At 49.1% G+C, this 285,656-nt stretch overlaps 1 protein-coding gene and 3 long non-coding RNA genes across 26 annotated transcripts; 2 read left to right on the forward strand and 2 right to left on the reverse strand.

Moving 5' to 3' along the window:
* Positions 1–4,170: 4,170 nt before the first annotated feature.
* On the forward strand, positions 4,171–221,086 carry DYSF (dysferlin). 23 transcript variants are annotated; one of them, XM_072769771.1, is made up of 58 exons: positions 4,171–4,661; positions 29,916–29,971; positions 30,901–30,992; positions 51,585–51,690; positions 62,318–62,432; positions 63,663–63,755; positions 64,114–64,325; positions 66,973–67,101; positions 67,536–67,598; positions 68,435–68,485; positions 69,915–69,945; positions 70,533–70,648; positions 75,349–75,475; positions 77,463–77,566; positions 85,217–85,285; positions 85,415–85,458; positions 89,464–89,546; positions 96,843–96,884; positions 98,558–98,673; positions 99,215–99,331; positions 100,590–100,767; positions 101,307–101,431; positions 103,398–103,504; positions 108,613–108,805; positions 110,902–111,057; positions 114,672–114,803; positions 114,900–115,066; positions 115,904–116,018; positions 116,307–116,412; positions 116,681–116,823; positions 118,599–118,772; positions 133,472–133,565; positions 134,102–134,179; positions 142,322–142,503; positions 145,056–145,196; positions 146,037–146,066; positions 147,640–147,669; positions 153,542–153,583; positions 156,329–156,430; positions 156,552–156,713; positions 157,760–157,925; positions 158,412–158,488; positions 164,550–164,612; positions 187,539–187,637; positions 195,345–195,473; positions 195,783–195,938; positions 196,550–196,641; positions 199,174–199,344; positions 200,011–200,153; positions 202,059–202,198; positions 203,447–203,535; positions 203,792–203,887; positions 204,293–204,434; positions 208,567–208,666; positions 213,822–214,000; positions 215,590–215,699; positions 217,037–217,184; positions 220,819–221,086. In XM_072769771.1, exons 1-58 carry the CDS (start codon positions 4,574–4,576, stop codon positions 220,855–220,857), a joined length of 6,450 nt encoding a protein of 2,149 aa, XP_072625872.1. In that variant the 5' UTR covers positions 4,171–4,573; the 3' UTR covers positions 220,858–221,086. The 23 variants fall into 23 exon arrangements, with proteins under 23 accessions (XP_072625872.1, XP_072625881.1, XP_072625884.1 ...); XM_072769770.1 differs by lacking the exon at positions 4,171–4,661 and adding an exon at positions 13,827–13,932; XM_072769772.1 differs by lacking the exon at positions 4,171–4,661 and adding an exon at positions 13,827–13,932 and having other exon boundaries at positions 64,120–64,325.
* On the reverse strand, positions 212,709–216,275 carry LOC140601167 (uncharacterized). Its single transcript, XR_012004212.1, has 3 exons — positions 216,143–216,275; positions 214,095–214,180; positions 212,709–212,833 (listed from the first exon to the last, which is right to left on the reverse strand). It is a non-coding gene; the product is annotated as an uncharacterized lncRNA (long non-coding RNA).
* Positions 221,087–253,806: 32,720 nt separating the features above from the next.
* On the forward strand, positions 253,807–262,101 carry LOC140601170 (uncharacterized). Its single transcript, XR_012004218.1, has 2 exons — positions 253,807–254,190; positions 260,325–262,101. It is a non-coding gene; the product is annotated as an uncharacterized lncRNA (long non-coding RNA).
* A 6,010-nt stretch (positions 262,102–268,111) lies between these two features.
* LOC140601171 (uncharacterized) lies at positions 268,112–271,701 on the reverse strand. The gene is made up of 2 exons (XR_012004219.1): positions 271,381–271,701; positions 268,112–268,445 (listed from the first exon to the last, which is right to left on the reverse strand). It is a non-coding gene; the product is annotated as an uncharacterized lncRNA (long non-coding RNA).
* Positions 271,702–285,656: the final 13,955 nt, after the last annotated feature.

The raw sequence follows: 285,656 nt of genomic DNA on the forward strand, positions 1-285,656 counted from the left end.
GGTCTATCATAAATAAATTAATTAATTTGAAAAAAAAATGACCAGAGTGTAAGCAGGGTCTGTGGTTCTCAGGAACCTTTGCAAAGATCTGAGAGAACATAGACAGCATACACATTTTCCAAATTACCTCTTTTGTTAAAAATCTGCTTTTTATCGTTCTATTTTCTACAAGAAATAATATCAGACTTGCTCCTTGATTTCTCAGTGAGGTTGGGGAGCTGACCTTCCTTTTCTGCCCCAAAACAATAAGCAGCAAAAGTGCTCTGAATGCCTGTCCTTTTCAACAATGGTCTGATTGCCTTGTTAGAGGCTCTGTGTATTTGCTTCCTGAGGCTGCTCTTACCAGTTGTCACAACTGTGCTGGTTACAAGTTCATACAGTTCAACCAACTGTGGTGGTTTCATAGTTCAAGAGGCCAGAAGTTCAAGATCAAGATATCTTTTTTTTTTCCCCACTGCAGAATTTTCTCTACTTTTCCATTCATGTGGCTTCTTCTGAGCCTCCAGTTTTATTCAGCTCAGTTCCAGCTACACACAGAGGCTAGTATCTCTCCATCTCAATTACAAATTCTTGGGAAGATACCATCAGATTGTTTCCGTGTTGAGTAGGGTGTTTTTCCCTTCACCAGGGGATGATCTCGAAGAATGTGGTTCTTTGCAATACAGAAGAGACCCTAAACATGTCCTCCACATTGAGGAATAAAGTTGAGGTGCATTCTCACTAGGAATTTATTTCTGTACCGACTGGCCCTTGTGTAACAAGTTTGAAGGGGAAGTGTCTGGACAGATCAGTCAGTAGAGAATACAAGTCTTGATCTCAGGATCATGAGTTTGAGCCCCATGTTGGGGGTGGAGTTTACTTAAAAAGTCTGAAGAGAACTTGGCACATGAATAAATAATGTAGATATTTAACCTATAAAGGAAACTGATTCTGGTCAAATCACTTTAGTCACACCATGTTTGCAAGCAGCCAGGTGCTTCTGAGATCCAATTTTAGCTCTACCTTAGAGCAGGTTCATGTTACTTTATACATCTGAATAGAGCCCAACTGTACTTCTTTAAAAATAGATCCTTGGGACGCCTGGGTGGCTCAGCAGTTGGGTGCCTTCCTCCGGCTCAGGTCGTGATCCTGTGATCCCGGGATCCCAGATGGAGTTCCGCATCAGGCTCCCTCCATGGAGCCTGCTTCTCTCTCTACCTGTGTCTCTGCCTCTCTCTTCAAGTCTGTGTCTCTCATGAATAAATAAATAAATCTTTAAAAAAATCAATCCTAATTTGTGCTTTCCCTGAATCAGCAGAGCCTCTTGCCCTTCTTCCCAATAAAATTACATTTTACTCCCTACTTGGTACCCTTCTCCAAAACTTGAATCTGGCAAACTCCTGCCACATGCAAGACACCCTATAAATAAGTGTTCATTAACTGAATGAATGAACAAGTTAGTCACTTCATCCAAGCTAGAGTTGTTTTCTCCAACAACATATAATGGCCAAGGTTAGCAGCAAGAAATCTGATCTCCTCCACTTGCTCTGCAGAATGTCCTTTCTACTTCCTGCCAACTTTGCTTTACTTCCTTCCAACCCTACTCTCACCACCTTGGGTCAGGTCACCATCATCTCTCACTTTGGCCCTCTACTGGAGCTGCTGCTGCTGCTTCTTCTTCTTCTTCTTGTTCTTCTTCTTGTTCTTCTTGTTCTTCTTGTTCTTCTTCTTCTTTTCTTCTTCTTCTTCTTCTTTTAAGATTTATTTATTTATTTATTTATTTATTTATTTATTTATTTATTCATGATAGACATAGAGAGAGAGAGAGGCAGACAGAGGGAGAAGCAGGCTCCATGCCGGGAGCCCGACGCGAGACTTGATCGTGGGTTCAATCGCAGGACTTCAGGATCGCACCCTGGGCCAAGGGCAGGCGCTAAACAGCTGAGCTACCCAGGGATCCCCCTCTACTGGAGCTTCTAACTGATCTCTTTGCCTTCAATCTGGCCCCTTCTACTTCATTCTCCAAAGAGCAATCAGAGGGAGCTTTTGAGAAGCAAATCAGATCCTGTCATTCTTCTGGACTTCCTCAGGTTCTGTGTGGTTCTCTCAGCCTCACCTCCTCCATCCCTCCCTGTCTCCCCACCCCCAGCCTGGTTCTCCAGTCACAGTGGTCTTTTTCTTCCTATCCCTCTCCCCAGTGCCTTGACCCAGAGCAATCTGTTACTGCTCTAGAACACCTCTTTCCTCTGCCCCAACCTCAGTCTTGCCCAGTGAACTCCTAATTGGCCTTCAGATCTCATCTCAGATAGCTCTCATTGTCCCTAGGATTATATGAGGGCCCCATTTTCTGTCCTTTTTTGCACTTAAAGATTTGAAATGGTATTATGATTGGCTTGATTATTTAATGAGAGTCAGTTTCCTCCACTGAAGTGGAAAGAAACTCCTTGAAATCGGAGACTTATATTAGTTTTCTCAAACTGCCATAACAATATACCACAAACTGGGCAACTTATTAGAAATTTATTTTCTCACAGTTCTGGAGGCTAGAAATCCAAGATCAGATTATTGATTTGACAAATTTGGTTTCTTCTGAGGCCTTTCTCCTGGGCTTTCAGAGGCCCACCTTCTGACTGCATGCTCCTAGGGTCTTTTCCTCGGTGTGCATATACCCGTGGGGTCTCTGTGTCCGAATTTCCTCTTGTCAGATGGAATTAGAACCCAGACTTGTCTTAATTTAATCACATCTGTAAAGGCCCTAACTCCAAATACAGTCACATTCTTAACTGGATGGTTATGGCATATGGATTAACATATGGATTTTCAACATACAGACTGGAGGGGAGGTGGGGAATTCAGCCCATAATAGGAACCATGCCGCTTCTGCTCATCATTGTGTCCCCATTACCCAGGACAGTACTTGGCATGTTGTAAGACTTGAAACAAGCCTGTTAGACGAATGACTTAATTTCACCACCATCCCCCCTTCTCTCCTTCCCAACCACATAGTGCTCTAGAGGCAAAGAAAAGACGCACAAGTTGCTGCAGGAGGACCGTAGGTAACCACAGGAAATGTTTGCTCTCCTGATCTTAAAATTACAGACCTTTCCGGGAATGTTGCTCCTACCTAGTAAAGCCAGTGGGGCAAAATAGCCCCTTCTTCCTGCCCTGGGTGTATGTGCTACTCCCATGGGTTGCTGGGGGAAAAGTTTTGCTGACAGCTGCACACCCATTCAAACTGCCCTCTTTAGAAGGTGAGTCACCCTACTTTGGGGAGTGTGGATCGACACAGGTCCCAGATAGCAGCTTAGTATTAGGTACCGGGACCTAAAAAAGGCACGTCCTGCAACCATATTCCAAGGCTGAGAATTCAACCCAAGGAACTAGCAGAAAGGTCTCAAGGTGGGTTTATATCCCAGGCTTTATACCAAAAAGTATTTCTCATTATTATAATAGTGTGTAACAATGGAGAAAAGCTTGGGAAATCTAGTACATTTGTGTGATACAAAATTATGTAGCTATTGGGCAGCCCCGGTGGCTCAGCGGTTTAGCGCTGCCTTCAGCCCAGGGTGTGATCCTGGAGACCCGGGATCGAGGCTCCCTGCGTGGAGCCTACTTCTCCCTCAGCCTGTGTCTCTGCCTCTCTCTCTCTCTCTCTCTGCGTCTCTCATGAATAAATAAGAAAAATATATATAGCTATTGAAAAAATTGCCTGTGAAAATTTATAATGATGCAATAAAATATTACATGAAAATACAGGACACAGAACTGCATATACATTAATCTCAGAAATATAATAAATACTGTAATTTACACACACACACACACACACACACACATTCAGAGGTAAAAACCTGGATTGGTAAAGATCCAAAAGTCAATACTATTTTTTTTTTTCAGACTCCAGAGATTTTATTTCCTTTGCTTTTGTGTTAAAAGTAACAGATGTTGCTTTTACAGCCTAAAAGTGGGGGGACAGTTTTTAAGGCAGCCGCAGGAGGCGGGTGGTCGAGATTCCTTACGGTGCGCGGGCTCCCCACCTGGCCCCCCGAGCGGCCGGCTGCTCCGACAGAGAGGGCTCAGGGGGCTCGAACCCTGGCGGCGGGGGAGGCCACCGGCTCGGCGAGGCGCAGCGGCGGGGGGAAGGGCGGGGAGGGACGAAGCCTTTCTCCCGTCGGCTGCGCGATCCCGACCGCGCGGGGCGCCCCGAGCCTGGGCCAGCCCCCTGCCATCCCGCCGCCGCCCCGGCCGCCGTTCCGGCCAGGTGCAAAATGCCTTGTCATTGGGACGGTCCGCGGCCGGAGCATTGAATTACAGCTCAGCCGAGCCCGGATAGGGCGGCGGGGGTGGAAGATGAGCAGAAGCCCCTGTGCCCCGAGCGCCCGCCGACCAGCGGGATAAGCGCGGCCGGGGCCGGGGAGGAGGCAGCCCGCTTCGCTTCCAGAACACAAGATCCGAGCCGCAGCCGCGATCCCAAGCGGCCTCCCTCCTCCAGCCGCTCCGGGAGGAGCCCCGAGCCCCGCGAACGGCGATCCTCCCCGACCTTCCCCAGCCCTCTCCGCGCCCTGGGCCCCCGGGGCCCTCACTCGTGCCAGTCATGCTGAGGGTCTTCATCCTCTACGCCGAGAATGTCCACACCCCGGACACGGACATCAGCGATGCCTACTGCTCCGCGGTGTTTGCAGGTAGGAGGGGCCTGCATCCTCGCAGCGCAGGGAGGGTGCGGTCAGAGGGAACCCCGACCTCCACCCAGAGAGCGCGGGGATGGGAGAGGAGAGACTCCACGCCAAGCCTGAGTGACTTTGGGGTGCTGCAGAGGCACGTATCCTCAGGAAGGAGTGACCCAGAGGGGAACTGAGACAATGAGAGAGGTGGCTGAGCTGCACTTCCCTGGGGTCTGGAAGTTGAGCCCAGGTGGGGGCTAAGGTGGGCCTGGAACATAGGGCCAGCTTCTCTCCTCTCACTTTTCTGGGTCTCTTAAAAGAGGTCTTTCCGTGCTGTACTGCTAGGATCCCTTCCTCTCCAGGGAGGGCTGGGTCTCAGGCCTATTTATAGCCCAGCTCTCTTCCTGGGTCTGGGCCTGGCCTCTGTCCTAGGCCTCAGCTCTCTATCACAGCACCAGTTGGCAGGCAAGCGGCCACTGGGGGGCAGAGAGACCGCCCACTGTCCAGGGACCCTACTCTTAATTTGGGAACAGGGTGGGAGAAATTTAGCAGCTGGTACAGCTGGCCCCAGCACCAGCCTCTTAGAACTTTCTTCCCTCTCCCTTCCCACCAGACTGGAGCTGGCTGGGGAGTGGTATCTGGGGTGTGGTATCTTCATCATCGTTGCACAAAGGAGCCTGCTCCCCTATCAGATTGGGAACTTCCACAGGAGAGTCTTCCCATGGTAATGACTAGATATTTCCTCCAGGAGGTGATGGCCAGGCCCTGTCTGCTTACCTGGAACCCCCTCAGAGCCAAGTCAGAGCTTCCATCTGCCCAAATGGGTCTTTGGGTTCCGAGCCATACTGGAGGAGAAAGACCAGAGTATGAGAGTCCAACCCTTCACTAACCTTGGCGGTTTGCTCTTAATCTCCATTACTTGTTACTTCCCTTCTCCCGAAAGACCTGGCTTCATTCCAGGCCCCCGGAAATCATAGCCACATGGGTCCCTGGCCATTCAGTAGACCTCTCTTTTCCACTTCGTGAGCTCCTGGATATACCTGTTCCCAGACGCCTGTGTGCAGGTGTACTCCCAGACTTGTGTACACCCAGGAATGCATGTGACATTTAGGATGTTCCAAGGGATAGAGGTTCAGAGAACACAGGCGTGTGTCCACACAGATGTATCAGAACAAGGGCATATGCACACACACACACACACACACACACACACTCCTGGATGTGAAATTTAGGCTTTCTCGAGGAGGCATCACTGAATGGACCAGTGGCCTGGGAAGCAACCTGATCCAAGAGGAGGCACAGAGGGGGAGTGGGAGGTGACACTCCAGCTGTGCTTTTTTCGCTGACATTCTGCTTTGACCTGTTCTCGACCAGTTTCCCACAGTTGCCTCCAGAAATGAACTTTATCCAGGTGTTTCCAGGGGGAAGACAAAGGCCTGAATGGGGGACTTCCATACTTCCTCTGCATCCTCAGCATTGGGCAGGCCAGGCCAGCAGCCCCACGTAGGAATCTGGGCTCCTAGTTGCTCAACTCCAGGGAGCACCGTGCCCACTGTGAACATTCCCCTGGCTGAGTGGAAGGAGGATACCATCACCTTGGAGGGAGCGGGAAGCCCTATGCATCTAATAGCTGCCTCTTGCTCCAGTGCCCCTTCCTTGTCACAGTGCCCTAGTCCAAGGTCCGAGCAGGCTTTGTGAATGGCACTCTCTAGAGCTGCCCAGTACATAAAAGAACCTCAAGGAGTGTGTGTGTGGGGGGAGTGGGGGGTGGGGGGTGGGAGCACCGTACAACCCAGCCCGTGTTCTCAGGGGTCTTGTCTCCTCTGGGGCCATTCAGCCTGAACCAGATTTTCCTTCCTGATCACAAGCTCCATCTCCCACCCCCACCCCCACCTAATACACACATACCTGCCTCACTATGAAGTCCCTCTACCCAGGCCAGCTCTGAACCCTAGCAAGAGAAAGGAAAGAATGAATAATGTATGAGGAAGAACTTTCTAACTGCTGAAGTGCTTTGCCCACAGGAGTACCACTGGTGTGGCTCCTCTTCTGTCTTATGATTTCAACTGCAAGGGCTGTCTGGGGGACAGTCTTGCCCATCCCCCATCTTCCATCCACCATGGGAACCCCTGACTGAGTCCCTGCCCCCTCTGCCTGCTGCCCCAGGCTCCCCCTTCCCTGGGGAGAAAGGAAGTGGGTTGTCTATGCTGATAGTGCAGTGCCCCCAGAGGGGGCTGCCTGTAGCCCCCCACCCCCACCCATGGCAGTCACTGCCAGGCAGTCACAAGGAATATAATCCCTCCCTTGCCGGCCCTGGACACATTCCCACCTCCTGCACTGGCCAAGCTCTTAACCCATGTCCAAATTTGGCCTCCCCACAGCATTCAGGCCTGCTCACCCTCCCCGCAGCCAGGGCCAGGTTGGTGAATGATTATACAGAAGTCTGTGGTCTCAGGGACACACTACTCAGAGCAAAATAGCCTCCTGGGAAGTATTCCTTCACAGGCTAGCCTGGATCTGGCCTTCCCTTTAGGTTAGAGACCCATAAAGCCCCCTCCTTTGGATATCTGATTATAACATCCCATAATTATGCCTCTTCTGTGCGTGCATAAATTCATTTCATGTTCACAGCAGGCTTGTGAGGCCAAAGGGCAGGGATATTATTTCCCTTTAGAGAAGAGCAAATAGGCCCAGAGAAGTGCAAGGGCCTGGGTCACATGGGGACCAAAGCACCTCCCATCCTCACCCCACCCACCTCTTCACTGCCCTCTGTTGTTCTCAGCAGCCATGGCTCATGAATAAGAAAGTGCTTTGGAAAGCATACCATGTGCTGCCCACAGCCAGGGCAGCCTGGGCCTGAGCCAGCGCAGGGATGGGGACAGTGCTTGGGGTACCCCGCATGGGGCTGAGTCAAAGCAGGGGGAGTACAAGGCTGTAGGGAGCGCCATATAAGACAAATGATCAAAACATGGAAGGTTCTGATTTTAAAAATGTCTTTTCATCACAAGGAGAGAGAATGGGCATTCATTAAGCACAAACAACAAACAATGTGCCATTTTCAGAGGCTGTTTCTTTAAAACCCTACGACAATCCTTTGAGCGAGACATATTTAACTGATACTGAGCTTATTAGGTGCTAGGCACTGTTCTAAATAGAACTTATTTACCATGAGCTATATCATGTTCGGCTAGAATTTATACCAGGCACTTGTATGTAGACACTTAACCCTCCTAGCAACCACATATAATAGCAACTATCATCACCCCCATTTTACAGATGAGAGAACTATGGCACAAGGAGGTTAAGTTATACACTAGTTGAGAGTGGATTTGGGAATCGAGCCCATGTGATCTGGCTCCAGAGCCCCATCTTTAACCACTTCACCATCTCCTTTGGGTCTTAGCTTTGATTTCCAAGAGACAAGCAGTAAAAGGTGAAGGGGCAGGATTTGAACTCAGGTCTGCTCACACCCAGGAGCCCAGTCTCTTTGAATACTGCTTGGCATTCAATACATATTAACTATTATTATTCTTATATATGATTATACATATATTTATTATAATAATTATTAGAGTTAACATGTGTTGCACAGGTACTAAGAAATCGCTCCACACACCCAAGAAGACTATCATTATCTTTTGCACCTGATCATTCTGATCATCAGCTGTTTGTCTAGCTACTGTCCTACCAGTCTGGGCACCATGGCTCATTGGTGAGTGGCCATCCCCTCTGCCTCAAGGGACCCTGGATCTGTCTCCTCTGACTGCCCCTCCTGAATGGCCCCTTCTGAGCTGAGACATTTGTCCACCTGCCTGCTGTCTGGCTGTGGCCATCACCATGGGGCTAGTCTTTGTGGGAACAAATATCCCTTTGGTGACTCCTCAAGGCCACAGACCTTCTCAGTCCCTCTTCCCAGGCCAAACTCATTCTCTGTCTCTGCTACCTGTATGCCAATCTCTTCCCCAAATTGGTTCATTAGGATGAAATGTTAACCAGAAGAGGGCTACCACCCCTTGTACACCTACTGTGTACCAGCTACCATGCTGGAAGGACTATTGTTCAGTTCAGTCCTCCTAACAGCTCTGTGACATATTCACTTGATTTCACAGAAGTGGAAACAGACTCTGAGAGGTCAAGTCGCATGCTTCAGGTCACACAGCTAGAAAAGGGTGGACTGGGATGGAAGCCCAGGACTGTCTGATTCTTCCCAGTACGGGATGGTTCTTCCCAGGAGGTCACATAATCATGGCCATAGCCAGAGCCACTACTGCCTGTGCATTCTACACCTGAGGTGGACACGTAGGTGGCCCTTCAATCCAAGGGCCCATGGGTCCAATCCAAGGGGCCTACATGTCCAAGGGCCCATGGATACACAGACTCTTCAATGAATGTGAAGGGAAAGGGCAGAAGGATGAGTTGGACCATCCAGACTCTTGGAAGTGTTAGGGCTTTGGTACGTGTGCCCTAAGGGAATCCTGTAAACTCACAGGCAGATTGTTCATCCCAAGGTTGATGTCACTGAGCAGAGGTGCAAGGTTTGTTTGCTTCCTGGTCACCCCACATCAGGCCTTGCTTAAAACAGAGACTGAGCCAGAGGAAACCAGCTGGCCCAACTCCAGCAGCAAGAAGAGGCTGTGTAAGAAGCGCTTCTTCTTTGACTGGCAGGAAGGTAGGACCCCTAATAGGTGACAGAAGAGGGGAGGGATCAAAAACTCACATGCTGATGGGAGCCTGGTGGGTGGTGCAGTAAGATGAAGCTGGAGGGAAAAGCACATGCATATTGGGTGAGTCGTGGCAAGTGGGGTGATCTGAGAGTGCATGCCCTGCTCCACAGGGGCCATCCAGAGCCAGATAATCAGTGGCAGGCAGAGAATTTGGGCCCATGTGCCAGCTACTCAGATTTATTTTCAAGAGCAGCTATAAATCCAAACTCATGTGAGAAATCTCATAACATTTAATTACAGTATTATTTTGTTATAAAACATTGTGCTGCTTAAAGACAATAAGTCTGGAGGCTGGAGGCGTCCCCAGAGGACACCAAAGACATCTGAAGCAGTGTTTCTTTAGGTCATGGAGACTTTAGTCCCGGGCTCTTGGGACAATAGAGAGCCAATCTCCTCTCACTTGGGATTCTCAGTGAGCACCTGTCTGTGACTACACCGAAGGGGCAATGGGGCAATGGGGCAAATCGAGGAGTGCACTAGTCCCTTCCCCTTTACCTTTATCAGCCCTGAAATGTTGTTGCAGTTAATATGACATCTTAAATAAAGACTGGGCTTGCTATGCAACCTCAGGTCCCAAACATGTCTCCCCATCCCCTTACAACCTCCTGGTGGCTCCTAAGCTGGCCCTACCACCTTCAGAGGGGTACTGGAGTATTTCAGGGTGCAGAGGAGCTGCCCTTACCTGCAGTGTTAAGTGGGATGCAGACCTGGCTGTCAGTGAGCTCTCACTAAACCATGCTGTGAACATGAGGGTCTCTCACTCACATAACAGTTGATGTGTAGGCAGTCCTGGCCAGTAAGGGTCGGACCCAAAGGCTGTGGGTCCTCCTGTTTTGCTGCTCTGTTATCCCCAGGGATGTCCTTGACAACATGGTTGGTGATGGCTCACCATTACCACCTGTACTGCGGCATGAGCAGGCATGCCACTTCCCTTTAAGGGTACAACCAGACAGTTACATACATCCCTTCTGCTCAGCACTTGGTATCATGGTCATATCTAGCCCTGAGGGAGGCTGGGAAATGTTCTCTTTCTATTTGGGTGGCCATGTGTCCAGGTAAAACTATGCACAATCTCTGTGGAAGAAGGTGAGAACATATAAGGAGGGGGATGAGTTGAGGTCCCAGCACACCGTCCATGAGAACTGCATTCCTGATATGGGGAGGAAGCCCACTTTAGGACTAGGCTGCACTAGAATGTCTCCAAGGGAAGAGTCAGCTGTCTCATCAGGAAGAAGTGAACAGCAGCCAGGCTGGGAAGCTGGAGGTTGGGATGGGAAAGAGGTGTCAGGAAGTGTCCAGGGCTCAGGCCACCAGCTGCTGATTCTCTGGTTTATGGAACAGGCTTGTAGAGCCTCTGTTCCTTGGACACAAGCTAAATGTTTGTACAAGTCCCTTGGAATATTCCTCTGGAAATATTGGATATGCCCCCTATAGATTTCCTGTGTTGCCTCTGATGGATTAGAGCAGGAGGACGTGGCAGGGTGTGGGGGGCTGCGGGAAAGGAGCATAGCCTGGAGTCACTGTGATAGTGAAAAAACAAACAAAAAAACCCGATCCCAGATCATCACATCCAAAATTCCCCCAGGGGGCAGTACTGCCCTCCTGGAGAACCACTAGCTTAGCCTCATCACAGGATGGAAGGGCCACTGAGGAGCCAAGTTCACGGTCCACACCACCAACCCCAGGCCAGCCCTTATTGTGCACAGGAAATGCCTGGCCCACTGAAACAGCCTGGGCCATTGACTCCGCCATCTAGCTAGACCTCAAACAGGTGATCGCACAGATGGTTGGTTATTCCTTACAGTTGTAGTGAGTGCCAAGAAGGAAAAGTATGGCTGTCAGGTTGTTTGCTAGAGGGACCCAGTCTAGACCAGGATGTCAGAGACGGCTTCCCTAGGGAAGCCATACGAATGCTGAGGCCTAAGGATGAATGGGAGTGGCCCTGGAAAGAGAGAGGGAAGGCATTTGTGCGTAGAGGGGACACCAGAGCTCCAAGCTGAAAGATAGCTCAGCATATTCCTGAAACTGAGAAACCACTGAAGCTGCAACTCAGGGAGTGAGGGGTGGAGTGGCCTTTCCAGGTGGGTGGATGTAAGGGATTCGGGCATGATCCCAAGAACAAGGGAGACCTTTGAGGCCCGATCATATGGTTTTTTTTTTTTTTTTTTTTCCGATCATATGTTTTAAGATTGCCTGGCCCCAGTATGGATAATGGACCAGAAGTCACCAGCCAGGAGGCCCCTGCGTGGCCCAGGCAAGAGAAGGTAGTGGAGGAAATGCCTCGGTGGAGGCATTTGGATGCTATGGGTACATGGATGCTACCAAAGTCATGGATGTCAGCAAGGAAGATTTAAGCCTCAAGTAGGTGAAATCTTGTCTCAAGTAGACTTTAATAGTATAGTCTTTTTTTTTAAAGATTTTATTTATATATTCATGAGAGACACAGAGAGAAAGAGAGGCAGACACAGGCAGAGGGAAAAGCAGGCTCCATGCAGGGAACCTGATGTGGGACTCGATCCCAGGACTCCAGGATCACACACTGGGCCAGAGGCAGGCACTAAACCGCTGAGCCACCCAGGGATCCCCAATAGTAAATAGTCTTAAAGTGGTCCTCACTCCTAATACATGGCCCCTTAGAAAGACCTCCTGTCGAGTACTAGGCTCCGGCAGGATCCAGAGACATGATCCAGAGACATAATGGGCTCTGGGCACATACAGCATACAGCTCTGCAGTCATCCTGCACCCAGGCAGACCGTTTCTCCCTCTGGTCTGCTGTCATTGGTATCTGCTCCATCCTAGAGCTCGTGAGCAATTGATCCACATGCTTCCTTATTCTCAAGAACCAGGAGAGGGAGTTGGGCTTGTCCATTCACAGAGTATAAGCCCAGCCCTCCTGGAGAACGACTCAGGACATTTGCCTTTCACTACAGCAATAGCTATTGCCAGGAGATGGCTTCCGATAGCACAGGATCTACCTGGAGCCGGGGCTGGGGGTCATACCTGAACAGTTGGGTTCTGCTAAGAGGGAGGAGGGAGGTCTGAATGCTGGAGAGGAAGCAAGTGTCCACCTCCTTATGAGGGTAGGTGGGGTGGCCCAGGCAGAGTGGGAACGTCAGGAGAACGAGGTCCCCCGACAGCTAGAAAAGGTACAACCTTTAAGGTGGGCAAGAAGACAGCCTCAGACTTGTCATTGAGGGAGTGAGAGGGGTAGGATCTCATGCCCATGTGGCCAGCTGGTCATTCACAAACATGGGAGAAAAGGCAAAGGATTTGGGCACAGATGCTGATGGGGGTTAGGAGGCTGGGAGCCTGGGGAAGTTCTCTACTCAGCAAATAGGAAGCAAACTGAGAGTGAGGATGGCAGTAGCGTGTTACAAGTTTGGGGAGAGAAAAGTATGAAATGGTGGTTTCTAAAGAGATTGTGGAAAGATTGCTTGCTGGGCAGCAGGAAGGGTCCACTTGAATCAAGGGCCATGAATATCAAGTGTGACAGGTGGTTAGCTGGGCGGTTCTCCAACACCTTCAGTAGTCAGAGTTGGATTTCACCACGTTGTGGTTTAGCCACATGAAAATGCTGGATCCTCTAAATAAGGGAGGGGACAGCCAGCTGAGGGGCTATGCAGCGGAATGATGACTAGTCGCTACATTTAGGCTAAGGGCTAGTGGCCTGCCCGGGTGCTGGGTGCTGGAGGGTAGGGGTGTAGGGAGATGAGAAGCCAGGGCTCCTGTGGTCCGGAGGTCCGTCCATCAGCTGGAAAGGGGCCCGACGGAACAAGGCAAACGTGCTCAGGGCTGTCACCACTCAAGGCTCCCGCCTAACGCAGTCCTCCTCCGGGTGGGGGCGCGGGGCCCGGAGGCTGCCGTCGGGCCGTGGCGGGGGCCGGGTGAGTGGCGGGTGGCTCTGTGCTCCAGGGACCGCTTGGAGAAGCCGGGAGGGGTTCGCGAGGCTCGGGCGGGGTCTTTCCGGGGCGGCGGCCCGCGAGGCCGGGGCTCAGGGTGCGGCGTGTGGCGCCGCCGCTCGGGACACGCGTCCGCGCTCGCTCCAGCGGGGGGTGGTCCGCAGACCCTGCGTCCCCTCCTCCCGCCTCGGCTCCCGGCGCCCCCGGAGTGCGGGCCCGGGCAGGGCGCAGGGGGTGCGCGCGGGTGCGCTCCGGGCCCGCAGCGTCGGCGGCCTGGCCGGGCAGTGCGCCCCGCCTCCGCGGCCCTCGCGGTCCCCGCCCCGGGCCCCCACCCGCCCCCAGCCGCAGGGCGGGTCGCGGCCGAGGCGGGCAGAGGGGTGGGGTGGAGGGAGGGTCCGCCCAGCGGGTGTCCAGTGTCCTCCCCGCGGCCTCGGCCGGGCGCGGGGACTCGGCGGCGGCGCGGCGAAGGCGACAGCTGCCCTGTGGCACGGGTGCCGCGGAGCCGGGCGCTCGCTCGCTCGCCGGGGCCTGGGCCCCCTGCGCCCCCCGCGCCCCGCGCGCCCGCCGCGGCCGCACTATGCTGTGCTGCCTGCTGCTGAGGGCCAGCAACCTCCCCGGCGGGAAGAAGGACCGGCGCAGCGACCCGGTCGCCAGCCTGACTTTCCGAGGTGAGAGCCCCTGGCGGCCGCGCCCGCGCCCGGGCCACCCGACTCTGGGCGCGCACGGCCGCGGCTCGGCGCTGACCGAAGCCCGGGGCGCAGCGCGAGGCCTCGGCCGCGGGGAGGCGAGGACGACGAAGCCAGCCTCGGACGTAGCCCAGCGCTCTGAAATTTTGGAGAACTGAAAGGGCCAGAGCCTGTCAACAGTCAGTGCTTCTTAAGACCCGTACGGAGACCTAATAAAGTCCGAGCGCTTGCGGGGCAGTGGGAGACGGTGGGGAAAGACAGGTGGTGCGGGGTAGAGGAACCAGGATCACTTAAAAGCTGGGCGTGTTTTTGAAACTGGGTCTTGATTTCATTCATCCGCCCATCTTTATTGAACACTGGCCTATTCAATCAGCCACGTGTCAAAGAGCCTGCTCGGGGATCCCTGGGTGGCGCAGCGGTTTGGCGCCTGCCTTTGGCCCAGGGCGCGATCCTGGAGACCCGGGATCGAATCCCACGTCGGGCTCCCGGTGCATGGAGCCTGCTTCTCCCTCTGCCTGTGTCTCTGCCTCTCTCTCTCTCTCTCTCTCTCTCTCTATGTGACTATCATAAAAAAAAAAAGAGCCTGCTCGCCCACAGGAGGTTCTTAGGCAACAGAGGGTCTCTCTCTGGAGCAACAAAGGACTCGCAACTCTCCTCACCGGGCACCCTTAACCCATCTTCTTTAAGGCAGACCTTCCCATGGGAGGAGGCGCCTCAGAAGGAGCAGATGGAAGAGGAAGGATGTGTTGAAATTAAGAGAAGGAACAATGGCTGAGTCAGGATCCCAGTTCAGCAAAGAAAAATGCATAAGGAGAGGAGAAGGGGTTTCTCTTTTACCAGGAGGTGTATCCCGTGGTTTCTGTGGAATTAAAAAATACGTGCATCACAAAAGATGGTCAAAAGAAGAGGGAAAAGTGGCTGGTGTTTTCAGGAGATTGGAAAACAGTGAGGGCACCAGGGGGCTCTTTTGCTCTGATCCACGTTCTCCATCTGGTCCCCAAGCGCCCCAGAATAATAATGACCATAGATGGTAGGCACAATTCGGCAAGGTGAAAACGACTTGCTTTTATTCTTTGTAAGGGGACAATTTACATTTTATCCCTCTTTAGAAAAGCGTGAGTCAAAATATTTTAGAACACGGTGCTCTTTTCGTTAACTGGTGACATTCCTGGGTACCTACAAAGAAATGCCACTTGGCGGCAAGGTCGCTAGCTTATCTGCCCAAACCATTCCCCTATAGATACTGTGGGCTCATCCCCAGCGGGAAGAGAAGTTCTGTAAAGATCTTGAGGCCAGGGGCCTACAGCAGCCCAGATCTCTTGGATGCTTTAGGATCTGTTCACAGCTCTCTTTCCCTGGTTCTGGAACAGTCTTGTCGTGGCTCCTAATCTCTCCATTGTGCAGATAAAGAAATGGAAACTCGGGGAAGTTATATGTGTACTTGGTCACAGCCTGGAGTGGGCAGTGCCCATGAGTCAGGAAGATGACCAGATCTGTTGAAGCCCCCCTTGACGTCGTCCTGGCCCAGGTGCCCCATTCAGCTGCTCTCCTCTAGGTGTCTGCCGTCCTCATCCTTTATTACTTATTTGCATTGATAAGGTCCTAGCAAAACTGACACAATAGAATGTAACATCTCCAACTATTCCAAGTCTATTGCTTTTCCAAAGCCATGCGGCAATGCCACCTTCTCCAGGAAGGCCCCTGAGATTCCCCTGGCATTCATTAGTCTCTTCTCTCTAGGCGTACAACACTTTGCTAGGTCTGCCAGAGCACTCGCCGCAGCCAGCCTGTGCTCTGTGCTCCGAGCCACCCTTAGATGCCGTGACTCCTTGGGAGCAGCAGCCTGTCCTATTCATCAGCTGTCCGGCTGAGCACAAGTAGGTGCTCTGTAGGGTTTGTGTGCTTTCTGGCCCCGGCTCTGGCTGTCCTTAGGATGTGCCTGGGAGCCTCATGCAGTCTGGGCTGATGGTCCTTATACTTTCCTGTACCTGAGAATCTTCTGGAGAGTATACTTCTTGAAAGACAGATTTTTGGCTTCTGATCCAAGAGGTCTAAGTGACCTGAGACTCAGCACTTAACATCCACTTGATGCAGAGCATTTTTTTTTAATTTTTTTATTTATTTATGATAGTCACAGAGAGAGAGAGAGAGGCAGAGACATAGGCAGAGGGAGAAGCAGGCTCCATGCACCGGGAGCCCGACGTGGGATTTGATCCCAGGTCTCCAGGATCACGCCCTGGGCCAAAGGCAGGCGCTAAACCGATGCGCCACCCAGGGATCCCGATGCAGAGCATTTTGGAACCACACCTTGAGAGAAATTGTTGTGAGAGGGGGTGAAATGTGAAATTAATGTCATTCCTTCCCCCACTCCCACCCCAGAGGCTATCCATGCTGCAGTTTGGGGCCAAGTGGATGCTTAGGGAGAGAGGCCATTAGAATCAGACTCAGAATTTACACATCTTTTAGGCTGGGGCACTCATCAGAATCACTTGGAGAGCTTTAAAAAGACCACTACCAACCTTCTTATCCTCTCCTCTCTTGAATCTCTGGAGGAGGGGGCCGGAGAGAGGTGTTTCTAAACATTCTCCAACATTTCAGATGTGTAGTCAGGGGTGAGAAGTCTTGAGCCCGATCCCCTCATGGCACAGAGGGGGCTGTGGCCTGCTTGCAGAGAAACCAGCCTGCACCGTGTGCTTGGCTCCCACTTACAGCCCCAGATGCATGGGCCCGGCTGGCCCCACTTCCCCTGCTCTTGTTCCCAGGGCATTCCAGGCTGCGATGTAATTTCAGGACCCGCCTCCCAAAATAGACTGTGAGCTCTGCAAGGCTGGACTCTGAGGGCACTTTCGGGTTTCCTTCAAGTGTTCAGGGTGGAGCCTATTAATGAATACTTATCATTCATTTGTTCTTGTATTAATTGAATAATTAGTTAACTAAAACTCTTATGAGTACCTGGGCTCTGGCAGATAGTTTCGGCTGATTCTCTGTGTACATGAGCGGCTTCATTTCCTGTAGCATTTAATGATCTGTACCTCTCCTCTGTCCTGCCCATTTTCTACCAGCTAATGTGATTATTTATGTCTTTCCAAATCCACTGACCAAATATTTGTTGAGCACCTACTATGTGCCAGATACCGTTCAAAGTGCTGGGGATATATCTAAGAGCAAAACTTGGAGCTCAGACATCTTATTTCCTTGAGGGTGTGATCTCCTGTGACCTGGCTTGGTGAATATCTACCCTGCTTCACCAGCTAGAAACTGGAGTCATGACTGCTCCTTCCCTTCCCTCATCCTCTCAGGGCCTCTCTTCCTCCCTCTGCCTCTTTAGTTGGCCCTCCCCCTTCCCTTCCTCCGCTCCCTTCTGTCTTTTGGTGGGGGGGGGGGGGCTCTAGGCTCCCACCAGGAACCTGGGGGCATCTTATAGAACCCTCTGTATGTGGAAACACTTCTGAGGGGCAGATGTGACTCTCCTGTATAGGGAAGGTGGGCTCAAGGCACTGAACTCTCTGTTTCTGGCTTTTTACATGTTAAAAGTGACTTTAGGGGCACCTGGGTGGCTCAGTCAGTTGAGCATCTGCCTTTGGCTCAGGTCATGATCTCTGGGTCCTGGGATTGGGCCCCGAGTCATGCTTCCTGCTCAACAGGGGAGCCTACTTCTCCCTTTCCATCTGCTGCTCTCTCTGCTTGTGTTCTGTCTGTCAAATAAATAAATACAATCTTAAAAAAAAATAAAAGTGACTTTAAAGCATTCAAAATAACATTCTACTTTCCGTGAACTCAATATGTACTCAATGTGGAAAAGGATCTGTTACAGAAAGGTATGATGCAAAAGTCAAGACTGGCCCCAAATCTTGGTACTTTGAATTAACTTGGTACTTAAGATATATTTCCTCAAAGATTCTTTTATCCTCTTTTTCAAAAAAGCAATTTCAGTTGTGAAATATAACACCCGAGTAAAGTCCATACAGTATAAATGTGTGCTTCACTGCACTGGCTCTCAGCTGGGGGTGATTTTGTGCCTCAGGGGACATTTGTCAACATCTGGAGACATTTTGGGTTGTTGCTTCTGGGTGAGATGGGGGTAGGGGGTGCTACTGGCATCTAGTGGGCAGGGGCCAGAGGTGCTGCTAAACACCTACAGGGTACAGGACCTCCCCACGACAGCCACAACAAAGAATCATCCAACCTCAAATGTTAATAGTGCCAAGGGCGAGACACCCAGCTTTATTTTATTTTATTTTATTTTATTTTATTTTATTTTATTTTATTATTTTATTATTATTTTTAAAGATTTTATTTATTTATCCATGAGAGACACACACACACACAGAGGCAGAGACACAGGCAGAGGGAGAAGCAGGCTCCACGCAGGGAGCCTGACGTGGGACTCGATCCCGGGTCTCCAGGATCACACCCTGGGCTGAAGGCAGGTGCTAAATTGCTGAGCCACCCGGGCTGCCAAACCCCAGCTTTAATGAGTAATGAAGAGGGGGTATCCATGTATATTACCCAGGACAAGGAATAGAACCTTACTAGTCTCACTCCTCCATCAGAAGTCTCAGACTCCCTGCCTTCCTCTGTAGAGATAATCCCATCCCAGATATCTTTTTTAAAATGTTTGAATATTTACATTTTCACTCAACAATAAACCAGGAGCATCTTTCTATGTCAGGAAAGATTATTTTACACACCTTTTAAAATGTCTGCATAGTATTTTATTATATGGCTGCACCCTAATTCAATGAATCAATCCCTTATTGACTTATGTTTAAGTGATATTAAATCTTTTTTATTTATATCCAGCGCTCAAGTTATACTGTCACTGTGAGAAATATCCTGGTGATTAAATCTTTGTCCACATATTTAATTATTTCCTTTGGGTAAATACTGGAAGTAGCATTACATCTAATATACAGGTTATAGATGTATATAAGGATTTGCTGCATTTCCCAAATTGCTTTTTGGAAGATCTCTACCAGCTTTACCCTCTCACTAACTGAGTAAGAAGGTTTATTTTCCTATAATCCTGCTAACACTAAACATTACCATATTTAACAATCTTCTTTAACCATTTCTTAGGTTCACATAGTATTTGTGACATTTCAATGTTATTACCTACTTGCATTTATTTTTTTACTTTTTCATTTGCCCAGTTTTTTGGAGGGAAGGTATCTTTTTTTCTTAATTAGCTGTAAAGTGCTCTTTACATATTAAGGATGTTAACATTTTGTCATAGATATTTCAAATATGTTCCCCAGTTCAAATTGGCCTTTTGAGTTCAAAGACTACCCTTCTCAGAGTACATTCCATCACAGCCAGTTGATCCAGCTACCACCACCCCTTCCTGGCTAGCAGTTTCCTGGAAAGGGTGGTTTCAGTTAGGATTCAGAAAGATGAATATGAGGGTGAGTTCCTGAGGGTGAGAAGAGCAGGACTCTGCAGGGAGTGGTGGGGGGAGTGACAGCTGCCCAGTTCTTGAGGTGTGCAGGCTTGAATCAGGCACGGATGGTGGGCCAATGTCAGAGTTACCAGAGTCTACCTCTCCTTTTTGTTGGAGGTTGTCTGTACTGAGAAGTACAGCTGGCCTTCCTTCAGCAGGAGCCAGAGCCATCTTTTCTCCTTTCTGTTGCCATTGCCTTTTGGTTTTATGCTGATACTTCAAATTTTTGTCTGATGGATATTCTAAAGAAGTGTCAACAGAATCCCCCAAACAGAGCGAATCCTTAGTACCTGTTTGTGGAATAGTCCAGGCTGCCTGCAGGATCTTAAGGTGCCATGCAGCTTCTGACAGTAGGTGTTGTCTCCTGCCTCATGGGCAGAAACAGCCTGTCTCTCTCTCTGGGAGTCCAGAGCACCCCATACCCTCTCCTGTCTCCTCCGTCTCTAAGTGAATGGCACCGCCAGCATGCCTACATCCCTGTCAGAACCTGAGACATGTTCTGCTCTTCACCCTTCTCCCTTCCCCACCTGGGTGCTGGTCAGCGTGCCCCAGACCCACAACCTCTGTCTTCACTATCTCCACTTGGATTTTTTTTTAAGACTTTACTTATTTATTTAACACACATACACAGAGGGAGAGAGCACAAGCAGGTGAAGCAGCAGGCAGAGGAAGAGGGAGAAGCAGGCTCCCACTGAGCAGGGAGCCCGACGCAGGGCTTGATCCCAGGACCCTGGGATTATGATCTGAGCCAAAGGCAGATGCTTAACTGACCAAGCCACTCAGGCGCCCCTCATACCTGGACTTAAAAAAAATGTGACAAAATACACATAACAGAACATTTACCATCTTAATCATCTTTAAGTGTACACTTCAGTGGTATTGAGAACATTCATATTATCATGTAACCATCACCACCATCCATCCCCAGAACTCTTTCATTGTTCCCAATGGAAATCTCTACCCATTAAATAATAGCTCCCCGTGTCCCTGGTAACTAACTGCTTTCACTTAGTATAACATCCTCGAGGTTCATCCATGATGTAGCATGGTCAGAATCTCCTTCATATTCAAGGGCTGAATCCTATTCTCTTGTATGTATATCCCACATTTTTCTTGTCCATTTATCTGTCAGTGGACATTTGGGTTGCTTACACATTTTAGCTGCTGTGAGTAATGCTGCTGTGCACATGGGGGTACAAATATCTGAGACCTCCTGAACTTTTATGAGAGTTTGTGACTGTCAATGTTTTTACTCCTACCACCCTCTGGCAGGGGTCCTGGGATCTTGAGTTTCTCTTTCTCTCTGTGTAGCCTCAGGACCTCCCCCCACCACAAGGCCTAGATCTAGCTTGGTCCCTACCATAGAGTAGCTGGACTTCTTACATGGTCACTCAGGGCTCCTAAAGCCATGAAAGCAGAAACCACAGATCCTACTTTGAACCACAGGGCCAGCTCAGATCAGTGTGGAGGTGTACCAGCTAAGGGTGTGAATGTTAGGGATGCCTGGGTGGCTCAGTGGTTGCACATCTGCCTTCGGCTCAGGTCTTGATCGAGGGTCCTGGTATCAAGTCCTGCATCAGGATTCCTGCAGGGAGCCTGCTTCTCCCTCTGCCTATGTCTCTGCCCCTCTCTCTCTGTTTCTCGTGAATACATAAAATCTTGGAAGAAAGAAAGAAAGAAAGAAAGAAAGAAAGAAAGAAAGAAAGAAAGAAAGAAAGAAAGAAAGAAAGAAAGAAAGAAAGAAAGAAAGAAAGAAAATATGTGAATGTTAGGAAGCTGGCTCACTGGGGCCATCTACTATGAAGACTACTATTCCCTACATTTTCAGCTCCAAGAAGCAGGGACCACTTCCTTCTCCATTTGGCCAGGATAACAGTATGGCTGTGGTGACTGCAACTCCTTTAATTAGTCCTGTTCCCAACACAGTGCCAGGCACATAACAGGTATCGGTAAATATTTACCCATCTTTGTTGCCAATCATTCCCCTACATGGGAGTCAGTGTCCCCCATGAATTAGGAACAGCAAATGACTCTTAGTGTTGAGATGTTTCACTTTTTTTGTGCTTAAAAAATGTTTTCTTATTCTGATAAAATATATATAATGCATCCTTTACCATTTAAACATTTTTAGATATACAGCTCAGTGGCATTAAGCACATCCACACTGTTGTGCATCTATCACTGCTGTTCATTCCCAGAACTTTTTCATCATCCCAGCCTGAAACTTCATGCCCATTCAACAGTACCTGCCCGTTCCTCCTCCCCTCAGCCCCTGGAAACCTCTAGTCTACTTTCTGTCTCTGTGAATTTGATTATTCTGGGTACCTCATGTAAGTGCTAGCGTATAATGTTGTCCTTTTGTGTCTGCCTTATTTCATTTAGCGTGCTGTGAATTTTCAAGATTCTTTTATGTCATAGCATGTGTCAGGAGTTTCCTTCCTCCTTAAGGCTGAGCCACATCTCATTGTTTGTATATCCCGTACATTTTATTTATCCATCCATCTGTTGATGGACATGTGGACCTTGGTGCTTTTGAGGTGTGTTGGGAAATAAATCAGCATCCCTCAGCTTTTCTTTGAACCCTCCTTTGACTGGCATAAAAACCTGCCAAATTACAGACTGAGTGCACCCTCAGTGAAAACCCCTGCTTCCGAGTGTGTCTTCTCTATGATCCCACCAGCCCCAAAGACTTCCATCATCATTAGTGTCACTGTCTGCTTCCCATGACCTTATAATTGTGTTGTAGGGAAGAGAGGCTACTGGGGGATTGCCAACTGGCTCTGCCAGAGGTCAGAGGGTTCCCTTCCATGCTGTAACCCCTGTGGGTGTCCAAGGCCCTGGGGCTAACTAACATCTTGGGCTCCTGAAAGAAGCCTGTCCCCACAAGATGGGCCTGGAGGTATGAGTGAGGCCTGGGGCCCAGACTGCTGGATAGACCGTACCCTGGCCACTGACAAGTGAACCTCACCAGGTGGTGAGCAGAAGGTAATGATGTGGCTCCTCACATGACGCTATTACTATGTCAGACTCTAGGGTGGCAGGAGATTTGGGGTTCCCACCAGGGGAGACTGCTTAGCCAGGTGGCCCCAGGTGCCAGATGGGACAGGATTGGGCTGTCTTCTTACCTTTGCTCTGCTCCTGTCTCTGAGGCCCCTCTCCCAACCTCTTCCCATAGCCATGGTCTTTATCAGAACTGGCCCCTGGTGAGGGACCAGGACCAGATGGTGTGCTAGATCATTCTTGTCACACCCCTTGGCTCTCAACAATGAAGGGCCAAGAGGGTCATTTCTTTGTTCTTCAGTTCTTCTCTGACAGTCTTCATTTTAAGCATTATTTTCAAACATTTTGGATTGTTATTCACAAGAAACATATTTAATATCAAGACATAGTACACACATATAAATATGTATATGAAAATATAACCCAACTTTTCAACTAATAGTAATTTTGCAGTGAAAGATGTACTCTGATATTTTCTTCTCTGTTCTGTCATTAAAAAGACATATTGGTTATGTCACTCAGTTGATGTCATGGCCTATGAATGGGTCCCAGTGAGCAGTTTGAAAAACACTACCATCCATCAATAAGAGACTCTGGTCTGGGATAGAATCAGGGTGGGCAGGCCTGGGGAAACAAGTGAAGCATTTCCACGGGGACAAACTCTTCTGTCTAAGGTAAGTTCATTCTTCTTCGCTGAGTCATTCAGTCTGGAGGAACACCACCAGAGGCTATAGCATAATTCTCATGAGGCCTGCTGGCCCCTAATTCTGCAGAGCAATCCCGGGAGAGGACATGGTCCTCTGTCCCCATCCCCAGCATGACCTGTGGGCTCTCCTATATATTTAACTCTTGAGTCCGTTAAATTATACACAAAAAGCCACATCTATCAAGGCCAAAATTAATGATCAAGGACAGGACAGATTTAGACCCATGACAAGGAAGGAACTGTTTTCTTGACTGTTTCCTAATTAGCAGGATGCCTTCCCTTCCTTTGGCTTCTGTCAGTCATGTGATGTGCTGGGGTAATGTTTCACTTCTTTCCTGCACCTCTCTGAGGCTATAGCACCCTTCCATTGAAGTGTCCTCCCTGAATGTCACTCAGAGGGTCTCAGAGTTGGTCCTTCTAACCAGACCTAGTGAAATCTCACTGAAGGCCTTTTTAAAAAATCTTTTTACTTAAATTCAGTTAATTAACATGCAATGTATTATTGGTTTCAGAGGTAGAGGTCAGTGATGACTCATCAGTCTTATATAATACCCAGTGCCCATTACATCACGTGCCCTCCTTTTTTTTCTTTTCTTTTTTTTAAAGATTTATTTATTCATTTATGATAGACATAGAGAGAGAGAGAGAGGTAGAGACACAGGAGGAGGGAGAAGCAGGCTCCATGCTGGGAGCCCGACGTGGGACTTGATCCCAGGACTCCAGGATCGCACCCTGGGCCAAAGGCAGGCGCCAAACCGCTGAGCCACCTAGGGATCCCCCATCACGTGCCCTCCTTAATGTCCACTACCCAGTTACCCCATCCCTCCACCTCCCTCCCCTCCAGCAACTCTCAGTTTGTTTCCTATGACTAAGGGTCTCTTATGGTCTGTCTTCCTCTCTGATTTCGTCTTGTATTATTTTTTCCTCTCTTCCCCTATAGTCCTCTGTTTTGTTTCTTAAATTCTACATATGAGTGAGATCATATGATAATTGTCTTTTCCTGATTGACTTATTTCACTTAGCATACCTTCAAGTTCCATCCACATCATTGCATATGGCAATATTTCCTTTTTTGATGGCTGAGTAATATTCCATTGCATACATACACCACCTCTTCTTTATCCATTCATCTGTCGATTGACATCTGGGCTCTTTTCATAGTTTGGCTGTATGTCCACAATAGCTCTGGACATTGCTGCTATAAACACTGGGGTGCAGGTGCCCCTTTGAATCACTATATTTGTGTCTTTGGGGTAAATACCCAGTTCACTGAAGGCCTTTGTTTGCCTCATCTTTAGGAAAGCTAAAGTGGGAAATGCTTGAAAGACACTTTGCACAGGGCTTGGCACTTGGCTTGTTCAATTAATACCCTCCAAGAGCACCAGGAATGCTTCCAAGTGGTCAACTCAAGAGCAGCTGCAGATGGGATTTTCCACATTACTCTTGTAGGTCAGGGGAAGTTGATAGGGCAGAGGAAGTAGACACTTAGACTGAATCTCATATCTCTGCAAAACCCTATGAAGTAAACATTCTTCTTATTATCCATTTACGACCAAGGGAGATAAGGCCTAGAGAGTTAATAAGCCCTATCTGAGGTCACACAACAGGGGATATTATTTGAGTGACTTCAAAGCTGTGTCTGCACCCACTGCTGGAGACATACTAATGTGGCCCACAAGGATGATTTAGCCAGGCCAGGCCTGGACTAACTTTGAGAAGATAACTTGCCCCTCCCAGAACACCTCCTTCTCACTGTGACTCTTCTTATCCCCTATGTCCACTGATCTACTCCCCTACTGTTAATGCAGTGTGATCGCATTCCTTGGGAAGAGTGGTATCCCCTGGTGATGGAGTGAACCTGGGGATAAGGCATGGTGTCTGTCCTCTGAAGATCATAGTCCAGTTGGGGAGAAAGACAGAGAAACCTATAGTTCTCCTATGTTCTGATATATGGTCAGCCATCTCTGTCTGGAAGAGTCAGGTGAGGCTTATCAGAGTAAACAACTGAGCTGGGTATTGAAGAATCAGTAGGAGTTCCCTAGATGCATCTGAGTGATGCAGGAGGGTGGGGAGGGCAAGTGAAATGAACTCATATTTAATGAGTCTGCTGTGTGCCAGGAACCTCACTCATACTGTCTTGTTTAATTTTCACAAAACCCCATGGAGAGGTATTATTATGATTTTATAGATGAGGAAACAGAGGCTGAGATACTCAATGAATTTCCTGAGAGTTTTTCCAAGTGTGTTACAGGGACTCCTGGGGGAATCCCCAAGACTCTTTGAGCAGGTCAGCAAGGTTGAAACTATTTTCAGAATAACCTGAAGTTCCTATGTGTCTTTTTCACTGTCAATATTTGCACTGATAGTACAACAGTGATGGAAGGTAAAACCGCTGGTATCTTAGTCCTAGTGAAAGCCTTGGTGCAAAATTGTACTCGGCACTGAATTCTTCCCTTTCCTGTATTTGCACTTAAAAAAAGAAAGCTAGATCAGATGAGAAATGTCCTTGATAAAGCATTACAATTATTAATTTTTTAATCTTGATCTTCAAGTACATATATTTGTAATATTTGGAGTGTTGAGACATAAGTATGCATAGAGCACTCCACACTGAAAAATGATGACTGTTGCAAGAAGAAGCACATGTATGGCTGCTTGAGTTGCAAGCTGAACTAGCCAGTTTGTTTATTTCATGGAATATTGTTTTTACTTGAAAGAATGACTGACAAATTGTGACTGTTCAGATTTGGGCATTTGACTGACATTTTCTTGAAAGTGAAAGCATGAGCTTTTCACCTCAAGCAGACATTTATTATTTGTTGCCAATCACAAAATTTGAGCTTTATTTTCTTTTGTTTAAAGATTTTATTTATTTATTCATGAGAGACACAGAGAGAGAGAGGCAGAGACACAGGCAGAGAGAGAAGCAGGCTCCTTGCAGGGAGCCCGATGTGGGACTCGATCCCGGGACTCCAGGATCACACCCTGTGCTTAAGGCAGGTGCCAAACTGCTGAGCCACCCCGGGATCTCAAATTTGAACTTTCAAACCAGAATGGGAACATAGAAAGTTGTATCCTTCAGCTTCCTCATATTTAATGACTTTACTGATGAGATTGATGGTAATATTAATGAATATGATTTTTTTTTGCATTACACAATCAAATGTGTCAATCTTTGGAAGGTCCACATAACACGATGAGCAGAAACTCTCACAGTAATCAAGGCAAGATATTGCAGAATCATGCAAGATTAAGATATTCATTCAAAGTGCAAGACAGAACCATGGGCTTCAGTGTAACAGAGTACAAAATGTTCATTGACCTGTTTTCAGGGATACTATTTGTTGAGTTTTTGGTGTAATATCAAAGAAGGATATCCACAGTTATCTGAAGATTTATTAAAATACACCTCTTTTTCCAAATATATGTCTCTCTCTTTTAAAAAATATTTTATTTAGGGATCCCTGGGTGGTGCAGTGGTTTGGCGCCTGCCTTTGGCCCAAGGCACGATCCTGGAGACCCAGGATCGAATCCCACGTCGGGCTCCTGGTGCATGGAGCCTGCTTCTCCCTCTGCCTATATCTCTGCTTCTCTCTCTCTCTCTCTGTGTGACTATCATAAATAAATAAAAAAAATTAAAAAAAATATTTTATTTATTCATGAGACACACAGAGAGAGGGAGAGGCAGACACAGGCAGAGGGAGAAGCAGGCTCCATGCAGGGACCCTGATTTGGGACTCGATCCATGGACTCCAGGATCATGCTCTGGGCCTGAAGGCAGGTGCTAAACTGCTGAGCCCCCCAGGCATCCCCTCCAACTATATATCTCATTGGATTTTTCTTCCTAGATGTCAACCAAAACAAGACATCTCAACAGACTGAATGTAGAAGTAGATATGATAATCCAGCCAGGCATTAAAGAGATTTACAAAATATAAACAGTGGCACTTTTTTTTTTCCTTTGTTTTGGAAGTTATAGTTACTTTTCAGAAAAACATGTCACTTATGTTAACATGGATTGGATTTATTACTGTTAATTTAAGATTAGTTACTAAATAAATATTTTTAACTTAAAAAATTATTTTAAATAGGCTCCACACCCAGTGTGGGGCTTGAACTCATGACCCTGAGATCAAGCCTTAGGCTCTACCCACTGAGGCAGCCGGGGACCCCTAAATAAATATTTTTAAATGCCTCAGTTGTTATTTCTTTTTAAAGAAATTATTTCTTTTTAAATTTAAATTCAACTTGCCAACATATAGTATAACACCTAGTGCTCATCACATCAGGTGCCCTCCTTAATGCCCGTCACTCAGTTGCCCCATCACCCTACCCACCTCCCTTCTGCAAACCTTTGTTTGTTTCCCAGAGTAAGGAGTCTCTCATGGAAAGTCTCCCTCTCTAATTTTTCCCACTCAGTTCCCCTCCTTTCCCTTATAATCCCGTTCACTATTTCTTCTATTCCCCGTATGAGTGAAACCATATGATGTTTGTCCTTCTCTGATTGACTTACTTCACTCAGCATAATACCCTCCAGCTCCATCCATATCGAAGCAAATGGTGGGTATTTGTCGTTTCTAATGGCTGAGGAATATTCCATTGTATATATAGGCCACATCTTTATCCATTCATCTTTTGATGGACACCGAGGCTCCTTCCACAGTTTGGCTACTGTGGACATTGCTGCTAGAAACATCGGGGTGCCGATGTCCTGGTGTTTCAATACATCAGTATCTTTGGGGTAAATACCCAGTAGTGGAATTGCTGGGTAGTGTAGGATAGCTTTATTTTCAACTTCTTAAGGAACCTCCATACTGTTTTCCTGAGTGGCTGTACCAGTTTGCATTCCGATCAAGAGTGCAAGAGGGTTCTCCTTTCTCTGCATCCTCGCCATCAGTTGTTATTTCTTAATACCACAAAGGTCAATAGATACAAGCCATTCAAATAAAAGCTCTTTAGGATCCTTAGTAAATTTTAAGAGTTATCTCTTGTGATCAAAGAGTTTGAGAACCTCTGACCTGAGGTTTCATGGGAAATAAGTGTTCTGTGTCATTTTGAAGCCCACATTCTTTTATTTTTTTTAAAGATTTTATTTATTTATTTATTCATGAGACACACACACACACACACACACAGAGAGAGAGAGAGAGAGAGAAAGGCAGAGACACAGGCAGAGGGAGAAGGAGGCTCCATGCAGGAAGCCCAATGCAGGACCCGATCCCAGGACTCCAGGATCACGCCCTGAGCTGAAGGCAGGCACTAAACAACTGAGCCACCCAGGCATCCCATGAAGCCCACATTCTTTTCCTACATTTGTGATTTGCAGCAGGCCATGAGAGGGGATTGGGAGTCCACTCTGCCCCACTTGGGAGAGTTTTATCCAAATCTCCCAAGGGACTCCCTGGAGGCTCAGCAACCATTTTCAACGTAATTGCCTTGGAGTCTACCAAATCCTGCTCGGCCTCTCTCCCTCAGATATCTCTTTCTCCACAATTTTCCTTTGCTTTTTCTTTCTCTATTGTTTCTCTCCTCCAAATCTTCCCCCAAACCCTGCTTGCATCCTTGACGCCACTCTGATTTTCTTTTCTTCCTGCTCTGAAACTGGCCAGAGGGAGCTGAGCCTGCAGGTTATTGGCAATGCTTAGCTTTAGAGGAGGACTTGAGGGGTCCCAGGAGATGTTTCCAGAGACTTTCGGGGCTTTCATGGTCCAGACTCTGTAAAAGTAGAGCAGTCTCAAGCTTCTCACTATAAAGTCTTGCACAGGCAGGGTGGAACCAGGTGATTGAATGTAAGTTCTGTATCTGACCACTTTTAATCATCCATTGAACACTGAATCATTTCTGTTCTGATGCTTACTGGAAGGGTTGGACGTGTTTGTCCTTTTCTGTGCCTCACATCCACTCCTCCATGCCTAAGGCTCCAAAGGAGGTGCTTCGACTTGCTGTCGTCTGGGGCACTGTGGGTCCCACCTCAGCCCTAACATTGTCTGTTCTTCCTGTCATCTACCCCGAACCATTCTGCATTCCATTGGCCCAGCCATTGCGAGCCTTGGGACAGCCTGCTTCAGACATACCCCTTCAAGGCAAGGGTGGGGGGGCTGTTTTTTTTATTGAGGTAAAATTCACATAACCTAAAATTAATCATTTTAACCATTTAAAAGCACACGATCTCAATGGTTTTGAGTATATTCACAAGGCTGTGCAATCACCCTCGTTCTAATTCCAGAATATCTCATTACCTCTGAAAGAAACCATTAAGCATTTGCTCCTCATTCCCATCTCCCCTCAGCCACTGGAAACTACTAACCTATTTCCTGTCTCTGCATTTGCCTATTCTGGCTGTTTCACATAAACAGAATCGTACAATATGTGTAGGTAGATGCTTTTAAAATGAAAAATATTTTCCATGCAGATCATTCATTCTCAGCAAATTTACAGTTAAAACCTTTATTTAGAAAGTCATAACTTCCCAACAATAGAATTTGTTATTATCATGTTATATAATAACATATTATCATAACAGTAACAAAGTCATTGAGAAGAGGCAGACTGGGTATTTTCCTTTAAAAACATCCTGGGTCCTGGGGTTGGGACTGCTGTGTATCAGTCCAGAGCTGAGAGAGCGAAGGCGCGTGACTGGCATTGGCCACTCCTTGCAGCCTGGTGGGGTTCTCAGGAATCCCTTGGTTGGGTGAGGTTTCCTCGGAGGGGGGGGGGGGGGCAAGCAGCAGCAGCGCGGCTCTCAGGAGCTGCCCCAGATTGGGTGGGAGGTGCAGGGCTGGCATTCATCTCTCCACTCTCCCTTCGTGTCTCTCCTAGGAGTGAAGAAGAGAACCAAAGTCATCAAGAACAGCGTGAACCCCGTGTGGAATGAGGTATGCAAGATTTCCATTCTCCCTCCTTTTCATCTGCTGTCACTGTCTCTGCAGTGACAAGTCAGGAGCTTGAGACTGAGGTGGCTTTCTCAGAGGTACGTCAAGGAGGGGAGGGGCGGCTGGTCCCACGTGTCAACTAAATCTGCCTGGTGCTAGGAACCCGGGAGGACAGTCGGTGGCCTGGCCTGCCAGGTAAATAGAAGCATCTCCTCTGATGTGGGTGTGGCATGGGGAGGAGTGAGATGTCTTTGGTTTCTATTCCTTCCAGCTCTTGTCAGCCAGGTACAACTAGCAGCTGGGTCATTTAGGGGCTCTCTGGCCTGCCTTGGCTCCCTTATCCAGGCGGTTCTTCCTGCCCAAAGCCCACCTCCTCCCCTCAGTCCTCCCTGATTAACCAGGTGCTCAACTAGCTCCTTGCATATGACCCCCTGGTGGTCCTTTGGATGCCTTGTGGACAGGGCTGGGATTCACAGGGGTACCTTTGCTCTGAGGAGAGATTCAGGGCCTCTGGATAGACATACCTAGTGTGGCACTAATCCATACTGCATGCCACAGGCCTGGCTTCCGCATGAGCACATTGATCTTGGTCCCCGAGGACCCTGTAGAGTCAGCAGGCACACACACCACCGCCTCCACCTCTGCACTGTGCTCCTGGCCTGGCTTCCTGGTCATTGGTGGAATTGAGTTTGGGGAAGGAGGCCATAGGAGCCTGGTTTCCTTCTCTTTTCTGCTCCCTTCAGCTTTTGCTGTCTCTTCTGAAGCTCTGGAATTCTCATTTATTCATGTATTCATTCATTTGCTCATTCATTCATCCACCCACTGGCATTGTTCATGGATGGCTGTTCAGTGCCCTGGATGGACCAGAGTGAACCAGACACAGTTTCTTCTCCTAAGGGGCCACCCGTTGTTTTTTTCTCTTTTTCTTCCAGGGCTTTGAGTGGGACCTCAAGGGCATCCCCTTGGACCAGAGCTCCGAGCTTCATGTGGTGGTCAAAGACCATGAGACAATGGGGAGGAACAGGTGAGGTGGGCAAGGGGCACTCTGTGGCCTGAAGGCACAGGGGGGTTTGTGGTGGACATAGGCTCCAGAACCTGGGCCCTGGAGCGCTGGTGTTTCAACTCAGCATGTATTGAAGATGTGTCTCTTGTGGGCCTAGTGGTAGATGCCCGGGAGGGGGCGTGCCTGTAGCCTCAAGAACTCAGTATGGCTAAATCTGAGAGCTGTCTAGGCTGCAGGGAAGGGAGATGGGCTGGAATCAGATGTGCACGTGTTTGCACGACAGCCTGCGTCCTAGGGAGCAGGGAGGAGAAGGATCCTCATGTCCAGCTGCAGCCCAGGGGAGCCTGGGTGCAGCCACCTCTCCCCACCCGGTCAGGCTGCTGAGGGCAGCAGTGCACTCCAGCGGTGGCCTGGCATAACAAAACTGCAGCTAGCAGGGAGCTCTTGAGGAAGCCTTCATGGAAGAGGAAGGACTGGAGGTGAGAGTTGGGGTTTAGAAGTCGGAAGGTATTAAAGGTTTGCAGTGGCTGTATACTTCCCTCTGGCAGACTTTTCTCTTGTTTCATATATGGACTGTGGAGGGTTCCAGGCAGGGGCAGTAGAGGAGCAAAGCTTGGGGGTGGTGGTGGCGGAGAAAGGAGGCTCTTTACAGGTTGGCAGTGGGTCCTGTCTCCTGTCATTGAACTGGGGGCCTTGCATGTGCCCGGGGTAGTGTGGGGTGGGGGGGCAGGACCAGCCAAGCTTGCAGCTTGATGGTGCTGCTCACTGTGGGGTCAGGTCATCTGGGAAAACAGCCTGTGAGGCCCCGGGGCCTTGTGGCCTTGAACGTGAGGGCAGGGTTCAGCATCCCTGCTGGGCATGGCCGGGTAGGGCTGTGTTAGGTGCCAGCAGGGAGGGGGGATTCCTGCTCTTGGTGCCATGTACTGAGGCATGGGCTTGCTGTTTTGTGATCTACTCATAGGGGTGCCTTTGTCTGGGAATTGGGTCAGCTAGTATCTAAGGCCCAGAAGGCCTGGCTGTGTTACCCTGGGGTGGGAGAGAAGAGTGAGGGAGGAAGGGAAGAGTCAGAGGCCTAGGGGAGGCTAACGAGGGTCTCAGGCTGCAAAGCACCTGGAAAGTTTGGAATCTTCAAAAGCTTAGAAGAAAAATCCAACTGCCAGGGTCTCTCTGTGACTGTCCTGGTCATGGGTGCAGGGCATGGTATGTGTGAGGAGAGTGGGGGTACTTTTACCGGGACCTCCTCACAGGAGGCAGGGACTGGGATCCATTCACACTAATCGATCCCAACACAGACATTTTCTGGAAAAAAAAAGGCAGCCTCTAATAAGCATGGACGGTGGATCTGCAGGTGAAAGAGGGAGGGACGCTGGGTGCCAGACAGTCTTGGAAGGCTTTCTGGAGGAGGGCCACACAGACTGACTCCAGTGTTTTGGAGGATGAGGAAGGGAGGGCATTCCAGCATTCGGGTGTGGTGGGCCAAGGCCCACAGGCCAAGGCCTCACAGTTGTGGCTCGGTCACACGACACATGCAGCCCAGTGAGAAGGGAGCCGTGGGGCCAGATAGGGAGGGCTTCTCTGATATCAGCCAGGGGATAATAATAGCAAAACCACAACAGCTGATGTTGCCTAGTGTCTGGCCCTTTGCTGAGTCTTTATAATGTAAGATCTTTTTAAATCAGCTGGGTACTGCTGTTACGGTTGTCATCGTTATGGAAGGACACTGTGGCTCTGAGAGATGGGTTTTTTTCCTCAGAGGCTGGTGATGGCAGAGCTATTCTGGAAGGCAGGTCTGCAGCATGCTCATAATCACTGAGTCCCTGTGCCTCTCAGAGGCTCCTGGAAGGCCCAGGCGGGTGCTGGACCCTCTGGAGGGTTCCATTCCCTCATGATGCTGGACTTGAAAGGGTGTAGTGAGGCAAGATAGTCTGGGGGCTGCAAGGTACATGGGTTTCATTTTCATGATCATATTCAGCATTTTACAGGCCCTGTGGGGAGATGTTTAAAATCATGGAGACCTGAGCAGGGGCTGTGAAGATATTTTTGATTAATTCAAGGGCCAGGCTGGTCCTCAGGGTGACACCAGACCAGTGCCACACTGGGGGCTAGGCTGCACTGTACCTTGGGGCCTTCTCATTGGCCCTTGTGGGTGTCCTGTAGTTCCTGGGGGGAAGCCAGCTCCCTGAACACCAGTTCACTGCAGGGCCAGTGCTGGAAATCAGTTCCTCAACATCAATTTGCAGAACTGCTAATTCTCAAAACTTTCCAACATACTAGAAACTTCTTTCTTGTAACCACTTGCATGTAGGTTTTGAATTTTCCAAACATTTCTTAATTTTGCACTCCTAGCAATTAAAAACTAAATTTGAATTAAACTAAATTTAAACTTATATTCATAAATACCTGAAGAATTTCAGAGGTTGCCCAAACCACAGTGTCCTGGGTGGAAATAATGGAGTTCTGGCTTCATTATGGAACCCCTTGCGGTAGGCAGCCTCCAGAGTAGTTTGCTTGACTGTGAGGGGCCCGAGGGAGAAGCTGCTGGAGCAGTGGCAGGGGGGCAGGAAACCAGTAAGGCCATGCTGTGTGCCCCCGAGGCCAGACCTCATGGACTTTCATTTTACACGTGATTGTGAGAAAAGAATCTGAGATAAAAAGTATTAACAATTCTAAAGCAGTAAAAGTAAGAAATAGACCAGGAAGTGACAAGAGCAACCATGGGGCATTTTACATTTTGAAAGAAAGAAGGGAAAATATTCAGTGGTTTCACTTTAACAAAAAAATTAAATAGAAAACCTACTGTCTAAGGGCACCTGGGGGTGCAGTTAGTTGAGTGTGCGACTCTTGGTTTTGGCTCAGGTCGTGATCTCAGGGTCATGAGATGGAGCCCCTCATCAAGCCCTGAGCTCAGTGTGGGATCTCCTTAAGACTCTCTCCCTCTCCCTCTGCCCCTTCCCCACAAAAAATAAATAAATAAATCTAAGGGGGGAAAAAAAAAAAGAACATCTACACTCTGCTTTCACATTGTCACTGTCCGGTCAGGAAGCAAAGAAGGAAATGACAGGCGTGACAGTGACTGTTGTCATCTGACCCCAGGATTTCAGAAGGACCTATGGGGTCATCACACAGCCTTCCCCGTCATTTCTGAGTGTCCCCAGCCTGTGTGCTGTGAGCTCATAAATGGTCCTCCTTGGGGGATCCCTGGGTGGCGCAGCGGTTTGGTGCCTGCCTTTGGCCCAGGGCGCGATCCTGGAGACCCGGGATCGAGTCCCACGTCGGGCTCCCGGTGCATGGAGCCTGCTTCTCCCTCTGCCTGTGTCTCTGCGCCTCTCTCTCTCTCTCTCTGTGACTATCATAAATAAATAAAAATTAAAAAAAAAAAGGTCCTCCTTGGGCTTCTCCAAATGAGGTGAATCTGAGCCTCCGCTACCATTAATTCTTGGTCTCCCTCTGTCTTGCCTCCTCTACCTCTGCCTAACTTCCCTGCTCTGCCTCCGTCTGTTTCTAGGTGTCCCCCAGACCTCCCTCATTCTTCATAGCCTCTCCCTCAGCACCAGTGTCTCACAAGTACCTCACTTTGCCTGTCCTCTCTGCTCCCTCTATTCTTTCTCCCTTCTGGGTCTCCTTCACCTCTACCCTCTTCTCTGTCCCCAGGGTGCCTGTGGCATTTCACACTGCTGTGTTTCCCCTGATGACTGTTGGCAGTTTGATGTGGCCTCCTTATACCAGACTTGTCTGTTGGCCTGGGGTGGGAGCTTGGGGAGCCCTCCATGCCATAAGAGGGGAACATGGGCTGAGAACTGCCTCCTGGCTGTTCAGCACCCACGCACACTGAGCACTGAGAGAGCCCAGAGCCAACAGTGGCGTTGGGCCAGGTTTGTGTTGATAAAAAAAACCAGGTTTGAAATGCACAGAAAAGGAAATTCCACTTCTATGGATAGGAGACACTCCTGAAAGCCCAGCAGAGGTCCTGGACTCCTGTCTCAGAACAATTTCCTGTTTACTCTGGGCTTCTCATAGGGATGCGGTAAGGGTGGTGATGCTGATCCCTGACCAGCTGTTTTGACCACTGGGATGTTCATTTGAGAGGTTCCTAATCCAGGCAACACAACTGCATCACCTGCAGCTTTTACATATACCAGTGCCTGGTGGGCATCATTACCAACTCCCAGGTATTAGGTATTTCTGCTGTGCAGCCCAGGGTGAGAGCCACTCATCTCAGTCCAGACCCATGCTACATGATAGAACTTTCTGAGATGATGGAAATGTTCTGTATTGGCTAGTTTAACTGAGGAACTGAATCTTAAAATTTATTTCATTTTAATCAATTTAAATTTAAATAGCTAATGTACATAGTGGCTGCTGTGTTGGACAGCAGAGCTCTTTACAGCAGTGTTCCAACTCGGACTGCATATTAGAATGATGTGGGAGCTTTTTATTTTTTCCAAAGATTTTATTTATTTATTTGAGAGAGAGAGTGAGCACAAATGGGGGGAGGGGCAGAGGGAAAGGGATAAGTAGATTCCCCACTGAGTGAGGAGTCCGATGTGGGGCTCGATCCTGGGACTCTGAGATCATGACCCGAACTGAAGTCAGGTGCTTAATAAAAAGATTTATTTATTTTAGAGACACACAGAGAGAGTGTGAGCAGACAAGAAGCAGAGGGAAAGGGAGAGATTCCTCAAGCTAGCTCCTTACTGAGCACTGAGTGTGTTTGATCCCAGGACCGAGGTCATGACCTGAACTGAAACCTAGAGCTGGCCACTTAACTCACTGAGCCACCCAGGCCCCCTGATGTGGGAGCTTTTTTTTTTTTTTAATTTTTATTTATTTATGATAGTCACACAGAGAGAGAGAGAGAGAGAGAGAGGCAGAGACATAGGCAGAGGGAGAAGCAGGCTCCATGCACCGGGAGCCCGACATGGGATTCGATCCCAGGTCTCCAGGATCGCGCCCTGGGCCAAAGGCAGGCGCCAAACCACTGCGCCACCCAGTGATCCCGATGTGGGAGCTTTATTTTTTTTTAATTTATTTTATTTTATTTATTTATGATAGGCACACAGTGAGAGAGAGAGAGAGAGAGAGAGAGAGAGAGGCAGAGACACAGGCAGAGGGAGAAGCAGGCTCCATGCACCGGGAGCCTGACGTGGGATTCGATCCCGGGTCTCCAGGATCGCGCCCTGGGCCAAAGGCAGGCGCTAAACCGCTGCGCCACCCAGGGATCCCCCGATGTGGGAGCTTTAAAAGAGATTAGTGTTTGGGTTCCACAGCAAACTGATTAAACCAGAAACTCTGGAGTGGGGTGCAGGCATCAGTGCTTCTGCAGCTGTCCAGGGGAGGACAGTATGCACCCGAGGAGGAGCACCCACTGTGTTAGGGCAATGCTGTCCCTTTTGTAAAGAAGTGCTCTCCGTTTGTTCATGAATTAGCTAGGAAATAAATATAAACTGTCACATTTATTTATTTATTTAATTTTTAAACTGTCACTTTTATAATAGTGTATGTGTGTAATTACGGGCAGAAACGATCACCACAAAATTAAAAACCACACACGATAGAATCATGAAGGGAATGAAAGAGGTTACAATCTTGTTGGTAACTGTAAACACTGACCTGGGGAAAATTGGACTTAATAGAAATAATTTCATAAGAGAAAACTCAAAATAGAAAGGAGCTATATTTGGGGCACCTGGTGGCTTAGTCAGTTAAGCATCTGCCTTTGCCTCAGGTCATGATCTTGGGGTCCTGAGATCGAGCCACATGCGTCAGGCTCCCTGCTCAGTGGGGAGTCTGCTTACCCCTCTCCCTCTGCCCCAACCTCTGTTCGCGCTTCCTCTCACTCTCTTTCTCTAAAATAAATAAATAAATAAAATCTTTAAGAAAAAAAGGGGGGGCTATATTTACTAGAGCTTGATATGAACCAAAAAATTGAAAAAAAAAATCTTTGAGCCAAATCTGTGCAGAGAAATTTAAACAAGAAATAGTTGTTACCAGTGACACTAATTTCAGTCAAATAAAAATGAAGACTGGAGAAAAAGGAACTAGTTAATTGCACTGTATAGAAAATATGTCAACAAATGAAATGTAGTTAGTTTAAATTTATCTCGGAGAATGGTTTTTCAGTGGAAATTAATTAATGCAGGTGTATTTTTTATTTAAATATTTCGTAAATGTACACATGAAGCAAAAATCTCCATAGGGTCAAAACATCTACCTGTCAAAAAAACACCAGGATCAAGATGTTCGTCACTGGGTCCGGGCCTAGCCAGGCCTGGTGTAGGGTGGCCAGATTCAACAAAGTGACATTCAGGATACCCAGTTAAGTTTGTCCCAAGTATTACATAGGACATACTTATTATAAAAAATTATTCATTGTTTATCTGAAAAGTAAGCCTAATGGGAATTCTGCATTTGATCCAGAGCCCATTCTCAGGGTGGCTGTGCACCCTGTCTCCCTTTAAACAAGCAGTGTAGGAGGGCCCTTAACTTTACACCGGGAATTGGGCAGGAGGCGCTGACGGCCTTAGAAAAGCCTGTTCACAGGGACACCTGGATGGGTCAGGGGTTGAATGTCTGCCTTTGACTCGGGGCATGATCCTGGGGTCCTGGGATCGAGTCCTGCATTGGGCTCCCCTGCTCAGGGGAGAGTCTGCTTCTCCTTCTGCCTATGTCTCTGCCTCTCTCTCTGTGTCTCTCGTGAATAAATAAATAAAATTTTAAAAAAAGAAAAAAAAAAAAGGAAAGTTCTTGTTTGTAGTAGCTATTTCTTTGGAGTACTTGGAACCTCTTGGTGACCTGGTGACTCCGCGAAGTGGGGCATTCGGGGGGTCTCTCACCCCCACACAGAGCTTGATTGCCCTCACTTTTCCGTGATCTGGGTCATCAGTCATGGTACCTGCAACTGGCCAGGGGCTTAGGAGGCAGGTTGGGAACCTCTCTGAATGCCTGCTCCCTCTCCCCTTACAATTTTTTTTTTTAAGTTTTATTTGTTTTAAAGAGAGAAACAGCGTGGCACACGGAAGGAGGGGCAGAGGGAGAGGGAGAGAGAGAATCTCAAGGATATGCTGTGCTCAGCATGAAGCCAGACTCGGGTCTCAATCCCACGACCCTGAGGTCATGACCTGAGCGGAACACTCAACCCACCGAGCCACCCAGATGCCTCCTCCTCCTTCCTCTTGCAGCTGCTTTTCTCCCCACCATCACACAGGGTTTGACGATCTGGTCCAGTGGAATGAGTGTGGACCTTGGGGAGCGCTGGGCCCTAGTCTCAGCCAAGCTCCCTGAGCCTCTGTTTCTTCCTCCTTAGGGGGCGTTAAGTCAAATGCACAAGCACGTGTAAGGGAACTGCCATGGAGAGGCCACTCCATAAACGGCAGTTACTTTTGGCGCATCCTTTCTCTTATCTCTCCTGTGTTGCTCTCCGGCTGTGCTACTTTCTTTGGTTCTCACTGACTCAGCTTTTTCCCATCAAAGCCTGCTCTCAGCCAGTGATGGTTTGAAAAAGGACTAATTCATACTGAAGTGTTGGTGGCAGCCTATGGCTTAATGTTTTGCTGTTCTTAGGAGCCTGGGGGACGGTGCTGAGTGTGCCAGACTCTGTTTAGGCCAACAAAGGAAGGTTAATGATGAGCGGCAGGCACCATGAGAAACCTCTCATGGAGATATTTTGGGAATGGCCAGCTTGCTGACTTCGGTGACTATGGTGTGTAGGGCTCCTCTGAGCCTGGACTAGGCCTTGGTGCCCTCAGGGTGGAGGTGGGGGTGTCTTAGTTCCTTCTGGGACAACAGGCTTAATATATATTAGGGAACGTGGGGGTTTCTAGGAAGGAGCTGACCAAGAGCCTGACGGAAGAATGTACAGGCCATGGCAGAGACACCTGGGGGCGGGGCCTGGCTGGCTGCTGCCTGTGGGCCATGAGGGGAGTGTGTTGCTGGGGTCCAGGGGTTCCATCCTGACGGTAGAAGGTGGACAGCCCCAGCTGTCCAGAGCCATGCAGGGCAGGGGTGGTAGCACGAGAATGAGGGTCAAAGGCTTCTCTCAGGGACTTCCTCTCAGTAGTGAGCCTCATCTTGACACTGCAACTTGCATTTCTCTGAACCCATTTCTCCATCAGGATAATGGCAATAACAGTACCTATGTTGCATGGTTGTCACGAAACTTATGTGAGATAATGTGTGGGTGTTAGATGCCTACTTGGCACTTGGCACCTTGAAGGTGTTTAGTACATGGGGACTGTTGGATCCATATGGATGCACCTATGCAGACCACACCAACTATGAACATACCACCCACACGCCCCATGTGGACACATGACCGTACTAGAGTGTGCACACTAAAGAGGGGCACCTGGATGGCTCAGTGGTTGAGCGTCTGCCTTCGGCTCAAGTCACGAATCCTGGGTTCTGGGATCGAGTCCCGCATCAGGCTCCTTGCTTCTCGGGGAGCCTGTTTCTCCCTCTCCCTCTGCTGTTCCCCCTACTTGTGGTCTCTGGCTCTTTCTGCATCAAGTAAATAAATAAAAATCTTAAAAAAAAAAACTAAAGAAAACCCCCACAAGAATATACAAATTAGAAGTCTTTTGTAATAAGCAAAAGTAACCTCATTCTTAAAAAGTTATAAAGGGAGAAGTGCACTTTTCCCCACCTTTCCCCATCTGCTGCTTCCCTTCCCTCTTGTGTGTCCATTGCTGACAATATGGTGCATATCTTTCTTGGTTTTTCCTAAGCCTGTGCAAGCATCTGTTTACATATGTGTGCATGCGTGTACTTAAAAATGGAATCATGTTGTATATACTAGTCATTTGCCATCATGGACCCTTTCCCAGGTCAGTCTGTATTGATCAACCCCATTTTTAAAATTTATTTATTAAATATTTTATTATTTATTTGAGAGAGGGAGAGACAACATGAACAGGCAGAGGGAGAGGGAGAAGCAGACTCCCCTCTGAGCTGGGAGCCCAACGCGGGACTCCATCCCAGGACTCTGAGATCATTACTTGAGCTAAAGGCAGATGCTTAACCAACTGAGTCACTCAGGCACCCTAATCAACCCCATTTTATTATTTTTATTTTTTAAAGATTTTGTTTATTTATTTGACAGAGAGAGAGAGAGAATGAGCACAAGCAGGGAGAGTAGCAGGCAGAGGGAGAGGGAGAGGGAGAAGCAGACTCCCCGATGTAAGGCTTGATCCCAGGAACCCCGGATCATGACTCAAACTGAAGGCAGATGCTTAACCGACTGAGCCCCCAGGCCCCCCCCAGTCAACCCCATTTTTAAGGGTTGTGTGGCACTTCACTAGGTGTGTGATCCATAATTTATCCCACCATGCCCTTATTGACTGGGATTCGATTTCTTTCTAATTTCTTCTCTGCCCCTTCCATGAATATCTTTATCCAAATGTTTTCATGTCCTTATACTATTTTTTTCTTTAAAATAGATCCATAGACGTGTGATTATTAGGTCGAAGGATATGAGCAAATAACATTTTCATAGATTCTGCCAAATTGCTTTTCAAAAATGTGTCCTAATTTATGTCCACCAACAATGTAAAAAGGTGCCCGTCAATTTTTTATTTTTGCTTAGTGCCATGGCAGGGGTGGGGTGGTGTGTGAGAAAAGTATCTTTTTAAAAAAAATTTATTTATTTATTCATGAGAGACACAGAGAGAGAGAGAGAGAGAGAGAGAGGCAGAGACACAGGCAGAGGGAGAAGCAGGCTCCATGCAGAGAGCCCGATGTGGGACTCGATCCCTGATCTCCAGGATCACGCCCTGGGCTGAAGGCAGTGCTAAACCGCTGAGCCACCCTGGCTGCCCAAAAAGTATCTTATAAACCATGTTTTCTCTCTCTCTCTTTTTTTAAATTTTACTTTTAAGTAATCTCTACATCCAATGTGGGGCTCAAAGTTATGATCCTGTGGTCAAGAGTGCATGCCCGAATGACTGGGCCAGCCAGGTGCCCCCAAACTGTATTTTCTTGACTACTTGTGAAGTTGGGCATCTTTTCATGCATTTTATTGTCCATTTGTATTTCTTCTTCTGTCAATTACCTATCCTTATATTTTGAGTTGCTTGTTTTTTTTCTTACTGATTCAGAGCAGTTTGTACGTTTGGGATCCTATCAGGAATATTAGCTCTCTGTGTGTTTTATGTGTGGAGGAGATTTTCTTCCTGCCTGAATGACAAATGCCATTCCCACATAAGAATAGACCCTCAGCCAGATGTGTGCGTGTACTCTTAGACATTTAAAAGGGCAGAGTGGGGGACGCCTGGGTGGCTCAGTGGTTGAGTGTCTGCTTTTGGCTCAGGGTGTGAGCTTCTCCCTCTGCCTGTGACTTTGCCTCTGTCTCTGTGTCTCTCATGAATAAATAAATAAAATCTTAAAAAAATAATAAAAGGGTAGAGTGGTGATTTGCTGTTGCTAGAAGTTGGGAAAAGTAGGCCTAAGTTTAACCTCTGGGTTTCAGTAGGCTCGCTTCCAGGTCCCCCTTTCTGGAATACTTGGGAGGCAGGAATATTCACAGTTCACCATCTCATTGTTCTCAGCATGCTCGGAAGTGTTGAGTGTGCCCTGATTTTCCAAGGATTTTTGTGACTATATTTTGTGCTGAATTTTATCCAGGACGCCCCTGGGGTTCAGAATAGTTTTTCTTTTGTCTTTCTCTGGATTGAAGTGGAAAACTATTTAGTTATCTTGGGGCAGCCCCTGGGGAATCAGATATTGGCAGGAAGACTGCCAGAGGCCAGGTGGGCTCAGGGGGCCGGAATGTCCGGCTGTCCCTCATTTCCTGCCCCTCACTGCCAGGCACACACAGCTGAGGGCTGGAGAGGCCACAGCTCACGACTGTCTCTTCACAGGGACCTGAAATCTCCCCCGAGTGCGTCTGCACAAGCGTCTGTGCGTCCTGCCAGGACAATGGCTCTCTGACTCCTGTCATGCCTGATTCATGGACTCCAGTTGAGGGGAAGGTGCCTCTGAGTCAGTGATGAATGGGTTTGAGTTGTAAAATAGGTATTTGTAGTTGACACGTCCTTTTCTTAGTTTAAAAGATAAAGAATGAGAAACTGATACATGAAATCCTTCTGGAGCTTTTTTAAGAAATATTTTCGAACTTATAGGAAAGTGGCAAAAATAGAACAAAGAACATCCATATACTCCTTCCTCAGAATCATTAATGAACATGCTACCCCATTTGCTTTATATTATTCTCTCTCTTCTCCCTCCTTCCCATTTTCTTTCTTCCTTTTTTCCTCTCTCTCCCATTTGAGGCTAAGTTATAATCACCATAGCCCTTTATCTCTAAATACTTCAGTGTATATTTCCTAAGAATAAGGATATTTTTGGGACACCTGGGTGGCTCAGTGGTTGAATGTCTACCTTTGGCTGGTTCAGGGCATGATCCCGGGGTCCTGGGATCGAGTCCTGCATCGGGTTCACTGCAGGGAGCCTGCTTCTGTCTCTGTGTTTCTGCCTCTCTCTGTGTCTCTCATGAATAAATAAATAAAATCTTTAAAAAAAATAGGGACATTCTTTTATATAATCACAGTGTAGTTACCAACTTCAGTAAACTTAACATGGCTACCAGACTTCTACCTACTTCACCATTTGTATTCTCTTCTAGCAATTGACCAAATAATGCCGGTCTTTTTTTTTTTTTTTTTTTTATGACTTTATTTATTTATTTATTTAGAGGGAGAGGAAGCCAGTGAGGGTGGGGGGAGGGCAGAGAGAGAGAAGAATCTCAAGCAGACTCCTCACTGAGTGTGGGACCTGATGCAGCGCTTGATCTTACAACCCTGAGATCATGACCTGAGCTGAAATCAAGAGTTGGATGCTTAACTGACTGAGCCACACAGGTGCCCCTGAATAATGTCTTTTATAGCAAGCCCCTTCTCCCTCTTTCTCAGTATGGAATCCAGTCTAGATTCCCATATTGAATTTAGTCATTATATTTCCATAGCCTCCTTTAATCTGGAACATTCTCACAGCCTTTTTCTTTTACAACAACTTACATTTTTCAATAATATAATATACAAATGTTCTTCATTTGGTGTTTGTTTTCATGTTTCTCTCATGATTAGATTCAGTTACTAATTCCTGGCCAGAATATTTTGTAGGTGTGTTGTGTCTGTCTCAGGCTCTGGAGGCACAAGATGTCCCTTATTTTGATCACCTGTCAAAGTAGTATAAAAATAGGGATCCCTGGGTGGCGCAGCGGTTTAGCGCCTGCCTTTGGCCCAGGGCACGATTCTAGAGACCCGGGATCGAATCCCATGTCGGGCTCTCGGTGCATGGAGCCTGCTTCTCCCTCTGCCTGTGTCTCTGCCTCTCTCTCTGTGTGACTATCATAAATAAATAAAAATTAAAAAAAAGTAGTATAAAAATATCATTAAAATGGGCCCCTAGATTTAGCATCTACAGATGACTCTTCCTGATTTGGTCTTTACCATAATGGTTGTGAACTGGCTTTCCATCCCCAGCACTTCCTCCACATTTACATTCTGTGGGAGGTTCTTGTGGTCATGGGGACAACTATCTAATCCCACTGCCATCACATATTGGTCCCACTCTGTGCTGGGCCTGATGCATCAGCCACACAAGCTTCATAGAAGCCTTCCCCCTGGGCAGGTATGTCAGCCAGAGTTGAAAAACCTATGAGCTATCAGGCTAGGAGTCTCATTTTTTCCATCTTCAAGGACAGTGTTGGAGTCAGGAAGAAGCCCATTTCAGGCCTGAATTATTCTATTGAACCATGTCTTTCTCACTGAGACTTTGAGGGTCTCATTTCTATTCTATCATCAGGAAAGATCAGAAATAAATCTAACCTCTTCCATATGACAACCCTTGAAGCCATGATCTAATGTGGCCCTCACAGTGATTTGGTATAATAGGTATGTGCGGAGAAGGACAGGTTGGTGGTGAATGGGTGGGTGGGCAGCGGGGGAGGAAGGGAACTGTCATTTCCTAAGCCCCATCTATGCTCCAGGCACACATAAGGGTGTTAGGTGTGTGAACTCAAGTTTTACAAGAACCTCTGAAGTGTGCACTTTCCCCAGAAGCTCTGATGGTGAGGGAATGGTTGTCCAGTTTGTTTAACCAGTGTCCCCAGTACTTAACAATAGTACAGGACCCATGGTAGGCACTCACTACGTATTTGTTAAGTGAATGAATGACTTTGACAGATGAGGAAACAGGCTCAGGGAAGTTATGTCACTTATGCTTAGCACACAGCTGTCATGTGTTGGGCTTCTAACACACTGGTAGGATGACTTGAGAGCTCTTATTGTTTTTTCTTTTCTTTTCTTTTCTTTTTCTTTCTTTTTTTTCTTTTAGAGCTCTTATTCTTAATCATGCAATGATAAATATTTATTTTTGGAGGATGAGAGGAAGGATGCTTCCAGAGCATTGTTACAGGTTGAAAGATACCTGGAAATGTTAGGAGTGACTCAACATGTGAAAATGATGGCTGATGTGATGCCCTAGAGGCTGCCACCTGGGATGTCCCCTGAACCAAATAGAGAGCGGAGCTGTGTGTTCCAGACGCCTTCCAGGGCCAATTTTCTTTGGGGCATTTGGGGGAGGGGACATGTCTTACCTACACTTTTTCGTCAGTGTCAGTATGAGCTGTGCCCACTTCTCCCATCTTCCTGCTCCCTGCATGGCTACTGGCGCCTGGGGCTCTTGTCTACCCTGGGCTGCTGCACCCCTTCCTTCTACGGCTCATAGCACCGAGGCATAGGGGAAGGCTTGGGTAACTACGGACAGTCTGCCACCCTCTGTGGGTTTGCACTCTCTCTCTCTCTCTCAAATAAATAAATAAATAAATAAATAAATAAATAAATAAATGTTTAAAAAATAGCAGCCCTATTTAAAAAATACAGAAAAATAAAAAGGCATAACTAATACTGCTTGGAATTAGTTTTTTTTTTAAAGATTTATTTGAGAGTGAGCGAGAGTGAGCCTGCTTGCACAAGTTGGGGGGGGTGCAGAGGAGAGAATCTTTGAGCAGACGTGAAGGGGGACTCAGTCTCTCAATCCCATGAGATCACGGCCCCTTGAGATCTTGCCTGAGGCTTAACTGACTGAGCCACCCAGGTGCCCCTGGAATTAGATTAAAAAAAAAAAAAGTTGAATCAGATTAAATATGGAGGCTGGGCCCCCTTTTCCATGCATGAAGCAAGCCGAGGACATCTTGGTTTCTTTCATCATGATGTGTTTCAGTTCATAGTCAGGGAGCTCTCAGGTGCACCAGCAGACCCAGCATAGGTCTGGCAAAGGAAAGCCTTTGGAGTCTGGTTCTGTCTGCCTTGTTCTTTGTGTAAAATCAAGTCAGATGCCTTTCTGAGTCCTAATTTTCTGATTTCCTGTCTGTAAGATGAATTGAACCAATAACAGTGCCTACCTCATGGAGCTAGTGTTATTTTAAACAAGAGAGTGTGTGTAGAGTGCTCGGCACTGTGTCTAATGTGTACTCACTCAGTAGGAGGGGAGCTGTTATTAGAAGGAAGTTCCGGGATCCCTGGGTGGCGCAGCGGTTTGGCGCCTGCCTTTGGCCCAGGGCGCGATCCTGGAGACCCGGGATCGAATCCCATATCGGGCTCCTGGTGCGTGGAGCCTGCTTCTCCCTCTGCCTATGTCTCTGCCTCTCTCTCTCTCTCTCTCTCTGTGACTATCATAAATAAATAAAAATTAAAAAAAAAAAAGAGGAAGTTCCATGAGGGCAGCGACTGGGCTTTGGTGGAAGAGGCAAATAAATATTTGCTGAATGAATGAGTTATAAGATTTTCAAGATTTCATGTACGTTCCTAAATTTAAATTTTGAGTTGGTAAAAAAACATAAGGGGTTATAAGGACAGGAACTGTAAGAAAAAATGCAATGAGAGTTCTCCCTGTTGTCTTTGTCTCCCATCTGCCCTGTTCTTAACCGTTGCCTAGAGATAACCATCATCCTTAGTTTCTTTTGTGTCATTCCAGAGCTCCTATGCTATTGCTGAATCACCAGTAGAGATTTTGACTTTCCTCTTTTTCACACAATCAGTAGCATATTTAGTTATTTATTTATTTAAATAGATTTTGAGGGGGGGGGTATTGTGGTAAAATACACATAACATAACGATTACCATCTTAACGATTTTAAAGTGTGCATTTCAGTGGTATTAAACATGTTCTCATTGTTGTGTGGCTGTCACCATCATCCATCCCCAAAACTTCTCATTTTGTAAAACTGAAAGTCTGTGTCTGGTAAACAATAACTCCCTGCTTCCCCTCCCCCCAGCCTCTGGTCACCACTATTCTACTTTCTGTCTGTGATTTCCACTAGTCTAAGTAATAGGTAGCATATTATACACACCTTAAAAAAAAAGATTTTCTTTATTTACAAGAGAGAGAGCAGGAGCAGAGGGGGTGGGATGGGCAGAGGGAGAGAGAGAGAGGCACACTCCGCACTGAGCAGGGAGCTGGACACAGGGCTCAATCCCAGGACCCCAAGATCATGATCCGAGCTGAAGGCAGACGCTTAACTGACTGAGCTACCCGGGTGCCCACACTCTTTTGTACTCTGTTTTTCACTTTACAATGTATCTTGAGGGTTTTCCAAATATAAGTCGATGGTGTAGGTCACATTATTTTTATAGTTGTGCAGTATTCCATCATATGGTGTACTGTACTTTATCTATCTTCTATGATGGACATTTGGGTTGCCTCCTGCGTTTTGTTCCTTTTGTTCTTAAGATTTTATTTGTTTATTCATGACACACACACACACACACACACACACACACACACACAGAGGCAGAGACACAGGCAGAGAGAAAAGCAGGCTCCTTGGGAGGAGCCCAATGCAGGACTCCATCCTGGAACTCTGGGATCATGGCCTGAGCTGAAGGGAGACACTCAGCCACTGAGCCACCCAGGCGTCCCCTGTGTTTTGTTCTTATAAACAAAATTGTAAAAAAGCCCAATGTTTTGAAATAAAATTGTTTAGATTTCTTTGTGCTTCATTAAAATAAACTTACTTGGCCACTTTAATTTATAGCCTCCCACTTAAGGCTCAGATTTGGAGGCCACTACCCCCTCCTTCTTCCATCTCCAATAGGACAGTAGCCCTACTGGGTGATGAGTCTGGGAACAGTTCTTTATCTGTGGAGGAAAAATGTGTGCCTTGTCAGTGTGTGAACTGCCTGGACCTTTCTCTCCCTCCCACATGCCAATTCCTGACCTCTCTCTCAGTCTGTGGGATGGCAGTGGCGATTTCAGCCCGCACATTTCTCCTCTGCCCACGTTCCAGTGGCTGCAGAACCCAGCACTGCCAGTAGGGATGGCCAGGTCTGTGGAGGCTGGGAAAGCAGTGACATTATCCTCCTGTGGGCTGTAGGGGGTGGGGCCCAGGCCCATAGGGTTTCCTTCCCACCTGCCTGAGCTGGCTCTGAGGCAGCCTGTGCAGGACCCCCAGGCCCTTCCTCGCCTCCTTTGACCCTTACTGAATCCTGTCTGCCACAAGTGGCCATTGGTTGGTGCCAGTGCCAGTGCCACTGAGCGCCGGGCATCGCTGGTTCATGTAGGCCCTGTGCCTTAGTCTTGATCTCTGGATGCGGTGGGTCTCCCTAAGGGACTGGGCCCTCCTCCCCGGAGGCTGCCCTCATAAAGCCACTCTCCTCCATCCTCTGTGAAAGAATGAATGAAGAGCAGCCATTAGGGTTTCCTGTGCTCAAGCCTCAGACCCGTCCAACCTCCCCAGGGTGTCCAGCCAACCCAGTCTGGCCTCCCAGGGCAATTCTGGGGCAGCCTGCTCCTGAGGCCTGGGGACAGGCAACTGCTGTGCTGCCTCCAGCCTCTCCCCCTAGGGGAGGTGGGGGGCTTATGAAGGCCACGTGGCTTCTCCAAAGGACTGGCCCCAAGGCCCGTGGCTGGGGTGGGAGGCGGGGGCATTTCAAGGTCCAGCAAGACGTTGAGGGAGGAAATAACAGGCCGTGCCCGCTGGCCAGGTCTCCCGCCTCCGCCTCCGGAGGTGCCTGGGCTGGCAGGGGGGCCCCCCCGCGCTTCCCGCCGCGTTTCCTCGCATTGTTCCCGCCCCACTTCCGGGAATTCTCCGGGGGCGGAGGGGGGGGGAGGGCTGGCGGGCCCGAGGCCAGAACGGGACGCTGCGGCCTGTCCCGACCCGGAGGCCCCGGAGGCCCCGGAGGGAGCGCCTGGCGCGCGTCTGCACCGCCACCGCCACCGCCACCGCCGGGCCGGCTGCGCGCTCTGCCTGCGTCGGGAAGGCTCCCCAGGGCCCGGGGCGCAGCTGCAGGGCAGGCCGCGGCCGCGTGTCGCAGGGGCTCACTGGGCTTTTGCACCTACTGTCATGCCTGGGTCCTGCTGTAGCCCCAACTGACAGGAGTTTGCTCCACGGTGAGTCAGTTAGAAAGTACACCGGGTGGAGTTGTCGCACCAAGGAAGCTCTTGACAGCAAATAGGGTCACAGGGCATACTTTCCAAAGTCACGACCCCCCCCACCCCCCGCTCCCCAGCAAGGGGTGAATGGGGCTCTTTTATTTAAAATATTTAGGTAGGGGAGGCTCGCGGCCCTGTAGAGGCGGGCATGAGGTCGGGATGCGCCTGAAGGAAACTACGGAGATGAGGCTTGTGCTCCAACTCGGGCAGAGATGTTACTATTATAATGACGTAAAGATAAGTGTCAGTTAATCCGTGGGTCCTTCCGTGGCCCATCTGCGCAGGGGTAAATGGAGAAGTAAGCTGGCACTGGTCCGGCTGCTCTGGGCTGCCGGGACTCCACCAGGGCAGTCACTACGTTGGAAGGGCAGTTTCGGTCTCGGTCATGGGGTGCTGTGCCAGTGGGGTCTTTTTCCTGAGTTGAGAGAGAAGTTGTAGAGAAGAGCTAATGGAAAACTGTGGGACAGAGGTCGGTGGGTACAAGCAAGTCAGCGGTAAAGATCAGCTCTTGGGGGTCTACCTGGTGACACTGAGGACACTTCAATCAACACACCGGTGCCAGGTGCCTTCCCCACGCTGGCCCTGGGAGGTAGACACTCCAGGAGCCTCTGCTTAGTAAGCTGTGCTGCAAGCCTGCTCTGTGCTGCAGAGGAATTTAACACACGCCACTCCAAATTCTAGAAAATGTGACTCTTAGCATCAGAGGAATGAATGTTAGTGAAAATCTCTTTAGCCCTTTCTTTTTTCTTTTTTTTTCATTTTTCTTAATAAAGATTTTATTTATTTATTCATGAGAGACACAGAGGGAAAAAGAAGCAGAGACACAGGCAGAGGGAGAAACAGGATCCATGCAAGGAGCCTGATGTGGGATTTGATCCCAGGACTCCAGGATCACACACTGGGCCGAAAGCAGGCACTAAACCGCTGAGCCACCCAAGGATCCCTAGCCCTCTCTTTAAAGAAATGATAGAAAAACATTACAAAATTCAGCACAAATCAGGTTACTGCCTTGCTAGCTAGGGAACGTGTAACGTGGCCACGAGTCTACTGGTTCCAAGAAGAATGGAGTCAAGTGATTTTATTGAACAACTATCAATGACTAATTAATAATTAATAAGCAGCTATTAATTGTTCTTATCATGGTAAAATAACAAAACTAACCACTTTGACTATTATAAATGTGCAGGTCAGTGGCATTAAGTACATTCACACTGTTGAGCAACCATCACCACCATCCATCCCCAGAACTTTTTCATCTTCACAAACTGAAACTCTATAGCCACTAAATAATAACTCCCCATTTGCCTGCCCTTCAGTCCCTGATAACCTCTATTTTACTTTCTTCATGAACTTGCTTGTTCTGGGAACCTCACGTACAGGGAATCATACAATAGTTGTCCTTTGTGTCTGGCTTATTTCACTCAGCACCACGTCTCCATGGTTTATCCATGTCCTAGCACCTGTCAGAACTTCTTTCTTTTTTAAAGCAAAATAACATTTCACAGTACATGTGTTTTAATTTATTTTATTTTAATTTTGATTGCATTTTATTTATTCATTCAGTTGTTTATTTAGGCATTCATCTGTTGATAGATACTGTTACTTTCATTTTTTAGTGATTGTGAATAATGCTGTTATGAACATGGGTGTACAAATATCTCTTTGAGTCCCTGGTTTCAATTCTTTTTTTTTTTTTATTTTTTATTTATTTATTTATTTTTTCCTGGTTTCAATTCTTTTGGGTATATACCCAGAAGTGGAGTTGCTAGATTATATGGTTTGATCCATTTTTGCATTCCTTTTTTTTTCCATGCACACCAACAGAGCACAAGTTTCCAATTTCTCCACATCCTCACCAACTTTTGTTGTTTTCTGTTTTTTTTTTTTGATAGTACCCATCCTAATGAATGTGAGGTGGTATTTCCTTGTGAGTAGCCAGTGTTAAAAATCAGCTATTTAGGGGGTGCCTAGGTGGCTCAGTCAGTTAAGCATTCTACTCTTGGTTTTGGATCACGTCGTGATGTCAGGGTTATGACATCAAGCTCCACATCAGGCTCTATGCTCAGCTCAGAGTCTGCTTAAGACTCTTTCTCCATCTCCCCTTACTGCCCCTTACTCCCCTGCACTCTCTCTCTCTTTCAAATAAATGAATACATCTTTTTTTTTTAAATCAGCCATTTAGATCAAGACTAAAGTTGTATTTCAATAAAACTTCATAAAACTTATATTCGAATCAGTTGTTATGGACACTAGAAAAAGGAAGGTCCCAAATGGCAGGTGTGCTGTTTATTCATCAGGGGAAAAAAATTCAGAAGCAGAAGATGAGAGCAGCCCTGTGGCTGCCGTTCACCATCCATCTTGACAGTCCTATGCAGGAAGCACACAGGAGTCTGATGCAGACGGCAGGCCCTCTTGCAGGTTCTGCCCTCTTGCCTGCAGAGGTGCGGAATGCACTCTGCCCATTTCTTAGCTTAGGGAACACAAACTCTTTCCTTGGCACTCTTTGGAGGGTCCCTTCACTGATCATCGCTCAGTGACCTACTCTTTCCTAAGAACCCATACGTTTATGGAGATGCGGCCTGAGGTGTGTGTGCTGTGACAGTCCCAGGCCTCTCTTGGGAGTGGGCTTGTCTGCCCTGTCCCAATTTACTTTTCTCCCTGTCTCTGAAGATAGAGAAGACAGTTTCTCAGGTATAATCATTGCTGGCCGAGCCCTGGAAACTGGTGTAGACGGCCTGTGTAGATGTGGGTCAGATGAACTACTGCAGCTTAAGAGTGAGCAGATGTTGTGGTGGGGAAACAGCCCTGCTTTCAGGAGACTCTGACCTGGTGAATTGCTGAGGTCAGATGGGCAAGGCAGCCCTTATATGGGAGTACCCGGGTGGACAGGGATGGTGGGGCTGGGGCTCTGAGGAGAGGCGGCGAGTTGACTTTGGGAGAAGGGAAGGTGTCTTTCATCCTTGTGCAGGGAGAGGGGCCTGGCCCTCCAGGGATGATGCATGGGGTGACTGGGAGCAGAGTGCTAGGGAGCCTTGAAGGGTCCTAGGGGACTACGGTGTTCGAGTCAGATCAACTTTGTCTGCAGGGTGTTTGTTTTGTAAGGTGGTGGTGGTGGGGGTGCTATTTTGGGTGAAGAGCCAGGCACATTACGTTAGTTCTCTATAGTCTGCTTTTCTCTCCACTTAGGTTCTTAGGGGAAGCCCAAGTCCCACTCCAGGAGGTCCTCGCCACTCCTAGTCTGTCTGCCAGCTTCAATGCCCCCCTCCTGGACGCCAAGAAGCAGCCCACGGGGGTAAGTGCCCAAAGGGCCTTTGCACCAGGTTAGTGTCTGGTCTGAGGCCTTGCCTTTCTGACCCTAGTGGTGTATCATAGTCCAGCTGCCAGCAACTAGGCCTGGCCCTCCCTGGCTGAAGCTGGGGGTGCCAGGGAAGGGAACTGACTGGAAGAGTCAGATCACCTCCTGGGATTGCTTCTTCACTAGAAACCTGATGACTCCCCAAGCTTCCTAAGCAGCCTTGGTTACGGCTCTCCCAAGCCCCTTGGTAGCCCATCCTTCACCTCCCAGCCCCCATCTCCAGGTCTGGAATATCTGAGTCATCTGGGTCACAGATCATAAGGGAAGGGAGACAGACATCCCCCTTCCCAGCCCACCGGAACCTGTCAGACTCTCTTCCTTTCCTTCATTGTCCTTCCTGCCCCTCCCCCAGCCTTTCCAGTGCTCTTCCAGTCCTAGCAGACAATTCCCAGCCCTCATCTCTGGCTTCCCGTTATTTTTAGGGAGCTAAATATACTCTGCAGGGTTCTTTCTTCCTGGTCAGTAGAATTCCTGACCTTCCCTCTGGGTCAGCTCTACTTCCCAGGATGAACTGGGGAGCTATTCATTTGGAAATACTTCCTCCTGGTGAGGCCCTGGGGATCTGGGCCCAGTTCTCTTAGACAGAGTGGGGCTACTGTGTGTGTGTGTGTGTGTGTGTGTGAGAAGACAGGGAGCCTTGGCTGGCTTGTTGAGTCAGGAAATAGTAAATCTGGGCAGAACTCTGAAAGGAACCACCACTGGGTACTGGGAGCTGGAGAAAGAGAGTGACGGATGGAAGTCACACAGTGAATCCGTGTCCAGATGGGGCCAAGTCGGAGTGTGGCACACCTCAACTCTCAGGGCTGGGAGGGAGAGGGACTTGAATGGACTTCTGGTCCACTGCCTTTCTGATGCTGGAATTTCTTCCTGAGGCATCTTACGCCAGTGATGGCTCGATGCTTCCCTGATGGAGAGAGGTTACTTCCCAGGAGAACCCATCCCTTTCTCAAACAGTTCTCAATGGCAGAGCATTGTGGGTTGGTGCGGTGATCATTTGTAGGTTTGTAACCTCTTCAGGAGCTTCCCAGGTGAAATCTGGAACCAGCCCCCCACCATTGGAGGCAGGGAAGGGCCAAGGAAAGAGGCAAAGCCACTCCAGACTGGGAGGCAGCAGGGTGAGTAAGCAAGGGAACTAACTTCTTAACCTGTGAGGCTTATCTGGCATGGCAGCAAGAGCAGTAGGTCTCTGCACCCATCTACCAAATCTTCGGTTTACATAGAGGTCTTAACTGGGTTCAGCTTGTATACCATCCAGATAATCTTAACACCATGTCACTAGCTCAAGACTACGCCTGGGGCAGCTTCTGGGAGCAGGGATGGCAAGTGGAACTTACATCCCACCAATCATGGAGGGGGTGAGGAGCCTCAGATTGCCTGGGTTTAGCTCATAGGTCACCTGGTGGGTGGGTTCTCACATGGCCTCCTCAGCATCACTGAGCTTGTCTCCGTTACCTGCTGAATCTCCCTTGTCCTCCCTGGGCTCTCCAGTACTCATGCAGTCTAAGGGTTCTAGTGCCAGTTTCCAATGTTCATGTGTGGGTTCCCCTCCACACCACCAAGCAATTCTTTGACACCAGCTGGGCGTCCTATAATTCAACTCAATTCTGACACTTGTCTACCCAGAGATAGCTCTGGGTTAAGGGCTAAGTGCTACAAGATCTCTCCTTCCCCTTCCGATGCCAGTCCCAAGTCCAGGTTCCCCTGTGCTTCTAACCAACTGGCTCTAGATAGGACATTCCTATGAACCTCCTGGGGTTTGATTAATTTGCTAGAGTGGCTCACAGAACTCAGAAGAACATTTTGCTTACCAGAACAATTATTATCCAACTTGAAAGCTCTCCAATCCCTGTCCTTTGGGTTTTTATTGGAGGCTTCATTGGCAGTTGAACTTACTCTCCAGCCTGGATCCTCTCCTGGAGGTGGTGGGGTCTGAAAGTTCTACAACCCTCTAACCATAAGGTTGGCTCCAGATCTAGCAACCAGATCCTATCCTTAGGTGATTTCCAAAGTCACCTCATTAGCACAACAAAATTCATTTTTATGGCTCTTATCACTTAGGAAATTCCAAGGAATTCATACATAAAAGGAGCTCTGTGCCTGAAGCAGGGATAATGACCAAATACACACACACACACACACACACACAATTATAAATCACAGTATCCTATCCGTATACTCAAGCAGGACTCCAAGAACTTCTGGATCCCTAAGAGGACCATAGCTTTCTCTAAAGGTGGAGAGCACTAATGGAGGAACTGTAGATAGGAGCCAGGAATCTTCTCCAAACTTCTCCAGCACATCTCAGGGCTGGCCTGCCCCTTTTTTAGAGTTCCTGGACCCAATTTGGGTGTGTATTGGGCCCCTCTTTTAGAGTTCCTGGACCCAATTTCAATGGGGGATGCCCCCCCCCAACAACATCAACTCAATTCTGACACTATCTACCCAGAGACAGTATCAGATTCTACAGGTTAAGGGTTTAGTCCTACAAGATTGCTCCCACCTCCGACTTTATTTATTTATTTTTATTTAAAATTTTAAAAAAAGATTTATTTGTTTATTTGACAGAGAGCATGAGCGAGCATAACCACAAGTGGGCAGGGCAGTAGGCAGAAGGAGAGGGAGAAGCAGACTCCCCACTGAGCAGAGAGCCTGGTGCTGGGCTTGATCCCAGGACCTGAGATCATGATCCAGGCCGAAGGCAGGCGCTTCACTGACTGAACCCCCCAGAAGCCTCTCCACCTCCCATGTTAGATGCCAGGCCGTTACCTGTGGTACTGACCAACAAGCTCCAGATTAGAGGCCCCAGTGATCTCCTCCTTAGGTTTAATTAATTTGCTAGAGCAGCTCACAGAATTCAGAGAAGCACTAACATTTACCAGTTCATTAAAAGATAAAATAAAGGATACGGATCAACAGCCAGATGAAGAGATACACAGGGCAAGGTCCTGAGCGAAAGAACTTCTGTCCTTGTGGAGCTGGGGGCCCTGTTCAGCGGCACATGGAAGTGTTCTAGTTCCCTCAGCACGAAGCTCTGCAAAAAGAGATGAAAAAACTTGAGTTTTTAAATAGAGGCTTCGTTATAGTCATGATTGACCAAGTCACTGGCTGTTGGCTAATTCGATCTGTAGCCCCTCTCTCCTCCCCAGAGGCTGTGGCAGATGGGTCTGAAAATTACAGCCCTCTAACCACATGGTTAGTTCTCCCTTCCACGGGGTGCAAAAGTCACCTTCATTAACAATGAGACACCCATTTTACCTTTATGGCTCTGAAGTATTTTCAGGAACTGTGGATGAAGACCAAATCTAGTGGAGAAATGTAGTTTGGTCACCTGAATGATCGAATATATGTTTCTTGTAAATCATTAAATCAGCCCCCGATGCCTCCAACTGGGGTTTCTAGCTTCTGGCTAAGCTGCTCAAACATCTCTCTACTACTGCCATCTGAGCATCCGTGACTGGTGTTTCTTGCAAGTTCTCCTGCACTTGCACCCCTCAAAGCTCAGATGCCTGTCCAGCCTCTAAGACACAACTTTTCACACCTGGTCCTTGTCCACAGGGCTGAGCCAGGTTCGTGACCATCCCCGGATGCCTCCCCTCTACTCTGGCTCTTTGTTTCCACGCTCTGTTTGCACTTCATGCTCACCAGCTGGGAACCTGCTGCCTTCTCCTTTCTGGCTAGGACCCCTGCCTGTCTGCAGAGATTGCCAGTCCTTCACAGACCATGTCTCTAAGAGGGTGCCGCAAAAGCCAGAAGGATGGATGGGAGAGGAGGGCTGAGCCCTGCCTGGTTTAGTCCCCAGCTGAGTACAACCTGGGGGATGTGGCCAGGAGGTAGCTCTGGTCTGTAGAGAGTGTCTGGGTATGTCTTCTCATGCCTGTGATAGCGCTGAGTCACAGAGCAGCCCCAGGTCCTGAGATCCTCTGAGTTAGGGCTTCCCACCTAGGACCTGGGGCTGGTTGCATGGCAGCAGGAGGCTCAGAGAACTGAGGTTGTTTCTGAGGGAACAGAAAGCTCTGTCAGAAGTGCAGGATTCTCACTGGCTGTTCATCGAGGCTGACGTCTGGGCTGGGCCCAATGGGCAGAGCATGCCAGGCGCACCCAACTGAGTTCAGCTCAAACTGTCAAAGCAACCTGCTGAAGGAGTGATGGGAGTGAAGACAGGCCTGTGGGATCCTTGGAAAACCCTGGAAAGACTGAGAGGAGGAAGAAGGCTGCGGGAGGCCATAAAGTCTTGCTGCAGGCTGGCCTTGGACTCCATTGGCCGGGCACTCAGTATTCTCACCCAGATCCCTTCAGAGGTGGCTCACTGCGCTGTGTGCCAGGAGAAGATGCCAAATCTGTCCTCAGCTTCTAGACTGAAGGAGACAACACTATCCCTGTCTCAGAGGAGCCTCCAGGCCCGTAGGGATGCTGGACACACATGGAAGAAAGTTGCTGCATACTCACAAATGTACTTTGAGAGCAGCTTGCTAGTGAGGGTGTGGACACCGTGCAAACTGTCGGCATTACCTCAATCTTAACAGCCAGAGGCAGATCAGAAGAAGTGAGACTTGCCGGGTCACAAGGAAACATGAACCCCAGTGGTGTGGAGGGCTGGGGAGACAGGAAGGCACTGGAGCAGGGCCCTGTGTTGGGAGTGAATGCTTGAATTTCTTTCAAGTGGTTTGAAAATGCTGCCAACCACCCCTCCCTCCGCTCAGGGCCACATCTTACCCTCCCCCAACTTCTTGGTGTTGTCTGAAGGAAATAAGATGCAGACACATACGGAGCTTTCCTGCACTCATGAGTGTGCATTAGGGGAGGTGGGAGTGGGCAGATCTGGGGTTTGGTCATGCTAACTAAGCTCAGTGTCAGAGAACTGTGGCTCAGGAGGCAGGCAGTAAGCAATGGGGTTGAGCATGATCGTGTGGGCAAAGGACCCCAGAGCTTGGCCTCATAACCTGTAGGAGGATCTGCTGAGGTTGTCCTCTGTCTTTGTCTTTGGTTTCCTAGGCCCTCCCAGCCTGGTGGCCAGACAGGACCCTCCAGAGTTCTGTGATATCGTTGACTGTGGACCTCAAGATGGCAGACATGAGTGACAGGTTTACCTGCTCCAGGACAGTGTGTTCTGGTGGCCACATGACTAATGACAATGGTCTTGTAACAGGATGACTGCATGGTGGTGCCAGGGCTGGAGTCTTGAGGAATAGGGCTATCAGGTGGGGTACCTTGATGTGGACAGCCTCAGAAGGGCCCTAGGCCAAGGTCACGTGGTTTGGGAGAGCATGGAGCTCATAGACATCCCATAGGAAGAAAATCTCAGCTCTGGTTATGTCTAGAGAAGGAGATAGGCAATGAGGTATGACATCACGGTGAAGGTGGGAGGTCCTGACCTGGGTGGGATCCACAGACATGCTGCTATAGATCCCCTATAGAGCTACAGGACTCTAGTATTAATCACCTGTGGTCTTGAAGCAGTGGTCCTCAGAGCCTGTTCTAGGTCCTGGCTTTAGATCCTCTGAAGGTGCCGGGGATGTCCTTGTGGCTCCTTGATGGGTAAATAAAAGGTGGAGCTGGCTCTGTGCTGGGAGTCTCATTCAAGTGCCCAGACCCACCAGGATGTTGCCATTTCCTCAGGAGATTGGTGTGGGGCTCTCGGTATGGGGGTACCTGATACTCAGGAAACCCTGGGAAGGGCTGCCTGGGTGGTCTTCCAATGCCGGGGCTGTTGCTCCTTCCTGCTTCTCCTGCAGGCCTTCCCCTGAGCCTCCATGCTGAGGTGTGGCACCCAGGCCACGGAGTGTGGCAGTCGTTCTCCTGCGGGCCCACCTCTGTGCTCAGCACAGAGTAGATACGAAGTCCCCTGGGGTGTGTGGAGGGGCTGGGTAGGCAGGGCCTACTCTGAGAAAAAGAAGGGGTGTTCTCCAAGGGAATCTGTTCCTAGCACCAGGGGACCTCAGTCACCAAGTGTTAAAAGAATAGGATGGGGTGCCAAGAGGCAGCCAAGCAGTGTCCCCTCCAAGGTCTTGCCCATCTCTCCTCACCTCAGTGGAGTCCACTCAGACCACTTGATTTAGCACTGTGGCCTGCAGCCCTGCCTGCCGCCCTGATCTCACTGGCTCTGGTTTACTTTTCTTTCTGACAAGTTTTATAAGTTTAATATCTATTTCATTTATTATTTATTGTCTATCTCCCCTGCCAAGATGTCAGCTCCATGGGGACAGAAGCCTTTGCTTTGTTCATAGAAGAATCCCCATATCTTGAAGAGCTTGGCCCTTTGCAGGTGCAACGTATTTATTTGTGCAGGGAATGAATAAGCAAATTCATGGAGGAATGGGTCAGGCCCCGTGTGTGTGTGGGGGGGGGGGGCGGGGGGGGGAACGACACCCTCCAACCTTTCAGATTCCTGCCCAGCTTAGATTGAGCCAAGCAATCACCTCATGGGCTGTTAGGCCCTGCACTTGGTTTCTCTGCTATTGCCATCTTGAAATTCCTAATAAAATTTTAACAAGGGACTGTATTTTCATTTTGCACTTGGCCTCACACTACTTCTGGAGAGTGGGAATCAGCATGAATGGCGGGGGGTGGGGGAGTGGTGAGGGGCTTTTTTTGTCTGAGTGAGATTCCTATGATTAGAGCAGAAGCAGGTTTCGGAGATTTTTAACCTTTTTATTTTAAAATAATTTAAGTTTTAGAGAAAAGTTGCAAGAGGAGTACAAAGAGTATTTTGTTTTAAACCCTTTGAGAGTAAGTCGCCAACGTCCTGGCCCATCACCCTGAATTTACTGTGTATTTTCTCTGATGAAGGACTTTTTCCAAAGAAACCTACAGCTTTCAGAGATTGAGGAGATGAATTATTTCTTTTTTGGTTGTATATTTATTGCCTTCTTAATTTTTTTTACATTTTTAAAATTTAAATTCAATTTGCCAACATATAGTGCTCATCCTATCCCCCCACTAAGCCCTCTGATTAGTGCCTGTCACCTAGTTACCCCATTCTCAGGAAATGAATGTTGATACAGCGCTACCATCTGAGCCACAGACCCCACCCATTCGAGTTCATCAGTTTTTTCAGCAATGTTCTTTGTAGCAATATCCAAGTAAGGATTATATGTTGTATTAGTTGTTTGTCTTTAGTCTCCTTCCCTCTGGGAGAATTCCTCATTCTTTGACTTTTACAGCTTGTGACCTTGACTTTGGCTAATACAGGCCAGTTATCCTGTAGAATGTCTCCCCGTTTGGGTCTGTCGGAGGTTTCCTTGTGATTAGATTTATTTCAAAAAAAATTTTTTGGGGGGCACTTGGGTGGCTCAGTGGTTGAGCGTCTGCCTCTGGCTCAGGGTGTGATCCTGGGGTCCTGGGATGGAGACCTGCATTGGGATCCCTGCAGGGAGCCTGCTTTTCCCTCTGCCTGTGTCTCTGCCTCTCTCTGTATGTCTCTCATAAATAAATAAATAAAATCTTTAAAAAAACTTTTTAAAAAAAGGTTTTATTTATTTAAGAGAGATTGAGAGCCCAACTGGGGTGAGGGGCAGAGGGAGAGGGAGAAGCAGACTCCCCACTGAGTGGGGAGCCTAATGCAGGGCTCCATCCTAGGCCCCTGAGATCATGACCTGCGCTGAAGGCAGACACTCATCTGACTGAGCCACCCACGTGCCCCCCTTGTGAATAGATTTAGGTTGAGCATCTTTGGCAGGAAGAGAACACAGTGAATATGTGCTGCCCTCGTATTCTAATTAATGTGCTCTTAACCTTGAGCATCTGATTAACATTGCCTTTGCTGGCTTTCTCCGCTAATCACCAATCCATTCCCTTTTCTTTTTTTTAAAATTTTTTATTTATTTATGATAGGCACACAGTGAGAGAGAGAGAGAGAGGCAGAGACACAGGCAGAGGGAGAAAGCAGGCTCCATGCACCGGGAGCCCGACGTGGGATTCGATCCGGGGTCTCCAGGATCGCGCCCTGGGCCAAAGGCAGGCGCCAAACCGCTGCGCCACCCAAGGATCCCTCCATTTCCTTTTCTAATAAGAATTCTGGGGGGAGGTGACTTTAAATACTCTGGTATTTAGTACCTTGTGACTTTAAATACTCTGCTCCTCACCCAACTTTTACCTGGCAGTTTTTACATCCATTGCTGTTTACTTGGTTAGATTAATTATTGTTTTGATTGTTGTCAAGTAGTGATACTCTGAGCCCATTATTTTTTTCTGCATTTATCAGTTGGTATTTCACTATAAGGAAAAGATTTCTTCTGTCCTATTTATTTCTGTGTAGATTAATACATTCCTATTTTATTCAATGGTTTGATCTGCTACTATATTTATTTTCATATTTAAATTGTACCAGATTTGGCTAGTGGGAGTCAGTGAGAATAGTTTTCTATGTCCTTCGGATATGTTTCTATCATTCTTTGAGTATTTCCTTGCTTTCTGGTACAAAAGGGCTCCAGAGTCCTCTACTTTCCCTGGCCTAACCCTAGAATTAGTTACTTTTCCAAAGAACCAACTTGCCTTTGGATGAAGTGGGGGAAAGCCCCAGGATGGTCGTCAAAAATTCAGCTGCCTGGGTCCACTCTAGACCCACTCTAGACCTGCTGACTGGAATCTCCAGGAGTCTGGGGTGGCTGTGAGTAGGTCTGGACAACCACCCCTCCCGGCTGCTGCCTTCCCCCACCTGAGTGGGGCCCCAGAAGCTGTTCTTTCCTTTTTGGGCTCTAGGAGGTTAGAGTGTGAGGCCGGCTGCCTGCTCAAGTGGCGACACCTGCTGGTGGTTCTCAAACCTGGCAGCAGGCACTGAGGGCGCGCCTTGCTTCCAGGACAGAAAGGGTCTCATTGCCCTCTGGCCCCACCCTGGGTCTCCTGGGACGGGAAGCTGGCTCTGGCTGGCTTCCTTCCTTAGCATTCCGAACCCTGTCCTTCCACTGGTCCTGCCATCCCTTAGCCTGGCTGCCCCAGTCTGGGGGTTCAAGTCCCAGACCTGGAGCCATCCAGTACGTCTGCCCTTTCTGTCTCAGGACCAGGATTTGCCCCCAGAAGTCTCTGGAATCCCTAATATTACTCAGTAGAGATGTCTAGTGAATGATACTGAACCTCTCAGAGGATATTATGCATTATTAACAATTATCTTTGGGCAGCCTGGGTGGCTCAGTGGTTTAGCGCTGCCTTCAGCCCAGGATGTGATTCCGGAGACCCTGGATTGAGTCCCGCATTGGGCCCCTTGCATGGAGTCTGCTTCTCCCTCTGCCTGTGTCTCTGACTCTCTCATGAATAAATAAATAAAATCTTAAAAAAAAAACCCAGCTAATTATCTTTATAAAGGATTTGTCAAAACCTGGGAAATGCTTACTAACATAAGTAAAATATAAAAGCATTTTAAAAAGATTGGAGAGAATTATATCAAAATGTGAATGAAGGTAGAATTATGGAAATTTGTTTTCTCTTGTATTTTCTTTTTTCTTTCTTTTTTAAGAATTTATTTATTTGAGAGAGTGTGCATAAGTGTGCGAGTGAGTGAGGGATGAGGGAGAGGGAGAGAATCTCAAGCAGACTCCCTGCTGAGCATTGAGCCCTATGCAGGGCTTGATCTCAACACCCATGAGATCATGACCTGTGAGATAATGGCCTGAGCTGAAACCAGGAGTCTGTTGCTTAACCAACTGAGCAACCCAGGCACCCTGCATTATTTTTTTTTCCTCAAGGATTCTGTACACTCTAAACTTTCTTAAATAGAACATATTATTTTGATCCATAAAAAGGCTGCCCCAGGAGGCCTGCTGAACCTATGGCACCAGGGAAGGCTGGGCCAGACCCCCACTGGTCTAGGAGCTAGAAGGCTGGAGAGCCTGCTGAGGGGCCCTTTGAACACTGTAGGTCTTTTTGGAGGGCGGTGCATCCGTGGGGTGAAAACACAGAGCAGGCTTTCCTGGTCCATGAGAATGGAGTGACTAGTCACTGTCCTCTTGGCTGGTCAAAGCTGGAACAGCTGAGGTTGAGGTGGGGGACAGGGGTGCTTCTGGGAGGGAAGAGGGCTCAGAAAGGTGATCAGCACCCTGGGACTCTCTCAGAGGTAGCTGGCACCTGAGCAGAGCAAGGCTGAGCTGCCTGTGGAGAAGCAGGGGAGGGCCCCACAGCTAAACAGAGGGGCCAGGGGGCTTTTTCCCGAAGAAAGGCCTAGGCTGAGGGTTTAAAATCCTGCAGGAGAGGTTGAATTGCTGATCCATTTATAAAAGTTTATGATGTGCTTTATCAGCTCATTTAATCCCCACTTGACCCTACGAGGAAGGTACTATTGCTGTTAGCACCCTCATTTTACCGGTGAGGGAAGGGAGGCATGGGGAGGTTATCGGGCTTGGCCAACATTGCTCGGCTTCTGAGTGGTGGAAGCTGACTCCAGATTCTGTGCTTTGGACCACCTGACCATGCTGATAGGCCCCTGGGGGTGGCTTTGCCCCAGCTGCCTGCAAACCTGACCCCTGTCAGAGCCATTTTCTTTGGTGAAGGAGTAAAAGGGACTGGAAGGATGCTGGCCGGTGGTGGTCCGAGGCCAGTGTACTAACCTGCTGCCCTCTACCCCCATCTCTTCCAGGCCTCGCTGGTCCTGCAGGTGTCCTACACTCCACTCCCTGGAGCCGTGCCCCTGTTCCCACCTGCTGCATCTCTGGAACCCTCCCCGACTCTGCCTGACATGGATATGGGGGCCGGTGAGGAGCCTACCCTGGCAGGGCCCCCGGGAAGAAGTCCAGCAGCAGTGCTTGAGTCTGGGTGTGGGACGCCTTAGTGAGGCTTCGGCCAGCCTCTGCTGCCTTCCCCAGGCTGGGGGCTGCCCAGGCCCAGGGAAGAGAGGACACCAGTGGGTGGGGAGTCCTGAGAGCTGCCTTCTGCCCTGCAGAGAGAGTGCTACTAGAATGAGCATGAGGAAGCCCTCCTAGGGAGGGGCCCTTTGCAGGCTGCTGCTCTGCACTGTGCTCTCTCCATGGGTGGGAGCTATGGAGGGCATGTCTGTGCTGGGGTGGAGCCTGTCCTGCTCCTCAGAGGTGGATGCTTCCCTGCTTTGGCACTTAGTACACCTTTGGTGATGGCACGTGACAAAAGAACTGGGTTTTCCTTGAAAGAGCCTTGGGCCAATGGCAGGGGACATGAGTTCCTTTCTTGACGTTGGTACCAGGTAGCTGTGTGACTTTGGGCTGGCCGCTTTCCCTCTCGGGGCCAATAGTCTATCATTTGTGAAATGAGCAGGCTGAGTTGGCAAGTTCCAAGGTTGCCTCAGTTCTCTTCACTTGCCTCTGCTGGCCTTGTCACAGAAGGATCCCGCCCAGGGTGCTTGGTGTGCCAGTATGAGGGCTGGTGAGACCCCATGTGGCCCAGCCTGCTGGAATGTGCAGGAAGCTGCACAGATGGACCAGGCGGGGACTCGGCCATGGGAAAGAGTCTGCAGTTTCTCTCCCCATGGAGGGAGCTAGAGGCAAACACGGCATTAACACCCGAGCAGCCCCTGGTGGGGGTGTACCCTAAGCCTGGCCTGCCCAGGCATCTTGGAGCTCCACGCTGGCTGAGCTTGGTCATAGAGAGGTCAAACTGGACTGGGGCATGGGTTGCTGGGGAGGGCAGGCAGTGGGCAGAAAGAAGGGGTGCTTCGGGTGACAGAGTGAGGAGGGTGAGGGGTCCGTGTGCTCTGGGACCACCTTGGAGGTGGGTCTGTCAGAGTTAGGGTTCGGGCCACTCAAGCAAGGATCCCCAAAGTGACAAATTCCCAGTCCTTCCTAGCAAGTTGGTGAGAAGGGACAGTCTCTGACAGACATGGGAACTGTTCCAATTTTGTACCAGGCTGGGGCAGGTAGGGAGAGCAGGCTTGGGGTGGGGATGCCCTAGGTTGGCTACCCTCACCCGCTCCCTCCTCCCCTCCTGGGGCTGTGCCCTTGCCCATGTGCCAGGTGGGGGACAGAGCCGGGCTGAGACTTGGTCCCTGCTCAGTGACAGCACCGTGGATACAAGATACTCTGGAAAGAAGTGGCTGGCCCCCACGGGTGAGACGCGGGTCAGGCTACCCCGATCCTGATCCTTCCACCTGTAACAGGCTTGTCGCTGCCATCTGTCAGGTCATGAGCGTGGGGCGAGGTGGCCAGAGGGGCTGATCCAGCAGACGTGGTGGGGAGGGCTAGGGCCATTCTGTTTCCTTCCTGTTGACTAACTGGACAGACTGCCCTCACGTTTCAGCTGTTGGAAGCTCTTCTTCTTTCTCCCTTATCCATCCCAGCTCACTGACAGGAGGGGAGATGGGTGGTAGAGCTTGGCGCCCAAGCCCTTTGGCTCCTCCATTGGCTGGGCAGGGTCCTGGGCTCGGGACCAGAGGGACCAGCCCTTACTAGCACCCTTTCTGCCCAGACACAGGAGGAGAGGAGGACACTGAGGACCAGGGGCTCACTGGAGACGAGGGAGAGCCATTACTGGATCAGAGTGGCGTCCCAGGCCCTGGGGCTCCCACCACCCCGAGGAAGCCACCTTCCCATCTGCCCCCCTACCACCCTGGGAGCAAGAGGAAAAGAAGTGCTCCCGCAGCCAGAAAGCTGCTGTCCGACAAACCGCAGGACTTCCAGGTAATGGGCTGACTCTCTGACCACAGTCTTTTCTTTTTTTTTTTTTTTTAATTTTTATTTATTTATGATAGTCACAGAGAGAGAGAGCGAGGCAGAGACATAGGCAGAGGGAGAAGCAGGCTCCATGCACCGGGAGCCCGACGTGGGATTCGATCCTGGGTCTCCAGGATTGCGCCCTGGGCCAAAGGCAGGCGCTAAACCGCTGCGCCACCCAGGGATCCCCACAGTCTTTTCTTTTAGCTAATGTCTGTCCAGCCTGGGGCAGGTCCTAAGGGCTCTCCTAGGCTGGAGTCTGGGGTTTCCCTGGACCCCTGGGGGAAGATGAAGAATGAGCAGGCCCTGGTTTAGTTCTTTAAAAAGTTGGGGGTAGGGTGGGGATCCCTGGGTGGCTCAGCGGTTTAGCGCCTGCCTTCGGCCTAGGGCATGATCCTAGAGTCCCAGGATTGAGTCCCAGGATCAAGTACCAGGATCGAGTCCCGCATCGGGCTCCCTGCATGGAGCCTGCTTCTCCCTCTGCCTGTATCTCTGCCTCTCTCTGTGTGTGTCTCTTATGAATAAATAAATAAAATCTTAAAAAACAATAAATAAAAAGTTGGCAGGGGGAGGGGGCAGCCCCAGTGGCTCAGCGGTTTAGCGCCACCATCAGCCCAGGGTATGATCCTGGACACCCGGGATCGAGTCCTGCGTCGGGCGCCCTGCGTGGAGCCTGCTTCTCCCTCTGCCTGTGTCTCTGCCTCTCTCTCTCTCTCTCTCTCTCTGTGTCTCTCATGAATAAATAAATGAAATCTTTAAAAAAAAAATTTGGCAGGGGCGCACTGCAGAGATTCAGCATATCTTTACATTTGTTATGCGGTTTCCAACTGGGGTTTATCTGGCCAGCTAGCTTTTTGCTACTCATAGTGTGGTCCTTCGACCAGCAGCAGAAGCAGTACCTGGAAACCGGCTGGGAACATAGACCGCCAACTCTGTGAGTCAGAATCTGCGTTTTAACAAGATCCCGAAATCTAAGCTCTGTCTGGCTCTCTTTTCTTTCTTGATCCATTCCCTTCCTTATAGCCATGGATTCTTTGGAAGGCCACATAGAATTTGAATTTGTTCAAGCTCTTCACAGAATAAAACTGTTAATATTAACCCTTTGGCATATTTTATTTTTTAAAAGGTTTATTTATTTGAGACAGAGAGAGAGAGCACGTGTGTGTGAGCAGGGGGAGGGCAGAGGGAGAAGGAGACAGAATCTCAAGTAGATTCCACGCTGAGATGAAGCTTGATGCCGGGATTAATCGTCTGGCCCCAAGATCACAGACCTGAACCAAAACTGAGAGTTGGATGCTTAACCACCTGAGCCACCCAGGCGCCCTAACCCTTTGGCATATTTGAATCCAAAATCCATCCCATTTTATTTGTATTTTATTTTGGTCCTTTGCTTATTCTTTTTCTTTTCTATGAAATTTCCCATGTTGGTGGAATTGCATTTAGTGATATTGAGCTCTTCAGAAGTACTTTTAAAATTAAAAACAGGAAACTTAGCTTTTCACTAAGTGTAACAAATTATAAAAATACATTTTAGTCCTAAATTGTGGTAATTTAAGCAAAAGTTCTAGCTGTAACCACTGTGTATTTGCCTGAGAGACAAAATTCTCACATTATTGTTTTTAGTTTAGTCTCAATTCAAGTACTTACTGCCTTTTTCCTCCTTTGAATATTAATATAGGTTTATTGTAAAAAATTTATAAAATACAGGAAAATGAAGAGAATAAAAACATGGATCTACCTTCCCATTGTTATTAATAATATATTTTTCTATAGTATGGCTTTTAAAAAGAGTGTTGATCGATCCATCAATAAATCACCTCTGATTAAACTTAAAACCAGTAAACATCTTATTTTTCTATGAAAATTGTCCTAATATTTTAAAATCTCAGGTTTTAAAATATTTTGCCTTGGGGCAGCCTGGGTGGCTCAGCGGTTTAGCGCCGCCTTCAGTCCAGGGTGTGATCCTGGAGACCCAGGATCGAGTCCCACGTCGGGCTCCCTGCATGGAGCCTGCTTCTCCCTCTGCCTGTGTCTCTGCCTCTCTCTCTCTCTCTCTCATGAATAAATAAATAAAATCTTAAAAAAAAATAAACATTTTGCCTCAATTTGGAAGCACAGATATTCCCGAAAACTTTCTTTACTTAAAGTTTAGTGGATAAAACTCTCAATTTATTTCTCAGAACATGAGAGAACATTGTATCTCATAAAGCACAAAGTAGGGTCACTTCTCTATAGAAGGTCAGCCTCTGAGGGGACTGTCAGTGAAGAATGTCTAGGCCACCTAGATGTGTTGGTGTCAAGGGGTCTTGAGGGAGGCCTTGTGCCAACAGCCGCATGAAATGATCTGGGATCTGGGTCCTTGGCCCAAGCCTGGAATTTGATGCTGGGAGCTTGCTTGGGGCAGCATGACAGCTCTTGCATGGAATTATGGAATTTTATAGATGCAAGGGACCTTGGTAGGAAAATACGACTGTTTCTGTAATGCTCTTCCTCATAACTTGTTCATGCCCTTCCCCAGAAGCCAGCAGTGAGAATGGCCCCTGAGATTTCCAACTCTCCTGGGGCCTGACTGCTTACCCTCTTCGTCCCACTCATTCCTCCTCTTGGCTTTCAGATCAGAGTGCAAGTGATCGAGGGGCGCCAGCTGCCAGGGGTGAATATCAAGCCTGTGATCAAGGTCACTGCTGCTGGGCAGACCAAGAGGACACGGATCCACAAGGGAAACAGCCCACTATTTAACGAGGTAGGAGGTGCTGGCTCTTAGGACTAGGACCACGGTGGCCCTTACAAATTGAGAGTGCACAGCAGATATCCCACAGCCCATTTGGTTTTTGTAGAGTGTTAACTCTGTTGACACAGAGATGTGCTGGGTCCTGAGTAGGTTATCTGAGGATGTGGAGGAAGAGTTCTAGCTCTTATTCCTGCCTTGGGCTCCCAGAGCTCCCCATCTCTGACATGCTGTAGGCCCAGCCACCCACCCTGTCCCTGCGATGACAACTTCCATGAGGTTAAGGGTGGGATACCCCAGAACTTGTGGAATCCCCAGAGCTCACTGGGTAGACCTCAGTCCACACTTCTGTGTGAACAGACCTGAAGGCTGGGGGTGGTGGTTGACCCTCTCCTCAGTCCCTGGGGGCAGCAGGCACTCATTTGTTTCCCTTTGGCCCTGAACCACAGACTCTTTTCTTCAATGTGTTTGACTCTCCTTCGGAGCTGTTTGATGAGCCCATCTTTATCACGGTACGTCTCAGCAGTCAGCATTTTCTGTGGGTTACATGTTCACTCATACATATGTCACCGTGCATGTGTGTATGTGTGCATGTCAGCGTGTGTGTGTGTGTGTGTACGTACCTGTTGTGCGTGTGAGCATGAGAAAGAAGCCATACGACCCAGGGCACCGGTGATGTGGAGCAGCTCACCGGCAAGCTCTGCTGGTCACAGAAATATCATTGGCAGCTCAGATGGAGGCAACAACCAAGCGGGGAACCTCCACTGCCCAACACCCTCACAGGGGCCACAGGTCAGGGTCCTGAAATCATTCTTTTTTTTTTTTTTTGAAAAAAATATTTTTATTTATTTATTCATGAGAGACACACACAGAGAGAGGCAGAGACACAGGCAGAGGGAGAAGCAGGCTCCACGTAGGGAGCTGGATGTGGGACTTGATCCCAGGACTCCAGGATCACGCCCTGAGCCGAAGGCAGACACTCAACCACTGAGCCACCCAGGTGCCCCAGCAGTATAGTTTAGTTGTTGAAGGTGTGGGCTCTGGAGCCACTGTCTGGGCTCTGGTCCTGCCTTGCCTTTTAGGGGTTGTGGATTCTGTATAAGTCCTGTAGTCTCTCTGTACCTTTGTTCCTTCATCTGTAAAATGGGGACGATACTCGTCCCTATTTATGGGGTTCATGTGAGTGTTAAACATTGCTCAGAACAATCTCTGGAACAGAGCAATCGCTCTATGTAAGTGTTGGCTGTTACTGTTTGGGAGGGAAGAGATGTTGTGTTGGGTCCTGTCTGGGCCAACATTTACTTGTAAATGAGAGTTTTAATTTATTTCCCTCCCCCATCCCCTGCAGGTCGTAGACTCCCGTTCTCTCAGGACAGATGCTCTCATTGGGGAATTCCGGGTAACTTATTTTATTTTCTTTGAAGGCAGTTAGTTCTTGCTAATTCATGTTAGTGGAGGCTCTGTGTATAATGTGCAGAAGCTGGTGCTTTAGGGGTCCTATTCCTTTCTGGTCTGTGTTGGGGAAATATAGTTAAACAAAAAAAGACAAAATCTTCTCTGAAGTCAGAAATCCTCTCCACAAAGGTCATAGACAAAGAACAGACTTTTATTATCGAATAAATATCAATCCAGAAGGTGATGCACATGACAGGAAATGCACCGGGAGATTTCTCAGGTAAATGATCTGAAAGAAAGGACGGAGAGGGAAATCTCTTCCCATGTGTTTAACAGGGGGTGTTGAGCTTCTTACTTATGATTCTTATTTGTCCTTACCTCTGGGAAGACAGCATGAAATTGGTGGTGAGGTGACCCTCTTCCTGATTCTGACTTGGGCCAGCTCTGTGCCCTGCATGCACCCTCAAGCTGGCTTGGGATTGGAGTCTGGGGGGATCAGGGTGGGATGCAGGGGAAATGGGGGAGCCTGACCCCCCATTTGTCCCCCAACAGTGCAGAAACGAGGAGTGCACTGCAGAGAACCAAGGACTAAGTAGGACACAGCTCTCAGGGAGGCATCACCAAGTCTCAGAATGCAAAGACAACTAGCAATGGAGACCTTCACGAATGGTGTTTTAATGCAATTCTCACTGATTTTCTTGTTTCTGAATCTTCAGGCCTTTATCAACTGGAAAGAAGGGGTACAGGCTTATTTTAACCTCCCCTTGCTATCCAAATAAAATATGGCTCCTTCTATGGGAGGTAGTCCAATATAGAAAATGAAGTCAATTTTCCTGGAGAAGCAGTTTTAAAAACAATGGGATTGAACCTGAGTCATTCTGTAATAAATGCAGTTCTATGTCTTGAGTCTCTAATCTTTGAAGCATATTTTTGTTCTGAGAACCCAGAGGTTAGGGTAGAAAATTATTTTCTTTTTTTGTAATTACAAAAGTAATCCACGATCAAAAAAAAATTCTTTTTAGATTAGTTTTAGGTTCATAGCAAAATAGAATGGAAAGTACAGAGTTGTCATGTACTTCCAGTGGCCGCCATGCACATCTCACTGATCTATGATTTTATATGGAAAATTATGAAATACAGGAAAGAAAAACTAATAAAGTAAATCTACCACCTAAATCTACCAGCCAGAGATAGCACAGTTATCCTTTTGTTGTTTCTTTTGCTCTTTCTTTCCTATGCATAGAAATATCTTACCAAACTTTGATAAAAATGTATTGTGCTCTTTTTTCCATGTAATGTCAGCTGATGAACATTTCCTCATGTCTCCAAATGGTCTTCAGAGCATGATTTTTAATGTGATAGCATAATGCACCATACTTCATCTAACCCTCCAGGAGCAAGAGTTTGATTTGTGTTTCTTGGTTTGATTTCAGATGGATGTGGGTACCATCTACAGAGAGCCCCGTGAGTCACGTCCTCATCACCTTGACCATATCCTTGCATTTTGGTTCTGGAGGCTGTAAGGGACAGCTATTTGGGACAACCACCTTTCTTCCTTGAGGGTTTTGGAATTTAGAGGCAGAGTCATCCTGGAGATGAGAGCTGCAGAAATGAAGAGAAGGCAGGCTTTCATCTTCCAAGTAAACCAGGCCCTCAGAGAGATCAAACCTTCACGTGGGTCCCAGCTGGCTCAGTCAGGGATGCTAGATCTGGAAGGCCCCAAGCAAGGGCTGTTGGAGATGAGGTCACCTCCTACAGGGGTGGGCCATTTTGATAACAAGTCTAGGATTTCTCCACACTGTGGCTTCTTTTTTGGTCTGGTCACTTCCTGAGAGGGAGATAAATGGCCTGGGATCTGGCTTTGGCAGCTTCTTATAGGTGCCTCTGTTGACATTTCTGACTTGAAATGAACATTCAAAGTCTGGCCTCCATGTTCCTGTGAATAAATCCCTCATCTTGACTCAAATAAAGTCGGCCTCAGGCTCTTGGATGTGGTTGCAGACTTGGGTCCTTCCAATTTGGCCATCACCAATGGATGTTGTTTCTCTTAGGACATGCTTATCTGAGGAAGTGGCTGCTACTCTCCAACCCTGATGACTTCTCTGTTGGGGCCAGAGGTTACCTGAAAGCAAGCCTTTATGTGCTGGGGCCCGGAGATGAAGCACCTGTGAGTATATTGCCTAGGTCCTCCTCATGGCTCCTCCAATTGGTAGGAGAGGCACCAAACAAACAAAAACACAACTTGAGTTATTCTGATCTAAAAAAAAAATACATGCTAATTATGAGAAATGTAGACCACGTGCAAAAATATAAATAAAAAATGAATCACTCATAATTCTACCATTCAGAGACAGCTGTGATTCCTATCTTGCTGCATATCCTCCCAGGAGGATGTACATATGTATTTTTCTACTTTGAAAAAAATTGGTATATTTTAGAGAGAGAGAGAGTGCATGGGTGGGAGGGGCAGAGGGAGAGGGAGAGAGAATCTCAAGCTAACTCTTTGTGAGCATGGAGCCCAACGAGGGGATCTCATGACCCTGGGATCACGACCTGGGCCAAAACCAAGAGTTGGATGTTTAACCTACTGTGCCACCCAGGCGCCCCATCTATTTTTTTTATTACTTTTTAAAACTGAGATATAATTGACATATAACATTATATTAGTTTCAGGCATACAACATCACGATTCTTTATTTGTATATATATTGTGAAATGATCATCACAGTAAGTGTAGTTAACATCCATCACCTTTTGTGGTTTCAAAAATATTTTTTTCTTGTGATGAGAACTCTTAAGATCTGTTCTCTTCAGTAACTTTCAAACATACAATAGACTATTATTAACTTGAGTCTCCATGCTGTATATTACATCCTCATGGCTTACTTATCTGCTAACTGGAGGTTTGTACACATTGACTCCCTTCCTCCTGTCCCCTTTCCCCCACCTCTGGCAACTACTGATCTGTTGTATATTTTTCTTTTTTGCAAAAATGGGATCATTCTCTATATTCTACTCCAACCTGAATTTTATCACCTGAGAATATACCATTATCATCTTTACACACCAGTAAGTCAAGTTCAAGTTGGAGATGGGAAGAATGATGAGAAAGGTGTGCAGAGTTGGGGAGGTATTGGCATCTTTGTATGTTTGGCAAAAAGAGAGAAGGTTTGGAATAGTTGTGGGAGAGGAATGAAAAGTTACTTCCAGGTAAACAAAGATTTCTGAGCCTACCTGAGTGCAGTGCCCACCCTGGGTTGGCAGCTTTGTGGTAGAGCCTCATGATACTCGGTGGCCTGGAAGCAGGAGGATGGATGGCAGAGGTGTTGGGCGTGCACAGGGCAGGACTAGTGGAAGCACAAGAATGAGATAGCCTGGGCATTGGGACATGGCTGGTGGTGCTGGGTGGGCAGGATGCAGGAGTGCAAGGCTTTGCGCTGATGAGGGGGACAGAGAATAGCAAAGGGCTGGGGAATGCACATTTATTGAGCACCTCCAGTGTGCCAGGCTATGTTGGGAGCCCCGCTCTGAGTGGGAGGTTGGAGCAGGCCAATAGGTTGGCAAGCTATATTCAGAGACGGGTTTTAGTGGTCAAGGTTTTGCTAGAGGAAAGGCTCTGAGTGGCTGGAGATTTGAGATATGACCATGCCTCTAACAGCCGAAGGGCAGGGGAGATTAAGGTGCTGTTGGTGGAGGAAGGGGACCATGTTGGTGAATGACTTGACCACATAGATATTGATTATCTTATGGGAGAATTGGAACTCAAACAGGCAAGTGGTGAGGCAGGTACTGAAGTCATCAAGGAAAGGTGAGCATGTGTCCTCGGCTTGGTGGATGGTAGAATGAGAACTAGGGGACAGAGTGGCACATGTGGGTGATGGGCCTTCTGGATAAAAGACATGGTGGAGTGATGGTGGGTGCAGGTGCAAGGTGTGGCCTTCTCTTCCCAGCCTGTGATAGCCAAGAGGAGAGGGAGAGGCAATAGTGGGGAATGCAGATCTCCAGGAGAACAGAGCAGTGAGAGGCAGAGGGAAAGTTCTATGATGATGTCAGGAATAGCAGACTGATGACAAGGTCTCCACAGTGGAGAGGGTTAGGGGATGGAGAACCCAGGGTTCTATGCTGTGCAGGGGGCTGATGGAGCTCCAGTGGACGAGCCCCACCCAAAGGCACCTGTCCATCTCTCTCATTCCATACAGTCCGGTCCTGTCCTTCTGTAGCATGTCTTTCCGAGACATTGTGCCATCTTGCTCCTTCTCATGGCATTTCTGAGTCTATTATCTTTTCCTAAAACATTTATTTCTCCTCTTCCTGTTAATTGGAACCTTGCTTTTTCCTGATGAAACCACTTCTTTTGAAACCAACTCAGAAAAAAGCCCCTACTTTCTGGTCCGACTCTCCATGGGTTCTGGAGTGGGAGGAGCAGCCATCTCTGGTTTCCTCTGCAGCCTCCCAGCCAGCAGCTCTTCCCAGCATCAGCACTGCCTCCTCCTTCAAAGGCTGCATCGCTGGTTGTTTTCCCCTCTTCTGGGCTGTTACCTACCCCTGGCATAGACAGAGCTGTCCAGGGGCATCCCTGCTTGCAGATTCTCATCTTTGCCATTGTCCTGAGGTGTGACACATCCTCACTGATGAGCCACCAACATCTGATTTTTTTCCTTTAAGGCCCTGAGCTCAGAAATCCCTCTCTCCACCACTCTTTGCCTTTTTTCTCTGTCGCCCCAGCTGAATGACAATCCTTCTTTCCTGGTGTTACAGCCCCCCGATCCCTCTGTTTGCCCAGCCCATCAGTGCCCTTCTGCCACTCTCCAGCCTGAACCCCATTCTCCATCACAGCTCTCACCATGTGCTTACTGGTTCCATACTAGGGGTTTCCTGCCACACCTCATAAACCCACTGTCCCCCACTGTCTACACCACTCCTTGGTCCGTTTTGGTGACAGAAGTCACCTGGAAGTGCTGGCTAGATGAACATGGGTGCTATCAACGTCTTCTTTGACTTGGTTGTGGTTTACTCCTTATCCCATTCTCCACAGTGGCTGTTTCTAAACTTTGCTGTCTTTCCTAAGCCCCAACCTCTGTCTCCTTAGGCAGAGCTGCACAGTGGTGAATGATGTAAACCCTTGGAGCTCCCTTGATCCTCATTCCTGACTTCAGTTGTCTTCCCTCCCTTCCCCATCTTCCTGCCTCCTTTGTCATGTGCTTGAATCCTCCGCCATCTTGTTCCCTCTGCCTTCCTGGTGTCTTCTCTTCTACCCTTGGATCTGTACCAGGCTCAAGATTTCCCCACCTTCAAACATCTTTGTCCACGTCCCCCATTTCTCCCACCGTTCTCCAAGCTGCTTGCAGGCTGCTTCCAGGCATGACCAACTTCTTCAGGGAGTGTGCCGGGTTGCTCTTCCCTACTCCTCTACCAGCTGCTCATTCCTCCTCCTCTTCACTAGGATTCCTGCCACCTTCCTTCCCTGAAACCATATGCTGGATGGAGGGTTACCATGGCTAACCTCAGGGGCTCTTTTCTGCTATTAATCTGCTCCTTTCCTCCATAGTATTTGATTCCAGAGCCCATGACTTATTTTAAACTCTCTTCTCCCTTAGCATTGGTGATTCTCTCAAGTCTTTTTCTCTTTCTTAAAAATATGGATCCTTCAAATTCAGTGGCCGAGTAAAATTCCCTCCCTTGCCTCTTTGCTGTGTCCTTGACCCTCACTTTCAAGGAGTCCATCTCTGTCCATCTGAGACCCCTAAATCGTTCATGTCCAGCTTGGCTCTTCAGAGCTCCAGACACTCAGTTTCAGTTGCTCTGTAATAAAGCCACATTAATGCGCCCATCAGGCCCCTCTAGTTTCACATGTGAAAACCCAGGATCACCTGCTGTGTGCTTCTCACAACTGCACCCATCCTGGGGTAGGTGACATCTTAGGAGATGGCACCATTATGTACTCAGTCTTCATGGCCAGAGGCCTGATTTCATCCCTCATTCCTCAATCCCACATCAGTCAGTTCACATGCAAGTGGTTGGTCAGTCTTGTTGGTGTGACCACCTCAGAGCATGCTTCTCTCTCCCATCCCAAGACGAGAGTCCAAGGTCTTGCTCCCCTCATATCTCCCCTGGGCCACTGTGTGAATTAAGATATAGGTTCAAAGATACCCTGAATCATAGGCATTAAGAAGGATAGAGGTGTGCTTCTTTCCCTCCTAAATGCCTGGGGAGGCAGTTCAGAACTGGCATAGTGCTCCCACGATGACCAGAGACCCAGGCTCCTGGTCTTTGTCCTATAGTCATCATCATGCAGCTCCCATCTCATGGTTCGCGATGGTTGCTCCAGTTCCCATCATCAGGTCTGTATTTCCAGCCAGTGGAATGGCAGGATAGGAGCTTGCTTTAAGGGGGGCTTTCCCTGTGAGTGAGCTCCATGGGGGCAGGACCTCTGTCTGCCTGTTCACTGCTGCATCCCTCCTCCTTCAGCACATCCTGGTGGTCACTCACTAATACCAAATATTTGTTGAGGGAACGAACACATGTTATTGAAGACAGAGAGGCCAGTTTAGACCTGTCACTTCTGCACTCTTGTTAATGGGTGGAGCAGGAAGGAGGCCAAGGTTCGTGAATGCCCACCATGTGCATTTATGCATTATGGAAGTTGATTTGCCCAGCAGTCTGTGAAGTCTGTGTTACTGTTTCCACTGTCCAGGTGAGGAAGCAGAGAGTCTCGGTGGGGAGGAACCTGCCTGAGATCCCACGTTAGTAAGCAGCAGGGCGAGATCCACCTTTCTTTAAAATGTACCGTGTAAGAGATGTCAGTTGAAGAAGGGAAAATATTGTGCTCAAGAGCTCTTTAAGGAATCATATGTGGTTGCATTGTAGCTGGAGAGAAAGGACCCCTCTGAAGACAAGGAGGACATTGAAAACAATCTGCTCAGGCCAACTGGCGTGGCCCTGCGAGGAGCCCACTTCTGCCTGAAGATCTTCAGAGCGGAGGACTTACCACAAAGTGAGTCTGGGTTGGAGGCCTAAGACTGAGATTATGAGCGAGGTCCCTAGGCTGGGGAAGAAGTCACTGAGGTGTTGGCAGGACTCAGTTTTGCGACGGATGAGAAACCCATCCACTTGGTGAGCCATCATGTCGGTTTGCCTGGGACTGTCCTGGTTTCAGTGCCAAAAGTCCCCCATCCTGGGAAACCCTTCAGTCTCTGACCACCCGGGGCAGTGGGTCATCCTAGCTGTGGCCATGTCCTTATCCTCCCAAGAGAGACAGTGTGACCCCTGCCTGGTTTTTCATAATGACTGGCCCTGCACCACCCCCATCCCCTGTGGGCTCAGTGAATGCTGGCGGAACTATGCTGAATATTTTAAAGTCTTGAGTGTCAATCCAGGCACACATTAGAACGACCTGGGGATCTTTAAAGGTGTACAGACCTTTAAAGGTGTACAGGCCCCCCCCTTCCTGTGTTTCACACTGACTGGCTATGGAGTAGGGTTCACACACTGGGTATTGTTAAAGGGTAAGCCACTGTTTTGAAGCATGTATTGGCATCACCAAGCAGTTCTGTCCATAGCAGAGTCAGGGAGAGCATTTGCAACTTAGGTCCCTGTTTATAAGTTTTGCATAAAGCTAATTATTTGAGGTTTTGCTCAAACTTTGACTAATGACTCAATAAAAGAAACACATTCCTTCTGTACAAGCTTCACTGTAGCAAAATCATGGGGAAAACTTTTAAGTAAGTAATTGGTATTAGATGGGCATTACAATACATGCTTAATAATATTCTTCATTTATTGGCTGACACTATGCAGAAGTGAGGCTGGTGAGCGCCTGCAGAGGGCCGGGGAAATAGAAATGTTTGCTTTGTTCATGGTGAATGTACTATGTATTCAATTCTCTGCAATCTTGTTTAAATATAAATAAAAAGAAATAGGTGGTAAATAGGACATCACTATTTGCTAATTGTTGTTATCTGTCTTATTCATGTACACAGCAGCTGGTATATAATCTGTAACTGTCTCCTCCTCTCATTCATACACACATAGACTTTGATACATACTAGAAATATACATGTGCACATATCCATCTATCTGCGTATACATTTGTAAATAATATGACTAATTCAGTAAAATATTGGTTTGCAGCAGCATAGTTAAACATTCTTTTTTTAAAAAAAGATTTTTTTTTTTTTTGGTTTTATTTGAGAGAGATTGAGAGCAGCAGCAGAGGGAGAGGGAGAAGCAGGCTCCTCGTTAAGCAGGGAGCCTGATGTGGGGCTCGATCCCAGAGACTCTCGGATCATGACCTGCGCTGAAGGCAGATGCTTAACCAGCTGAGCCACCCAGGTGTCCCCAAAATTCTTTAAAAATAAAAACAGGGATCCCTGGGTGGCGCAGCGGTTTGGCGCCTGCCTTTGGCCCAGGGCGTGATCCTGGAGACCCGGGATCGAATCCCATTTCGGGCTCCCGGTGCATGGAGCCTGCTTCTCCCACTGCCTCTGTCTCTGCCTCTCTCTCTCTCTCTCTGTGACTATCATAAATAAAAAAAATAAAAAAAATAAATAAAAAAATAAAAATAAAAATAAAAACACTGGAATTAACCTGTTGGTTAACATCAGACCAATCACTGTGCTATGGACTTAAAGGAAATGTCAAACAGGCGCCAATGATGGGATACTATTATAACAACTTCCAGCCTTTTTCTGGATTGTTACCTGCCCTTAGTGATGTAGATTGCTAATCAATCAATCAATCAATCAATCATTTGGTGGCTCCATTTGGAAACTGCTTGAGAGCAGGGGCAGGAACAAAGCTGTTCAGGCTGGTAAGGGAGGAGTGTGTGTCCTCAGGAGCTGCTGTTCTGGGGCTCCCCAGGCTGACGGGGTGCCACAGCGTCTCTCTCAGGGAGTCTCAAGACTGAAGAGAGGGAGGGAGGTGGAAAGTCAGGTTTTGGAGGTTGGACGGCAGGCGGGCACTGACTAGCATGTTCTCCCCAGTGGATGATGCCGTGATGGACAATGTGAAGCAGATCTTTGGCTTTGACAGCAACAAGAAGAATTTGGTAGATCCCTTCATGGAAGTCAGCTTTGCGGGGAAAATGGTAAGGAGCAAGGAAGTGGGAGGATTCTCTTGGGAGGGTGACCACCAAGTGTCCCCGTGGATGAGTGCTGAGCAGAGTGAAGGCTGATGTGAGGCACGCACATAAGAATGTGCATTTGGAGGGGCTGACTGGGTGACACATGGTGAGAGACTCACCCAGGCCTGGCTCTCCGGGGCTGCCATGCACACGCCTGTGGATGGCTCTGCTTGGGGTGCCTGAGACACACAGGTAGTAGACACGGGGTGGACAGACAGTGGACAGATAAAGGACGGTTTGGGGGAAAATTAAGCGGTAGCATGCAAACCAGATGTGAAGGCATAAAATAGGGAAACTTTAAAGAAGGTAACAGAAACATAATGATTATTTTAAAAAACTGTGGCAGGAGTGGAGTGGAGAAAGTCCACTCTGGTGGGGGCCCTAGGGATGAGTCACATCTCTCTTCCCTGCAGCCTGCCTTTCTGCCCAGAGGCAGGGCTGTAACTGGGGCTCCCGTGGGCCCCCTCCCTCCAGCCCACCCCAGGCAGGCAAGCCCTCTCCAGCCTCCTATGCCCATCCGTTAGGCTCCCCCTGGCATCTGGGCCACCACCGGGCTTCAGCCTTACCCCTCCACGGCGGAGTCCCACAACTCCCACCCCCACCCCCACAGCCCCAGACCTTCCCGGGTCTCTACATCTCTATCTGCTGCCCCCTGGGCTCTCTGCCCCGCCTGCCCCCTCCCGAGAGCCTTCATCCTTAGCCGGTACCACCATCAAAGGCGGAATACGTGGGCCAGGCCTGCTTCTTCCCTTTGTTCTAACCTCCTCACATCAAACACGCCCCCCCCCCCGCCCCGCGCCCCGCCCCTTGCTCTGGACCTCACACCTGCCCCAGGGCCCTTCCCTCCCCTCCGCCCGCCGTCAGTCTCTTCCCAGGACCACGCAGCAGCCTGGGGTTCATTCTCTCCTCTGGGTTCTCCCCACAGAAAGCCCCAGAATAATCCGTCTAAAACAGCCCCGTTTGCACAATGAAGCTCAAACCGCACAATCCAGCTGAGCTTTCTTGAACTTTCTCGCCCGCCTCTCCCTGGCTGGAGTCAGCGCCCTTTGTGCTCCGGGGCGTGGCGCCCCCTGCCGGGAGCACGCAGCCCTGCAGCCGCGGCCGGGAGCGTGCAGCCCCGGGGGCTCCCTGCCTGCACCCCGGGGCGCACCTGCTGCTGTGGCCTCGGGTCCCCGCGTCCCCAGTCCAGCCGCTGTCAGCCGTCCAGCCGCCCCGCGCCCATCAGCCCGAAGCACTCGTGGGCCCTCGGCGACCCACGGAGCCCGAGGCCCCCTGCAGCCGGGTTTCCATTCCTGCCCGGTAATCAGCGTCTGTTTCTCCGACTTGTGGGCGAGAACCCGGTCCTATTATTTAGCTCCAACCTCAAAGCAGAGATCACGGTGGAAATGGTGGGGCAGTGACAGGTGGGCGCAGACTGGCCGCGCTCCCAGAGCCCCCAGCCCCTGCCCCCGCGAGGGGTGGAGGACGGAGCTCGGAGGTCGTGCCAACCTTGCGCAGGGTTCCACCTGCCGCAGAACCAGGGCTGGGAGAGCTGAGTCCCTTGGCTTGCAGGAAAATTGCCCCGGGGCAGGGGAGAAGGACTGAGAATTTGGGCTGGGTGGCGGGAGAGTGGGGGCCTTGCGGCCCGCTCCTCCTTTGCTCCCCAGGCAGAGGTGCGCAGGGGGAAGAAACCCCGCAGGTGTTAATAGGACAAGGGGGAGAAGTTTTAAAAATGAACAATCAACACTACAAGTTGAGGGTGGTGATGGAGGTGGTGTGGGTTCCCATTCACACAGCACTTGGCCATTTTCCTTTCACTCAATCTCTTCTTAGATGCGTTTTAAAAAGGAGCGGGATGGGCCAGCCCATGCCACCAACAAAGGGAGGCTCTGAGCTGGGAGTGGGGGACGGGGAGAGAGGGGTGTCCTGTCTGATGCCTACCAGACTTAACTCCCCGCCTTTTGTTTCTTTTCTCCTTTTATTACTGATGCACATGTTTACTAGCCCAGTTTGAAAAATTACAGAAAAAAAAGTAAATGAAATTACCAACAATGCACCATACAGAGTTCATTTTTGGTGCCCGATTTCCGGTTTTTTCTTCATGTATAGGTAATAGACATTTTCCCCAGCTCTTTATTTTGACTATTTTAAAACATTGAGAAAAGTTAGAAGAGTTACTCAAGGAACATCCCTCCCACTGGTATGACCTTCACTTAGATTGAAGCAACTGCTAACATTTTGTTGCATTTACTTTCTATATATAGATACTTTTTTTTTTTTCCTGGCTGAATCATTTGAAACCTAGTTGCAGATTATACTCCTAAAGACTTCAGGATACATCTCCTGAGAGAAAGAAAATTCTTTGTAACTCCAGTAATCTTATCACACCTACGAGGTTAACAATCATTCCCTGATATTATCAGATACTGGTTCATATAAATTTTCTCTGATTATCCCCCAAATGTCCTTTACAGCTGGCTTAATTTTGTGCTGATTTAAGACCCCACTAGAATTCATGCTCTGCATTTGGTCCTCTGTGGTCTTTCGTGTAACAGCTCCTCCTGACTTTCCCCCTTCCCACCCTCCAACAATTTTTCTCACCCCATGACATTGATCTTTTTGAAGAGCCCAGGCCATTTGTCCATGTTCTGGATTTGTCAGATTATTTCCTTCCAGTGTTATTTACCTTGCTCCTCTGGCCCCTGTATTTCCTATAAACTGGAAATTAGTTCTTGAGGCCAGATTAGCTTCAGATTCAGTATTTAGCAAGAATGTGTCAGAGGTGATGTTGTGTGCATTGTATTGCATCACAACAGGAAGCAACATGAGGTTGTCCCATCACTGGTGATGATTGATCATTTGCTTAAGATGGTGTCTCCAGATATATCCCTTGTCGAACTACCTGTTTGTACTTTGCAAATCATCTGGGGGTGGTATCTTAGCACTGTGTGCATATCCTGTTTCTCAGCAACTTCTTACCTAATGGTCTATGCAGCCATTGGCCTCCTTACCTGAACAAGTCATTTACTTGGGGTTGCAAAGTGGTGATTTTCTCATCATTCCTTCTCTCTTTATAAGTTAGTGTTTTTCTGGAAAGAAGAGCTTTCCTCCCCCCCCCCACCCTTGACCCCTTTCAATATTACTGTGGACCTCAATACCTTTTTTATTGATTCAACATGGTAAAATCAGTCATTGTGCTGGATGTATGAACTGTCCTGAAGTTGGCCAATGGGGCCCCTACAAGCTGGCTCCTCTATCTTGAACCTAACTCAGAGTCTCAGTGAAAATGTGGGACAGGTAACTCCGATCTTAAACTCTCTCACACTGAGGTGTAAGTGATCACTGTGGGTCCTCACCCAAGTGCAGTTCCTTGCCCAAGTATGAGGTCCTCACCCAAGTGCAGTGTTAGTTTGGGCTTGGGGTATGGGTCTGATGGCCTGTATCTAGCCTCAGGAGGGACTGTAACAGAATGAATGAAGTCGACAAGCAAGTGGGAAGGTGTGGCTGGACAGGCTTGTGCGACACTTCCACCAAGGACTGGGATTAATTTCCCAATTTGACAGATAAAGAAAATCGTATTTCAAGATTGTTTTTATTTTTTATTTCACATTCCCCAAAATAGTAGGGTGCTTTGATGGTGGTGAGAAGTAAGACTGACCTGCCTTCAAATTAAATGGCTTTTCCTGGAGCTGAGTCTCAGAGTTCCGGGGCTCCTGGCTACTTCTGGGTCCTCATGGCACCTTGATCTTCCAAGGTCTTCTCTTCTGAGATGCCCTTGGCTGGCCCTGGGGGATTTTCTAGGTAGGTGCAAATGGCTGTGGGAGATGATGGAGGTCGGGGATCCGACCCAAGCGAGGGACTATATAAAGCTGATTGGTGGGATCCCTGGGTGGCGCAGCGGTTGAGCGCCTGCCTTTGGCCCAGGGCGCGATCCTGGAGACCCGGGATCGAATCCCACGTCTGGCTCTCGGTGCATGGAGCCTGCTTCTCCCTCTGCCTATGTCTCTGCCTCTCTCTCTCTCTGTGTGTGTGTGACTATCATAAATAAATAAAAATTTACAAAAAAAATAATAAAAAAAATAAAGCTGATTGGTGAGCTAGTTTCTGCAAGAAGCTACATCTCCCCCACTTTCCCCCTAGAAGGAAGAGGCTTATTGTGATGGAGGCAGTTGAGCTCCTCCTTTCTGAAACCTTCAACCTGTTGGGTTCCCCTGGGGTCCCTGGACCTTTGTGTCACCCCCCTCTCTCCTCCAGCTACCCTTACTACCTGTCTCATTCTGCCTGTCCCTTTCCCTCAGCCTACCCGTGTGTCACTTTTTCTCACTACAGCTTAATCTGGAGTCCTGGGGTTTTGTCCTTTGTAAGCTCACCCAGCACAGCCTGCCCCTCATTGCACTTCCTCCTATGGACACTTGGTGGCACTATTATCCATGATGTGAACCATACCAACTATTACACAAACACACACCTGGTGAGAAGGAAAGGAGAGGTACTTGGGGGGCAGGGTGGGAGACTTTAAAACAACTTTTTTCCTGAATGCAAGAAAAAAAGTCTTGGTTGTAGGAAAAATTGGAGAAAGTCAGAGAAAATCAAGGAAAATGAAAAAAATTAACCATATTTCTGTACCCTTTGTCACTATGGAGATAATCACTGTTAACATTTGTGTGTATTTCCTTGTAGTATGTTTTTTTCTCTCCCCTGCTTTCACTCCCAACCCTCCCCTCTCCCGCGCTGGAAAAAAATTGGATTTAGATTAAGTTGATTTTCATTATTCGTGGGTCCCATATTTGCAAATTCACCTACTTGATAAAATTTATTTGCAATCCCCCTATTTTTTAAAAAGATTTTATTTATTTATTCATGAGACATAGTGGCAGAGACATAGGCAGAGGGAGAAGCAGGCTCCCTGTGGGGAGCCTGGTGCAGGACTCGATCCCAGGACCCCAGGATCACGACCTGAGCCAAAGGCAGATGCTCAACCACTGAGCCACCTGCGTGCCCCTGTAATCCCAAAATTAATACTTATGGTGCTTTCCTGAGTGTTTGCAGACTGAATTGGAACAGTGTGAGTCTGCCTTTTTGTTTCAGTTCTCCTATAAATATGTGTCCTTTACTTGGTCTACCTAGTGTCATGTTTTTCTCATTTTGGTGCTTTTTTTTGTGATATTACTGTTTAAACCCCCCCCCCCCCACCACCCCTGGGTAGTGCTGAAAGGCTGTCTGATATTTCTTTGTGCGAAAAGGCTGGGATGTACCTTATGAGAAAATATGCTAGATAAGCTTCATTAAAGTATGAGTTAGTGCTGCTGATGACGAATTCAATGTTAATGAATCAACAATATATATTAAATAAGATATCTTTAATCAGAAATGCACACGACACAAGGTTATGTATTGATTAGTTGACAAAAATGTTGTGACAGATGCTGGTAAGAACCCAACCCTGTAATTCCCCCAGAGCAATGGTTTAATATTCATGAATTCAGTGTTCTTGGTGATTTATAGAATGTGTAAGAATCAGGTGCAAGAATCAACTGTATGGGGACACCTGGGTGGCTCAGCAGTTGAGTGTCTGCCCTTGGTTCAGGGAGTGATCCTGGAGTCCTGGGATCGAGTCCCACATCGGGTTCCCTGCAGGGAGCCTGCTTCTCCCTCTGCCTGTGTCTCTGCCTCTCTCTCTCTGTGTCTCTCATGAATAAATTTAAAAAATCTTAAAAAAAAAAAAAGAATCAACTGTATCTCTTCAGTTTGTTCAACTGTTTTTATAGGTTAGTATTTTCTTAGGTTATTGAACAGCTTTTGAAATAAATTTTTGAGCATGATGACTTGACTTACCTGCAAAATGATTGTCATAAGTTTAGTTAACATCCATCATCTCATATAGGTACAAAAAAAAAAAAAAAAAAAGGAAGAAAAAAGTTTTTTTCCTTGTGATGAGATTCCCTAGAAACTACTATTTTAATAATTTTCAAATACATCATACCTACTCTACCATAGAATCATCATATAGTACATTACATCCCCAGTACTTGTCTTTTTCTGTTAACATAACTTGGAAGTTTTTTCACATTATAGAGCAGTCCTCATTCTTTTTAGAGCTACATAGTACCCCATTGCATGGATGCACCATCGTTTATCTAATCTGTCTTCTACTGGTGGACACCTGCGTTGTTCCATATCCTTGACACTTGAAAAACCTCATTACGTGTGTCATTCTACACATATGTAAGTGTTTCTGTATGATAAATGTCTAGAAGTAGAACTGGTAAGTCAAAGGGTTTTTGCATTTGCCATTTGGAGAGATAGTGGCCAGTTGCTCCCTGGAGGGTTGAGGTATTTTTTTTCTCCCACCAGCAAAATCTGAGAGTGCAGTTTCTCCATAGCCTTGCCAACAGAGGGCTATAAGATTTTAGAGAATTTTATGAATCTAATGGGTGAGAAATAGTATCTTGGCTTTGTGTTTCTTTTCTTATGAGGGAAGTTGAGTATCTTTTTATGTGCCTTCAACTCTTCGAATTTTCATTCACTCTCTGCCCATTGTCCCATGAGATTGCCGGTCTCTCTTCTTTCCTTACTCCTTTCTTTGCTGACACAGGAGCAAATCATGGCACCCATCTTTGACCCCCAACCTTTGCCTGGGCTTTTCTCACAGGGAGGTTGGGAGGGTGGGGACAGGGGCTGGCATTGAGTGAACCAGGGATGGATACAAGGTCCTGGGGCCCCCATGGAGGCTGCACCTTCATTTGATGGAGGAACTGAAGCCCCCAATCATATGCTCATTAAATGAGATAATGCACATAAATGCTTAGCATGCTGCAGGGCTCATAGTAAATGCTCTGAAAAAGGCTACAGGACGTGCACACCTACCAGGATGTATGTATCTGAAATAGAGTCTTTACCTGTTGTTCCTGTGGGAGTACAGGATGCCCTGGAGCTGGCTAAGAGGCCTGGCACCTTCCCAAGGGTTCCAAGTGCAGGTAGAGCACATAAGCCACGATTTGGATCTAATTTCCACCTCTGCTAGGCTTCTTGATTGTGGAAAGCCCAGTCTTAAGAGCAGGGCTGATCTGAGGCAGACTGGCTTATGGGGTTTGTATGTTCATGATTTCTCCTCTCATTTTCAGATGCTGGCACCTGGGCCAGGCCCTGGCCCTCCAGCTATCATCTCCCACACCTCCCACCTCCCATCTCTAATCTCTTAGGGCTCACAGTCTTCCAAAGGGACAGGTGGTCTGGGCTGACTGGTGCCCAGGCCTCAGGACCCCTAGGACAGCTAGTCTGGACTTAGGCCCCCACACTAAGGTCATGCCCATATGGGAGGTGGGGGAGGAGGATTTCCAGCCAGAGGTAGGAGATAAAGGTAGAAGGACTGTGGAATTCAGGCAATGTATCCCTCCCACCCCTCCCCCTTTCCCCTCCCACCCCTACCCCATCCCCTCCAGCTTTGGGTCTGATTTACCATGTAGCTTTGCCTCTGCAGTTCCCTGTGTCTGAGCCATCAAGGCTCCCAGGCTCTTCTGCCCAGCCTGAAGGGTGGCCAACATGGCAGAGAACAGCCCCTGGCTGGTGAGGTGGTCCCTAAGGGAATCCATAGTCCTCTCGGAGCTCCATCCACCTGTCCTCTGTGTCTTCTAGCTCTGCAGCAAGATCCTGGAGAAGACAGCCAACCCTCAGTGGAACCAGAGCATCACTCTGCCTGCCATGGTGAGCCTTGCCCCCTCCGGCCCATTCCAGGAGGCCCTGCGCTCCTGGCCTCCCTGATGTTCTGCCTGTATCCTGGACTTCCCCTTCTTTAAAAGAACCCCACCTCAACACATCTCTTTTCCCTCTCAGTTTCCCTCCATGTGTGAAAAAATGAAGATTCGCGTCATGGACTGGTGAGTGCTGAGTCCCAGAGTCTCTGGAGGTGGCTATCTTCAGGGCTCACTGGGTCCTTCAGTTTCCCTCAGTTCAGAGCATATAGTGGGAGAATCTATTTCAGGTGAGGGAGTATCCGCTGCTGGGAGGCCAGAGAAGGAGAGGGTGTGGGCTGTTCTTGGGAAGCTCACTTACAGGCCTGCCCCAAGGCATAGGAGGGTAGCCAGATGGGTACCTGAGATACCTTAGGGCAGGGGATGCCAGGAAGGCTTCCTGGAGGAGGTGGGGTTTTGTTAAGTCCAGCTTGAGGGCATTTCAGTGAGGAGAGGATCATATGCAAAGGCAAGGAAACTGCAAAGAGTAGAGCTTCTGGGTGGATGGACCATGACCCACCCTGCCCCAGCCCCACCATGGGTTGCTACCATGAAATGGTGTGGGGCCACTGCAGGCTTGGAACAGGTGAGGGCAAGAGCTTGTGGACATCTTGGAAAAGTGCTCTGCCATCTGCTGAGCACCTACTGTGTGCCAGACCCTGTGCTCAGCAAGTATTTCACATGTTGGACATTGCCTGATCCTCAGCTCGACTCCTGACTACTTTATAGATGAGGGGGTGACCTGTCTGAAGTGACAGCTGGGAAGCAGCTGAGGCCAAGATTGAACCCAAGCCTGCTGCTCCCAAAGCCTGTGTTCTTAAACACTGGGCTACCTGCTTCCCAGTACGCTAAGGTGATCTCTCTCACACCTGGAAGGCTGTTAGGGGTCCCCACGCAGGAGCACCAGGACCTTTCATACATCAGGCTTTCCAAAAAGAGAGTTGTCCTTTCTCTGCCCCCAAAAACTCTTGGCCATGTGGTTCCCAGCATGTTCTCCTTTGGTCTCAGGCCACGGCACCCCCAGCCAGCAGGGTAATGAGAGACCAGGGAAAACCCCCAGGCCACAGAGCCATTAAAGTGTGTGCCAGTTCCCCAGGCCGAGAGAAAACAGCTTGTGGGAATTAGAGAGGAAAGCAGTAGCCAGGAGGGCCAGGAGGGAGAGGCTTCTAGGGCCCTGACCGCAGGTATGTTCCGTGGGCAAGTGGTCTGGGGCAGAGATGTGTTCTCCATCCCCAGAACCACCTCTGCCTCTCAGTTCACGGTGTGTGTGCACCTGAGTGCGCTGCGTTGATGGGGGCCGATTGGCTGTCTGCGTCTGTGTGTCTGTGCGTGCGGACTCTTGTGCTCACATGCACACGGGTATGGTTGTCTTGTGGATGGTGGGTGGGCCTTGCCGGGTCCATGTGAGCTGTGTCAAAGGCATCAGCGTACTGTACAATCCAAACATGTTACGGAATCTGGTGGTTGCATCTCTGGTTTGGGTTGAAGTGGCATTTTTATTGTGAGTCTATTTTCAGACTTGCTGTATTTTCCAAAAGCAACCCCAAGCCCTAAAACCCAACTCTTGGCCAAAAAGTGTTCTGCTGCTGTGCTGCAAGTTCTTATCCAGAAAAAGTGCTTCTCCAACCCCCGCCCCCAAAAGACTCAGATAAACTTTTGTTATTACCTGAATCCTGGGAATATGATATGGTCCACATGGCCTTTCTTCTGTAACTTAATCTTCCATTTGATTTTTAAATATTTGCTTTTTTTGTTAAAAAATGAAAACTCAAAAGGCTATTCCCACCTTATACGAACAGAATTTCCCTCCTCCCGTTTTCCTGCCTTTCTCTCAAGGCTCAGATAAGACCAGAGGTGAGAAGTCCCATTCTTCTCCAAGGTGCTTCTCTTTTCCAGGGATTGGTCATGAAGGCGGTTGTGCAATCCCTCAGCTGCTAGTTATCTGGTGTTGATGATCTCATTGTAGGGTGTTTAAGGGGATTTTTACTTTCCAGGGCTTCTTGACATCATTCATCAGGAAAATTGATGAAGCTCTGCTGACAATTTAGTCTTTCTTGTTAGCTCCCTGCCCAATGAAGCATTTTATTTTTATTTTTATTTTTTATTTTTTTTAATTTTTTAATTTATTTATGATAGTCACAGAGAGAGAAAGAGAGGCAGAGACACAGGCAGAGAGAAGCAGGCTCCATGCACCGGGAGCCCGACGTGGGAATCGATCCTGGGTCTCCAGGATCGCGCCCTAGGCCAAAGGCAGGCGCCAAACCGCTGCGCCACCCAGGGATCCCCCAATGAAGCATTTTAGATTCAAAGCTTAATCACCTCCCTGGGAAGGCGAGTATGAAGTATGAAAAGAGGAAGAGAGGGAGCAGCAGAGATTAGGCATCCCATGGGTATGAGATGTAACAGGAAAATAAGACAACTTTGCCCAAGCGTGTCTGTCACAACAGGGCTTGGGTGTGTCGTTGCCTAAAGAAAGCATGCCTGTGACCAAGGTACTCCCAGGAGGGAGAGAGAGCCTACAGGGCTCCAAGGAAAGCGGCCCCCAGGGAAATTTCAAGGAAGGAGCTAGGTCTTGCCCGTCCAGCCTTTCTCAATTTAGCACTATGACCCTTTGGGCCAGAAAATTCTTTGCTGAGGAAGATAGGCCTGTGCATCATAGGATGTTTAGCAGCAACCATGGCTTCTCTCTACTGCCCCTGCCACTGCCCCTGCTCCCACCCCCACCCCATTCAAATTGTCTCCAGATATTGCCAAATGTCCCTGGGGTTGAAATCACTGCATTGAGAACTCTTGCTCTAGCCTGACAGTAAGCAGTGGGTGGCTGCGATTGAAGCTCTGGTTTCCGTGTCAGGCAAATCTGGCTCAAATACTGGTTTTGCCATCTTGGCAACCTTTGTTCCATCATTTGAAATTGGGGCTAATTGTAGTACCTGCCTCATAGGGCTGAGGGAGGTTAGAGCTAATTCATGTGACGATTTTAGCATACTGCTTGGCTTTCAGTAGGTGCTCAGTAAATGCCAGCTATTCTGTATATTATTGTCAAGGGGGCAGGTGTGGGACACAGAGGGAGGGTCTGCGTGGGACGTTATTGGCTAATGGACTCATTAATGATAGTCAGTCTGCTCGAATTCATACCCACAGTTCCCATAATGGTTGGAGGGGAGAAACCTTCCTCCTGGGAAACCAGACAGGGACAGGCCCCCGTGTTGTGCCCAAGAGCAGCATGTGACATGGCAGAAGCACTGGACCTGGAGTCAAGACATTGGGGTTTCCGTTCTGGCTCTGCCCCTCCCCACAGGCTGACCTTGGGCAAGGACCTTCTATTTCTTTTTCTTTTTTCTTTTTTTTTTAAAGGTTTTATTTATTTATTCATGAGAGACAACAGAGAGAGAGAGAGAGAGAGGCAGAGACATAGGCAGAGAGAGAAGCAGGCCTTCAGGGAGCCCGGTGTGGGACTTCATCTCAGGACCCTGGGATCACACCCAGAGCTCAGTGGCTCAGCCACTGAACTACCCAGGTGTCTTGAGGACCTTCCATTTCAGAGCCTCAACTTGCTCATCTCTGGAATGGAGAGGGTAATAAAAGTACTCATTCCTCAAGGTTCCTGAGAGGGTCCTTTGAGATAAAAAAGGTAAAAGTGCTTTGTAACATATAAAGTCAGATACAAAGCATAATTGTGCATTAACTAATACAAGCTAATTTAAGATGTGGCCTTGGAGATAGTTTCTTCTTGGTCACCTGGTTTTCTCCTGGTCTGGATTATTTCTTGAGCTTCTGGAACTTTTCTCTTCCTGGGTCGGGGGTCTGGCTCCCTGAGCAACCTCCTGCTCCCCCACCCTGCCTCCTGCCTCTGGCCTCTTTCCTTTCAACTTGCTGATGTCTCCCCAGTCATCCAGGCTGGCAGCCCAGTGTTGGTTGGCTGATGTGTGTTGGATGCTGGTGGTTGGCCAGTTGGACTAATTCCTTCCAGAGGAGTCTTGGACAATGCTTCTTTCCAGTCTCTTCTTCCTAGGATTATCAGGCCTCAGTAACATACCCAGCGTGAAGACTGGAACCCCTAAAGATGTAAAACTGAGGCCCTCTCCTTCCTGAGTGGGCTGTGGCCTACAGTCCTCCTCCTGTGTTCAGGCCCTTTCAACCCCCTTATTCTAGGGACCGCCTTACCCACAATGACATCGTGGCCACCACCTACCTGAGTATGTCGAAAATCTCTGCCCCTGGAGGAGAAATAGAAGGTAAGATTCCCCACTTTGTTCTGCCCCCTGGTTCCCTGCACTCTCCCCTGACCCACTCCTGTCTGTTTCACACCTCTACTTTTGAGAGTGCAGAAATAGGAATATTAATTATCAGGCCTTTGCAGCCTATTATCCATGAAGAAAGGCTGTGGCCGATTTGAACAATGGGCTTACAAACATTTTAGATGCTCTACATCTTGGCTGGTGGGACTACACCACTGACTGGTACAGAGAGGCTAATTCACTCCTGCAGCCATGCCATGCACCAGATTCTGTGTTGGCCAACTGTGCCCTAGCAGTTTCTATTTTGAAATAGCTTTCATTGGTCAATTAAAAAGTAGGCCATGATCATTTTGTAAAATTTTATTTTATTTTATTTTATTTTCATTTTGTAAAATTTTAAAGATAATGAAGAAGAATATAAAATTGACCCACAGAATTACTCATCCGTTTACCTCCCCCCAGATAAGAGCTAATTATTAATATCCTGGGAGTCTTCCGTGTATATGTATGTATATGTACACATACAGGTGTGTGTGCATTAAAAATGGTTTTGAAACAATTGTTTTGAAAATTGCTTTTGTTACTTGGCAATACAACAGAGATGTTTATTCGTGTGATTAAATATTCTTCTACAATATAATTTTAAGTGAATACACATATTCCATTATGTGAATGTACCATAATCCATGTTAACTAGTTAATGATGAATACTTAAGTGGTTTCTAATTTTTCTACATTATAAGCAACGAACTTTTACTGAATATTTTTGTAGCCGAATCTTTATACAAGACATGATTTTTTGAGGGGGATTAATACCTAGAAGTGGAATTGCTGTATCAAAGGATTTGTACATTTTAAAGCAATTTGTAATATATCAAAATTGCCCTTCAGAAAAAAAAAACTGGACTAATGTATACTCTGGTCACTCACATGAGCTTCTTTTGCTGTACCTTCACCAACACAGGGTAAAAATAATATTAAAAAAACTTTGTTAATTTGATGGGTGAATTTTATTATTGCCTTTATTTTCATTTCATTAATAGCTGGTTAAGTTGAATGCAAGTTTAAAAATATTTTAATAATTTTTCTGTATTTATATATTATATATTTATATACTCTATATTTATTTTATTATAATTTGCCTGTTCATTGTCTTGGTCCATATTTCTGATGGTATGTTTGTCTTTTTCTCATTGTTTTGTAAGAGTTCCGTGTGTGTGTGTGTGTGTGTGTGTGTGTGTATGGATGTTAACTTTCCCCATCATATAAGTGGTAAATAATTCTTGTCTGCTTTATTTTACCATTTAATAGAAATTGATGTATAGAAATTAAAATTTTTTATGTAGCCGAATCTTTTAACCTTTCTTTGGCCACTAAGGCAAGTACCTAACATTTTTTTCACAATTGTTCTTTGGTAATACCAACACTGTATATTGAAAAATCTTTCCCCTCTATTTTGAAATACTACTTTTATCCACTACTAAATTCCTAAATGTGTTCTTGGACCTGTTTCTTGATTTTCTATTATCTTTAATTGGTATGTCTGCTTGTTATTTCTTAGGTTTTGGTATCTGGGTAATGCTGGCTCTGTAAAATTAATTGGAAAGATTTAAAGTCGTTTCTAACATCTGGAGCAGTTTATATAACATAAGAATATAGTCTTTTGAGGGTTTGAAAGAATTCATCCATAAAACCAGATGGGCTGGGTGCCCTTTTTGAGTGGGTATAGTACTAACTCTTTAAAAACTTTTCAGTTTCTCCTGTGATCATTGTTATTTTTAGTTTGTTACTTTTATGATAGTCAATTCTAGGATATCTTCCTGGAAGAGTATTTGCTATGCTGAGCTCTTCTGATTTCTTTATATAACTATTATAGAGAACAGTCTTTTATAATTTAGATAATTTTCTCTACCTGGGGTCTTTTCTCCTTTCTTATTTCTAATGATATGTGTTTGAGTTTTCTTTTTTTCTTGATTAGGTTTGTTGTAAGTCTCCACGCCCTCCACCCCACCACACATACACACTTTGTTGGACTTTTCCAAGAATCAACTTTTGGATTTATTTATCAGTTCTAATATTTTTTCTTAATTTTCTAATATTTTTCTTTTCTTATGTTTTATTCTCTCATCTTTTTACTCTTTTAACTCTCTTCAACTTATATTGTTGATTCCTCTTAAAAGTTTCTAATCAACATCTTGTACTTACTTTTAAAATCTCTTGTCTAAATAATGATATGGTCTCTGCTCCAGAGGTGATGCTTTTGGTCTTCAGCAACCCCCAAGGTTATATTTAACTCAAACAATGAGTTAAAATTAAAAAAATTTTTTTTACATTGAAAAATTTAGTTTATTTGGAATTTATTTAGGTACACTTTCTGAGTCTGATTGGATTTTTTTGTAGGTAGTCTACTTTTTTCTAACTAGATGCTGCTGGTAGGGATGCATCTTTTTTTCTTATTGCTAAATTACTCTGAAGTACGTAGGTACAGGACTCTTTTCACTGAATTTTGTCTGAGACATAGCAAATTCTTTAAATCTGAGTTGGGGAATAATTTATTCTAACATGAGAACATGAGCAGTTGAAGGCAGGGTGGGGTAGGAATAAGAGCCTGGAGCTCTGGAACCAGGCAGCTTGGGTCTCAGTTCTGTTTCTTTGTAGCTAAGTGAGTCACTCCCCTCATCTCACCAGTCCTGGCCTCATAAGGTTGTTGTAAAGATCTAGTGAGATTATAACTGTAACATTCTTAGAGTGTCTGGTACACATGAAATCCTAAAGTAAAGTAACATTTGCTGTGTAGTATCATTATTATTGGCTTTCTGCATCACTAATCTGATTTTATTTCCTGTACCAGTTCTCCTTACTGCTTTCCATGTGGTTTAAAATCGGCCATTGCATTTTTTAGTTTCTCGTCCCGCCTTCTTTTCCCTCTGTTATTCCTTTGATATGTTCATTTTCTTTTTTGTCTGTTCTCTCCCAGAAGATTCGCTTAGTTCCACAAAAGCTATGCCTTCTTGCCCTCTGTTGAGAATTCCAAATAATTTCTGAGACTTTCAGGTAAATGTTCTTTGGAATCTTACAGATGCTGCTACCCTCTCTTGGTTGGCACCCTGGGAATCTTCCTTTCTCCTTAATTTATGCTCTACCAAGACCTGGTCAGTGTTGGTGTCTTTCTACAGAGAGGGTGCCTTGTTCTCTGTCCAATCATCCTGACAAATCTTTATCTGGAGCACAGGTTAAGGTGCTCAGTTTCTGGAAGACTCCACCTAGGGCTCTTGAAGTTGAGCAATTCCTTCTTCTAAGGTTCTCTGAAACATAAAAACACCCCCCCCCCCCAAAAAAAAACCCAAAAAACAAAACCAAGCCGACTTTTAATGATAGAAAATTCAAACATACACAAAAATACAGAACTGTGCGGTGGAATTCCAGGTGTCCTCACTCAGCTTTAATATCTAGCTGCTCCCTGCAGCTCTGATTTCACCGTTGATACTTTTAATTGGTGAAATACCCAAAAACTGCCTCCCACAGGGCTCTGCTAGGAGGACCCCCCTGCCCCTGCCCCTCCCCCTTCCACCTTCCAACTGGGAACAATCATCCCAAGATGCGGTAGTTGTATCCCGTTCTCCCCACCCCCCCACCCCCTCTGGTGCTGTTCAGATAATTTCTGAGAATGGCTATTTTGGATGGACAGATGGAAAGATTTGAGGTGGGGGGCAGTGCATTATGAGGATGGGGTGGGAGAGAGACCCCCTGTAGATGGAAACTCCAGGTATGTAAGGAACTTTCTCCAATTTTCCGATTGGTCCTGACGCCCCCCCCCCCCCCTTACAATCCAGGGGTGGACCCAGATAGAAGCACACAGAGTGACCTTCTGACTGTTTTCCGACGGCTACCGTTTTCAGGAGGCCACAGCTGCGCCTGCCAACAGCTAGCTGCCCGAGGGAGAGTTTAGAGCCCCGTCTCCCCATCAGTCTTCATTACTTCTGGTGTGGTTGGCCTGGATCTTTTTCAGGGTCACGGTGAAGGTTTTCGCAGGAATGTGAGGAAGATGTTTGTGTGGCCACTAGGTGGCGCCCAGGTCATGGGCAGCGCGTGGTTGGGGAGGCCCGCGGAGCTGGGTGCAAACGCTCCCGCAGCTTGTTTTGGGAATCCGTGAGAATCGTCTCGCAAACTATGGCCAACCGGTTTTAAATGTGTTATTAGGCAGCTCGATCTCTGGAACAATACAAGAGTGTAACTTATTGCTCAAAATGGAGCCGCCCTTCCTGGCGCTTCTGGTGTCCCTCCCCTCAGAGATGGGTCCCTCGCTGAGAAGCTGCCCCTTGGGACTTGCCTTGCTCCCTGCCCCTTCTCCCATGGGCCTGAGGCCTTGCCTTTCAACTGTGTGTATTCTTTCCTTCCCTTTAGGGGATCTAGCACCTTCGGGCAGCTCCTGGCACCATCTTCTCCCGGCTCCCAAAGCCCCAACTAAACCAAACTGTAAAAACCAGTTGTTTCTCTTTATTTCCCCGCCTCCTGGTTCACCAGATTATTTGGCCCAACCGGGAGTTTTTGTTTTTCTTGCCAGTGAGGACAGAACCTAACACTGGCCTCTTACGCACTTCTGCCCACAAGTTTGCCTGGGCACACTTAAGTATTCCTTGGACCCTGCGCTCCAAAGCATTGAGGAAAAAGTTTGTTTTCTAAAAAGGAGTGATTTCCTTAGAAGGTACAGTTCTTGCAAAAGGTAACAGGCACCTAAAACCCATGAAATGACACAGATTCTTTTATGACTTTATACATAATGGAAATCACACTACAAAGGTGGCACTTGTATCCCACAGTTTTTTCTAAGAAATCCAAAGTTTTTTTTGTTTTTGTTTTTGTGTGTGTGTTGGGGGTGGGGGTTTAGAGTGGGTTTTTTTTTTTTTGTTTTGTTTTGTTGTTGTTGTTTTTTGTCTTTGGAGCATAGATGATGATTTCCCAGCACTTTTCGGCTTCTTCTCCTGTCTGCATGGTCTGGTGTCAGGCTGCCAAACCGTGGGCACGGGCGATGTGCTGAGAGGGGGAGCTGGCGGGGCCGGTGGCAGGTAACGTGCCAGCTTCTCCAGGAGGACACACGGCTGTCCGTGGGCACTGTCCCAGGGCTGTGATGTGTGGCTCACGGGGTCGGAAGGGCCTGCTCCTGATCTTCTCTGGCTTCCCATGGGTGAGGGAGTCAGGCTTGGTGGCTCAGGCCACAAAACTGGGAGTATTCATGAGTGTTCTGGGGCTTCTACAGCCACAGTTCCCCAGGCTTAGGGAAAATACAGCAGAACCCTTGCGTTCTGGCAGAGAGTGATGAGGACTGAATGGCAGTTTTGTCTTTGGTGGCTTCACTGGTCACTGTGCCCTTGACTTTATGAGCTGTCTGTAGACACAGAGGAGAGAACCTAAGATGATCCTCCGTACCTGGAGACTTGTGGCCCTGCCCCCAAATGAGGAATCATTGGTCAGAGTTGTCAGCAGGGCCAGGTCTTATGTGGTGCCCAGCACCGTGCCTGATTAGGTTTGTTAAATGAATGAACGAATGAGTGAAGAAATAAAGGAATTCATGAGGGGGGCCATTGGGAATAGGCTGGTCAGCTGCCGCCCTCCAGTCCTTCTGGGCACCAGAGGCGTGTATGGGTCAGATGGTTGGCAGGGCGGGGGTGGGGAGACGTCTGTGTCTGGGCTGGGCACCGGTTTATGGCCAGGATGCAGAGTTGGTCTGTGGATGTGGAGCCGAGTTTACCTCTGCAAGAAGCACATGCAGTCAGAACTATGACCTCGGCCTCATTAGCCTGAGATGACTGGCCAGGTCTGTTTGTAATCATTTGAAAGGAGCTTAAAATGGAATCTGTTTCCTTTGGGTGGGCTCTGGCTGCTGTTCTCCTCGGGGCCGCAGCTGTGCCTGTGTTGGTCAAAGCTCCCCTGTGACCAGAGGCCTGCTCCCGCACTGATGAAAACCTATTTCTGTGGATATGAAAATGGGCCTGAATTACGGTTTTCTGTAGCTTTGACTTCTGCTAGCCGGCATTTCTAGCTGAGGCCTGGGTCCCAAGGCCTGGACCCCTGGCAGCTGCGACTCACCCTCCTGCTGCTTTATGCACCAGTGGGTCAGCCCTGGCCTTGTATCTGGACTCCCATGTTCCCCTTCTCTCTCTTCTTCACTCTTTCTCTCTGTGTCTCAGTCTTCCTTCACCATATTTTGCTTAACTCTTGGCTCTTAACTACACTCATGGAGTTATGGGAAAGTAGTCATAGATCTACTTTGACGGGAGGAGACAAATAGGTAAAGGTGACCAACGAATGAAAGTCATCAAAGATTTCACCAGCCATATCTACAGGCTTGGTCGTGACCCCAAGCCTGGTTACATTCAGTTGGGTGGAGGAGGAAACACGGAGGGTCAGAATGCAGGAAGAGGCTGGAGTCTGAGAGGACCATGGAAGGAGACTTAAGGGTACCCACTCCCTGTGGAGTGTCTTAGATCTGCCTAGAAGTGAGGGACAGATTCCAAGAGCCCAGAAGGGTGCTAGAGCATCTTGTTCCTTGCTTCTCTCATTTCTTGCTTCTCCTTCTTTGCCTCTCTCATTTCTAGACACTCCTTATCAGCATGTAAGGGCACGTCCAAGTGTGTAGAACCTTGAGCTCATGGACAGTGTCTGGCACTGTGCTTCACTCAAAGTGGCAGGTGCCTGAAGCCAGATACCAGTTCCTGCTGTTGTGAAAATGCAACATGGTGTTCTCAGTGGCAATCATGAAAATGACCACGAGATGGAGATGTTGCCCTTTGAGATGTGGTTGCTCTGTATACTTGGTCCCAAGTGTCAACCTGCCTGTTGGGTGGAGTGCTGGGTGTGCCTCACTGCCTTTTCGTGTTTCCCGCACCCTTTCTTTGTGTCTGTACTTTGTTTCCCTCACTTATTTGGCTATAATATAGAAAAAAAAAGCACAATTTCTTTTCTGTGTTTTTACTTGAATGTATTAAGTTTCGGGCCCCATTTTCAATTGGTGCACAGAGTACACAGACATAGGTAGGCAGACAGTGGTGGGGAGGGACCTTAGGGTTCACCCTGGAGCTAAGGGGAGGGAAGGGTAGGGTGGTGTGGTGATGACTTAGTTTGCGATAAATTCACAGCTGGGAGGGGGTGGGGCCCTAGGCCACATCTGTTTCCCACACGGGACTGTCTTTCCATCCCTGCCTGCCAGCTCTCCATCCACATGCCTGTGCACGTAACCAGTCCCCGTCTCAGTCATGTCCATCCTAACCCCTCTTCCATTTCTTTATGCTTCAGAGGAGCCTGCAGGTGTGGTCAAGCCTTCTCCAGCCACGGACCGTATGTGCTTTCCCCCTGGGGATGGCAAGGGGGCAGGCCTCGGGGTTTAAGCTGGAGGGGAGAGGGTGTTGGTTGCTGGGAATTTTTTAGTTTGCCTGAGGTGGGGCTGGGATTCACCACCCGGTCTCTGAGCTTACCTGAGGCTGTTACCTCTCAACCGAGGTTGAATGTGAAAATCGCTGGGAATGCTTTAAAGACAATTCCTTCCCCCCCCCCCCCCAGTCTCATCCCCAACCCTTTCCTGAACTAACTGGGCTCCAGCTTAGGCTCAAATGAGTACACAGTCTCAGGCAGGGAATGGTGGGGTGGGGGCCTGGACGAAAACATCCTGGGGACCAGGGGGAGGCCAGGGGGAGTGGAAAGCTCTTGAAGTTCACAAGGTAAATCGTAATGGAGAGGATTAGTACGAATAATTAGTAAAGCTCATGTTAGTTTTCTCAGCCTGGGCCTCCCACCTTGGTCCCAAATGCCAGAGCCCTGTCTGTGCTGGGCACTGGAGGGAGAGTCAGGACAGTGGCTTGGCAGCTGGCTCTGTGGCCGGGTGTGTGTGTGTGCGTGCGCGTGCTCCTGCGCTCTGGTCGGTAGTAGCTAGTTCTCAAGCCCTGTCCCTGCCCACCCCACATCACCCCAGGGGCCTGGCACGTGGAGGGACTCAGGGTTCACAGCTCCTGCCCTTAGCTCGGGCTCAAGCATTTCCTTTCTGAGGCCATTGATTCTGTGCCTACCTTGCCCCCTCCTTGCCCATATGGATTGGATCATCCCAGATGATTCCTGCTCGTGGGTCCACTTCCCACTTTTGGCATTCTGGAAACAGCTTGCCCCCCTACTTCCTCTGGAAGAGATACCCTGGCTTTTTGAGGTTCTCAGAATACACCCAGTGAAGTCCTGTCCTAGAAAACTTGTCTGTTGGCTGGAAAATCATGACATAACCACAGAGGGCCTCTGAAAAGGAGGGAGGATTTCCCTCATCATTGTGGGATTCTCCTTTTCGTTCTCCTCCCACCTGTGCTATTGAAAGGTTGTTCTTTGCACAATGTGGGGAGGGAGACAGGAGGCCAGCATGAATTAGGGCTGTTAGGTAATCTGCCTTGACTTCATAATGATATTGGGGGTAAGGAGGACATGTTCCCTGGTGGGGGGCTGCTTGTGGATTGGGACACCTAACCAGGTTCCTGTCCTGGCTCCGGGGGTAGCTTCTATGGTCATCAGATTTCAGGGCCTCCTTTGTGCCTCCCCACACTCCTGTGCAGGAGGCAGTGGGCATGCAGGATGGGATTTGGCCTAGGAGGGGCAGGGCAGTAGAGCTCCTAGCTTTGCATGCTGGCTGCGTGCATGGGCTTTGGGGTCAGATCATTTGGAGTTATGCCATTTTGTAGTCCTCATTTTGTAGTCCTTTTGTGTTCCTTTGCATCTCTGAGCCTCAGTTTTCTCATCTGTAAAATGAGATAATAGAAGTAATACAAATCTCCATGTCTCAGCAGAGTGGTGTGGACTAAAGGGTCTGTGAGAGACAATGGTCAGTGTCATGATTCTTTATGCCTTTCCGGGCACTGCATCCTGTGCATGTTCAGGGAACTGAGGGCCAGGGATGGATGCAGGTCTGAAGTTGGTTGAGTTGAGCACTAGAAAGCCCCGCAGGGCTGGCTCCTCTGATCCCCACCTGTGTCTCCCAGTGGATGACCATCTGGGCTTCCTTCCCACCTTCGGGCCCTGCTTCGTCAATCTCTATGGCAGCCCCAGGGAATTCACTGGCTTCCCGGACCCCTACGCGGAACTCAACATGGGCAAGGTGAGCCTGCCAGCATCTCCACACCCCTTTGCCCCCCACCCCCACCCCGCTCCAGATCCCCAGGCCTGCATGTAGGGGTCTTCCAGCCTGGGCAGCACCTGCTCCATTCTGGATGCCAGCCGCCTGATGGGGCTTGAGTGGGCCCAGGGCCAGACAGCCCATCCTCAGAGAACCCTCTTTCCGCCTGGCCCCCTCCTGGTCTCTTCCTCCTTCTCACACCCCATCCCTTAGCTTCTCCTTCTGGCCAGCCTGGCCCCCTTATCCCTCATTTTCCTGGCCCTGGAGGGACCCAGGCCTCATCTGTGTCAGGTTTCATCTCTTATTTGTCTGGGTTGGAGTCTGTCTGGATGGCTTGTCACATCCCCTGAACTCTCTGGGCCACCTTTCCTTATCTGCAGAGTGATGAGGATAGCCCACAGCCTTCCTGGTTGCCGGGGTCATGAGCAAGTTCAGGGCCTGATCAGGCTCCTTTCCTTGCTCTTCTCTTCCTCCTCTTTCCTTGCATCTCCCCTGTTCCTGGTGACCCAACCTCCCCTCTTAGGGGGAAGGCGTGGCCTACCGAGGTCGGCTTCTGCTCTCCCTGGAGACCAAGCTGGTGGAGCACAGCGGCGAGCAAAGGGTGGAGGACCTCCCTGCTGATGACATCCTTCGGGTGGAGGTGAGGGGTGTGTGGCTCTGGAAGGGCTGAAGGGAGTGGCAGCCAAATGGGACTGGCTCCTAGTGTCCTGGTGGAGGCTCAGCTCTGCCCACAGTCTGTGCCTTCACCTCTCTGTGTGCCAGTGCCTCAGCTGTGAGGTAGGAGTAACCCCATGGCACCTGTGCCTCCCTGAGGAATATTCAGAGGTTCAAGGAAGATTAATAAACACATTCTAAAAGCCTAGAGCTTGATGCAAAGCGAGAGGTCTATTCTATAACAATACCGTGGGAACAGCTAACTCTTATTGACCACTGTATGTCAGACACAATGCTAGTGACTTGATGTCACTGAGTCCTCCCAGCACCTGTGAGGTATATGCTTTTAGTATCTTCATTTTATAGATGAGGACACTAAGGCTCAAATGTACCAGAGCAGCAAGTAGGAGAGCTGAGCCTTGTGCCCAGGAGGCAGCTGGATGGGGTCTGCATGGTGGGTTAAGCTTTCAGATTCTAGTGAGAAAGTGCTGGTTTGAATCCTGGCTTGACCACTTACCAGCTCTAGTACTTTCCTTATCAATGAACTCAGGATAGTGAGTAGACCTACCTCCTAAGGTTGTTGCGAGAATTCAATTAAATCAAAGATGCATGCCCTGAGCAGTTAGTAAGCATTAGCTGTTATTACTATTTGCATTATTCAACCACCCAGTTGTGCACCTCTCTTCTCTCTGCCTTCTGTGAAGGGGACCACAAAGTCATCTCGGTTCAAACCGGGGTGTGTGATTGAGAGCCTGCCATGTCCTCAGCCCTGTCCCCGAAGCCTAGAGGGGACATTCCTCTCCAGCACATGGTAGTTTGTATATAGGTCTGCTGGGTGGCGTAGTGGAGACCCTGACTGGCATGGGGTGGGAGCTATGGGCAGCGGCATGGTGGTTTAGAGCCTTCAGCTCCTTTTGAATGGCAGATGCAGGAGCCCAGGCTTCCCTGGGGTGGGGGTGGGGGCGGTGCCATTGCTGCTGGTTTGGATTAAGGAGCAGCATGACCTTGGAGGAGCAGGCCTTATTAGAGGAACATGGCCAAACACACAGGCCTGGAATGAGTTTGCTCAGTTAGTAACCAAATCTGGGCACTGTTGCTTAGCTGGACCATTTACCACCCATCTGTCCAGCCAGGATTTATTGGGCGCCAGTCACGGCCAGGGCCTGCCAGACATGTGACCCCTCCCCACCCCAGTGTCTTCCTTCCTTCTCCCATGACCCGTCAGCTGCCCTTTCTGCCCCCAGAAATACCTCCGGAGGCGCAAGTACTCTCTCTTTGCCGCCTTCTACTCGGCCACCATGCTCCAGGATGTCGACGATGCCATCCAGTTTGAGGTCAGCATTGGGAACTATGGCAACAAGTTCGACACGACCTGTCTGCCACTGGCCTCCACCACCCAGTACAGCCGGGCAGTCTTTGATGGTGAGGCTGGAGGCCATGCACCTGGCACGGTGGGGCCGAACCCTAAATCCTACTTCTCATGGAGGGTTGCTGGAGGCCCACCTGAAGGCCTTGGCCCAGGCAAACTGATTTGGGGTGACTCCCTGCTCTGTCCCCTACTCCCCCATGCCACCGCCCACTCCCCACTCACCTCCAGGTGAGTCTCTGCTGCCAGGACCACAGACTGGGCTCCTGTAACTGGCTGTGGTCGGCACTGATCCTGACCTATGGCAATAGTCGATTTCATGGTGGCTATTTGTTTGGTTTAGAGATTTTGGAGAACGTGGGTTTCCCATGGTCTTTTTAGCAACCACTCTAATAAGAGTGGTAGCTCTTTGTTCGGCCCAGGAGGAGGGAGTATAGGCACTTTGCTTGGCCACTGGGGTATGTGGGCAATGCCTATATGTCCAAGGGAGTTCTTAGGGGGAAGGAGCAGGTATCTGCATCTGTTCCGCCCTTGGTCCCCTTCCCACCCACCTCTGTACTCCTGGCTCAGTACCAGGCCTTTCCTGTCCTTCCAGGGTGCCACTACTACTACTTGCCCTGGGGCAATGTGAAGCCTGTGGTGGTGCTGTCATCCTACTGGGAAGACATCAGCCACAGAGTCGAGGCTCAGAACCAGCTGCTCAGGATCGCTGACCATCTGGTGAGTGGAAGCTGCCTCACACCTGCACACCCCTTATGCCTGCCCCATGCCCCCATGGGTATCCATAGGCCAGGACTCCATGGGTGCAAGCACTTACATGTAGCTATATCTGCAGACTTTCATGGTGCCTGGGTCCCTTGTGTCCTGACTGTGGCTTGCTAGATTTGTGATCTTGTCCTGCTGCTGGCAAGGGACTGTGAATGATCTGGGGGGCCCAGTGAGGTAGGAGACAGAACAGAGAAGGAGCTGAGAGAAGGGAAGCTGGAGCAGCAAGATGGAGCCTTGTACCCATTCATTAATTCATCAAATGCCTTTGACTCCTACTACGTGCCAGGGTTTGTGCTGGAGGCTTGTAGCCTCAAGGTAGACATGAACAAGGAGTTACCCTGCCATCAGGAGTCAGTCTAGTGAAGGCAAGCACAGGCTCACCCACACCCCTCATACAGAGGTTCCAAACCGAGGTGCAGATGACGCTCTAGGAATACCATGAGGAAGGATGGGGACTCAGAGGAGAGAGAGGGCGCAGAAGCATCTGGAAGGCGTTGTGGAGGCAGTGAGGAGACAGAAAGCAGGAGCCCTTTTAGGGGCCATGGAAGCGGTCCAGGAACAGTGATAAGGCACTGGGCCGGCGGGTGGGGGTGGGGGGCTCTGGGACAAAGCTATGAGACTTGGGCTAGAAGGACTTGGTGCCTGGGGACTTGGGAAGGCAGGGAGAAGTAGAGTTTATGAGGTCAGGCAGTGAGTGCTGCTTTGGAGGTGATCAGGAGATCCCCTCGAGGGTGATCTGTGGCTGCTGAGAGCTGAAGGCCTGGCTCTCAGCCAGGAAGTGGAGGAGAACAAAGTGGCCAGAGGTGTAGAGGCCCAGGCGGGTGGTTGGTGATCCTGATGGTGGCTCCAGGCTGTTTCTGTGTGTGCACAGCCTGGAGTGTGGCCTCTGGGAACCTGGGGAATGCTGTTGGAGTGAGCCAGGGGCAGTGGGGTGGAGGGAAGGGGTTGCAGAGGTGTGGGCATGTCAGTGGGTGTGGAGGTGAGCACAGTGAGGAAGGCAGGTGAGGGGAAGGGGAGGACGGTGGTCTTGGAGGGGCAGGAGGGGATGCAGGCCTGTGGAAAGGCATGGTGGCCAGCCTTCCTGAGACTGGCAGCTCTTGGGGAGGAAGGAGACCAGCCAGCACCCAGGTTCTGGAGGACTCAGAGTCCTTGCTCTGTGAGTCCAGACTTCATCTTCTGGGGTGGCCATTCTCTCACAAGCCACTCCCTGAAGTCTGGGACTGTGTGTTCTTCCCAAAGCCTGTCCTCAGAAAAATGGCACATGTCCAGGGAGGCTGATGGGTGGGGAGCAGACCTGAGGGGACTGACCTGCCCTTGACCTGACAGGTATTCTATGACAGCTGTCTGCCTCCAACCCAAGGCTGAGGTCCATGGAGATGGCTGCAGAGGAGCTCCAGGAGGAGATGGATGTGACCTGGGAGTGGCTGGGCCTTGAGTTTAGAGAGGGGAACTCTCTGTTCCTGGGGGTTGTCTGAGTGTTCCTGAAGGGAGGAGGGGATTGAGCCTGCTTGGGCAGGGGGATTTGGAAGGGATTGCACCTTCCAGGTGGAGACTGCTGTGGGCTCAGAGGGTCCCTCACCTGTGACCTGGCAGGCAGGCTTGAGGGGCCTGGGGAGGGGCAGTGTGCTAGAGTTGTGTGGGAGCCTGCACACAGTGCTCAAGTCCTTGTGATCAGGCCTGTGGGTGCAGTCCCAGGCTTGAGAATTTGGATCTGCTTGGTGTGGGGAGCCCTGGAAGGTTAAGGTGAGACAGACCCTGGCTTTTTGGGTCTGGGTGCTGCCTTCTCTGTTCCGATGGTTCTCTCCTTTGGCTCAAGGTGAAGATTCAAATTTCGGTGACAGGGCCTGGGGGTTGGGGGCCTGGCATATACCTTGGGCTCTGTGGTGATAGTCCCAACCCTTGCCTGCCTATTCCACAGGAAGCTGGCCTGGAGCAAGTCCACTTGGCTTTAAAGGCGCAGTTCAACACAGAGGATGTGGACTCCCTGTTGGCCCAGCTGATGGATGAGCTCATCTCAGACTGCAGGTAGGGGTGCCTGGCACCCACGTGCCCTCCCCTCCTGGCTCACCAAGGCTTTCCCTAGGAGTGTTCGTGTGTGGCAGTGAGCGACGGCACGTCTCCCCAGCCATGCTTGGCCAGCAGTCCAGCCTGTGCTGAGTCCAAAGGTGGTGGAGCCAGCATGGGGAGTTGAAAAGGTGACATTTAGAGCAGGTCATAAATCTTCCTGCAGCCGCGGCAGCTGTGGGCCTGGGGCAGCCCGGCTCACCTGAATGGGGAGCATTGTGTCTCTGATCCCCCACCTCTCAGTTCCCTGATGGAATCTCCAGGAGGAGCTGGCTGGTGGGGGTGACGGTGCCCCTCCTCCCCAAGGCCAATTCGGGGACCATGGGTTCCATTTAGCCCTCTATTGACATGGCTGATTGTCAACTTTAGGAAAAGAGGGCTCTGGGGGTGATGGGGAATGGGGGTGCTCAGAGGCCCAGCAGAAGGGGAGGCATCTCAGCATCTCCTCCTCTGCTGGGTGATTTGGGGCTCACCGCCCACCTGTTCTGAGCCTTGCTTTCCTCATCCTCAACCTCATGTTAAGAATAACTGCTAATAATAGCACATAAGCAAAATGCTTGGCCCTTGAGGAAGTATTTAATAAATGGTGGCTATAATTACTATTAGGAAGAAATGTCAGGAGACTTAGGTTCTTGTTCCTTTAACCAGCGTTGTGCCTTTGGGCAGCTTCACTTCCCTGGACCTCAGTTTTCTCAGCTGTGAAATGGACTTAATGATAAATAGTTGCTTTTCTACTGTGTGGAGTTAAGGGCAAATGATGAAAGTGTATTCTATGCTCCCCTCAATCTTATCATCCCACCTTCTGGGGAGTGTCTCTGCCTCATGCCAAGCCCATTCTTGGGGAGTGTCTCTGCCTCATGCCAAGCCCATTCTTGTCCTTTGTATTTCAGCTGAGAAGTGCACCTTTATCAAACAAAACATTACTCTAAAGACACCCCGTCTCCCCCAGTCACGGAATTCCAGGCAGGTCATTCATGCATTCCCCAAACCTTCCTGGAACCTAAAGCAAATTGACAGGGCTGCAGCATCAGCCCCCTCCAGAGGTGACAGATGCAAAAATGAGCAAAGGAAGCAGAGTGTGTTGAGGAGTTAGAGAAATGAGCTGTAGGAGCTCAGAGCAGGTGCATCAAACTCAGATTGAATTCAGGGAAGCTTCCCGGAGTGGGGGATGCTCCTGATGTGAACTCTGAAGGAGAGGTAGGAGCTAACCTTTGGAGAGGAGACTGTCTAGGCAAAGGCGCAAAGCCTGAAATGCCTGTTGCCTCCGTGGGTTGGCAGGGGAAGCAAAGCCCAAATGGGATAGATAGGCCTTAGGGTCCGCTAAAGTGAACTCAGCCTTGGGAGGTTTTGCGGGGGAGCACAGGGTTCCCTATGATTCAGATGCTCATTTTGGCTGCAGAGTGAGGGAAGGATTGGTGGTGGTGGTGCGAAGAAACTAGATGGTGTCACCCAAACCAGACACGTGGGGAGGGCTGGGGGCTGAGGGAGGCAGAGGGCAGTTTGCTGTCTTTAGGGGGCATCATAATGACAACAGTCTGATAATGAACACTTCCTGTGTGAGGTGCTATTATGAAAATTTTACACGTATGAACTAATCATAAGCACCTTATGAGTTAGGATGTAGAGAGATCCACATTTTATAGATGAGAAAACAGAGGCATGGAGAGGTTAATTAACTTGCTCAGATTCACTCCTCTAGTAAGTGGCTGAGCCTGTTGGCTGTATCACTCTCTAATAAATGAGACTTGCTGGTGGAGTGGATGTGGGGGCCCAAGGAAGGTACAGAATGATCTCCCAGCTGTGGCCAGAGCAGCTGGGTAGACAGCAGGGCCATTCTTGGGGGATCAGTGGGAGAAGAGCAGCTTTAGGGGAAGTTGAGAAGCTTAGGACTGGCTGTGTTGGGTGGGAGGTACCTGAAGACATCTGTGGTTTGGAGGTTGGAGGACAGAGTGAGGCCAGAGGGGCATACGGGGGCACAGTCCGTGTGGGAAGTGTCTCTGAATGTACCACTGGCTGGGCCTGACAGCCCGGGTGTGGAGGGCGGGCCAGGGCTCTGGGTTCTACCCACAGCACTGCTCATGACTCATGTGTTATGTGGACCTTGGCAGGTAGCAGGTGCCTGAAGCATCTGAGATGGGTGGGACCCAAGTACTGGGCTGCCCTCACTGCCTTTCTCCGGGCTCTGTTCTCAGAGGGTTCAGCTCAATCTACTTCTGCCAAAGCCTGGGCCTCTTTGAGTGACTCTGCTGGACAGAAGGTGCCTGGGGGCCCCTGGGGGCATTGGTCTCAGGTCAGGAGTGGCTAAGGGAAGCTTCCATTCTTCTTGGAATGGACACATGGCTCTCCAGGGAGAAATACCAAACCTCAGGACCAATTCCTTCAAGGCACCACTTGAGGCCGCCTGATAGCTGTGGGGCGGCAGCAAGAGGGCTGCCTTCACCTCGGGCTCTGTGCTGTCGAGCAGGGTGGCCAGGCATCGGGGCCCCATGCCAGTGTGCCAGAGCTGACCACTAGCTGCTCCCCATTCCTTCAGCCAGCCCCTGTCCTGCCTCTGAAATCAGTGTCCTTCATTCCACACCCTCCCTTTTCCTGGCTTCTCTCCCTCTGAGCTCGTCTCCCCCTGCCAGGGTCCCCCCTCTGTTCCTCCAGCCCAGCCTTCTCTCATCCTTAGACCCGAGCTCTTGTCTGCTTGCCTCACATCTCTGCCTGGTTGTTCTGGCAGCACATCCGGTTCAGTCTCTGGAGTCTTCCTAAAATTGTGCCATGCCACCTGGGCTTCAGCCCCCAGCAGCTCTCACTGCCTTCAGGGAAAGTCCCAGCTCTCATCCTGGTGGACAGGCTCTCTGGCCCCACTAGGACCCCAGCAGTCCCACCCTCCAGCCCTTTGGAGCCTCTGTGCTGGCTTGTGCAGCTCTCGCTACCCCACGTGTGCTCCCTCCTGCCTCTGAGCCTTCATCTTGTGCACATACTGTTCCTTTGGCCAGAACACCGTCTGGCTTTCCGTGGCCTGACTGGCTTCCTCCAGGAGGTGCTGCTGACTCTGAGGCTGCTCAGTGGGGAGTTAGCCTGTTTGCCTCTGTTTTGGGTGCTGAGGGCAGGCCTAGGTCTCTGGACCCAGCCCCGTCAGGACCAGCAGAGCTGCTGTTCATGAGGAATGAAATGAATGACCCCTGGGCTAGTTCACCTTTCAGGCTGGATACTGCCCCGGTTCACAGCAGGGGTCGGCAGCGACTTTGGTAGCCATCCAGCTCTGCCCCCAGCCTGCGCCAAGCCACCATGGGGCTGCCCACCATTTCCAAGGTGACTGCCCCGTATTTGGGGTTGGGGTACCAGCCTCCTCTTCCCAGTCTCCCTTTCCTTTCTTGGGCTTTCCTGGGGCGGGAAAGGGCCAAGACATATTGTTGGTGGCAGTCACGGGTCCTGGCTGTTTTGGGGGCATTTTGGCTGGGCTGCTGGCCTCCATGAAAATCTCCCTTTGGTGGTCTGTATGGCAGTCCCTCCCAGCTCCCGACCCAGGCTAGGAGCATAAATCACCCTGGTTGGCTCCATTCTCCAGATCCGACTCCAGATCTGCCTGCCCCCGCCCTCGGGCCCACTCAGGCCTCCTTCCCAGGCAGGCCCCAGTCCAGGACTCTGGCCCAGGCCCCCCTTTTTACCCACCCAGCGTGCCCCTCCACCACGATCGAGTGGGCTGGGGATGGAGGCCGCCCCTCTCTTGGCCTGGGGCAGCCCCATCCGCGGCACCCTCGGGGCAGTAAATATTATATTACTACAGGGTGTGCGGTACGTGACCTGAGACAGGCCCCGGGGCTTAAGTTTCCCGAGATGGAGTTTGCGTACCATTCCCCCCACCCTAAAAATTCAATTAAAAAAAATAACAGGAAAAATGTAGTGCGCCGAGGGCCTGCCAGAGTGGTGTATCTGGCGGCGGCGGTGCCGCTGCGCTCTGGCGGTAATTGGTTCTGCATAGCTCGGGGAAATTGGCAGAAAAATAAATCAGCCGGGAGCCGGAGTCGAGACACTGCGGGGAGGGGAGTGTGAGGTGGGGGGGCTGCCAGTGGCGGGGGCAGAACCAGCGGAGCGGGTTTGACTGATGTCCTGTTTGGGAGTCAAGGGCTCAGTGGGGGTGGGGCGGGGGTGGAGCAGCCCCCACACCCCTAGGCAGGGATCATCTGCAGAGCTCCTGCACAGTGAGGGAGAGCACAGACACCCCGCCGCACCCTCCCCGCATGCCTCTGTGGGGGTAGGGACTGACCCCCAGAGGCCTGGTATGGTGAGGAAGAGCCATATGAAGAAGCACATCTAGGGGGAAGGACCCAGTGGGATGAGGTAGGGGGGGGGGTCAGAGTTCTGTGCCTCCAAGCAGGATGGAGTTTAAGCCCAACCCCCTCTTGGGGCCCAAGGCTGTATTTCTGGGACTGTATGTACCCCCTAACTCTTCTCCAAAGGCTTCCCAAACAGAGGGCTCTGGGAGGGTTGTCATGGGGCTGCCCCAGGTCGACACATCTGTATCGCTGGCTGCTGGCCTTCCCACAGCGTCTGCAGTGGCTTGTCAGGGATCCATAAATTTCCTTCCTGAAGAAAGTGTGTGTACAACAGAATAGATTCATTTCAGCCAAGGGCAACCTAGCACTCGGCCTCTGCTCTAGGAGGATGCGGGGGGCCCAGAGGGACCTGTTGGGCCCTCAGAGGGCTTGTGGTCATCTGGGCAGAGGGGACACACATGCCAAAGAACTCATAAGTTCCAAATAGCCAGCTCCAGAATAGAGGGCTGAGGGACTTCAGAGTAGGAGGCATGTGGACTAGGAAGGCTTCCTGGAGGAGGTGAGGATGGAGCCTGACCCACATACCTGTTCCCCCAGGTAGCTGGGCTGTGGAGATGACTGCATGTGGGTCAGGCTGGGGAAGTCACCTAGGGCATATAGAGCACCCAAGAGACAGGCTGAGGGTGTGAGGTTTGTTTTTTACGGGGGGGAGGGGGCAGGGTCTGTCTGTGTACACATGTGTATAGCATGTGTGTCTGGACCTGGGTGAGTGCCAGCTTCATCCTATCTGTCTGTCCCTCACAGCCAGCCTCTGGGCAATGTCCAAGAGATACCCTCTGCCACCCACCTGGACCGGCACCTGTACAGGCTGCGCACCCGTCACCTAGGCCAGATTACTGAGGCGGCCCTGGCTCTGAAACTCGGGCATGGCAAGCTCCCTGCCGCCCTGGAGCAGGCTGAAGACTGGCTCCTGCGTCTCCGTGCCCTGGCTGATGAGGTAGTAGACCCTGGAAGGTATCTTCCTTCCTGCCTGAGAATGTCAGAACTGGGAGGGACGTGGGGACTGTCTGGACTATGGCCCAGCTCTGGCTCTACTGCTGGGTAAGCTTGGACAGGTGACTCAATTTTTCTGATCCTCAGTGTCCCCTATTCGCAGCCGAAGGAGAGAGGATGCAGCTGGATACTGGGTGTTCTGGGGCCTAGCTGGTGTGTAGTAGGTGTTCAATAAATGCCCCCAATGTGCTCAGTACGTGTGCTCAATAAATGTCACTGAAGTATGTCAGAGACAGAGCTGAGACCAGAGACCTGGGTACCCAGTTCCAGGTTCAGTGCTGGGGCCTGCGCCCCTGGGGACCTGACTCCTCCTTGCCAACGGGGACCTGTCTGCACCTGGCCTCAAACCTGCCTCTCTGGGGGTCCTGTACTTCTTGCTCTCCTGGATGCCTCCTGTCCCCAGACCTGAGGAGGCTGCATTTGTAGTAACTGTGAACTTTGTTGAATCTGATCACAGAGAAGTGGGTGCAGTTTGTCCCCTGCATACCACCCATGCCCCCTTGCCCCAGGTCAGATGTACCCACCCAGTTCCCAAGGCAAGCAAGCATTCCACAGATTTGTCCAGAATGAGGACAGGGTTCTGCTCATATGTCACAGGCGGACCAGCTGCTGCCCAGTCCGCCCAGAGGTGTGTGGTTCCCATGGAGGGCAGGGGCTAGTGAGGAAGGATTTCTGCAGAAGGAGTGTGGGGAAGGGCAGGGCCCGAGAGGGGCTTCTGGAGGAGCAAGTTGTTGAAGGGGAGAGGGAGGTGCTGCAGGTGGGAGGCTGCTTGGAAGGGGAAGGCAGCCCAAAGAGTTGGTCCCTCAGAGTCAGCCTTAGACTCGTCCTGAGCAGGCCTTGGGGCATGTGGCCAGTTACCTGGGGCAGCAGTGTTGCCCAGCCACAGGCTGACCCCATACAATGGTTACAGACCATCCTCTTGGACTGGGCAAAGGCTGCCTTCCGTGATCTTAACCTGGATGGCCCCTGGAACTCTCAGCGTGGATTGTGCTATGGCCGGGAGGGGTTAAGGTCAAATGGGTGCTACTGTCGGCAAGGGAACCCAGAGAGTCTTTCTCCAATTTGATAGTGCAGCAGAATCCCCTGAAGGGCTTGTTAAAACAGGTTACAAGCCCTGTATGACCCTGCATGTCTGGGGTGGAGCCTGAGGAATTGCATTTCTAGCAAGTTCCTGGGAGCTGCCGTGCCGCTGCTCTGGAGACCACACTGGTAGAGTGGTTAGGAACCACTCTCTAGAGGCTGAAAAACCTGGTTGGCTCCTACTCTCTTTGAGTTTGAATTTCCTCACCTGGCAAATGGGGCTGCCTATCCATGCCATAGGGAGTGAGTGAGACTGTGGCATGCCCAGTGAGGCCCCAGGAGCATCAGCTCTCAGCCGTGGTCCTGGTTAGAGGTCCTGTGCCGCCTCACTGAGCACACTTTGCTCACCAGCCTTGGAAGCAGGTGGGCTGTACCCAATGGTTCTCACTCAGAGTTAGTGGCTCTGAGGGGTGCTCAGGCCTTGAAGTTTTGTCCTGATCTAGTCACCATTTTCAGAGCCCAATGCCTCTAGTCCCAGAAAAGGACCAGACCCCATGAATCCCTGCTTTAGAGGGTGGAGGAAGGGATTGTCCTTCGGGAAGGGTGCCTGTGGATTCACTGCTGTTCTTGGGTAAGGAAAAAGGGTAGCATCTTAAGTGTGATGTCATCTCTCAGGTCAAATCAAATCCTCCAATCTCTGCCCTCCAGGAGCACCTATTTACGCAGTGGAGGGGATCTAAAAGCGTCAGTTCTGGCCTCTAGTTAGAAGCCTGTCTTCCCAGAAAATGTGAACTCAGCTCAGTGAATTTTTGGCAGGCTCCTCATGTGAGCAGAGGCAGCCTCATGCCCCAACTGTCCTTGGGGGCTCATAGCCGCTGAAGACAGAGGTGCCCAGCCAGCCATGGGAGGTCAAGGAGGCTCTTAGGGGTGGGCAGAGGGGGAGGAGAGGCCTCCAGTGGCTCATGGTAGGCTGCAGGGTGTGGGCCTTCCCCACCCTGACTGCCACCACCTTCTCTCCAGCCCCAGAACAGCCTGCCCGACATCATCATCTGGATGCTGCAGGGAAACAAGCGAGTGGCGTACCAGCGGGTGCCTGCGCACGAGGTCCTCTTCTCCCGGCGGGGCGCCAGCTACTGTGGCAAGAACTGTGGGAAGCTGCAGACGATATTTCTGAAAGTGGGTTCTTTTTTCTCAAGTCATGATCATATTTCCTCCCAGGTAGTTCCCTTCCCCTACCATGTCTCCTTTTCTCCCTCTGACAGTCTCTGGACTCTCAGAAGGGGTGGAGGGCTTTGTGCAAAACCATTTCCCTTCTCTCTCCTCTGTCAAGTCCCTGGGCCCCATATACCTGGTCTAGAAAGTTGGCAGGTGATAGCAGGAATCACAGGATGCTGGAAATGAATGAGGCAGGGTCTATGCACCACCCCCCCTCCGCCGCTGCCCTTAGGCTGTCTGGGAAGGGCTGACTCCTGAGGCTGCTCTCCATCTCACGGTCAGGTCTCTGGGAGGGCGGGGTTCAGCCCTCAGCCCCGACCCCAGCCTCTAAGAACTGGTACAGACCTCATTGCCCTGCCTGTGTGCTTTGACCCCAACTGGAGTCAGGCTCAAGTTCAGGTTCTTCCCTATGGGAAGGCTGGTGTCTAGGCGCTGAGTGTGCCTGTGGCTCTGGCCCATCAGGATGCTGGGGGCTCGTGATCCAGTGCCCCTCATGTTGTCCTGCCCGCACCTCTCCTTTCCTTTATCTTCTTCCAGCCCCCATCCTTGCTTCCTGCCCATCTTCTTTCGGGGTACTGGCTAGGCTCAGTCTGGGGTCACAGATGTAAGCAGCTGCCTGAGTGCCCATGATCCTCCTCTCTAGATTAATGTGGGGACATAGAGCCAAGGCTGTTTTGGTTGGGGCCATGTGCCTGGTGGCCAGGACACAATTTAGGAAAATCTCTTCCTGTGCTGTGACTGCCCTGGGTCTGAAGGAGGGGGGCGGGGTCCCTGTCTGGAGGGCTGTCACTGAGGCTGTCCTGCTGGAGGAGGAGTGGCGGTGGGAGGCAGGCCTTCCCCTCGCCACTCTCCATTCAGTTCAGATGGCTCTGTTGGCATTATAAGCTGCCTGGCCTTCCTCCCAGCCTGGTCCATCTGCCCCGGCCCCTTGCCTCTTGGCCTTCCCTTCCCCACCGCTCTGTCCATCCACACCAGGACCAGTGCCCACCTTTCCTCTTCCAGGAAGTCATTGTTGGCTAGCCTTAGCCTTGAGCCTCTCAAGTGCCTGTGGGTCAACCCATTCATATATTGGCCTTTCTTTCTTGTCCCACCCTGGCCTGAGTAGAGAGGGCAGGTTTTGACAGAACAGTGTGTGTGGACAGGTGGCAGGGTTGGCTGGAAGCCTGTGTGGCCTTGGGTAAATTGCCTACCCTCTCTGAACTTCTGGCTGTCTTCTCACCTGTAAAATGATCATCGGACTGCCCACTTGATGGGTGTTATGGATTGAATTAGGTGATACAGCTCATGGCTCTGGCTAAACTGAGGTGATCAGTAAATATCAGTTTCTTTCCTTCTTGTCCCCTTTACTTTCTGGGGTGTTCCCTTGCTCTCAGGGGAGACGAGGCTCCACCAGCATGACTGGAGGCCAACATAAGGCAGAGGTGAGCAGATACCTGGACTCAGGGCTGCTGGAGAGACCAGCTTTGCTCAGAAAGAGCGTGAGGATGTGTCAGGCAGTGGGCTGCCGCCTCTCACCTGCCTATAGGGCACGTCCCTGGTGCTTTCTTAACCTCCTAGCATCCTGCTTCTATCTCCTAAGCTAACTCCTTGCCAAGCAGGACTGAAGGGGAAGGAAGTCAAGGAGCTGCCACATTGCATTGGGTTGACCAGGAAAGGCTGTCTGGCTAGAGTGCCAGTGGGGAAGCACTTGAGCAGGATGAGCTTCAGGCTCTGACCTCTCGGCCCTGCAGCCTTGGGGAAACACAAACTGAAAAATTTTCCCTGATTCCAAGCAAAAAAAAAAAAAAAAAAAAAGATATAGAATTGTTTCTCGAAGTCTTCCCCACTGAGTTTATGAGCCCTGCCAGTAGCTCCTGAGCAAGCTCTACAAAAATGTTGGCAGCAAGCAGAGACCAAGAAAACATTGGTGTTTCTTAACTTAAACCAAAGTTGGAAAAAATGAGCACTAGTAGAGAGGGAGAGGAGCCCCAAACTAGACATTTCTTTATTTGCTGTTGCTATTTTGGGTCAGGCAGGCTGGCCCCGTCTGGGGGAGGGCAGGGGAGAGACCGGCGGTGGGGGGGTAGAGGGGGAAGGGGGGGTTAGGCATTCCTGCCATCTCCCTGGGGCTGGTGGTTTGGAGGGAAAAAGGCCACTAACCACCCCAGGGAGGAGACGGCTGAAGCAAATGGTCATGGGAGGTTGCCAGGGGGTGACATGTGGGTTCAGGGCCTCCTCTGGGCTTCACCGAGGATGAACCAGAAGCAGAGAGGCTGGGTGACGGGGGAGACTGTCATCACCCTGGCATGTCCTGCACCCCTTCCTTTTCCCCGTACCTGGCTTGGCCTCTCCCTCTAGGGATCCAGGCCTCCTCTACCTGTTGGTGACCTCTTACCTTGGCTCCCCTTTCCTCTTCTGAAGCCATCAAAACTCCTTTCTCTTCACATTCAGCCTCCTGTTGCAGAGGAGGTACCCCTCCAGGCTCATGCACATGAAACCTAGGGCCTTCTTCTTGTGCTACTTCCTCTAAGGGATAATGTGTTGTTCTAAGAGTGAGGAACTTCTGCTCCTTAGGCTGTAGCTGACCATTGATTTCAATCACACGGTAAAGTAGTTGCGGGGAATAAATGTTTAATGTTGGGCTGTTGTGGTTCTTGCATTTTGGCAGAGCTTCTGAAAGTTTCAGGATAATAAGCAATTGAGGACCAGTGACTAGTGGTTAACTTGCTGATAAGTGCCTGAAAGGGTAGTGGTATCAGATGGTATACTAACATCTAGCCAAAACAAAAATAACAGTGCCCCCGAAACAAACTAAAATAAAGGAGGAGGTTTTAACCTCTTCCCCTTCCAGACCTGGATCATTGTATCTTCTTTAAAGATATGTTCTAGAATTGCACTATCCTACATGGTCGCTGCAAGGGGCTATTTAAATTTAAAGTAATTAAAATGAAATAAAACTAAAAATTGAGTTCCTCAGTCACACTAGCTGCATTTTTTTTTTAAAGATTTTATTTATTTATTCATGAGAGACACACGGAGAGAGGCAGAGACATAGGCAGAGGGAGAAGCAGGATCCATGCGGGGAGCCCGATGCAGGACTCGATCCCAGAACCCCAGGATCACGACCTGAGCCAAAGGCAGACGCTCAACCACTGAGCCACCCAGATGTCCCATACGAGCTGCATTTCAAGGGCTCAGTGGGCTCACCACATGGGGCTAGCGTGATTGGACCGTGCGGATATAAACTATTTTGTAGCAAGAAGTTCCATTGGGCGGAGTTATTCTAGAAGAGAACAGAAATGGGGATGTGGTGGGAGAGGGCAGAATGAGGGGTGCTGGTCTAGGCCTGGCTCAGCTGAGCACCTAGGTGGAGATGATGTGGTCTCCTTTGGAGAGAAGGAATCTTGGCAGGTATGGAGAAGCCTTCTTAAGTATATATTCCCTTCCTGTGAATTTCTAATAAGTCCTCCAACAGGACATGTATCTAGGGGGGGTCAGGCTGCTAGGCCCAGTCCTTGGAGGATCCCACCCCGACTCGGTGGGGACATCCTGATCCTAAAGGGGATCGGGGGTTTCTGTCCTTCTCTGGTATCTAGTATCCCATGGAGGGGGTGCCCGGAGCCCGGATGCCAGTACAAATACGGGTGAAACTCTGGTTTGGGCTTTCTGTGGATGAGAAGGAGTTCAACCAGTTTGCTGAGGGAAAGCTGTCCGTCTTTGCTGAAACCGTGAGTGCCTGCCATCCTGCCGTCCTGCCCTTTCCTGCCCCTGCCCCCAAAGCTGCACTGGTCCCCACTCACTTCTCTTTATCCCTTGCTCTCCAGTATGAGAACCAGACCAAACTGGCCCTGGTTGGGAACTGGGGCACAACAGGCCTCACCTACCCCAAGTTTTCTGATGTCATGGGCAAGATCAAGCTACCCAAGGATAGCTTCCGCCCCTCAGCTGGCTGGACCTGGGCCGGAGACTGGTTCGTGTGTCCAGAGAAGACGTGAGTCATGGACAGGGAGCCTGGGGGACCCCCTCTGCCCTAGTCCTTTCTCTGAAAGGCCATAGCCCTATAAATGGTTCTACTTGCTCCTACTGCCCCTATGCTGGTCACAGGGGCTTGCACTTGAACTCTTCCGGGGCTGGGGGCTTGCTAGGCAGCCTTGTTTCTGGAAAGGCTCGAACAAGGGGGAACTTCTTTAATATTAAACTAAAGTTGGCCTCTGTCTGACTTTGCATCCACTGGTTGCAAACTTCTTCTCCAAGAGGCCACAGCTTGTTTCCTCCTCCCTGTATTAACCCTTCCTGTGCCTGAACCTTCCCCACTCCCGTCCCCCCGAGTACTCAGAACAAAGCCCTCCAGCTGCAACACTGTCCCTACCTCTTTCTCCTCTCTACTTTCCTGTTTGGTTGACATTCAACAAACTGGGTTTCTTTCCTTTTTTTTTTTTTTTAATTGAAGTATAACATATATTATTTCAAGTACGCAAATCTTAAGTATACAGCTTGATTGCCTTTAACGTTTCAACAACTAATAGTGGGTTGTTTACCCACCAGGCTTTTGGTGTCTTTGGCTCTTTCTCTCTTTGGTGTCTCTCTCTTTCTTTATGTTGGGCCCTGGTGTATTCTTCTGTCTGTGAGCATCTCTAGGTCCACCTGAGTCTCCTTTTGCTCTTCTCCCTTGATGCTCTGCCCCTCCTTTCCCTCTCCTCTCTACCTTCTTATTGGTTGAGTGAGGCTGATGCAGGAAGCTTGGCTAAGGACCCAAGAGTGCTCTGCTGAAGGTGGTGGGTGGGTGGGTGGGCTCTCTTCAGCAGAGGTTCTGACCCCCCCCCCCCAGCCTACTCCATGACATGGACGCGGGCCACCTGAGTTTTGTGGAGGAGGTGTTTGAGAACCAGACCCGGCTCCCTGGAGGCCAGTGGATCTACATGAGTGACAACTACACAGATGTGGTGAGTGGATGCTCCAGGGACAGGGAGGGTTTGCTTTCCTGGGGTCCCAGACCTCTGGGCTCAGGAGGGGCCTGTGGCTAAGAGAAGATGGGATGCTACCCCCCTGCTCCCATGTCCCCATCTTCATGCTCTGGTTTCTAGAGAAACAGTGTGAAGTCCAGTGCCGGTAGGACACTGATCTGGAATTGCACCTGGGGCTTCAAGAATGTATGTTGTCAAGTTGCATCTTTTCTGCTCCTCTGATAACATCTGTCTCTTCTCATGCTTGCCTGTCCGGTGTTGCCCTAGAATGGGGATAAGGTGCTTCCTAAGGATGACATTGAGTGCCCACTGGGCTGGAAGTGGGAAGATGAAGAGTGGTCCACGGACCTCAATCGGGCCGTCGATGAGCAAGGTGGGCAGCACGTAGAGCCCAGTGAGATCCACCTCAGCAAGCTCAGGAGGTGTACTGGTGGGACAGCTGAGATCAGGGCCTTGTGCCCTGGGGCACTGGCCTTCACTGGGCTTCTTTATCTGGGGGACTTTCTGAGTCAGGCCTCATTTCCAGCTACAAATTAAGTTAGTGGTCAGTCACGAGCTTGTGACTGTGCCTGGGTGGGACAGCTAGCCTCTAGAGAGATGGGAAATGGCTGGGCAAAGGCCAGTGGGTACCCTTCCTCCAGGCTGGGAGTACAGTATCACCATCCCCCCGGATCGGAAGCCAAAGCACTGGGTTCCTGCTGAGAAGATGTATTACACGCACCGTCGGCGGCGCTGGGTCCGCCTGCGCAGAAGGGACCTCAGCCAGATGGAGGCACTGAAGAGGGTGAGTCTGGCAGATGGTGGTGGGTAGAGGTGAGGCCCTGGCTGCAGGAGGCCAGCTGGGCACAGGTGCACACCTGTGTGTACAGACACATGCATGTGTGCTCAGGACATGTATCAGGCATATGGGCTCCCTGGAGATGCTCATGGATCACACCCAGCACGTGTACTGCTGCTCACAGGTTATAGCACACACACAGATCACACCAGTACACGTCCAGATACCCGTGACTGTGCAAGGAGATGTGCTTGGGATCACACACAGACCCAGAAAGTGCAAAGACATACTGAGACTGGGTCTGTGGCCGGGGGTCGTGGAGGTGGAGTCTGAGACAGGGGTTTGGCCACATGGAGCTTTTAGAAGAAGCAGTGTGGTCAGGAGTGCTGGGAGCAAGGATGTGGTATCAGGCCAAGTCAGTTTTGGCCTGAGCTGTGGCTTGGGGAGGGGCACACCCTGGAGCACCACAAAATTGTCCTCACCTGGAGGCAAAGGGGTTGGGGTTGTACCCCCTAAGCTCTGTCACCAGCCATAGTTGCCGGGAGTGGGCTGAGGAGGGTATCCTCCCCATGGAGCCTGCTCCCTTCAGCATGGGCAAATCCCTGTGGAATGGGGCCACTGGAGCTAGTAGGTGAGGATATGCAGCATGTGAGTGTGCTGGCTGGTAGAGGGGCCCCGGTGGGTTCCGTCGTTATTCCCTGGAGAACATACACAGTGCAAGCACACAGATCCACGGGCGTGCCCAGGTACCCACAGGACAGAGGAGTAGAGTAGGCATGTATAAGTGCACACGATGCATGTACCTGCTCTTGGAGTTCACCAGATGCCCATGTCTCGTACAGCCTCAGCATCTGCCTCCCCAGATCCCTCTTGTTCCCTCTTGTTCTTGTGCATTCCTTCTTCCCATGCACGCATCTGATTTTGGGCCCAAGAACCAGGCCTCCACCAGTCCAGGAGTAGTCTTTGGCATGACCCAGATTTCTTCCTTTCTCTTTGGGCACAGGGAATCTGGAGAGGGATGTCACTGGGTTCAGGGAGAAGCAAGGCTTTGGGGCAGCAAACTGTTTGTGGTGCCGTGAGCCAGACAGACTCTGCTCTGCCTGTTGGGGCACCCATGGGATAGAGGAGACCCTTGTCAGACAGTGTGCCTTGCCTGCTCCATCACTGGTGAGGGATGTGGCTGCCCTCCAGGACTGGTACTTGTTGCTTAGTTCATGGCGTGAGCCTGAGGGGCACCTGAGGACTGTGTCAGGTCATCACCTGGATAGGAAGGGGCTTCCAGAGGTCCCTCTAGGCCTGGGAGAGGGTCCCCTCGAGGAAATACAGGGGGACCTTCCACACTGACCTAGGCCTAGCTTCAGGAAGAAATAGCCTGGGGTTGGGAAAACAATCCTCATTGACCCCCCTCAATTTTTATAAGCTGGGAAGTGAAGAAGAAAAAGGAAATGACAAGAAAACCTTGGATTCATGAAATCCACCCATGATCCAAGTAAACAAACCCAAAGCCCGATGTTTTCATCCCTGCTTTAGCCTACCTGCCTTTTCTGGCTCCTCGGATCCCCACAGCCCAGGGAGCGTTTTCCCCTCCTGATTTTCTGATCCGGACTCTTGTCATTGCAGAAGCTGCTCAGAGTCCCCCTCCTCTAGGTGGCCTTCCTAGCTGTTCCCACCTGGAAGGTGCTGGTGTGGAGTGGGTAGGGAATCATGGAGGGCAGCGCAAGGACTGCCTTCCTGCAGGCCGCCGGAGCAGTGCCTGAGTCTGTCCTGTTCTCCCCACGCAGCACAGACAGGCAGAGGCAGAGGGTGAGGGCTGGGAGTACGCCTCGCTCTTGGGCTGGAAGTTCCACCTGGAGTACCGCAAGACTGATGCTTTCCGCCGCCGCCGCTGGCGCCGCCGCATGGAACCGCTGGAGAAGACGGGGCCTGCAGCCGTGTTTGCCCTTGAGGGGGCTCTGGTATGTGGCTGGGTCAGGGAGGTGTGGCTTGCTTTTCCAGGGCTATAGCGGGAGCCCCCCAGGTTAGGACTTTGGATGGAACATTGGCTGGTCACCTTGGCTTCAGTTCCTTTGGGGGTGCTTGTGGGGAAAGTGGAGGGCAGTCTGGGTGTCCTAATACAAAACAGCTCCCTTCTTGACACTGGGGGACTTGCTGTTTCTTTTTGTGATCAAGATGGGAACAGGCAGAGAGGATCTCTGTCTGATAGAGGTCACAGGTCTGAGCTATGACTGGAACCAAGGGACCTGGCCCTTCTTGAGGAGGCTGGCTGCCACAGAGTGGGCCTGAGAGGATTTGGCCTAGGCCCTGGAAGTAGCCAGAGAGGCCTGATGATCCCTGAATGGCCATGTCCTTGGTTGGACATGAGTCTTCCTTGGTTGGACAGAACCTATCTCCTGGCATCCCTGAGATTTTTTGGGGGATAGGTGTACCCCAGAAACTGAACATCAGGCTGGCAATCCTGCCCTTGGTGTATACTTTCTGGAGCCAGTAGAATTGAGGTCAGCTCAAGGTTCCCAGCCCCAAAAGGTGAGCAGGCCCTTCCTGGACAGTCTGAGTAGGGCCATTCTCCACTCTGTTTTGGTCTGGGGATTCCTGAAGGTGGGAGGAGATGCCCAGCGTGAAGCCCTTCCTCTGAAATCCAGCCAGGACTGCCCACCGCTTGGGGCTTTGATATGTGACTCCGAGAGCAGGTCCCACCAACTCTGATAGCTGATGGGATCTGAGTGTGTCCATGTGTATCAGTTTGGTGTGTGTGCATGTATGTGAGGAATCAGTTGGAGGGAGGAGCAGTGGGGCCTTGCCCTGAGTCAGGGAGTACAGAAAACAGGCCCAAGATCTGATGGGATGGATCCAGGGAAGGGAGTTGAGACTGGTGGTGGCCCAAGGGGAGCTTCCATCCCTCTCGGGCCTTGATGGTGGGCCAGGTCTAGGGGTGGCAGTATGGGAGAGGAAACCCTCTGGGGGTCATATAATGCTAGATACCTGATAATGTCTTGGGGCCAAGTTGTGGGGTGGCTGAAAGGAGACAGCAGAGCTCTGGGCTGCTTGGGCTCATGCTCAGGCTAGGTGGGAGGAAACTGCTAACCCAGCTGGAGCACCCCCAGCTAGAGGTCTCATGGGCCGGAGCTGGTGTTCGTTGACGCCCCCTGTCCTGTCAGAAAAGGCCTGGCTTGAGCACAGGACAGGGCCTAGGGATAGTCTTGCGGCTCCAGCTGAGGGGTGGGCTCTTGGCAGAGCTCAGAGTCAGGGCCAGGTCTGAGAAGCCTGGGTGGACACCCTGAGGAATAGAAGCTCAATGATATGGGCTACAGAGAGAAAAGGAGTTTAAGGGCTCAGATCGATGAGAGAGACCAAGAGGCGAAACCGGCATTAGGCCGGGCAGGAAATGGGGGTTCACACAGTATCTGGAATTCTGTTTCTGACTCGCTCCTCTGTCTTGGCCTCGTTCTCACACTGGCTCACTCTGGGTGGTAACAAAGATGGTGCCTATAAAAAAGGCCAACATCAACTTTACAGCCAGCAAAGCCCTGCTAGATAAAATAGCACAGCCCACCTGGCATCCTCTATTTTCCTCACATCTGGAAACCACAGAGAGGAGAGTGCTATTTTCTCCATAATGCCGTGACAGTCTTGGGTGTGACTGACTGGCTGTCATGGTCATGTGCCCATGCCAGCCTGAGGGTGAGGAATGGAATGTTCGGATTGGCTATCCTGGGTCATGCTCCTTTTTTGTAGTTGACAGCACCATCAGGAGGGGGAGAAGAGCATCTGGGAAGGAAAAAAAAAACAAAAACCCTGCAAACAGTGCTGGGCAAAGAGCTACGGATGATGGCCATAGGACTCAGTTCAATGAACAATAGGGAGCCAGCATGGATTGTTGAGCAGAGGAATGCTCTGGTTAGAGCTGGACTTCTGGGCTATTAATCAAGTAGCCATGGAGGATGGTTGGCGTGGAAGAATGGAGACCATCAGGAGACCATCAGGAGTCTTGGCTAGTGATCTGGGATGAGGTGACATCTGTGGGGGGAGCTGGGGGCCAGAGTAGAGGGAATTACAGTGGCAGAGCTTGGGGAGGGTCATAATGGCCCAGAGGTTCTGCTGGGTGCATGGCATGGCTTCTCCCACTGCCGGGCCATAGGGTGGGCGGGGTGGGCCTGGGGCTGCGATGAGTTCATGGTTGGCCCTGGCAAGTCTGACACACACGGTTAAGTGCTGTGTGAAGAAGGCGGATCTGGCAGCTGCTTTCCAGGCCGCCCAGTGCAGGGAGGCCAGGGCCGTGGGAGAGAGGACGCGAGGCTGGAGGTAGCCAGAGACACATGGACGGAAGTGTGGATGGGTTCTGGGGCTGGCCAGGATCTGGGGGAAGAAGATGAGCAAGACTGGGGACCCACTGCCAAGCTTTCATGGCTCGGTGACTGGGAGAATGAAGGGGGGCACTTCCCAGAAACAGAGAAACCAATCCGTTTATTCTTTACGCGGGAGAGAATGTCGTGAGGGAGCATTGAAATCAAATGTCAAGTCAACAGACATGGGGAGGTGGTTGATTGTGAAGCTGATGGGACTCGCCTGTGAGGCGCAGGAGAAGCCAACATAGTGAAGCCCTCTGCGTCCTGGGGGAACTTGGCTGACATAGAGAACCAGAAGCAGACAGCGGTTGGAGAGGCTGGATCCCACAAACCTGGAGTTGGAGGACACAGTTTTGGAAAGTCTTTAGGTGTGGCCAGCATTTGGATAGGGCCACAGGCCCATTTGACTGTAACTATCTGGACCACTCTGTACTTCAGTGAATGAATCTCCATCAGCACCTACACACACACACACACACACACACACACACACCTTGACCCCTTCATGGTCACCCATATATGCGTCTGTCCCTGAATCTGCTGTCCTCTATCCTGGGAGGTACTGATGCTCCAGCAAGGCACCAGGGCTAAAGTCCACCCTGCATCATGGGAGCAGATGGTACAGTCGTCTGGGTGCCAAGACCCACCTGCTGTCTTGAGTACTAGTCCTGCCCACTGCTCATTGATGTCTGCTGATTCACTTGGTGGGAGCCATGGTGGGATGGGCCAGGCTTCCCAGTGGAGCAGGTTTGGCTTGAATTCTCCTTCCTAGCTGCAGACAGGTCACTTATCCCTTTAGCAACTCTGTTCCCTCATCTGTAAAAGTCACCGCATCCTAAGGTCATTGTAAGGGATAACTACATGACACATGTAAAGAAGTGCTTCTTGGGCTTAGTGAATGTGGGAACAGTGTGTGGGGTCTTGTTAAAATGCACACTCATGATTCCATGACTGGGTGAACCTGAGAGTCTGCATTTCTAAGAGGATTCCAGGTGAGGCCAATGCTGCTGGTCTGAGGACCATCTTTGAGTGGTGAGGATGTGAAACAATATATTGTGCATCAGGAAGATGAGAGAGGTGGTCACATCATCCCATTCCCCTACTTGGATGCCTTTCTGAGAGGCAGGGTGTATCTGTTACTTGGTGAAGGTGTGTGGCCAGGGTCCTAGAGAGGGAAACAGGGAATGACGACATGTTCTCCTTGCTCCCTAGTGAGAGAAAAGTAATCTTCACTTCTAAGAATCCCCTGATCTGATGGTGGAGGCCTGGCCTATGGAGTCTTGGCTAGTGATCTGGGATGGAGCCCCTCCCTGTCTGATTCACACATGAGTACAAATAAACCCAATAGGGTCTGCATCTTTGCAGTGCTGGAGGGCAGAATAAGGGTCATTCCAGAATGATGGTGTCTAATGAGGGAGGCTTCTTGGAAGAGGATGTTTGGAGGCAGACCTTGAAAGAGTCTAGGGAGGCACTGTGGGTGATGGTCAGGTGGACTTCCTGGTAATCTGACATTTCTGGATGTTTGGGCCTGAGGACTAGGCCTGCGGCGCCCCCTTGCCTCCTACCACCCCTCTCCTGGCCCACAGGTCCACCAGCAGGCTGCGCCTTGCTTGCCAGTTTTCCTCCTGAAGACATCTTGCTGGAAGGCAGGCCCTGTCTGCTCATTAGCACCGGCAGCCTTTCCCTGAAACCTTCTGCTGGGGCCAAGCCTGGCTCCCTCCGTGGAGCGGGAGGCCCTGGCTCCGTCTGCTAATCGTCTGCTGTCTCCATCCCGAGTATTATTTTATTTTCGTATTATTCTTTTTCCAGCTAATATCCTGGCATTCCCAAAGACACCGGTTTCATAATCTTCCTGGCGTTCCCAGGGAGCTGGGAAGCAGAGCACAAAGCTGCTATTATAGCCTGTTCCATCCAGCCTCCCTCTCCTCGCCCCACACCCCTTGCTGCCGCCACCGCCGGCTCCCACCCAGGCACCCCTTCCTGACGCCACCAGCCTCTCTGGGAACTCTGGTGACGGCTGCTGGGATGAGCTCACAGAATCCATCCTGTCGCCCTTGCCCTGGGCCTGCCCTCCATGCGCAAGGATTTTTCCAGAGCCCTGTCTCTGTGCTTGGCCTCGAGTGTTAGGAAAGGTTTTCTGAGATGCCAGAGCTTGGGCAGGAGGGAAGGAGATGGGGACTCAGCAACATGTGCTCATAGCCTTAGAGATTTTTAGAGCTGGAAGGAACTTTCATGTTTGAAAGGTGCTCTCCACCTGGCTTTGGATCCCCTTGAAATTGGACACATAGTTATGGGTGTGTGGGTGTGATCTGTGTGTGCAAGTGTGTCTGATGTGTAAACACATGGATGATATGTGTGCACACACAAGCTGTGTGCCATGTGACTGTGTGTGTGATATGTATGTGCACATATGTACGGATGTGTATGATGTGTGCACACCTGTGATATACGTGTATGTGCAACGTGTGTGTGTGTGTGTCTTTGATGTGTAAATTCAGGTCTAGGGTCCGTGGTTTTTTCCAATTCTCAAGGGACTTTAGAACCCCAAAGAGGATAAGAATTACTAAAATCCATTTTACCATGCGCCAGAGATCAGGCTGACAGCTTTATGTGCATGGTCTTATTTTATCCTCACAGCGCCCCCAGAAGACTGGATTCTATTATTATACCCATTTTACAGTTGGGGATACCAAGTTTCCAGAACTGTACTGCCTAATACAGTAGCCACGAGCCACATGAGAGTATTTAAATTTACCTTTAGAGTAATTAAAATAAGAATTTACTTCCATAGTCACATGAACCACATTTCAGGTGCTCATTAGCCACACCTGGTTCATGGCTACCATATTGGACAGTGTAGCTATAGAACAGTTTCATCATTGCAGAAAGCTCTGCTGGACAATGCTGTTCTAGAACAAGTCTGAGCCCCTAATATTACTCCAGAAGAAACTGAGCTCTGAGAGGGGGCTTGCCCAGCGGCATAGAATGGCTAGTTCTAGAATCAAGGCCGGACAGTGGGCTCTTCTGTCCCCGAGTACATACTCCTATTCCCTTTAGGGCATAATGTCTTCCTCCTAGAGAAGGCCCTCGAGTGGGGTCCTAGGGAGGGTCCTGGGCAGCTGGCTGGAGTCCTTGGATGTTGGCATCACTTTTCTTGTGTAGCCATGTGACTTGACTTCCCTGAGAGGCAGGGCAGCTAGAGAGGAAGGAGCTGGCACCATGACCCCCACCCTGAGAAGCCTCTAGTTGGTTGTCCAAAGTCTGAGTCCTGGCCGGAAGTGGAGAGGATCTACAGAGACAGGATAGCAAGCCCAAGCCTAAGGATGGAGATGGGCAGGTGGGAGTCAAAAGTGCTGGGAAGGGGAGTCAGGGAAGGGTAATGGTGCCAGAGAGGAGTAATTTGGGATTTGAGCTGCTTGAGGAGGAGGTCAGATGTGGGTGAGGAGGGGAGAGTCCGTCTCTGTGCCTGGGTAAAGCTCTGCTGTATGCAGAGTACCCAGACCTAGTTCCTGGAGCAGGCATTTTGACCTGCTCATCTGGGAGCAGCATCTGTGAGGTGAGAGGGGTTTGCCTCATAAAGTAACCAAAATCCCCACTGAGTCTGCCAGGCAGGAGAGGCGGTTCTGTGTTTCCCTGGATTCTGTTTCTTAAATATGCTACTTGAGCACCTGTTCTATACCTGGTTTTGTGCTAGCAGGAGCTGATTGAAGGCTGGCTGGTCTCTCCAGCAGGGGCCTCCCTGCCCCCTTGCTGTCCCACATGGAAGGACCATTTGGATAGTTCCTTCAAATTGGTGGACCCCAGGATCTGTCTCATTCAAGATTTGAAGGCTGACGTCTGGAGGGTCCAACCGTGTGTCTGTGTGCTCAAGACAAAATGGCAGCACACAGGCATGCATGGGTGCTGAGGAGTGTGTGTGTCACAGCTGGGCAGATGTGTTGGGTGCCCCATCTCTGTACAGTATCATTGTATGCGCACTGGGGTCTACATCTTTGGTTGCTAGGGTGACCTTATAACTTGTTGTCTGAGACACTCTTCATAATTATGCTGGGAAACAGGCGTAAGCTAGGGCCATCCCAGACAAACGGGGACATACGGTTGTCCTAATTATGGAGGTACTCTGGCAGGGGTCAAACCTGCTTGAGCATTCTCTGCAGCCTCCAATTTGGAGACACGGAAAGCCTAGAGGGGCACTTGTGCACACATGCATACGCGCAGATGCTTGAGCCAGCCCACACGTGGCACTGTGGATTCTCCAGGTTTCCTGATTCCATTCCCAAGCTCCCCAGGGGCTGGCCGGTAGTTTTGCAAGGATTTTTGCAGCTGCTTCCAAGCTCCTGCTCCAGCTGTAAATTAAATGGGGTTGCACCCTTTCCTGCTATTCTACTTAAGGTTGCAATCAGCCCTGATTAGGAAGGGAGGTCTGTGTTCCCGAGTTCCCTCTTTTAAAGTGTTCTCCTCCTTTGGCCTGGCCTGCTAGCCTGTGTGGGGTTTCCCTGGAAGCTGAGGCTGGGCGGCCAGGGCTGTGATGTGGGCCCTGGGCTCCCCAAGGCCCTGACTTGGCGCTCAGCCCTGTCCTGCCCCTGAACCCTGCTCAGGTGTCTGGTTCTGACAGGGAAGCAGAAGCTGGGAAGAGCCCTGAGGGGCTGCTGGGAGACCCCCGGCTCTGCCAGTTTTTTTGTTGTACCATCCTAGGGAAGACACTGACCTCTCTGGGCCCTAGTTTTTTCACTTTCAGGATAGAGGTGGTAATAGCAAAAATAATAAGCTCCCTTTACAGAGCAGGGGTTAGCAAGCCATAGCCTACAAGCCAAGTCCATCCTCGGCCGTCTTGTGTAGACAGGGCTTTATTCACACATGACTGTGCTCATTTGTGTCTTCAATGTCTGTGGCTGCTGTCCTGCTACAGTGGCAGCTCAGGAGTTGCGACAGAGACCATATGGCCTGCAAAGGTGAATGTATTTACTCTTTGGCTCTCTATGAGCAATGCTAACCAGCCATTCTAGAGCCTGTGCCTGTGCCTGTGCCAGGCACTGCCCTCTGCCCTGTCTGTGTTTTATCTCCTTTAACTCCCCCGTGATCCCGAGAGATAGGGTTTATTATTATTCCCATTTTACAGATGAGCAAATTGAGGTAGAGAGAAGGCAAGTCATAATGATTCTAGTGGTGTTTCCTCACATGACTGTTACGAGAAATTCTATGGATAATGGTGGGGTTGTACAGAGTTTATAGCATACTACCCTACATTGCTGTTTGTTACTTGGATGTCCCAGCAAAGCCAATAGTGAAGGAGAGGTCCTGGCAGTTCACCCTAGAGCATACTAGTCAGTGTTTAATAACCAGAAAAAGAATCCAAAAAACAAACCCAACCCAGTTTGTAGTACGTGTTGGTTTCCATGGTGTAAATATCCCTGCTGTGGCCAATTTCAAGCTAGCCGTGTGACGTCACCGAGAGTGGAGGTAGGAGGAGATGGGCCATAGCAGATGGTTATATAGTGTTTCCAGCCCACAGATACATTAGATATAAATACCCTCAGGAGTGGAATAATAGTCAAAAGTTGTAAAATGATTAGGAAGTGATGAGTTTGAGTATTTATCACCTTTTTTAAAAAAAAATGTATTTATTTATTTTAGAGGGTGTGGGGAGGGACAGGAGGAGAGGGAGAGAGAATCCCAAGCAGGACCCATATGCAGCACAGAACCCAGTGCAGGGCTTGATCCCACGACCCTGAGGTCATGACCTGAGCTGAAATCAAGAGTCAAATCAAGATTGACCCACCTCTTGAAAAAAATTTCTGTAGTTATAAATTTATAAGACTTAATTGTTACAAATGGCCGTGTTTAACACCCAGCTTGCAAAACACCTGAAAACTTCATAATCTGCTCTTCTGATGATGGAGGCCAGCGCCAGCACTTGGTGCTTTTGGGGGGCCCTGATGCTGTTTACATAAAAGATAGGGGCCCCGGTAATAGCCTTCTTCCTAACAGCTCTGTCACCTGTGTTGTCTGGGCCCATCAGGCACTGGACCTGAGCCCTACTCAGGAAGCCAGGAGGGTGGCTGCTTGACTCTGATGGCACAGAGGGTTTCCCAAGAGTCCCCTGAGATTCCGCCAAGGCCCTGTTGTTTCCTTCCTGACCTCCATGGTGTGGCTGTGGTGGCTCTGTCCTCTGCTTGCTCGGTCCTGGGGGCCCTCTGCTCAGCCAGTCATTTTGCTTCATTCACCACTGCTCTTGCCCCTTCATCTTCCATCCTGCCTCCAGGTTATAGATCCTGAGCCAGCTCCCTGGGCCCTGTATGAATGAGGCATTGGACCATGCTAAAGGGAGAGGGTGTGTGTGCATGTGTGTGCATGTGTGTGTGTGTGTGTGTGTGTGTGTGTGTGTGTGTGTATGACCAACAACCAGTGCAATAGGAGGAATTTTACACATGCTAGTGATCTGGTGCTCCGTCTTGGATCCAATTTAGGCGGGACGAGGGGTCCCCTTCGTAGGATGCTTGTTTTCCCAGAATTGTTCATCTCCTCCTGGTGTGGTGGCTGCATCAAGGTCCTGGGGCAGGAGTCCTTAGCAGATAAGGTGGGTTTGGCCACTGGCTCTGGGGACCCCCAGGGCAGCCCTGCCCAATCTGGGAGGGAGAGAGTTCCTGCACTCTTGAGATCAGGCTCTTCCCGGGAGCCAGGGCTGCCAGCCGGGCAGTGGTGGGTTGGATGCTTCCCAGTCCCCTGGGCGAGCAGCAGGATCCCTTACACAGCTAGCCCCAAGATGGAGTGTGTGGCCACAGACCACAGTCTGGGAGTCGCATCGGCATGAGCTATGGAGGCAGGAATGTGGCTGTGGGAAACCCAATGCCCGGGGCCCGGTGGGGCTGGGGAAGAGAGAGTAGTGTGTGAGGCGGGGGTGAAGGGTGGGTGGACACAAAGCGAAGCATCAGCTCCCACTTCAGCCTGACTCTCTGCCCAGGGCTCTGAGCGAGAGCAGAAGCAAGCTGCCTTCCTCTCATAGTTTTCCCTGCCCCAGCTTTTCCCCTTCAGCTGAATCTTCCCCTAAGCTCTGGGGGACGGGCATCTAGCATGCTGCTGCTCCCCTTGTGCCCACACTCTTCTCTTTCCCCTCCTCTAGGAAGCTTTCCTGAATGCAGCCTTCCAAGGGTCCACTCCATTCTGTTTCACCCTTGAGATGGCCCCACTGGGGGGTGGGTCCATATCGCTTGCTCTTTCTGCAGTGGCATCCCGCTCTGAGCCCCCTGAGGGAAGGAAGGTGCTGTCTGATGTACATTTTCCTGACTCTTCTCCTGAGACCCAAGGCCTGAATGCTGCCCACATGGTTTGGAGCAAGGAATGCTGGTGATTCATTTTATGTGACAAATCTTCATTGGATGAATGCTAAGTGCCTGATGCTGGGCTGAGTAAAGGGGTTAGAGGAGCGTATGTGCCTTGCCCAGACACATCAGGTGATGGATGCAGGAGACCTAGGAGATGCTGAGGAGGGGCTGCCACTGAAGGCATGGTGGCCACAGTGGTATCTAGAACTCTGGTGACTGAGGTGAGGGAAGAGCTCAAGGTAGATTACCTGAGAGGGCACTCGAGGTGGAGAAAACAACCTGTGCAAAGGTTCTGAGGCAGAGAAAAGGTGATGGATTCCAAATTTAAAGAAAAAAGAGATTAAAGAGGGGGAATATATTGTTTTAGCATGAGACTGGAGAGTTGAAAGACTCAAACTGACTCCACCAGCACCCTTTACTGAGTGCTGCTTATGTGCCAGGAACCTGCCAAGGGCTGTGGGTGCCTCACCACATTCAATTTTCAGCAGTAGGTCTCCACTGGGGGCAATTTCTATCCCCCATCCCATCCCTCAGGGGAAATTTGACAATATCTGAAGATATTTTGGGAGGTCAGGGAGCTATGGGGATCTAGCAGGTAGAGACCAGGGATGCTGCTAAACATCCAACAATGGACAAGACAGGAAAGGACTAGCAGGAATAAGGTGCCTCCCAGAAGCTCTCAAATCAGGTTTTCTTTCTTTCTTTTTTGGGGGGGATTTGGTTTTTTTTTTTTTTTTTACATTTGTTTTTATTGAAGTTCGATTTGCCAACATATAGTATAATAACCAGTGCTTATCCCATCAAGTGCCCTCCTCAGTGCCCATCACCAAGTCCAAATCAGGTTTTCATGAGGCTTCATCATTTGCTTTGAGAGAAATTCTGGAGTGTGAGCCCCACTTTTGTACACATGAAAACCAAAATATACCTCCTAGTGAAGGAAGCGTGACATGGGATTATCTGTTACTATATAGACTGATCGCCCAACGTGGGTGACAGGCTGGCTTTTGTCACCAGCTTCCCCCCAACCCCACCCCATAGCTTACACTGTTGCTCTCTCCTGAGGTGACCTCCTTCTCTTGTTCACCTGCCCTCCAGGTGTGTACCGAACACCTGCTGTATGTGAGGGGACCTGGGCTGGTGACAGAGACCTCACATAGCTCTCAGTGGGAGGGCACAGATGGGTGAGTGGGGACAGGGGGTGCTAGATGCCCTAAGAGGAAGTTCAGGGCATGGTGGAAGCACATGGGAGGCGAGCTTACTCGTCCTTGCAGGGTGACCTTTGAGGACGAGGCTGGACACCGAAGGAGAAAGAAGGGAAAGAAAGCAGCAGACAGACCCATGTGCAAAAGGCTCAGGAGCAAGAAAGGGGGGTTGAGCCTGAAGGTCATCAGGCTGGAGGTGTTTGGGGGCATCCAGACTTGTGGGGGCTCAGTTCAGAGGCTGTGGCTAGGGTGGGAGGGAGGGCTGGCCTCCCCTTTGCTCGCAGGGTCTGAAGAGGATGCATGCAGAGCCCGGGCTGCCCTGTGAAGGTCCGTGGACCAGAAGATGGAAAGACATTGGCCAGCGGTGTGGGTGGAATCCTGCCCAGGGTGGGAAGCAGGGGGCCTGCTGGGCTGGGGCTTCGCCGGGAGGGACTGAACTTTAGTGCATGGTCTCCTGGCCTGGCTGCTGGTTCTCCTGGCTTCTTCTCAGCAATCCCCATGTGTCCTTTTGAGCTGGGGGAAGAAGGAAGGGAGGAGGCAGGTTTCTCCTCGAGGGGCAGCCTGGGGGCTAGGGGGGGTGGCAGAGAGCCCCATGGCCCCCCTACTCTGGAGGCAGGACAGGTGGAAAAGCCCCTGCCGTGTGGGGGCATTCCTCCCTCTGATGGACATTATTACTCTGGGCCAAGCACTGAGCTAGGTCCGAGACACCTGGCACCTGCCTTCATAGAAATCCCAGGGAGGGGGACACCTTTTCTGATCACAGGAAGGTGGACTGCCTTTGGACAGAGACCCAGAAATTGCTGCCCGAACCCCAGACAGAGGTGTTTTGGTGGAAGTGGTGCCCATGGGAGGCAGCTAGGGAAGGCTATCTGGAGGAGGCATGGGGTGAGTGGAAATGTGCACTGGCAGCTGTCAGCACATACGGAGGTCCCTGTAGGTACTGGGAGGGGGCAAAGGAGTTATGGGTCCCCTGGGAGCCAGAGGCAGCCTCCCTCCCTTCACTCACCTTAGCACCTGACTCATGGGGGGCACAAGTGTGTTGCCAGGCTGAGGCAGAGGGGCCACAGGGTCCTAGGCCTTCCAACCTGCCTCCAGCTGAACCCCCTCCCACTGAAGCACACTGTGCTGCAGGTGTTACAGGTTGTTGCACTCAGGGGTGGGGGGCACTGGCCACTGCACTGCTTCCAGTGTTCTGCTCTGCTTTCCTTGGTGTCATGCACCTGATGCCTGGGGTGGCCTGCTGGGCCCCCTAGGTCCAGCCCTATGTGGGGCCTTGCAAATCCTGAAACTGGGAGCTGTCAGCTGTTGGCCTTGGTGCATGCTCTGGCGGGATGCCAGGGTAGCATGGCCAGGCCAAATGCCTTCTCAGGGGTGGGGGGACGCCCAGGATGCCTTGGGTCCACACCTCTTCAGGAGACAGGCGTTCAGGAGTGATGGCCTTTGGGCCTTTGGGTCTTTCCCTGTCATACTATAGTATGACATCCCTCCCTGTTATCCTGCTTTGGGCACGTGTGTGTGTGTGCATGTGTGTGTTGAGAGACTGATTGCTTGATTGATTGCTTTTGATTTCTGCCCAGGGCTGTGGCTCCTGAAATGTCCACTTTTCCAGCTTCTGGAATAATTTTGAACAAGTATGAGGTATATGGATACCGCCCCTGAGAATAATTGCAAGTTTTATAGTTTATGACCTACTCTGCTCCTGCCCCACCTCTGCCTTATTTCTCATATAAGATCATTAACAGCAAACATTTACTGAGCATTTATTATGTGCCGGGAGGTGTGCTAAGAACAACATGTAATGTTTCTCCTTAACAACCACAGCAACTCTCTGAGATAGATACTGTAGAATTATTCCAAGTTTACAGAGACTTACTTGTTCAGAGAGGTTAAGCAAGCTGCCCAAAGTCACACAGCCAATAAATGTCAGGACTTGAACTGGAGTCCCAGCAATCTGGTTCTAGAGCTTGTGTTGGAGTTGTGATCAAAGTAAGGGGGCCACTGAAGGGGAGTGCCCTGTGGTGGGATCCAGAGACAACCTGGTTGAAGCTGGACCTTAGTGAGTTCCCTGGAAGAGCAGATGAACCTGTCTTTCCTGTGTGGGTGTTTTATGAGCCCTTTTGCAGGAATGGAGCAGAGGAAGACCTGGCCTACCTTTAGGATGCATTTCTTTGTTGACCCAGAATGACCAGGGCAGGCTTTCCCTGGGTGTCCTAAGATGCCCTGAAGATGGGGACGGGGGGTAGATTGGGATGGTCAGTGACACTTCCAGCTAGGGAACAGCAAGAGCTTGTGATGGAGCAGGTGTGAGTCTTGGCCAGCTTGAACTGCCTACAGCTGAGGGTTGGGTTTGGGGGAGGGAAGCCCTGGTGTTGAATGGGAAAACGGGGCAGGTAACCTGAGGTCTGATCAGGACCCTTCAGGTATTGAGTGCCAGCAAAGGATTTGGGCTATGGGTAGCAATGCTGGTTCTGGTTCTGGGTGTGGGCAGATCCGAAGTGAGAAGGCAGGCAACCAGGGAGGCTTCAAGGAGGCAACAAGGGATCTGGGACTGGGCCCTAAGAGTGGGCGTGACTTGGAGAGGAGGATGCAGAAGTGGCCATGCATCTTGTATTTGGAGGCACTAGGCCTGTGGGAGAGGTTGAGATTTCTGGGAGATGGTTGTGGCCAGGTGGTGGGCAGGGTGGAAGGTCCTGGCAGGTGGCCACTCTGGTTGGGCCAGTCCAGATGAACAGGGCATTGGCAGTGATGCCAGAGTTTTCATTCACACACAAGGGTTTGTGTGCTTGTGTGTTGGGAAGAGGAACTGGGCAAGAGAGTGGAGTAGGTGACAGTTGGGTGGGGGGGAGTGGGGGAGATGGGTGAGGGACCTGGAGAAATCTCTCAAAATGCAGAGGGAACAGTCTCCAGCTCTCCGGAGTCCCTCTGCTGGGCTCTGGGCCATAGGATGTTGGTGAGCTTGCCAAGAAAGCCAAGTCTGGAGGCTGGGCTATGTGGTGACCAGCACTTTTCCTATTCTTGTGGGTTGTGGGGGCCTTGGTCCCTGCTGGGTCCCTGAGCACCCCCCCCCCAAACCATGCAGGATGCCAGTGAGAGGCTGCAGTGTGGCAGAGGTGGTACGGGATACACCTGAGGGGTAGGCACCTAGTCCAAGGAAGCTGGTGTACGGCCCAGTGGTTAAACCCAGTGCCAATGAGGACAAAGCCAGGGGGATCGACAGGCTAGTTTTATGTGCAGTACACTGACAGACTGGCTTCCGAACCTGAGTGCAGACCTGCCCTGCCTCTTGTTCCTGTCCTTGTCCTGGCCACAGTCTGCACCCTCTTTCACCCCACAGCTCAGAGGGAGCAGTGCAACTTCTCCCAGAGCTGGGACCCAATGTCCAGATATGCAGGGGTAGACAGAGATGGTAGACTGGGCCCTCTAGATTTGGCTTCTCTTAACTCATCCCGGTGGGAAAATCCCCATTGGATTCTCTTGCCTAGAGTCCTTCCTTCTATCAGACTCTAACCTCCTGGGCCATAATCACTCAAAATTCCATTCTGGCTTGTCTGGCCTCCACTGGAAAGGGAGAACAATTTCCCTGTGAACTTGACAGTGGAGTCTGGGGATGCTGTAGGAGGATGTGCTACCCTGGTTAGTAAAATTAGGGACTAATGGCCCAGTCTCAGCAGCTGAAGAGCGTTGTCTAGAGGTTTCCTGCCCTGGGCATCTGACTCCCTTGTACCGGTCTCCTGGCACCCCCAGGCTCTGGGACCTGAATCTGCCATGACCAGCTCTGTTTCTCCAGGGTGGTGTGGTAGATGACAGGAGTGAAGATTCCGTGTCCGTGTCCACCTTGAGCTTTGGAGTGAACAGACCCACGATTTCCTGCATCTTTGATTGTAAGTGATGCTTGGTGGTATCTTTGGGGGTGATGTGGATGGGTGTGTAGCCTTATGCTTGTTTTCACGGGGTTATGTGGTCAGGTGTATACAGGGAGAATTGAGTCTATGTGCTTTGTGGTGGGTCATTGTCTTTTGTGGGGTGGGCATGTGCACACGCACATTTGTGTGCACAGGCACACATCCCTTTATGTGTGGCGTGTGCATCAACTCTGTGCTCAGAATCAGGCATTCAGGGCCCTGTGCATTCTGGCTGCCCCCATCGTTTATTTGGCTTCTCGTTCTCCTTCTCCTCCATCCTCTCCTCGCAGCTCTCACCAGGCCCAAGGACATGACGCTCAGGTGTTTACCTTTGAGCCGTGGTCTGTTCTGATCCTGTGAGTGGCTCACTCCCACAGAGTGTGACATATGTCATTTCTATCACTCAGATCCTTCATCTATTGCCTTTCCTAGGGTAGACTCTACCCTTGCCCCAGCTGTAGCTCTTAGCCACCCCTGGACCCTCACTTGGTATCTCTCTTTCTTCCTTGGTGCAGATGGGAACCGCTACCACCTACGCTGCTACATGTACCAGGCTCGGGACCTGCCCTCGATGGACAAGGACTCTTTTTCTGGTAGGTGGGAAGGGAGTCGGGGACCAGAGACTGAGAGTTGGGAGCTGAGCCAACAGGTCTTTAGACCACAGGAAACGTGGCGCAGGGTTTCTCCTGTGGGTGGGAGCGTGGCTGCTTGTTGGATGCGTGGAGGTGGCTGATGTTGCCAGGGTCCACTGTGCTTTCTGGTTGTCAGGTGGCCTGCTCGACTCCTCTGCAGGGTTTGGCTTTGTTGACCATCACCTCCTTCTGAAAGTCCCTCTGGCCTTGGCCCCCAGGAGAAGTATCCAGGGTCCCCTGCAGCCTCCTGCTGCTCCACCTGCTCCTATTCGGGAGCTTCCCAGTCTGATGGTCCTGATGGTCTGCCTGTGTCCTCTCCTCTGGGCACTGAGGTCCCCTCACTTTCCCTGGCTTCAGGAACCACTCATGTTAGAGAAGCTTCTAGGCCTTTAGTTCACAGGAGCCCTTAGATCCAGCCACATCTTAGGTAGCTCCCCTGGATGCCTCACTGGCTCCTTGGTTCCCATCCACACTGAACTCCCTGTGCCCCTGCCCCTGATCCAGGCCTTTCCTCATTACCCACTGTGGTCCCGGCATCACATCAGCACTTGTCTATTGCCTATCAGTTTGGAAGCCATGAGTCATCTAGTCCTGTTGATTCTGGCTTCTGAAATATGTCTCGGAGATATTTCTGAGGACTGGCCTCACCCCTTCTTACCTGGACACAGGGTCATCTCCGGGCCACCTTCACCTTCCACACTGCCTCAGAAGGATCTGGTCACGTCACTACTCTGATTTCCCATGTAGACACTGGGAGAGAAATCCCCAACTCTCAGCCCAGCAGACAGCTCCTTTGTGGATCGGACCCCCCATGGACCTCACCAGTGGCACCTTCCCCTAGTTCACCTTTAACCACTAGCTCTGGCCTCACCAACTTTCATCAACGTTTGTGGAGCTCTCCCATGTTCCTGGCCTTCATACTCAGTGCTCTTTCTGCCTCGAATGCATTCTCTCCCAATTTTTAACTCAACAAACTTCTACTCATTCTTTAAGATCCAGCCCAGACGCTCTGACTTTTCCCTTCCTTAACACGTGGCAAGCGCCCCACCCCCACCTCTCTCAGAGCCCTGACCACTGTGTGGACCGATTGCTTTTTTCTTTCCCACCCTGACTGTGAGTGGCTCCAGGAAGAGCTTTGTCTTGAGCCCACAGCACTAAGTATCTAAAGAACTAACACTTACCGAGTGCTCACTATGAGCCCAGGCATTTCCCTGGCATCAGTGCATGTGACCCTTACATCTCTCTCAGACATAGGTGTTTCACGTACCCATTTTACAGGTGAGGAAACAGAGACGCAGACAGCTTAACTAAATTACTTGAGGTCAAATAGCCGACAAGTGCATCCCAGCCTCCAAATGCTTGCCACTTACTTGAGTAGAAGTGACTTCTTCTGTCAGAGGGGTCTCTTCTGTTCCCAGGATGGTACTGCAGCTCATAGCCACCTGCCTCTCCTGCTCCCAGCCCTGCTCCTCCCCCACGTGGGGGACCACTCTCATTCCTCACCCCCAGCAGCTGTGTTTCCCTGCATTCTCTCCTCTCAGTGGCCTGTTTTCCAGCCCCGGGCAGCCAGGCACATGGTGAATAGAGCACTTTCTCTTCTGTGCTTGGGGTCCTGGGGGTCTGACAGCACCTTCTGAAGAGCATATGCAAAACCCATATGCAGGGATTGGTGGGCCCTGGGTGGATGTGTGCAACTGGCCCTTGCTGGGAACCTGCCAGGTTGCTCAGTGACAATCAGAACGTATGCCATGCGGAGAGAAAAGAGGTGGATTCATTCATAGCCTTGCTTCTTCTTTGGCAGGCACGAGAGGTGGGGATGCAGGTGGCGGGGTTGTGTGGGCATGTGGCGAGGGGGTGGGCAGCCTTTGTCCTCCTTGGCCTGGGACTGGCCGAGGACCCTGGAGGGAGGGAGCCCCTCCTAAGAAGCCCATGCCAGGAGGCGGCACACCCCCCCGGGGACCACAGGCAGGGTCAGCCTGGTGCTGGCCTGTGGGAGATGTCACACTTTCCATCCCAGCCCCACCCCCTCCCCCAAATAAACATCCCCTGAGCTTTGAGGGCACTACCCAGGGCTTCCTCAGAGGCCGCTGGCTTCTGAATGAAAGGCCTGATTGACCAGCTGCTGGAAAGGAAAACAGCAGCCAACATGGGTGAACCTATAAAATCCAGAGTGTTTATTTTCACTCCCAAACCCTAAACCAAAGCCATTTTTCCCCTGGCACTGACCCTGGGGCGGCTGGCGGCCGGAGGCTGTGCGTGGCCACCAGCTGGCATTTCTCGGAGGAAACTCATGTGTGAATCCAGAATGTCTGGGGCCGGGGGAGGGTCTAGTGCAGTGTCTGTGGCTGGTATCCTCCTCCAGCCTGCCTGCTGGGTGTCTGGGGTGGAGAGGGCTCTCTTCCAGAAGTGCTCGATTGACTCTGACCTGTGGTGCTCTGGGCCTTTCCAGCAGCAGTGGGCTCCAGGGGCCCCAAGCTGTGCTCTTCACTTGTCCCTTGAGGGGTGGGCCTTGAGGCTGCCGAAAGGCTGGGGCTGTGTCTGCCTCCTCCTCTCTGGACCAGGATTTGGAGGGACATACTGGAACTGCCCAGGGAACACTTATTGTATAATATTAAACTCAGGCAGGAAAGGGAGGCTTGTGGAGATGCTCTGTCCAGGTTGCCTGAGGATCCCACCTCAGGTGTGGTTTGAATGTATAACCAGCATCAATTCTCCAGACACTAGAAGGATGTGTGTGGCTTGTGGTTGTGAGGATGTGTGGCCTGTGTAGCAACTAGGCATTAGGAAATGTATAATGATGCTTGATTCAAATGACTTCTCATTGATATTGGGTTGGGATTGCCCCTGCTTGGTGAGCATCCATAGTATGCACTGAATTCAGTTTGAATGGAAAAGATACGACGCGGGGATCCCTGGGTGGCGCAGCGGTTTGGCGCCTGCCTTTGGCCCAGGGCGCGATCCTGGAGACTCGGGATCGAATCCCACATCAGGCTCCTGGTGCATGGAGCCTGCTTCTCCCTCTGCCTGTGTCTCTGCCTCTCTCTCTCTCTCTCTCTCTGTGACTATCATAAATAAATAAATAAATAAATAAAAAAAGAAAAGAAAAGATACGACGCTGGAGGACTTAGAAATCACAGGTTCTCCACGCTGTATCTAGTGGGCAGCAATGCTTCAGCTGAGCTGTTCTTCATTGGAACCTGCTATGTATCAAAGGAAATCAGGAAGAAACCTGTCTGATTGGCCCGACTGTTCCCCAGGGAATTCTGCTTTGCTCTCTCCTCCAGCTGGGCACAAGAGCTGTGGTTTGAGGGAGCCATAAGCTCTGCTTCCAGAGCTCCCATTGAGACGGAGAGCCCATTGGCAGCTCTGTTGGGAGATCACTACATAGCAGAAGACAGCCCTTAGCTTAGGGGAATCAGAAACTCCTCTTGGAGGGTCTCACAGATCAGTGGGCTCAGGGGGCCTGCCTTGGCATGAGAGATATTAAGTAGACCAGATGCCAGGTTATTAATTTACCAGCCTGGGGTATCGGTTAAGACAGCAGAAGGTTCTGTGCCCTCTTTGCTGGCCTTATGGTTCCTGGGAGATGAAAGGTATGTGCCAGGTGGGTGGTCCTGAAAGGTGTTACTCCAGGGCAGGCCACAGTGAGGTCTGATGGCCCATGGCTGCCCCACAGCTGATGTCACCTCTTTGGGGACCGGTGCTTTAGTTTTCACCCAGATCCAGACTCTATCTTGGGTGGAGCTGGGGAGTTCTTGTTTTGGGGCTCACTGTGTCTGGACTCCAGTCATAGCCCACTCCTTCTCGAAGCACAGCTTTTCTATTAAGGTTGGCTCTGGCCAGGGGAATTCTCCCACTGAGCTCACGGAGCTGTTTTCCAAAGTGCATTGGAGGCTTGTGAAACGCTCCACTTAAACAGGGTTCCTGAGCAAGGGAGACTGGGGAACACCGCACACTTCCAGATTTACAATGCACAGTGGCATTGAGAGGCTCTGCAATGGCTGCAGGGAAGGAGCCTGTCTGACTTGTTTAAGCACTCGTTAGCTCCCCAGAGAACTCACGCTGACGAAGAACACATTTTAGGAAACACTGATCTATAGGATTCAGTCCAAATTGCTGAGCTTGTATCTGGGACCTTAGTGATATGCCCAGCCTCCTCCTCCCTCTTTCATCCCCACTGCCCTGGCACTTCCTCCCTCTGGCTGGACCAACTACTTGCTGTTCCCAAGTGCCCGTGCTCTTTGGCATCTTTGCGCATGCCGTGCTAGTTGTCTAGAATGCCCCCCCCCCTTTCCTTGGTGTGTCTTGGTTACTCCTCATTCTTGAAACTCAGGGTAGGAGACCTCCTTTGGGAAGACTGACTTGATGCTGCCAGGCTTCATGGGGTACCCCCGCCCACAGCACCTTATCCATTCCCTGAGTAAATTGCACATCACCTTGGATTAAACTGCCCTGTAGTTACCATTTTCAACCAGTAATCATGATCTTAAGAGCCTAGATTGCATCTCCTTCATTTCCATATCCCGGGTACTGTGCTTACCCACTACGTGCTGGTCAGTCGGTAATTATATAGTGAATGAATGATGGATTCCAAATAATGTGGGAATGAGCATCTCTGCATGTATAGCTTTTGGTTAATTTGGATGATTCCCAGGAATATAGGAAGCAAGGTATAAACAGTTTTATGTTTTTTAGGGCATATTGCCCAGTTACTTTCCTGAATTGCTTCCAGCAATAAAGGAGAGTACCCATTTCGTCCAATAATTGCCAACACTGGGTTTTATAATTCTGAACAATTTTTCTTTTTTTTTTTTTTTTTTTTGAACAATTTTTCTTAATTTAATAGGAAAATATTGTTATAGTTTTCATATGCACTGCCTTACTAGTGATCTATTTCCCTCTCTCTTAAGGGTTCTTTTCCAAAGAGCATGGTATGGTGGAAGCAGCACTAGATTGGGAGTCAGGGGGGTCTAGCCCTGGTCACCTGTGAGCTATAGGCTAGTAACTTAGTCTTCGTGGCTCAAAGCTCTCGCTTCCGATGAGTGGAATGATGCTGCCTGCTTTATCTCCCATCCCGGTGGTCTGAACTGGGAAGGTGGGAAGGCCTATGAGGAAGGCTTACTGTATCATAAAGGTTTTAGGAAGGCTCTAGGAAGGTCTGAGCAGCAGAGGTCGGGTGCAGGGCTCTAGGTCTGGCAAAAGAACCACCTGCTTGAGGCTGCCTGAAATGATGGCATCCAGTAGAATCATATGTGTTCACAGCTGGAGCTGCCTAGGGCAGCTAATGGTCCTCCAAGACCTCCAGTCCAGCCACTTTCTGCTTCAGCTCCATGTGGCTTGATGGGTGAGGCCTGAGGGCCAGTGCCACCTCCTTCAGTGGGAGTGGGCCTGGGAAGAGTGCTAGGCTGGAGTGGACAGAGAAGAATCAGCCTCTTACCTTGCCCTCCACCTCTCCTTGGGATCTGCTTCTCACTCTTCTGGGCCTTCCTGGAAGAGGGATGTGTCTGTGCGTTTGTCTGGCTTTCCCTCATCTGACCACCTTGCTTCAGCAACACCCCCTGGCTCTCCCTAGTTTCTTTTTTGTGGAGGGGCTGGGCCCTGTGGGGGGAGAAGCCAGGCCCCAGCACACAGTAGCCCAGTGTCTGAGGCCCCAGGCCTCCAGGCCTGCTCTTTACAATGCCTTTGTTGTGTGTTTTTTCCTCCCATGGGCGGGCAGGGTGCGTGTGTGGGTCTGGGTGATTTTTGTTTGAAAGCCACCCCCTCCCCATTCCCCCAGCGCTGAGCTCATTGCTGGGGCTGCTGGGGCTGCTGGAAGGAGTCGGCCTGCTGGGGTGGGGGGGCTAGGCAGCGTGGGGGGTGCTGCCAACACCAATACAGCGTGCACAGCCGCTACAATGTGCAATTGTGATCTTTGTGTAAACGCGGTCGGTCTGGGGCCCTCGCGCTTATAAAAATAAAGCGTTGGGAAGCACAGGGGGTGGGAACAAAAGGGGCTTTTTCGCCGGCTCTCTAATATGGTTTTATTTATCGGAACGCGCCCTCTTTCCCTTACTGGAACCAGGGAGAAGTTCTCTGCCGAGCTTGGAGCTGATGGTATCACAGCCAGACGGTTTCATTAAATGCACAGACGCCGCTGGGCCCTGCCAGGGGCAGGAGGGGAAGTGCTTGGGGCCAACCCTACCAGGGCCGGTGCATGGAAGGGGGAGCCCCATGCCAGAGAGGCTTCCACCAGGTGGGGGTGGCAAGACGGGTGGGCATGTCTCCTCTGCCCCTTCCCCTGTCAAGGGCCTTGCATTGCCCTCTTCTATTCCCAGAATCAGGTTCAAAACTGATTTCCTTCAGGAAGCCCTCCAGGATTGACTGCACTGTGCTTTTGTGCCTGAAGGCTGGTTCCATGCTGGTGGCTACCTCCTGTTAGCCAAACCCAGCATTATTCAGCCATTGAGTGCCCATAGTTCCTGCCTCCTAACTTAGATCTCCCCTACCCTTAAAACTTGGATCCTAATATCCTCATGTCTTGATGGGAATCCTCCCCAACCTTCCTGCCTCTTCTACGGTTACTCTCTATCACCTCCTAAGCAATGGCCGTAGTGTGCCACTTGGTCTCCATATGGCCAAGGATCCTGTCCTCCCCTTCCTGTTGTGGAGAAGTGCTGTCTCCCCATCACAGCCCCAGGATTACAGTTGGACATCCCAGCACTGGACCTCTAGTGCTCAGGCTCTCTTAAGAGAGAGAGCTAAACTGGGGCTAAACTGTGAGGCTCAGAGGGTGCAGGGGGCTGCAGGCTGGAGTGGGGAGTCAACGGTGGAGGGCATGTGTTAGGCCATTTGGGCTCAGCCCTCCCGACATCTAGCATCTGGCCACCAGCTCTCTGCATCTCAAGACTTTCTTGTCCTTCAGTATTTGGCACCTTGAGTCTTATAAAGTGGCAGTGAATTGGACCTGCCCCCCAGTCTGACATCCTAGTGAGAGAAGTTGGAGGAGCCCCTCTGCCAACTCTTTGCCCCATCCCAGATTACATGTACTCAATTCCATAGGACTTTCTCCTACACTGGTTTCCCAAGTGTGGCCCTGGAACACAGCATCAGTTCCCTCTGGGAACTTGTTAGAAATGTAGATTCTCAGGCTCAGCAGCAGACCTGATTAATACGTCCCTGGGCGTGGGGCCCAGTCTGGGTAAGCCTTCCAGGTGATTCTGTTGTATGCTCACATTTGAGAGCCATGGACCTAGAATCTTCTCTAGTAACACTAATTTCCCTTTGGGAGCAGGCAGGGGGAATGACTAGCGGGAGGGCCCCAGCTGGCATGGCTGGGGCTGGCAGGCTGCAGAACAGTTTGGAGCAGGGATCTTAGGGTTCCTGTCACATCACCCACTGCTAAACAGCTCTTGAGTCCATGTGCTTCCCTCTAGTGTGCTCGCCCATCTGAGAACCACCATCTTCACCTGAATCCTGGCAGAGGCCTCATTACTGGTGTCCCTGCCTCCTCCAGGCTATTCTCCATGTGGCAGCCAGAGTGGGCTTGCTAAAATACAGGCCTAGGCACCCTAGTCTGATGGCACCAGCATCTCTGCTCTACTCTTCCTTTCTCAAGGAACCTCTTTCACGCCACTGCGACTTTTATCCTATTTCAAAGCGCTGATCAGAATTGTAGTTTTATAGTTGCTTGTATGGATTATGGTTTTGCTCTAATTGTATTCTCAGCCCTGAGCTCCTAGCTCTTGGCCTGGCATGCAGAAGGCACTCAGTAAATGCTTGTGGGATGAATGAAGGAACGCATGATCCAGGCACTCACTTCTCCTAGCTGGACCTGGCTCCCAGGGGCCAGTCCGGTAAGAAGCCCAGAAGGGAAGTTCTTTGGTTCTCTGAGCCTGCTCTCCTGGACCTCGGCTCCATTTCTCCCCTGTAGCCCACCAGCTGGCCTTATTAGGGGGCTGGGCCTGGGGTGGTGGGGTGGTGGTGGCTGGGGAAATGTAGGTTGTTGCTCCAGAGCAGCAGCCACGATTCTGCTCCGGCTTTGTGACCCACATAACGCCTGAGCAGAGACAATTCTCACGGTCCCTGCTATGTCCTGCCTCCCTTCCCTGGGCCTGGTCCACACAGATCCCTACGCCATCGTCTCCTTCCTGCACCAGAGCCAGAAGACAGTGGTGGCGAAGAACACTCTGAACCCCACCTGGGACCAGACGCTTATCTTCTATGAGATTGAGATCTTTGGTGAGCCAGCCAGTATCGCTGAGCAGCCGCCCAGCATTGTGGTGGAGCTGTATGACCACGACACCTACGTGAGTCCACCTGCCTTCCTCTCTCGTCCCCTCACTGCCCGTGGCCTCCAGGAGCCAGGAGGAGACACCACCGGGAGGGGTACCCAGCCAGATGGTCTTTCCCCTGACCCCACAGGCTACAGAGCAGTTAAAACTATTCCAGAGTAATTGATAATGGATTGCTTACACACGTGCTGTGCATGCATCAGGGAAAGGGGATGGAACTGGAAAGGGTATTTGGCTGTGGGTCAGGGTGTCTCTGCCTCTAACTTGCTTCTAAGACCCTAGGCCAGTAGACTCTTCTCCCCATCGAGAGATGCATCGACTCTCCAGTTATCAAGCACTTATGTGCTGGGCTGAGTGGCTGGCACTTGGAGTTCCCAGTGTAGGTGGGAGGCGAGAATTACCTGCAGAGCAGAGATGCTTCCAGTGGTACAGGGAGGGCCTCCTACAGAACCTCCTGCGGTGTTGGCAAAGCCCTATGGCCCTGCTGCGCTGCTTGGAACGGGAGCTGCTCACCACAGGTGGCAATCAAGCAGTTGAAAAGTGGCTACTGCAACTGAGAAACTCAATTTTAATTTTTAGTTGTAATTAATTAAACTTTATGTTTAAACAGCCACAAGGTGCAGCTCTAGAAGATTCCCAGAGGGAGATAAAGCCCAGGGCTGGAACTTGAGGGAAGGCCTTGGGAAAGACCCAGGCCCTGAAGGAAACATAATTGGGGTATTAGGGCATTCCAACCCAGCCCAGGGCAAAGGGAGATAAGGAGAGCCGAGAGCAAGCTGGGAAAGAGAAGACAGGAGTAGGAGGCCTGGGGAGAAGGGGAGTGAGGTGGTCAGGCAACATTTTGAAAAGAAGAGAAGGGAGAGACGGATTGCCTGACAGCATGTTTGGTAGAGGGGCCTGGGGTTGGGTGGGGTGGCAGTGGATAGAAGGGGAGGGGCAGGATTTGGAAGATATTTCCAGAAAGAGTTGCCATGGCTGGATGTCAGGTTCTCTGGGAAGGTGTGGTAACTAGGGGGTGGGGCAAGGTGATGCTGTTTGGGGTGTCCCACCAGGTGGAGGGGGCCAGCTGGTAGTGGGCAGTGAATCATAGGCCTGAGCTGGGAAGGTCCACCGATGGGCTCTTCCCTTGGCTCTGTCGGGGGGGCTGATCAACTGGAGGAGGAGTCTGTTTGGAACTGTCTGGGGAAGAGCACAGGGCCTGGCACCTTGGGGGCAGGAAGAAGGGAGGGGCGGGAGGACCAGGATGCGCTGGGCCAGGGGCTTGGCAGAGGAGCAGGTGCGAGTGCTAGATCAAGGTGAGCCGGGAGCCTGGCTGCACACAGCCTTTCTTCCAATAGCATCCCACCTCCTCTTTTGAAAATGTTGCTCTGACCCTGTCTCTCTCCTGCAGGCCAGGGCCTGGGGGGACCCAGGGGGAGAAGAGCCATGGCATCTTCCAGGTGGCTGGGCTCCAGGGTCCTGGGGCAGAGCAGAGGCTGCATACATTGTTAACATATCAAGTGACTGTAGCCATTGCCTGGAGCTCCTGCTGGCCTGGCTGCCCAGGATCCCCTCCCCATAACCTCTCCATGAACCACAGCGAATGGGGCAACCCGCAGGCCAGAGGGGCCTCCAGGACCCCTCCCAGCGCTGTGGCTGCTGTCTACGCTTAGTGGTTGATGCTGGACTATGATCTGCTGTGTGGGACATCCCCAGCAGTGTCATGACTGCAGTCAGTGGTGCTTCCCAGAAGTTCTGCTCCTTCTCTCCAGATGAGGGCCTCGGCAAGGCACCAGGGCTTGTAAAGGCTGCGGCACCATCTGGCCAAGACCCCAGTCCTGCCGCTGCCACCTTGGGGATGCTAATCACACGTCTGGAGTCACAGGACAGTGAGGTCATGGAGGCCCATGCCAGAGGGCCACGCTTGGGCAGGGCCATGGGTGATGGCTGAGAAGGTCAGAGGGCAGCACAGCTGGGGAAGATGGCTCACGTGAAGACCAGGGGCTGAGAGGTCTATGGAGGCCAGGAGACTGGAGCAGGGGGTGTGCGGAGGGAATGAGGCAGGGCGGGAGAGGCAAGTAGGCTCCAGTGAGGGGCTTTCCATGCCAGGAGATGGGGGTTCTATCCTCCAGGGAGTGGGAACCATGGAAGGTCCTGAGCAGATGAATAAGACTAAAATATCATTTTAACAAGACCCATTGAATTTGATGAGTGATCACAACTTCCCAGCTAGGAGGTGGGGAACTTAAAGGACATGCAAAAGCCTTTGGAAATGTAAACACCTACCATGCTGAGGGTGTTAGCAAAATGCTAGGGAGCTGTCACTGTGGTCTCTAAGGAGCTCAGAGCTTGAAATTAAATCAAGGTGAGGCTAGTTAGACATATGGAGGCATTTTTGACCTTGATGGGGATTTGAAGTGGTTGCTAAGGGGGTGGGGGACAGAGTGTATCATTCTGCACCAGGGGGCTGCCGCAACTCTCGAGTCCCTTTCTAGTTCAGGAGGCTGGATATAGGTCTGGTGGTTGCTCTGAGGCCACTCAGAGTCCTGGACTGGGAGATGCTGACTCTTTCTTCATGCCTGGTCTAGGGTGCAGATGAGTTTATGGGACGCTGCATTTGTCAGCCCAGCCTGGAGCGGACACCCCGGCTGGCCTGGTTCCCACTGATTAGGGGCAGCCAGTCGGCGGGGGAACTGCTGGCCTCTTTTGAGCTCATCCAGAGAGAAAAGGTGAGGCTGGTTCATATCCATATCCAGGAGACCCAGGCAGGGAGTACATACATAGTAGGGGTGACAGGGAGCCCAGGGAGGGGATGTCCCAATGGAGTAGAGGGGACTGCAATCAATCCCTCTTCACTGATTGGGGGCCTGCAGTCATTGGGGAACACTGAACAGTCACCTGCTGTCAGGCCTTCTGCTAAGGGTTGGGTTTTGCCCATCTTTTCTGAACCCCAAATCACAACATGCTCTGTTAGGGAGAGTGTTGGGATCTGGATTGTGCTAGAATGCCTGAATCTTCTGGCCATTGGATATCTTTATCGCTGGGTCATAACTTGAGGTGGTTTCTGGGAATAGGACCTCTGTGATCTGGTTTGGGGAGGCTTAAGTGTGTTGGGGGCATCTCCATGGGCAGGTAAGGGCAGGGCCTCTGGTCTAGTGCCACCTCTGCCCTGGCCTAGCTCCATGACCCAGGACCAGCCACCTTCCTGTTATGAAAGGGCGTTTGGTTTATAGCCACATCTCCAAACTTCCTCTTACTGTGATGTGAACCTCACAATGTAAGCCAGGTAGAAATAGGGCTACTCTGGGTGAGGTGTCTGGAAGGGAGCGCCACATACCACAAACCTGGCTTTCCCTTGAGGTTACCCACCACCTCCAGATTCCTCTGATGAGTCCCCTAGGCCTTCGAGGACTAGACTCTGCAAACCCCTGCACTGTCTGATCACTGACACATTCTATGAGTGTCATTTTGTGGTGGGAAGTGTGTTTGCCTAGCCAGGGCAGAAAGCAGGGTGTTGGGGGCTTGGGTGCCAGGCATCTGACCAAAGCTCTCTTTCTTCTGTACCCTAGCCGGCCATTCACCATATTCCTGGTTTTGAGGTAAGTCTTGCTCTTCCCTTTTCTTCTGTAACCGATTGCACCTCTCTTGGCTTGCAGGGTCCGCCCGCCCCCCCCAACCACCCCGGGCTAGGAAGGGCCATCAGGCATATACGTGTCACCACCATCCTGCGGCCAAGCAGAGGAAGACCCCAGGGGGGCCACGGGGTAGGGTGGGCAGGGGCTGGGGTCCCTGTCTGGCTCTGGCCTTTCCTGCCCTTCTTCCCGGAGAAGCCCGAGAATCACAGATCTCAGAATTAAATGACCCTGTGGTCACCCAGACCAGTGGCTCTCGGCTGGGTGGCATATTAGAATCCCTGGGGGCAGCTTTAGAGATCACCAGTACTCAGGCTGCACCCCGGACCGATCAAAACACAACTTCTTGGAGGAGTGGCCCAGGCATTGGTGGCCTTTGGTGTTCCCTGGGGGATTTTTTAAAAATTAAAATTCAATTTGCCAACATATAACACAACACACAGTGCTCATCCCATCAAGTGCCCTCCTTAGTGCCCATCACCCACTTACCTTATCCTCCCACCCATCTCCATTCCCCAGGGGATTTTAATGTGCAGCCAGTGCTGAACACTGTTGAGGTGTGGTAAGAAATGCCAAGTCTCAGGCCCTACTTCAGACGGGCTGAAGTGTACCTTGAGGGGACAGGGCAGCAACCCTGTGTACTCAGAAGCTCTCCAGGGGCTCTGAGCCATGCTTGGTCCCCAAGTTGTGATTGAGACACTCTTCCTTGGCTCCTTGTTGCCACCATGACCTGGTTTTCTTCCCTCTGCTTTATTCCCTGCTCCCTGCTCCCTTCTTGTGGGGGTCATGGTAGAAAATGTAGAGCTTTCCTGGAACCCTGCTAATTTGATTCAGGAAGTACTATTCTCTGCCAGGCTCAGCTGCAGTTTTGAGAAGTGGTCCTTTGGGCTGTGTTTGGAGGCCTCCCCCCTTACGAGGCAGCCTGCACAATTTGCAGACAGTTCTTACCCAGCGGGGCTCTCCTTTATTGCTTGTCCCCCACTCTACCCCTCTGCTTCTCCCCTCCGCCCCCCCCCCCACCTCTTTGGCTTGTCTCCCTCCCTCCCTCCCTCTCTCTCTCTCTCTCTCTCTCTCTGCTGTCCAGTCCAAGCTCCTGCTCTCAGGCCTGCCTGCCCCTGGGGATCTGGGTGGTTTCTCCTTGCCTCTCCAAATCCATATGCTTCAGCAGAAACAGCAGTGCCAGGGGGTGAGGCCTGGCTGTTTCCTGGGGGTGCTGCACAGGGTCTGGGACCCTTCCCACCACCTGTCACCTCCAGAGATGCCAGGGCTCTAGGTTAACACTTTGGCCTCTCCACCAGTCTCTGCATCGACACCCCATCACACTTTCCTTCTCAAGGAACCATGTGGAAGGCATGGCTGGATGCACACCACCCATACCCTCCATGGGAGGCAGTTTCTCTTGGCTTCTCTTAGGGTGAATCTGATGTGTTGATCTCTGCCCCAGCCGAGTCTCCGTGTCACTGATGGTAAACTTTTACCCTCCCTTCTCTCTTCCCTCCACCAATCTCCTGGACATGGATCATCCCGTGCTGCGGCCTAGGTACAGGATATGTCAGGAATCCTGGAAGAGGTGAGCTGGCCCCTCGCAGCTGGGTGCAGGAGGGCAGAGGGAAGGAGAAGGCTCACCTCTGGGCAGGTGCCACAGAGCCTTCTGGGTTCCTGGTGCCTCAGTGGACATCTGCCACTCAGAGACCTGACTGGATTTCACTCCCCTTACTCTGTGCTGATCCAGGGCTGCATGGGGGTATATCCTAGTATGATTCTGGCCTCAGAAGGCTTGCTGCCCTGTCGGAGGCTGAAGTCATCTAGGTCTCCTGGCAGAAATGCAGGGTCTCATCTGGCCGAGTACCAGGTGGCATGTTTTCAAGAATAAAATCTTCCTAAGGGGCCTAGAGTAGTCAAGGAAGCCTTTCTGGTGAAGGTAGCTTTAGCCAGACTTTGCTGCAGAAAGACGGGGAACGCGCCTTTGGCTCAAAGGGCCAAGCACCAGTTTAGGGCCTGGCTGCTTTAGGGGCTGGTGGGATTGGGGATTCCTAGGTTCTGGAAGAAGATTGGGATTGGCTTCCAGAGGAAGTAAGGCCACATCCTTTGCCCCGAGGGATGAGGAGCATGTTCCCTTATGGCCTCCTGCACCCCCTCTGTGCGCAGGTCCTCAGGAGTGAGCAGGGACAGAGGCCTGGGCAGAGGCCTGGGCAGAGGCCTGGGCAGAGGCCTGGGCAGGGAGACAGGAAGGAGAGCCCTGGTCAGATGGGCTGGGGAAAGGGCAGCCACTTCCTGCCATCAGGGAATCCCCAGGCTGGGAGCGGGCACCCTTTGACATTTCCAGTGCAATTTGGACTCGAAGTGCAGGGTCAGGATGTGGGATCCGCAGGCCCCGCGCCCCTTACCTCACTTCCTTTTGCTCCCAGACCAAGGTGGGGTCCGCCAAGTGAGCTGGCCATAATTGTGCCTGACAGGCAGCCTCCTGCTTTTGGCCGCAGTTGCGAAAGACTGCCGATTTGGAAAGGGGAGCCGAGCCCTGTCCAGGGAAGCAGCACGGAGCCCTTCCTCTTGATTGAAAGCACTTTGTGGCCAAAACCCACAGCCTGCTCTGAAGAAGACCCAGCCCAGGGATGAGTTATTAAAAAAAGCTAAAGTCCTTAATAGCTGGATTTGTAATATGTAACAGTGAAGGCTCAGATTCCGAGAGCGGGGCTCTGGCTGTGGTCTTGTCAAGAAGCAAATTAAAATCTGCCGCTTTTGGGCCAGACCCTGAAGGGGGCCAAGTGTCCTGCCACAGAGCCAGCCAGGCCACAGGCTGAGGTGGGGTGTGGGTCAGCAGGGTGAGAGGAGAGCAAATCTTGGGGGTCTGTTGGGCACGGGGCTGGGCTGAGTCAGCAGGTTTAAGGGGTCGAAGGCCCCGTGGGATGAATGGAGTATCAGGCAGTCCAGGGAACAACCCCAGAGGATGATCTTGTGGATCACCTCCTTCTGGGGGGCCAGACCCAGGGCTCCATGGCTCAGCCACTTGCTTTGCACTTGAAGGCTAAGCCTCATACCAAGGTCTTGGGTCCTATTTCATTTCAAGAATCTCCAGGGATAGGTTAGTCCAGCTGCTGCTGCTGGGTCCGTAGGAAGCCTGATGCCTTAACAGAAGTTTTCTGTCTTTGCTGTGGCCAGACTCCTGCCATGCATCCCCCTCCCTTCAACTCCCTCCAGGCTCCGGCCTGATCCTTGTGAAGGGTGCACCAGCTTCCCTGAGGCTGTGGGAAGGCATGCTGGCAGTTTAGATTCTGGGCCACTGGCCCTTGGAAGTCTGGGGGCAGACAGGGCAGATGGGTTTGTTAGGAAGCTAGTGGCTGCAGGGGGTGTGGGCTGGGGAGCAGGGGGCCGGACCAGGTAAGAGGCTTTTGTGACTGAAGGATGCTTTAAGGGCGGCCTTTCTGGTGGGGAGTGCCTCTGGCCAGTGCATTCCACGCCAGTGTGGGGGACAGAGTGTCTGGGAATGACATCTGCCTAAGCTGTGCTGATGGCTCCCAGAGCCACTGGAGGACAGTGAGGATGGCTTCCTGGAAGAGGTGACACTGAGCTAACATCAGAAGCAGGGATTGGCAGAAGGAGTTGGGGATTGGGATCTAGGTGGAATTGCCTTGGGCTGGGGGCTTGTCACCACCTGGGGCCATATTGTTGTGTGGCATGATTTCCCCTCCCCCAGGCTTTATGCCCATCTGGAGCAGCCCTCTCTGGGAGCTCTGGCCCGGGGAACTGGGACACTTCCCATTGTCTTTGAGGCTTCAAAGGGGGGACACTTGCCTTGTGTCTTTGAGGCTTCGTTGACGTCTGGGAGACCTGGGTCCTTGCAGAGAGCATGGGTGAGGGGAGAACTTCCGTCCCCGGCTCCCCAGTTTGTCTTTCTGTCAGAGTAGAGCAAGAACCCCCCTTCCTGAGCCTCGCTCACCTTCTCCTCTTCCGCTCTCCCTTCCTGTTTCCCTCTTCCTTGATTTGCTCCTTGGCCTCCGGCTCCTTCTCTCCCTCCTTCTTCCCGCCTCTTCTGAGCCCTCTGTCTCGTTTCTTTTCCTTTTTGTCTGGAGAACAAAGGCGGTCCGTGCTGCCAAGGGGAATGAGTTCAAAGAAACTGCAATTTTAGATTTCCTGAGAACTGGAGAGCGTGCATGTGCGCGAGTGTGTACAAGCGTAAGAACGCGCGCACACGTACACACCGGTGGCAGAAGAGGTGACGGTGGTTTCCTTAACAACGGGGGGCCCCGAGGATGCGGGACTCTGTGCAGAGGGAGATCCCACTGGGGGACCCAGTGTGCACAGCTGAGGCTTGCAGACCTGACCATTTAAGGGGGCGCTCTTCGGGGTATTACCCTTGGTCCTGCCGCTCCTGTCTTGCTCCAAGGGAGGGGGATGCCCTGCTAGAAGGGACTGCCCGCTCCATGGCTGTTTTTCCCCGAGGGCTCAGGGGGCCAACCGGATGTCTTTCTGTCCCCTTCCAAATCCAGGGTATGGCTTCTAGTTGGAGACGTACACGAGGTACTCTCTGGCACCCCCAAATCCACGAGAAGGAAAATTTTGGTGTTTTGCAATCAGGAAAATAAACCCAGTGGTCCCCCCATCCCCCTTTCCCTCCCCCAAGGCCTTAATTTAAAACACTGTTTTTCCTGGGAAGTGTAATTAGAGCAACATGTTGTTCCTAACGAGCTGGGTGGGGCAGGCAGACAATGGAGCCCTCCCAGCACGCCTGGCTGCCCCCGCCTGGAGCTCCCGGAGGAGCCAGGATCTGAATGTCTAGAGGGTCCTCTGAGCGTCCTGGCCCCATGAGGTGGGAGTCTCTGGGGCTGCTGCTAACAGGACAACTTCGGTGGAGGCGGGGAGGTCAACCCTTCCCCCAGCCCTGCCCTGGGAATGAATGTCTGTCTAGTGTGGTGGCCCTCTGACCTAGGGGAGGAAGTGCCCCTCAAGGCTTGTCCTCAGCTCTCTGTGCTCAGCTGGCCTGCTGAACAGACTGAAGGGGACATAAGGTAGATTTTGCTCTGACGGGGGAGAGAGCCTCATCTGTTCTTGCGTCCCTGTCCTCTTGATGTGAGCAGTTCAATAAACACCCTGCACACCTGTAGGACCTATCAGTGGGGTGGCCCCAGGTCTGCCTGCACTCAGGGTGGCAGGGGGTGGGGTGCGAGGGAGGGATTGGTCATGGGTGGCTTCATCTAATTAGACTTCCGTTGTATAGCTGCCCTCCAGGTCCGTGGTCCTCAGAGTCCTCGTATCACATAGGACAGTGAATTACAATGTCCTGGTGATACTTGGAGTCTGCGTCTATCCTCTGGCAGTGTCGATATGCTTCCCTGGATGTGATAGGATCGCTGCAGCCCCCCACCCTCCCCGAGAATCACTGGCCTGGAAGAGGGTGTTGAGCCCCTCACATTGTCTGGACCAGAAGTTGAGGAACTCAGGCTCAGGAGTTTGGTCATCTGGCCAGGGCCACAGGACTCTCACAGTGAGGTGTCACAGACCAGTCAGGACCTTATCATAAGGTGGTAAGAAGTTTCTGGAACAGTTGGGAGATTTTCTGGAAAATGGAGAGCTTGAATGAGCCCCCGAGAGATGTGTTAGATTGAGGAAGGTGGTCTGGGAAGCCCATTCAGTCAGAGGGAGCGAGGAGCAGGCATGGGGAAGGGGGTTGGTGAGGACCCATGAAGCAGGTTGGTGCAGACAGGAGTGCTGGGGAGGAAGGGAGAGTGTGCTGGGTGGGTTCTTTATTTTTTTATTTTTATTTTTTTTTGGTGGGTGGGTTCTTTATTCAACCATCTGCCCACCCATTCATTCCTCTGCCATCCCTCCCTCCCCTCGATTACTCATTCATCATCCTGTAGTCCTTGGACAGGGATTTCAGCTGTGGTCCCCGTGCGCAGAGCTGCCAGTGGAACACACAAGAATGGCACGGGGTGGTGTGTCTTTCAGTGGGAGTGAGGCAAGTTGCTGCAGAAGCCATGGGGCTGCTTATCTTGAGCTCAAGACACCAGGGAGGATTTAAATGGAGATCTGAAGTCTGAGAAGGAGGTGGCCAGTTGAGGTGGGCAGAAGAGCATTTCAGAGGGACTGGCAACTCCAAGCCTCAAAGGAAAAGAGAGTGTGCTGGCTCTACAACTTGCTCGTGTTCAGGAGGGCCAGTGTTGAGCATGTATGGGGAGGTGGCTCATCATTCTCTGGGATCCCAAAAGGGAAGATTATCTAGTGGGAGGCAGGACCAGAGAAGTCAGAAGGAAATAGAAGATGAGGGGTCTTGGAGGCCGTGTCATGGAACTTGGAATTCATCCTGAGCAGCTGGGGAGCGTTTGACAGAATTAAATTCTTAGAACACTTCCCCTGGTTGCAGAATACAGCACACATTGGCTCTCTTGGGAAGGGATTTGCAAAACCAGATGCAAGGAGACCACTTAGGGGGATGCTGGTGAATCCAGGTGAGAGGGGGTGAGGGAAGGAGACAGGTGGATGGGCATGTGAGAAGTTTAGGAGACAGAATCATGAAGGCCAGGTGGTCCATGGGACATGGTGTGAAGGGGAAGAGAGCCAAGGGTGGCGTGGGGCTTTTTGGCTTGATGGTCAAGGTGGATGGTGGGGCTGGTTTCTGAGATGTCATGGGGAGAGAGCAGGTTTTGAGGGGATAACTTGATCCAGTTTGGGACCTGTTCAGTGTTAGAGGCCAGTGGGGCACATGGGCAAACTGAGCAGGAAGAGGTAGGCAATGTGGGTCTGAAGGCAGAAAGCCCAGGAAACTGGCTGAGGAGACTCAGCCAACAGAGGGGGGTGAGGGGGAAAGGGGCAGCAGAGAGAAACCACAGGGACGGTCTCAGGAAGGAGGCCGAGGTCAGTTGGCAGGATGCTGCTGAGGAGAGGGAGAGATGCGAGCCTGCCAGTGGCCTTCGGGTTGAGCTACAAGCAGGCTGTCGTTGATTTAGGACAGTGAAGTTTCCGGAGCAGGCGTGCTGGGGGCAGAGGGCCTTGTGGAAGCAAGAGAGGGGAGAAGGAGGGAGGCTGCTGGAAGACACAGAGCAGGGCAGGGATGGATATGAGAGACCGTCTCTAAATAGGGAAGGAAACGATCCAGCTGCTGGGGAGCTTGGGATGGGACGTGGCTGGGAACAAGGGAGGCTTTAGGTGTGGCTGTGCAGCAATAACTCCAGAGGGATGAAGGGGCATGTGGGTGTGCACGCCGGGGAGGAGGATGGGGGCTGTGGGGTGTGGGGGTGGGCTGCAGAGGCAGGGGTCCTGCTGACAAATGGCAGGGAACAAACATGTGCCTAGACCCCTGGGGGGATGGTGAGGTGGACAGAGATTGGTTTGGGATGAGAATGGTGGCCTCACGCTGTGCCAAGGAAGCTGCCCGTGGACACACCTCTAACCACTATCTCTGCTTCTTTCTTCCTTCTGCTTCTGCTGGGCCTGGTGTTCCGTAGCTGTGTGCACCTGCCTTCTTCCTCCAGGGCCTCCTCCAAACGGTACTGGAGCTCAAGCCTGCTCAAGGCTCTTGTTCCCTGTCCTCACAAACAGGTTCCTGAAAATGGGGAGCCTGGTCCTCAGCCTGTAGAGGGGAATGTCGTCACCATGGAGCTCAGCAGAGCTGGGAGGAAAGCGGGAATGTGCAAATGAGGGATAAACAGGAATCAGAGGGACACTGCCCAGAGTTTGGGGGGCCTGGAGAGAAATGTTCAGGGTGGGGGAATATATTAATGAGTTTTTCTGGTGATTCAGGAGAACGGTATAAGCATGTGAGAAGGGCCTGATCTTTCTGCCCCTCCCAGTCCCTTCTTTTTTGCTCCTTTCAGTATTGGGGTTTGGGCCTTGGGCCCCTCACATCGGGCTGGGCACCAGCCTTAAGCAGGCCACAAACAGACCATGAGCAGACCTTCAGGCAAAACCTTTCCCTCCAGGCCACTACTTATGTGTACTGTGACATGCCCAGCAGGCCGTGGAGTTGTGCCCTGTGGCAGCTCTGCACATTGCCACTCCTCCTGACCGCGTTTGTCTCCCAGCCAGTCCAAAAATGTAGGCACTTCCTATCCCATGTCATCTGCTTTGAAGGTCTGGAGGAAGATTATGAATTCCTTCACTTGGTGCCTGTGTGACATAGGGGTAGTTCGGAAGCCAGTGTTGTTCTGAGAAATGCTACTGGGGGCTCGGTTCTCCTCAAGTCACCCTGGGAGAGCAAAAGCCCTCCTGGTGAAAACAATGGTACTGACAACAATAATGCCATCCTTACAATTGCTGCCATTGACTGAGCAGCTCCTGGGTGCCAGACACTTGAGGTTTGTTCTCACTGAATTGTTGGAGCAGGCTCCAGGGGTATTGTTATCCTGGATCTTCATAGGAGGGTAATGAGTCACAGGCATTGAGTAATTTGCCCAAGGTCAAACAGCTAGAAGGCGGCAGGGCTGGAACTAGAACTGAGGCCCAACCAATTCTAGAAATGAGCTTCTTAACCGCTGCAGGTTGGGGAAGTGTAGTTTGTGTCACAGGGCAAGAGTGACAACTGGGGTTGGTTGTGAAGTGATTCATGGAGGCAAGGGGAAGCCCATGTGTCTCAGTGCTCCAGCTGCTCCTACCATCTACATCAGAGCATTTGTACATGGGTGCACCATCCTTTGAGAAGGAGCCCAAAGCAAGTCACTTGGAGAATTAATCCACTGATTCCATTGTTTATTAAATGAGATTACACAAGGCAGGCTCTGTAAAGTGTCCAGCCTAGCTCTTTTATTTAATAGTCAACATTTTCTGAGTGTCAGGGCCTTCTTGTATGGAAGTGTGGGTTGTGCACTGCATAAGGGCACTGTGTCTAAGGAGATACAATTTCCAGTGCAGGCATTATGTATTTGTATTTATTATAACAATTTTCCAGTAGGTGGCAGTAAAGTGTCTTGTTCTAAGAAGCTAGTAAAATACGACGATTTTTTGAGGTGGAAGTAAAGAGTCTCAAGGAAGGGACATCTTTCTTTAATTGCCACAAAGGTGCAATGTGGGCTCGGAGACCTGTTGAGGGTTCATGTGAACCAGGTGCTGTTCTAAGTGTCAGTATTAACTTCTTCAAGCCTCACATTAATCTAGAGTTTTGGCACCTTTTTTTTTCCCAAAGATTTTATTTATTTATTCTTGAGAGATAGAGAGAGAGGCAGACACATAGGCAGAGGGAGAAGCAGGCTCCATACAGGGAGCCCAACGTGGGACTCGATCCTGGGACTCCAGGATCAGGCCATGGGCCAAAGGCAGATGCTCAACCGCTGAGCCACCCAGGCATCCCGAGTTTTGGCAACTTTTAATAACTATTTTATAGATTAAAAAAATGGAGCCATGGAAAGATGAAATAATTGATCTAAGTCAGTAGCTGGTGGAGCCTGTGTTCCTAAGCATTGTGAGACTTGGTAGTTGGTTCGTCTACAGTGACACAGCCTGCCTTGCCCCTGCTGCTTCCCTGTGTATTTCTTCATGATCATGGGGGATTTTTGGCTCAGTCTTTCTGGCAAACCCTCAGTCAGCAGAGTTGACACATGCTGCTCTCATCTTTGGTCTATGGTGGTGAAGGAGCCTCCCCAGCAGTTCCTGTTAGCGCCCGTGAATAATGGGCACGTACATCCCCTTCTCCTATTTGTAAATTCTCTTTCTGGCTCACAGAGCGAGTGTTCTGTCTTTGTGGTGGACAGATGTGAGAAGTAGGGGTTCAGGGCTGGCAGGTGTCTGGGTGTGGTGTGGGGGATGGAGGAGGGACACCAAGGTGGTTGGCATGTCGGGAGTGCCTGAGCCTGGGGGCAGGAGAACCAGGCTAGCGGGAGGGGATGTGGTCCTCTCTGGGCCCAAGTGAGGCTGGAGTGGATGTGCTAGGATGAAAGTGTGCAGTGTGTGTGCGTGTGCATGTGTGTGCATGTGACAGGGATGGGGAGACCCTGAGCAGCACACTGGTGCCTCTGAGCTTGCATTAGGGAGGAGGGGTGACCTGGGGTTCATTTGAAACAAGGTGACCTGAATCCCAGGCCAAGGTGCTCAAATTGTGATGCTGGAAAAGATGGTGCCTGGCAAAAACTGACTCGGTTTTCTCATTTTTGCCTGCCTGCTTGCCCAACTTGTGTGCCTTTGCCTCTCTATTTCTGCCCTCCACCCATGTCCTTTCTGTCCCAACTGCCTCCCCCTTCTTTTTTATCTCTCTGCCTTGGTCTTCCTCCTACCATCTCTGCTCCACCTGCCATCGTCTGCAGTCAGAGGACATAGACCTGCCCTACCCGCCACCTCAGAGGGAGGCCAACATCTTCATGGTCCCCCAGAACATCAAGCCTGTTCTCCAGCGTACTGCCATAGAGGTGAGCTGGGCCCTGGCATGGGGTGGGGGTGGGGACGCAGCCTGGCCTTTCCCTTTCCTGGCCCCAGCCTTTACTGGGGGCCGGGGCCTTTCCAGCTGCTCTCCTCACTCTGTGTCCCCAGATCCTGGCGTGGGGCCTGCGGAACATGAAGAGCTACCAGCTGGCCAGCATCTCCTCCCCTAGCCTTGTGGTAGAGTGCGGGGGCCAGACAGTGCAGTCCTGTGTCATCAAGAACCTCCGGAAGAACCCCAACTTCGACATCTGTACCCTTTTCATGGAAGTGGTAAGCCTGGCCTCCCTGCTGTCCCCTTCTGGAGTCAGGGGCTCGGGTGTCTGCTCTGCCTCCCTGTGGGATCCTGGCTAGGTCATGGCATCTTTCCCATCTCATTTGTGGAAATGGGGAAGCAGTGCTCACCATCTCCTCCCTGGAAGAGTTGAAGCCTGTGAGCAGCATGAATGAGGGTCAGCTGGCTTCTTCCTACCCAGACAAGCGTGCACAGGAGTTGCAAGGACCCACCTTTCCCTGCCAGGGAAGTTCTCAGCCCCCTGGAGCTCCCCTCGGGGGGCCTGCCAGGGCTCTGACCTTCTGTGCTTCCTCCAGACCTTCCCTGACTGGGTACTCCTCTAGCCTTGCTGTGGACTCCCCCTGCCACGGCCCGCAGGCCCTCAGGCTCTCAGCCTTCTGCAGCTCTCCAGGCTGCCTGGGCCTAGTGGCCGGAGTGAGGCAAGTCTGAGGAAAGGAAAATGGTTTGCAAGATGAAAGCACTAGAGAAATTCCAGGCCCAGTGGCTGTCAACAGGAGCCTCCTCTTGGCTGAGCCAAAGCCGCCACCGAAGGAGAGCATATAAATTATTTCAAGTTGTGTTCAAAGTGCTTTTGGGGCAGGGGTTGGGAGGAGAAGAATCTGGGTCTGTAAGCCAACTCTTGAGTATCCACTTGGGGGGGACTGTCTGCAAGAAATGTTGAGTCCTGGGCCAACTTCTCCCTTCTTCCCCTCCCCAACCAGAGAGGGTTCAGGGAAAGTAGACTTGTTTTAGCTTGAGGCTGAGCTGGATGTGTCCGGAAGGTAGAGCTGTGGGGGAAAAGTCAGCCTCTGCATACAGCATTCAAGAGGCAGACTGAAAAGGTGTGTGGCTTCTCTTCCCCTGGCCAGCTCCTGGCTTCGGCCAACCACCACTTTGGATTTATAGCTCTTGGGGGTGATGTGTGGGTTTAAAGTCGTTCTCTGCTCCTTGAACTTATCCTGTGAAGGAGAGCCTTCACCTCCTCTAAAGTCTCCAAGAGGTGGGTTCAGGCCACAGCCCAGAGCTTCCCTCCTGCTCTGCCCAGATGCTGCCCAAGGAGGAGGTCTACTGTCCCTCCATCGTGATCAAGGTCATTGATAACCGCCAGTTTGGCCGCCGGCCTGTGGTGGGCCAGTGTACCATCCGTTCCCTGGAGAGCTTCATGTGTGACCTGTACTCCGAGGAGAATCCGTCCCCACAGGGCGGCCCAGGTAGGGGGTAGGGCTGTTGATGGAGAGGGCCAGGGCTGAGGGGCTGGGGCAGGTGGGGCTTCCCAGGTGAGACGTGGCCTGAAGCCCTTCTCTTACCTGGATCTGAGCGAGAAATGGTTTCTGCTCAGCTGACCAGGAGGGTGGGAATCTTGCCTTCCTCAGGGCATCGCCCAGCTCTCGGCTAACTGAGAGGCCAGGGCTAGGGTGGGATGATGTGGGGGAAGAGTTGAGGGAGACAGAAAGGCAGGGATTCTATGAGATGAGGAGAGAGAGAGAGAACCAGGTGGGGGTGGGGCGACAGTGAATGTGAGAGAAGATGGGAGAGGGAAGAACTGGATGGGAAGGAAAGGACACAGAGAAGGACATTGAGAAGTGTGGAAGGCTGAGGGCCTTTGGTCTCAGTGTCTTGGCTGAGTGTTGTGGCTGGAGAGGGGCGAGTACCCTGAAGGAGCCCCTCTCAGGCATGGATATGGCTCTTCCCTACAGATGATGTGAGTTTACTCAGTCCTGGGGAAGACGTGCTCATTGACATCGATGACAAGGAGCCCCTCATCCCCATGCAGGTGAGATGAGCACTGGTCCCCCGGGAAAGACACTGGCTCTGCTGGCCTTGGCTGCCTCTCCCCCTTCCTTGTCTCTCCCACTCCTCCTCCCTTCCCTTCCTTACCACATGGCCTCTGTAAGACATCTCCCTCGTACCCTGGTGGCTGGACAGTGTATAGGTGGAGGAACCCAGATGGGAGCTTTCAGTCTGGTCGGGAATGGGGTGGAGGGGTTGGGGGAAGGCGATGTGTGGTCATCTGGGCAAGACCCAGTCATTTTCTCCAAAGCATGCCCCCCAAAAAAGTACCCTCTACCTAGAGGGCCATGGTGAGGGCTCTCTCTGAAGATTACTCAGGAAATCATGGTGGGGGCAGCAAATGAAAGAGAAGGAAGACAGGGGAAAGAGTGACCACGCAGTCTTGAGTGTGCTCTAGCGCCATTGCCTTACCCCAGCTAGAACCCTGCTTGGGGGTAAGGTTCAACTATAGGCTCAGGTATGGGGGCACCTTGAAAGCAGCTAAGAAGGAGGGGTGTGCGTCCAAGCCAATAGTCCCTCTTGCCCCATTCCTGCCACCTCCAAGAAAAGAAAGGGTGAGGGGAAGGAGGGGGATCTTATTCTCAGGGAATCCAACCCTGTGGAGAATTAAGAGGCATCCCTTTGCTACATACTCAGCAACTGAGTGACCCAGGGCCAGCTGATGACCCAGGCTCCAATGCCAAATAGCATGGTGGGAGGACTGTGGCACCTCTTACTGAGCAGGGAGCACTCTCCCCACCTTGGGCCCTGGGTTGCTCTAGTTCCTTAGGGCCAAGATCACCCAGTCCTTCCCACAGTGGAGATGGGGAAAGGCCTCACAGTGAGCACCAGCCTTGAGCTCTTTCAGGTTTTCACCCTCCTCCTGGCTTTGCATGATGCTGGTCACTGGTCATACCCCTGGGACCTGGGTCTCCCAGAGCTTCCCTGCTGCCTAGACGGAGAGTGTCCAAGCTGTGTTGACAGTACTTGTTGTCCATAGGCTCTTGGCCTATTTATTGGCATAGGGCGTCCAGGAGATTCCATTTTCTTTAAACCACCACACAAATATTGGCCTTGGGAACAAGAGAACACACTGGGGTGCTAAGTTGGGCTCAGGATCCTCAGGGCTACCCTGGAGCTTCCCTCTAACATTTAGGGCTGATTTCTGCTTCTTTGTTGCTTGTGCATCTTTCACCTTTCTGCCATTCCAAGGGAACAGCTCCCGTGTGCACCTGGGTCTAGCTGCTGCTAAAACAAGAGGGGTTCTGCTCATCATTCTTTCTACTGGGGACACCTTCTGGCCTATGCCTGCTCTTTCTTTAAGATTCAACTTAGGTGTGGTCACCTCCTTCTGGGATTCGTCCCCGGCTTCCCCCCTTCTCCTGCAAGTCCTGTCTATATCTTGGTCACTACCTTTTCTTTAGGTCCTGATTATCTCTGCAAATGTCAGCACCTTCCCCAGACCAGGCTCAGGGCAATCACCAGGGTGTATTTCTTTTGTGTCTTCAATACCCAGCATGAGACTGGTTAAAAGGAGGAGTTCAGTGAAGTCTATCTGGATGGGCCATTGTGAGGGAGGGTAGGTGGATGCATGGATGCATGACCTGCCTACTCTCTATGTGGGTCTAAGAAGGAGCTTCTCTAGATTGGGAAAATCCAAGTGGAGATTTTGGATGGTCCTACCCAGGATTCAGCTATGTTCAGTACTAGTGCCTTCTGGCCTCAGTGGGGGTTTGTAGCTTGAATTAGGCAGATAATTAGCCCCAAATTCTAGGCCTCCCAATCCTGGCTCCTGTTTTCTGCCCCCTATGCAGGGAAGTATAGGGCCTGCCCAGCAGGATTTCCAGTCTGTATATGCTGCCCTCAAAATGTCTACAGACTCAGATGGTGGGGGGTACTATTTTGAGTCCTGCTGGCTACAAGCACAGTCAGATGTAGATAGTGAGAAGGCCCAGTCTGGACATCCTCCTGGCATTGACATGGGTGAACTGAGGCTGGGGCCTGAGCCAGTGCAGGGGCTGCGCTCTTTGTGGGAACACATGGCCACTCTGGCTAGTACTGCTGGCCAGGCAAAGGGTGAGGAGCTGGGCTCTGGGCTCCTGGAGGTGTGCCCACATGTGGGGAGGCGGGCTCCCAGGTCCTCAGAGGTGGCCCAGGAGATGGAGGAAGTGTGACATGCCTGCTCTGATGGAGGAGGCTTGAACCCTGCCCTCCTGAGCTCCTGTCCCTACTCTCATGGACCAGTGAGGCTAGCAGGGACACCACCACTGGTCTCCAGGGAGCCCTGGCCTGATGGCGTCTGATGGAGGAATTGGGGAAAAACCAAGCTTGTATTGTGTTTTTCTCCAAGATCCACTGTTCCTATTTGGTTGGACAGGAGATCTTTTGCTCCCCTGTCTCTCCTGCACACCCCTTGGCACTTGGCAGGACCAGGCATTCTGAGGCAGATCCAGGTGGCAATGCGTACCAGTTCCAAATGCTTTGCCAGATGATTCTGGCTGGGCTTATATCCCTTTCCCCCTCCCCCACACGAAAAAGTCCCTGCCCTCTGGGGACAGAAGGGACAAGAAGTCTGGCTGACTTTGGATTTTGCCTGGCTCGTGTTTGGCCAACCCATGTTTCTCAGCAGCCTGTTTCATGCTCATGGTGATGTCGTCCTCACTGCTGAGCTCACTAGGTCCTGGCTGCACATCCACTCTGCCCAGATCTGGCTTCTGTCTCAGTCCCTCTGTCTCCTTCCTCAGTACTTCCTCTCTGCTAAGGAACGTCCTTGGCATCATTGGCTCGGTTCCTGGGAGGCACCTGCCACACCTTAGAAATGTCATCTGACTCTTCCCTGAAGTTATCATTGGGCTGACATGACAGACGGTTTTTCAGGTTTCAAGAAATGTGTGGTTTCTGTCAGGGGTGGCCAATTCTAGAGATGGCCCAAAATGTATGTATAAGCAGATCTGTCCACTTGGCCTTGTTGGGCTCCTAGGTCACTACCCCTGTCCCATGTGGGTGGGTGCCTGGCCTCTTGAGCTCTTCTCTGGTGATCAGGGCCAGGAGGAGATAGGCTCGTGTGAATTAACTCCATAGTTTATCCTTGGTTGGTGCGGCTCTCCTTTGCATAGATTTTAGACCTGTAGCCTGGGGGTGGGGTAGTGTGTTTGTGTGCATGTGTGTGGTGTATGCACATGAGTGTGTGTGAGAGGTGGGGGCGGCTGGGGGCAGGTGTGTGTGTGTGTGCAAGCTCCCGAGGGTGTGTCTAGACACAGTGGTATTGTAGGAATCAAGGCCTTGACTTTTAACCTTCTGAGGACAGGCCTGGGTATGTCCTCAAAGAGAGGACATAGAGCTTATTTCATTCCATTAGTGCTCTGCTTTAAAAAAGGATATATTAATTCTTTTTCTGGCTATAAATATGTGTTAATTATATAGAATTTGGAAAATGTAGGATAATTATGAATAAGTAGGCATTACTTCCAACCAAGGACACTATCAGAATGAACTTCTATCAACATATCCTTCTCTCCTTCCCCTTGCCCTTGCCTGGGCTTCTCTTTCTGTCTCTGACTCCGACTCAGACTCCATTTCTCTCTTTAAAACAAAATTGGAGTCTCTTTTAACTACTCTGCTTTTTCATTAAGCTGGTTCTTGGTGTTCTAAATATGAAGAGGTGAAGAGAAAGAGTGTGCAGGACACACACACAGAGCACCCCCCCTATCTCTTACAGAGGGTCTGAAAGCTCAGAGCAGAGGTGGTGCCCCTGCCCACCCCACACATCACCCACCGGGCACTGAGATGCCCCTGGAGTCACCTGGTCAAGGGTGACTCTTCCCTATCATTCTGAGAGCCCACACTAGGTAGGCGATCTCCTCTGTAAGTCTCCAGAGAAGGAGGATTTCTGGGTTTGGGGGTGGGGACCATGTGCAGGTTGAAGAGGGATAAAGAGGAAAGAGCACCTTGAAATATTCACCCCAGTTGGGTGAAATGAGAGGTATGTAACTGATCTCAAATGAGACGCTTTATCAGCAAGGGACAGAGATCGTGTGCTTGTCTTGGCCCTATGAGTCAGCGTGGGCTAAGGGATCAGGAAAATGCCCGGGAGTGGCTGGCCCCATAGGCCGGCGGGGTTAGAACAGCAGAGGGGAGGGGAGAGGAGAGGAGGGCTTTCCTGATGGGCAAAGAAGTGGAGCACAGGCTAGGCAGTGGGACTGCGTGTGTGAGTGTATGTGGATGCATGTGTGTGCGCGTGTGTGTGAGGCGGGCAGGTATCGGAGGAAGTGCAGACTGGGTGGAGAAGGCATCAGGAGGCGTGAAGACCCACTCCCCGCACTGTGGGGTAGGGTGCTGAGGCTGGCGGCACCAAGCTCCCCAGCTTGGGCTCATTTTGGGCCTGCTGTTCCAGTTATAGTCTCTGGGACGCCGTGAAGGTGGCAACGTGCTCCCAGAACTGTAGTGGCAAATTATGCCTGAGTCCCAAAGGGGAACGTGTAATTTCGGAAGCGGGACTAGATCTTTGTTTGGAGCACTATGTTTAGCTTTATTTTTTTTCCTTTTGCTTGGGTGAACTGCTGGTTTCCCTCTCACCTTTCTAAAAACAAACTGCATTAAAAATAACAAGAAGGCTTCTGTGAGGTTCAGGATGAGAGCGGGAGGGGCAGAGGTGGCCGGGGAGTGGGGGGTTGCGTGGAGTTCATCTGGTCTATGCCAGGGGTCACACCATGTCCACCAACGCATGTGGCCAGTCCCCGGCACCATCCAGCGGCCTGGCCTGGTGCTCACTAGCCGCGGCCTGTGCTTCTGGCTCTAAATAAAGCTAGTTTAGGGGGACTAGGGTCCCCTTCAGTGATTCCCCCTTCACAGGGCAGAGTTGGGTCTGTGGGTTCCAAGACTCCCCCCAGATCCCAAAAGACTTTATCCTGGCCTTCCTAAGCCCTTCTGACCCCCAGGTGACTGTGTCTCCCAGGTTTTTCCAGCCAAGTATCGGACAGCCACCGGGGGCTCAGGCCTCCTGTGGAGTCTCCCGGAGCCCTCTGCTCGGGGTTCAAAGGCAGAGAGAGTCTGACCCTGGGAGTCTGTTTCTTGGCTCATCATCTCAGCCCCCCTAGCCTCATTTGTCTGCTGCCCAGTGCCTCCTTCCCGAGCTGAGCCCTTTGCTTTCTTGACTGTGTTGTATTTTATCCTTCTACTCCTTTGCACTTGTTACCCCCTCTGCCTGGAAAGCATCTCCTGGCTTTGTCCACCCAGACTGGTGCTCATCCACCCAGAGCCCCATCACCTTCTCTAGGACCATTATAGTGGTCTCTGACAAAGTCGCCTGTCTCCAGTCCTGCCTTCTGAGGCTCTCTGGACCCTGCAGCCCAGGAATTTATCCTAGAAAGTACTGAGTCACAGTACCAGAGGCAAGGCAGGTACTCCTTGCAGGCAAGGATCTCATGCCAGAAAAGGATGCAGGAAGTTTTCTCTAGCATAGCAAAGGGGCGTTGGATTATAACACTCTTCAAGCCTCCCTTTTACAGGCTTTGGGAAAGTCGGATGATGCCCTGGTTCTTGTCTTTGAAAAGACTTAGGAACCATGCCCAAGCAGGGGTTGGTGTGGTCCAGCGGTTAGAAGAAAGCACCAGGAATGGTAGGGAGCTTGGAGTATGTCTGCGATGGGGAGGTTTGAAAGATAGGGTGGGCATGTGAGGATGGTATTGAGTAAGTGGTGCCAAGGGCAGTGAGAAAGTGGGCGAGAGAGGGGCATTGGCTGAGCAACTTTCATGTGCCTCACCTGTGCTAAATATGCATGACCTTCAACTCCTTATACTCACTGTTGCCCTGTGACCTGGGCTTTTGTACCCATTCTGTGGTTGGGATGCTGACCCAGAGAGGTCAGGGGGCTTGACCAAGGTCACATAGCTGATAGAGCAGTGGGGCCAGGATTTAGACCCTGCCTTACCTAACTCCAAAACACACGTTCCTCCTGTAGCTTTTATAGCCTCCCTGCTTGGACAGCTCTACTTCCTTGGGGCTGTCCAGTCTTCCCTGAAGTGGTTTCCCTAACCCTGTTGCTAACCAGCGTGTTTAATTTGTAGCTTGCAGATGGTCTGTCGGGCTCTGCCCCCACTAACATGGCATCTTCTCCATCCAGTCCTCATGTATGTATTGTTTACCTATTTGCGGGCTCTTTGATTTCCCTGGGGGGCTTGGGGTGGGAGTAGGGAGTTAAGGAAAGGAACAGAGGAAGGGGAGTGGGAGGGAAAGAAAGGAAGTACATTAGACCTTGAACAATGTGGGGGCAGGCACGTTGGGGCACCAGCCCCTGCACTGTAGAAAATTCACAGGTAACTTTTGACTTTCAAAACCTTGGCTACTAATAGCCTACTGTTGACCAGAAGCCTCACTGATAACATAAATAGCTGATAAACACAGACTTTATATGTTGTAGGTATTACATACTGTATTCTTATAATAAAGTAAGCTAGAGAAAAGAAAATGCTGTTAGGAAAATCATCAGGAAGAGAAAATAGTTATAGCACCGTGCTGTATTGGAAAAATCTGTGTATTAGCACACCCATGCTACTCAAACCAGTGTTGTTCAGGGTCAACTGTATTTCCTGAGATCCCACGGAGAACAGTGACCTGCCCTGTGTGATGGATGAGGAATGGGGAGCAAGATAGGGGAAGATCCTCAGAAACAGCACTGAGTTATCTTAGTTTGTCTTGGGACTTAACTTAATCTTGTTTACTGGCATGAGGGCCAGAGTGTTGGTTGGGGTTGCAGGGGACAGTGGAAACAGGGAAGTGTCTAGATTAGAGCTGGACTGCTGGAACATGGGGCGTAAAAAAGCTTCTGTGGGCAGTGGCAGGTTGATTTTCTCTGCCCCTCCCACAGGCATGAAAATTGTGTGTGACCAAGGAACCTAGGTTGTCTGGGGAAGGTTCTGAGATGTTTGCTGGGGCTCACAGTCTGCAACTGGGCTGATTTCCTTGCTTGGTGTCATCTTTAGGGGTCGTGGGTCCCTCTGGGAAGATGACTTGGCATTTAGCCTTCACCACGCCCTCATGAAGTCCCACGTTCAGAGCCAGAGCAGCCTCTGAGCTGCTGGGGGAGCCATATGAGATAGGACCTGCCAACAATTAAATTCTGTTCATGGTGCTGGGGGAGGCATTGCTGTATTGGGCATCTTAGGATTTCTAGGAAGAGGCCATATATATTTTTAATTTTTTCTGATTTATCCATTGTAGAAAATACAGAAAAGACAGTGTAAAGCAGAAAGTGAAAACCACCTGTATTCCTACCAGTTGGAGACAAGCACTGTTAAGATTTTGATGTGCTTACATTTTAAGATATCTTTTTTGCGTGTGTGCAGACTTTTGTTTAAAAACATAATTGTAGTCATGTTGTACCTTTTTATAATTTGCATTTTCTTTATTTAAAATTATGTAATGTTTATCCATATCAGTATATTCTTTAAAAACATGGCTTCATGTCATCTCATTATATGGACATCTACAAAATTTTAACTACTTCCCTATCATTGGACATTTAATGATATTAATTTCCACCGGTGCCTTTTGTTTCTTAGAGGAGTTATTTTTATTTACTTTAGACCAGCCCATTTCACGTTGAGTCCTAGGCATTTTATAGCCTTTGTTGCTATCTATGTGGAATATGTTTTTTTAGTGATTTGGTCTAATTGCTTATTGTTAGAATATAGGGAGACAATATTTTGTGTATTTACTTTGAAACAGACTCTTTAGGAAGCTCCTTTATTAGTTCTGAAAGTTGTTCATTGATTCTGTTGGGTTTTCCAGGTAGGTAAGATGGTTTTCTTCAAACAGTAATAAATACGTCACTATCTTTCTAATAATAATTATACCTTATTCCTTTTTTAGAATAACAGTTGATAATTGAGGTGCTAGTGAACAAACATGTTTAGTTACCGATTCTAATGAAAAGCTTCTGCCATTTTTCCATTAATTGTGATAATGATTGGTAGTTTCAGATAGATAGTCTTGATTTTGTCAAGATCGTGTCTTTTATTATTAGTTTATTAATAGCTTAAAAATTAGGTATAGGAGTTAATTTTATCCACTGCCATTTGTCATTTATCAAGATGATTATTTTTTTTTCTATTATTCTGTTAACATAATGTATAATTGTCTTGCATTCCTGGATACTTGGTCATGGTATTATAATTTACCATAATTGAAGTCCTCTTATCCAGTGCAATCAAGACAGGTAGTTGATTAGCAAATCGAAGAAGTTAATTGAATGGGGACTGATTAAAAGCCATGTGTACACACCATAAACATTGTATATCTAGCCCTATCTATGTATCTTCCTTTACCAGTCATTTGACACATGCCAAGGCTTCTTTAAATTTGGATCTGTAATTAGAGTACCGTGTCATCCTTCTGGTATAAACCACATCCAAAATACATTATCTATGATTTTTCCTTTAGGTTTATTAAAGTTTGATGAGATTTTTCCACAGAAAAATTGGACTGTGGAGTCCTTTTAAAAATTTAAAATTCCTCCCTCCCATACCTTTCCTTTAAAAAAATCTCACTCTTGATTCAACACTTCCATACAACACTCATTGCTCAGCACAGCATGTGTACCCCTTAATCCCCATCATCTATTTGAATTCATCTATTGAAACACTATATTGTGATTCTCCTGAACCTAATATGCTGTATGTTCACTACCAGGAATTTGAATGAAAACTAAAAAATATCATTCTTAATTTTCATCAGTTAAAAAAAAATCACTAAACTCATTTTCTAGATAAGATACCGTTTCTTTTAAATTCAATTTTTATGTATTTTTGGGCAGTCCCAGTGGCGCAGCGGTTTAGTGCCGCCTGCAGCCCAGGGTGTGATCCTGGAGACACCGGATCAAGTCCCACGTCAGGCTCCCTGCATGGAGCCTGCTTTTCCCTCTGCCTGTGTCTCTGCTTCTCTCTCTCTCTGTGTCTCTCATGAATAAATAAAATCTTTAAAAAAAATTTTATGTATTTTTGTAATATCGACTTATTGATCTGATTACCATGTGAGTACAACTGGCATAAACCGGTTTGGGAAGCAGCACAGTGACTCTTGTAAGCATGCAGCTCCTCTATGGGAGCTGTAGCAGCATACCAACCTTCAGTGGGCTCTGTACCTCAGATTGTTAGCAGGGAGAATGGATAGTGTTTGTTGATCCTGGTTAAGGGCAAGTTTATAAGAAATTCTAGTCTATATCATGAACTGCATTTGCTCTTACTTATTTAGGATTTTTGTGTCTCTATTAATAAGTATCACTTTTGTCTTTGTTAGGTTTTGATATAAAATTATAATTTCATAGAACAATTTTTTTGAGATGTTCTCTCATTTTCTGTGCTCTTGAACAGTCTAGTTTCTATGGCCTGAGAATTAGTTTCTTAAGGGTTTGAAAATACGAAAGCCACTCTATGACTCTGAAATATGCACATTGGAAGTTGCATGATATACACATTTATTTATTTTTTATTATTTTTTAAAATTTTTATTTATTTATGAGAGTCACAGAGAGAGAGAGAGAGAGAGAGAGAGGCAGAGACACAGGTAGAAGGAGAAGCAGGCTCCATGCACCGGGAGCCCGATGCGGGATTCGATCCCCGGTCTCCCGGATCGTGCCCCGGGCCAAAGGCATGCGCTAAACCGCTGCGCCACCCAGAGATCCCTATTATTTTTTTTAATAATAAATTTATTTTTTATTGGTGTTGATATACACATTTAATAGAAAAAACCTTTAATAGTCTTGTTTTGTGTACAAAATGTGTAGTAATATGAATCAACCTAAATTTGAAAAATGATTAACAATCATATAATTTAAAAGGTGGTGGCCAAGTGAATTGTATTTATGGTTGAGTTGGTAAATAGGATACTTACCATTTTTTTCTTGAAAATGGTGCTATTTGGGGTGTCTGGGTGGCTCAGTTGATTAAGTGCCAGACTCTGGATTTTGGCTCAGGTCATGATCTCAGGGTCATGAGATTAAGCCTCCCATTGGGCTCCATGCTCAGTGTGGATGGAGTCTGCTTGAAATTGTTTCTCTCTCTCCATCTTTCCCTACTCAGGCACACTCTTTCTCTCACATCAATAAATCAATCACTCTTTAAAAAGTAGAAAATGGTGGTATGTTATATGAGTTTTGAATTTTAGATTTTCAGGAATGCATATCTTGTGTAATTGTATAAGATGCACCCACCTTGTACTTTTTTTGGTAAAAAGTGGGCCCAGGACCTATTTTGGAAGGGGATTTTTTTGGATCACTCTTTACTTCTGTCAATTTGGTAGCTTAGATGTCCCCAGGTATCGTTTATTACATTAGTATAAATTTGTATATATTACTACAATCAAGGAAAACATTTCTGTATATGTTCTATTTTCATACTCATTTCTAATTTGGTGATTTGTGTTATTTATCTTTTTTACTTTTATAGTTGTTTTTCATGCAGAGAGTCAGCCCTTCAAAAATTTTGTTATTAGGTTAGTTTCCTTAATTTCTAGTCATTTTTAAAAAATATTTTATTATTTATTCATGAGAGACATACAGAGAGGCAGAGACACAGGCAGAGGTAGAAACAGGCTCTCTGAAGGAGCTCAATATGGGGACTCGATCCCAGGATCCCAGGAGCATGACCTGAGCCAAAGGCAGATGCTCAACCACTGAGCCACCCAGGTGCCCAGTTTCTAGTCATTTTTAAGCTTTCTTCCTCTGAAATTCCTGTTATATATATTTTGGATCTCTTAGGCCATGACTTCATATCTCTGTCTCTCTCTGCCCGCACCCCCCCATCTCTGCATTGTTCAACTTTTTTTTTGAAGGGGGTATTAATCTACATTTTTTTCTCAAAATTCCAGAACTTTAAAATCTTGTTTTTTTTCATACTCGAGTCCTTATTCCATCTAGAATTGCTTTGTGTTGTGTACAAAGTGTGAGATAGAGATTAGATTTCTTTTTTTTCCCTATGTAGCTAACCACTGAATTCATATCATCATAGAATGACCTGTCCTTTCTTGATATATAAGGACAATTGTGTCATATGTGAGGTTTCCATATAAGTGTGGGTTGGTTTGTGGTTCTCTATTCTGTTCCGTTGGTCTTTCCCTGTACTCTACTGTCTAATTTTACTGTAGCTTTATAACAAGCCTTCATATCTGGTAGAGGAAATATTTTACCTTGTTCATTTTTAGAAGTGTCATTGCTATTTTTGTCTTTTGCTTTTTCCATCTCAATTTTAGAATTAGCTTGTCAACGTCTTTAGAAAAAGTGTTGTGATTTGTGATTGAGTGAATTTCTGGATCAATTTGGAAAGAACATTTTTATAATATTGTCTTTTGAACACATACATGATATATCTCTCCATTTATTTGTTTTTTTTTTAATGTTTTCAATAAACTTTTATAATTTTCTCCAAAAAAGCCTGGTACAACTTTTATTAGATTTCATTCCTCCCATTTTGTGCTTTATTGTTATTTTTACTTGGATTTTTAAGGGTACGGTACATTTTCTAATTATTTTTTGCTTGTATATAAAAGAAATCTATTCTCATATATTGATATTATATTCAGAAACTTTGCTAAACTCTCTTATTAATTCTACTGCTTTATTTTTTTGGGTTTTCTGTGTAATCTATCATATAATTTGTGATTAATCTCAGTTTTGATTCTTCTGTTTCTTTTAATTTCTTTTTCTTTTTTTATTATTTCCTTTTCTCATATTATTGCACTGGCTAGGATCTTCACTTTAATGTTCTATGTAACTGATAATAGAATATTCTTATCTGCTCTAATTTACAAGTAAATATTTTTATGTTACACCACTGGTGCAGCAGGTGAATGATTACTAGTTAGCTAAGAGTTTTTATCATGAATAATGTGAAATTTTACTGAATATTTTTTATGTATCTGTTGAGGTGATTGTATAATTTGTTTAATCTGTTAATGTGAATTACATTAATAGATTCTTTAAATGCTAAAACAACTTTGCATTCCTGAAACAATCTATCCTGGTCATGATACATTATTTATTATTATTATTATTATTAATTTCTACATTGCTAGATTCAGTTTGCAAATATTTAGTTTAGGAATTTTTTTGCATCAGTTATTGTGTGAGTGATAATGGCTTGAAGTTTCTTTTTCTGATACTGTTTTTTTCAGGTCTTGATATTTAGTTAACACTAATCTTATAAAATGACTTGGGGGTATATATACTCTTTTTCTAATCTTTGAGTGAATGAAAAAAGATTAACATTATTTGTTGCCTGAATGGTTGTAGATTCATTTCTAAAACTAGTATTAGTTTTCTAAATCATTTCTAAATCTAGTATTTTTCTTGGGGTTATTTTAAATTGCTGATACAATTTGAAAAAAATGTTTATAGGAACTTTGAGGTTTTCTTTTTCTATGTGAGTCACTTTTGGTGATTTATATTTTATTGCAATTTATCCATTTCTTCTTAAATATTATTGACATAGCATTTCTCACAATAACTTTTTACTTTTCAACTTTTTTCTTCTTCTACTTATGTTCCTTTTAATTCCTAAGGTTATATTTTATTATTCTTGTCAGAATTTGTCAGATTTTTTTTTTAGTCTTTTCAAAGAACTGATTTTTAATCTGTTGATATTTTATTGTTTCCTTGTTTTCTAGTTTATTAATTTATCATTTCCTTCCTTCTGTTTTTGGGGAGGGTTATTATATTTTTAACCTCTTAAGGGCTATGCTTAGTTCATCAATTTTCAAATTTTTTCATTTCGGGGATCCCTGGGTGGCTCAGCGGTTTAGCACCTGCCTTTGGCCAGGGGCACAGTCCTGGGATCCCGGGATCGGGTCCCGCGTTGGGCTCCCGGCATGGAGCCTGCTTCTCCCTCTGCCTGTGTCTCTGCCTCTCTCTCTCTCTCTCTGTCTATCATGAATAAATAAATAAAATCTTAAAATTTTTTTTTCTTTTCTTATATAAGCATTTAGGGCTATAATATTTCCTCTAAGTACTGCTTTATGCATCCCACAGGTTTTGATGACTTTTTTTGTTGTTTTTTGGTCATTTTCCAGTTCTGAGTATTTCCTGATTTTTGCTATATTTCTTTTTTGACACTTGATCACTTAAGAGTAGGTTTTAGAAGTTCCTAGCTTATGTTTTAAGTTATCTTTCTGCTACTGGTTTCAGCTTAACTGTGCTATGGTTCAGAAAATATGGTCTGTGTGTTATGGTTCTTGACATTGGCTTTATGATCTATTATAAGATAAATTTTTGCAACTCTGTGTGTGCTTGGAGAGAATGTCTATTCTCCAAATGTGTTTTATATATAACACATCCATTTAGATCAGACTTGTTAATTGTGTGATTTAAATCTGTTTTTATTCTGATTTTTGTATGTGTCATTCATTAATTTCTGAGAGGGGTATATTAGAACATCTTGCTTTGATTTGATATTTGTCATTTTATCCTTATGATCCTACCTACTTTTACTTTATATATTTTATGCTATGTTACTAGCCATAAAGACATTTAGAATTCACATATCTTCCTGGAAAATTGAATCCTTTAATGATATGTAGTAAACCTCTGTCCATTTGCTTTTTAAAATCTCTACTAATGAGACTGTCTGCTTTGTCTCTTGTAATATAGCTACACCAACTTCCTTTGGTCAGTATTTTCCTAGTATACCTTTTTCTATTGCTTTACTTTCAACTTTTCTGTGACTTTATGTTTTAGGTGTCTCTTTGGTGAATAGCAAATAGACAGATTCTGTTTTCCATTCCTTCCTCCCTTTTCAGGTTTGAAACTATACATTGTTTTTATTCTGTTAGTGATTAGTATAGAAACTCTATCATGCATATTCAGCTTAACAAAGTCTAATTAATATTTATAGCCTCCTCCAGAATATTACAAGGAACTTAGAATACTTTCATTCCAACCATATACCAATTTATAAACTTCAGTTCAATATTTTAGTTTTACCTTTATAAAAGATATTTATTTATTTATTTATTTATTTATTTATTTATTTATTTATTTTTTTATAAAAGATATTTAAAAAACAGTATCATTGGGACGCCTGGTGGCTCAGGGGTTGGGCGCCTGCCTTCGGCTCAGGTCATAATCCTGGGATCTGGGATCAGGTTCTGCATTGGGCTCTCTGCAGGGGGCCTGCTTCTCCCTCTGCCCGTGACTCTGCCTCTCTCCTCAGTCTGTGTCTCATGAATAAATAAATAAATCTTAAAAAAACCCACATCATTTTGAAAAGTAATCCATTTTCTGTTAACTATACTCACATTTACTATTTTGTTTTGTATGCCAGTCTTCTTTCTCCTGGGTCGTCTTCCTGAATTAGAGCTTATGGAAATTCCTAGAATTAGAATCAATTCATTGTAAACTTTCTCACATTTTAATTATTGTTTGAAAATATTTTTATTTCACCTTTATTTTGGAAATACTAGTTTTACTAACTAGTAAATAAAATTAATACTAGTCTTATTTCACCTCTATTTTAGATATACTAGTTTTACTAACACTTATTTTCTAACACTTATTTTTCAGCAGTTTGAAGGTACTATTTTACTATCTTCCTGCTTCCATTGTACTGTTGTCTTCCTAAATCTGAGAACTGTTTTTTTTTTTTTTTTCCATTTTATTAGTCCTGGTAAGTTCTCAACCACTCTCTCTTTAAATATTACACATTCTGCATTCTCTCTATTGTTTCCTTATGGAACTCTGATTAGATAGATATATGGTGGACCTTCTCTGTTCTCCATGTTAGTTTTAACTCTCTCTCACATATTACTTGTTTCTTTGTGTTGCACTCTGACTGATTTTTGAAGACAGATCTTCTAGTTCATTAAGTCTTTAGTTGTTTCTAAAGGCTATTTGACCCCATCTATTGAGTTTCTAGACTTAAGAATTATATTTTTATCTCAAAAGGTTCTTCCTGCAATCAGCTTTATTTTTGAAAGCCTCTTGTTCCTTTGACATAATTTTTAATGTCTTTTTTTTTCTTTTAAACAGCTTTGTTTACCCCCTAAATAGTCCTATTTATGACAATTCTGTTTCCTATTGTCTTCACAGACCTGATATGCAGTTGGTGTTTCTAGCTGACTCTTGCTCATGGTGCCTTGTTCCTTATGTGTTATACTATTTTTGATTGTGAACTCATGTTCCTTGGAACTTTATCTGAGAGTTTTCTGAGGCCTGGATGAAAGTTACATTCTTTCACAGAGGATATGTGTTTACTTTACCAGATGCCTGGAAATGCTACAAACCCAGATTCACTAAAACTAAATGTTTGGCTGGGGCTTTTTGGGCTCCACAGTTAGTTTGCATTTTGGTGCCTTATTTTTTTGGATTTTTGCTTTCTCATTTTCCCCCAAGGATTTTTTTTTTTACATTCCCATCAGCTCAGGCATGCATTTAAAAAGAATTTTAAACATAGCTTATCTGTTAATTTGGGAGTTCTTGGAGAGTTTCTCTGGCCCTCTTGTTTGTCATTTTGCTAGAAATCAATGTCTTTGTTATAGTTTTACATTTAACGTCATATTTGTCTTCATGCAGGTTATATGTCCTTCAGGACTGCATGCTCCAACTTCATGAAACTTCCTACCAACATAAAGTAGCCATTTGTTTTCTTCTTCTTTTTTTTAAAGATATTATTTATTTATTCATGAGAGACACACACACACACACACACACAGAGAGACTGAGAGAGAGAGGCAGAGATATAGGCAGAGGGAGAAGCAGGCTTCCTGCAGGGACCCTGATGCGGGACTCAATCCCAGGACCTCAGGATCATGCCCTGAGCCAAAGGCAGATGCTCAACCGCTGAGCCACTCAGGCTCCCCTGTTTTCTTCTGTCTTTTACTCAGTTCTTTAACATAACACTTGTCTTCATCCTCCTATTACTCCATTTCTTTTGAACCTTATTCTCTTCTATCTGTCCTTCCAGAGGAAGTACTTGCTTGTCAAGTTCTGGAAGCTCAGTTGGCTCTGTCCATCAGTGCATGGGCCCCCTTATAATCTCAAACTTTTATAGAAAGAAGAGGAAAATAGTCTAAGATGGCTATATCTTGCCCTGTGAGGAATCCAGCAGGATTTTTCCAGAAGGAAAGCAGGATCAGAAGTTTTCCCCCTTGGACTGAAGAGCTTGTTTTCTATGTTTATCTTGGCAGCTGGGTGTTAACTAACTAGGTTAGGGCCATGGTCCTTGCCTATGGATGCCTATGTAAGGAGTTTCTGAAGTAAAAGAGAGCTGACTCTCTCCCATCAGGCCCACCAAGCAGGGTTATTCTTTGGGGAGGTTTCTACAGTATTGTGTGTGGATCCTCACCCTTGTGGGTTCAGACACCTGATGAGTCCATTTTCTTAGGTCAAGATACTTATTATTCAAGTCTCAAACTGAGGTTGCCAGTTTATGAGTTTACAGTGAGAACTATTCCTGCCTGGGGGATGTGACATGAGATTATGGCCCAGCCCATGATATCTTACAAATTCAGGAACTGGGAAGCCAAGGTGTGATGGGAGATGAGTAAAGAATCAGAATGAGGAGAGATAGTTCTGTGACTTGAAACTTTGTGGCAGCTGACCAAGATGGACAGATCCACCTATCTCCAAAGGTTCAGGCCATCCCAAGGGTGCTGATGTGCACAACTGTCAACAGTCAACCCTTCCTTCTCTTGTACTTGTGGAACTGGCCAATTCCTTTTCTCACCGACATATTCTTTCTCTAGATGTATTAATACAGCCTACCCATTTAGGGTTAAGGCTTAGTGTAAGAGCCACTCTTCTGCTTTGAGGTGATTTTGCCTGTCCTTGCCCTGAACCACTCTGCATTGATTTCACGGTCTAATTCTCCGAGGGCAGCCCTATTTCCCTTAATTCCAAGTTTTGGGGGAATGCCTCGTTGCAGCTCATGAATACTGACAACAATTTATCCAAAGACTTTGAAGCAAAGGTTTTTTGAGCAAAGGAATCAATTACAGGGTGTGGCTCCCAAGTGAGGAAGCATTTCCAGAAGGCATCCAAGGCAGTTTGTCTCAGAACTTCACGGTTGCACCTCTGAACTTGAGCATTTGAGGGGGAGTGTTTTAACTTCAATAACCGAACAGTTTTACCTGTCCTTTGGTATCTAGCAGATGTGCTAATTAGGTAGATACTTATCTCCTCCTTAAAGTAGGTTTCCTAAGGACATGCATTTGGCAATATTGGTTTAGCACGAATTACTGTATGTGCTTGAAAGTACAAAACTGTACTTCTTCAAAAATATCTCCGGTTCAGATGTGTTGCCAGAGCAGCCTGGCCTCCCCCCACTCCCATTAGTTCTGATGAGAGAGGTTTGATGCCTGTCACTGCGTGTAATCTGGACCTTCCTTTGTGAGTCATTCCTTCTCTCATTTTCTCAGAGCAAATACAAATCGCCCATCAAATGACAAGTGAAGGCACAGGGGAGGCAAGGGGAGGGAAATCAGAGCCGAAATCTGTTAGCTATTTGGAGTAATTGGTTATTTGCTGTGTTTGCTGGTTGGGAAGCAGAGCACATACTTTACGGTCTCTCCTGTTACGGGGGCTGGAGTCACCCGCAGATATTGGATCCTCGTTGCCGGAGCCCTTGGCTCCAGGCGCCTTTCCCCTCCTTGGCATTCCTGTGGTCTCCTCGGGGGTGCACCCCTCCTCCCTCGATGCACACTGCAGGGGGGATAGCCCGGGGTGAAACTTGTCTGGCAAACTCCAGGGCCTCATCAGGCAGGAGGAGGCCCCAGCCCCCTGCAACCAGCCCTCCTTGTCTCTGCCTCCACCCCGTCATACTCCCCTCTTCCCAGAAGGTCTTTCCTCTGGTCCACGAGGGACCTGTTTTCCCATCCAAAGAAAAAAGATTCATCTCAGAGACAAAATTCTCCACTCCCTGTGGAAATCTGCAGGGTGACAAGTTCTCCCTGAGGTCTCATTTCATGCCTTCCTATCAGTAACTGTCCTGTCCCTGTCTCCTCCTGCCCTCTAGCCTGGGTCAGGACAGTGCTTTGAACTTGGTGCAATGCTCATGGCTGAGTAAAAATCCCCTGAGGATGTTCATTGAAGCTTATTAACCAAGCCAGTGTTTTTAACACCTCTCTGACATTAACTGAAGGGTAGGAAACCAGACCGAAGTAACAGCAAGTTCAAAATAGAAAATATTTGAAAAGTAATGTGATTTTGTGTATGAAAATGCACACAGTAACTAGAAAGTGGGTTGACTTTGGCACATAGTAGGTTCCCCCAGAATACTTTTAAAATAGAATTTAAGATAGCTAAGATTAGTGTCTGTAGTTTGATGAATGCTTTAGCAGTCCCAGGAAAGCCTTCAAAAATAGTTTTTCTCTTAAGTAGATTGTTGGAACTCTTGCTGAGCAAAACTGTCTACATAAGCAGAATGAAGAAGGTAAGGAAAACTTTTGCCCAGGCCCTACTGGAATCATCACAAAATCTGAATTCATGATGTCTCATTGCTTTCTTCATAAGTGAGAAGACTGTGATAGAATCTTCTTTCATTCACCCTACTGGATAGATCCCATTCCTCTAGGCTTTCTGCATGGGTGTATATGGTCATGCTGTCCTCAGAGGATCAAGTCATGAGCTCATGTATCTTATCTACCTTAGGCACCAGAGTTGGGAGAGGACTAGTAAGCTGGCATTCCACAGAGGTTCCCTACCCCACTTGGGTCTCCCATCCGGAACAGGCCAGTAGTCAAATTATTAGGTCCTGACCCTTCTCTGCTTACCATCTGCTTGACTTTGCTAGATTTCAGGCACACTTACTCACTGGGCCTTTTGGAAACAATTCAGCATTTTGGTTAAAGGTCTTCCCTTCCCTCCCACTTCTGTTGGTCCAGCTTGAAGTCAGAGTAAGCAGAGTAATGATCTCTATGACAGACACAAAGGTAGGAAGACTATAGGGAATGTCAACAAGAGGTTGAAAGCCCAGTGTTTCACTTGTGGAAATAATTAAGTCATTTTTGTTGTGAGTATGTGGAGTTCTGCTGAATCAACATGGTAGCTGGCTGTGGGAATGTGTTTGTGTGGGTTTGGGGGGCATGAGAGGTTTAGTATGAATGGGGGGGCAGGTTTGAAATTGGGGTACTTGCATGTCTGGAGGTTTATCTGGTCTACATGTAGGCATAAGTACTCCAATGCTACGTCTGCATTTGTATATGTGTGTGCACGAACAAATAGTCTCTTGTTGCTTAAGACTTTGGGCATTAATTAAACAATGAGAGGCATCATATCATTATTCTCGTCATGCAGATGTTGAGCTTTAGGGCAGTGTTTGGGGATCAAACTGATGATGTTGGCAGTATCAACAAGGATATTTGTCATGGTAAACTTTACAGGTCATAAAGCCTCTTTGTAGACATCAGTTTAGCCTCACCATAATCTCAGTGTTGCGTTGTATTATTACCATTTTGATGATAATGATTTGTGCTAAGAGAGAACTCACTTTCAACACACACTAGGATATCTACCTCTGGGTTGCCATAGGTAATGAAGTCCTGCTTAAAATTATTTTTAAAAAATAGACTTCTTTTTTAGAGGTGGGTGTGAGTAGTTCCATATAGTGACCCAAGCAAAGTGTAACATTATAACTTTGGTGATAAATGGATTTGACTGGGAACTTTTCTCTTTGATTCAAGTGGTCATCCTGGGAGAGAACACAAGTGAGACCCCCTCCCCACCCTCAATTTTCCTCACTTAACAGAAAGTCAGGCTTAGAATTATTGTTGTCAGTTTTTCGGTTTATATTCATGAAATGTGTTAGGTCCACTGAATGAAAATGAGAGATTAAATGTTCAGTGTGTGCTGTGCTGATTTGGGTCTTCAGAGGGATTAGACTACCCATTACACTGGATCAAGCCCAGAGAAGCATGTCTTTGTTACATGGCTCTGGTTGCTCAGGAACTGAATGCTGGCTATTAGCTGAAATTGGAGAGGCTGCCAGTCCGTGCCTTGATCAGACTTACTTGCTTGGCTGGCTGAATGATGAGGGGCTTTGAACTTTGGGTATGGGGATATAAAGTTTTAATGGCCAGACTTCTTGCTAAAGCCTGAGATGACACTTAGCAATCAAGCCTTTTGCATTTGTTTCTCCTCCTTGCCATGCTCCAAGACTAGATGCTTGGCTATTGCGAAATAAGGTCAAGAGCACACTTGGAATTTGAGAACATATGCCCATTACCCTTCTGGAGTTTTGGATTATGATTCCACTGACATGGGGCAGGGAGTGGAGCTGGCTTTGATAATCAGGGTTAAGACTGGAAGGGCCATCCTATTTCTGTGGGGTTCATTCTTTTAGGTGTGCTAACTTATTCTGGGACTTTCTGAGGGAGAGAAGGAAGAAATGGGCTTGAAATAACTCTACCAGAAGCCAAATTAGTAAACTAGCAGGAATGGTATTTTCAAGTCACGTCTATGAGTGTGTTAAAAACACAACTTGATTTTCCTGTAATTCAATTTAATTTTGAGCTCACATTTTTCCTGATGGCAGAAAAGCCCTGGTATCCTTCAGCAGTTCAGGTTTAAGTGAGTCAGTTCTGGGCTCTTCCTCCTTGCCCTTCCCTTTGGGAGGCAGTTAAATTCTGGATTGGGCTTCCCTAATGTCATGACCTCCACAGGCAGAGATCCCTGATCACCAGTATGTGTCTGCCCTGCCCACATAGGTCTGTTGATTTCCGGGCACTTGGACCACATAGACAAAATGGTATCTCAGCCACAAGATCCTTTCAGGTCCCCTGGCTTTCTCTCTCTTGACTAATTTTCAAGCCCTTCTGGGGAACATGGTACAGTGTGGCTGCTCTTTCATGACACTCTGGGGTCAGGAAATGCTGAGGGTTCTGTGGCTCTCTCTCCCATGACACCCATGCGGTCATCTCTGCCAAGTGCTCCCTGTGCCCATTCCTCTTGTAACTCCTGGGCCGCTGTTTACCAGATCCCCAAAGTTATGGAGGGGTCTCTTCCATATACACTTTGGAGCTAACCTGGGATCAAAACCATCACAAATCTCTTATTATTCCTCCCCTGCTCTATGCTTTTATCTCCTCTAGATAGGGTGGGAAAACTGGCTGGACAAAATATCTTCTTAAACCTATTTTTTAAATAGCAATATTATCTGTTTTTTGGAAATTTAAAAGCCAAATATCTCCCTTCATCCCTGCTGCTTAGGCATTCATATATTCATCAAATATTTACTGAACTCCAAATATGTGCCAGTACTAGGGATGTGTTTGAAGTACTGGGGATTTAGTGTTAAGGAAGATAAAGGTCTCTGCCCTCATGGGGAAGGAGACATAACAAACAAGTACCTAAATAAAATATATGGCATGTCATATGGTAATAATTGCTAGGGAGAAAAAGGAAGGAAGAGGGGATAAGATTTTCTGGGGAAAAGGGTCATGATTTAAAGTCTGGTGAAGAAGGAGGGTAAAGCAGATTGCATTTGAGTCAAGGCTTGAACAAGGTGAAGAAGTGATCCATGTATCTATGAGAGGAATAGAGCTCTTGGTAAGAGCAGGTGGGTGCTGGAAGTGCTCAAGGACCAAGCAGGCCACTATGGCTGGATGTGTTCCATCATATGGGACTATTGTGTTGAGGATATTTTGGGGGACAAGGTTTGAAAGCAGGGATGCCAGTTGGTAGACTAGTGCAATATTCCAGATGGTAGAGAACAGGGGGGTAATGATTTGGGAGAAGTGTTCTGATTCTGAATATGTACTGAAGCTGGCACCAAAAGGATTTGCTAATGGGCTGAATGTGGGGCATGAGGAAATGACTCAAAGGTGATCTCAGGGTTTGGGGCCGAGTATCTGGAAGGAAGGTGTTGCTATTTATTTACATGAGGGAGACTGGAAGGAGCAGGTGGGTGGAGGATGGTCAGGAATTAGATTCTGGATGTGATACATTTGAGATGCTTATTAGATGTGCAGTGGGAGATGTGAAATGGGGACTAGAATTCAGAGAAGTCATTCAGGCTAGAGAGAGCTCAGCATGGGATCCATCAGCATCTGTGCCATTTAAAGATGTAAGTCTCAAGGGGAATCCCAGGGAATGAGAGTGGATGGAAAGAAGAGGTCTGAGCACAGAGCCTTGGGGCACTCACATGATCAAAGTGTGGGTGACCAGGAGCGATCAGTAGAGACTGAGAAGGCTTGGCTGGTGATGGAGGAAGACACCACCTTGGTCCTCTGCAAAGCGAGGGGGATGTTTCAAGGACAGAGGAGTGACTGCTTATATCAAATACTGCTGCTAGATTGATCATTGAAGTCACTGGTGAGCTTGACAAGTTTTGGTTGAACAGAGACAATGGAAAGCAAGAATTAGACACAAGTGTAGCTGACTCTTTGTAAAAGTTTTCCTGTAAAGGGGAGAAAGAAATGAGCTGGGAGCCAAAGGAGAAAGAGTGTTTTCTTTAAATGACAGGGAACTAGTCACATGTTTAAATGCTGATGGAATGACCTAGTAGAGATGGGAATCTGGCCTGGGCGATGGTGAAGAAGATCATGGAGTGGTGCCCTTGAGTAGGCCAAGGGCACGGGACCTAGGGCATGAGTGCAGCCGTTGGCCTTGGGTTGGGATGTGAGCTGAGCATGCGTGGTGATAGGCAGAAAGGCAGGGTGTGGTGCAGGGGCTGGTGAGGGCTTGAGGATGGTCTCTTCTGATTGCTTCTGCTTCCCAAGAGAAGGAGGAAGTAGGGTCACTGCAAGAGGGAGGAGGTGGAGGACGTCTGAGGAAAAAGCAGAAGGTATAGGGTGGTGGTGTTAGGGGATGGGAGAATTCAAGGACTGGGAAATTAAGGTGGTGTGGACGGCCAGCTCCGGGACCCACTTGAGGCTGTGTTGAGAACTTGGAGTGAGAGCAGCACCTGGCTTGCTGTTTCCCTCTGGCCACATTTGGTTGTACGGGGCAGATGCGCCCTTGTGTTAAACCCAGGTTGGGTCGGCTGGGAGTATGGAAGTACATTAGTGCTCCAGAGAGGGGCAAGGGAGTAGAAGCAGGAGGATCAAGGGGTAGGTAGAGGATTGTAGAGGCAAAAAACAGCTACTCAACATACAAATAGAAGCAAAAAATACATACAAATAGAGGCGAATAATAAACTAGTTACCATACAAATTACAATTCTGTTGCACATATCATTTCTGCCCAGGGGGTGGAATTAGAAGTTAGCCTGTGGGATGCTGGCTGAAAAGGGGGACAGGAGCCACTGAGTGGCAGGCCAGCTGGTGTCACCGGGAATGGGAATGAGGAAGGCCACCCCATGTGCTCCTCACCAGCCGTGTGTCTGCCGGGGAGAACCAGCCCCTGGTTCCTGCCTGGAACTGTGAGGGATGAGGCAGTTACAGCTGGGAGGGGTTCTTGAGGATGATTGGGTGTGCTAAAATTTAGATCTTTTTTGGTGACCATTTGATCTTATAAAAATTTTTTTTGACTCATTTCTTTAAGATACATACTTGAGATTCCCGCTTTTATGGTTGTTTTAAAGATTATAAGCTTGTATTTGATCATTTGTTTTTTTTATTTCAACAGCTCCATTGAGATAATCCACATGATATAAGTTCCTATTTATTGTACAATTCAGTGTTTTTTAGTATATTAACAGAGTTGTGCAGCCATCATCATCATCAATTTTAGAACATTTTTGTCACTCCAAAGAGATCCTGTACCCAAGGATACACCTGCCAGCTCCTCCCAACCACTCCCAGCTCTAGGTGACCACTTTTTGTCTCAGGTCTGACTATTATGGACATTTCATATATATGCAATCATAGAGTATGTGGTCTTTTGTGACTGACTTGTTTCACTCAGCTCATTTTTTCAAGGTTCATCCATGTTGTACTGCCCATCAATTCTTCACTGCTTTTTATTGCCGGATAATATGCCATTGTGTGGATATATCACATTTTCTTTATCCATTCATCAACTGATGGATATTCGGATCCAATGTTTTGTCTGTTATGAATGATACTTCTCTGAACATTTCTGCATAAGTTTTGGTGTAGATGTAAGTTCTCATTTCTCTTTGGTTTTACAACTAGGAGTAGAATTGCTGGGTCATGCGATAATTCTCTGTTGAATGTTTTGAAGAACTGCTAGATTGCTTTCCAAAGTGACTGTACCTTTATACATTCTCATCAGTAATGTTCCAATTTCTCTGCATCTTCACCAATACTTGTTATTATCTGACTTTTTATGATAGCCATCCTGGTGGATGTGCAGTGTTTTCTCACAGTTGTTTCAATTTGTGTTTCCCTGTTGGCTAATGATGAGCACCTTTTCCTGTGCTTATTATCCATCTATTGATCTTCTTTGGAGAAATGCCTATTTAAATACACTGATCCTTTTTGGTTGGGCTTTTTGGCTTTTTATTATTGAGCTGTGTGAGTTCTCCATATAATCTGGTTACAAATCTCTTCTCTGGTATATACTTTGTAAGTATTTTCACCTGTTCTGGGATTATCTTTTTATTTTCTTGGTCATGTTTTTTCTGAGGCATCCTGGTATTATTCTTTATTTTAAAAATCTTTAATTTTTAAAATTATGGAAGGAATATGTGCACACCATGAAAAATTAGAAAATTTTGAGTGATGCACAAAAATAGAAGGAATAAACAAAACATTTATAATGTCATTCAGAGGTAATTGCTATGAACATTTGGGGCTTGATCTCTTTACTAAAATGAAATCAAATTATTCATTTTTTAACCTTTTATAAATCCCATTTGTTCTGAATAACTTTCCATGTCAATAAATGTATTTCAACAGCATCATTTTTTATGTTGAATAACATTTAATCATGTGGATGTTCAGTTTCCCAAACAGTTCCTTTCTGTTGGATACTGAAGTTGTTTCCAATTTTCACTATTATGAATGAAGTTAAATCTTTATGCATATCTACCATTACTTTCTTTGGATAGATTTCCAGAACAGGTTGATGGGTCAAAGTGCATGCATACTTTTAAGGCTGTGGAAACATGCAGCCAAATTGCCTTCTGGAGTAAACTGTGGCCAGCTATGCTCCCACTGGCAGTTTTGTGAGAGAGCCAGCCCTTGCCCTAGAAACTAACCTGGTCCACACCAAAGACACAATAATATCATGATCAGTGATAGCTGTAAATACTGACATTGCCCTTATGTGCTAGGCACTGTTCTAAGCTCTTTCTACCTATTGACTCACTTATTCCTCACCATAACCCTATAAAATTGGTACTATTATTTATTCGTTTTAAAGATTATTAAGGCACAGAGAAATTAAGTAGTTATCCAAGGTCACACAGCTAGGAGTGGCAGGATTTGAACTCTGCTAGTCTGGCTCCCAAATCCTAGTTCCCAATCACCCTGATTTACAGCCTTTTTGTGTCCACATCACATGAAAATTATTGGCAGAGGCAGCCCTATTTACAAAAGCCCACAAGGGAGAATTTCTGGTACTATTAAGCACAATATTGCCCATTGCTTTAGGATATTCTTTATAAAATGCTAAGAAAGCTTCCTTTTATTCTTAATTGAATGAGAGTGAGTAAATGGGAGTGAATGAACAGAGAGTTTCATTTAAAACTTAAAAACTGAAGATTTTATCATTTGTTTCTCCCCCTTTCTTATTTGCATGTTATAGATTAGGGGTGGCAATTTTTTTCTTAAAGAGTCAGGGAGTTGGGAGTGCCTGAGTGGCACAGTCAGTTAAGCATCTGATTCTTGTTTTTGGTTCAGGTTGTGATCTCAGGGTCAGGAGATTGAGCCTCACTGCCCCTACACCAACCCCACTTTCCTTCTCTCAAATAAATAAATAAAACCTTTTTTTTTTTTTTTTTTTTTAAAGAGCCAGAGTAAATATTTTAGATTTGGGGGACTTAAGGTCTCTGTCTCAACTACTCAACTCTGCTATTGTAGCTGAAAAGCTGCCACAGATTATATTTAAATTATAAAAGCAAGTGGCCAGGCCAGTAGGAAGTAGTTTGCAAATTTCTGTTATAGATGATCATGTGGGTTTTCCCTCTTTAATCACTGATGTCAAGCCACTCCTGCATTGTGGAATAATCCCTCTTGACCATGGCAGATCTATTGCTGTCATCTATTAGTATCTTAATGTCTCTATTCAGGAACGGGATTAAGCTGTGTGTGTGTGTGTGTAATAAAGAATGATCTAATCTTTGAAAGACTGATAGAACTTTGTTCCAAAGGAACCATCTTGGCCTTATGTCTGTTTGGAAGTACTGCTTCCATTTTCAGGGTTACTGATCTCTTCATGTTTTCTATTATTTTTGAATCAATTTCGGGAATTTATGCTCTTCAAGAAAATTTCTCGCTTTATCTACATTTTCCATTTTGTCACTGATTTGGTTGTAGTAAATCTCTTAATATTTTAATTCTCTCCATAATATCTTTCTATTTGATCTTTCTCATTCCTCATGGTGTATCTGCTTCTCAACATTAGATTTGATAATATTTATTTTATTGGTCTTTTGAAAGTTTGCTCTGAGATTTAATTATAATTTATAATACTCTTCTCCTTCCTAATATATTAGTTCTACTTGTCAAATTTTGGTCTTCTTATTTTTCATTTTGCAATTTCTAGAGCTATCAGATTATTTTCATTCTTTTTATATAAAAGCAAGAGAACTTAAGATTGAATTTTTCTTTGAAGACTTTTTTTTTTTTTAAAGATTTTAATTTATTTATTCATGAGAGACACACAAAGAGAGAGGCAGAGACATAGGCAGAGAGAGAAGCAGGCTCCCTTTGGGGAGCCTGATGCGAGACTGGATCCCAAGATCTCAGGATCACAACCTGAGTGAAAGGTGGACACTCAATCACTGAGCCACCCAGGCACACCTCTTTGAGGACAAATCTGCTCTAACCTGAAAATTTGGGGGCAGATTCCTCTCACTGTTGGTATTTTCTAAGTATCTATGATTTTAGTTTTGGTTTTCTCTTTGACCCAGGAGGGTTTTAAAGTGTGCCTTTAAATTTCTAAAAGGTTGAGATTTTTCATTCTTAAATTTCTCATTAGTTTCTAGTTTTACTGTGTTATGCTAAGAGAATGTGACTGATACGGCTTTTTCTTGTACTTTATTGAGATTTGCTTGTGGCTTTTAATTTTTTCTAAGTGCTCCAGTGGTGTTGGAAAAGAAGGTATTCTTTCTGTCTTTAAATCACATGTTTGTCTTCTTAATTGACATTGTTAGTGGTATTCAGATTTTCTGTCTTAATATTCCTTTTTAAAAAAATTATTGGGTTTTTCAAGATTGTGGGAAGTGTAACAACTCTCCCACAACTAGTGTGCTTCTGTTATTTCTTTGGACAGAACACACTGGTTGGTTGCCTATTTGTGCCTGACTCTGAGCCTGAATCATAAACTCAAATCTTTAAGTATCTGGGCTGGGGAAAAGAAGAAAGACTTAGGAGGGATTAGCTAACCTGGCTTCCAATCTAGCCATTTCTATTTGTGTGCAATATATGCTTGCGTGTTGGTGTATGTACTTTTGTGGGGTATATGTGCATTGCAGTATAAACATCTCTCTTGGGAATGTCTATGTAAATATAGTTTTCTGTGTTATGCCTTTGGTATATATGTCTGCATATGTTCAGTCACCCATGGCATCTTTCTCTTTAAATTAAACTTACCATATCAGGGCTAGGATGGGCCTTGCCTCAGTGCTGGCTTTTTCTAGAGTGGTTACAAGCCAGAAACTCTGCTATGCTGTCTCTAACTCATCTGAATGGCCTTTTCTCTCCTCTGGCTGCAGAAGGCCCTCCTGGTAAGTTGGTCTGACAATGATGCGCTCTGTAGACTCAGCCTTACTCTGATACCCATACTCTGTGCTGTGTGTCTGGGGATCACATTCTGGCCACACAGTGGGTGATAGGGCCACACTACCAGTATGGGTGGAGACTCTGATAACTTCATCCTACCCTGTCCTCTTTGTGCCTGCTCAGGTACTGTTGGCCTGGTTCTAGCTGGTTCTCACCCATAAGAAGCCAGAACTCAAAGGACTGAACATTAATTTAAAGGGAGCCACCAGCATTTTCACAATCTCAATGATTTTATAGTATCAGAGCAGAATTTTGGGAGATCTCCTAGCATACCCCTATACAGAGGAGGAAAAGCAAGTTCCAGATGGGCTTTCCTCACACCTTGTCTTTGGCCCTTCCCACTAACTGAGTGAGTTTTAATGGTATTGACAGGCACAGAATGAGTGCCCAGCTCTAGGGAGGATTTGGAAGGAGACTGAGGAAGAATGACCGTCCTGCCTTCAGGAGGCTTGCTGACTCCCTGGGTGATGGGACAGTCACATCTAGACAGGACAGAGCTGGAGGAACATTCTAGACACAAGAGCTAAGAGATGCTATAGACATACCATGTGCAGGATGTGTGGAGCTGAGAAGATGTAACACATCCCATAACGGTATGTGTTACAACAGAAAGACAGGGGAGAGAGTGTATTGTCACAAACTTCTTTTCTTTTCACCTAATTTCCTCCATATAGCATACTGCCTTTTGAATAATGAGAACTTAGTAAGCATTTGTTGATTTTCAGGAACTCTGCCTTGATTTGACCTTGGGAAGGCTAAGTTCTGATTTCTCATGCTTCTTTTTTAGGAGCTGGGAAGGCAGGATAGCTCTTTGGGGTCTGAATTCTCCTGGGTCTACTGCATTTATTCATAAATACCACATTACTGACATTTTCCCTTAAAGAGTTACTATATGTATCTTCTGAGGGTATGACAATGATCATGTCCACATTACAGAAAGGAAAAGGGAGGCCCAAGAGCTTAACAGCATCACACAATGAATGAAGGGCAGAGCCAGGACCAGAGCCTCCTCTCAATGCCAAGCAGGTGTTCAAATGTTTTTTCTTATCTGGTCTGTGCAGTCTGTCCCTGGAGTGATGGGGAGTTCTGGCTGTCTGCTTCCTGGAACTCATCCAATAGGAGAGCTTTCAAGTCCATGCCGTCCCTTTCTGGACGTGTCTGGTCCAGAAAGGCCTTGCTCGGCAAATTCTGTTTCTGAAGTTATCTCTTTTTTTCTATCCACTTAGGAGGAAGAGTTCATCGACTGGTGGAGCAAATTCTTTGCCTCCACAGGGGAGAGGGAAAAGTGCGGCTCATACTTGGAGAAGGGCTTTGACACTCTAAAGGTGAGGCCTTTCTGCAGTGTGCTCTTTGGCTAAAAGACCCTGGGCACACATGAAGGACAGTGGGGGTGCCACAGAAGACAAAACATATACTCATATGTCACTTCCTTTGACTATATGTGTGTATCTCCTCATTCGGTGCCTGAGAGCCAATGAGTCCTGATGAATTAATTGAGGTGAGAAAGGTCACCCACTGATTTAGAGCAAGAAGTTAGTGTGGGCTGGAATTACCAAGAAAGTATTTTTGGAAGAATGTTGAAAAATACTGAAGTATTTATGGGTGAAATAATGCCTGGCCTGGGGTTTGTTTGAAGATGCTTAAAAAAAAAAAAAAAAAAAAAAAGAAAAGAAAGGAAAAGAAAAAGAAAGAAAGGAAAGAAAAATAAACAGGAAGATAGATGATATGAGTGGCCCTCTGGTAGATTTTCAAAATATTAAAAATTATGAAAATTGCAAAATATTGAAAACTGTTAAAGCTTGGAGATGGGTACTTAGGGATTTGTTATACTATTCTGTTTCTTTTCAAGTTATTTGAACTTTTCTATAATAAAAAATTTTTATTAAAATGAAAAGGAAAAAGTCAGCATGAGAATGTAGCTCTGATTACTCCACCTCTACAGTTGGGACAGAAATTGCCTAAGAAATATAAAAATATGGTAAACTTTGTTTCCATTGAAAAAAAAAAGCACCCCCTATCTCCCCCCAAAGCCAACCAACCAAACAAAAACAAAGCCAGGGATGAGTCAGCCAAATTCTGGTATTTTGAGGAAATTCCATAAATACAATTACGCTTTTTAAAAGTAGACTCCTTTTAAAAAAGATAACCAGAGGTGACTCAAAGTTACACCCCGAAGAGGATCCTGGAGCGGGTTGCCAAATGCATGCAGGATGCTGTTACAGTAGAATTGCAGATAAACAAGGAATAGTATTTTAGTATAAGTATCTTACATAATTATTAGATAAGTATGTCTTATGCCCCAATTGCATGTGACATACTTATCTAACAAAATTACTTGCTATTTATTTGAAATTCAAATTTGAATGGGTGTCCTGTATTTTGCCTTGGTTTATCTGGCATGCCAGCTTAGAGGAAGTATGCAAAGGCTGTTAGAGACAGGAAAGGGGCCCGAAGAGCATCCCAAAGAGGACTGGCTGAATGGGATTGGAGGCCATTTGGAGTGGTGGGTGGTCTGGGCTTTCAGGTAGCTCTGCTGGCTGAAAGCCTTTGGTGGCCACTCTGGAGGGTGATTCTACAAGGTGGCAAGAGTTGTCTCTGACACACTAGGGGCCTCTGGGTGAACTGTGGCTGGAGGCCTGGATGTGCAGAGATGAGGAGAGCAGTGGATCCAAAGGCATAGGCCTCCTTAGGCAGCAAATTCTTCATTGACTTACAGTTGGGTGTGTGAGGTTGGGCAAAGAGACTAAACTATTTGTGTACCAGGAAGAAGGTCCGACACATTAGGTCTGGCATGTGGTACTGTGGCCTTGCCAGAAAATGAGAGAAACCAAGAGTGAGGACTCCTGCCAGCGTGGCCCATGGCCCTGGCCCCTTTGCTGCTCCCTCAGAGGCCGGACATAGAACTGGCGCCCAGCCCTCCAGACTGACCTCTCCAAGGAGATCTCTGACAGTGTCCAAGTGAAGATGGACCATCCAAAACAAAACACATTCAACCTGTTTCTGGGGGAAAAAAACAGACCTGGAAGGAACACTGGTCCTTTAAGCATAAGTAAATCAAAGAAATCCACCACCAAGAGTTTTTGTAAAATAGCCTGTAGCAATATGGAGAGAATGGAGAACACAATGGGTAGGGAAAAAAACTCATATTTTGGAAATTACTAGCATGGGGGAAATGTACAACTCATAGTATCGGTAGCAAAGATAGAAAACAAAAGATACAAACAAGAAAGCATAAAAAAACAGAAATCCTAGAAAAACACAATAGAAAAAATAATACATATTTCTTTTCCTAGTAAATGAAAATATATTAAGCTTCTCTAATAAGTGATAAGGGCTCTCAGATGAGATAAAATTCAAAACTCACTAGACTGTTCTTAAGAGGTATGTCTAAAATAGTACAACTTAGAATATCTAAAAAATAAATATTTTGGCAAACAAAATAAGTGCAAATAAAAGAGAAACATATAATTTAAAGTAAGAAGCAAAGGAAACAAAATGGGGTGTTTTATATAAATAGAAGATACACGTCTCAATGAGAAAATGCCCACACATTCATGTACAGGACAATAAAGCTTAGAAATATTTAAAGCAAAAATGTTTGGAAGTTCTAAACTCATACCTCACACAAATGAAAGCAAGAAATGAGAGAAATTAAAGTTGCAGTAGGGTCTTTAATGCACCTCTCTCCTAGGCAGATGAAGCAGAAAGTAAATAAATAAGGAAATAAGAGATCTGAATAACAAGGTAAAATATTTTTAAGCTACATTAAAAGTAGATTTAAAATAGAGAATAAAAATAATAAAAAATAGAGAATATAATTTTTCCTAATGCTCAGAGAATATTTACCAAATTTGATTCCATATTAGTTTAGCAATAAATTACCAAAAACAGAAATCATACAAGACAGATTAAAATGCAATAAAATGAGAAATTAATAACAAAAGTTTAAACAAAAAGACCAACCACTTGGAAATTTAAAAAGTATTTTATTGAGACTTCCAGTACGAACATGGCTGCATAAGTCAGCATTTTTCCCCTTTTCTTCTGGAAATCATTCAAACCCACAAACTCCATTTTCAGTAAAAGTTGGAAACAAATAAAACCCGCAGACTCCAAGATACATGTAAGGGCTGTCCAAAGGCAACCAAGATTGGGTAGAAGCCACTCGGCAGTAAATGAAGAGAAAACGATGATAGGTTATAGTGGTAGCAGATCTCAGAAAACCCCATCCTTCCTAATAAAAGAATGTTGAGAATTATTGAAGACAGGTTATAGGCTCATGGGTGCTTGTTATCGGTTATCTTTACTTTTGTGTGTGCTTGAAAACTTTCAAACTGAGTAGTGAAAAAAAAAGTTCCTGAAGTTGAGGTTTCACCATGGAATATAGAAGTGATCCACTTTGTTCACAACAATGGATATGCGAACATTGGAGTCAGGTTCAGGCTGGTGACAAATGCTTTTCACACCTGGTCTGGTTCAGAGAAGCAGAGAAGGGGGAGCTACACAAGAATCATAGATGAGCCATATTTGCAGGAAGCAGTCTGCATCTGTGGTTGGAACAAAGGAAGTAACTGGGCCAAGAGAATCCAATACATTTAGTGACAAGTAATTGTAAAAGAACTATTAGGGCATTCATTCAGAAATATCATGAAAAAAAGAAAATATAAATCAAAACTTAACCAAAAGAAGAGGATCTATACCTATCAAAAATTTTGCCAACGGGCAGATGAAATGAAATATGTTGCTATGAACTTTACAGAAGTGGGACAGTCAGCATGCAAAGCAGAAATGAAAGAACTCAAGGGGTGATGAGATAAGAAAAGATAAACTGAACTGGTAGGATTCTGGAAACAAGGAGAAGAACACATAAAATTGGAAGGCATGCAGGGCAGATGGCCACAGTGGAAAACACAGGAAGGGGTAGAGGACAGAAATGATGAGAGTAAGCAAAATGATATGGGAATAACAAACAGAGGTATAAAACAAAAAAGAGAAAATGACAGATCCAGGAGTCGGGAAAGGAGATCCAACACTTGCATAATTGGAGTCTCTAAGAAAGACAACCAAAAGAATGAAATAAAACAAATAGACATTGAAGAGTTTAATGGAATGTCACAGGAATGAAAGAATACTCAAATATATACACTACAGTGTCCACTGGGAGTCAGGAAAAATCGACCCAGCTTGGTCAACCCTGAAACATATCCTAGTATATGTTATTGAACTTTAGGGATAAAGAATTTTTGTGGCAGTCATACTGACTGCCCATACACGACCCCCAAAACATTAAGTCATTTAAAATAGGAAATAAGTCAAGGCAGCTTCAGTTTCCCCATTACAATATTTAATACTCCAAGACGGTAATGTGCCATGTGTAAGACCTTCAAGGAGAGAAAGGGTGGCCCAGGATTTATATTCAGCCTATCTGCCTTTTGGAATGATAGCTACAAAGGGTGCATATTTCAAGAACTGGGGTATGGGTCTCGTACTCCCATCTTGCGGAGCTCCTAGATATTGAACTTAGTCAATTAGGAGATAACTGGGAAAGCCAGAACAAAGGGAATGGTTGTGATCATATTTTGCCTTAGACCTACAATGAGCATAAATGGAAGGATTAGGGTAACTGGACAGAACATAAATATATACAGGAAAAATGTGGAAGTAACAAAAATCAGGCGCAGGGGTGCCTGGGTGGCTCAGTTGGTTAAGTGTCTGCCTTCAGCTCAGGTCATGATCCCAGGGTCCTGGGATCGAGCCCTGCATTGGGCTCTCTGCTCAGTGGGGAGTCTGCTTCTCTCTCTCCCTCTGCCCTTCCCCACTGCTCGCGTGTTCTCTCTCAAGTAAATAAAATCTTGAAAAAAATTAGGCACAGAAAGAAGGAAGAAAGATGATGGGATACAGAGTAAGTACATGGATTGCCATGTTATAGAATAGATAGAGTTGACAGATAATACTTAAAATTGGCAAATCAAATAAGAGGAGTATAAGCAAATAATAAGCAAATAGTATGGAGTAAATACTGCTTAAAATTGAGTGAGGGAGAGAGAGGGAGTTAAAATTCCATCATTTTATCATTGCTATAGTAGGGAACTCATAGATATTGTCCCTAATGACATACAGAACTTAGAGAATTTCTAATATATATAAATTTATAATAATATTAGAATATAAACTCAGCTTATCAGAAATGTACACACAGAGTAAACAGACCATGCAAAATGTAAAAAAGATTAGCGAAATTGGAAACTGTAACATAAACCTATTATATGACTATGCAAATATAATATAAATATATGTAAAATAAAAATTAAAATATAATAATATAAATATATAATATAAAATATATAATATAATATAAATGTAAACCCAGATCAGATATATCTATCATATCAATGAATGTCATATCAATCACTCGATTACAAAATTTAAATCAGATCTCAAAGCAAAATCTAACTCCAAAATAAGGAGATTCGTGGAGGTTGAAATGAAAGATGGTGAAAATGCGTGTCTGGCAAATGCAAGCGAAAAGAAAGTGGAAGTCACCATCTTCTTATTAAATGAGAATGGATTCAGGTCCCCCAAATTAAATGAGACAAAGAATGACACTTTATAACATTAAACCATGCAATTCCAGGAGATGACAGTTATGAGAATATCTATGTGCTGAATAATGCAACATCAATATTTACAAAACAGAAATTACAGCAGATGGAGATGGAGGAAAGAACTAGTAGGTAGGGGAAGCTTATTTTTCTCTCCTCTTAGTTCATGTCAGTTTCAAGGGAACACAAACATAAGAGGATACAGAAAAGATATAGAAAAGAGCATAGTTATTCACCTGATTGACTCCTGTAGCCTGAAAACAAAGACCATACCTTTGGCACAGTTCCAGAGATGGACCACATTACAGATCCTGAAGAGAACTTTAATAAAATTCAAAAAATGGCATACCTCTGACAATGATTTTTGATTATAATGCAGTAAAATGAGAACTTAATAACAAGATCAAAAGCCCAAAAGTTCTTTCCTACTAGACAATTAAAAAAGAAACCAACCAAATCTCTCTTTTAACAGTTTTTGGTGAAAGAGAAAACACAAACCCACACTGCAGAATATCTGGGAAACAAGGATAAAATGCCACATACTAGAATTTACTTGTTATAGCTAAAGCAGCATTCAGAGGAAGTTTATAGCCTTACAAGCTTATCTTAATGAAAACAAAAGAATGAAAAAAAAAAAGCATCTAGCTCTTGGACCAAATAAAACAAAACAAATAAAACTGTAACTATGGCATGGCAAGAAAATGAATATGATAATGTCACAGTCAAAACAAATGGGACCGTGCCAAAGCAGTAGTAAGCAGAGACAATTTTATAGCAACAAGCATTCTCCTTATCAGAATAGGGGGAGAAAAGTAAATAAAGCTTCAACGGAAGAAGTTACAGAGAATTAAAAAACCCTTAAAGCAGGGGGAAGAACTAAGTAATAAAAATAAAAGCAGAAATAAACAGAAATAAGGAACTGGAGCAGAGGAAGTAGTAGAATTGACAAGTGAAGGAACTGTCCTTTGAAATGCTTAAAGTATATAAAGGGATCAAGAACATGTTCAAAATGGTACATATCAAATATTAAGCCAATAACTAGCGGTTATTTTTGAGAATCAAAATGAGAGACAAAAATAATATTTTCTTTATATTTGCTCATATTTTCGAATTTTTATAATGAACCTGCCTCACTTGCATCATTAATTAATTATTTCTTGGAAGGGATAGAACTTGGTCTGTCCTAAGTGAGGAATAATAGCCGTATGAGAAAGGGACTTACCTGGAGCATCTTGGCTGTCAGTGTCAGGTGTAACCAACCTAGCACATATATTACGTTTTTAATATCACCATTAGGTATGTTTTATAATTTGTGATAGAAAACTACTGCTTCATTTAAGCCTAAGCAATTCCAAAAACTAGTCTAACAAATAGAAGTCAGTGGCTGTTTGAGAGGAACGGAATAGATAAATGGAGTGCACAAATTTATTTATTTTTATTTATTTATTTTAGATCTTTTTATTTTAAAGATTTTATTTATTCATGAGAGACAGAGAGAGAGAGAGAGAGAGAGAGAGAGAGAGAGAGGCAGAGACACAGGCAGAGGGAGAAGCAGGCTCCATGCAGAGAGCCTGACGTGGGACTTGATCCTGGGTCTCCAGGATCACACCCTGGGCTGCAGGCAGCGCTAAACCGCTGCGCCACTGGGGCTGCCCTATTTTAGATTTTATGTATTTATTTGAGAGAGCATGCTCAAGCAGAGGGAGAGGCAGAGGGAAAGGGAGAAGCAGACTCCCTGCTCAGCAGAGATCCTGATGCAGGATTCGATCCCAGGACCCTGAGATCATGACCTGAGCTGAAGGCAGCCACTCAACTGACTGAACTACCCAGTGCTCCTGGAGTTTGCAAATTTAAAGTTGTGCTTAGAAGGCCCCTGTGGCTCAGTGTTTGGTACCACCTGGGCGTCCTGGACAGGGAGCATCTGTGGCTTGAAACATGGACCTGTAAATTTTCCAGAGTTCTGTCTAGATCTTCAAATGAAATGTCAGTTAAGTTTTCATTTGTGTTTGTTAGATTTGATTCTCTTTAAAAAATACACCAGCCATGTAGGTGATGACTCCTAGATACCTAGGATGTTGGATGCACCAGAAAGCTAGTCGCTAAGGGTGCTGAACACGTGTCTTCCCCTCTTCCCCCCATCCTACCCCTCCTGTCCCCCACCTCCCCTCTTTTTCCTCTCCACTCTTGGTATCATTTTCATCTCCACCTCTGCCCTTTCCTTCTCTGCCCTCTCTGTTCTTGGCTGTTCTCGCTTCCCTCTCCTACCTGCCTTTGCTTCTCAAATATGCACACGGCCCTTCCCCCATTCCTTATCTTCTCTGTTCCTTCTTGGCCATCTTCTCTTAAATACTGCCATGTTTCCTCCTCCTTGGCTGGCCCTCTTCTTTCTCTCTTTCCCTCGTCCCCCTTTCTTGTTCCCACATGTGGCAGGTCTATGACACACAACTGGAGAATGTGGAGGCCTTTGAGGGCCTGTCTGACTTTTGTAACACCTTCAAGCTCTACCGGGGCAAGACTCAGGAGGAGACAGAGGACCCATCTGTTATTGGGGAGTTTAAGGTAAGTTCTTAAGAACAGGTCCCTACCTGGGAGGCCTGAAACTGTGAAGTGGCATCAACAAGTGAAAGGGGTGGGATCAGGGATACTTCAGTAACTGCAGTAATGACCATGGTGTTGATGTTGGCACATGGTGACCATGTGGGTGACAGTGAAGGTGACATCGCTGATGCAGAATCTGATGGTGGTGTAGGGATGGTGGTGAACTTGGTGGTGATCTCAGGTGTCATGACTCTGGCAGAGATGAGGGTAATGGTCATGATGGTGGTTGTGTTGGTGATGATGATGATGAATGAGATGAATTCTTTTCAGGGCCTCTTCAAAATCTATCCCCTCCCAGAAGACCCAGCTGTTCCCATGCCCCCGAGACAATTCCACCAGCTGGCTGCCCAAGGGCCTCAGGAGTGCCTGGTCCGCATCTATATCATCCGAGCATTTGGCCTGCAGCCCAAGGACCCCAATGGGAAGGTAACATTCCGGGAGCTCTCAGTTCTCCCAAAACAGCAGGCTGGGGTGCACACGGGTTGCAGAATCTGGATACAGCTCTACCCCAGGGAGTTCACAGGTCAGTACATACACTTCAAGATTTCTTCATGCCACAACTGACCCTGAGCACACTCTGGACCTAACTGGAGGCTATGGCTTGCAGGAGGCATCTGGGGCAGACCAGCCTGGGCTGGGTTGGGCTGAAAAAGTCTGGCCATCTCTCTCCCTTCGATATGCTGAAGCAGAGGTCACTGAGAGGACCCTAGCTGGCTCAGTCACATATATAATGCAAGCTGCTGTGTTTCTGAGGGTATGAGCCTTGCCCTCACCCACCTTCTCCCAGTAGAGCGGTGGTTTAGGAGTATGGAGGACTCAGATCCCCCATTTCCACTGCTAGATTGTAACTAGAAGTCCGTTTCAGGGCCAGTTAGTGTGGTGGTCTGCAGGATGGGGCCCTTGACTTGGCACAATGGCAAAATGGCAACTTCTTGATGGCTGGCCTCCTAGCTCCATTGGGAAGCAGGGGACCGAAAAAGCCTCAGAAGTGTGTTGGGAGAGTGAATTCACTGAAGTCTTCCTGTCTCTTCCTTCAGTGTGATCCTTACATCAAGATCTCCATAGGGAAGAAATCAGTGAGTGACCAGGATAACTACATTCCCTGTACTCTGGAGCCTGTGTTTGGAAAGTAGGTTGGGAACAGCTTGGGTCTGGGGGGTAGAGGTGCAATCTGGATAACCCCCAGCCTAGTGCGGGATACGTGGCTGCCCCCTGGGAAGTGCCCAGTTCCTGCCCCAAAGCTGTAGCCCCTAATCTTGCATGTTTGTAGGGCTGTAGGGGTGTAACCTCAGCTTGCTTTTCATTATGTGCTGAAGGCTTGAGTCCCTGCAGAAGCTCCTACTTAATCACATAAACAATTACCTCAAAGATCAGAAATCTAAATGGAGACTCAGAGCCTGCATTTGCTAAATATTCTGTTTTTTAGATTAATTTTACTTTTGAATAATTTTAGATTTACAGAACAGTTGCCAAGATAGCACAATTTTCATATATGCTTCACACTCAGGTTCCCTCACCATTAACATCTTACCCATGGTTCATTTTGTCAAAACCAAAACATTGATATTTTACTAAATGCTAGACTTTATTAGAATTTGGCCAATTTCCCCACTGTCTTTTTACTGTTCTAGGATCTAATCCAGGATCCCATGTTGCATTTAGTCATCGTTGTCTTTTACTGTTGCATGTTCATCTCTAGAGGATAGACCGAGGAAGGTAGTAAAGTACTTCTTGAAATCTAAGAACAAGGAAAGGAAGAATCAGTGCCCCTTACATGGGCACAGCTCCCAGGCAGCCTGAATGGGCTGGATGGGAGCTTATTTAACTAGACTGGAGAAAGGGCAGATTCACAGAGAGAAGTTGGTGGCTATTTCTCTAGCACTGGTAGGAGAAGATGTGTCATTCTGATATTGACACATGACACCTTGAATTCATAAGCTGGTATCTGCAGGGTTAGCTGTGGGCCACTCAGCCCTGTGGCAAGGACTGGTCAGCCTGGAGAATCGCCATTTGCCAGTGATGAGCCTCTATGATGAGTGACAGGCTGGAATGGGAGGGAAGGGCCACAGGGAAGAAGGTGGGGAGGAGCTCTATTTGGTGAGCTCCAGTGGCTGGCAGTGAGGCCATGGGCAAATGGTGACTGGGCAGCAGATTGGGCCTGTTCCATAAGTCAGGTGGAGGTGTGTGTCAGGGCCCAGTGCCAGGTGGGGGAGTGAGTGAAGAAACTCCTTTGTATAACTCATATGCTGAACATGCACAGCTCATGGAACGTAATGAGAACACACCTTTGTCTTTGTCAGCCCATGTCCTGTGAACATTTATTTTGTGGGAGTTACCTTCCTCATTTTGTGAGTGGAAACCGTGCCAGGCAGGTGACTTTCCTGCTTACTTTTAGACAATCTGCTTTGTCCTAAACCCAGTCTCAAGGTGGTAACCAGAATGTCCATTCATGTATAATCATGAACCTGACAGTCTCTGTCTGGGGTACTCGTTTCCTTTCCCAGCTAGGTCCACTTTGGGTGTAGCTGCATGCAGCACGTGGATGTGTGTGTGAGGGGCAAGAGGGGGCTTTGCCTCTCTCCCTGTCCTATCTAATGTCTCCCGTCAACCTCCAGCTAGCCCCCGAGCTTCTGGATCATGCATGGCCAGGACCAGGGGAGCTCCTGTGAGAGGAGAGCCCATGTGCTTATTCACTGCCCTTGTATTTCCTAGGCACTCTGGGTGGCAAATGTTTAAAGCTGTTATATTTTCTTCTAAGTGCTTTTCCAGAAAGCCCCTCTGAGCCCACCCACTGACTCTCCAGGGAAGTGGCAGATACTGTGTCCCTTTTTTTTCCCTGAAAAGATGGCCCTTTTCAGATGGGCTTCTCCAGAGTCTCACTGCTGGAGCCCCAGGTCCCAGGCGATGGGATTCCAAGTAGCTTGGGTTTGGCCTCATGGTGTTCCAGCCAGGATGGGTGCAGTGTAGCCTCTGTCTTCTCCTGTCTGCTGCCATCTGCTTTCTCTTCTTTGAGTATGAGTCAGGTGCCAGGCTTGCGTCTCCCACCTGTAGGGAGATATTTCAGGGGGGGAGGGGCTATACCTCCACATTTGACCTTATAAGGGGAATGGGGATCTCAGAGCACAGTGGGAGCTCCCTCCAAAGAACTCGTCACAAATCCTCCTTCCCTGCACTGCAAGAAGGTGTAAAGCCCTACATGTCCTCAAAGTAGGGGATGGTCCCAGGCCATCCCCTTGGTAAATTCCAGAGCTCTGGCAACCTGACATCCCTTGCCTCCTGGTGTCATGGTAAAAGCTTCAGTTTAACTTTCTTTTCCAATTCAATTTGTTCATACTGTGGTCCATTGGGCACGTACCTTCTATATGCTCAGCCCAGATTATCTGGGGACATCTGACACCCATGTGTGTATGTGCACAGATACACACACACTCACACTCTCAGGAAAGTGCAGTACCAGTAGAGTGCTGGGAGTAATATTTTGAGATATACAGGGGACCCGAGGATGGTGGACTCCAGGGCCACTCTTGGAAGGGGAAGAGAGGGCCAAGGAAGGCTTTTAAGCCCCTGCTCTTATCCTGCTCTTCCTCTCTTGAGTACCCACTGTGTCCAACAACACTGGGGAGCCTGCAGCATCCTGACCTCTGCCCTGGGCCCCCTACAGGATGTTCGAGCTGACCTGCACTCTGCCTCTGGAGAAGGACCTGAAGATCACACTCTATGACTATGACCTCCTCTCCAAAGATGAAAAGATTGGGGAGACAGTCATTGACCTGGAGGATAGGCTGCTGTCCAAGTTTGGGGCTCGCTGCGGACTCCCACAGACGTACTGTGTGTAGGTGCATGGGGACTGGTTGCTCCTCTGCCACCCGAATCCTGAGCACTTACTGTGTGACAGCCCTGTGCTTAGCACTTGATAGGCCTTCTGTCGCTCAAGCCAACTGGCGTTTTGTCCCCATGGTACAGATAAGGAGACTGAGACCCAGAGATAGCACAGTTTGTAGTGGTGGGATTAGCATTTGAACCTGTTAGTCTGACTCTAAGAACCTGGCTCTTCATTGTGTTGTCGTAATCCAGTTCTCCTTAAGACACTACTGAGACCCTGTAGAGGGAAGAATGAGGAAGGACGGAAAGGAGAAGGGAGACAGACAATGGGACACATGGGCCCCAGTTGAGCTTATGGGGATCCATGTCAGGTGAATTCACGCGTGGACAGCCCCAGCCCACTGTCAATTTGGGGCTCATTTGAGTCTGATTCTCTAAATCTGGAAATTGGAAATATCGAGGTTCTAACTCAGTATGTATTTAAACAAGTCCTGTTGTCTCTGGGCTTCAGTTTCTCTGTGTGTGAAGTGGGTCCTCCCGTCATGGTGAGTGAGGGCACCCAGTGTGAAAATGAAGGGTGGGTGGCTATGCATGTGGGGACACAGGTTCCTGTGTACCCCTCTATCCTCGGCGGCGCCCTGCAGCATCTCTTCTTTGCCTTGTGTTTGGGCCTCAGCTCTGGACCCAACCAGTGGAGGGACCAGCTCCGCCCCTCCCAGCTTCTCCACCTCTTCTGCCAGCAGCGCAGACTCAAGGCTCCTGTGTACCTCACGGACCACGTGGTGTTCCAGGATAAAGAATACAGCATTGAAGAAATAGGTGAGCTGTGCGTGACCCCAGAACCATGGTGGGCTCTCCCTCTGCCTAAGGGGTCAGGGCCTGGTTGGGGCCTTTCTGAAGGCAAGATGAGGGGTGAGTGTAAAGCCAGGTCAGGGTCATAGGATCAGTTTGCTTCTGGCTTTGGGTGGCCAGACTTTAATTGGAATTTGGGGTCCAGATTACCTCTGAGATTGTTTTCTACTTGAATTGCACTAGCTAGCCAGCCTGGCCTTCAGGGTATCTTTTGAGCCCTCCCAACCTCCCCACTGCCCGCCTCCCCCCAAATAGGTCCTGTACCTAAAGCATCCAGGGGGCAGGCAGGAAGCCCTGCAGCCTCCACCTCTGCCTCTGATCTGCCCAATCCTCACGCTGAGAATTCTGCTGCGTGCTCCCTGCATGTCTGAGGTGTCCCCAGGCCTACATTATCTACCAGGAGCAGCTCAGACTCCCCAGAGGTGTTTACAGGCCTAGGGAGCCCCTTGCTTCCTGCTGGTTTCAGAGATGTTTGATGTCAGAGCTGGTGCTGAGGTTATAAAAGGGGAATGGTGGCTCTGATTCCCCCATCCTCAACTCCCCCTCCTCCTTCTCATTCTGTTTTCCCGACTCTTCCAGGTCATGCCTGAGCCAGCTCCTCTCCATTAGAGGACTTAAACTAACCCCCTTTCTCTTTTTCCTATAGAATCTGCATCTGCTTTAGGGGTGGTCTCATTTCCTTCTGTTAGTCTGTGAGCAGCTTCAGTGCAGGGGCCAGGGCTCATGGTCATAGATTCATAAGACAGGGAAGCCAGAAGCTATTGATGGTGACGTCCCACATCTGCCTATTTTTGCAGATGAGGCCACTGAGGCCAAGAGTGGCTAACGACCTGCCTAGAGTCACCCAGTCAGTTAGGAGCAGAGCCAGATTCCTGGCCCAGTTGTCCTGCTGCAGTGCTGGGCTGCTTCCTTTGTGGTACCTGTTAAAGTGGGGGGAGAGGCAGGTTTGATACATGAACTGTGCATATGTGAGTGTGTGTATGCACATGAAAATCTGTGCTCTTGAGCATGGGCACACCTCAGTGCACATACCCGTGTGTCTACTTGTGTGTTTGGACACACATGGACGCTCCCACCCCCTGTTCAAGTTTTTGTAGTGGGGGCTCTAAGTTCTTGCTGCTGGCTGGTTGGCTGGGCTCGTCTGGGTCTGAAACACCCGTATATCCTCATCATGTCCACAGCACCAGTCCCTGACCCACTTCCTGGCAGGTAGGAGCTGGACTTGGAACACGAGGCAGAAGGGAAGGGCATTCACGGATAGTCACTCGCTTTTCCTAGATGAGGGTGTGATCTCAGCTGCCTTGCTGTCCAACCATGTGACTGCTTTGTGCTTCATTTCTGTCATCTGTAAAATGGGCATAAAAATAGCAGTTACCTTCTAGGGTTATTGTGAGGATAGAGCCTGTTAATATTTATGAAGAGCAGTGCCTGGTTTCTGCTTTGTCAGTGTTGGCTGTGACTACTATTGTTTTAGCTTTTGCTACTAATAAAACAGATTGTGTGAACTGCAGCACCATAGTACTAAAAGCACTTAGATGGCTGATCTGGGAAGAGAGGTTGCTGGAGCAGTCGGGGAGGGCTTCCCGGAAGGGATGAGCTTTGGTAGGCAGGGAGGATTTGTATTGGTGGAAAAGAGGAAGAGCTTTATGGAAGAGGCTTGGTAGAAACGGTGGCAGTGAGGTATCTGGATTTTCAAGCTGGAGCCAGTGGACAGTGAGGCTTCCCTTGCAGAGAGTGAGACCTGAGGATCAGAAGTGTGTCTTGGTTGGGGGCTGAGGGTGTAGGGGTTAGGGCCTTCCCGAGGCCTCCAGGCAGCCCTACCATACCTTGCTCACTCAGCCCCACAACTTTTTTGTCTTCTCACTGGAGCAGAGGCTGGCCGAGTCCCGAACCCACACCTGGGCCCAGTGGAAGAGCGTCTGGCCTTGCATGTCCTCCAGCAGCAGGGCCTGGTCCCTGAGCATGTGGAGTCCCGGCCTCTCTACAGCCCCCTGCAGCCAGACATTGAACAGGTAGGACATTGCCCCTTGGGCCCCTGAGCCCTGACCCCAGGCTAGCCCTGTCCTAAGGACAACATGGATATCCAAGAGGTGGGGAGCTCAGAATTTGGCCAATCCCTCCTTGACATGTTTTTCCACAGTTTGAGTGGTGACCACTGTTGGCCTATGAGGGGACTCCTTGGGCTGGCCTCCCCTGGCTACCTGCAGCCCTCAGGACCTGGGGAGTGAGCCTGAGCCACTGCTTCTATCCCCGTGGATTGACCTCTGGCTTCCCAGGAGTCATTCAGAAGCCTCACTGTTTCAGCCTGCCCTCAGGATGCCCTTGCCTACTATCTGTCAGTGCCATCTAGGTGGCTGGCACGGGGCTGAGCTGCAGAGAGGAATCTAGACAGGGAGCCTGGGATCCTATGACAGAGCTGTCACTGAGAGCAGTTGCCAGGATAGCCAAGGGCATCCTCCATGTAGGGGGAGGGGAAGCAGAGGGACAGTTGGCCTGGACTGAGACCAGGAGGCTTCCTGGGGCAGGTGAGTTCAAGGCTGGGTTTTGGAGGAGGAAGAGGGGGAAAGAAAATTACAGGCAGAGAAGGGCTGAGGTAGCAATGAAAGTGCCTTTGTAGACAGGCAGGAGACATGATCTCTACTGTTTGGAACTGAGCTCTCTTCTTGGTATGTGGTTGCCAGCATCCCAAAGTGGCACAGCAGGTGTTGATATATGAGCTTTCGTCCTCTAGCTAAGTACCCTGGAAAAGTTACTTCGATCCCTGCTCTTTCTCTGTGGGATGGGGACAAAAATAATACTTAGCTTGCAGAGAGGGAGGGAGCTGAGGGCTGGCAGGTAGAGTGGTTTCGTGTTGTGGAAATCGTCTGAAATTCTTATGACTAAACCGTGTCCTCTGACCCTCCAAAACTTTGTGTGTGCCATTGCCTCAGCTGGAAATGCCCCACCCCTCCTTTTTCATCTGGCACACTGAGACTCAGCATGAACATCATCATCTCGGAGAAGCCTGTCCTGTTCCCCACCTCCCCCCACCCCGGCCCCCGGCACGGGGCCCACATCATCAGCCTGTGGGGCAGCCGCTCACTGCTGCAGTTGGGCCTGGAGTCCCATGTAGAGCACCTGCTATTTGGGGTGGTGAGCCTCTCTAAGACAGGCCTGGGTGTTCTTCATACTGTGCTCCACCTACATGGCACAGAGCAGTTGGTTGGTAGGTGTTGGTGGAAAGAAAGAGGTGAGGAGAGAATGGGGTTCTGTCTCCCCAGGGGAAGCTGCAGATGTGGATCGACCTATTTCCCAAGGCCCTGGGGCGTCCCGGACCTCCCTTCAACATCACCCCGCGGAGAGCCAGAAGGTGACTTACCCCAGCCATAGGCTTAGAGCTGAGCAGGGTGATGGGATGCTTATAGCTAGACATGGGTGGGACCTGGAGGTCACTCTTGGGCCAGGTGTTGGGCCACGGGGCATCGCTTTTGTGTGGGCCTGGCCAAGTGCCCAGCCAGGCAAGTATCAGGGTCTTGTGGGATAAGCCAGCTTTTTGGCTTCTCAGTCAAGGACTGCTGTCCTTTTGGTGGGAAATCCATGTGGACTTAAGCCATTCTTCTCCACAGGTTTTTCCTGCGTTGTATCATCTGGAACACAAAGGACGTGATCCTGGACGACCTCAGCATCACAGGGGAGAAGATGAGTGATATTTATGTGAAGGGGTAGGGAGTCATCTGCCTTCTCACCTGTCCCAGTCCCATGGTATTGCCCTGCTCCCTCTGGGGTGGTGGAAAGGGGGAGCTCCTGTGTAGGGAATGGGGAACCAGAAAGAAAGGAGGGCCTGGTGGGCGTGCTCTCTGCCTTTGGTGAGACTTTCTCCCATGGGATTGCTTCTACAAAAATCTTTGGGTTGAACTTCCAAGGTTTGAGGATGTCCCTCAAGAGAGATGTTAGAATGTTTTAAAATTAACGGCACATTTTGGTGCTTCGTGGAGATTTCTGGGGAATGGGTTTTGCTTTACCCTCTACCAAGTTCATTTACCTCCGTAATTCCTCATTTGTCTGAGTTGGGCATGCATGTTGTGGTGGAAGCCTTACTTAGAAATGTTCTCTAAAATGTCGTCCAGTTGGATGGTTGGCTTTGAAGAGCACAAGCAAAAGACAGATGTGCATTACCGGTCCCTGGGAGGTGAAGGCAACTTTAACTGGAGGTTCATTTTCCCCTTTGACTACCTGCCAGCCGAGCAAGTCTGCACCGTCTCTAAGAAGGTGAGCGTCATGCCCACCCCCAGGGGTGCTGGTCCCAGGGGTTTCTCTTGTGGGTGTCATTGCCCTGGCAGCGTTGCCCCTCCCCAGCACCCACTCCCCACCAACGTTGGAGTCCCTACGGCCACCCCTGCCTGATGACCATCGCCAGTGCCCCGTCACCTGTCTCCCCACCTGCATTTCTGCCACTTCTATCATTACTGCCATCATGAGGATCACTACCCCTACAACCACACCTGCACTAGTACTACAAACAGCGTATGTTACTCCATCCAGATCCTGAAACTACTGCTGTCTTCCCTACTCCAGACAAACCAGGCAGCAGGCAGGGCTGCAGGGTCAGAGTGGGAAGAACATTCGAAGGACACCCAGCATGGCTGTCGAAGGGGCAGTTGAGGAGACCCCATAGAGAGAGCTTCCCAGGAAGGCTGGCCTTGCCTATGGATTGGCTTGTCCACGGGACTGGGGTTGCTTAGCTAAGCCCCTCCTGCTTTGTCATCATGCACATTTCTGTGTCTGGTGCCTGTGGTCACTGTCCAAGCTGGGCAGTTCCTGGGTGCAGCTCAGGCCTTCCAGGCCAGAAGCCCTTGTCTTCTTTCCTCCCTGAGCTCACTGCAAGCTGCAGGCCCCTGAGGACCTGATGCATTAACTGGAGGATGGAGGTGGGTCCTGGGACCTCAGCATCTCCTCATTGAGGTCTCATCTGGGTGGTAAAGTCTTGTCTTCTGCAGTAGGCAGATCCTGAGGCAGACAGCTTCCTTCTGGGTGGTCCTGCACCTTCCCTTGGGGAGAGCCCCCAGAGCACAGAGAGGTCTCATAGCCAAGCTGACTGCAGGTGGAGAGCACCTCTGTTGGAGCTTCTGACCACCTGCATCCCACCGAGAACCCTTCCACCTCGAGGTACTCTCTATTGGGCAAAGTGAATGCCTGTCTAGTGTTTAGATGAGATTTCCTTCCCAAAGTGGCACAAGGCTTCAAGCCACCAAACTTCTGTGACTTCTTTCCTGAATGGTCGAGTGTCTCATGAAGGGTGTCTCTATATACTCATGAAGTATATAGAACATACTTCCTGGGCACTGCTGAAGTCTTAGCTCTCTTCATTTCATCCTCCCTGCATGACCCCTGCCCAGCCTGACACACAGGATCATCTGCATTTTAGAGAAACCAAAGTGTTCCAGTGAACATTCTGAAACCATCAAACCAAAGAAAATAGGGTTAAACAAGGTTAAATGAATGCTTTCACCTGGATATTGCTTGCACAGTGCCTGCCAGAAGGCAGAATTTAGCAACAGCCTTGGGTTCTGTGCAGTCAAGGACAGCCCCAGTCTCTTTGTAGGTTGAATCTTGTTTGTCTTTGCTCAGAGTGTTTGTCTATTACAAGTTGTTTCCATAACAAAGCAGTTGTGGTGTTTGTTGGGGAAGAGCTCCAGATCAAACACACACTTCTTTTTGCTGTGGGCAGAGGGAGCACTGGGGCCGGGGAGTGGGGCCTCCATGTCTGGTGCTCCGCACGCCCAACAAGGGGCTAGGTAATGGATGGGAAACCAGGCTGAGAGGTGCGGACTGGCCTGCTTCAATGGGAGGCGGTGCTACCCTGTTCATTGTAACAGGTGGAGATGTACTCAAGGAAGCATGGGGAGCAGAGGCTGTTTTCTCTACAAAGTAGGAGGAGGGAGAATCTCCTGGCACTTTTTGGCAGATGACTTAAGTGGAAAAGGCTGGAAGTAGTCATTGTGCTGAGCGAGGGAGCGAAGGGGGGTAGAGCAGAGAGGGAGAGAAAGGAAGAAGGGGAGGGAGAGAGAGCTAATTGTGATGCTAGGATGGTTACCTGGAAGTGCCGAGGGCCCAGGTGAAGTTGCTTGTTAAGATTTTGAGATGGTTTGATTCAGGCAGTGAAGGGAGTTTGATCTCTCTGTGATAGGCACTGGGAAGGCGGAAGAGAATTGGGCTGACCCATTGTAGCATTGCCCATAGGCGAGGGTCAGGCCTGGAAGAACCTGGAAGCCCAGAAGGGCTGCTGGGGTGGAGAGAAGGAAGAGGAGTCAGGCAGTCCAGGAGAGGCCCCCCAGGGGCAGGGCAGGGGGAATGGATTTCTGTGGGGTGCCACGCCCCAGGAGAGTGTACCTGAAAGGAAGGGTGGAAGAGGAGGCTCTGGAGTCTGGAGTCAACCAGAAGAGTGAGGGAGGACATGGCTTGGCCTGGGAAGAGCCAGTCGGTCGTTCTGTGGAAGAAGGGGCCTTGGAGGCAGGTGGAACTGTGTCCATAGTGGGGCACCAATAAGCTGGTCTGGGCCAAAGGACTGAGTCTGAGGGTGGGATGGTGCAGGGGTACAGCACAGCCCCTGGGCTCCCCAGTCCTGCCACAGAGCCAGCCTTCTGCCGAGGGGTTCAGGGCCTCTGGCAGGCAGGCCCTCCGGGGACCCCATTAACCAGACGAGACTGTCGTAAAGCACAAGGGTCTCCTTTCATCCGGCCGCTTTGAACCGCCGCTGGTTGCCCCGGCCTGGCTCCCCACCTGGAGCCCAGCACACCCACTGGGGCCTGCTTGCGAGTCAGGCACCCACCCTGCAAATAAACAGCTAGTAAAAGGGCCCAGACCGGGAGCGTAATGAGCGCTTGGGACCTGGAGGGCCATTCCCCAGGCTGGAGCCCCAGCCCAGCTGCTCCCACCAGGGGCTGTTTGAACCTCTGGCTCATTACTGAGCCCATAAACCGGGCCGGCCAGAGGAATGGAGGATGCTGGCGGCCTGTGCAGGCGGGCCTGCGAAGCTGGCCATAAAAGCCCCGCCAGAGAAGGGAGGCACCTGCAGGAGGGCTGGGGCCCGGAAGAGGGGAGGCACCAGACGGGGGCCAGCTGGGGGCCCGAGCCCCTCGCCAAATCAGGCAGTAGGCCAAGCTGCAGTTGTGTGCTTTGCAAGGTGACTGTTCCTTGCAGGGCCTGGTTTGTGGTTCAGGAGCTCTGTGGGTCTGCATGACCCGGGATGGCCACTCAGTAGGCACAGCCCCGGCTAGGCAGCCAGGCCGCGGATACAGGGCACTCAGCGGCAGGCAAACCCTATGGGATCAGGAGTTCTCACTGACTCCCCATGGAGTCTGTCTCCTGAGACTCGGGCCAGGCCCCTGCTGTGACCTGGCACTCAGGATCTGGCACCCACTGTCTGCAGGATCGTCATAATGGTTCCTGTCCTTGCCACTCACTCAGGAGAAACTACAATGAGACGAGAGAACAAGCATGAGCGGGAAAACCCAGTGACAGTCATATGGATTGAGCAGGGCTGAACACAGGCCTCAGCATGCCTATCTTCATCCTTCAGCTGCTCTAATGAGGCCTCTGGGGGAAGAAGCCCACATTATTGCTGGTCCAGGCTGAGTGGTCAGAGGGGTTGGGGTGGGGAGAGCAGAAGGGTAGGGAACTTCCCAGCCCTGGGGTCTTTGGGTTTGTCCCAAGGCAAGCTCTTGGAGATAAAGATGGGGTGGGATGCCAGGGAGGAGCTGGGGTTATTGTTCCCTTAAGTCAGCTCCTTATAGCAGTGTGTCAGGGGGTCCTTCTGGTGACAGCTAGGATGGGGTGGGGGCACCAGTTTCTCAGTCAGCCAACCCTGTCCCCAAGAGCACTTGAGCAAAGGAAGATTTAGAGGTGAAAGCAGGACTCTGGAACCTGACTGCCTGGCTTTGAATCCTGGCTCGTCACTTCCTAGCAGTGTGACTGGGGCAGGTCCCTTGCTCTGGTTTCCTCGGCTGTAAGGACAGCATCTCCCTTATAGGTTGTTGGAAGGATAAATGAGCTCATAGTGGTAAAGGGCTAGAACATAGGAAGTGCAGGTTAATATTATTATTAGCTGTCAGACCTTGGGCACATTCTTAACTTCTCCAAGTCTCTGCTTCATCATCTGTAATATGGGAATGAAACCTCTGCCCGTGGCACTGAGCGGCTTAAATGAGCCGCGTCATGTGAAGCCAGCCTGCGTGGTTCCTTCATGGGTCCTTGAACACTGTCCACCGGCATCTTAGCAATCTTCCCACCTGGACCTGGCGCTGGCAAGTCCCTAACAGATGTCCCATTCACTGCCTTCTCCAGGCAGCCTTCCGGGCTGTTTCTGTCTAATCATGCTTCCCTGCTTCTTCCTTTGGGCCAGGATGCTTTCTGGAGGCTGGACAAGACTGAGAGCAAAATCCCAGCACGAGTGGTATTTCAGATCTGGGACAATGACAAGTTCTCCTTTGACGACTTTCTGGGTGAGCACCGTTTCCAGTCAGCACCTTTCTACATGTTGGGAGTGGACCTAGAACCCCTACTTTTGTGTGTGTGTGTGTGGTGTGTGTGTGTGTGTGTGTGTGTGTGTATGTGCTATTCTTGGGAAGGCTGGCAGGAGGAGCAGTCCTACTTTCCGTCCTCTGGGAGCTCAGGGTCACTGCTCCCCAGTGCTGAGCAAGGTCTGTAATGCAGAGGAGTGCCCAAGTGATCATAGTGGCCTGTTGGGGGATAGGGGGTGGCATTGCATGCTGGGCTACATCGGATGGTAGGAGTCAGGTAAGGAAGGCAGGAGAGCACAGGTCAAAGGCAGTGCAAACAGGAGCTGGATGTCTGGCCTTGACGGGATGCCCCCACCTCTACCCCTGTCTAGACGGGGCAGCTTGGGCCCAGCGAGTGAGGAACCCTCTTTGCCCTTGTGCCTGAGTGATGAGTGAATGAGCTGTTGTGGCTCCATCCTCTGGGCCCCCAGGCAGGCTTCTGGTCTGGAAGAGGTGGGAAGAAACCTGAGCTGGGAGCAGGGAGTGCTGGGCTGGAGGATGTGGTAAAGACAGGGTGAGACATGGGGCGAGGAGGATGGTCGTAGGGGCCAGGAGGTGGGACTTGAGTAACAGCCCTGTCACAACTTGCCAGAGTTACCCAGAAAGTGTGGTCTATCCACACAGTTGGATATTACCCACAGAAAGAAAGGAAATACAGGTCCACGCTACAACCTGGACAAACCTTGAAAACATGCTAAGTGAAAGAAGCCAGTCGTGACAGGACTTGTAGCATGTGATTCCGTGTATATGAATTGTCCTCAGTAGGCAAACGCAGAAAGAGAAAGTGGCCATGTGGTTGCCGGGCATTGGCAGGAGGGGAATGAGTGACTACTAATGGGTCAGTGGTGTAAAACCCCTGAGTTTTACACTTTAAAATGGTTAAATTGGTACATTTTATAGGAGTTTTAATTCAATTAAAAAAAAAAAAAGTGGACCTTGTGAAAAAGGCAGCCTGGGAAGTCAGGAGTCCTGAATTGTCGGCCCACACTGCTACTGGGAGCAGGGTGGCTTTGAATGCATCACGGAGCCCTTCTTGGTGGCCCTTGATTGCAGAAAGGTGAGCTGGTCTTTGCTGAGCCCTTGGGCCCCTGCAGGGGGAGTGCTAAGGAGCAGCTTCAGCAGGGGTGAGGAGGAGGCCTGCCTACTTTTCCATCTCTCCTGCCCCTGCCACTCCCTGCCGGGTCACCCACACACTCAGAGGACCCGAGGGTTGTTGTAGGGCTTCACTGGAAAAGATTCAGGCTGTCAAAATCATGGCATCCAGTTGGACTTTTGTTCTTTTACTGATTTATCTGCAGTACATAATTCCTGTAGAAAATTGGAAAATACAGATCAACAGTGCCTCCTTTTATTTATGTATTAAAATTTCACTACCCAGAGTTAACCTCCACTCATATGTTAGCATGTATTTCATATATAAGCAACCACATGTATGTTGTATATGTATTTATACACACATATAATCATGTATACATAAATGGGATATATATATATAAATACACACACACACACATATATGGCAGAATGAGTTTTATCACACATATGTTTTCTATCCTAGCTTTTTGGAAAACTTAATATTTTAAGAACATCCTATCTGTTGGTAGTTGTCTGCTTACATTTATATTTGCATCATCATACTTAAGTCTTGCCTGTCCCTGGGCCCTGTTCAGCCTAACCAATCTTCTCTTGGTAGGCACTCAGCTCATCTTTAGATCCTCCACTATGAACGATACCTTTAGGCACACAGCTCTGAACCCTTTGTACATACCTTTCCTGAATTGTAAGTAGGTTTTTAGAGTCTTTGTACATTCTCGTGGCTTTTGAAATATTTTATTCAGTTGTTATTCGATTTTTACACTGACATTTTACTCCCCATATGTGCCCTTTTTGTATAAGGGAGCCATTTTCCCTAAATTTTTGTTATCAATGTTATCTTTTCTGAAAACATTGCCTACTTGACACCTCATTTTAATTTTTGTTTGCATCTCTTCTTTACTTGTGAGGTAGAACTTTAAAAATATATTTATGACCCATACTATTAGTGAGATTTTATTTTCATGTTTTTGTTTATCTTTGATTTTTTATTTTCAGAGCTTTTTACATAGTAAGGACACAAGAATCATTACAAATGATTCTTCCCCTTTCTTCAACTGCTTTTTAATTTTTTTATGGAGGCTTTTTTGCTTACAGACTTAACAGTTTTTTTTGGCATCATTCTCTCAGGCTTTTCTTTATGAGGTGAGGCTTCAGAAAATTAATTTTAAAAAGAAAAACAAAGAAAGCTGCATTTTTACTGAATGAGAAAATAGTGTTCAAAATTAAACAAAACAGGTTCATCTTTTGTTTTTAAAAATAAAAATAAAACCATTAAAACTACCACTTTTAACTTCACAAGAGTTCTTTTTTTCTCCTTCATGTGTTTCTAATTACATATTTTGCTTTTTAAAAATATTTATTAAAGTAATAGCTAAGATCTGTCATCTTGCCATCCAGAGATTATACAATGTTTCCTTACAGTCTTTTATGTAGATCATACTGGGATAATTTTTTTAAGTTTATTTTTTATTGGTGTTCAATTTGCCAACATATAGAATAACACCCAGTGCTCATCCCATCAAGTGCCCCCCTCCGTCTCCCAGTCACCTCCACCCCCCGCCCACCTCCCTTTCTACCACCCCTTGTTCATTTCCCAGAGTTAGGAGTCTCTCATGTTCTGTCTCCCTTTCTGATATTTCCCACTCATTTTTTCTCCTTTCCCCTTTATTCTCTTTCACTACTTTTTATATTCCCCAAATGAATGAGACCATATAATGTTTGTCCTTCTCCGATTGACTTACTTCACTCAGCATAATACCCTCCAGTTCCATCCACATCGAAGCAAGTGGTGGGTATTCGTCGTTTCTAATGGCTGAGGAATATTCCATTGTATACATGGACCACATCTTCTTTATCCATTCATCTTTTGATGGACACTGAGGCTCCGTTCACAGTTTGGCTATTGTGGACATTGCTGCTATAAACATCGGGGTGCAGGTGTCCTGGCGTTTCACTGCATCTGTATCTTTGGGGTAAATCCCCAGCAGTGCAATTGCTGGGTCATAGGGCACATCTATTTTAGCTCTTTGAGGAACCTCCACACAGTTTTCCAGAGTGGCTGCACCAGTTCACATACCCACCAACAGTGCAAGAGGGTTCCCCTTTCTCATACTGGGATAATTTTGTGTATACACACACACGTGTATGGTTTAATATCTTGATTTTTTTCTTAATGTTATATTAGGACTATATTTACTATGGGAAATAAACATTCTTTTTCATTTAAAAAATATTTTATTCGTGAGAGAGGCAGAGAGAGGCAGAGAGACACAGGCAGAGGGAGAAGCAGGCTCCATGCAAGGATCCCAAAGTGGGATTTGATCCCAGGACCCCGGGTTCACGCCCTGAGCTGAAGGCAGATGTTCAATCACTGAGCCACCCAGGCATCCCACATTCATCTACATTTGAGGGATGGAGAGACATGGCAGGGGGATAGATAGATGAATGCTCATACAGAATTGAATGAATGGATGGACAGAATAACAGCCTGATCAATGGATAGATGTAGTGCTCAACAAATGGCAGCTGTGGAGGGATGGGGTTAGTTAAACCACAGTGGATGGGTAGGTGGAGGGATAAGTGGATAAGTGGAAAGAAAGAAAACCCATCGGTGGATACTTACAGTAACTGAGCATTCCACACTGAAAAAATCTAATCTCTTTTGCATGGTATTCAAGAATTTCTTTAATTTGGCCTCAGAAAACATTTTTTAGATTTATCTTTCTCACTTAATCCCTTCAGCAGTTTATGCTCCAGTCCCATTGACTTCATCATGTTGTTGTGATTGGATTAGGTGAAACCACATGAAATTGCTGTTTTTATAGGTCAAAGATAGTTGAATACCATTTTCATATGGTTCAACCAAAAAGATGGAGCTATATAGGGAGATGATTGATAAAATGGACGAGTAGATAAACGGTATAGAAAGATGGCTGCTTGGAGAACTAGGCAGGCAGATGGAAAAATGGGTGGATGAAACACAGTGAGATACCACTTCACATCTCCTAGATGACTCTAAAAAAGCAAAAACAGAAAATGGAAAACAACAAGTGTTGGAGAGGATGTAGAGAAATTGGTACTGCTGCTGTGGAAAACAGTTTGGCAGGACCTTGAAAAACCAAACACAGAAATTACCATATGACCTAGCAATTCTATTCTCATACCCCAAAGAATTGAAAACTGAGGCTGAGACACTTGCATGCCAGTGTTCAGAGTAGCATGATTCACAATAGTCAAAAGGTAGAAACAACCATCGACAGACAGAATGTGGTCTGTACCATGGACCATCATTCCACTATAAAAAGGAATGAAGCACTAATACATACTTCAACATGGATGAAACTGGAAAGCATGCAATATGAAATAATCCAGACACAAAAGGAGAAATATTTTAGGATCCCGCCTACATGAAATATCTCAAATAGGCAAATTCATACAGAAAGGAGATTAGAGTATCTCAGGGACTGAAAGGAAGGGGTATGGGGAGTCATTGCTTAATGGGGACAGATTTTCTGTTTGGGAGGATGAAAATGTTTTGGAAATAGGTAGTGGTGCTTGATTGCATGATGATTGTGTGAATGTAATTAATGCCACCCAATTATACATTTAAAAATGGGTAAAGTGACAAATTTTATGTTATATATATTTTACCACAATAAAAGCAATTTAAAAAAATGGATGGATGGATGTAGACAATGGGTGAATGAATGGATCTGTACAACGTAAGCTGAAGTTGAACATGCAGGAAGCTTCGTGAAGGGTGAACCAGTAAGGGTAGATAACTGAGCATATGGATGCATGAGGAGTTGGATGCCCAGCTGTGTATGTGCAGTGAGAGGCAGTGGGTGGGGAAGTGGAGAGTTTGTGGGATCTGACCTGTGGCTAAGCCCATGGATCCAAGCAGAGGACGTGATAGTTTTTCCTGAAACTGCCCAGCCCCGGGATAGCCCCAGGCTGGCAGTGATTGAGAAACCCTCTGCCAAAGAACCCCTCTCTGCTGCAGGCTCCTTGCAGTTGGATCTCAACCACATGCCCAAGCCTGCCAAGACAGCTGAGAAGTGCTCCTTGGACCAGCTGGATGACACTTTCCACCCGGAGTGGTTTGTGTCCCTTTTTGAACAGAAAACAGTTAAGGGCTGGTGGCCCTGCGTAGCAGAAGAGGGCGAGAAGAAGATCCTGGCAGTAAGTGGGCTCCCTCTAGCCTGGTGCAGGCAGCCGACTGGCTTCTTCTGTAGGGATTACTGGGCACGTACTGGGCGCTCTCCCTCTCTCCTACCCTGCCTCTCCTGTCTTCCAAGGCGCTGTCATGGTTCTCTTCTAGTTCCCAGCCTTCAGCAACTTGAGGTTTGCATCCCAGGAAGCCTATTTAAATGGAAAGATACTCTTAACTCCTGTGGACATTGTTTAATTTATACTCTGCTCCTTGGCCTCTGGGGATTGTGTCTTCGGCTCCTCCTCGGCTCCTCTCCAGCTCCCCTCTGGCCCGGGCTCTCCATGGAGGACTGGGGGAGTGTTTCTCCCACTGGAGCAGGATCCTTCCAAGGACCATCCTTGTACTACTCTCCTCACCCAGAGGTCTGCTCAGGGGTGCCATGGCACTGGGGAGGATTGTCCTTCCTCTGGAGAGGAAGTGAATCCCTGAAGGTTTACTGAGAAAGTGCAGGCAGATGGCCAACCCCTAAAGTGGACCTGAAATAAAATACCCTTGTTGTAGAAGGAATTATAACACTTATTAAGAAGACTAGCACCTCAAAAGAACAACCAGCAAAGATAATACACAAAAGAAGTAGAAATGGCCATTAAACATTTAAAAAGTTTCATTCCTCCTAGTAATTAAAGGAATAATTTTAAATGTGAAAACATTTTTGCCTATTAAATTAGACATTAAAGAAAAAAACACCCCTCAATGCTCATTGCTGGTGAAGACACAGAGGCAAGCCCCTCTTTTACCTCTGCTGGGAGGGCTAATGGTTTTACCATTTAGGGAAGCAATTTGGTAATATATAGCCAGGGATTTAACAATATTTATGCCCTTGGATGCTGTCATCCCACTTTTCAAAATTTCCCCTAAAGAAATAAACAGACACAATTAAAAGTGTAGGCTCTGGGGTGTTTTTTTGCAGCATTATTTATAACATCAAAGAGTTGGAAACAACCTAAATGAACCAAAATAAGTAGTTTACTAAATAAATTATGGTCAACCATCCCATAGAATGTTTTACAGCCATTAAAAAACAAGCTTTAAAGAATATATGATTATATAGTGAAACATATTTCTAAGTGAAAGAAGCAAGCTCTGGTACGATATATACAAAGGGAGATATTGCATATACTTGCAGAGGAAAATAGCTCTGGTACATAAAAATATGAATGGTGCTGGTCTCCACATAGTGTAAGTAGGGCTGATTTTCTCCTTATACATTGCTGTAGTTTCTAAATGTTCTACAAGGAGCAGTAGTGCTTTTTTTTTTTGTTTAAGATTTTATTCATGAGAGACACAGAGAGAGGCAGAGATATAGGCAGAGGGAGAAGTCCTGATGTGGGACTCGATCCCAAGACTCTGGGATCATGCCCTGAGCTGAAGGCAGACACTCCCCCATGGAGCCCCCCAGGTGCCCTTCAGTAGTGCTTTTGTGGTCAGAGTAACCCTATATCTTAAAACAAACAAACAAATAAATAAAGTGGCTCTTATGTCTGTTCTGGCCGGATTCCTCTCCAAGCCATGACACAGAGCCTTTGTGCACCTGACCAGGTCCCCTCTGTCCCTTCAGGGCAAGCTGGAAATGACCTTGGAGATCGTAGCAGAGAGTGAGCATGAGGAGCGGCCTGCTGGCCAGGGCCGGGATGAACCCAACATGAACCCCAAGCTCGAGGACCCAAGGTTAGTGCCCAGTCCTTGACCCCTGATGCCCAGGGGGCCAGGAGGGATGGTTTAGGAGGCAGCCACCGCATAGTCATGCAGAAGTCACAAGGTCCAAATGACTCAGGGGGGATGTGACTTGTCCACAGTCATATGAGAAGTTAGGATCAGGGGACAGGCATCCTTTCAGGAAATGCTCTTCAGCTAATATGAGAAGCAGGGGCTGCTGGGTAGGTATTGGTTGTGTGCCGAGCATGTGGTCATGTGGTAAATGTATGCAGTGGTATGGAACCTCCCTGATGGGTGGTTATTATCTCCATTTTACAGATGAAGAAACAATGTTAGCAAAGTTAAATAAGGTCATTCCACCTGGAAAGGGAAGCTGAAATTCTCACACCTGCTCTGATTCTCTCTGGAGCCCAATCAAGGTTTTTGCCTTGGCCCGGCTGCCTTCCGGGGCTCACCTGTGGTGTCACTGTGGCTTTCAAACAGCCTTCCAGCCTTCATTTTCCCATCTCTGAATCCCTGTCTTCCCTACCTCATAGGCTGCTAACGGATATAGACCAATCCAATGGATGTAGAGGCCTTGAGGGCAGTTACTAGGGCCGGGAGGATGGCTGTGGGGGCAGCGGTGAGAGCTGCATCTGGCCACCCCACAGGCTGGCTCAGGTCAGACTTGGCACAGATGGGCCATTTATCATGGTGATTCCCTAGTGCTGTGGGGCTGGCAGAGCTGTGAGAGGCATCCCTGCCCAAGGCTTTTGGGATCTGGGTGAAAGGCAAGAGAGCCCAGGACACCCAGTGATGTGCACTCTGATGTTACAACAGCCATTGTTGAGACACAACATCCTGCATGCTCTCGGAGTTGGCAGGTGACCTAGGGAAGGTTTCAAGGTTCTTGGCTGTGAGTGGGAGAAAGCCAGTTTTCTGGGTTCACTTCCCATCATCCTTCCCTGATCATGGACCAGCCATGTGCATGTAGGTGGGTGCTTTGGCTCAGCTGGGGCTCAGGGGGCTGTCACTCACCTAATGTGCCAGCCCCTTGAAGCTCTGCCCAGCTCCCACATCTCTAGCTGGGAATTAAGTTCTGGGTCAGGGAGAGGAGCTGGTGGCTGAGAGCTGGGTCTCGGAGGGTGCCTAGGGCTGGGTGATGCCAAGAAGAGGAGGCAGCATGGACAAGGCTCCCACTGGAGCAAAGGCTCAGAGGACAGGGGAATGGAGAGGGAAAGTACTGGGGCACTGAGGCTGGGCTGGTCCTGGGGGCCAACTGTGGAAGGCCAGGGTGGTTTGGGAGCAGGGTTTGGAGAAGGCAGCCCAGGTAGGGGATGCCTCGCTGACCTCTGGGGTCTCACTTCCAGGCGCCCTGACACCTCCTTCCTCTGGTTCACCTCTCCATACAAGACTATGAAGTTCATCCTGTGGCGGCGGTTCCGATGTGCCATTATCCTCTTCATCATTCTCTTCATCCTGCTACTATTCTTAGGCATCTTCATCTATGCTTTCCCGGTGAGTAGGCCTGAGGGGGAGGCCCAGACACTGTCTTGGAGGATCCTCTGGTCTGATGAGGGAGACAGAGCCCCCACTCTGGGGAGTCCCCAATCTGGGAGAGACAAAGTCCTGCCCTTGGGGCAAAGTCCTTCTCTTCGTCCAGTGGGAGAAACTGAGTTTTTGCCTTCAATGGGGAGACATAGCTGTGCTAGGCAAGCCCCTAGACTCTGTCATCAACATTGGCAGAAGGTGAGGCCCCTTGGGCAGGGGTGGGCAGTGGGCAGGGGAACTTTCTTGATGGATTATGTTGAAGTGGGTCTGGAAGGGAAGGGTAGGTATGGATGGCAGGGCTGAGGTGAAAAACCTTCTGTTCATAAGAATGGCACCTGTTGATGTCCAGAGGAAGGGAGGCCCTAGTGCTGGGATAGGGTCTCACTGTCTGCCTGAGGACCTTGATTGAGTGTGTCCTGCCTCTTGCGGTGGGGTGGGTATGGGGGAAGGTGTGGGCAGGCCCAGGAGCCTCTCTCCAGGGCACGTTGGTGATCGGGGTAGGAAGCCAGCTGACACCTGGCAAGGAGCTGTGGGGCCAGTCTACCAAGGGCTGCTATACCACCAGCTCCGCTGGGCTCCTCCCAGAGAGGAGTAGCAGGACCTCACCTTTGTTTCCTGTCTGTGCTTCCCTGCCCTCACAGATCATCAGGGAGCCCCAAAGATGCTCCAGCTCCCCACCCCACTGTGTCTCTGGAACCTCAGAGTGTGAAGTGTTCCCAGGCTGATTCCTGATTTTTAATGTTCTTTACATTTTTTTACAAAACTTTTTCATATTTAAATGTCAAATTGATAAAAAAAAAAAGTAGAGAGAATGGCATGATCAACCCCATGTCACCCTGATTCTAATGGCAAAGAAACAGACACCCAGTGATGGAAGGGACTGGCTCAGGTCTGCACAGCAATCAGCACAGTTCTGGTCCTCGGTTCCAGCCATTGCAGGCCTCTGTCCCTATCAGCACCAGGCTGCTGGCCAAGGGTGCCGTCCCCACAGCAGGCAGTCTGCTCTGGGATTGACAATTACTTGTCTGAGTGCTCTTTGCTTTGTGAATCCTCCAGAGGACAGGGAGGATGGAGAGCTCTCTCCCACTGTGGCTGGCGGGGCCTTATATGAACAGCATGCATCTCCTACCAGGAAGACAGTTAAAACCACAAAGCCATCCCCTTCAGTCCCTAATATCATGGACTGTGAGGAATAGCAGGGGTACCATCTGTCCAGGCCCCAGCTACTCTCTGGGCCATAAGTGACAAAGGAGGGTCTGGAGCCGGAATGGCTGATGTGTCCAGCTGCAGGCCAGGCCCTCCAAGCTGCCTGTGGTCACCTGGAGTGCCCTGCTGAAATGTGTTCTGGGAAGAGTCACAGGCAGTTGGCTAGCTATGGCTGTGGTCTAGGGGAGGGTCCAGGTGGTAGGGACCTGAAACATGTGCAGTTTGGTGGGGGCCTCTTGAAACCAAGGAAGACCAAAGTCACAAAATCACCAATCTGGGGCCATGGAAGGGCATGTGCAATGTGGCAGCTGTGGATCCGGACTCAGGCTCAGACTCTGCCTCAGTATCTCCCCCGATTTGGGCAGGCCTGGGTTGCTGAGCCAGGGAGGCATGGCTCCCCTCGCTGGCCTGTCCTCAGGCTTCCCTCCTCTCATTCTGGGTATATCTGGCTGCCACTCAGTTCAGGTGAGGACTTCCTTAAGCACAGCGTGTGTGGTGGGGTTGAGGGAGAAGGTGACGAGCTCTGTGCTGCCAGGGAGTGTGGTTCTTGGGGAGACACAGCGAAGCCAGTGAAGGAGGGATGGGGCTCCATCCTGAGGCTCGGGCCAGGGGAGTTTAGGCAGAGGAGAGCTGGCTCAGACCCTCACTCTGCAAGGAGGTGGTCTGAGGAGCAGCAGCGGCGGTCCCAGGCTGCTGGTCAGAGACGCAGGGTGCTGGACTGGCCCTGGGTCTGTTGGAGGGAGCCTGCCTTGGACACACGGAGGTTTGCCCCGCTATGTAGGATGGGGCTCTGTGCCTGGAGAGATGTTGGCGAGGCTCCAGTGTTGCCAGTGACCTCCTGGGTGACCTGGGCGAGGCTCTCCTAGCCACATGGGGAGGGGCTGGGCTAGCACTGCTTGGACCTGCTGTGACTAGGACTGGGGTCAGGGGAGTTCTTTTACCTTCCCTGGGGGTGCTGCATCTCAAGCTAGCCTTCTCCTGAAGAGCTGAGGGGAGGGCAGGGGCAGGTCCCAAGTGTCATCACTGCCATTCTGTGACTAGCTCCAGCTGGGTGGCAGGCCAGGCCTTCAGGGACCCAGGGAAGGAGGGCCTGCTCCCTGGCCGGGGCGGGGGGAGAGAAGATTTCCGGTCACTGCCAGCCTGTTGTCCTTCCTTACTTTTGGGCAGCCTTAGCCTCAGTCCCTGTGGGCAGGAGCGGAGGAGCACTTTGACAACAGCCCTTGTCAGAGCCCTCCCCTGTCTTGTCCCCCAATCGTGGCATCACTCTCCTTGAGTCCTTCTGGAAATCGTCCTCTTGCAAATACCAACTTTGCCTCCCTCTGCCGGAGCCGCACGCGAGGGCCAGATCCCCGGGGAGGGTCCAGGTCTAGAGGGGCGGCACAGGCCTGAGGCTGCAGACCTTTTTTGTGTGTAGCTCTTTACTACAAGCTGGGCACATCCTGCTTCCCTCCAGCCAGTTGCCCAGTCACCTAATAGGGCCCAGATCCTCACCGGGCTTTTAGGCCTTAGGGGCAAAGGGTCTGGTGGAGAGGGACCCGAACAAAGCCAGGGCTGCAGCCCCTTGGTCGGCCTAACTCCCCACCCTCTTGGAAATTACCTTGGGAGGGGGACGTGGAGGGCAGCCTGTCTGATCCTCCCGGCTCCCCCCACGAGAGCCAGCCGGGAGCAGGGCCAGTGTGGGGAGGCAAGAGGCGATCTGGCGGGGAAGGAGTGGTGGCTTTGTTTCCAGACTTGGCTTTCCCGGGCCGGCGCTGGGGAACATACTGTCCCAATTAGGAGCCCTGTGTTGTGTTGTATGTGTTTTCATGGTTTTTTGGGGGGAGGAGTGGGGAGGGGAGATTCCTGTCAGTCCTGCAGCAGGCAGGGCTTAATCAGGGGTGACCCATCTCTAGCGCTGACCTGCGTGGTAGGTCGCCCCCATACACCCCACCCTGCAACCCTCTCTCTGTTTTCTGGATGGCACTTGTGGTGGCCAGTGAGTCCATGTGGGTTCCTGTGTGGGGCCCATGGGAGGGGGGTGGCGAGAATTATGGCCATGCCTTCAGGCCACCTGTCTGGTGGAAGAGACCACGGCATGCCTGCTTCTGACCAGGACCTGGGTGATCAGAGTCTTCTTGGCAGGTGGTTGGAGCATGGAAGTGGGCAGAAGGCAGAGCAATTCAGGCAGCTGTGGCCCTAGGTGGGAGGGTGCAAGCAGAGTTTCAGGAGGGTGTGGGCTTGTGTGGTTGGCGAGAGCCCCAGTAGGTGGGGTGTTGAGCTGAGTGTGGTGCAGGGGGTGGTGAGGGTAAGGTGTGGGCAGGTGGTTGAGTAGGTGAGCCACCTTTCCCACCTCTTGCCCCCCCCCCCCCACCCCGGAGGCTGTCATCATGTGTTGCTGCCTCTTCCCTCCCTCCAGAACTACGCTGCCATGAAGCTGGTGAAGCCCTTCAGCTGAGGACTCTGGCCCAGGCCTGGCTGCCTTCTTCACCTACCTTCGCTGAGCTCCTCCAGACCTTCAGGCCTGACCAGGCTGCCAGGGTGGGCAGACAGACTGGCACATGCACCAAGAGTTGGTGCCATCGAGTGCTGGGATCATTGCTGTTTCATCATTTCTTTCTCCCCCAATCCAACCCTTTTTGGATCAGCCCATAGATATTTCAGTAAAAAAACCAGTTTGAACCACAGGGCCATGTTGGCTTATGTGTCCTTGTAGTACCTGAATGAGGTGTGACCGTGTAGGGTGGGGTGTCTGGCTGGGTGGGGTACGAGTGGGTGCGAGTCATCTCTGGCTTGGTGTTCTGAGGGAAACTTTATCCTTTGACAAGATTGGTCAGGGTGGGTGGGTTTTGAGGCTCGGCGTCTGGTCTGCCTAAAGACCCATCATGTTCTGGTTCTCTGAGACATTCCCCTTCCCCGCCCCTCCCCACTTAGGCTTCTCCTCCTCCTTTCCCGGGCTTCGCTTTGCTTGGACGGGCAGTTACTATACCTTCTGCTTTCTTTGACCATGCCCAGGCAGAGGGTCCACTTTATACAGTTGGAGCACCATGGAAAGGGTTGGGACAGAAGCTCTCCAGGCAGGGAGGGCTGCTGGACCTTTGGCTGTGACCTTATCCCCCACAATTTTGGGATTTCTTGGACTCCCTAGCTCTGCTTCCTTACCCTGCTTCGAGATCTGGTCTGCACAAACACACCTTTTCCTTGTGGTCTGTAGCTTAGCATTAGTTCAGAGTCAGTTGTCTCCTGCATGAATCAGGCTTAATCTACGGGGGCAGCAGGAACATACTTAGAGAAAAAGCAAAGAGCACGAAAACATTGTGTTTCCAAAATAGAGGCCTCTGCTTCTCTCGCCCGAGGGGCTGGAACTCTGGAGCACTGCGCTGGCCGCCTCCTCTCCTGTTTCCCAGGAGGGCTTCTCCTATTTCCCACTGTGAGTCTGCTCCCTTGGCCTGGGACCCAGACTGAAGCCCTGCCTTGTTTCACCTGATTGGCAGACTGGGGGGATTGGCACAGGACTGACATCCTGGACCCTTCTGGGTGAACTATACTTTCAAGAATGGTTCTCTCAGAGAGTGCTTCTCTCTTCAGGAAAGGTTCAGGCTGGAAGTGGCCCTCGATATTCAGCTGGGGAAGGAAGATCTGAAAGGCAGGGCAGGAATCATTCACTCATTAATTCATTCATGCTCTTCATTCATTCATTAAAGAAATGTGTGTGTGTGTCTGTAGCCATCTGTGCACCAGGCAAAGGGCTAGGCTCTAGAGATACAATGTTGATCAAGATAAACATCGGTTTGTCGAGATGGTTCCTGCCCTCCCACACCTCACCACTGAGTCAGAAAGGAAGACAGGTAGATAGGCAATTACATTGCGCTGATGGGTGAGCAGGGGTTACAGGGTCAAGGGCAGAGAGTGGAAAAGAAAATAGAGGGAACAGAGGGTGTGAAGACTGGCCATAGCCGGAAACCAGTTCAAAGATCTATAAGAATTTCCATGTGGGCACCGAGTTCTCAACCAGGGGCAGTTGTACCCCTCGAGGCATATTTGGCAGCTCCTGGAGATGTCTTAGATTGTCCTGGCTGGAGGTTGATTTGGGGTGGGGTGAGGGTGCTACTGGCATCCAGCAGCTGCTAAACATCCTTCAGTGCACAGAACAGCCCCTATCTCCCCAAAATAATTATCTAGTCCAGAATGCTGTTCCTGCTCCTGTTGAGAAACTCTGGCATAGAGATAGTGGATTCCAGAGATACTGAAAATTAGACTTGAGAGGCCCAGGGGATTGATTGGCTAGGGCTGGGATTGGGGTGGGGTGCCATAGGAGATACATGCCAAGTGGGATAAATCTCGATTTTCTGTCTTCATGACTGTTGGTACCATTCACGAAGTCCATTTTGACGAGGAAGTCCAGAAATATTTAGTGCAGAGTCACAATACCCTTCCTGCCCTCCATGTCTCCTTGCAGTGATGGTCTCTCTCCTCCCTTCTCAAAGTTCTAGAAAGCATCGTCTGCATTTGTGTCTCCCTGTCCACACCTCACACTCACTCCTCCGCCCACTGTTCTGACTCTGTGCCTGTGGCGGACTCTGCTATTCCTCCTTGCTCAAAGAATCCTGATACTACTCAGCTTTCTCAATGGCCAAGTACTGAGAGAGGAGCCGCGCCCCAGCCCTAGTGGGAGTTGTCTTCTTAGATCAGACCAATCACAGTGACATCATCCCCCTTGCCAGTGATTGGTTTAGGAAGACACAGGTGATTCATTTATGACCAGTGAGACCTGAGGGGAAAGTGGTGGTGGTGGTGGTGGTGGTGGTGGTGGTTTTGGGGAGTGGGAAGCAGCTGGGAAAATTTTTAGGAAACTTTATGCCCAGTAACAAAGAGCATGCAAGGAGGCTCATCTTCATCCTCTGCCTTTGAATCATGTTGTGGGAAAATGTTAATGACCTGAGCTCTGGCAGACATATTGTGATCGTGAGGGGCACAAGCCTGAGGAAGGATGCCGGCACACCGAGGATGGCAAGGACCTGGTTCTCCATGAAGCTGTTGAGAAGGAACCAACTCTGGAACGGCTGCAACTTTTAGTCATCTTGCTACATGGGGTCATGAATACCTTATCTTTGATTGTGTAGTGTGCTACCCACAGCTGGCCGCATGCTCACGGGTCAATCTTCTGCTCTCTGGAACACTGTTTTTACTGCACTGCCAATAACCAGGGCTACGCTGTGCAGGCACCCCATCTCGGATGTCATACATTTATTATTTATTATAACAATTTTCCTACAGATGGCAGTAAAGTGTTTTGTTCTAATAAAATCAGTGTGTTACAATAGTTTTATCACAGATGTAAACTACCTTGAGGAAAGAGCACCTTTTTCCAATTCACACCAGGGTCCCATCTAGCCCCGGTTGTTAAAGGTGCAGCCACTTACCCTTCCAGCCTCTGCACAACAGCTGGCAGCACTGAATGTGCCTCTGGTTCGTGAGACACTTTAAATCTTTGGCTTCCATGACATCACAGAGGTCCAGCTTTCCTCCTCTCTGTTCTCCTCTCTTTCTAGGCATCCTTCTCTGTTGGTCTGCCGTGCTGCCCAAGCTGTGGCCGTGGCCCTTTATTACACTGCACACCTCCTTGGCCACCACATGCGTTCCTGTGGCTTTGATTGCCCTCCAGGGGCGACTGACCCTGGAATCCCTATGTCTAGTCCCCTTTCTGCTCTGTGCTGTAGCCATGTCATCCAGCGTCTTAGCCGGTGGGGTGGGGTGGGGTGGGGGGCATCTCCCCGGGAGTAATTCCCATGCACAGCAAGCTCGAGACTCCCACTCAACATCTCTGTTCTCCACCCCGTGAAAGCAGCTCCTGCCCTGCCCTTCCTTCCATACAATCAGTCACTGGAGCTGGACACATGGGAAGCGTTCTTGGGACTTCCTTCCTCCTTCCCCCTTACCTAACACATCACCAAATCCCAGATTCTGGCTCTCGAGTCGCTCTGCATCAAGCTACTTCCCTCCCCATTCTCAACATTCCCGCTTGCAGTGAGGCCACCAGCAGGCTGGCCTCATGGAAACCCAAGAATCCTTCCTTTCGGTCCTCCTCCTCTCCACCCCCTGGCCCCATTGCCCACAAGCAGTGGAAAGGACCCTGGGATGGTTCTCCAGCATCCTCAGGAGGGAAGTCAACCATCTCTGGCTCCTCCGGAGGCCACTCCTTGCTTGCCTCTCTCATGTCATTTGCTGCTCTTCCCTCTGCTCTGCGGAGCTGAGCCAGGTACAGACCTGGCCTTGGCCCATCTCCTCTGGGGTGTCTACCCTGACCTGCTCTGGTGCGCAGCCCTCACTGAGATCAGGCTGACGCGATTCTCTCGGCCTCCCTGCCCCTAGTCTGTGCCCCCAGGGCTGAAATCGCATCATAGTCCTTCATGAGGTGTCTGCTTCCTTTGAAGAAGGAGCTTTGCTGGGTGTTTCACTGAAAGTTCTCTTGAAATAGCCAGGCCCTCAGAGCCATTTAAGATGGGTTGTTATGTTCTGAAATTTGAGACCCATTCTGGCTGCAAGGTGGCGAATAACTCATCGGTTAAAAGGGGGGCTCGGGAAAACTCGATAAGCCTTTTGTATTCAGAATACTCAGCTCCCCACCTTTGGTTTCTCTGATGGTGTTTTGGAGAGAGGTGTTCTGCGTTCATGCGTGCACACACATGTGTGCATGCTCACACACACGTACACGCACACACCGTTTTCTGTTCCCTTTCCTAGACTGTGTGGATGGCCCAGCAGGGGTGGCAGGGAGGCGGGATGGACCGAGGGAGCTGTAAGCATAGCCCTGGCCTGCCCCGGGGCCCACACTCCCCTCCCCATTTTGCCTCCACCCCTAGGGAACCCACACGTGTCTCAATCCTCTCTCCATGTGTTTCATAAATGTAGGATTACGGGATTTCCAGAGGAGCCAGGTGGGCATCCCCCGACAGGGGCACGGGGACAGCTCAGGAAAAGTTTCCTGCTTGCAGAAGACAACTGGGGAGGGTCCGGGTCGGCCTGACCTGTTCAACCTTAACCGGCGGTGGAGCCACTGACATGACCAGGGAGCTTTGCTGCTTCCCTCTCCCTCCTTTTCCAGTCACCGCTGTTCCTTCCTCAGGGACAACCAGCTGCAGCTCCTAGTCCCTGTGGCTTGGCCCGGTGGGACTTTCATACCATTTCCCCGCCTTTGTTTTGGTCTCAGTTTTCCATGGTGTGTGTGTGTGTGTGTGTGTGTGTGTGTGTGTGTGTGTAAAAGAGAGAACAGATGAGACAGATGTAGAGAGACACAGTCATGGTGAGGGACAGGCAGAGACAGGAAGACCATGGCAGTGGGGACAGGAAAGAGGCCAGCACCTCATGCAACTACTGGAGTGTTTCCTCAGCTGTCTTTTCCTTCCTCCGGGCCAGAGCCCTTCTGTCCTCCCCATGGGCTCCCAGGCTCATCCTGGCAGAAGCAGAGGAAGGGAGGAGGAGAGAGACAAGTCCCCTGCACTGGTTTCCCTCCATCAATCCAGTTGGGGAAGCCCCATGTCACATTTCCCTCATAACCCAGTAGTTCATTGTAGGTTCCATTGATGACCCTGGTTCCATGTCCCTTCACTCTGCTGTCCTGGCTTGTGTGTGTGTGTGTGTGTGTGTGTAGTTGGGGGCAGTGATTGGTTCAGCGGCTGGGCAGAGGGCCTCGGTGCTTGCCCCCACCCCCGACCAGTTCTCCATGTTTCCATGATCAATGTAGGGCCAGAACCTGACTGCCCGTTCCTCCTGCAGGCCGAGGGGACCACTGTGGGGCCCTCCGGGAGCTCACCTGTGCCCCTACCCCCAGCCTCCTGGGCCCATTCCATCCCTCTGCTGGTTCAGGCCTATGTAGGAAACTCTTCCCTTTACTGTTGGCTTCAGCAGTGATTTTCTGGGATCTTCTCTGAAGGAACTTGACCAAGAACCAAGGGTGAGACAAAAGACCAAAATCCACAAAGAAATCACTCACACTTATAATGAGTAAGTCTAGTATCCTCTACCTCTTTGCCATCTACATTTTCTTCTGTTTTTCCTCGAGCACTTTTGCCACCCCTGCTCACTGTCCAGAGAACAGGAAGAAGCTGTCAAGAGATCCTTCAGGATAGGGAAGGCAGAGGATAATGCTGCCTGAAACCCCCAGGAAGGGCCCCCTCAAGGGTCTCCCTGGAAGCGGGAATGCAGAGATTTGTCCTCTGAGCACTCCCACTGAGGAGACCCAAACTCACCTGTAAGACACTGTCTGGGAGCAGAGCTTCAAGGACCAAAAGGCTTCCTCAGTCTATAAAAGGATTCCCAGGCTGACAGATCCCTGGTCAAAAGAGATTTTACTAGAGGGTGGCTTTTATTATTTTTTTAATTTTTAAAGTTGTTATTTAAATTTCAGGTAGTTGACATACAGTGTGATTCAGTTTCAGGTGTACAATATGGTGATTCAACAATTCCATACAACACCTGGTGCTTGTCACAAGTGCCCTTCTTAGTCCCCATGGCCAGAATGTGGCTTTTAGAATCAGGCACACAGGGGTTCAAGCGCTGCCTCTGCCACTTAGCTTTGTGATCTTGGACAAGTCACTTTACCCCTAGGTCTCTATTTTCTTATCTGAAACAGGGAATGATGGTGGCTTTCCCTCACAGGGTATTGCAGGGAGGACCCAAGATGATGCATAATGAGCACTCAAATTTGTTTTAAAAAGGAGCTCTGGGCTGACCTGGATTTTGGGGAGTAGTGAGAACACTACAGAAGAAGACAGGGCAGGTTGGAGATGGCTCCCCTCTTGGTGGGGGCTTCTCCAGTGTGGGGATGATGGTAACCCCATTTCTCTGCCCCGAGGGTACTGGCTTGCTGCTCTCTGAATGAGAACAGGGAGTGGGAGAAGCTGTGCAGCTGCCCTGATCCCCGGGCCGTGCCCACTGCACCATCCTGTCTTGGCCACCGTGTCCAGGCTTTCCTTTCATAGCGAAGCAGCATGGCCTCAGTTACTCTACTTGGGTTTTGGGTGAGCTGGGGGAGAGTTGCCCACAAATGACCAGACTGGGTGCCCATGGATGTGCATGCTGGAGGCCCTCTGCCCCATGCAGGCCCACTCAGGCAGACGGCTGCATCCGTCATGCTGAGACCCACCCAGGAAGCCCTGCGCTCTCAGACACAGTCACGAATGCAGGCACACGCACACTCCCAGCGTGCACTCAGGGCACACATGCTTTCTCTGTGTGTGTGTTTCCCATTGTCAGCCAGAACGCTCTGGAAACCTAAGCAGAAAGGAGCGTGTGAATGTGGCCATCATCAGGGATAAATTAATCCCAGACATGTAAAGGGTTTTCTTTCTTCATTCTCAGCCCTACTGCAAATTCAATTATGACTCTCTGCCAGCTACTGAAATGAAGGGACGAGTAAGTGCGTGGCTGAGCCTGGAAAATGGAGCAGGGCAGGGGATACTGATCCATACCCTCATTCCCCTTCCCTGCTGTCCAGGATCCAGGAAAGAGCTGCAATCATTCCTGGATCCCCCACACGGATCGAACCTGGGGGCAGCAGCACGGTGCCATCCAAGAACCGACACAGAACTGGCGGAAACCGAGCTGCCCTCGGAACTGCGCTGGGAAATGACAGCATGCGGGACCAGAGCGGAGGCTGGCAGAGGCTCCCTGATGAGGTGACTGGTCCCAAGGCCTGGCAAGCCTTCATGCAGCACATGTTCACCCATCTAGAGAGAAAAGTGTGAGTCTCAGACACCCACCTTGACTGTGTCCAGGGAAGAGAGACTTGGCTAGGGGGCCCCTTGGCGAGGCTTGCTATTCCCCGAGGCTATGAAGCGCTGAATCCATCCCTCTTCCTTCCCATTTGTGGGCAAACCTCTGACGCTGTTTTGGCTTCCAGCGCAGGCCTGCTTACAGGGAGTGCGTGTGTAGATCGCAGATCGCGCCGACGCTAGCTGTGCCACTCGCTGATCCCTTCCACACTGGCGTTTTGGTTTATCCACCCCTTTCTGAGTTCCATTAACAAGGGTCTGCTCCTGGGAGCTGGACCCAGCTCCCTCAGCCCCACGCAATCAGGAGCTTACCTAGCAAGCTGGCCTCGAGATGGGGGGAGCCCAAGGGTGTCCCTCGAGAAGCCTGCTGGGGGTCGGGGAGTGTGAACAGCCTCTCCTGACACCCTCTTTTCGGGTTGTGGGAGGTTTGGGACGTCCTGTCTGGCCCACACCAGGATTGAAGTGCATCCCCCTCAGTCTGAGGGGCGGTGCTCTCTGTGACCACTGCCTCGTCCTCTCACTCTTTTGGAGGCAACCTTCGGGGGTTGCAGGGATGGGGGCGCTTGGGAGTGTTTGAGTCCATGAGAATTCCTGAAGAAGGTCAGATGAAGCTGGTTTTGAAAGAGGATGGGTGGATCGGCGGAGACTGGATTTCACATGAGGGTGTTGTGTGTGTGGGCAGTAGGGAGTTTGAGGCCGGAGGGGCAGGCAGGTAGAAATGGCCCTGGGACCCTGAGCTGAGAGCTGCCCGCACCGCCCTGGAGGTCGAGGCTCGGCCTGCCCCTCCCCCAGGGCTTCTGGGGCCTCTTACATAACCCAGTCCTGGCCAGGGAGAGCTGGATTTTCACAGTTAGGCTCAGGCTGCCAGAAGAATGAGAAAAATGGGCCTGAGGGAACACCTCCACCACGGAGAACAGGAGGGAGGAGGCCGGGGAGGGCAGCCAGGCAGCCAGGGGTGTGCGTCCGCGGGGTCTGCGTTCTGAGCATGGTGTGTGTTGTATAATGTGTGTGTTGTGTGTGCATGTGTGTGTGTGTTGTGTGCATGGTATATGTGGGTGTGTTTGTGCGGTGTGTGTATGGTGGGGGTGTGTGTAGTGTGTGTGTGAGAGAGAGAGACAGAGACAGAGACGGAGATGGAGGGAGAGGGAAGGTGGCCGTGTCAGCCCGGGTCGGTGGGTGCCAGCCGTCGGAGCTGGGGTCCCTGCCCCCAAGGACCGTGTGGGGGCGGCTGCACACCACAATCGGGCTGTCCCAGATGCCGGGCTCACCTCCCACCGGGCCAGGCTGTCAGGCGGCCGCACCCAGCACCCAGGACGAGCCGTGCCCTGCCGGCAGCTCTCCTCTCCCGTGGCTCCCAACGGGGTCGGGGTCGGGAAGCTTGGGGAGGGGGCCGGGGCGGGGGGGCCTCCAGAGTCGGCTCAGCTCTGGGGTGAGGAGCAAGCTGGAGGCTGCTCAGAGGGGCAGCCCTCGGCTACGGAGCGCCAACTGCCAGGCAGGCGCTCTACGAGGCACACGGTCCCCTTCAATCCTCACCTGTGAGAAGCAGCTCTTTTGAACCCCATCTGAGAGCCCAGAACACCGGGACTCCGGCCCCACAGCTGCTAATGAGGGGCAGGTCCCGCCGCGCTGGCTCAGCTCGCTCTTCCCACACTGCTTCCCCGCGCGCCAGGCCCAGGCCCAGGCCCTCGACCGGCCCGGAGCCCCCTCCCGATGGGTGGGCCCGGAAGCAAGGAGGGCGATCTGCGTGCGTGGGGGTGGCCTGTGAAGTGAGCCCAGGCTCTGCTCCGAGCACAGAACCCTGGCCCTTGTCAAAGCTCCCAGTCGGGGGGCCGGACAACAAACAATTGCAGGTAGTGAGAAGGGACGAGAAGAGGAAAAATAAAGCAGAGGGAGGAAATGAAAGTGAGGAGTGGGGAGTGGCCCTTCCCATGGGGGGGAGCCCTCCCTCCCAAAAGAGGACATCAGAGTAAAGCCTGGCTGAACTGAGAGAGAGCCGTGCAAAACGTGGGTGAGCGCATTCCAGGCAGAGGGTGCGAAGCCCTGAGGCGGGAGGGGGTTCGGCCTGCTGGCCTGGTCATGCTGTTCACTGCTTGGGAGCTGCCTGTCATCTCTCATACAGCTCGTCTTCAACTCTTCCGGGCCAGGGAAGGCGGGCTCTGAGCAAGTCGTCACTCCATTCCTATCCCTCTATTCCTTTCCTGTCCGCCCTGGCCAGGAAAGAAGTGGGTGCCCCCACCCACCCCAGGCGAGGCTAAGTGTGGCACACAGCCTCCTTGGCTATCTTCTTTCCCATGGTCCGCTACTTGGAGAAATGCTTCCAGCGTTCACACTCCTCGCTGCCCACTCTAACCCCTGCTGGGGATTTGGGCAACACACTATTTCCAGATGGGCAAGGGTGACTATTTATTTTATTTTTAAAAATAGCTTTTATTGGTTTTTGTCTTATTACAGAAGTATTATACGTTCATTATAGAAATTTGAGAAATCGGCTAGCAACAGGAAGAGTATAAAAGAGCCACTAATCCCATTACCCAGAAAGAACCACTGTTGGCACATAGGTATCTCTAGAATTTTCCATGTGAGTATGAAATATATGCTAGTATTTTTAAAGAACATGATCTCACTGTACACGGTGGCTTGTAACCACTCTACCGTGACTCTCCATTCACATCACTGAGTGTGCGCTGCACCATGGTTTTATGGCTCTGTGATAGTCTATCATTTGGATAAGCCATAATTTATTTAGCCAGGTCCTTATTGATGGACTTCTGGTACTTTCCTTTTTTTCTTCTCTTTTGGAACATCTTGTCCATAGGGCTTTTCACTAGCCATTCTGGGAGGCTATTTTGAAGTGCCTTGAAGCATCCTTGAGATAGGAGGTGGGGTAAGATGCCTCAGGATGCCAGAGGTCAGGACAGGGGTCTGGGCTGAGCGTGTGGGGCCACGCTTCCTTCTGTAGGGCACGGGTCCTTTAGGTCTCTCAGCCACCCCCAGGCAGAGGCTGAATCCCTGGGAAGACTCAGGAAAGAGGATTCACTAAGAAAACTAGGTTTTCCCTCCAGCTGTCCACAGTCAGTGCTGCTCATGGAAGAAGGCCATTCCAGGCTTCCAGGCTGCCTCCAAAGACCTGGGGTTGGGGGCTGGGGGCTGGGGTGGGGCTTAGGAAGGCTGGTAGGGGAAATGAATACACAGGATGAGGAGTGCAGGATCACCTGCCCTCAGGGGAGAGTCCTGAGTCTGCAGGTGGCTGATTCTCCAGAAAGCTTGACAGGAAAGCTCTGGAGGCGGGGAGGTGGTGAGGTGTGTCAGGTGAGGACCCCAGGGGAATGGGAGCGTAGGTCGGGGCAGGAAGAGGGAGTCGGTCGGAGCATCACCAACTGTGGCAGACCTCCCTTGTCTCTGATGCATCCAGCAGCGTGGGCTCAGAGCCTCAGCCCCTCCCTCAGGGCCCTCACCACCCTGCTGACCGTCACTGTGGTTATCTGGGTCAGCCTGAACTTGAGTCCCACCTCTCTGGCTTCTCTCCCCACCACCAGATGCGGAGCGGTCGTAGCTCCCCTTTGGAGGGTCACCCTGAGGGCCAGAGGACAGGAATGGAGAATGTGGCACATGGTAGATGCTTCTCCTACCAAGTCTCTAAGGGGATATAAAATGTTTCCTCCACCCCTTTGCTTCCCCCTACCCTGGCGGTGGGCTCCGGGGACCTCAGGAGGCACACGACCCTTTGCTGGTGTAGGAGAAGAGAATACTTACAAAATCGAAGCTACTGCCCTTTCCCAGGATGTTATATTCAGATCCATCCTGGACTCCTCTTATGCCATGGGACAGATGGGTACAGGTTTTACGTCAGGTAAATAGGTGTCCTGAGGGAAGGGGTACTTGGGAGTATCACCGTTGTTTATCAGCTTCCCATGTATTAGCTTTCCATGTGAGCCTGCTTAAGAGGATTTGCAGATCACAGGATCCGGCCTCCCAGAAGTGACCCAAGGCTTAGAAAGACTCCTGCCATGGAACACTGCTGGGAGGTAAGCTAACGACGTGAACAGAAGAGGATAGCAGGCCGAGGGCAAGCTAACCACACAAAGCAGAGATGCCCGCAGAGCTGACGCACACATCTTCTACCCCAGCAAGGGCTCATCTGACCGGTTGCAGCAGGAGGTTAGAAAGCAAGCACCTCATTAGATCTGACAAGAAGTCAGTGATGCGAACTGAGCCATCACAAGGACTAGGAGATAGGCCCCTGATCAGGGTTCATGTCCCTTACCCGGTCCAGACCCTGTCGTCAGCACAGAGTGTGCCCTGAGGAACGGACTCATGCGGGTCGTACTATATGTAGCCTATGGGGAGAGAAATAGGTTGGGAGTGCAGACTCTCCACCGACAGGGGTTTGCTAGTAAGGGGGCTGGAGACAGCTGCCCCACAGCCTCCAGCACCAGGCCTGGCACGCAGCAGGGCTCTGGAAGCTTGTGTGGGGCTGACCCGTTCTTTGTGTGTGTGTCTCTAAGAGGTTTTTATGACTGCGTTAAGTGTTCCGCTCACCTCCCTTATTTGGAGACTCTCCCCTCCTCCTCCTGCCCCTTCCCCCAACTTTTCCTCTCATTTATCCTCTCCTGCCAGTGGGTGCCCCTGCCTGACCCTCATTAACTCAAAGTGTAAAAACCATTTGTCTACAGCCTCCTCCCCCCTCCCCCCAGCTGGTGGCTGGGGCCAGCGCCTTCTTTCCTCCCATCGGCTGTCTGCACTCAGACCTCTGTGGTTTATGAGCTAGATCCCAATCTGCTGGGCCCCATGGAACAGGCAGGACTCGTTAGGGGACTGCCTCAGGTCTGTTCAGAAGACCTATAAAGCGTGAGTGATGCCCCCGGGGGGAGCCCAGATCTGCCCCTCGTTCCTTAGAAGCTGACAGGGCTGCATGAGGAGGCTGCCCAGGTTGTGCACTGCACACCTCCAAGGGCCCCGGCCTTAAGGACAACGATAGAGATGGCATCCGTCCCAGGGCTCTGTGGGACCCAAGCAGTGCAGCCATGTGTGGACGTTGTTTTCAATTGTCTCCTCTCCACCCCTGGGGTAGCTCCTGCCCCAGGACCCCTGCCCCCAACTTTCTCACCTAAAAGCAGTGATAGGCCGGAAGGCAACTCTAGAGAAGTGTTTGCTATTTTGTCAGAGAGGTGATGAATCCGGAAGAGGTGCTGTGGAGTGAGGTCGGTGGCCTGTGGATGGCAGGCTGTCCCCAAAGGAAGGGGGCGCCTGCCCAGAGTGGAGTACAAGGCTCCAGGTGCTGCTGGGGTCCCCCACCCCCCCCACCCCCGCCCCGGGCAGGGGACCCGTGTCCTCCCCTGGCTCAGCCTCAGCAGGCTGCCTGAGGGGCTGGAGCCTGCCTTCCTTGGGGTTGCCCAGCAAGGTAGGCAGAGGTGAGCAGAGCAGAGGTGGGGGTGTCTGTCCTCCTCTCCCATGCTGGCCGGGGTCCAGAGGAATCTGGGAGTGTGAAGCGGATCCAGGGTTTGTGGCTGGGAGCCCAGCCTGGCCCTGCACAAGAAGGCGTTTGAGTTTTCATTACTCAGGGGGAGGCACAAATTGTCTTGATGAGCGTGGTTTGGTTTACGTAACATAAACACCTCAGCACACAGTATCTCCCTCACAGGAAGGACAGGTGGGAGCCTCAGATGCTGGCTGCCACGGGCAGGTGGCGGGGACTAGCTGGCCTCCTTAGAGGCTGGGTAGGGGCCACCCAAGCAGGGTGCCAGGCTGGTGCAGAGTCTGAAATTCCCCCGTTATGCCTCACTCCCTGGCTTCAGCAGCACATCTCTTGGCTCCCTATTTAAAGGCCCACCCACACTCCACTTCCAACTGTGGGTAACTCAGCAGGCATCCCCATCAGGGTAAGTTGCCCGAGACTCTTCTTCCTCTACCCTTACTGACGTCGATGGGCCAGAGCATCCTCAGGGACCTGGGGGGAGGTGGGTGGTGGTCCTTCATCAGGGTTGGCATGGGTGTGGGGGCTAAGCTCCACGAGTGTTTGGCTTTGTTCCAGGCTAATTGTGTCAGGCTGCAAGGACCTGAGTGACATTGGGAGAGCAAGACTGGAGATAGATGCAGTGCCCTCCTGGGCCTCTTTTAGGGAGGCTATCTTGCTCCTTGGCCCACCCAGGCCTGACTGGGTGCTGCTCGGGTGGGCCACCTGGGTGGCCCCCAGCTGCCATGGGCTGCCCTCCCCCCTTCCCTCATGACTGTCTCAGCCCAGGCCCTCACTGGCCCCTGTGGTGGCTGCTCTGGGACTCACTCAAAGCCACCGCTGAACTACCTCCCCACCCGCCTGGGTAAAAATAGATGTTTCCACCACGGCCACCTCCGCAACCTCAACTTTCTCCTACTTGAGCCCCTGCCAGTGCTCACTCAGTGAGTGGAGCATGAGTCGCAGCCTGGCGGCAGGGCCCTGCTGGGAAGCCCAGTTGTTCCTGAATGCCCCATTGTTCCTGGAGGTGACCTTGTGCACCCCTCCTCTAAGCCGGGGGCCTGCTCTGCTCACCTCCAGGTCTCTCCCCATTCCCTTTGGCTTTGTGCCCTTCCAGCCTCTCAGCTCCTTGCCCTCCGCCTCAATGAGGAGTCATGGTACTCTCCTCACAGTCCAGCCCTAGGGAAATGGGACCTGTGTGCAGGCCCTTGTGCTGAGATGGGCCCTGCTTTTGCCTGAATGCTCTCCTGTCACTGCCTAAAATTCTTAGTGCGTTTTGAATAATGGGCCCTGCATTTTTACTTTGTACTGGGTCCTGTGAATTATGTAGCTAGGTCTGCTCCATTAGGAGCCACTAGTCTGATGGGGGAGACACAGGTCAAATGGGAGAGGCACATCTTCTGCCTTAGGGATCCCATTGATTGGAGGAAGAGGCATATACCGTCCAAGGGGAGACATGGTCTTTGTTGCTTGTGAGCTCCCAGGCCAATATAGGAGATATAAGACTTGCTCTCAGGGACCCTCAGGCCACCAGCCCCTGGACTTGAAAAGACCAAAGATTAATGGAGAAGGCAGTGCCCTTGGAGAGCACATATTCTGATGGGGGAGGTGGAACCTCCAGAGTCAAATAGTGGAGGCACAGCCCCTGTCCATGGAGACCCTTAGAGCCATTGGCAAAGACTAGAGAGGTGTGGGAAGTAGGCGCGTCCCAGCTGAGACTCAAGGGCATTAAGGTGGGCATGTGGGGTCTGACCAAGAACAGGGCAAGGGAGCCCTGGACAAGCGCTGATTCCTGTGGGAGCTGCCAAGGAGGAAGAGCTTGGGCCCGGGCCCTGGTGGGAGAGGAGGAGAGATGAAGGAGAGTAAGGCAGTGGTGCTGATGCTGGGCATGGTGTAAGCTGACTGGGGTGGGGGAGCAGGACAGTCCTAGGAGGGTTGGGAGGGTTTTTCTGAGGACTTCAGGCAGAATGGCAGAGCGTGGAGGCTCTTGAGGATGGCAGCCCCAGAACAGCATGTTCTCCTGACACAGCAGCCCTGGCCCTGAACGTTGGGGTGGGGTGAAGAACGCAGCAGAGGCTGGGGGCATGGCAAGCCCCAGAGGGCTAGAATCACTGAGCCCCTGGGACCCACTGAATTTTCTGGGGCTATGTAGGGGTGAGGGTGCTCACCAGGGTACTATAGGATAATTAGTAGCTAGGCACAGACTTAACTGCCTCCCAGGTCCAGGAAAAGCAAATAAATGGCAGTAGCTCTGCCCTTGCCCCTGGGGCCAAGGGATAACCATAGAACACAAGAAGGAGTTCCCTTTAAGGAAGGGGAGGCTTCCTGGAGGAGGTAGCCCAGGGGGTTGGACTTTTGGAGCTCTGAGAACACTTCTGCCTGCCTCCAGAGCTCTACTTCTTTAGGGGTGGCTGCACATTGCCCCCTCAAGTCTCCTGGTTTACCATGACTCCCATGGGGAGCCCACATGAGGCGAGGTCTTTCCAGTTCCCCTCACCTCCTGAGCTGCTGAAGTGCTCATGGGCAGAGACAAATGGCAGAGAAGGTGAGCCCTGGATCTGTGCTCTGCCTTGGAGACCACCTCTCCTCATTGAGAGCCTGGCTGTAGGATACTGGCTTGTCTCTTGCAGCTTCTTTGGCCTGGCAAGGACAGCCAGGCTTTGGGGGAGCTTCTCATGGTGTTCCCACCATGCAGAATCCTGGGAAACCCCTGCCTGGCCTCTGAGGAGCCAAGGAAATCCTGTCCAAGGCTGTGTCCATAGCGCTGCTCTGCCCCCGGACCAGTCCACCAGCCAGCCCTCGCCCCAGTGAAGTCTGTGAGAGGCATTCCCAGAGAAGTCTTGGACCTCAGGCTTGGTGGGGGCCACTGGGGTTGCACAGCAGTTCCTATGTATACTTCTCAGCAACAGCCCATCAGATCCTACCATGCTGGGGAGTTAGCAGCCTTCCCACTCCCCGTGCATCTAGTCCAACCCCCTGAGGCCAGAAGAAGCAAGGAAGTTACCTAAACCTGCACAGCAGAGCAGGGGGAGAGAGAAAACAAGACTTCATGCTCCATCTCCCAGGCTGCTGGTTTGGATGAGCACCACCATTGCGTTCATGCAGTCATCCAGTCACCAAGCGCTCAGGGAGTGTGTGCTGAGCACGGAACCTGGTGTAAGAGGGCAGACAATTGAGGCAGATGCTGCTTTCCCTTTGAGCTAGCGGATAGATAGATCTGTGCAAACAAGATTGGCAAGGCTGCTTTGGGCCAGTCGGGGCAGGGGTTGTGGTCAATCCTACTGGAGGTTAGGGGCTCCCTCGGAAGAGTTTAAGGGAAAAAGGCTTCTCCCCAGGGCTTGCGAGATGGGAGGATGGGGGCCGTATGAGCTGAGGCTGAGGGCTGAGGAGACTTGGGTTGGTAGGGGGACCTCAGCATCCAGCTCTCCCCTAGGACTGCCCCCCAGGATTGTGGGTCTGACCTCTGCTTGACCTCTGGACCACTGCTTCCCCAGGCACCTCCAGAGGAAGTGTCCCCCTTACCTCCCCAGGCTCTCACCTTCTCCTCCCCTCCCTGTCACCTCCACTCCAGAAAGAAGCCTTCACTTTCCCCACCTGCCTCTCTCTTCTCAACCTCCAGCATCTGTTGGGGAAATTGGGCCATTTGAAGAATAAAGAGAAGGCAGGAGGGAGGAAACTCCTGTCTGAGGGCCCAGCCCACAGCTGGGGTGAAACCTGTTCCTTGTTAACACCCTGAGTTGGGACCAGAATGGGGGATGTCGTGCCTTCTCAGTCCTCCCGCAGGGACCAGGAGCTGAAAGGCATGTTGGGAGATGTTAGCCCGACTTATTGGGAGCAGATGGGAAGGGACGGTGGGAGGGGCAGGGACGTGAAGGGGGAAGAGGGTCAGCCTAGGCGTGAGGGTTGGTGGGATTATTTGTGGGAAAGGACTGAGCAGACTTTGACCCAGACCACTGGGGTCCTGAGCCAATTCTTTAGAAATACCTTCTCCATGGAAGTCCTTTGGTCCAGACGGACAGGAATTCCAGATTTAGGATACTGAGAAGCATGAGCTTGTCTGTCTAGGGAGTGTCCCAGCAGAAGCCCCAGCATTTGGACAATGGGGACTCACACCACCTGCCCCTCTTTTAAGCCCTTCAGGGCACTAGTGGGGGTAGGGTGAAGGGTGGGGCATGTGTCAAGGTGTGGATGGTGTACAAGGGAGCTGAGGTCTGCTAGACCAGAAATGGGAGGTGGGTATTCAACATGGTGCAGGTGGGGAGAGGCTGGCAAGGGCATTACAGACCAATGAGTAGCGTTCATGGGTTGATGGTGATAGTGATGTTGGTGACAGTGCTGATAGTGGCAATGTGGCGATGGTGATGAAGTAATAATGGTGGAGACTGATGGCCTCAGCTTCGCTCCACCTGGATGCCCACATCTTTGGGGTGGAGTGTGCTATCAGGTTGGTGTATCTTTCCCAGCTTTCTCTTCACCTTGATCTTGCTCCCTCATCTCCAGTCCTCAGATACACTTTCGACTTAGCTGGACAGAGTCCTTGTCTTTGCCCCTATCCCCCTAGTCCTCAGCCAGGAGCTGACCGATTCTCTTTGCAGAGAGCAGTGGTGTGGTGTCAAAGTTCCTGGGCACTTTGGAATCCAAGCAACTTAGGTTCTGGAGGAAGAGGTGGGGCCGGGCAGGGTGGGGTCAGAGCTGTAGTTGAATCCCTGCTTGGCCCCTGCCTGCTCTTCGGCCAGGCCCAGGCAAGCCCCTGGCCTGCACTTCCTGTGCCACATGGCTTGGGCCCAGATTCCTCCTCCAATGTTTTAATTAGATCCTGAGCTCATTAGCTGCCCAAATGCCTTCCAGACACCCCACAGCTGCTCAGGCCCTCCCCACACCTGCCTGTCCATCTGGGCCTCCCCCACACCTGGAAGCCATTGAGGCCTCCAGCCAGGGCCCCAACTCCAGCCCCTCCTTGTGGCCTTGAACAGCCAGGACTGGGAGAAGAGAAGCCAGTGTTCATTGGAGGAGAGGATGGGAGGCCACTGGAGGGGCTCCTGCAGGGAAGCCTGGGATTGAGTTGTGGTCACAGCATAGGAGACAGGGCAGTAGAAGAGAAAGCAGGGGATGATGCCTCTTGTCTGTCATGGCCAGGGGATCCAGGTCTCTAGTCCTCTTCTGCCACACCATGCTGAGGCCCTAACTGCCCTAGAGAGTTCGCCTTTTGTATGTGCCTCCGTGGTCAAGAAGGTGCATGAAAGAGGCAGATAGCTCAGAAAGGGGGCTGTGGGAGGCTGGGCTTTGATCTCAGCAGGCTCTCCTGCAGGATTTGCCAGCCCAAATCATCACTCAATGAGTGGCAGGGTCACATCCAAGGTCATGGAAAATGACCCAGGCTTGAACTCAGATACGGCCTAGTAGCAATCACCCTTCCCAGTCCACTGGTTCCCACTGACTCTGGGGGCATCAATCACACAGAATCAAATGACTGAATTCATGTAATATTCACTGACCTAGCACTTAGGAGGAGTCAGGCACTGTTGTAAGTGCTTTTGCAGATAGGTACTCACTTCATCTCACCATAACCCTATTGGCGAGCTACTGTCTATCCCCACTTAACAGATGAGAGCCAGAGCAGTCGAACAGCTTGTTCAAGCTCGCATAGGTTGTAAGAGGCTGGTAGATTCTATTCCTTACTTCAGTTCTCAGTCTTCATATCCTGCTGCCTCTCTAGAATGTACCATGAATAGTGTTTCCTGGACTGGGGCGGTGGTGGCCCTATTTAAGACTTCCTCCCAGTAACTCAGAGCTGCTAGAATTGCTGAGACCCCAGGGAAGATGGGAGATCCTGGCTGTGTGATTAGGGGCAGTCAAGTTAGTTCGCATCTTCCAGACTCAATTTCCATAGTGCAGAAGGGGAGAAGCATCCTCAGCTCTCAGAGCTGCCTTGAGTATAAAGTGGGGAATGGCAGGGCTTCCCTATGCTTTCTCTTGTCACCTGTGATTCCTGCCTCGCGGCCCAAATTGTCAGCTACAGCTCAGCACCCTTGCCCCCCCGCCCCCCCACAATCCCTAGAATGCTGTGTGTGTTTTTTCTTTTTAAGATTTTATTTATTTGATAGAGAGAGAGGGAAGGAGAGAGAGTAAGCACAAGCAGGGGGAGTGGCAGAGGGAGAGGGAGAGGGAGAAGCAGATTCCCTACTGAGCAGGGAGCCGATGCTAGGCTTGATCCCAAGACCCTGAGATCGTGACCTGAATAGAAGGAAGATATCCATCCAAGTGCCCCTGATAGTTTTTATTTTAGGATGTAGATCCCTTTCTCTGAATGAATGTATCAGGGCCCCAATTTGTTAAGATAGGTGAAAGCTGAGCTGAGCTGGTTTAAGTCCGGTTTGGATGGCAATGATGGGGGTTGATGTGGGATGGTTGCCCTCCAGCACTCCTCTGCCCTCCAGGCACACTGAAGACCCCCCTAGGACTCCCCAGAGCTCAGAGTCATTGTCCTGAAGGGCCAACTGACCATATTGTGGGGAATCAGCTGGTGCCCGGGCTTGTGTCCCAGCCAGTTCCCCCTGAGTCTGCCTTAGGACTCTTTCCCTCCCTCATGTGGTGACAATTCCGGGCTGAATGACTGTATGAGTTGGTCTGGGAGGATACATGGAAATGAGAGCAGTGAGCTAGGGTTCATTTACATGTTGGGAACAGAGAAGGGGAGCAGAGAGCCTCCCTGCCCAACAGCCATCCATGCTGTGTGTGTGTGTGTGTGTGTGTATGTGTGTGTGTTTAGTACCTTAAATAGTTTTTCCATCCACCCTCCACCCCTCATTGTCAGTTTCCCCAGCAGGAGGCTGGGAGGAACTGGCTGCCAGGACCAGCTCTAAATGTCAAGGCATGGAAAATCCAACCATCCCCCAGGGCCCTACATTCCTACCCCAGGCAGCAAGATTATGGGGGCAGGCATGGAAGGAGAAGGACAAAGTTAACCCTCCCATCCTTCCACATTCTACCTCTGCAGGGTCACTCCTCTGTTGCTCTGGCTCTTGGGCCTCTCACAACCAGGATCCTTCCCAGCCATCCCACATACCTAGACCAACTCACACCATGTCATGCCCTGCTGTGACATGGTGTGAGTTGGTCTAGGTATGTGGGAACCTACTCTGGCTCTCTATTGCCCAGCAGGGAAGATATTTGGTCCTCAGCCTAGTATTTAGCTCCTACCATCAGCTGGTCTCACCAATTTTGATCCTGGTTACTTCCAACACGACCACTCTGTGCCCCCTTCTAGAATCACCTTTTCCAAGAAACCTTTGATCAATACCAGTTTTTTTTTTTTTTAAAGATTTCATTTATTTATTCATGAGAGACATAAAGAAGCAAAGTCACAGGCAGAGGGAGAGGCAGGTTCCCCACAGGGAGCCTGATGCGGTACTTGATCCCAGAATCCTTAAGCATGAGCCAAAGGCAGGCACTCAACTACTGAGCCACCCAGGTGCCCCACAAATTTATCTTACTATGCAGTATGTGGGGGGGACATACTTAGGGGGGACAGCCTCCTCTTTATTATGAATGGGAATATCATACCATGCTCATTAGACTACCGCTGCTGGACAGTGGGAGACTTGTCTTCTGAGCTGGTCACAGTGAGTTTGAATTCCATGTGCCTAGTCCTGCCCAGCTATGTGACTTTGGGCCACTCACTTCATGCTGTGGACTTTCATTTCCTAGACTCCAGATGCGGATCACATGAACTTCTAAATCTCCTAGAAGATGAAGCATATGAAAAGCATAAGTCTAGGGAATCCCTGGGTGGCTCAGCGATTTAGTGCCTGCCTTTGGCTCGGGGCATGATCCTGGAGTCCCCGGGATTGAGTCCCATATCGGGCTCCCTGCAGGAAGCCTGCTTCTCCCTTTGCCTATGTTTCTGCCTCTCTCTCTCTCTCTGTGTGTGTCTTTCATGAATAAATAAATAAAACCTTTAAAAAATATATTAAAAAAAAAAGAAATGGACAAGTCTAATCCTGAAATCCTGATTTCCTTTTTTTTTTTTTTTTTTAATCCTGATTTCCTAAAGCAAGTTCCACAGCATGCTTATAGATATATTAGTCTGCTCAGGCCTCCATACAGAATACCAGAAACAGTTCTGGAGGCTAGAAGTCAACGATCAAGGTGTTATCAAGGTTGGTTTTTGGTGAGGCCTCTCTCCTGGCTGGCAGATGGCTACCTTCTCACTGTGACCTCAAATGGCCTTTCCTCTGTGTAAGCAAATGCGGAGGGAGAGCTCTGCTGTCTCTTCTTCTGCTTGTAAAAACATCAGTACTATCGAATTAGGGCCCCACTCTTATGACCTCATATAACCTTATCTCCAAATACAGTCATATCAGAGGCTTCAACTAGGAATTTTGAAGAGACACGGTTCATTCCATACCAATAGGTTAAAGAGAAAGAAAATTCCATGGTTGCTTAAGTGTGAAAAATGATGAGTTCAAGGAAATTAAGCAGGGTTCTTGACTCTTAGTCTTCTTGTCATCTTACACTGTGGACAAAAATATTCCACGTGAGGCTCGAGGAGATAATCTATTTCCCAAACACGTTTGCTCTTGATGCTCATTTCTGGTTGATCTTCTTGAGCTAGTGTCTTGTAGAACTCTATCTGGGACCCACTGCCTTAATTAATTGCCCATAGGCAAGGTCAGCATTGCTCCAGAATGGAACAGTAACAAGGCAGCTCTTCCTGCTTAATGCTAGATTTCCGAAAGTAATCCCAGTTTGACATGTCAGCCTTGCCTCCTAGAGTGCTGAATGAGGTCCTCAAATCTACAATATCTTTTCTTTTTTCTTTTTCCCTCTCTCTCTCCTTCCCTCCTTCCTTTATCATGTGAGGCCTAGCTAATACCGACTAGCAGTCATACCTCACTAGACTCCTAGATCATAGCTGCTCAGCCTGGGGCCCTGGAAGGCAGCTCTTTGCCATCCTATGCCATCATGTTTTTGCTACATTTCAGGTGCAGCTTTGCCTGGAGGCTGAGTGATGGACAACCCTCAGTGTAGGTAGCCTTCATCTTCCCCTTTCACCTTGCATGTGTGATCCCTAAGCCTCTTTGGTGAACTTGGTGCTGACCAGGAAGTTGTGATCCGGGGCCTTTTTCTCCAGGGTCTGGGGACCAACAGCATTCTATCACTCAGGAGCTTATTAGAAATGCAGAGCCTCAGGTTCCATTGCAGACCAACTGAACCAGAATCTGCATTTAACAAGCTCCCAGGTGATGTATAGGCAGGCTTATTGGAGTTTGGGAAGTATGAGTCTGGAGCAGTGGTTTTCAGAACCACAGGACATGACCCATGGTAAACAATGTGAAAACAATGCCCTGGGTTGCAATCACTATTTTAAAAATAAGAGTAGAATTGAAAATACAGGACACATTGACTTAATAAGGGCAAGTATTTTGGGAGAATCTTTATGTGTTCCAGGTTGCGGCCTAAAAAGTATGTCACTATCAAAAGTTTGAAGATACAGGTCCAGGGGCACTCGGGGTGATGAGACAGGACCAGCTATGGTGACCCATGCCTGGCCCTGCCCACTCCCACCCCCACCTGGCCTCTCCCTGGCTGCCCTGGATGCCTAAGGGTTTCCGGCACCGACCACACACACCTTGTCACCACACCCTGTGGCCCAGTGCCTGAGTGGGGGGAGCTGGAACCCAAATGGGTGACTTTTAAAATAGGTCCTTCTCCAGGTTTCTTTTTCCTCATGTCCCTCTCCCCCTTCCTTTCCCAGCTCCTTGCTCCTTTCCCCTCTCCTGTTCCAAGCTGGGAGGCAAAGCCAAGTCCAGCTCATCAGAGACGGGAGTCTCTGCCTCTCCACTGCAGATTTCTCCTTCCCAAGGCCCCTCACCCCATGCAGAGGAGTCAAAATAACCCGGCTGACCCCGAGCCGGCAGGGCCATTCCTACCTCTGGCAGTCGGCCACCAGCCCCACGTCTGCCAGAAAATTTATCTGATCTTTGAACCTAGCACTCCCCTGGAGATAGACCTGGGCGGCTGCTAAAGGCATCAGTGCGGCCTTCCAGCCGGAGAGGGAGAGCCGGGGCACGCGGAGGTGAGCAGGGCGGGGAGAGGCCAAGAGGCCCCGCCTGTGAGGCACAGCGCCCCGCGGCCCTCCCCTCCCCTTCAGCCCCTGGCCCGTGGCCAAGTGGAATGCCTGAAAATCTAGCAGGCCTCGTCCCTCTGCAGTCCCTCCCTCCTGCTCCTCATTATCACTGCTGTAGATGACACAGAGTGATCGCGGGTTATCGGTGATCACACGTCCCCATTTGCCTGGAACGGTTGGGACTCATACCTGCTGTCTGGGTATAATTATTAATAGTGTCTCCTTTCACTCTTAACAGTGTTCCAATTTGGATTTTAAATTGTCACCGTATACAAGGAAGCTAAACTAAAGAAAACTTGGCCAAAGGTCATCAAGCTAATGGACTTGACCCAAAGCACAATCTCCTCCCAGAAGGCCTCCCGCTCCTCCCAGGATGCCTCATGCTCCTCCCAGGATGCTCACACCCCACCCAGAACTCCTTACCCCCTTCCCAGGATGCCTCATGCCCCCCTCCCAGGATGTCCCATGGCCCTCCCAGTGGGCTTCACAATTTCTGCTTCTCTGTCTATCTGGTCGGAAAGGTGGTGTATATCATCAGAGTGTGAGCCTGTGTGCTGGGCCCCTAAACTCCTGATAGCCCTTGAGAGGCAGATGAAGTCACTTCACTCTCTAATAATCTTTCCCAGCTGTAGGGTGCAGCAGAACCTAGGTTTCTGAAGCCTCAGATTTTGGTTCATGGGTGGCAGGACGGAGAGGAAGGTTGAAGTTTTGCCCCAGGGCGTGGGACATTTTCTCAGGGTGTTCTTTGGTTCCCCCCACCCTCCTCAGCCTTGCTCAGAATCCTGGCTGTGGAAAATGTGAACTTCCTGGGGGTAGAAGACACACAGGCTCCCTCTTCCTGTTCTAAGAGGGTGTATGGAGTGTGGAGCAAGGCAGGTGGATGTGGGAATCTGTGATGGAGTAGGGAAGCAGGAGCTAGTGCTTTGCTTGCTGGTGGGCTTGGGGCTTGGGGTCTGGGGCCTGGAGCAGGATTTCAGGAGAGATCGGCAGCATTAGCTGCAGGTGCTGTGTGCTGGCAGTAGCTGCCCCATGAACTTGGGCTTGGTGTTGGGATAATAACTTTGAGGCAAAAGGCTACCCCCAGAGGCTCTTGCTATTCTTGTTCCTCCAGCCACCCATAGGCACTGAACTGCTGACAGGTTTCTGGCTCTATCAAGGTTACTGGCCATGGACTCAGGAGGCCTGGAATGTTGTCCCACTGGACCCAAGCCCTGAGACTTTGCTGAGAATTTGCCATATCCGGTCCAAGGATTGTGCAGGAAACACAGGTGAGGGGGCATTGTCCCAGGAAGCACTTTGCTGGTCGGGGATGGAAGAGCAGCAAATTCTCAAATGCACACACATAGACACACACACACATAGACACATTCCACATGTACCACATTCACAATGCCCACATAACCAATGCACACCTACACACATGCACACATGCCAAACACAGGCACACTCACATCTAGATACCTCACACATACCTCTAGATGCATACCTATGTCCATGTATACATATACAGGTGCACATGTACACACACAGTCACACACACATGCATGCAGATAAATATGCATAGCAGATACTCACGCGTGTGTGCAGTGTCCCCTAGCCAGCCCTGCAGGAATGGGGACTGCTCCCTGCCATGAGAGAGGGGAAGTGCAGAGCTCTGAGAACAGAGGCTCTAAACGGAGAACACTTGGTTCTTAAGGAGTCAAGGCTCAGGAATACAGGAGAGGAAAGAGTGGGTGGCACTTGGAGCTTGTATGCAGTAGTTGTCATGGGAAGATAGCATGACCATGCACCCTCAAATTAGCTCCCACCCCACTGTCCACACTCCCAGTGTCCCAGGGATGAACATCTTGTTGCCTTTCTGCCCCTTAACCCTCTCCTCCTGACTCATTGGAAGAAAGAGAACAGATTATTTACAAAAAGAAGTAACTTACAAATCAAACTGGCACCAGACTTCTCCCTGGCAATGATGTACACAAGAAGACAGCAAGATTTTATTTAAATAATCCCAGACTGGTCTCTATTGAATTGTGTTGGGGGAAACAAGGGGAAGGTGCCACGTCTCTTATTGAGTGGGAAGGTTGGAGAGAAAAGTTCTTCAGTGACCCCCTTAGCAGACACTTCCTGTCAGGATCATGCAGGTCAAAAACCTTTGAAAATGTAAGTGGAACATTCAGACCAGCCTCCTTGGGCAGGTGGAACTAGATATAGCAGGATTAGAGTTAACAGAAGAGAAGAAGGCCTGCTTGGTGGGGAACTCCAGGGCAAAGGCCTAGAGGCCAAGCAAGCTGGTGTGTCTGGCAACCGCTTGGCCTTTTCAGCTGTTCCGGAAGGTGCTTCTGAGTCATCCTGCAGTCACTCAGGACCTGCTTGCTGCAGGTAGCCCTGGGTTTGCACAGGACAGACCCTCCTGCTCCCACCCATATGGCTGTCACTCAAGTGTAGCTAGACTGGTGCACCTTTGGGCCCATGAGGCTGTGCTATGGTTTGGTGCATTCTACTAATCCTATTCCAAGGTCAGAGGTCAGTCTGTGGTCAGGGTCAGGGTCGGTTTTGTAGCTAGGGTCAGGATTCATCTTTGGACAGGGTTGGTTTTGTGGCCAGTGTCAGAGGTTGGTCTTGGCTAGGGTTGGGATCAGTGTGAGTCAGTGTCAGGGTTGGTCTGTGGCCATGGTTGTGGTCAGTCTGAGGTCACATTGATGTGACCGAATTATGGCCGAGTGTGACTGGAAAGCAGTTTATCTTCAGCGAAACTGATGTGGATAAGACTGACCTCACAAAGCCTTAGCTGATGAGAGGTTGCCCAGCACCTCCTCCAACGGAGACACATGCAATGTCTTGACATTTGCAGCTCTGAGTTCTGAACTCCTTGCTGAGACCTGGGGTTGGGGGAGCAGCAGATCTGCCAGGGCATGTGTCCCTACAACTGGAAGGCTCCAGCTCACAAATGAAGGGACTCTTGCACATGGCTGCAGTCTGGGGGGTCCTATGGGAACCATGGCAGATGGAGGCATCTGGAGCTTGGCATCTGGAGGCCAGGCTTTGGCATGGAATGTGTCTCATCACAAGGGTTCTTCAGATGTGCATGGCTGTGTGTGGGCCTTCAGCGTGGCTGGGTGACAACCCTCATTCCATCCAGGCCTATTCTTCATCCCCTAAAACAGCCAGTGTATGTGATGTTGCTCCTCTGCCCAAGAGAAGGGGCAACCTAATGGTTCCTTTGCCCCGAACTCATGCTTCAATGAGTTTTCCCAGAAACTACTTGTTCTAGAAGAAGAAGCAAGGAAAGGAAGAGGCTTGGAAGGCTGGGAAAAATATAGGCACCTCTCCTCTGGGTCAGCCCAGTGTCAGAACAAGCTTGTGGGGAATGGAGGGCTGGCATCACTTGAGACCTTGCTGTGCTCTAGGCCTTGGCCTAGACTGTGCAGGGAATTAAGAGGTGAACCAGAGAATCTGGTTCTGTCTTCACATAAAGGGCCAGAGAAATGGATCAGTTTACTGTATGCGGGCTGACAGCAAATGCTAGAGTTGCTCCCATGCTCGGTGGTCCTGAACGCAGGCTGCACACTAAAATCAACCAAGGGGCTTCTGAGAAATAGGGCTGTGTGCACTTTCCTCTAGACAAATTGTAACCTGAATGTGGATAAGTCAACAACTGGGGAGGAGATTGCGTATCTCCTAGGCCCCACGAGCAGAGGCTTCCTTAAAGAGAATCAGAAATGGCAGTGACTCTGATGCTGATGAATAGCAGAAACAAGAGCAGTAATAATAACAACTACTCTTTGAGTCCCTGCCTCGTACCCCCAGATCCTCACAACGGTTGTGCTGGGTTTAAAGCATGGCCGCCATATTCTTTGACATCCTTTCCACTGAGAGGTGGAGTCTATGTCTGCTCCCCTTGCACCTGGGTCTCTGAGGCAGCTTGGCCGACAGAATGTGGTAGAAGTGCTGCTGTGTGAGTTTCTGGGACCAGGTCTTAAGAAACTAGTGGCTTTCACTTCCTAACCTTCAGGACATTTGTTTTTGAAGCCAAGCAGCCAAGCAGTGAGGGAGCCAGACAGCCACGTGGAGAGGTCCCACATAGGTGATCTGACCAACCATTCCAGCAGAGGAGGTCTCAGCTGTCAGCTGCCACCCACCGCCAGACAGGTGAGCAGGGCTTCAGACAGTGTCTTCCCCTGGGCGACTCACTCCCAGCCTCGAGCCACCTCACATGATACCCGAAGGAGCAGAGATAATCCCTCCCCACTGAGTGCTGCCCAAATGCAGATTTATGAGTGAAATAAATAACAGTTGATGTTTTCAGCTACAGGCTAGAAAACTTCCTCTGTAAAGGACAAGATAGTAAATATTTTGGGCTCTGTGGGCTATTAGGTCTCTGTTGCAACTACTTACCTCTGTTGTCCTGCAAAAGCAGCCACAGGTAGCACATAAACGAATGGGTGTGGCTGTGTTCCAATAAAACTTTATGTACACTGAAGTTTGACTTTTGTATCATTTAAACATGTCGTGAAATAGTATTCTTTTGATATTTTTGCAACTCTTTAAAAACCTAAGAAACCATTCTAAGCCTGTGGGCTGTACAAAACCACAAAGCGGGCCGTGGTTTGCTGACCCCTGTCTTAAGTCGTTAGGGTTGAGGTGGTGTATTACTTGGCAGTAGATAACTGGAACAACAACCCTGCCGTGTAGACGGTTTCTATGTGAAATTGAGGTACAGGCCATTAAGAAACTCCTTTGAATTCACAGCTACAGTAACTGTGAACTTAGCTCCTTGCTGCTTAATTCATTTATGAGAGGTCGGATGGGTTGGAATGGTGAGATTAGAATGACAAAGATCAGAGAAACAAGATCTGCCTGCTGTTTGCCAGCCATGCTCAGGGAAGAGAGGCTGAGGAAATGGGTGGTGGGACAGGGGTGGGAGGTCCACTTGCTGAGTTGAGATGTTTTATTGGGCTTCCCTAGAGCAAACTAAAATTTCCCTCCAAACCAAACACAGCTCTTTGTGAGTTCCACACTCACCAAGCCATCTTCTGGGTAAGACTTTGTCTTCTCAGGGAGTAGCTGTTGTTATGATTAACATTTATTGAGTGCATACTGTATGCCAGACACTGCTTTAACCTCTTTATGTGCATTCACCCATTAAGTCTTCCCAATAATCTATTATTATCCCAAATTTGTAGTGAGAAAATGTAAGCTCAGAGAGGTTAAGTTACAGTATAGGGCTAAGATTTGAACTCAGGCAGCCTGGCTCCTGACCTCATGTACTTAACTACTCTGCTATTCCGTTCCCCACCCTGACCTAGGGAAATGGGATCCTGGAATGGAGGGTGCATTCTAGGGACAGTCCCTGCTGCAGAAGAATTAATTGGCATCAGGTTTCTACTCTGGCTTGAGTAAATTGGGTTAATGCAAGTCTGTGTCAAGTTCACTGAGACCTTTCAGCCCCTGAGGACTAGAGAGGCAGAGGCCCCCACCTGGAAGGGGAGGCCCTGCAGCCTGGCTGGGGCCAGGAGGGCATCGATGGGGAGAATAGGCAGGCAGGGGGATGCCATTGTGGCGGCTGCCATCGCTGGTCATCTTGGTTCTCATTTCACTTGATATCTCAGCAGCACACGACTTTATTCTCATGCTTTTTTAAAAATCACTTTCTCTTATCCTTCTAAATCTTTATAGCATCTGCAGAGATGTCCACTTTCTTATCCTGATGTTGGTTATTGTCTTCTCTCATTTTGTCTCTCTTTCTCTCTTGATCATTTTCATTAGTGGCTTTTCAATTGTATCAGTTTTTTCAAGAACTCATTTGTTCTCTTTGTCGAACCTCTCTATTTTTTTATGTTTGTTTTCTATTTCATCATTCTCTGCTCTTATTTTTAATATATTTTTTATTATCTTTGGATTTATTTTGGTATTGTTCTAACTTAGCTCATTGGTGCTTAGCTCATTATTTTTCAGCCTTTTGAAATATATCTAATATAAGGCAGTAAATTTCCCTCCTTCTGCTTTGGTTGTGTCACAAACTTTCACATATAACTTTTTAAAAAAGATTTTATTTATTTATTCATGAGAGACACACAGAGAGAGAGGGAGGCAGAGACACAGGCAGAGGGAGAAGCAGGCTCCATGCAGGGAGCCTGACGTGGGACTCGATCCCAGTTCTCCAGGATCACGCCCTGGGCTGAAGGCGGTGCTAAACCACTGGGCCATTCGGGCTGCCCTCACATATAATATTAATATTATTGTACAGTTGAAAATATTTCCTAGTTTCGATATGATTTATTTTTGACACTTAGGTGTTTCTTAATTTCCAAACATACGGGGATTTTTCTGTTATCTTTTTGGTTTTCCTCTTCTTGTTTGATCGCACTGAATCTGGGAGCATGCTCTATGATTTCATTCTTTTACATTTGTTGAGATTGGCATTGGAACCAAGTATATGGTCTATTTATAGGAATTGTTCAAGTGTGTTTGAACAAAAAATGTATCTTCTGCACTTGTTGGGTCCTGTTTCCTACATATGTGTATTAGGTAAAGTTTGTTAATCCTGTTTCTTAACATTTCTATGCCTTTACTGATTTTTTTTGTTTTTATTGTATCAATTATTGACAGAATGTGTTAAGTCTCCTACTGTGATTGTGGATTTGTCAATTTTTTTGAAGTTCTGATAATTTTTATGTTTTACACTTTCAAGGCTCTGTTATTAGGTGCATAGAATTTAAATTAGTTATACGTTTCTGATGAACTAAATGTGTTATGATTGTGAAGGAATCACCTTATCTTTAGTAAAGGCTTTTCCTTAAAAATCTCTTGTCTGAAATTAACACAGCTATTTTAGCTTTTCTTTGGTAAGGCCCTCCATGGCATATATCCGTAGGCTTTTGATATCTTATGTAAACACATTTAATTGGATTATAAAGTCATCCTTTTTATGTAGTATAATAGTGGGAAAAACCAGACTAAAAGTATGATTCCAATTACATAAAATTTCACAGTGTGAGTGTCCTCGAACTCACCCAGAGATGCAAATTTGGTTTGTGGTTCCAATGGAGAGCCTGTGTTTATTGTATGACCTCTCAGTGATGGGTTCCCTTGTCTTTCTCCTCTTTTCCTTCTTTTCTTTCTCTTCTCTCCACATCTATTCTGTGTCAAGTCAACTCTGCACAGTCCTGGGGGGCATGTGTTTGTATGTGCATGTTTATGTGTGTGTGTGTGTGTGTGTGCTCGTGTGCATGTTGAGCATGTGCACATGCCTAATCCTCTGATCTCATTTTCTCCAAGTGTCTCACACTACACCCTGGTCACACTGGTCTTCGTTCTCTTCCTCAAAGACTGCAAGCTCTTTCCTACTTGAAGCCTTTGCATTTTGATCCTCTCCTCTGGAAATGGCTTTGAAGAACACTCGACCCAAGGTAGGCCCTTTTCCCAAATTACCCTTTATTATTTATCCTTTTTCATTATCTTCAAAGCACTTGCCACCAGCTAGGATGACCTTGTATTTGTTTACATGTTTATTTTACATTGCCCCATACCACTGGATGGTACATCTCCAAGAGCAGAGAACTTGTTGTATCCCCAATGGCTAGCAAAGGACTTCATGTGTGTTAGAAACTCGTTGCATCACTGTTGAATGAATGAATGAGTGAATGTTTTACTTCTCTCTGTCTCTCCTCACGTGAAACATTCACCATGTCTTTATGGTTTCCATTTCCGAAATATGTCGCAGGGCTGCTCACCTCTCTTTACCTCTATTACCTGAGTTCAGGCTACCATCATTGCTCACTTGGACATCTGCAAGTGCCTCCTAACTGGTCTGCCCACATCCTGTCTAGGGCCCCTCCCATTTACTGTCCATACTGTGACCAAAGGATCCTTCTCACACATAAATAGATCAGGTTAACCCCTACTTAAAATCCTTCAGGGCTCCCTGTTGCCCACAGGAGGAGTCCAGGGCATGATCTGGCTCTTACTCCCTCTTCTAACCTTGTCCTGCACCTCCTGCCTCCCCCTCTCATTCCGAGCACTAGCTATGCTGCCCCTTCCTCCACATCCTCAGATGGCTTCCCTTCCCCTCATTCAGGGCTTTTCATGCACAGGCTCACTGCCTAGAATTCCTTGCTCCCTCTGCCTTCCTGATCTCTAGAGGCCTTCCCAATCCCTGTCCTCCACTGCCTGGGCTTCCTGCTGCCCTCCAAAACAAAGCTCTCGGCATGCCTGGCTATGAGCAGCTGCCAGGGGGCTCCTGGCTCTCATTCCCTCTGCTACTCTCAGTGACTAGCATATCACTGGGCACATGGTGGCTCTTGGGGCATCTTTATGGAATGAAGGGCCTGTGTTGGGACATGGGACACTGGGACCCATGTGGCCCAGCCCCTTCCCTCACCATGTTACAGAACTCCTGACAGCCACAACCTGGGGAGGCTGAGGAGTGGCTCTTGGCACACTCCTTGCTGAGCTGCACCGAGTACCTGGCCCTGGCTGTCAGGGCCCAGGCTATCAGTGAGGGAGACCTGGGCACTCTCACTTTTTTTTTTTTTAAGATTTTGTTTATTTATTCATGAGACACACAGAGAGAGGCAGAGACATAGGCAGAGGGAGAAGCAGGTTCCCTGCAGGGAGCCCGCTGTGGGACTTGATCCCCAGACCCTGGAATCACTCTCTGAGCTGAAGGCAAATGCTCAACCATTGAGTCACCTAGGTGTCCTGCACTCTTACCTTCTAAAGTGGGGAGTGGAATATTGCTTCTTACAAAACCACACCCAAGAGAGATTCCTCCAAATTAGAGGGCTGTTGAAGGGAGGGCAAGCGCAGTGTGCTAAGTGTGGATCATACTTTTGATAGAGAGAAACTGCTGGATGCTGTGGGATTTGGGGTCCAGGAAGTGATGCTTCAGGACCCATAGCACAGTAATGAAGTTGAGGATGTTCTCTTCATTTCTAAAAGATACTTTGATGGATCAGATCCTTGCCCAGGGATGACTGGAAGAAAACCAGTACTTTGACATTCGGAAGGATTGATGACCTTGGGAGCTTGGGGATACCTGGGCATGGAAGGGGTTCTCAAGGGGTAGTGGCATCAGAGGTTGGGTGAGACTTCTTCAGATGGCTTATGGTGAGCAGACAGGTGAGAAGACTTATTCCCAGCTCTGAGTGAGCCCCTGCCTGGGATATCCTGGAAATGTAGGGGAACACCTCCGAGTAGGCAAGGGGTCCTGAGACCTGGAATCATGCACCTTCTTTATTACTGTCTCTAAACTCCTGAAGAAGGGCCACACAGACTCTCTAAAATTTAGAACTCAGAACCAAGCTTATGCCCCAAAGGAGCAACTGAAAGATCCTGAGAGGAAACAGAGCAGAAAAGTTTGTCAAGGGTGTTGGGTCAAGCAGCACCTTGGTTCATCCTGGGGTCGGCTGGTCCTGAGGGAGGGAAGGCCATGGCTGCTTCCTCTGGGGGCCCTGCCTGGGTCAGGCGCTTACTGTTTGCTTCAAAGATCCCTCAGGATTCTAGAGTCCAGAACTTTCCATGTCTCTCACTTTCATTTCTGCCCTGGCCTGAGCCTTCTTGGAAAAGAGGCCTTAGCATCAGTCTTCCTGGAATTGGAAGATGGATGGGGTCTTGACCAGCTGATCTGGGGAATGAGATATTCTCTGTTTTCTGCCTCAGAGCACAGCCATGCCTCCCTGATCAGATTGGCAATTCCAGAAGATGCCGTCAGAGCCACTCTTCTTGGTGCCCCGTTTGTTTGCAGACTTCTCCAGAACCTTGGACTCCATCTCCATCAAGATCCCTCCAGCTCCTCCCTTCATGTCTCTGGCTCTCATTTCCTTTGGGAAAAGGAGATCCAAGCCGATTTGGGAAATGCTGCCTGCAGAGGAGGCTGGCACCATGTCCGGGTCGGCAAGGCTATATTTAACTGCTATATTTGCAGTTCCACTCACTTGTCCCAACCCCAGCCCCGCCTGCCACCCCTGTACCCCCCCTCAGAAGACTGTCCTGCACCATCGGGGCCCTGTGTCGCCCCTGCTCACCCTGCTCCAGCTGTGCAATTGTGGTCTGGGCCACAGGCTATTTTTTGCTTGGTGCCAAAGATTATTCAGTTATCAGGAATGTGTGTTTAAGTGGCCGTCTCCGGAACGAGGATTATAAATAGGAACTTGGGGTCAAGGCCTGGGCCCGAGTGTCCTCCTCCTCTTTGTCCCAGTTCCTGTCCTGGCTCCTGGCTTTTACTTGGGGTGAACACCAGGAGGCCATGGTGAGGTTGTCTGGGGAAAGGACCATTGGCTGGAAGGCCAGAGGTCCAGGACTGACTGCATCCTGACAGGCAAGTCACCCAACTTCTTGAGACTTGTTTTCTCCTCTGGGAAATGAAGAGACTCAGACCCACTCGTTGAATGGCAACACTGGATCTCAGTCAGTCTGTGGAGGGAAATCCGGGTTAGACAGGTAGGTATGTGGGAGGGCAAAGTATCAACCATTGCATGCCAGGTTTTTTGCAGGGGAGAGAGCAAGGTATTAAGAAGAAAAGAATAAGAAAAAAATAATCTTGAGAGCAAATATGTTGAAGTGGAGGGGAGAGAGATCCAGAATTGCCTTTAGGGAGCTCCTAGTCTAATAGTGGAACCTGGGCCCAGTCTCAGTCCCAGCACAGAGTGGCCTAAGCAGAATGGAGTGGGCACTTGGAGCACAGGTACTTAAGATGAGGTGAAATCTTTCTCTGACAGAGTGAGGGCTGATTCTTGAGATGCCAGTTCTCTTAGACAACAGCTCCGGGCCAGAGGCCCTGGCCCAGGCAATTTGGCTGGTAGGCGTGGGTGAGGGCACCTGGTCAGGAAGGCTAGGCCTACTTCCTGATGACCAGTGGTGACCTCCTGTCCTGTGGAGAGCCATCTTCTATGACCTGGTTAAGGCAGCTTTGGCTCTACTTCGCCCTACCGAGAGAGATGAGGGACAAGGACAGAGCTCCACCAAAATGTAGGGCCAGAACCAGTGGCTCCATGCTGCTCCCCCGAGTTCCTTATCAGGCTCCTTTCTATGAAGAAGGGTGTCAGCAAGGGAAGGACACAAATGTCATGACTTTACCTCAGCTTTTCCATCTGTAGAATGACAGAAATAATGCACAACCTACCTCCCTGGAATTGGTAGGTATGAGAAAGATTAAGGGATGTTGTTACAGTAAATGGTAATGATACCCTGAGTAGAAGGACAGTGACTGGCCTAACAGGGTCCCCATGCTTTGGGTCTCAGTCTTCCCCTCAGGTGCAGTTCTTTCATTGTCCCTGCTTTGTCAGCGCTCTTTCCCACCTTCCTCCCTACTGAGGCCTGAGACTCTTTCTCCCCTCATTCCGGCTTTCTGGACCCAACAGACACTTAGCTCTTTGTCCTCTTTGGGTGGGGCTAGCACCTGTCCCATATCTTGTTAGCAGGTTGGGGCTGCATTGGCAGGTATGGCCTAGGACCTGCAGCTTCAGCCCTTATTCTAGAGTCATCGATGTACACAAAAATCTCTTCCTTCTGATAATGTTGGTGCATGGAATGCCCACTATAAACAGAATTTATTCTTTTTTATTTCTTGGTAAGACTTTCATTTAAATTTGCAAGTGAGAAAATAAAATCCTTTGGCAGACTACATATTTTGTTTACATTTTTAAAGATTTTATTTATTTGTTCACGAAAGACACAGAGAGCAAGGCAGAGACATAGGCAGAGGGGAAGCAGGCCCCTTGCAGGGATCCCAATGGGGGATTCAATCCCGGGACTCCAGGATCACACCCTGAGCTGAAGGCAGATGCTCAACCACTGAGCCACCCAGGCGACCCTACATTTTTTTTTAAGTGTATAGGTGGAGGAATGAGGTGTTTCGAAATGGAAATGGGGCTTGGGCAGGGGCTGCCCTACTCCGCCAGGCTGAAACAGAGGGCTCTGTAATGTGAGGAGGGTGAGTGGATGGTCAGGCTAGCCACCTGCCAGGACGGAGCTCTGGGGATGGCAAGCATGTGGAACATCTTCATGACAGGCTCATACGGAGCCCCTGCTGGGTCATTGCCAAGGGCTTCCTTTGCCTTTACTTCTGAGGACTGTTCTAGCTTGGTTTGACCATGCTGGGGGTCCTAAGGACCTCAGTTCAGTCCTCCACAGGCAAGAGCAGGTGATATTAGAAGGAATGTTCCAAGAGGCCCCCACGTGCAGTATTAGGGGGTGGTAATCAGGAGATAAAGAGGGAATCAGAGAGAGGGGGCATTCTTGGCTTTTTCAAGTCCTGGTCCCCACTTCTCACCTGGCCCTCAGCCCCTGGCTGCTCCTCGGCTGGCTCATATGATAGCTTCAAGGATGGGAATGTGGTCTTGTACTAGGCAGCCACCTAGATCCAGTCATACCTAGGACTACATCAAGAGGGAGGCTTGAATAGTCTTCTCTGGGGGCATAGCTGCCCCTCCTTTTTCTGTGACAAGACCAGGATGACTCCTAGCCCAACAACTTCCTCAGCCTCTGGCTCTGTAGACCCTACAGGTAAGAACCTGTTTCCTTCCCTCTTCCAAGATCAATGCTGCCCTTGCTTCTTGGCTTGTGGCTTTGTCACTTCCATTGTCATACCTCCTAGTCTTATCTCATCCTCTCTGTCCCCTTCAGTCCAAGCTGGCTGTGTTTCTGTTGGGATGACATCTTCCAGAGCCTCACTTAGGTGACCCAGACTGGACCTTCCTCCCCTTCCGGTCAGGCTTGTATCATGAACCCTGCTGGTCTCAACCGCCTATTTTAGATAATAGGCCTTCTGTCGTCTGGCAAGGGGCCTGGTCCAGAGACACCTCTTCTCAAGAGAAGCATGACTCTGATCCCAGGGCCAGCACTGGGGGCAAGGAGAAGTGGTGTTGGCCAGCATATCCCCAGCCTGGAGACTCTGGAAGGCAGGCCAGGATTCTAGACCTGGACCATATTACCCGTGGTCAAATCCACCCCTTTCAGGGAGAGTTAGGACCAGGGCACTGGGCCAGTACTCTTCACAACAGCTCTCTGAGGTAGACATTATAGAGCTGTTTATGGATGAGGAACCAGAAGCCCAGAGAAGAACAGGAGGTGACCTGAGGTCATATAGCCAATAAAAGAGCTAAGACTAAAAACCAGGTGCTGCTGCCTACTCCTTAGAACACCTTACTGTAGAGGTATGAGGTGCCCTGCTGACAGCTTACTGCCTCCAGTCCCAGTACCATCCTCAGGCTTGGGCACAGACCACCCTGTGCCTTGAAATTCTTTCCTTGAGATATTGGAGATCCCTGTCTGTGGTTAGAACTGACCAGGGTTGGCAGTGCCCTCTGAGTGGGCCACCCTGAGCTTGGACTGAGCCTTAGATGAACCCCAGCCCCTCTTTCTCCTCCTTCAAGTACCCTCCATCCCTCTATCCCATGTGTGGGGCCAGCCAGATGCTCCAAGCTGCAGTGAGATTCATGCCTATGCAGTTATCCTGAGGCCTCATGGACATACTCGGAATACCTTTCAGAATGGTACTGACACACTGATTTTGACAAACTCAAATTGTCTACATAGATAGACCTGGCCAAAAAAAATTTCTGGGATCCCAGAAATTTTACACCTTAGGGATGGCACTGCCATTCCCCTGACATTAAGCCATCCTGCCATATTGTTGCTTATTGTATTTTTTAAGATTTTATTTATTCATTCATGAGAGACAGAGAGAGAGAGAGAGAGAGAGAGAGAGGCAGAGACATAGGCAGAGGGAGAAGCAGGCTCCATGCAGGGAGCCTGACGCAGGACTCAATCCCGGGTCTCCAGGATCACACCCTGGACTGAAGGCAGCGCTAAACCGCTGAGCCTCTGGGGCTGCCCTGTTGCTTATTGTATTAATTGATTTTCTCTTTTGCCTTATAACCTCTTTAAAAAGACCTACACCAAGGGAGATTTCCCAAATTCCCTTTATTACCCCCACCATGTTTCACAATCCTTAGATTTTAAAATTGGATCCACATTTGACTTCCAGGCCTTAACTGTTCAGCTCAAACAATCTCCCTTTGTCCTGGCCTCTGTGGACAGTGCTCAGCCCCACCCGACCCTTAGCCTTCTTGCAAAAAAGCAGGAGGCCCTCACACCCTGGGATTTCCAGGAGCCCTAAGATGTAATAAAACCTGTCAGAGATCATATGGCTGTCCAAAGAGGTATGGGATTGTCAGTTTATACTTCCATCCTGAAATGGGGCACTCTGGGTTGTCAGTGGAGAACATGGCCAGGGGGAGACTAAGGGGCAGGCATCATTTGGGCCTGGCACCTGCTCCTGTTTCCTCTCTCTTCAGCCTTCTTCTCAGGGTCCTGACCCTCTGCGCCTCCTTCTAAGGCATGCTCTGGCCTGTACTCCCCAGTGAAATTGGGATGAGGGCTTGGAATGGAACAACCAGGGTCTGGGGAGTGATTGTCCCTTGGCAGAGAGAGGTAAATGGACCATCCCTCATCCCGGGAGGTCAATGCTGTGAACCACGTTTCCTTTCCAGCAGCATCTGCCCATGGGCCCCTCTCTGAGCCTCTTTGTCTCTCTCTTCTCAGTGGGGCTGTCAAAAGCTGAGCCTCACAGGTTGTGACTAATCACTAGCAGATTTTTTTTCCATCCAAGAAGAAGAAAAAGCTGAAGGAGATGAAGAAAAACCCCAACAGTGAATAACTCGGAAGAGTTTCCAACATGTGGGTGTTTTTCTGGGACCAAAGATCAGGAAGATTCCAAATGTAAACAATCCCAAAATAACTCAGCTCTCTCAACCCCAGGCATTCCCAGGACTGGATGTCCACACTCCCTCCCTCTCCCTCTGGGAACTCAAGGTCAGGGAGAGGTGGCAAGCTTGGGTACTGTGAAGAGTTGCTTGAGTGAGGCCTTCAGGCAGGGCATAGGCTCTGTGGGGCTGGAATTGAATCTTCTTTATCAGATAATAGTCTTTTTGAGAGAAGAACTTCTTTCTGCCCTATCAGATCAGGTCTTCCTGGGATCAGGGACCATGACTATGGCTCTCTTTGCTCAGAGTCATAACCCATTGTGCTTAAACCAAGCTCCTGAGATTTCTTGCCAGCATAGTGTAATGGAAAGAATATGGACTTTGAAGTCACACAGGGTTGGAATCTTGGCTCCACCACTTATTGTGTGGCCTTGAGTATGTTATTTAGCATCTGGGAATCTCAGTTTCCTCCTTGTAAAACTGGGGCAATGATTCTTACCAGAGAAAACACTCTAACTAATGTGCCTAGTAGGATGCTTGTTACTTAGAAAGGGCTCAGTAAATGTTCCCTTTCCCCTCTCCCTCTTCCCATGTAGGTGACTTAAGCTGGAAAAACCGGTGGGTTCTTTTCTATTCCTCTCTTTGTTAAAAGAAGGACTCTCTGTGTTCAAAGGTAGAAATCACCCCTTCTGATTTCAGAAATCACATTACTGAAAATCACTTGTGCAACTCCTATGGAAGAACATATTCAACATATATTGTTAAGAAAATATTCTAGAGGCAATAATGCTTGAGGAGATGGTGGAAGTCTGGGCAAAGATAATGGAAGTGGTGGCTGAACTTGGTAATAGACATGCTGATGAGATGATGGTGGAAGGAGTGGTGGTGATGTTAGAAATGATAGTAGTGATGGACACCACGGAGTAGATGATGGAGGAGGTGGTTAAGATCATAAAGGTGTTAGGGGTAATGACATTTGTGTTGTTTGGGATGATTGTTCCACTTGGTTTAGAGTCATGGTGAGATATGTGATCCGGACTACCTTCAACAGTTGTCTGCTCCAGAAGAAAGGCACAGCGGGGGCAGGTAGAAGAATTCCTTATGATTAACTGTTAGATTGGCCCTCAAATCCAATAGAAAACATTAGACTTCTCAATTATTGCTGATTGAACACACATGTTTATTTTGGCTATTTCCAGAAGCCCCACTAACATATCATTAATGGATTTTTTTTTAAAGCATAAACCCACAGGGAAAAGGAGAATGGGAGAGGGAATGGCAGCAGACAAGAGAAGTCAAGAATTTGGAAATCAGAAAGTGTATGGATGAGTGGTACCTGACTTAGCAGACCACAGAAAAAGCTGAAACTCAAGCCCGCAAGGTTGTGGGGGTAGATGGCAGGAACTAATAGGTAGCAAAATATTTTTAGCCATGGATTCCCAGAAAAGCCTGGGAATTGGATGCAGCAGTTACTTCTGAAGGCAGGGGTTCAGAATGAGGGTGGAAAATAGGAGGATTGGTTTTAAGTTTTTTTAAAAAGCAGTAAGAACCTCCATATCCTGGGTTGACTCCTCTACCCTATGCATCCAGCTAACCCTATCCCCTTCCATGCTGGTGGAAGACAGATTTATGCTCTGAGATGTTGAACCTGAAAGGCTTCACACATAGGAGCACCAGGCATAGCTAGAGGAGGAGAGAAGAGTCATTCTGAAAATAGGGATTAAAGATAAGCCAGTTTCCTGAAAGGTGAAGCTCTTAGCTCTCTTCCATATCAATCCCCAGAGCAATGGAAGCCAGAGTAATACCACACAGGCAAGATATTGGAAGAAAATTTCCTAGGGACACTGATTTTCCTGTTTTCTCCTACAGGTTTGGTATTTGGTCTCCCCATGAAGCTGTGAGTCCCAACCAATTACTCTTTGGTGAAGCCCGCATGTCAACAACTTTCTCTGTTCTTCCACTGCTTCCAATCAGAACTGCAGTGCCTCACACATCAATATGAATGGGCAGCTAAGAATTACTTGATATTTCTAGAAGGCCTTCAACATGATAGGCATACATCCAAACTAAGAGGAAAAAGGAATATAGAAAAAAATGGTGAAGAAGAAAAGCACAGAAACCATAACTAATATTTTTTAGAATGATAAAAGAAGGTTATGCCTTCTTTAAATGAGAACTGGGGGTGACTTTTTTAAAAGGAGCAGAAGAAAGAAAATTCTTGGACATGCAAATATAACATCCACATTTTATTAAAAGGCAAAGGAAGATTTGCACTATAAAATCAGGACAAAGTCCCAAAAAGTATAACAAAGAAATGGAAATTGACAGAAAAATTTAGATGGTCAGTTTAGGAGCAGCATTGTAAGTCCTAGAGAGAAATAAAATTTTAAAAGGATGGAGGTGCCTGGGTGGCTCAGTAGGTTACACATCTGCCTTTGGCTTAGGATGGAGCCTGCATCTGACTCCCTGCCTGCTCAGCAGAGAGCCTGCTTCTCCTTCTCCCCCTGCCTGCCACTACCCCTGCTTATGCTTTCTCTCTCTCTCTCTGTCAAGTAAATAAATAAAATCTTTTAAAAAATAAATAAAAAGGAGGAAAATTTCCTAGAACTGCAGAACATAAATTTATGGATCAAAATTTTTCTTTTTTTTTTTTAAAAAAGATTTTATTTATTTATTTGACAGAGAGAACACAAGCAGGGGGAGCAGCAGAGGGAGAGGAAGAAGCAGGCTCCCCATTAAGCAGCTAGCCTGATGTGGGGGTCGATCCCAGGACCCTGGGATCATGACCTGAGCCAAAAGCAGATGCTTGACCAACTGAGCCATCCAGGCACCCCAGATAAAAAATTTTCTATGAGTATATGGCAGACCAAATTTAAACACAAAAACAACTCACCCTAAGGCACACTGCAGTGAAATCTCAGAACATTGAAATGAAAACTTCAAGAGTTTCCAGAATGAGGAAAGAAGTTTACTTACGAGTTATTGTGAATTAAGGTTGTAATCTCTACAATTACCGTGTAAGGTAGAAAATGACCAATGCTTCTAAATCCTGAGGGAAATGATTTCCACCAATGCTTCTAAATTCTGAGGCAAGCTAGCAATTGAGTATGGCAATAAAAATAAAGGTACTTTTGGACATGAATGGTCTTACAAATTTACCTCTTAAACAGTATTTTCCAGGAGGATCTTGGGGAATGTTATCCACCTTACTTAGGAAATAAACCAAGGAAGAGGAAGGACACAAAGGATATGTGATCAGGATAGAGACAAAGGGAAGTTTGTGAATGATGGTGAAGAAAAGTGTCAAGATGACAATCAAGTAAAATATGTGGAGAACAGTCAGTCCACATTAGCCATGAGGATACAGGACTCCAGGAGGGAGGTCCCCAAGAAGGAAATGAAACTGACAGTAATGTACATTCAAAGGAAAGTTTTAGTTCCATTGGAAAGTTCAGAGATGAATAGTAAATGATACATGGAAAATTAAGCAGATGGCAAAGCAAGGTAATTATTATTTCCAAGGGAAACCAAACAGTTGTACAAGAAAGGGAAAGTGGTTTAATTGTGCGTGATAGTAATATAGTGATAGTAATACAAATCCTGAATATGCCTGTAATCAATGTCAATGTTGCATGTGTGTGTAAAAGAGAGAGAAAGAGGGAGAGAGATGGTGTAAGAGAGATAAATCCTTATCTTCCATAGGAGAAAGTCAATAGATAAAACCTAATCCTGAAAAATATAAGAAATATCAGTATTACTATGTCAATTAGAAATGTTCAAGTAAATACTAGAGGAAAGGGTTAAAATAATTCAAAGTGCTTGCCTCAGAAAAGGAGGACTCAAAAGTGAGCAAGACTGGAGCAGAAGTCTTATGGTTTTCATTATAAACCTTGTAGAACATTTTACTTTCAAAAATATGTACATGTATTACTTTGATTAAAAAAATAAAGATTTAAATAGAATATAAAAATGAGAACTCTGGTGAGCCATGCTAGATTATGTGGAGAACTTCTTGACCAAATAAGTCAGTCCAAATGGCTCGGAACCAAAATCAGCTGAAAGACCTGCTCCATCTACTGCCTTAGGTCCAAACCCAAGTCTTGGAAGTGTCCACATTCACCAGAAAGCCACAAAAGGGAGTGCAAGAAACACAGAAACATCTTGCATTTGCTCCATTTCTCAAGCCTTTCCAGGACCATGTGGCTGCCACATGGAAGAAAGAAAGAGGAATGGGGATAAAAGGTTCAAGCCAAAAATTAGGAGAGATGATTGGGCCTTCTCCCTGGGGAAGCAGGCCCTAGCCCTCATACTGCACCCATGTGTGCTAGACGTTCAGTCTGGCGCTCTTTCTCCCCAACTAGCACAGTGCACCATCAGATATTCTATTGCAGTGCTCCTCCTTGAGAGTAGAGCAAAGAGGGAGAGGAGAGCTGTGAATAACTTCTAGAATCCAAAAGTGATGGTAGCAGTGAAACTGGAGGTGATAGAGGTGAGGAAGTGGCAATATCAATGGGAATTTATGTAAGCATAACAGAGGGAATGACTGGAGAAGTGATAGATGCAGAGATGGTGCTAGTGATAGTGGAAGTGATACTGACGATGGTATTGGAAGTAATGGTGCAAATAATTCTAGTGGGACAGTGAAAGTGATTCTATTCATGATGATAGAAGTGATAGTAGCTTTGAAGATGAGATGTTGGAGGAGGAGATACTAGCAATGATAGTGGAGGTGATATGGTGGTGACAGTGGCACGATGAGAGACATGGTATTAGTGGGGTTGATGGCAGTAATGGGAGCAAACAAGGGGAAGTGATAGTAATGTGGATGGCATTGATAATTATAGCAGTGGAGGTGGAATGATTATGGTGGTGCTAGGTGGTGGGAATGGTGGGAACGGTGAGAGTGATTGTGGCATTGATGTTGGAAGTGCTAGTGGTCGGAATGTTGACTGCGATGATGGATTTCATCATAGCAGTGTGGATGCTAGAGTCATTATGACCAAGATGGTGGATTTCATTATGGTGAGAATGATGGTATTGGCAGTAGAGGCAGGGATATTGGACTTTGCAATGACAGACACAGTATTATAAATATGGGAATATTGATCAAAATCATAAGACATACATATGTAGGGCATTTAAAGACAACAGTCTGAATAGACTGAGTCATGTTGTAGTAACAGCCCCTTCGGGAGTTTATATGGCAAGGTTTAATTCCCATGCTGTATATTAGAAGGTGGTTCTGCTCTCATAGTCACCTACGGGCTGTGCTGATGGAGGATCCAATTCTATGTGATTTTTAGGATCACTGTGGCGGTAAGAAGAGAAAGTGATGAATCATACGCTGTTTCAGTCAGCTTAGGCTAGGTTATGTGGTGGTAATGCAAAACTCCAAAATTTCCGTAGATTTCAACAATAGAATTTCTCACTCACATTCTATGTACATTGCTCAGAAGTGACACATATTGTCTCTGCCTACATTTTATTGGCTGAAGCAAGACTAATTTCAAAAGAAACAAGGAAGTGCGATCTTCTCAGGTGCCTAGAAAGAGAAGAACTGGGATATTTGTGCACTCTTTAATGACAGGCACTTTTTGCTTATTGGGTACAGGAGGGAGTAGGGACAATGCAGGTATCATGGAAGGATGCTATGGTCATAGAAGAAAGACTCGGTCAGTGTGGAGGGGCTTATGGAAAGGGGAGGAGCTAGAGGCAGGACAGGTTATGGCAAAGTTCACAAACATGCTTGACATTGTTCCTCAGTTCTCCTAGTATTTCTGGCTTCCCGGAAATCCAACAGATTCTAGGGAAGTTTGTTTGGAGCACAAGATCATAGGCAGAAACAGCAGAAGCCAAGGATGGAAAGGTCGCCTAGAGCCATAGCATGGAGGACTTTGAATGCCATGCTGAGATATTTTGCAACATAAACCACAGACAGAATGCTACATAGCCAAATAAGCTTAGGTAACGCTGCACGCTCTATCACACTCTTGTACACTGGCTCTCTTCACACCAGGAAACCCACTGGTGATAACTCTGCCATCTTCAGCACGTGGCTTCCAGTACTCTGGGTGTTAACGTCCTGGTCAGCAGGATGGGGAAGAAGAAGGAGTGGGAGCATGGGAGAATTTTATGGGCTAGACCATGAAATGGTGCACATTGCTTCTGCTAAAGTATCATTGGACATTATTTAGTCATGTGGTTGCACATAACTGCAAGGAAGGCTGGGAAGGGTAGTCCAGAAGGCTGCCCAAATCAGGAGAGATGAAGTTTTGGAGGGCAGTAAATGTTCTCTTCACAACAGCTCTCCTTCAGCCTTTAAAGGACTTGAAAGTGAATGAAGGCCGAAGTTTTCAGTATTGCTTCAGGACTTCTTTGACCATTTTAACATAATCATGGACTATCAGGATTGGGAGGGACTTGGTGTGGTCCAGTCCCCACTCTGGGGCTGGAGACCCACTTCCAAGAACTCTGTTTAGAAGCCTCTAGGGATGGAGAATTCCACATATGAGGTAGCTTGTTTCACTTCCGGAGTTCTGATGGCTACAAGTATTGACCACTGAACTAAACGGAACTGTGAACAGGAGCGTATGAGCAAAGGCATGTATTTTCACTTCTTGTGTCAGTGCCCACCTCCGTGTCTTTCTCAACACCTTGTTGGCCCTTAGTTTTGTATGATGGACGCCTCACCCCCACAAATTTCTTCATATTCCTAAGGATCAGGGTCACATATGTGGTAGGTTTTACTTACATTCCGGGGGTAATGTTTTAGAGGTTGGATCTCTGTAAGTGCAGTCCAGGTGGGAGCTTAAAGAGTGACCTCTAGCCTTTGCTGTTCTTAAAAGCCCACCCTCACCCCTGTTGCTCATTCTTATTGGCTGTGTTTCTCTGCAGGCCCAGCCTGGCTACCCTATATTGCCAAGCTCCAACCCTCTCCCCATTCTCAAGCACCATTTCCTGTACCCTTGCGTTCTCTCCAGAAGCTGTCAAATTATTGTTTTCCTATGCCAAGAAAATGATTCCCCTTAGTGTCCCATCTCTCTTCCCTGAGGCCAGCTTTGCAAATCGTATGGCTCTTCAAGGTACTTTGCTTCACATGAAGGTGTCCACTTAGAAGAGGCGTTATATCATCCCTGTAGGAGGTGGGATCACTGCAGTTAGTCAGGTGTTAGGTGACTTTGGCTTTTTTCTCCCACTGTTCAACCATCCATTCAGACCGTATTTATTGATCACTTACTATGTGCTGGGCATATAGGTAAAGTGCCTGCCACAGCTCAACGACTTAATAACTGGTAGCTCATTTCCTTCCCTCCCTCCCCTTAGAAAATTCTCCCTGCAGGTGAAGTGACACCACCGGGAGGCCTCTAGTTCTAGATGCTGGGGAGAGCTGTGCGGCTGTGGGATCAGCTGCCCCTGAGCACAGGGCACCCTGTCCCTCAGGCTCCCACAGTGGAGACAATGACCCAAAGAGGGGTCATACCTGAGTGTTCAACTTCTAAGGCCACTTGTGGCCTCTAACCTCTGTGATTGACAATGGCAATAACCCCGACAGTCTGATGTCCCCTACGTAGACAGCAAATCCAGTCTTTACAGTTGATAACCACTTTACCTAGCCATTTTCCCAGCTGTAGGGTCAGGTCTGTAGGTCTGTGCCACTCCCAAGAGCATCATCCACATCATGGGCGGCTACAGGGCGAGTGGCGGCGCCTGTGGTTGGACAATGCAGCAGCCATAGAGCAAAGGACACTGTATTTGCATCAATAATGTGCTCTTCTTGGGCGCAAAGAGCCATAAGCTTCCAAAGCCCAATTTTGTGTTTTCATTTGATCCTCAAAACACTCTAAGGTCGGGTGGCATCTCCATTTCACAAAGAGGAAACTGAAGAAGATAGAACGCGGCTTCCCTGGGTCATACAGCTATGCAGCAGTGGAGCAGGAGCAGGAGCTGGTGCTGGCTCTCTGCTCAGACTCTTAGCACGGGGCTCTAACCGCAGCATCGTGTGGCAGCTCCTTGCCTCCTATCAGATGTCCCGGCTCCACCAAACTCCTGCCATTCCGACTACCTCCTCTGCTCTGTTTCCTATTCCTTTTGGTTTTAGGACCCTCATTTCCAAAACAAGTATATGGTAAGAGGCATGGGCCAATGGGAGAGGACAGCAGTGCCATCTCTCCAGGTTACACAGATGTGTCTTTTTAGGGGCCTTGTCATTAGGGCTTCCTTGGTCCCTTAAATTGGAAAGTGAGGAGGGAAGGTAACACTGCTTTATCCGGCTGGCCTAGGATGAAGCAAGGGGGTAGGAGCAGTGGGGGGGTGGAGGGGAATCTGCCTGGCCCCCTACGTCCCATCTTGATTCTGTACCCCAGTACCCTTCTTGTCCCCTTCTTGTCCTCCACTCCTGTCTGTCAGATGCTCCTGACATTCAGAAATCTGAGATGCCTGGAAAAGAGGGGAAGAGGCAGCAAGTGGCTATGAGCTCATCCTTACTGGCCGGCGCCGGGTGCCCCTGCGGGACCCTTTTTCCATGGCGGGGTCCAGGCTCCTCGGGTGGCGATGACTTCAGGGCTGGAGATTCCCCACTGGCTGCCCCGGGGGATGGACGCTGGCTTGTAGTGCATTCCAGCCATACTCCCCTCAGCCCTGGCGACGTGAGAACCAGAACCCTCGACCCTCTGTCTCCCCGCTACTCTCCAGGGGAGCCTCAGGCCCAGTGTGTCCCCAGCCATCTACTCGGCAACTCCTCCTGACCCAGACCTTTCCAGTTCCTACTCTTCCTGTTCCAGGGGTGGAAAGGCCAGGACCAAGGGATGGGTCCCTCCTTCTTCCCTTTGGCCTAGCTTTCCCTTCTGCCTTTCTCTTTTCTCCATCAGGTCCCCAGTCTGCCCCAGCAGACGTCAGCTTGGACAGAGACAGTGTCCCCAACACCAGATGGTGATGGCTCCATGAAAGCTACCCAAGAGAGGCCATTGTGGGCAGCCCCTGGGTCTGCCCATGCATGCTGCTGAGGGCACTTTGTGGGAACTTTGCTTATCCTTCTCCTTCCCAATCCTGTCACCAAACACTGTCTAACCCTGGTCTAAATCTGCCTTCTGTCTAGCCCCCAAAAGCCATTGATTCTCCTACCCAACCCACCCCACATTGCCTTTGCATTCTTTCCATCCTCTTGGTCTCCTTCATGATCTTGGGGTGTTTTGTGGGGCCTATGGATTGGGTGTCCCTACCCAGTAATGACCCTTCCCATGTCCATCCCATCACCATGCTCTAGCCTGGGACTCAGAGCATTCCCCTAATGGTAGGGCTTCCCTGTGCCCTTTCCCTCACCTACCAGTGCCTACTAGCACTCGGTCCCTCTTATCACTGTTTGCATACCGCTGGTAATGTAGCCCACAGCCCGTCTCTCCACTTCCACCCTCAGCCTGCCTGCTTGAAGTCGTTAGCACTTGCTTCTCTAATCAACTTGCACTTGCAGCTCAGCCCACTCCACTCAGACACAGGTCCCTCCACCCCACTGAGTCCGTGTTCACTGTGATCACCAGGGACCTCATTGCCAAGTCCTTCTCTGACCTCGCTCCTTTGACCTCTGTGGTAACCAATTATACTGCCTATCCTCCTCCTTGGCCATTACGCTCCCCACTGAGGCAAAGGACCCCACAATACAGTGGCTTAAGCAGGATGGAATTTCATTTCTCTCTGAAGAAGGATGGGTGCATGCCTGGTGTGGTGGTTTGATGGTGTCAGGGTCTGGTTCCTTCTGCTGGTTCTGCATCTTCTGTGTGCCACTCACTTCTGTTTCTTGGTCCTGGATGGCTGCTCCTGACCCTGTCATCCGTGGGAAAGGGGAGATGAGGAAGGGAAGCCATGCAGCTTCCCTTTGGAGGCAGGACTCCAAAGCTGCAATGTCATGTCAGCTTATGTCCCCATGGTCAGAATGCGGCATATGGCCACACCTAGCTGGGGACCATGACGTCTAGCCAGGCAGAAATTCCATTGCCACTGTAAGGAGGACAGAACAGATATTGGTGGACAACCACTTCTGATTGCTCCTTGTTAATATTTTCCCTGGCAGTTTCCCTCTATTTTCCCAGGAAATATTGGGGTTCCCTTTTCTGGCCTGCCCTCTCCTCTCTCCACATGTTCTCTGTTGGAGTCTTAAAGCACCCACCAATCCAAACCCCCCTCTTCCAAAGTTAGGGGTTCCACAGTCTGTATCTTTGCACAGAAGTACCTCCTGACTCTATTCTCACACTTCCACCCAGGACTGGATAATTCCTTCTGGAGGTCCCACTAATTTGGAGGTCAAAATCAATATGCCCCCCAAACTAACTGGTTCTTTTCTCCCCAAATCTCCTTCTCCATGGGCCGTTGCTCCTGTGTGTGACACTATCCCTCCTGCCCCAGGCTCTCTCTACCGGTTCCCATGCAGTCCATCCCTCAAGCTCCCTCACAGCCATCCCTTCCTCACCCACCCCCTGCCTCGGTCCAGGTGTCTTCACTTCCCTCCCGGCCTCACAGCTGCCGCTGCCTGTCCCCATGCCCCCCGTTTGCATCTGCCCCCCCCCCAGCTATACAGAGCAGCCAGGCTGTCTAAAATGTGCGCCCCCTGCTTATACACCTTCCATGGCTCCCCACTGCCCACAGAGCACACCACAGCTGGCCACTGCTCCTTCATCCAGCCTGTATCCTGCTTTGCTATTCCAAGTGGTTTGAGGAGCTCTGAAACCAGTGTTTTTCACTCATCCCTTTCTCTCCATCTGCCCAACGTGCCAGATACTGGCTCAGCCCTCAGGACTTGGTTTTATCCCTAGGTGTTTATCCCTCTGGGAAGCCCCTTTTCACCCCTCCCATGCCTTCTGGGATCTCTGAGATGTAACTGTAGCTTGGTTACAATTGTAACTGTAGATGTAACTGTAGATGTAGTTACAACTACAATTGTAACTGTAGATGTTACAGATGTAACTTGGCTTCTATGGCACAGCGTTTTTCTGTGTCAGAGCAGAACTGTAATGCTCCATCTCTGCATCCCTCTCACCAGTCTAGGGGCCCTCTGAGGGCATGTACTTTCCTTCTCTCTGGCCCCAGCATCAGGCACAAGGCTTAAAAAATAGGCAGCATTCAAAAGTGTTTGTTGAATGAATAATTGATCATGTCACCCTGGCTCAAAAAATATCAATGGATTTCCCAATATATACAGATACTGAATCATTATGTTGCATATTTGAATTAAACATCATGTTCTAAGCCAATTATGTCTCGATAACCAGCCAACTGAACAACAACAACAAAAATATCAATGGCTTCTCACTGACTATATTATATAATGAAATCTAAGCCTCTTTCCAAGGAATTCAAGGCCTTCCATGATGGGACCATCAGGGTTTTCAGACTCACTGTTCAGTCCATCACCCAGACACACCATTTCTTGTCATACCCACTTACTCTTAAGCTCCTGTATCTTTTGTCCCTTGCTTCTCCCAACATGGAGGACCCTTTCTCCTTCCTTTACCTGTTTAACACCTACTGATCCTTCAAAACTCACTTGCATGGTACCTTCTTTGGTCTTTCCAACTCAATCACATTTTCCTTGCTCTGGATTCCTGCTCCTCATGCTGCCATGATGGTTCAGTATTGTTCCTGTCAATAGAGTGCCATGTCCAGCTGTGCTATTAACACCCTGCACACCTCCTTCCATCTGGAGTTTTCTCCTTTTTCTGTTGTCCACATCACCATGTGGTTGAAAAGGGGGGAGACTGCCTTGGTGTTTGGCAGCCTCGCCTTTATTAAGCTCACTGTTGGGTCTTCACCAGGCTGGGTCAATCATAGCTCCTTACCTTTCTGGTTCTAGTTCTTTGGTTTAAAACCAACCACCTCACCTAATCCAGGCTACTCAGAGCCATTCCCTGATATGTTTTTTAAAACAAAAACTAAGATGGGGCATATGGCTGGCTCAAATGGTTAGGCATCTGCCTTGGTGCTCAGATCACAATCCTGGGGTCCTGGAATCCAGCCGGGTGTGGGGCTCCCTGCTCAGTGGGGAGTCTGCTTCTCCTTTTCCCTCTGCCCCTCCCCCCTCTCATGTTCTCTCTCACTCACTTGCCTTCTCTCTCAAATAAGTAAATAAAATCTTAAAAAAACAAACAGAGAGAGAATGAGGTAGAAATAGTATGATATAAAACTTAGAAGCTGTTAAAGGCTTTTTTTTTTTTGTATGATAGAAGCCATTGTGCTGTAAGAGAAGGAAACTAGCATAGAGAGAGGCATGGAGATTGCTAGAGATAGATATCGAGAGAGAGGCAGGAAGAGAGAGAGGAGAGAGAAAGAGAAGCAGGCCTGGAGGAGGATTCTTGAAATCTGTTTGCATTCTGGCTCTTGTCATGACTTGGTTGGATTCTCTGCGTAGATAATATCCATGTTTTTTCCTAATCTGGTTCAAGTTGTAACCAAGAGTTTTGATAAAACATACACCTCTTTGGCTCTGTGTAGTACTGTAGCTGAGTGCAAATGTGACCCCTTCCCAAGTCTGTCTCCAAGTTTATAGAAGGTGCAGCCACCCCATTGGGTGCCCCCCCAACAATAAGGCCGAGTCCCCTCTCAGGCCTATGGCCCTAGACCAGGGCTAGTCCATCTTTGCTAATTCATGACTAATGAATTGCTAATTCGTGACTAAATGCTCCCACACAGGGCGACTGGGTTGCTGCTTAACCATGGCTTTCTTCCCATTTTAGGCTGCGTAAACCCATCAACAATAAGCAAATTATGTCTGTGAGCCAAGGTCACTCGTGGTTTGTTTACTGCAGCCGCTGTTCCCCTGGGCTGAGGAGTCCTTTCCACAGGTGTTTCTTCAGCCTGGCCTTAATTTATTCCTTTTCCCTTCCCTCCCTCACCCAGGATAATTATTGCTTTTGTTTATAATTGAGTTAAGTAAACTGACCTCCATCTTCTCCAGCAGAAGCCTCCATTAATGCCGCTGTGGTGTGGCTGGACATCAGCCAGGTTGTAGGACACCAAACATCTGGACACTGAGAAGGCTTCAAGGGCTGCTGCCGAAGGACAGTGTCAGGGCTGGGGGAAAGGGACTCGACAGCAGACTTTCATTGCCAGTGACCCGAGACTTGGCCTAGCGCTCACACCAGATTATTCCTGAAGCAAAGTGGTGAGGTCAGCCTGGGTGTACATTTTGAGCCACGGGCCACGCCTGGGAGGGGAGCAAGATGTCTCCCTGGGAAGAGACCATGGAGTGATCTGTGGAGGAAGCAATGGCCAAATGGTTGTGGCTAAACAGAGGAGGCTTTGATGGGAGAGGGGAGGACAGTCCTCTGCTCAGCGGGGCGCTACTGGGATGGGCAATCACTGGCCCTTTCTGGGGCATCTGCCTGCCCTAGAGCTGGAGCTGCAGGGATTGAGTCCAGCACTCTTCAGGGACCCATAAATATTGGGTGGGTTTGGGTATAAAGACCAGACCCAGGCCCATCAGCAGGGTATTTTCAGCAGAAAGGAACAGATATACTCTTTCATTCTGACTCTCATGTGGCCCGGCATATGGGGAGCTGCCTGGGTGGGGGTTACCAACCAGAGCTTGGCTGTCCCCCAGCCCCTTGCCCTGAGCCCTGACGTCACATCCCAGACATCTGGCTGTCAGATCTGATTGAGCTCATGCTTGGAGAGAGCTGGCAAACTAGGAAGCCTAACTCCGCACACATCCATGCCCACCTAGCCAGGATCTGCCTTCCTCCTGGGGCAGATCACTAACCACATTGAGCCTTGATGTCCTCATACGTGAAATGGGGTGAATGTATCATTAATGTACTCAGCATACAGGACCTGGAGATTGTAAACATCCAACTAGTGACAGCCATTACAGTATTACATAACAAGATGCCCCTCTTCCTCTCTGTGACACTAATGTGCTGTGTGACCCTAGGCAAGCCACTCTTTCTGAGTCTCACTTTATCTATAAAGTGAAAGCATTTCCATCAAGCTTCCATTACTAATCTAGAGTTTCACTATCTATAAAATGAGGATAATATTATTTTTCGAATTATCTAATGGCGGGGGAGGGGGGATGGAAAGAAAGAGGCTCAATAACATAGTCAATGTGATAAAGCTTTTAAAAATATAAAGAACTGTTTCAATTCAAGACATAATAATGATAATGAGCAATAATTATGAGTGCTAATTAATGCTAGTGGTTTCCTAACATGCTTTGATTTGCTGGCTAAAGGGTTGGAGGAGAGAATTCCCAGTGTATGTGCTGAGGAGGAAGCCTGGCAGAGTGGTTCTGGGCAAAATGTAAATTTTGCAGGGATGTGGCTGAATTGGAGACATTCAGCCCACTCTTGGGATGTCTCCAACCCATTAGGTATGTGGTTTGGATAAGCTCTCCAAGTGGTTCTGAAGCTCTGGACTCCCACCCCCTTCCCCTTCTTGGGCATTCCTCACTTTAGCTCAAGGCTTTGAGGCTTGTTTAAAGTCAGTGCCCCAAGGATCCCATTCATAGCTATTGTCAGATACTCATGCCTGTGTGTGATTGAGATTCCTGTAAAGGAAGAGTCTGGACTAAGAAGGGGGTAGACTTGGAGTTGGAATGTAAGAGGAGAGCACCACAGAAGCAAAGACTGCAGGCCAGTGCTCCTTGGCCGATGATCCTTAGGCTGCATGTCTCCTTTTGTACTGGTGGAGATAGTTCAGCTGCTGTGTTCTCAAGAGCCAGCACAGGGTCTTGACCTCTCTAATCCCATATTTCTTTCTCTCCCTGTCCTCTTTTGATCTCCCCCTCTCTTGGAAGGAATCATTACTATTTTTTTGCATGTCACCATGACTCAGGCTTGGTGTGGTAAACTTTATTTCGCATATCTTGTATTGTGAGGACAATACACACTTCATTTTTCAGACTATTATGATGTCAATTTTATTGGAAAGGTTGTGATAAGGATTAATGAGGATTATGAGCTGAATGTACTCAGCATCCAGGACCTGGCAGATTGTAAACATCCAACTAGTGACAGCCACTGGTAAACTTTATTTTGTATATCTTGTATTGTGAGGACAGTACACACTTCATTTTTCGAACATAGAATATTATGATGTCAAAAAAAAAAAAAGAATATTATGATGTCAATTAAGGTTGGGATCCCCTAGTAGTAGTACTATGAAAAAGATTTATATGCAAGTAAGGAAGTGATCTCTGAAGGCACTGAGAGAGTGCAGGAGTGAAAAAGGGAAGGGAAGAGACCAATAAAGGGAGTGCCATTGAGCAGCTATTGTTGTGGGAAACTGGGGCACAGTCTCACTGAGTTGTCCCAGGCAAGGGCAAAGAAGCTGAGGTATTTATGCTCCATCTCCCCATCTTTGGCTGAGGACTGATAACAGGATCGCTATGCCTTCAACAGCTCTGGCTTGTCCTCTGCACAGGCAGAGGCAGGTGCGAAGCAAGTAGTCTTTAGTCTGGAAGTGAAGTCTATGGCAGAGAACCAAGAGAACCTGCTGCAATATGCTTTTTTTTTTTTTTTTTTTTGCAATATGCTTTTACAAATGAGGTATATATATCCCTCGCTCTTACCCTCAATCTCACCAAGACTCTGATGTGCAATGCAGAGTTTGGGATCTCTAGGCTGGTGCACTATGACAGAGTTTTGGACAGTGCCAAAGCTGGTCATTATGAGATGAATTAAAAAATCTATTGAGTCCCCTGTTGGAAGACAATGCTCCATGCATCATTTTTCTGCACATCTTTCCAGCACAGACATGGGCTCCCTTTGTTCTTGACTGCCTTTTCAAGGTGGTTTGTGTAGTTAACAGTCTAGGAAGATAGAAGTGTCTCCCTGTGGATGAGAGAGCAGCTTTGTTTGCTGTCCAGAACGGTAAAGAGAATGTCCACTTCTGGATCAAAATTTAGGCATGCTTACTGCTTATTATAAAAGATTCAGGCTCCTTAAGCTCAGAGATCTTCTGTAATGTATGTGTAGGTATCATGCAGCCCCCTGCCTAACCCTGTAGAAATTCGAGTTCCCAGGACTGGCACAAATGCTCATGCTCCAGATACTGTTATCACTGTCAGTCTAGAGTCCTTTGTGTCTGACCCAGGAGTCTAATGTCTTCTGCCAGCATCCATGAAATAGTGGCAGGCAAGCTTTCTAGCTTGCAAGAAGGGTGTGAATCTCAGGTCTTTCTTGACATCTCTCCTATCTGCCTCCCAGATCAAGTGCTTGGTCATCATGTAAATGATGTAAAGAGACATGAGACCTTCTGCTCAGGAACTCAAAATCTATTTGGGCAAATAAGACAGACAAATAGGAAGTTAAAAAAAAATCATCTGCAACATAGATCACTAATAGCATAGTGTTTGAGTAAGGGCTTTGTGGCTGGGGGTTTGGAAGGAGAGAGAAAAGCTGGAGCAAAGCACAGAGGCTGGGAGTTCAGGCCAGTGCAGTCTACACCTGGGCAAGCCCCAGCACCAGAGAGTCAAGAGTGACCAGCTAAGGAAGGCACACTGAGTTCTGAGGGTGATGGGGAACCCTGGAAGCCCTTATATCCTACTGCCTGTGTCTCCCATGTACCACTGTTATCTTCCCTGGGACTCATTGTTCTGACACCTTCATTTCCATTGACTCACTGTGTCCAAGGTGCCTTGGAAAAATCCCCACAGAATACGTGGCACTTTTGTGAGGCACATAGTTGTTTGTGTGGCCTGGGAGCTGGGGTGGGGGCTAAGTCCAGAGTCCATAGAGCCCCCACCCGCACTCCTGGGCAGCAGCCAAAGACCACCAGAAATGTCCAACAGGGAGATTTATATCTCAGCTAGGAAGAGCATCCCTGTGAAGATACCTACACAGTTGTTTCAACGGGAGAATTTACAAGCGTCCGTCCTCCTTCGCTTGCTACTGAGTGGAAAAATACACTGGGCCCAGAGCCGTGAGCTCCTTGCCAAGGCCTGTGACTCATCCCTAAGTCATAAATAACGGGTCCCTCATGACAAAGCAGAGAAGGGAGCCGGGCCCAGGGCCACATATTTATTAGAAAAGAGAGTAGAACCATTAGTTGGGGGGCTTGGTTTCCGGAAAACTCAAACCACACCATGTTAGAGAAGGTCAGGAGGCACTTCCACAGGAATTTAGACCTGACTTTTTTTTTTTTTCTTTTCATATTCTCAACCTTTCATATGGGCTAGAGACCCTTGGTGTGTCCACCGGAGGCATCCCTTAACCACACAGTCCCATGCATCAAGGCGAGGCTTTGCCATGTCCCAGGCCCTGCTGGGTGCCTCCTGACAGCCACGAAGGGAGGTAGAGCCATGAGAGCCATGTGTCCCAGTGACCACTGCACCGTGAGCATCAGGACACATTTACTGTCTGAAGTGTGACCTTTGGTGAGTTATGGTTCCTCCTGGGGCCTCCATTTCAAAAGGCTTCCAGGGCCACTGTCAGAATGAGGTGGGAGATAGGTACAGGTGCTGTGTGGGCAGTGGAACTGGCTCACACTTGTGAGAGGCTTGGTCTGGGGGCAAAAGGAAAGAGAAAGAAAGGTTTGCTTTTCTCGGGATGCACTCTCTGGGGTTCTCTTCTTGTCTCTGTGCCTCTCTCTGTCTGTGGGTAGATAGGACTAAAAATCCAAGGGATAATGGATGCAGACAGGGAGGAACAATAAATCATTTGCAGACTGTCAATGAAACCTTTAATGCTTGAAGGAAATACACGTGTGTGTGATTCAGGGAAGGCTGAACTTGTCATCTTCCCCCAAACCCTCTCCTCTGTGTTCAAAACACCTCCCTAGCGGCTCAGACCAGAAATCTGGGTGTCTAGGATGATACCCCACTCCTCTGCTTCCTGCACCTGCTCAGGGCACCACCATCTCTCACCTGATGGCACAGGTCTGAGCAAGTTGCATTTCCAACCCTTCTGTGGCCTTCTACTGTCTTCTAGCTAAAGTCCACTCCCTTTGACATGGCTCCCAGGCCTGGTGGTGCCACACCACTGAAGCTGTCTGACTTCTGTCTTGTCCACCTGCCTAACACCTGCCCACTCACCACATCCCAGGGCCATCCTCTCTTTCTGCATGTTGCTTCCTTAGGGCCACCTCGGCCAGGTACACACCAAACTCAGCCTCCTGAAGCCTTGGTGGCCTTTAGCTGCTGCTACTTATCTGTGTCTCCACCCTGACCATGAATCCCTCTGGGCAAAGACTATCTTGTTCACCTAATTCTCCCTGTCCACACAGATCCTGCTGTACAACTGCAGCCAGGGAGAACTCAAGGAGTGAGCGATGAATGGCCAGAGAGATGAATGGAATGGTGAATCAACCCTGCCTTTATGACAGCCCTTGGCACACACAGGAATGTGTGCTGAGTCTGCTTCCCCTCACTGAACTGTGCCCTATTTTCATTGCCGCCTTCTGGCCTCCAAAGCCAAAGGCCTTAACTAACAACTGGCCTTGAGTACAGATGACTAACAGAAGCTCCATGCGTGGGTTAGCTGTTTGATCTTTGCTACCTCAGCTATTAGGGAGACTGCACTCTTCTACCCTGAACTACACTGGGCAGTTCAGACACTGCATGAAGGCCACGAGCATTTATTAATGTGGGTTTCCAGGGCCCTGGTTTTCAATTATTGTGGTTGGAAATGCATTCCCCTATTGAGTTTCCATGAGCACTGCAATCGGAACATGAGCATTCAAACAAAATGGAATCCCAACCATCAGATCTAAGAAGCCTTATAGGAATCCTCTGGACCAACAAATGCCTTCACCATACAGATGAACCCTTGGAGACAAGGCTCTGGTCCACAGCCTTCAGTGCTGGTGGGAGGAGTGATCCTGGAATCCCAGGGGTTGTTGGTGAACCCACTGCCCTGGGCAGTTGACTCAGAGTCCTCATCTTGCCACTGCCCTCTTCCTCAGATCCTGAGACCTCCAGGCTGGCTGATGCCTCCACAGCCTCCCAGGCCCTTGCCAGATTCCTTGGCTGCCTTGCTGGCTTCCAAGTTCATTTGTATTTTCTCTATCTCCCATCAGGCACCTGGCGCTTAGGCTCTCTTGGGGGCACAAGAAGACTTCAGCCTTGCAGATGATAGATTTAGGCCTCAGGTCTTAGAATCAAGTTCTGGGGACAGATTGAAGATAGAAGGCCATCAAAGTGCCTTCTTGATCCTGTCGCAGTATCTGGCAGGTTCAGACAGAGCTCAAAAGAGCCTCATGTGGAATTAATGGAGGCCCATCCATCTTACTGGGGCCACTGGGCCCTCGCTAGCTGGGGAGAACACACCCAGCCACAGGCCAGAGACAAGAGAAACAAGTGTGAATAAACATGTGGCCACCCGTGGGCTTGATTCTTTAGTCCTTACTACCTAAGTGTTCTCAGAATAATCAGGGGGATACTTGCAGAGGGCTCTCTGCAGGGGATAAACTCTGGGAAGTTTCAGGTCAGGGACAGCCTGGGAAAAGAGGAAGGACAGGGGCCAGAAGGATGCCCTCTTCTCTTGGGGCCCTGATTAGTGCTGGGGCTGGAGCAGCACCATGCCTCGCAGCCCAATAGCGCACTGGGAGGGTAGCACCTCCCTGCCAGCAGGCTTGCCCATTGCCCTCTCTTTCCAACTGGCAGCCCTTGCCCCATCCACCATGTCTCTGGAGAGACACAAAGTCTCCCAGTGAGCAGGGAGAGCTGAATTCCCAGTTTCCTTCCTGACCCCAGTCAGAATCAGCTGCATGTGTGGGGGAACAAGAACAGAGAGATGTGGTTCTAGTGGGCCCGGAGGCAGCAGGGATGCGCTCGAGCTTTATCTGGACAGATGAAGACAGCTGGCCACACTGCTGGTATGCAGGAGGCCTCCTGGGGAACTCTCCAGCTTGCAGAGAAGTCAGAACTATTGGTTTCTTTCCTTGTTCACCTCCCACCCTTGGTCACCAGCTTTCACTTCCCCAGCTCTGGAATCATCTGTATATTCCAGGTGCTTGCCAAGCTGTTTACTCAGAGCACTCTTTGTACCAACTTCCTAACCCTGTCTTAGCCTTCCTGCCCTGGATAATTCCTACTCAGTCTCCCAGAGCCCCTTCCATACCAGGCACGTGATTAGCATTTGTTAACCAAAACCCCAAACTCTGATCCGGAGGCTGAGGGGGCTGAGGGGACTGAGAGGTCTGAATTCGGGCTCAGTTCTCTTTGCAGATAATCTGCATCTAATTTGCTTGTGATCTTGGGCAAATCTCTCCCGGTCTCTGGCCTCAACTTTATCTGTCAATGAGGCGGCTAAGTTGGCTGAGCTGTGCGTCTTCCAGCTTTGACACACACCCTGGGTGGCAGAGAGGCCAAGGTCCCGGCCTCATGCTCTCCCCACTGGCCTGCCTCACCCTCCCCAGCTGGGAGGAACATCCTGAACAGCGTTAAGAATAATAAACACGGGCTGATAAACATCAATAGGCCCACCCGGTGCCAAAAGGGAAAGAGGGAAGACTGCTTTGCTGGCTGGAGCCTCCCTGGACCAAGGAGCTGCTGCCAGTTACTTAATCATCTGGAGACAGCGGCCAGCTCCCCCAGCCCCGCCCTGGGCCCGGGGCAGGCAGAAGCCAGGCCCTGGGGGAGCCGGCCATTAGGGCCTTAGCCACAGGCTGGCCACAGATGGCCCCCTGACCCCTGTGCCAGGGCCTCTTGCTGGATGGGGGGTTATGACACCACCCTGCTCGAAACCTGCCGTGGCTCCCCACTGCCCATGAGACACGGACTACATGCCCCAGCCTGGGATGGAAGCCCCCCAGACTCAGGCCTCATGGCTCACCTGGACATGGACTACAGCCATGGAGTACGTCTTGCGATTCTCCGGAAGTGCTAAGCTCCTATTCCTCTGAGATTTCTTACAGACTGCTTTCTTTTGGGGAAGGCCCTGTTGCCCTGGCAAAACTCTACTTTGATACTCAATTTAGGCACAGGTTTAGAGTCAGCATTTCTGGCTGGAGGGGCTCAGTATTCTATTTGGTTCATTGCCCCGCTCTCTCATAAACCATGAGCTATTGAGAGGAGAGTCTGTTAGTGGAGGAGTAAGGTAGGCGGCTCCTTGGAGCCCTCAGCATCACCTGCCTTGGATTCTAGGGGCACATTACCAGGAACCAGGCATCACTGGGCCGTGTGGCCTGAGGCACATCACTTAACCTCTCAGTGTCTCAGTTTCTAGTAAGATAAGGATGGTCTGAAAGGTTGCTGTCAGGCTTACATGGGCTGATATATCTGGAGCCATTAGAAGAGGCTGAGGCCCAGCAGTGCCCCCCAAGGTAGCTCTTATTATTTAGGTCGGGACACCATGTACTACCAGTGCTTGGCACACAGTAGGCCTCAGCCACATGTGTTGAATGACTGTCTGACTCATAGCTACGGAGAGAACATAGGCCTGGCCCCTCCATTGAGTCCTGGTCTACTGTTGTTAAGCAATGAGTATCTGTTGAGTGCCTGGCTGTGGTGGCCAATGGTTTGGCCACAGGACAGTCACCTCCTAAGGGCAGGAGCTGTATTTTCTGCACCAGGACAGGGAGATCATTTCACATGAAACCTGTGGGCTTTGATGAACTTGGGGACTTCTGGTTGCTTAGACCTCTCCAGGGGTGCTGATGAACTCAGTTGTTGGTGGCTCTGGGTGCTGAGTCATGTAACTCTTGCAGTTAGCCATGGCTGGGGGAGGGAGGGTGGCCAAGGCAGGAAGTGGGCTGCTGTGGCCAGGGCGGGCTGCCCTGATGACCTTCTGGGCCTCCAGGGCTCTTCCCAGGACTAGTGACCTGGCTCATTCATTAAACCACAAGTCCAAAGGCACCACCATTCCCAGGGAGGCTCGACTCGCCGACTTCCAGCCTTCCCGCCTCCCTGGGGAAGCTGTGTCTCCCTTCTTTGGTCCAATTTTCCATGTGGGATTTCCGGAGACACCAAATGGGTCATGTAATAGGAGACATGGTTCAGGAACTTCGTACATTTCTAGAATTCCTGACCCTATTTTCAGATGCCTGCTCCCCTGTGCATACCCTTCCCCAAACATACCCTTTTATTATGAGCAATATCCTCCTTTCCAGTGGAGAATAAGAAACATTAGTAGATGCATGAATCAGAGTTCCAGTGGGATGCGAATCATTTCTTAATTTGAGAAGATCTTTCTGCTAGACTCTGGTTAAGGCTTGCCTGAGGGGTCCTGGTGGGAAATGTGCAGTTTTCGGAATACAAATACATTAGAGGAAACTCCAACACTCTGTTATGGATTGGGGATCATGTATTGTTTGTTTACTTACAGCCAGGGGCTGCCCTGGCCTGGCCATCAGGGAACTTGGGAACAATCTTGCCTCAGGCTGTCTCAAGGAAAGTCATGTTACAGCTCTGTGTATCTGTGGGCCACAGTCAGGTGTGGGCACATGCTCGCTATGGGCTTTCCATTCCTAGTGGCTTCCAGATGGGGAATGCAGACAAGATAGCTCTGACAAATGGGCATCAAGAAATGGTTGGTTATGGGGGACAGGGCCTCAGGCTATGCACAGGGAGGTAGGGAGTGTGACTGGGCAGACTGGGGTTCTAAGAGGACACGGGACCAATGCTGTGAACTAGAGGAGGTGGTTCCAGGAAGGAAGACGGAACCTAGATAAATGCCCAGCACCACAGCTGTGAGCAAAGACCACACCTTGGAACAATTGGAAAAAGGCACCAGAGCACAGCCCCGAGCTGGAGTGCAAGGCTTAGTGGGCAACGGCTGGACCGGATTTCAGCGTTCTGTGTGCCCCTCCTGCTGGGCCCTTCTGCAATGAATGTGTTACCTGCCCAACATTTGTGCTATGGTCCAGAGCCCAGAAACAGAAGTGCTTGTGTGTGTGTGCGTGCTGGACCTTCCTGGATCAAGGACTGTGTCTCCTCTCCCCTTTATGTCCTTTTGCTGCCCCTTCTAGGGGAGTCTCCCCTTTGTGGGGCCACAGTGTGAGGGCTGTGAGGCTAACATAGAGGGATTGGCTGCTGTAGCCTGGGACCTTATTAATGGAGCACTGAGTGTAGCCAGGGTGCCCTCCTTCCCTCTGCTGAGGTGCCCTGGGGACAGCTGATTAAGCAGGTTGGCACAATGTCTGCAATGATTTATGGGCTACCCAGAAGCTTCTGCCTGGAGAGCTGGGCTGCTGCATTATTCATGGAGGAGAGCCATAAATCTGCCCCTGGAGCTGGCTCCAGCTCTGCCCTGGAAGATGAGGAGAGAGGGAAGGGTGAGGGAGGAGGGGCAAGGTGCTCAGAGTGTGGGGCAGTTCTGAACAGGCACCTGACCCACCCCTGCTTGTTGGTCTGGTGTGGAATGCCTCCTGGAAGTCATCTTGTCCATTTCCTTGCATTTATCTGTCTTCCTTTGGTGACTCTTGTCCAGCAATCCTCCTCTTGTCTATCCTGGACACCTGCTGAAGCCCAGGGTTCCTGCCTAAGGCAATTTTTAACAGGACTTTAAAATATCAGATCACATTTCTTGAGAACAAATGATTTGCCTAAAGCCCTGCTATTGGGCAGTGGAGTTCTCCATTAGCAAAATCCAGACTGAGCCTCTGCTAATCTTCTGGCTGTGGTTACTTTGATCTCATTCACTAATATCTCTGTATGAGAACATGCAGAGCAAGACACAGCCATAGACATGAGAGGAACTATAAGTGCATTTAGCTTCTAGAACTTCAGTTTGCCTCAGAATTACCTGTAGGGGTTGTCAAAACACTGATTTCTGGGCCCTGCCTCCAGTGTTTCTAAATCAGGAGATCCCAAGTGAGGCATTTCTAACAAGTGTTGCTGATGCTGCTGGCCCCGGGATCACACCTTGAGAACCTTAGTGTAATTTAATCCAGCTTTGCTATGCTAACATCTCCTAATGAGGGCAGGAGCCATCAGTAAAATATGCAGTCATTAAATTCATTCATTAATTCACTCAATAAACACTGACCTACTTAAAACCATAGATGTGAAAAGCCAGTTCATAGTTCAGCGGGGAGGAGAAGGACATGTGAGCAGACTTTGGGCGTTTGCTAAGTTGAATCAAGCAGTTTAATATATTCAGCCTCTGTTGTAGGCTTATAAATGCCATCACTGCCCACTGCTGTGACCTAAAAATGGAGAAGCCAAAGTAGCACGCTGCTTTCTTTTCCAAGGCTGACTAGAGATTGCGCGAGCTGAGAGTTAGTCAAGTCTGAAGGTACTGCTGTCTTAAAAAAGGAGATGTCCTTGCAGATTGAGAGATGAGAAAGTCTTCATGGAGGAGGTGAGACCTGAAGGATGAATTTGGGAAGGAGGATAAACTGGTGAGCATGGCTATCCATGCTAGAAGAACAATCTCTTCAACTTCACAAATATGACTGTCCACTTGCTTTCTGAGCTTTAGGCTGTAAAACCTTTCTTCCAAACTTATTGGTCCCAGGTCTTCAGTTTCTCATAGTTTTTCATCATCATCTGATCCTGGGACTTGCAGACAACAAATATGCTCTTCTCAAAGACTTACAAGTGCAAACAGAGTAAAGAGTAAAGATAGTCTGGGCAATGTCCGAACCTGGTTTAGGGAAGAGAATAAATCAGGAAGAGGTTTTGTGACAGAGCAGAAATGGGTTGCAAGGAACTATAATAGAAGGTGCCTGATTGGAAAAGGGAAGAGAGCATGGGGTAAGGAACAGGTTATTTAGATGCTATAGCAGGAAGTCCTGTTGAGACCTGTGGAGACTGTACCCCACTCCCATCCTACCTCTTAGAAAGAAGCATTTTAAAGTATTTTAGTGTTTATTTTGGTATTTATATCTATATTTCTACTAAATGAATGCATTGTTTTCTCCTTATCTATTAACTTCAGACATTATTGACTTTTTATTAGGAAAATACAAACTCAGTTATACACACTCTTTTCCATCTCCTATTCTCCTAATATCATTATATCTAGATTCTTAAAATTATCTTCAGAATTTTTATCATTATGGCTATAAATTTTGCTCACTGTTGACATAAATGGTATAGTCTAATTGCATCTCATATCTTGTACAACTTTTAGCTTTTCTTAGAGTTAATAATTGCCTCTGATTTTCATTTGTTTTATTTTCTTTGAACATCTGGCTAAGTAATTTCACACTCTTTCATAGCTCTGTAAAATGCCTCTCAGTGCAATTTTCTGATTGGTCAAGTCTCCCAAATAATTCACCACTTTCATTTTTCTCTCCCCTGGAGTCATAACTTTTTGTACTCTGAGATCTGCAGCTCTATCTAGACTCCCTTCTCTCTCTGGCCACTGTACAGCCTCATCCTACCCCTTCCTCTCTCTAACATCGTGGCATTGCTTTGGCCCTTCTCTTACATTTATTCTTGGTTGCTTAGACTCCATGTCATGTCTGCCTGCTTCTTGATTTACTTTCTTGCTTTGGTGGTGCATATCCTCCAATGGCTTCCTGAGAAATAGTACAATGATAGGAGATTCTGAATGTCTGAAATGCCTTTATTCTACCCACAAACTGCATTGAATATAGGTGGAGAATTGTAGGGTTAAAATAATTTCCCCTCTAAACTTCTAGCTTCTAGTATTGCTGTTGAAGAGCCCACGTCACTCTTATTCTCAGACCTTTGTTTGGGTTATCTCATCTTTTTACAAGCTTGTAGAGGGATGCCTGGGTGGCTCAGTGGTTGGGCACCTGCCTTCAGCCCAGGGTGTGATCATGGAGTCCTGGGATTGAGTCCCACACAGGGCTCTCTGCATGAAGCCTGCTTCTCTCCCTGCCTAGGTCTCTGCCTCTCTCTGTGTGGATGTGTCTCTCATGAATAAATAAATAAAGTCTTAAAAAAAATCTTTTAGATATTTACCCTGGTATTCTAAAGTTTCATGACATTGGGTCTTGGTGTGGGTTTTTTAAAAAATTGAATTTCAGTCTGGAGACCCATGATCTTTAATTCTGGTATGGAAGAACTATCTAGCTGGGAACAGTCAACCTAGGGAATTATAAGCAATAAAATGCTCAGTGGTTTAAGCCACTAAATTTTGGAGTGGTTGTTATGTAGCAAAAGATAACCAGAATAATGGGAAGATGGGAAGAGAGAGCTCAGGGCTACACTGCATGATTCAGTCTAAAGATTTTTTTTTTATTATTCAATGTCCTATATTAGCTGGCTCCTTACTTCTATTCTCTCTGCATTTACATTCAGGAGCTTCTTTTTTTTTTTTTTTAAGATTTTATTCATTTATTCCTGAGAGACAGAGAGAGAGAGAGAGAGAGAGAGAGAGAGAGAGAGAGGCAGAGACACAGGCAGAGGGAGAAACAGGCTCCATGCAGGGAGCCTGATGTGGGACTCGATCCCGGGATTCCAGGATCACGCCCTGAGCTGAAGGCAGGTGCCAAACCACTGAGGTGCCCAGGGATCCCACATTCAGGAGCTTCTATGGTTTGGACATTTATTGGGCCCAGTTTAACTACTGATACTGACTCTAACATTAAAATTATAGCATTCAAGATCTCTACTGTGCTCAAGCCTAAAATTTGGCATCATGATGATGCATAATTTTTTGATTCAATATCCTGACTGTAGCTAAAAAACCTTTTCCTCAAGCTTACTCCTCTCCTTAACCTAGAATTTCTTTCTAATCCTTTTCTTCATACTCCGACTACATTTTTTGAGGAAATGGAATTAAAATTCCTTCTGTACAATGTCTTCCTAGAATTACTTCCACCATGCAGTTCCTCCAGCAGATGTAATACAGACCTCTATCAGACACTAGTTCTTGGCTGTGCATAATTTTAATGGAGACAGGGTTCACAGTCTCTGATGTGCTGTATGATTTTCCCTCTAAAAGTCTTAGAAAAACTTAGAAAGACATGAAAATGTCTAACATAACTGAAAACCAAGGCTTATGAACAACATATTCTCAGATTATAAGAGGAATTCTTATTGAACACAATACTGATAAAGCTGTATCACAAAAGCAGAAACAAATGGCACACTTGTGTTCCATTTAACACAAAGCAGAACATTTCTTTTCACCTCCTCTGGTTGCCCTAAGGCATTCTGATACCAAATGAATTTTAAAACTATGAAACTGTCCCAGGACTATGTGAGTGCTGCTTATTTTGCCTTCCTACTAACATCTCTACGTTCATTTGGAGACTGAAACTGCTGCAAAAACGGAGGGCAATATAGGGTGACCTCATGATAATGCTCTGCATTCAAAGAGGTGTACTACCCTCATGTGTAGCCCCACACCTGTGGGTGGG

Source organism: Canis lupus, chromosome 12 (genome assembly GCF_048164855.1).
Source record: "Canis lupus baileyi chromosome 12, mCanLup2.hap1, whole genome shotgun sequence".
Lineage (NCBI taxonomy): Eukaryota > Metazoa > Chordata > Mammalia > Carnivora > Canidae > Canis > Canis lupus.

Coding starts and splice junctions, on each gene's coding strand:
- DYSF (XM_072769770.1), top strand. CDS start 13,842: ATGCTGTGCTGCCTGCTGCTGAGGGCCAGCAACCTCCCCGGCGGGAAG. Junction 99,332..100,589: donor ATGACATCCTTCGGGTGGAG/GTGAGGGGTGTG, acceptor TTCTGCCCCCAG/AAATACCTCCGGAGGCGCAA. Junction 158,489..164,549: donor AGCCCCTCATCCCCATGCAG/GTGAGATGAGCA, acceptor TTTAATTTGTAG/CTTGCAGATGGTCTGTCGGG.